Source organism: Pogoniulus pusillus, chromosome Z, assembly GCF_015220805.1.
Source record: "Pogoniulus pusillus isolate bPogPus1 chromosome Z, bPogPus1.pri, whole genome shotgun sequence".
Taxonomy (NCBI): domain Eukaryota; kingdom Metazoa; phylum Chordata; class Aves; order Piciformes; family Lybiidae; genus Pogoniulus; species Pogoniulus pusillus.
The window spans coordinates 92,007,443-92,295,800 of NC_087309.1; the positions used below are offsets into that span (position 1 = coordinate 92,007,443).

A 288,358-nucleotide genomic window follows, 5' to 3' on the forward strand; every position below is an offset into this window, starting at 1 on the left:
ATGTGTCAGATCATGATTCTTTGGAGCTGGATGTGCCAGACTCTGCAGAGGTACCAGCTGAAGACAACCTCAATGATGCCATCTGGTCAGAGCTGTCAGACTATGATTCTTTACACTTAGCTGTGCCAGGACCTGCAGGCAGCCAGGATAAGCAGGAGAGGGCTGTGGAGCTCGTGCTTTGGCCTCAAGTGGGTGGGTTCTCTCTTGAAGTCTGGGCAGATTTTGTCAGTGGGCACTAATTTAACATCAGGCCTCTGCTGACCAGGCTGCTTTGTGAGCCCCAGCAGCTCTGCCTCCAGTAGTGGGAGGTGGTTATGCCAAATGGAGTGTTGTAGCCTGTCTGTGCCTCTGGAGGCTGGATGAGGAGCTGCTGGCACAGAATTGGGAGACAACCCTCAGAGATTACACAAGTACTTTCATCTGCCAGCGCATCGCAATGGCTGCACACCTGTACAACAGGGAGCTTCTTCACTGGGACCAGCAGGACTACAGTGCTACATCCAGCCTGCATCCCTCACTGCGGCAACTCCCCCCTCCAGTCTGGCCTCTTCTGACGCCAAGGAGGAAGCTGAAATGTCATAGGTTGCTGTCTCCAATGTTGAGGAAGAGGTGAGCACCATCAGAGGCCCACCTGCACAAGGGTCTTGGCTGCTCCACATCTATGCAGGTCCCTGCATAGATGGAATAGCCCCAGGAAGAGCCAGGGCAGGCAATGGGGGTAGGTTTCCTCTGCTCCCAGACACAGCAGGGACCACTCTCCTTGGGGACCGCAGCACCTCCCAAAGAGGACCTCAAGACTGTCCCCAGCTTCACATGAAGCCCAGCAACACTAGCAGGGCTTCAACTTCCACTGATTGAATAAAATGAATTCTTAATTCAGTGTGCTGGTTCTCCCCCTTCTCCTGGTGCCTTTCATTGCACCCTTTGCACCACCGTGGGAGGCACCAGTGTAATGGGGACTTGGCCACAGGTGCATAGTGCCCCAGTGCTATTCTGGGAGCCCTAGAGCATGCCCCAGCTCATGTCCCAGTCTTGGTTTGGCCATTCCTTGAGGCACCTTGCAGCATCACCAACACAGTGCTGGCCTCTTGTTGGCTGGAGTATTCTCAGAGCTGCTGGTCCTGTGCTTTGGGGCTTGCTCTGGCACGTCAGTGAAGCATTCACTACCCTAACTGTATTGGAAGTAGAAGGCATAGACACAGCTGCTTCTGGGGATCTTGTTGCTCCATGGGCAACAGAAGCAGAAGAGTGGTTGCCAGGACCCCCCACTAACAGCAGTGGAGGAAGTGCTTGGGGGGGGATCTTCCATGCTAGATCTTGCAGGGCTGCAAAAGGGTTGGACTGGGGCTCAAAAGACACACACATTCTCCCCCAGAGTCAGGGGAACAAAGACATCTCCCGGCAGTAAGAGCATCATGCCAGCCCAGCAGTGAGCCTTTCTGCTGCACTGGTGCAGTGACATATGCATGCTGTAGTACAAATGTCACCATGCAATTTTGGAGGGAGACTCTTGGCCCTTGACATGGCAGCCCTGCATCCTTCCCAGAGACCCCCTCCATGTCCTGGGGGACCAAAGGCTGTATGGTATGGAGGAGCATTTGGGTTGTTTCAGAGAATGTTCAACTAGTTTTGGGTCTGGAGGCCCATAAGACAATCAGCTACCCCACTCCATTCCTCCATCTCCTGTATTGTGCTTCAGCATCCATGTTTCATGCCTGTGCTTGTTTGAGCCTAGCTAGAATGTTTTGGTGAGAAGGACTAGATCACAGGCTGTGAAAGAGGAAAAAAAATTGGTGATGTCTAATTCACTCACAGGCTTGCTGAGAGGTACAAGAACAAGAATCCAAACATAGATAAGGAAGTTGCTACTGCTTCTTCTGGGGAACTGGCATTTCTGTCTAGCCTCTCTGCCATCTCTCTGATTAATACGCTTTGCTTCTTAACCCCCTGGCCAAACCTCCATTCTTCCTTGGGACTGGGGTAAGGTTGAGAGGGGTGGGAGAAGGTGAAAGGTCAATTGAGACCCCCTCCTGGGGACTCAGGTTTTTGGGAGTGGTGTTGTTTCTGTACTACCTTTTACCTTGTATATTTCTGTATATAACTGTATACATTGTAAATATCTGCTTGTATATTGTGCTAGCTGTAAATATAAGCTTCATTCAAATTTCCAGAGCTGGCTGAGTCTAGTCTGGGTGATTTCCAAAGTGTTGGGGGGCAGGGAACACCCAAACCACTACACTGCCTGTCACTGAGCCCTTGACCATGTCTTCCCAAAGCCTATATAAAGTATTATAATACATACATACATATAATACAAAACCTAGACTACAGGAAAATACATACTACACAATGAATACAATTCAATATACAATAAAATACCACACAATATGGTAAATGCATTAAAATACAATAAATACTGTAGAATACTGTATAGAGTTAACACTCCTGGGGGAGTAACCCTGAACCTGACCCTAGGGGTCTTGGCCCCTCCCCAGGGGTGGGCCACACTCCAGGTGATGGTTAGCCCACTCCCCCCACTTCCTGCGGTATAAAAGAGACAGGACCTCCCTGTCTCTTCCTCTTTTCCTGCGCTCACTCTACACACACACACACACTCATACTGCATACCAGCACACCACGTGGCAGCCACGAGGCAGAGACACCATCACACTACTCGGGTTGTATCCATCCCTGTTTGTATTTTGCTGTTTTCCCTTCCTTATCCTTTGTAAACTCCCCTACCTCCAATCCCTTTTTCTAAGTTATTGTTAAACTTTTTCCTTTTTAACTTCCAAATCGAGTGAGATTGATTTATTTGGGTGTCCCTACCTTTATCTCTCTCCCTGTCTTTTGGGGCAAAGGAGGGGGAAGAGGGGAGGGCACTCTATAAATTCTGTAAATTGTCATTGGGTCTATTGAATTTATAAGAGTCTCTGGGAACTTGCATTTGAACCCAAGACAATTTATTTGGCGTCTCAACGTGGGGCTAGGTAGAAAGAACTCTTTCAGAGAAGATTTGGAAGTTAAAAAATGGATATTCTGAGAGTCTTAATCATTCACGCTTTTGCATGGCTGTTTTGGGCCTGGCTGTTAAAGTTTATAAGTTACCATGTCTTCTGGATTGTCATTGATATGGTCTGGGAATATTCTAAGCATTTGCCTGTCCGAGTCTATGCCTATTTCCTGAATTCTGTTAGTAATCTCACTGTGTTTAGAAATGTTTCTGGAACATGGAATCAATCTGAGTATATGCATTGGAACACAGAAGCTCCAGATATTTTGGGGGAGAAATGGTACTGGATAGCTGTTATTTCACTGTGTTTAAATGTGGGTTTGGGAATTAACAACGTAACTTTGAGCTGGAGCACGTGGACACCTCGGGTGGGCGCCGCCATTAGGATGCTTAGGGGGAGGGGTGGTGCACACTGCCCGAGCTGCAGCTGCGGGGGGTGGGCGACAGGCTAGACCGGTCCGACAGGTCTGGCAGCCCCGAGCGCAGGCACCGCCCCTAGCGCGGCTCCGCCCCGAACTCCGCCCCCGGTCCCGCCCAGGGCAGCCCCCCGGACCCTGATATGGAAGAGGGGATCTCATACCTGAGGCAAATGGCGGTACAGGAAATAATCTATGGAGCCGGCCAGATGCCCTTGGACCCTGATGATGTCCGCATGAAGCCAGCCCTCTTAAAGAAACTGACCCAGTGTGCCCCTTCCACATATGCCCCTACACTGGGAGCACTGCTGCTGGGCAGAGACCCCAACAACCTTCCCACAATCAGGGAGTTTGTGAATGACCTAAGGCAGTTTGAAGACAGTTTGTCGAGGAAAACCTTAATTGCCACTGTAGAGACCCTCACCCAAGAAGTGAATGAGCTAAAAGCCTCTTTCTCTGAACTGCAGAAGGCAGAGGATGACTGCTCTTCACCTTCAGAATGGGTGCAAGTCTCAGCTGTAAGGAACACACGCTGCCGTACTCCTCCTCCTCCCCGCAGGAGACCAGCCCAGAGCAGACAGGGTACACACAGGGGTTCACTCTGGAGAACACTGTGTGAACATGGGGAAAACATGGACAGATGGCATGGCCAGCCCACCTCAGCTCTATCGGCCAGGGTAAGGGAACTGCAGGGGACAAACACAGGGAATAGCTCCTCCAGAAGAGGGGTTGCCCCAGTGTCCCGCAGGCAGCCCTCTCGCCCAAGGGGTGGTGAAGCCAGTAACTCAGATCCATGTGCCTCATGCGGTCACACTGCTCAGCATTAGAGGTGCCCTGTCTCCAGCCAGGCGGAGGCCAGGGATAACAGAGTATATTGGGATGTGTTTGTGAAATGGCCTGGCACTTCTGAAGTGTATAGGGTTAACACTCCTGGGGGAGTGACCCTGAACCTGACCCTGGGGGTCTTGGCCCCTCCCCAGGGGTGGGCCACACTCCAGGTGATGGTTAGCCCACTCCCCCCACTTCCTGCGGTATAAAAGAGGAGCACTTCCTGCTCCTCACTCTCTCTTTTCCTGCGTTCACACACACACTCATACTGCATACCAGCACACCACGTGGCAGCCACGAAGCAGAGACACCATCACACTACTCGGGTTGTATCCATCCCTGTTTTGTATTTTGCTGTTTTCCCTTCCTTATCCTTTGTAAACTCCCCTACCTCCAATCCCTTTTTCTAAGTTATTGTTAAACTTTTCCTTTTTCACTTCCAAATCGAGTAAGATTGATTTATTTGGGTGTCCCTACCTTTATCTCTCTCCCTGTCTTTTGGGGAAAGGAGGGGGAAGAGGGGAGGGCACTCTATAAATTCTGTAAATTGTCATTGGGTCTACTAAATTTATAAGAGTCTCTGGGAACCTGCATTTGAACCCAAGACATGAAGCCGAGAAGTACAGAGCGTTGGTAGACACCGGTGCCCAATGCACTCTGATCCCCTCCAGCCACAGGGGGACAGAAACTATTACAATTGCAGGAGTCACAGGGGGGTCTCAGGAGTTGACTGTGCTGCAGGCTGAGATAAGCCTCACCGGGAATGTGTGAGAGAAGCACTCCATAGTAACTGGCCCTGATGCACCTTGCATCCTGGGGATTGACTTTCTCCGGGAAGGGTACTTTAAAGATCTGAAGGGGAACAAGTGGGCTTTTGGCATAGCAGCTGTAGAGACTGCAGACAAAGAGCAGCTGTCTATCATGCCTGGCCTGTCAGATGACCCTTCCGTGGTTGGTACCCACAAGGTGGAAGATGTTAAGTTACCTATTGCTTCTCATGTAGTTCATCGCAGGCAATACCGCACCAACAGAGACTCCCTGCTACCCATACAGCAGCTGATTCGCTGCCTGGAGCAGCAGCTTGTCATCAGCAAGAGCCACTCGCCCTTCAACAGCCCGATATGGCCAGTGCGAAAGGAGACGGGGGAGTGGAGACTTACAGTGGATTTCCGAGGCCTGAATGAAGTGACTCCTCCAATCAGCGCAGCCGTGCCTGATATGTTGGAGCTGCAGTATGAACTGGAAACGAAGGAGGCCAAATGGTATGCCACGATCGACATTGCTAATGCCTTCTTCTCCATCCCCATTGCAGAAGAATGTAGGCCACAGTTTGCCTTCAACTGGAGAGGAGTCCAGTACCACTGGAACAGACTGCCTCAAGGGTGGAAGCACAGCCCTACAATCTGCCATAGCATCATCCAGACTGCACTGGAGAAGGGTGGAGCTCCGGAACACCTGCAGTACATCGATGACATCATTGTATGGGGTGAGACAGCAGAGGAGGTCTTTGAGAAGGGTGAGAAGATCATTAATATCCTGTTGGATGCTGGTTTTGCCATTAAGAGAAGCAAAGTGAAAGGGCCTGCCAGAGAGATCCAGTTCCTGGGAGTTCGATGGCAGGATGGCCGACGCCACATCCCTATGGATGTGGTGAATAAAGTGGCCACTATGGTGGAACCCACTAACCGGAAGGAGACACAATCCTTCCTGGGGTTTGTGGGCTTTTGGAAGATGCACATTCCCGGGTACAGTCAAATTGTGAAACCCCTCTTTGACGTTACAAGAAAGAGGAATAACTTTGGGTGGGGACCTGAGCAGCAGGTGGCATTTGACCAGATCAAACGAGAGGTGGTCCATGCCATGGCCTTGGGACCAGTTCGAACCGGCCCAGAGATTAAGAACATTCTCTACACAGCAGCCGGTGAAAATGGTCCTAGTTGGAGCCTATGGCAGAAAGCTCCTGATGAGACACGAGGCCGCCCACTCGGGTTCTGGAGCAAGGCGTACAAAGGCTCAGAGGCCAACTATACCCCCACAGAGAAAGAAATCCTAGCTGCCTATGAGGGAGTTAGAGCTGCCTCTGAGGTGATTGGGATGGAGTCACCACTCCTTTTAGCTCCAAGGCTTCCAGTCCTGACTTGGATGTTTAAAGGGAAGGGTTCAACTCCGCACCATGCCACAGATGCCACTTGGAGTAAGTGGATGGCTCTGATAACTCAGAGGGCTAGGATGGGGACTCTCGAGCATCCAGGCATTGTAGAGGTCATCACCAACTGGCCAGAGGGCACTGACTTTGGAAAACCAGCAGAAGAGAAGGCAGTGACCCGTGCCGAGGAAGCACCCCCATACAGTGACCTCCCTGAGGAGGAAAAGGCATATGCTCTCTTCACAGATGGATCCTGCCACCTGGTAGGCAGCAAGCGGAGATGGAAGGCTGCCGTCTGGAACCCCACACGCAGGGTTGCAGAGGCAAGGGACGGAGAAGGTGAATCCAGCCAGTATGCTGAGGTGAAAGCCATCCAGCTGGCCCTGGACATTGCAGAACGAGAGCAGTGGCCAATGCTATACATCTACACCGACTCATGGATGGTAGCAAATGCCTTATGGGCGTGGCTGAAGGAGTGGAAGAGAAATGATTGGCAGAGAAAAGGGAAGCCTATTTGGGCTGCTGACCTCTGGCAAGACATTTCTGCACGCCTGGACAAATGACCAGTTAAAATCCGACACATCAGTGCTCACATCCCAAAGAGCAGAGCCACTGAAGAACAGCAGCATAACCACCAAGCTGACCTGGCTGCCCACATCTGCCAGATTGACCTGGACTGGAAACACAAAGGTGAACTGTTCTTAGCTCGGTGGGCACATGACTCTTCTGGTCACCAAGGAAGAGATGCCACATACCAATGGGCCCGAGACAGGTCCGTGGACATATCCATGGAGGCCATAACTCAGGTTATCCATGAATGTGACATCTGTGCCACCATAAAGCAAGCTAAGCGCATGAAGCCTTTGTGGTACGGGGGACGGTGGTCAAAGTACAGGTATGGGGAGGCCTGGCAGATCGATTACATCACTCTGCCTCGGTCTCGCAGTGGCAAGCAGTATGTGTTAACCATGGTGGAGGGAAGCACAGGGTGGCTGGAAACCTACCCAGTACCTCATGCTACTGCCCGTAACACCATTCTGGGCCTGCAGAGCCACATCCTATGGAGACACGGTACCCCAGAGAGAATAGAGTCAGACAATGGGACCCATTTCAAGAACCACCTTGTAAGCAACTGGGCAAAAGAGCATGGGATAGAATGGGTTTACCACATCCCATACTACCCACAAGCTGCAGGAAAGATTGAGCGACACAATGGCCTGCTGAAAACCACCCTGAAGGCTATGGGAGGTGGAACTCTCAGAAACTGGGAGAAGCACCTTGCAGAAGCCACCTGGCTGGTGAACAGCAGGGGATCAGTTAACAGAGCTGGTCCTGCTCAGTCTGCCCTACTGCCCATAGTTGAGGGAGATGGAGTTCCTGTAGTCTGTGAAAGGAATCTACTGGGAAAGACTGTGTGGGTTGCTCCTGCCTCTGGTGGGGGAAAACCTATCAAAGGGGTGGTATCTGCAGAGGGTCCTGGTCACACATACTGGGTAATGCTGGAAACTGGTACTATCGAGTGTGTCCCTCAGAGAAATCTCTCTTTAGCTGAGAAGGTTTTGAAATCTCAGAGTTGATTCCATGTGTTCCAGATACTTTCAGGTTATCTTGTATTATAGTTGTATAATAGTTGTATCATAGTTGTATCATAGTTGTGTAATACTTGTATTATAGTTCATAAGGGGTTACAAGTTGTTTTTGTAGTTATACCCTCACCACTACACAGCGTCCAACAGAACCTACATCACAGCAGCAGCTATCCAGAGTCCTACAGCATCGCATCACAACGAGGCATCCAACCAGAACCCTGCACCTGATTCGTCACTGATGCCCTGCAGTGAGACTGTTCCTGATTTCCCTCCAGAGGATGTCTACAGCCATCTCATCTACACCTGTTTCCCCCTGATGCCAGACACCAAGAGACTGTTCCTGATGTTTTCTTCACAGAGGGAAAAGACTCTTTCCTGAGTTCCAACAAGAACTGTTCCTGTTTCACTGACTTTTCTTCCGTTCCTGTCCTGCTCACACCTCACCAACCTGCACCGGACCAGAGGAGCACATCGCCTTGGGATACAGCCGGGGACCAAGAAGGACTTCAAGAACTCTTAACCCATGGACACTTTTTCCCATTTTTTGGAGAAGAAGACTGTTTGTAGGAAGGTGGAAGTGGTCTAACCAAGAGGTGGAATGTATAGGGTTAACACTCCTGGGGGAGTAACCCTGAACCTGACCCTAGGGGTCTTGGCCCCTCCCCAGGGGTGGGCCACACTCCAGGTGATGGTTAGCCCACTCCCCCCACTTCCTGTGGTATAAAAGAGACAGGACCTCCCTGTCTCTTCCTCTTTTCCTGTGCTCACTCTACACACACACACACACACTCATACTGCATACCAGCACACCACGTGGCAGCCACGAGGCAGAGACACCATTACACTACTCGGGTTGTATCCATCCCTGTTTGTATTTTGCTGTTTTCCCTTCCTTATCCTTTGTAAACTCCCCTACCTCCAATCCCTTTTTCTAAGTTATTGTTAAACTTTTTCCTTTTTAACTTCCAAATCGAGTGAGATTGATTTATTTGGGTGTCCCTACCTTTATCTCTCTCCCTGTCTTTTGGGGCAAAGGAGGGGGAAGAGGGGAGGGCACTCTATAAATTCTATAAATTGTCATTGGGTCTATTGAATTTTTAAGAGTCTCTGGGAACTTGCATTTGAACCCAAGACAAATACAATGCATACCTGTTCCAGTATCTGGTAACCCTCTTGATAAAGGAATACTTCCTAACTTTCAGTTTATACATTCCCTGACGCAGCCTTGAACCATTTTCATGAGTCATTTTGTTGGATACTAATTTAACTTCTTCTGCTAGCAGACACTTTTCTGGGATTCTTTTACCTCTTAGGATAGAATAACCTTGCTTTACTTAATGCAAATACTCTCTTCATCTGTTGTTTTATAACTATAGAGCCTGTTGAGTCATTTGGTTGGCATGATAAAAAAAAAGCAGAATTCTCAAGACACTATTAAGTGCCATAAATCAAGAGTGGTCAGATTAAGAGGTAAGACTATGCTAATACATCCTCTGATAAAGAAACTTTTTGTGACCCAGATGGGACAATGAATGGGAAGGAGAATGAGCATTTATCCTTTTTGGTTGGAAGTTTGCTCAGATCAATTTGTATTTAGTATGTTGTCTGTTCACACACACAGGTGCAGATCAGATCTGGTGAAACAGATACAAAATGAGCTTGCCCTTTACTGCAGATCCTGAAAAGCTGGGAAAATTGAATAGACTGTTGTGGCTGGTGTAAGGGAGTGTTGTAGTTTAGTGGTTCCAGGCTCCCTTAAGAAAACTACAGAGACCAAAATGCATCCCAGGGGACAGATATGGGTGTCCCGAGATGATGTAATACTGCTATTCCATTTCTCTTCGGTTTTCTGGTATCACAGCTTATTGATACCTGGCCAGTATCTCTCTTTCCCTTTCTCCTCCCTTCACATCTTTCTCATGGTTCGTGTGGGGGAGATGGCTGCTACCTGGCAGGGGGTTATGAGCTGTGTCATGCAGCCTGCCGAGGCCTTGCAGATGGAGATGGCTGTGGGAGTCAGTTATGGCCTACTCTCAGGCCTGCCAAGGGTGGAATGGGTGGAGAATTCTAGATGGATTTAGTCCAACAGACTTGTCTTAGGTGGATGTATCCATTCTACCTGACTGCCTTTGGCATGTATGCACTAGTAAATAGAATCTCTCTTCAGACTTCCCATCAGTGTGCTGTATTTTCATTTTTACTCTCTAAAGAGTCACCTCTGTCATCCACTCCTGGGTAGCTTATGGCCTCAAACTACAACAGGGAGGGGGAAAGAAATTGATAATCTATGGTAGAAAGGGAGCTGGGAGAGAGCATGGGATGCTCCAGGTAGGAACTGAGCAGCCTGTGTCGTAGTGCTCTGGAAATCAGCATGTGTGTATTTTTTGTTTCTGTGAAAGTCCAGAGGTTTTTGGAGGGGAGTGGTGGTTTTGTCTGTTTTTCTTTTGTTTGTTCGTTGGTTTGGATTTTTGTTTGGGTGGGGTTGTGGTTGGTTTTCCATTTGTTGTTTTGTTTTTGGCATGTTTTCCAGATGGAAGAACTCAGACATATAATGGAAGGTTCTAAGAATTTTCCTCCTGTAGGGATGCAATAATAAAAAATGGTACATATATAAAGTATTACTTATTTTGTAGAGTTTCATAGTCTGAGCAAAGGCCTTCCAAAAGATGCTAAATTCATAATTTATTCTTGGATTATTTTTACTTAACTAGTTGATGTTGCCCCTGAGGATTTTTTTGCCTCAGAGTAGCTTACTGGTTTTATATACCAATACCAGTATTATATATTGGTTTTATATAACAGTATGGAATTGATTCTTCAGAAAGTTATGTCAACATGGTTGAAAGTTGTCAACATGTAGCTTGGAAGGTGACTAAAGAATTAAGTCATATTTTGAGTTCTCAGTTGACAAGACTGGAATGCAAATTCAAGACAGTTTCTTATGTGTCAAATTAAGTGTTGTGCAGGACTGACTTGACAATATTAGTCACATCTTCCACTTCATACAAGAAGTATGTCATCCACCAGGCTCTAAACAGCTCAGCTGCACCTTGAGATACTGTCATGAAACAGAAGTACATCCTTCAGGCTTTTAGAGAGGTTTCTACTAGTTCTAGAGTAACAAAGTTTGGGCAAAAGAGGTGAATGACTTGGACAGACCTTCTGCCACCTTAAACTAATCAGGTTTTCAGTGTTGAGACAATTTTCTTAAGCAATACTGAGGCATTATAGCAGCCCTGTAATAGCATCTTTATTTGTGTTCATTTTTATTTAGCACATTACAACTTCAGCACAAACATGGAGTAGATGTGTGTACCAACATTTGCACGTAAATGTAGTGAGGAAGACACTGAGAAGAACAGTGATCTGTGGATCCAGCTCAGCGGAATTACCTGCAGGGAACTGTAACTTGCTGCAGAAATTCAGTGATTTCTATTGGCACAGAAAGGTAGACAAGACCAAGTTCTGATAGTAACAGATGCTAGTTCTAATGCAAGTAGAAATTCAAAAAAGGAGCACTGAATGCAGATGCTGGCCAAGATAAGAAACTGTTTAAAAGCTTAGACCTTGAAGTTGAAAAATATGCAAAAAAATGTTTTAATGCTTAACTATAAATGCTTTATCCCCATTAAATACAGTGGAAGAACCATTTAGTATGAAAAATGAAAAGTCCTGTCCCTACTACAGACCTCATGAGGCTTGGGAAGTCTAAAATTTATCATCAGCTTTTAGAGAAGTAAGTTATGTAGTATTTTCTACCTACATCAAATAGACTACTAAGTATCTTTATTTTTATTTATTACTTATTATTTAAAGAGGTTAAACTAAACTACACTGGCCACATGACTGCTATGTACATAGCTACTAATGTTTAAAACACAGCATTAGGATTTCCTATAGAAAATGGTGCAGTGGGTCTCCTACTTCCTTGTCCACATTATCAGCTCTAAGGCCTGTGTTTTCCAGTTTAAAATGCTTTCTTTTCTCTCAAGACACTTATACCTCTGCTTAAAGTATTTGTCTCTCAAAACTGACCAGCTGAGTTGCAGGATGGGTTTCATTCCTTTGCAGTTCTTAACATTTGAAAATGTAGAGTTAATTTTTATATACCAACTTGTAACAAAACGAACCAACAAATAAAAAGCCAGAGAGAAAAAAAGTCAAAAGTCTTTAGGTTTTAAGGGTTTAGTTTTAAGGTTAAAAAATTTTCTGAATTTAGGTATGTGGACTAGAAATCACTTTTTATCATATTCAAAAGCTAAAGCTTACCATCTGCATGTTTTGTGAGTTAAGAACTGCCACAGCATTACTGCAGGCTTTAAAGACACATGGATGAGGGAGATTTCAGTAACTCATGCTGAATTTGTTGAAAATTCTGTAGTGTAAAGAAGCAAAACCAAGTTCAGCTTTAAAACACTCAGTATTACTTTCCACTTATTGCAAGCAAACATTTATCCTCTTAACAACTTTTTTTACATTCTTATTAATTGGTCAAGAATATATCAAATGACAATAGCATCTCCAGGAAGTTTTAGTGCTTCTGCAAAGCTATTCTTAGTACCGTCAAAAGGAATTGGAGATTCTTATGAGCAGAAAAAGCTCATGTAGGTTACAGACCATCCAATTAATGATGTGGCAGACAATATTTTAACCCAAGGCAGATAATATTTTAACAGGCCTTTGGGAAAAAGTGTTTGCAAGACCCACAGCAAAACGTTGTTTGTGCTTTAGAGTGTAGTCTTAAAAGGCACTCTAACAATTTTAGATGACAATTTTATTTAGCAAGAAGAGACAAGTAGTTTTATATTTGTCATCTTATGTTGATCTTGTGCAATTTAATGCATCTATTTTTTGGCAAATTACTTCATGATAATGTAAGATTAATCACCTGAATGAAGTTCCTCTTTCCAACATTTAGTACCCATCCATTTAATACACACACTTTACCCAATACTGTTAGAGCAAAGCAAGTATCAGTTATGTAATCTCTATCTGCCTAGAATATGTAGTTTCATTATTTACAACCCGATTGGTGAGTAGTACGTTTGTTATGCCATCTCTCACAATAATTCCCCGTAGATTCAAGAAAACCTGTTCAGACTGGTATTTTTTGCATACAATAGCTTTGTTACCAGATGCGCAACAAAGTGTAAGAGTAATTACACACACAGAGACAAAGGAAGTGTTGGATGTGTACTTTTGATGTAACTGGTGAAAGAGACTACTGAAATAATTCTTCTGCATAAAGATGAATAAAATATTTTCATTAAACTTTAGATGCTGCCCACTGCACTGCTTTTAAATAAAAAATGCTCACTTTCTATACAGATACAGCAAAGCAGTAAGCGAACTTACAAGACATTCCTTTTATATGTCAAAACATTTCCAAGGCAATATTAGTAAAGTTATGCCACAGTTCCCAGTAACATCAAGGTTCATACAGGAAATGATAGAGAGACTTTTCCAGTTATTAGTTTAAGTGCTCTTCTTTTCTTCACCCAGTAAGTTCACTGTTGCTTTCTTGGCTGCAGGAAAAGAAATTAAAATTTAATCTCAGATGCTTACAAAGTCAAGTGGCTTATTCACTGCTCTTGAACTGCCTATTTTTAGGCCACAAAAAAACACCACAAAAGAAAATCACAGCTTTTGTATGCACATACACACAGACACAGTAGTTATCATAGAAAGATTTAAAAAAAAAAAAATAAGAAAGAAGTGGCACACTAAATCACATAGACTGATCTGCAACTATTATAACAATAAAACAATGTGTTTAGGACATACAGTTTTAAAGTAAGAAATACACTATCAAGCTGATGAAATAGGGCTGGAATAAGGATGTGTGTGTCCATCTGCTTACGTGTGTGCATGATTTCTTTAAAAAATGCATGTATGTGTGCTGTGGAACACTCCAAATCTCCTCTTCACCCCTGCTCCTCATCTCTGGAGGTTAGAACAGGAGAAGAAGAAGGTGTGAAACTGTTTTCCCCCAACCCTTGCAGGCCTGAAGGGGAGTACAGTAAAAGGTGCCCTTTTCCACATGTGTACTGATTCAAGGGAAAGCCCATGCTGGAATCAGCTGGTGACTGACTGGATTCTTCGCACCCAGTACAACAGACACAATGTCTAGGGAGCTTACAAATAGTGAGAAAAAAGGTGCATGCAGTTTCCACTTTCACACCATTCTGTGCAGTTCTATTCTAGTCCCACTCTCGCACAGTTCATGCCACTCCTCCACAAGTCTGCAAATTCAGCAAGTCCTTAGGTCCATTCAAGAGAGACCTGCCAGTGGCACCCAGATGTGGCTTCTCTCAGACCTCTAAATCCTGATTTCCTGCTCACTACCCTGAGCTGGGGAACATGGCAGCAGTTTGGCTTTTTCCCTTGCACTGCTAAGACAGCACCTCTCCATGATCTTCACCTCATGGAAGCTGTGTCTACAGACATTTTGACTCTGGCTGGTTTTAATTTGCATCAGACTGCAGTTTCCAATTTCCTACCTCACCTTTGTGAGTAAAATCTACTGTTCCCTAGGTTCTCTGCTCAGCCTCACTTGTAAGTGGGGTGGAGCTCTCTAGTAGCTTAGCCTTTTCCATTTTCTGACTTTCCTAAAGTACTAAACTTGCCCATAAGCATCCTTGTGAAGATTTCCCAACCAAATCAGAACCTGTAAACAAATCATAATTAGTTCTGTATATAGTTTAGGGGTGGGACTTTTGGGGAAAATAATTCTATTGTTATAACTCCTGTCCTGGCCATTTAATCCCCAACACAATCAGTATGTAAAGAAACAGGAAAAAGTGTCAAAATGAGTACACAAAAGAACTATGTGCAATATGAAAGATTATTATTTAAGAGACCTATCTAACAATAATGATTCAAGAAGAGACATGCAGCAAAATTTCCAAGCATAGTTGAGGAAAGCAGATAATTTAAATTCCAAAAGGAAAACTGCTTAGGTTGCTAAGAAGAAATGAGACCACATACATTGTTTCAGGGAAAGAACAGTTGAGATGCTTTGAAATACCTTAAAATATCCTTTTAAATAAAATTTAAATAAACCTTTATTTTAGCTATTTAATGTATTTCCTCCTCCTATTCATAAAACTATCAAATATTTTAGACTACTACAGAATGCAAAGAAATAAAAGCAAAAATTAAGCAATTAAGCAAGCCACCATAACTTTTATTCTAACAAAAAGCTCCTACATAATTTCCTTAAAAGTGGTGTCAGAATCCTTTGATCTCCAGAGGAAAGAAAGTCAGAACAACTTATAGATGGGAAGACTTCGTTTCACATGTTGCTATTGATTGAAGAGTTGAAGAATTTGCCTTACTACAAATAGGAGCCTTTCTGTATTATCAGGTATTTGAGATGGTGTTTTAGGAGATAGAAGAATACACTGAAATAATAACTGTATTTCAGAAAGGTAACTTGTGAGGATGTTTGGACCTTCCTCTAGAAGTAATGTTCATAGTTACATGTATGGTGGGACAACATATAAACTAAATAGTTATTTTTCTACCCATACACCTTGCATTAATTCTAGCATAATTACATTCCTAGAAAGTAAAATCCACTGCAATCATCTTTTCCTGGCTTCTTCACCCAATTTTAACTTCCCTATTATAATTTACCTACTATTTTAGCATATCTTGCCCCTCCGATAACGAATATTAATTGTTACATTACAATTGCCCACAAAAATTCCTTCTACTTGATGCAGTTAACGAACAGTCTTTTCCTCACCTTCTTTACTAATGGTGTCTGCAGTCTCTGCAGCCTTGTCTTTCAGGTCTCTAACAACACTGTCAAGCTGAGCTTCATGCTTCAGAAATAAAGGTCGGATAATTCGATGATACAGAAATTCTGCCCCATTAGAAGGACTTGGAGCCATGCACCACAACAGGAAGGCACACTATAAGAAGAACATCTGCATAAGTAAGAGAAATAAGTGGGAGACTAGGTGTAGTGTACCTTCCTAACTCTGCCACAGACTTGAGCATATTTAAATAATTTAGTATCATCACAGTATGATTAAGTATGCAGGTAGCATACTCACATATAGTGTATCTTTAAACTGGAACAATTTGCTGATAGGATAAAGGAAGAGGGGAGGTAGCAGTCAAGCTAATATGGTAACAGATGCATTAATATTATATGTGGGTTTTTTTTTAAGGAAGAAGTATAAAATCTGACTAGACAAATCATGTGTCTATCTACTTCTAATAACTCCATATAAATGCTCAGGCCTGACTGAAGGTCTGCACCCCTAAATTCTGTAAGTTCAGCCAAAACATATTCCTGTCCCACTTCCCTCAAAAATGCTGCAGGGGAAAAAATGGGATTTTGTGTAACCCAGAGCTAAAGCAACAGTGAAAAATTATACACTCAAGCTACGCACAGTGCACAGACAAGGGTAATGCTGTTGGATTGCATGGTTTAGATATAACTTCTATAGCACAATCTACTCTCTGGAGAAAAAATAAACCCAACAAACAAACACTACAGTTTGTGGGGTAGTGTTTCTGCACCTTACTAAGGGAATTGGAAAGACAATTATTAAATGCAGCACCAATATCTCCCTTTAGTGCTGAAGAACCTTTATTTAGCTTTTGTTCCGCTGTTACACACAACAAAAGAGAGCTGCGAAAACCAAGATCCAAACATTTAAGGGACAGGAAGTGAATTTGCTTGTGCTCTGAAAGTATATATAAAAACATTTAACAAAGTAAAACAGCAATAAAATTAAGCAAATTTTCTCAGCAGTTGTACAATTTTTCCAGATAGAAGTAATACAATTTTACTCTGTGTCAAAAGCCTCTCCAGAAAATAAGGGTAGAGTAGCTTTTCACCAACCACCTTTTCTTTAAACACAAAACCAAACCACCTCAGCCAAAATGTCCTTTGGTTTGAAGTTAAACAGAATTATGTTTGGGCACTTCCACATATTTTTGGGAGAAGAAAACACAACAATTACTGACCTCCTGAAAAAGAAATCCACCATAAAATTAGCTAGGCACCAAAACGCAAAATAATTTAAACAAGCCACTCAAAAGGTTGCATTTAAATACAGTAACACTTATTTAAATAGCTTAAATTTCAAACTTCTCCAGTTTTTAAGTGAAATAAAGTTTTGCAGCAACAAGCACCAACTGATGCAGTACAATTAAACACAAGTCAGAGAAAATTAAGGCAAAAAGTGATGGAATATCAATTTTCGAGAGCTTATTTTTTAAAAAATTAACATAAGAGGAAAAAAATGGTTCTATCTTATGAACTTTTATTAAAAGCTGAGAAGAATAAAGATTCTATTTCCTGTTGAACAATACCTGGACAATTGTTAATAGTTATTTTACTTCTTCCAGTATGCAAAGATGTTACCTAGGTCTCCTTTATTTTAGGAAATCCCTCAACTCTAAGTCAGACTTCCTCTGAAACAAAAAGAAAATGACGTTTCCCTTTCCTTGCCTAAGAACAAATCAATCACTCTGTAAAGCTTTCTTTCACCCTAGCCAAGAAATTAAAAAAAAAAAAAAAAACAGAAAATCTTTTACAGTTCTGTGTATCTATATATCTAGATGATCTTTCAAGGTCTCTTCCAGCCCCTGACATTCTGTTATTCTGTGTAATTTTATCTCAATACTTCTGAAATGCACTGAAACACATGTTTAAATAATTTTCTAGAGGACCATACCAAAGCTGCAAATCTGAGTCTTCTCACAGCTAGAGAATGTCTGACTGCTGAGTTTGCTTTTCTTGTCTCTCATGAAACTGAATATGTAAATGGTTTGTAAAAGATGTCCAGAAAACTCAGCAATAAAACTGTTAAGTGGAACAAAACAAATTTTCTTTATTACAGTATCACACAGTATCACAGTATCACCAAGGTTGGAAGAGACCTCACAGATCATCAAGTCCAACCCTTTACCACAGTGCCCAAGGCTAGACTATGGCACCAAGTGCCACATCCAACCTTGCCTTGAACTGCCCCAGGGACGACGACTCCACCACCTCCCCAGGCAGCCCATTCCAGTGCCTAATGACTCTCTCAGTGAAGAACTTTCTCCTCACCTCGAGACGAAATTTCCCCTGGCGCAGCCTGAGGCTGTGTCCTCTTGTTCTGGAGCTGGCCACCTGAGAGAAGAGAGCAACCTCCTCCTGGCCACAACCACCCTTCAGGTAGTTGTAGACAGCAATAAGGTCACCCCTGAGCCTCCTCTTCTCCAGGCTAAACAACCCCAGCTCCCTAAGCCTCTCCTCGTAGGGCTTGTGCTCGAGGCCTCTCACCAGCCTCGTCACCCTTCTCTGGACACGCTCAAGCATCTCAGTGTCCTTCCTAAACTGGGGGGCCCAGAACTGAACGCAGTACTCGAGGTGTGGTCTGACCAGTGCAGAGTACAGGGGCAGAATGACCTCCCTGCTCCTGCTGACCACACCACTCCTGATGCAGGCCAGGATGCCACTGGCTCTCTTGGCCACCTGGGCACACTGCTGGCTCATGTTCAGGCGGGTATCAATCAGTACCCCCAGATCCCTCTCTGTCTGGCTGCTCTCCAGCCACTCCGACCCCAGCCTGTATCTCTGCATGGGGTTGTTGTGGCCAAAGTGCAGCACCCTGCACTTTGAGCTATTGAACCCCATCCCATTGGCCTCTGCCCATCTGTCCAGGCGGTCAAGGTCCCGCTGCAGAGCCCTTCTGCCCTCCAGCTCAGTCACATCTGCCCCCAGCTTAGTGTCATCTGCAAACTTGCTGATGACTGACTCGATGTCCTCATCCAGATCATCTATGAAGATTACATTCCAGACCGGACAGAAGAGGGAATGGAGTTCTTGCAATATAGTGACTACCTTAGGCAGACACATGAGCTGGCTCTAACCCACTTGGATCTGGTGCTAGTAGCTGTCCTCAGCCTGGCAGCACCTGCAAACCACCACAGGCACGCTTATGGCCTGTTCTAAGCTTTTAATGAAAGACCAGCAAAACTGTAGGATTTGCTATCATCTTGCCCAAATTTATCTGAACACCAAGACAAAAGAACTGTCTTTCCACAGTACAGCTACACTTTATGACCTAGAAATTATTCCAAGGGAATCTATTGTCAACTATTTCTGAAGATGTTACATCAGTTACATCAACAGAATCATTTCAGAAGATATGTCACGTGAACTAACATACCTTTATCATGTAGTAGAAAGGAAACCACCACAGAAAAATATCAGAGAAGAATTCTGCTATGCTGAAAACACCATACACAACCCAGTAAGTCAGCCACTGTGTGTCATCATCTTTGTTGGGACTTTCAATGGCCTTGATGCTGCAAGGAACACAAAACAAACGAGCATCACTATTATCAGTTTCACCTATAATTGTAAAGATTTTGATTCTGATTTCTTGTTACATGTAAATCCTCATATATCAATTACTGCATAAGCTCTACAGATGAGAAATACACAGTATCTATCATATAGACAATGTATCAAAGATCTCTGAATAGTAAAGCTTTACCCTGTATATTAGACATCAAAAAGAAAAGGTATTCAAGCTAATTCTAGTTCTGTAATAAAAAAAACACTAAACAAAAAACATTCAGGAATTCAGTGTGAATCTCAAATACCTTTACCTATAATGTACATATGCTAGATTTCTCTTTGAAAATGTGAACCACAGTATTTGCTCTAACTACTAGCAAGCACTTTGTCTACAGCAGAGGATACCCAGTACCATTACTCTGCACAGTAAAAAAAAATGAAAGGCACATATGTGCTTACTTCAGTAAAAGTAGTGAGGCTTGAAAAGTTATAGGTCAGTACTGTTAAGAAGATCAAGATGAAATGTTAGCAACCACGAGTGTGACACTGTGAATCATAGAATCATAGAATCAACCAGGTTGGAAGAGACCTCCAAGATCATCCAGGCCAACCTATCACCCAGCCCTATCCAGTCAACTAGACCATGTCACTAAATGCCTCATCCAGTCTTTTCTTGAAGACCTCCAGGGACGGTGCCTCCACCACCTCCCTGGGCAGCCCATTCCAATGGGAAATCACTCTCTCTGTGAAGAACTTCTTCCTAATATCCAGCCTATACCTACCCTGGCACAACTTGAGACTGTGTCCCCTTGTTCTATTGCTGGTTGCCTGGGAGAAGAGGCCACCCCCCACCTGGCTAAAATGCCCCTTCAGGTAGTTGTAGACTGTAACAAGATCACCCCTGAGCCTCCTCTTCTCCAGGCTAAACAGGCCCAGCTCCCTCAGCCTCTCCTCATAGGATTTGTGCTCCAGGCCCCTCACCAGCTTCGTTGCCCTTCTCTGGACATGTTCCAGCACCTCAACATCTTTCTTGAACTGAGGGGCCCAGAACTGGACACAGGACTCAAGGTGTGGCCTGACCAGTGCTGAGTACAGGGGAAGAATAACCTCCCTTGTCCTACTGGCCACACTGTTCCTGATGCAGGCCAGGATGCCACTGGCTCTCTTGGCCACCTGGGCACACTGCTGGCTCACGTTCAGCTTACTATCTATCAGTACCCCCAGGTCCCTTTCTTCCTCCTGCCTGCTCTCCAGCCACTCAGTCCCCAGCCTACAGCGCTGCTTGGGGTTGTTGTGGCCAAAGTGCAGAACCCTGCACTTGGCCTTGTTAAATCTCATCCCATTGGCCTCTGCCCACCCATCCAGCCTGTCCAGGTCCCTCTGCAGGGCTCTCCTACCCTCCAACAGATCAACACCTGCTCCTAGCTTGGTGTCATCTGCAAACTTACTGATGATGGACTCAATGCCCTCGTCCAGATCATCAATAAAGATATTGAACAGGACTTGGCCCAGTACTGATCCTTGGGGAACACCACTAGTGACTGGCTGCCAACTGGATGTGGCACCATTCACCACCACTCTCTGTACTCTGCCATCCAGCCAGTTCTTGATCCAGCACAGAGTGAATCTGTCCATGCCATGAGCTGCCAGCTTGGCTAGGAGCTTCTTGTGGCAAACAGTGTCAAAGGCTTTGCTAAAGTCCAAGTAGACTACATCCACAGCCTTCCCCACATTCACCAGGCGGGTAACCTGATCATAAAAGGAGATCAGGTTGGTGAGGCAGGACCTGCCCTTCCTAAACCCATGCTGGCTGGGCCTGATCCCTTGGCCATCCTGTAGGTGCTTTGTGATGGCACCCAAGATTACCTGTTCCATGACCTTGCCTGGCACTGAGGTCAGGCTCACAGGTCTGTAGTTTTCTGGCTCCTCCTTACGACCCTTCTTGTGAATGGGTATCACACTGGCCAGCTTCCAGTCTTCAGGGACCTCTTCAGTGAGCCAGGACTGCTGATAAATGATGGAGAGTGGCTTGGCCAGCTCAGCTGCCAGCTCTCTCAGCACCCTAGGATGGATCCCATCCGGTCCCATGGACTTGTGAGGATCCAAATGACGCAGCAGGTCCCTTACTGCTTCCTCATGGATTAGAGGGGGACTGTACTGGTCCCTGATTCCATCCACCACTTCAGGAGTCCAGCTATCCTGGAGACAACCTGTCCCACTAGTGAAGATTGAGGCAAAGAAGGTGTTAAGCACCTCTGCCTTTTCCTCATCCTTTGTCACTATGCTCTCCTCTCTATCTAACAAGGATTGGAGGTTGTCCTTGGCCCTTCTCTTGCCATTCATATATTTAAAGAAACACTTTTTATTTTCCTTGGCAGCCGTGGCCAGCCTGAGCTCCAAGTGGGCTTTTGCCTCTCTAATTTTTCCTCTACAAGACCTAGCAACTTCCTTGAACTTCTCCTGGGACACCTCCCCTCTCTTCCAGAGGTGATACACTCTCTTTTTAATCTTTAATTCCTTCAGTAGCTCCTGCCCATCCAGTCTGGCTGCCTCCCTCGTCGGCTCATCTTCCGGCTCAGTGGCACTGCCTGCTCCTGTGCCTTCAGGAGTTCTTTCTTGAAGTAGGTCCAACCTTCCTGGACCCCTTTGTTTCTAAGGGCTATTTCCCAAGGAACTTTCTGAATTAGTTCCTTAAATAGACTGAAGTCTGCCCTTCGGAAGTCCAGTGTGGAGGTTCTGTTAATGCCCCTCCTGGTTTCTCCATGTATTGAAAACTCTATAATTGCATGGTCACTGGACCCCAGGCAGCCTCCAACCACCACATCCCCTACCAGCCCCTCTCTATTTGTGAGCAGCAGGTCAAGCAGGGCTGTCCCCCTGGTAGGCTCACGTAACAGCTGGGATAGGAAGTTGTCTTCCACACATTGCAGAAACCTTCTAGCCTGCTTCTTCTCTGCAGTGTTTAAGTCCCAGTAGATGTCTGGTAGGTTAAAGTCGCCCACCAGAACAAGGGCAGGTGATCTTGAGGCAGCCTCCAGTTGCTTAAAGAGTAATAAATCAACCTCTTCTTCCTGGTTGGGTGGTCTGTAACAGACTCCAATCAGGATATCAGCCTTGTTGGCCTTCGCCTTGATCATCTTTGATTTCTACCTCCATGACATCCAGAGCATCCCTAATATACAGAGCCACTCCCCCGCCCTTTCTCCCTTGCCTGTCTCTCCTGAAGAGTCTGTAGCCACTGATTACAGCACTCCAATCATGTGAGCCATCCCACCACGTTTCAGTGATGGCGACAATATCATAGTTTTCCTCCAGCACCAGAGCTTCCAGCTCCTCTTGTTTGTTACCCATACTGCGTGCATTAGTGTACATGCACTTCAGCTGGGCTGCTGCTTTTACTCCTAGCTCTAGCCTACCATCCTCAGTTTCCTTTGATTTATCTCTGGTGCTGTCATGTTTAACCCCCTCCCCCTTCCATTCTAGTTTAAAGCCCTCTCAACAAGCCCAGCCAGCTTATGTGCCAGGGTCCTTCTCCCCTTCTGTGACAGTTGTATACCACCTGCTGATTGCAGACCTGTGGCAAGATGAAGTTCCCCAAGATCAAAGAATCCAAAGTTATGTTGGATGCACCAACCTCTGAGCCACTTGTTCATCAAATACGCTTTCCTATTCTTCTCTGTATTCCAGCCTGTAACTAAGGGTATAGATGAAAAGATGACCTGTGCCCCTGCTCCCTCAACTGCTTTCCCCAGTGTCTTAAAGTCCCTTTTGATAGCTTTTAGCCCTCTGTTATTAATCTCATCATTCCCTGCCTGTATAACTAATAAGGGATAGTAATCAGAGGGCTGCACTACAGTAGGCAGCCTCCTGGTAACATCCCTGACCCGGGCTCCAGGGAGGCAGCAGACCTCCCTGTGGAAGGGGTCTGGCCGGCATATGGGGCCCTCTGTTCCCTGCAGAAGGGAGTCACCAATAACAATTACCCTCCTCTTTTTCTTCTGGGTACTTGTTCTGATGCGAGGGAGTAAATGATTTGTCTCAGTTGCCCTCCCAGCCGGTGATGCTTCTGCTTCTGTGAAACTTTATTAAAAAGCATTTGGCATCTTCACTCATGTCATAGGATTAAAATCTGTAAACTTAGTGTAATGAATTTAGTTTTAATTATTTAATCATGTTACATGTCTTTTGTTTTAGCAAAAGCATAAGCAAACCCACCAGATGAAGAGAGAATTGGTGTAGCTACTGGACTGAATTACTTTGATATGCAATACAAGGATCTGACAATTTATCCATTATTTTTATTTGTTTGTGGATGGCCAACAGAATCCCACAGTGAGAAGAGCAACAGCCTTTATCATATCTCATCATGTACAATAAGGCACTGTTACTGAGGTACAACCAGAAGAACAGGTTTTCCACAGGTGGTAACTCTATGTCAACTTACTGCTGTTTCTAACAACACAGTGTTAGTAAATAGTAGTCCAGTTAGAGGCAATATCAGCTCTTCCTGCCCCTGCACTTTAACCAGATTTTTTCTACACCTCCACTTCTCATGTATTCTAATGCTACTGGGTGAGGATGCCCTACTGAAAAAAAGTAAAAACAAAGACACAAATCCAAATGACACAGGAGGTCATGAGAGAGCTACTCATCTACTTTCATGGTGTAAAACTGTAGTTCTGGTAAAAAAGTACAGGTGGCTAGTAAAGAAGTTAGGGTAGTGGGTAAACAGAGGAGAGAAAGGAAATAATTGTAAAGTTTCTCAGTGTTAAGGAAAACTTGTTTTAGAGGTTCACCGTATGAATTCCTCTAGTTCTGCTAACAACCTCTCTCCATGAAAGGCATGGGGGAAGGCTTATTACCACAATAAGCATGGTATTTATGAGAGAAGACTCTGCAGTTGACCCACTAACAATCTTGCTATCTTGCTGTATTCCAATTATTGTTTGAAATCATTCACAGATTTAAGGAAGCATTGTTGATTTTTTTTTTTTACATTACTAAGGTATCTTAGTAATCACAACAGTTTTTTATAAAAATGCTTAGAATGTCCTATTTTGGCAAAGGCCAGATGTCCTGTAGTGGCAAAGGGCAGATGGCATACGACCATGTTTAATGAGGCATGCTTTCCTGTAAACACCTTCAAGAATTCTTACATGCAGTGCCATGGGTGTGTTCCCTTTGAACACTCACCATGTGCTGCTGTAGCTCCTTTAAGGTGATGTCTGAAAGACAATATGTGAACAATACATGTACAGAAGCAGCAATACCTCAAGTAATCAAAACCCCATCTGATGTAACCAGCTGATAATACATAGCATTAAATGCACATGTGTTCTTGCACATTGTACAAAACAGCCCATTCCCCAGCTTTCTATAAATGGTTGGACTAGATGATCTTGGAGGTCTCTTCCAACCTGAGTCAATGATTCTATGAATAAATACACCAATTATGAGCTTGAAGTGGGTTTTGGGTTTCAGTATTTTTTATCTGAGTCTGTATGTGTAGGCCAGAAGTACATAAATAAATGCCAAATTTTATTGCCCTAGTCTCATGTGAAATGAGGGTACAGGGTGTACCCGATGACTCCTGTATAAATAGATTTACAAGCTTAAGACAGAAGATCAGCCTCTGTTAAGCCCAGTGCTTATGTCGTAAGATTACAATTATTAGGATTATTTTGTGAATCTTTCCTTTGGTTGACTTATCAGTGCTAAATGTACAGGCAGGCAGATCTATGACGTTCTTAACTGAGCATAAGTCTTCATTTCTTCACACCCTCTCCCACATTTAACTTTAAACCCTGAAATTACCTATATTTCTATATCTTGTATTTAATGGTCTGCCCCAAATCTTCAAAGCAGGTTATAGTGATTAAAAAATAATCTACTTTTGGTTATCTGTCCAGACACCTCTGTGGGATCAGCCCTCCACTGCACCATACACCTTCTCAGTCTGGTGCCTCCCTGTCATCCTCACTTCAGAACCATCTTGGTAGGCTGCCTCTGTGACATCTCAGGTCATGTTAGTGCAACAAGTGCCTGTCTTGTGCCAAAGCCCTATTTCTGTTTACTGTATTATTTTGTCTGCTTCATTTCTGTTCATTAGTTAAAAGCCTTCTGTCTTCCATCTTTCTTTCTCCTTACTAACTCCAATAGTTCTGCATTTGCAGATACTAAAAACGTCTTTCTGCCAAATGCACTTACACACCCTCTGCAGTCCAAGTTCATCATGTCTCCTCTCTCAAAATCTTGTGTATCCAGAAGATGGCAGCAGACAAATTCATGTAAGATAACAAATGCAGCTCACTATCCGTGCAAGGACAGATATTAGAAGACAACAAGTAACATGAAAGCACTACAAAGCATTATATTGTTGTTTCTTCAAAGGTGAGACTGACCCAACAAAAGTACCACATGGCATTTTGCTTACCACTGCAGTGAGTTCTACATAGTATGTAACACAGTACAAAGATAGGTTCCTGCAATAAAGCAGCAATCCTCTCATTTCATTGTTCTCTGCCAATTTGTGGCCAGAACAAGTATTTCTAGGGTCACATGAGGCAGTGCCCAAGTTCTGACTCAGGGTAAAACCAGCTTCCCTCAAACACACACACACACACACAGGCTTTTCTTGCTGGGATTAGCATGTGTCAGTGCCTCAGTCTAGCCTGTCAAACCACTCATTACTATTTTTTCTGCTAGATGGGTCAGGATGATATACAGCAGATGGTCCAGCAGGCTTCAAGTCACCACTACTGGAAAAGCTGTCAATGTACTCTCTCAGGGTGGAAGAAATCTCCTTTCCACAGCACAGGTAAAGAAAGTGACCGTGGCCTTCCATGCAGCTCATTCTGCTTGTGTATGCAGTCTCAGACAAAGTTTTACCAACTTCACTGTTGGCTGTTCTTGTCCACATCAGCAGCCACATCAGTGCTGCTACACTACCTGATATGGTCTACAAGCCCCTTTTTGGAAGCATCTAATCCCATATTACATTAAAGAAATTTTCAGGTTGTCTTTCTTGAAGATACTGAGAAGAAATAGAATTGATGTACAGTGAGGCTTTCAGAAAAGCCCATTTTGCCTGTGTAAGTGCAGACATACTACATCCCACCAGAAGTCTCTTGCTAAAGATCCACAACAGAACACCTCCCTACTTTTGACAGCCAGTTTTCTTAGTTGGGAAAACACCCCTTCACATGCTTTGCTACCTCTCCACATCTGTAACTAATTAGGGTGCAGGCAAATAAACCAAACAGTATGGTTGTGACCAAATGTAGAACTGGGTCCCTGCTACATGCTTCCAACAATACAGAGAGAATTAAAGTCTGAGGTTTCTGTCAACTTATGCTGCACTGTGGAGGTTATATATGAAGCATAATTCTGTTATAGTCTCACTACTGTCTTTCAATTCTGTTTACTGCAATATTAACATCATACAGTATGGCCTAAATTTATTCAAATGTACAGTAGAGCATGAAACTGTAGTACAGCATTTTCAGACCTAGGTAAAATGTTGCTGTTTGACAATAATCACTGTGAAATGAGTTTCTAAACTAGAATATCCTAAAGTTTTGATTACCAAATGTAATTAAAAAACATGCCTCATCAGGGAGTATAAAAAAGTTTCAAGTTTTAATCTGAGGACTAACTTACAGGTCAAGGCTGGTTTGCAAAGAAATGAAGAATTTCCTTCATGAGTGCAGTGGTAGTTGCTAAACAGTACAGCAACAAAATCTGGTCTTTTTTTTGTTGTTTGTTTAATAAAGTTTTGTCTAGTGTCCCTAGACTCTCACGTTAGCTCACATTTAGCTGAACACAACTTCACTATCCATATCTGAAAGTTGTGTATCTTGCTTGTATGCAAGAACAAGTAGGCATCTTCCTTTTTTGACAGGCAAGATTTTGTCAGGTCTCCTTTGTCAGATAGTCTTCTGGCTGTGTAGAAGCAATGATTAGATAGGGTTACAGAGATTCAGGCACACACAGTTAACCAGCGAGCAGCAAGCCACAGAATGAGACACTTTGTTACTGTTTTGTGTTTTTCTATCTCTTGGCAATCCAATGGGTAATTACAGACATCGCTATTATTTTCTCTTTCACAGACAATGATCTAATTTCTCTCATTAAAATATTCCAATAAGCCTCAAATCAGCACAATACCCTAAACTGTAACAGACAAAAAACAAGTATGGAGACAGTGATTTTCAGAACATATTAAAAAAAGTAAACCAATTTTTAGTGTCTGAAGCCCCACGAAAACATCGGGAAAGCAAACAAAGTGTATGCAGGTTTGGACACTTTCTGTTCATATTTATACTAAGCACTGTGAATCTGGTTAAATTAATCAGCTCTCTCAAATGCCTTTCATAAAACACAGCAGCCAAGATCACTTGTGACTATCAGCATATCATGCAGTGCTTTCCATGAAGGAATAAAGTAAGCAGTGAAAGCCAACAAATACCAGACCTATTTTACATTTTCTTAAGAACTGTGACCACAGTGAAGCAGCATTCATGTTTTAGAGGTAGGGAACACACAAAGAACTAGGAGATGAGCTCAAGACACTAAGACGATATTCCAGTGAAGACCTAAATTGCCTATTTTTACCTCTCTACAATCAACTTAAATTGTCTCCTGCTTGTAAAATGCCATAAGCAGCACTTGCACAATGAAAACTGCTGAAGTAGCAGCACGTAATTAGCAAAAGCAGAGGGAGGCATGACTGTACATCATTACTTTTCTCCCATGAAGACAAGTAATAACTGCATACATTTTATTGCCTAAAGCTATTTTCAACCTCACAACTTTTTAAACTAAACATGACAGCACTTCTGAAATTTCCAACCCTCTGTTGTGGAGGCAGGAATTAATGTGTGGCTGAGTCGGGAATTTTATACAAAAATAGTTATTTTATTTTCCCAAAAACCCACCCCCAAATCTATATATACAAAGATTAATTTAGTTTAATTAGCAGATTCAGTCGCATGAGAATTATCTACAGGGATACCATCAATAATCTACTATTTTGGAAGTCAGAAGTTGGAAAAGGCTTTAGCTATTAATTAATAGCGGGTTTCTTACTAATAAAGTTGAGCCAAAATAACTCACGGTCAGGCTTGCTCGCGGTCTGCCTCTGTAGTTCCCTTTTCAGCAGTCGCAGGTGGATCGTTAAGAGTCGTTAAGCTCTTACAAAGGTGTCAATGGGGAAGCCGCTCTTTGAAGCTTTCTGTATTCAGCTTAGGCGAGCGAGGCGGGGAAGTCTCAGGCAAGCACGAACGTCTAGGCATGGACGAAATCCAAGGCGGGAACCCCCAAAGGCGGGAAGCCCCCCAATTTATACCCTTACTGTACAACGGGCAGAGTTACCACACCTTAGGCGCGATAGGGCACAGCCAATCCCAGCCAGATCCCAGCGCGGGCACTGCACGGGGCACTCCTCGTGCGGGCAGGACCCCTTTGCTCACACCCTTCACGCCCGCAGGGCAGGCGAGGTGGGGGGGAACCAGGCGGCTTTCCCCCTCCCATTCAAGCCACGGAGAGAGAGGAATTTAGGGGTACACAGGACTTCCAGGACACCCTCTGCATGCATTTCTTAGTCATCAAAGGCTCCTTTCCTGCTTGCACACCCTCTAATTTTTCTTTTCCTCATCATCACTGGCTATAGGTGGAGCTACATTCAAACAGTTCTGTGAAGTTTAGAGAAGCAGTGAAAATATTGTCAATATTATTTACAGACTGTCAGCACTCACTTCTTCCATCTACTAGTGTGAATATTGCCTTGTGCCGTTAAAATCATGATAAAGTACAGAAAGTTGCTTCTGTCATCTCTAGTAAACTTCTCAATGCTGGTCTACTGCAAACACAAAAGCCTGCAAACAAATACTACATTTCAACTTAAAATTAATGACTCTGTTTCACCACATAGCACTTAAAGCTCTAGAGGATAAAACCTAGGGATAAACCTAGGTATGGCAAACCTTCACAGTAAGTCATACAGTCTAGATTAAAGTGCCAGATAATGTTTACTTGGAAAACTACTGCTTAATTTTGCCTACACTAAGACCCTTCCATGGGTTCTTGTTGATGATATGCACAGAAGATTTGGATTTCTCAGCACATTCTGTATTGCTAAAGAAAATCTTTTGTGCATAAACCTATTAAAGATAAAGCAAAGCTGAAGGTGAACATGAACAAGGAGAAAGGAGAAGAACAGCTGTGTCTAAAACTCTAACAAGCATTAACTACTGAGTTGTCCCCTCCCCTCACAGCACTTCAGTAATGTGAGGACAGCCAGCAGCATAGCTGCAGCTGTGCCACTTCATGTGGATGGCCATATGCTAGGTTGGACACAGCAGCTACACCCTCCATTCTCCATTGAAATTTGCACCTGCTGCACGACAGATTTTCATATCTGAACGGATCAAAACTGAGCATACTTCTCTTCCCATACATTTTCTTGCAGGCAAGTGATGTCAGTAGACTAGTTAAAAACTTTTAGACCAAATAAGCTTAATAATAACCTAGTCTGATGCAAAGATAAAAAACGGAAGGCCTTTGAGACTAAAGATTGGAGTGACCTCAAGGATTAAAATAAGCAAAAATAAGACATGGTAATTAAGAGATTTTGTAGTTAATGTCTTGTTACACTTTCTGGACATAAGCCAGAGATAGATTTCACACAACCGATCAAACCACTAGGTGTACTCTATATAGCTTGTGATAATTTTAACAGTGAAAAACAAACCATTGGGAAGAGAACTTATACATAAATTCAGGAATGTATTAGTATAACCAATAAGCAAATAATACAACAGAATACACAACTGATGGAGCACTTATGTGGTGTAAAATCATATACTCAAATATTCATGCTCTAGCAAGGAAACTGGACTTGATGGATCTTCAGAGATCTCTGCCAACCCTTTTCTGCACAGACCTAGAATGAGCAAAATACGTGTACTCTGCCTGTATACTGGTTCTTGCACACTGGGTAAACAATCCCACTTTTGGGATAAGAGCTTTTGGTGACCCAGGAAGAACAGCACCAACACCCTTGCCCAGATCTTCTTGCCATATCCAACAGGGAGAAGTGGCCTGCTGGGACCCCAGCATGCATTATCTATTGCTAACAGACTCCACCAGCTCCTTTCCTTCAGTCAGGTGGTGAGTGACACAACGGTACAACACTATTTAAAAGAAGTATTTAAACAGAAAAAAGAAACAGTCAGTTTTAATGTAGGTAAGAAAACAACTTCATTTCATGTTTTGGGAAAGGTATTAAGCAGTAGCATAATATTTTTTTTCCTACACTTCACAGAACAGGGAATAAATCCCTCATGTTGGAACTTCAGAGTAGAAACATTGGGTTAGGAAATTATTTTTCAGTATCAAATTGGGTTCTACTGTTTTCAAGTAGACTCCCCTTTATTCTTTACAATACATCCAAGGAATAAATAATAATGCTGTGTCTGCTTCCTAGGTGGAAGGCTGAGTAACAATAGTGATACATGTTTAGCATGTAGTCTGTTTGGCTCATTATAATATCAAGGGGCATCAACTTTAACATAAGTTTTGCCATTAACTAAGCAAAAGTCTCTGCTTGGGCACTAAATCCTTCAAAATCTGTTTTGAAGCAGAATGGGTTTATTGTTTTATCTTTGTTTTAGTAGTTTTAGCCAAAACAGGGCCACCTTGCCTTTGTAAGACTCCCTCCTTCAGCCATTTGACATGCAACATTTGTGGCACTAAATTAACCTACATACCTGTTCCATAGCAAGCTGGGCAGTTATTCCAGAGATGGTAGGGGGAAAAAAATGGTAAGTGGATTTTAAACACCTGAATAGAATCTCCCTGGAATGTCAGCTGAGTAAAACAGAAAGAAGGAAAAGGGGAGTTTGTGTTTTACTGACTGTAAGCTGGGAAGGATTAAACAAGGAGAAATGGAGGATGATGTATGGCTGCTGGGAGGTCTCCCAAGTCAGGCAGAATTAGAATCCTCTACTGAGGAAGAAACTGAAGCTGCCAGTGCCATATTGGGATAACAAAAGGGCAGAGATAACTACCATGATGAAGGTAACCCAGAACCAAAATCCTAACAGAACCTCCAGATTTTGAATATGCCTAATGGGCCACTTACATGGTAGTGACTCTTTGATTTTAAACAACTCTAGAGACAGAAGGTAATCTCTCTTGCAGAACAGACATGTGTCCCACTCCTTCAGAAGTGTCTTCCTGCTGATGGGAACCCTAACACAGTAGTTAACTATTTTTCACTTTAAACAATTCAGTCTCTGCTAATGTACAAATAACACACTGATCTACTTCACAACAGAAGAAAGTAAGTTGCCTGAAGAAAAGTAATTTGCTATTTCTGAGGTATTTTAGACTTGGATCCATTGTTGAAACACCTGTGTAAACATCAAACTAAACACTCTGCATAATACATTCTGTTTATGGCTACTGATTTCTTTCAGAAGCTGCAACTCCTACAGTAAAAGCCATTTGAAGGTGTTAACATCTGAAAAATGCTTTTGCCCAATACTAGGAAACAAATCTCACTACTGTTAGTTCCTATAGCAGGCTCTACATCTGTCTTTTCAAGGGGCAGACCAAATAGGTAAAAGGAATAAACAAACCACCCTGGTTAGTGTTCTTTATGCTTAGAGTCTTTATGTTTTATGAACACGGGTGACAACATTTGGCAGCATCCTGTTTGTAATACAAGATCCACAGAAGCAAAAACGAATGCAGGAATCACTCCAGTACTTCACAGGATCACAGGATGTTAGGGGTTGGAAGGGACCCATGGAGATCATCGACTCCAACCTCCCTGCCAGAGCAGGACAATACTAACACAGATCACAGAGGAACACATCCAGACAGGTCTTGAAAGTCTACAGAGAAGGAGACTCCACAACCTCTCTGGGGAGTCTGTTCCAGTGCTCTGTGACCCTTACAATAAAGAAGTTTCCCCTTGTGCTGAGTCAGAACCTCTTGTGCTGCAACTTACACCCATTGCTCATCTAATCACAGGGAACAAGTAAGAAGAGCCTATCTCCTCACTCCTGGACAGTCCTCAGATATTTATAAAAATTTATCAAATACCCTCTAAATCTTCTCTTTTCCAGACTAAGAAGTCCCAAGTCTCTCGGCCTCTTCTCGTAACACATGCCCTCCAGTCCGCTAATCATCCTTGTAGCCCTATGCTGGACCCTCTCCAGCAGATCCCTGTCCCTCTTAAACTGGGGAGCCCAAAACTGAACACAGTATTCAAGATGGGGTCTCACTAGGGCAGAGCAGAGGAGTAGAACCTCCCTTGATGTGCTGGACACACTCTTCCTAATACACCCCAGGATCCTGTTGGCCTTCTTGGCCAAAAGGGCACATTGCTATGCCATGGTTAACTTATTACCCTCCAGGACCCCCAGGTCCCTCTCCACAGGACTGCATTCCAGCAGATCACCTCCCAGCCTGTACTGGTGGGGTTTATTATTCCTCCCCAGATGCAGGACTCTGCACTTGTCCGTGTTGAATTTCATCTGGTTCCTGTGCACAGCTCTCCAGTCTGTCCGGGTCTCTCTTGGATGGCCGCACAGCCTTCAGCTGTATCAGCCAAGCCTCCCAGCTTGGTGTCGTCAGCAAACTCTGTGCCCTCATCAATGTCGTTGGTGAAGATGTTGAACAGGACTGGTCCCAGCACTGATCCCTGGGGGACACCACTAGTCACAGCTCTCCAGATGGACCTGGCACAATTGATCACCACCCTCTGAACTCTAGCTTGTCACCAGTTCCTAATCCACCTCACTGTCTGCTCTTCCATCCCACACTTCCTCAGCTTGCTCACTAAAATGTCATGGGAGATAGTGTCAAAAGTCTTGCTAAGGTCAAAGTAGACTACATCCACTGCTCTCCCTGAATCTACCCATTCAGTTATGGCATCATAAAATGCTATCAGGTTAGTTAAGCACAACTTCCCTTTGGTAAATCCACGCTGACTACTCCCTATAATCTGCTTCTCTTCCAAGTGCCTTGAGATGCCCTCCAGCAGGAGCTGCTCCATCGTTTTTCCAGGGATGGAGTTGAGGCTGACTGGTCTATAGTTTCCTAGAATGTCTTTCTTGCCTTTTTTGAAGACTGGAGTAACACTGGATCTCTTCCAGTCCTCAGGCACCGCTCCTGTCTGCCACAATTTGGCAAAAAAGATGGAGACTGGCAGAGTGATAACATCAGCCAGTTCTCTCAACACCCTTGGGTGCATCTCATCAGAGCCCATGAACTTGTTAATGTTTAAGGTGTATAATTGATCCCTAACCCAGTCTGCGTTGACCAGTGGGGAGCATCCCCTCCTCCAGGCTCCCTCTCCTTCATCCAGGGTCTGGAGTACACAGGGGAGTTCAGCCTTATGTGTAAAGACTGTAGCAAAGGCGGCATTCAGCAACTCTGTCTTCTCTGCATCCTCAGTTATCAAGGCTGCCTCCTCGTTCAAGCAGTCCACACCTTCCCTGTTCTTCATTTTTCTAGTCATGTATTTGAAGAAGCCCTTCTTGTTCTGTTTTACTTCCTTTGCCAGCTTCAGTTCCAAGAGGGCTTTGGCCTTCCTTGCTGCCTTCCTACAAGCCCTGACCACTTCTCTATAGTTCTCCCAAGTGACCAATCCCTTCTTCCATGAATTGTAAGATTATTTCTTCCCTGACAGTTTCTTCAGGAGCTCCTTGCTCAACCATGAAGGTGTCCTAGCACGTCTACATGAGTTTTTACTCAGGGGAACACATCTAGCTTGGGCTTGGAGAAAGTGATCTTCAAAAATTAACCAACTTTCTTGGGCTTCTTTACCCTCCAGAGCCTTAGCCCATGGGATTTCTGCAAGCATGTCCCTGAAGAGCATAGAGTTAGCTTTGCAGAAGTCCTGGGCTGCAATTCTACTTGTTGCCCTGATTCTACCCTGTAGAATACTAAACTCCACCATGTCATGATCACTGTCCCGAAGGCTGTTCTCAACCTTAATGTCCTCAACCAGTCCCTCTTTATTAGTTAATACAAGGTCCAGCAGTGCACCTCTCCTTGTTGGTTCCTCCACTATCTGCATCAAGAAGATGAATTCAGCTTGACCTTAGCCTTGCATTAGGATAGAGATCCTACAGCAGGTATGAAGGTAGCACCCATCCAGAAAGCTATATAGTTGGAAAAAGGGTAATAACTGAAGAGGATTCTTGCTTTTTCATGGTCAGGCTCTAAATGCAGAGCCATCCTGGAAGACAGCACAGATGTCTTGGTATGTTGCTGTCAGGCTGACCCTGTAATACTGTACAGGCTAAAGAGAGCAATATTGCCCATCTTGAATTCACACACCTCACTCCCAAAAAAGGGGAACATGAACACAACCACGGAAATGGGCACCAGCACATGTGCTGATGTGTCTCCTCTGTACCCATACCGCTGATTCTGCGGGCTTGCAAGAAGAGCAACACGGCACACCTGCGCTTCATGAGCTAAAACCTACCTACAGGCTGCCAGTGAAAGACACTGGCCTCCAACACATCACATGCATTTTGAATTGGACTTTCATCTAGGGTTGTCTTTTTTTTCCTTAAAAGTATTTCAGCATTAGAAAGACAACAAAAGATAAAACAGTAACTAAGCATGAATGGGGAAAAATAGAACTGGTATTCATGTGCAAGTTATCCATCATGTTTTTCTTTTAAAGTTTGTAGCTAAAGACATTACTAAAATGAAATCACAGAAATAAAAAATATAAAACCTCAAAACAACAAACCCCAAAACACCCACAATACCAATATTCAGGAAGTAATTTTAAACATTAAGATACATTTAAATCCAACTTCCAACATAAAAAGGGAAGACACCCCGTAAAAAGATTTTAAAATAATTTTCCAGACTTGAACAAAGTAAGAAATCTTGTAGTTGTATTTGATTTGCTGTTGTCTTGCCTCCACAGTTCTAAGACCTTTTGTTATCAATTTGTTCACTACCGTTGTGTAATGACAGATTCAAAATCTAATCCCAAACTAGTTTCAAAACAAATTTAAATAGGATTTTAGAAAGTAAATTTAAAAATTACCTAAATCAGACACAAAAGATTATGTAATCCCTACACAACTGTTTTTAGGTTTGGAAGCTTTGTTGTCTGAGAGGTTCACAATCAGATTTTAATTTAAAAAAAAATCTTTTAACTAATTTATTCATTAAAAACTGCCTTACGGAAAACAAATTCTACATTCTCTAGTCTATAACCTCCTAATCAGTGCTCACTAGAAGTAGCATTTAGGAGAGTGCTGTTTAAGTTTTAGGCACTTACAACCAGAAGATGTTTCAAGGAAGCCCAGCACTAACACCATCTGCCATATGCAACAGAAAACAACAGAGAAATAACCTATTTTGTAATACTCAGAAACTAATCATAGAGAACATATTTTTGAAAGGTGCTAACTGTATTTAAAAATAATTATATAGAAGGCTACACAGGTCTTACTTAGCAGATTTCTTAAGTCTTCTGGAATATACTCCACAGAAGTTTTCCTAACAGGAAATACATTTTGGTCTAATATAATGCCCATGACAGATAACAGATATTCCTAAAAAGAGAACACCGAAGGAGGCTTTTCTCTGAAAAAACATGTGTTTTACACTCTTTTACACCCAAGAGGAGTCACAGTATCTTCCTTTCCACTACCTCATCAGCTAAGTGCTTCTGGAGCAAACAGCTCTCCTTAACGCACCTCTGCTCTGGCCGGTTATATTATCCTGTGCTTTGTATGTTGACTTTGCACCAGCGCCTTCCTGCATATCTCAAAGTCGCCAACTAAAGCTGTCAGTGTGAGTTTTAGCAAGTACCGTTATAAAAATGATTCTTCCTCCTGTTACCAACAGCAGATAGCAACTGCAATCCAGCTTATCCATTTCTCAGTTTCTGAACATGACAAATCTGGGAACCCAAAGCAAAAACCTAATACCCTACGGGAACTGGTTTCAAGTGTGGAAATTACTATAACACCTGCCAGATGGAAGAATACTTAGCACCGCACATTAAGGAAAAGGGGTTGGTGGGAAGCACATTTGGGAGACCGGTCCTGCAGTGCCATCGTTGATACCGCGCAGAAGCGCAGGGCTGTGACTTAGCAATTTATTCACTCCCCCGTGAGTAATAAATGCAGCCATCACATATGAAAGGCAAGTGTAGAGATACTCACGAGACATAGGCAGGATAGCCGAATCCGATGACGTTGCAGAGCAGGGATGCCCCGTAGCCAACCACCAGGTACACGGCGACCACGCCGACGATGGCTGCGCGGGAGAGATTGGAGAGCCGTCACTGCGCGCAGCCCCTCAACCCGCGGCACACGAAGGGCCCGTGTCCGCCGTACTCCCCAGGGTGCCCCAGCGCCGTCGCCAAGATGACAGAGAAAGCAGAAAGGGCGCGGCCGCTGCTCCCGGACCGCCGCCAAGGACCATTTCGCCTCAACGATCCAGTCCCTGTTTGAGGCGCTTTTACAGCCCCATGCACCCGAGAGGACCCGGTGGCGACGGCGGAGACCATGAGGGGCAGCAGCCGGAGCTCACCAGTGGCAATGTAGGTGCGTTTGACTCCAGTCTTGCTCTCGATGCGCTCGAGCACGGCGGTCATGCAGTTCTTCTCGTGCAGGAACCGGTCAAACTTTTGCCTCATCGCCGCAATCATGGCGAGACGGCCGCAAATACCCACTACTCAACCGACAACCCTGGGCGCACGGCCGCCGAGCAGCAGGCCCCACCTTTGGTGCCACCCTCCCACTCACGGCTGCAGGAGGCGGCACCGCGCCCAGCTCTGCTACCGCGCCCGGACGGCAGGAAGCGGAATGGAGGAGCCGCTCAGCCGCCAGGAGGCGGTGGCAAGCAGTACGGAGCCATGTTCAGCTGCCCTTTGCAGCCAAGCCTGCGTCGCGAAATGGCGGTCGCGGGAAGCTGCAAGAGCTCTTCCTTTCTTTCGAGGACGTCGCGAGCACAAAGGCGGGCTGCTGCACGGGGCTGGAGAGGGTGAGCTAGCGCCTCGCTACTGCCTCCTGCGGGTCCTCGTTCCACGCTCAGGCATTACGATCCAGCTACGGCCATATGCAAGTAGAGGCGCCGGAATGATTTTTAAGCTAATCGGAGCTGCCTGAGACGCGTCTGCAAGGATGGTCCTCCTTACTTCAGTGAACTGGTAGCTAATCCCCAGCGTAATTGAAGCTGAGAAGTAGGGGGAGCCCACATGTAGCCAGTTCCAGTTCCCTATAATTGCTGCGAAGGTTTAAAAAAAAAAAAAAGGCAGTACATTAAGCAAAAATCACATGGAGTATAGAAAGTGACATGATGTAGAAGAAAGATTATGACATGATCATTGCATCTCTGTCCGAAAGGTGTGTGACTTAGACTTCTGTCAGTAGCTCATAGTGGTAACTGTACCCTAGAATTCATGGTGTGCATAGTGTTTTTGACAACTAAAAATAATTTCTAGCTTTGATGTGGTGCTGGAAACTTCCATGGCTGGGCTGAACCTTCTGTGCTGGTTTGGGTGTTACCCGTCCCGCCTCCCCACCCCCCCCCCCACCCCCCCCCCACCCCCCCCCCCACTTACACAATTTAGAAATCACCCAGGCTAGACTCAGCTGGGTCTGGAAATTGAGTGAAACTTATTATTTACAGCTTAGCACAATATGCAAGCAGATATTTACAGTATATACATTTATATACAGAAATATACAAGGTAAAAGGTAACACAGAAACACAACACCTCTCCCAGAAACCTGAGTCCCCAGGAAGGGCTCCCAACCACCCTTCCACCTTCTCCCACCCCTCTGCCTTACCCCAGACATTGCCTTGTGCCCCAAGGAAGAATGGAGGGTCAGCCAGCGGGGTTAGGAAGCAAGTGGATTAATCAGAGAGACGGAGGATGAGGTCAGAGAGAAAATGCAGCTCAAAAGCCCAGGCTGTGCCTGAACTGCCTTGTCCGTGTTTATACTCTTGTTCTTACACCTCTCAGCAAGCCTATGAGTGAAGTAGACATCACCATTGATTCAGAGTCTGTGATCTAATCCTTCTCACCAAAACATTCTAGCTAGCTTCAAACTAGCACACCTTCCTGCCAAATCTCCTCATCTGACTTAGCATTAGAACTAGTAACACTGACTTCATGCCATCTTCAGATATGCTAATGCAAATATACTGACTTTAAAGGGCATATCTGCCTAGAATAACTTACAGAGTCCCAACCATCTCTTCTGTTGGAGAAGGCACAGAACACCAAAGAAGTGAGGTACATCAGCCAAATTCAGGTTCTACTTACTGGACTCACAAGTTCCCCAGGTCCAACATCACTTTCCAACTCCCAGGTGAGTCCTTTGATCCGCCTGGTATGAGTCCATCCTTTTTCAGCTATTCAAATGGATGTCTCAGTGGTAAAGAGAACCTAGAATGGCTTTTCCCAACAAGGGGTTAGAGTCATCTCCTTCCAGCTTTTTATTAAGACCCAGTCTCCTGGTTCAACCTTATGAATCTTAAATGCAAAGGAACTGATTGTGCTAGCAATCAGTTGGACCCTCATTTCCCCTAATCTTTTAGCAATTCCCAGAACATATGTTCCTAGGGTGATATCCATCGTTTCTAGTGTGGCCCCTCCTTTCTGGAATAGATAGGATAACCCACATAGCATCTCATAAGCATATAACCCTGCGTCTGTGCAAGGTTGTGTTCTAATACTCAGTAAGGCCAGGGGTAGGCACTTTACCCATGACAGTTGTTTCTCTACCATTAATTTAGTCAATGTTTACTTTAAGGTCTGATTCATTCTGTCAACCTGCCCTGAACTCTGAGGGTGCCAGAGGGTATGACAGTCCCATCTAATTCCTAAGGCTGAGGTCAACTCACTGATGATTTTAGAGATAAAATGTGTACCCGTCTGAGTTGATTGCCCTTACTACCCCAAACCAAGGGACGATTTGTTCCAGTAGCAACTGAGAAGTTGCCCTGTCAGTAGGGTATTATTCCACCCAACTGATCCACTATCACCAGGAGATAGTTCCACCAATTTACTTGAGGCAATTCAGTGTAATTAACCTAGATCCTTTCAAAAGGCCTTGTCTTGGGTTCTAATCCAAATTCCCAGACACTCTAATAAATTTGATAGAACCAATAACATTTTATAGAGTGCCCTCCCCTCTTCTCCCTCCCTTCCCAAAAGAAAGGAGTTAGAAGTAGAGAGGAAAGGTAAGCACACCCAAATAAATCAATCTCACTCAATTTGGAAGTTAAAAGGAAAAGTTTAACAATAACTTAGAAGGGTATCCGAGGTAGAGATTTTTTTTCAAAGGATAGGGAAGGGAAAATAGTAAAATACAAAAGGTTTAAATACAATCTGAGTTGTGTGATGGTGGCTTTGTCTGCCTTGTTTCTGCTACGCGGTAAAAGCAGCTAGTAATGGTGGTATAATTGATGCAGGGTGATGTGCAGAGAGTGAGGTGTGTGGTGAGAGAGACAGAGCGCAAGCAGGAAGTCCCCCTCATTTTATAGGACAGGAAGTGGGGAGAGTGGGATAACCATCACCTGGTGGTGTGACCCACCCCTAGGGTCAGGTTCAGGGTAACTCCCCCTGAAGTGTACAGGCCTGTACACTAACTGCCTTCCCCCACCAGGGACTTGGTGCACAACCTTCTAATTTACGTTCTGGCAAGTCAAACAGTCATGGGCTATTTGCTTGGCCAATTAAAAATTCCAATACATCCAAAGTTTCTCAAAAATTGATTGCAAAGAGCCTGGGTTCCCCAGTGAATGCATTCATGGATCCTTATTAAGGTCTGCCGTGCTACAGGCTTGGGAACCATTTCCTGTCCATCGTTCACAAACCACTTTCCTTCAATTTCACTTGCCCCCAAGTCCTTCATTACTTTTAACTCAGTGGGACTAAATACTCCTGATTCTGGTGTTAGTTTCCCTGTGTCCATCCTAACTTTGAATATCTTTATTTCCTCTCGTTCTGCTGCTTCCTTAGCTGTTTTATCAGCCAGATTATTTCCCCTTATTTGGAAAGCCAGCTCCTTTTGATGCCCCTTTACATGTACTACAGCTACCACACTAGGCCCCTTCAGTGATTCCAGTATTCGATCGATTAATTCCCCATGGAACAAACCCATCCCCTGGGTACTGATTAATCCTTACTCTTTCCAGATTTAGCCAAGTGTATGGACCACCCCATATGTGTATTTTGAATCTGTGTAAGTGGTTCCCTCATTATTTAGCCACATCAAAGATCTCCAGAGTGTGTATAGCTTGCACGCTTGGCCCAACCAGGCCGAGCTCAGTTTCCCACTCTCGATCACCTCCATGCTTAGCCCATTTATCACAGCATACCCTGAGTTTTGCTTCCCCTCTTTGCAGCTAGAAGATCCATCTATGAACAATCTTTCTCCTTTTTCTAATCCTGTTTCTTGTGAGTCCTCACAGACCTTGGTCTGCATTTGTGTAAGTCTTAGACAGTCATGTTCTAATGTTCCTATTCCCTCAGGAGCAGCAGAATTAGTTGTTGAGGTTACGGCCAATTTCAATTCCTGATAAACAGAATGGCCTCATATTTCAGTATTCTGGCATCAGTTACCCGCCTTTACACCTTTTGCTCCAGAATACTTCTCACACTGTGTGGGGTGTATACAGTTAAAATCATAGAATCATAGAATCAACCAGGTTGGAAGAGACCTCCAAGATCATCCAGTCCAACCTAGCACACAGCCCTATCCAGTCATCTAGACCATGGCACTAAATGCCTCATCCAGTCTTTTCTTCAACACCTCCAGGGACAGTGACTCCACCACCTCCCTGGACAGCCCGTTCCAATGGCAAATCACTCTAAAAGTAAGTTTCTGAGCCTCTTCAACAATTAAGGGTATGGTGGCCATGGCCTGGAGGCAAGTGGGCCAGCTGCAGCTTACAGGATCTAATAATTTCAAGAAGTATGCCACAGTTTGCGGTGACCTCCCCAGTCCTGAGTAAGAACTTCATACACCACCTGTTTTTCTATATTTACAAAAAAATGGAAAGGACATTCCAAATCTGGCAAGCTTAAGACCGGTGCTGTCGCCAATGCCTCTTTACTGAACTGTGTACATTTAATGGTACCAGATGCAAGTTTTCCATACATAAATTTTACCAACTGAGTATACCCTGAAATCTACAGTCTACAGTACCCAAGTAAACCCAAAACTCACCTAATTTCCCTTTTTGACTGGGGAAGTGGAAGGGCTAATATTCCTGAGACCCACTGACAATCTAATTTCTTTGATCACTTTTCCAATAAATGACCCAAATATCTCACCTCCTGTTTGGTGAACTGCAGTTTTTGTTTAGAGACCCACAACCCCCTCTCACTAAGGAAGTTTAGTAGTCTGATTGTATTTTCCTTGACTAATTCCTGAGTCTCTCCTGCTAGCAATAGATCATCCACATATTGAACCAAAACCACCTTTTCAGATATTTCAAATGCTTCAAATAATTTCTCCAGGGTTTGACCAAATAAATTAGGAGACACTGTAAATCCTTGGGGTAATACAGTCCACCATAGTTGTTGTTTCCTCCGAATGTCTGGCTCCTCCCACTCAAATGCAAAAATATCCCTACTTTCTTTGTCCAATGGACAATCCCAAAATGCATCTTTAGGTCTAACACACTATACCAGGTATATTCCAGGGGTACATGACTCAAGAGAATGTAAGGATTTGGCACTACTGGGAACCGTGTGACTGTTCATGTACATGTTTACAGCATGTAAGTCTTGTACCAGTCTGTAGGTGCCATCCTCTTTCCTCAACCAGGAGTATGGGGTTATTATGTACTGACATCCAGAGTTCTAGGATCCCTTCCCTGATTACTTTATTATGGGGTTTAGCTCCCTCCTCCCTTCAGATGAGATGGGATACTGCTTTACCCTTATCAGGTAGTCTGGGTCTGTGATCCTTATTTTAATTGGTTCTGTGTGTAAGTTTCCAAAATTACCATCTGTGGCCCACACCCCTGGGTCTATACATTTCTGATCTTCAGTTGTTAACTTCATTAGTTTCACTACCATTTCTTTTTCTGTGGGAACCACTCCAATTCTCAGCTGGATCTGGAGATCTCTGCCTAATAAGTTACATCCTGCCTCAGGTACAAAAAGTAGATCTTGCACAACGATTGTCTCCCCAGTCCTGATCCTAACCTTTTTTAATAACTGGTACTTCAAACCCTTCCCCGCTAACCCCAATTACTGTTACAGTCTCCTTTCCTTCTATACCCCTGGGGTATCTGTGTAATGCTTGATCTTTCCACTCCAGCATCTACTAAAAACTTGTGTTCATCTTCCTGGGGTCCAAGTTTTACTTTTATCAAAGGCTCAGTCTTGTCATTTGCCCCCCAGGAGGAAGAGCTCCTGAGCTCCTGATCTTGTTCCATCTCTTGGAATGTCTTCAAATCTTGCTGTCATCTAAGACAGTCCCTCTTTAGTAGAAGCATTCCCCAGCTTGCACATTTGTGGTATTCGTTGGGGGCTGCTTCTACCATTCTTTGGATACACCTGTGCTTTCCCTGGCTGCCCTGTCTGCTCTGTCTCCCTGATTGCTGCCACAAAGATCTTGGCTGTATTCTTCGCCTTTTCCTCATCCCTCCTAACATACAACTTCTGTGCTTCTCTTAATAATTCCTGTAAACTTTTTTCCTGCCACCCTTCCAGTTTCTGTAACTTTCGTCTGATGTCCCATTTGGAGCGTCGGACAAAATTTACCTTGAACACTACCTCACCTGCTGGGGAGTTGGGGTCTAATCCTGAGAAATGTTGCATAGCCTTTTTAAGTCTCTCTAGCCAGTGTATGGACAATTAATCATTTTCTTGATTAGTGTTAAATGCTTTAGCAATATTCTGTCCCCAGGAGACTGCTTCTTTTATTCCCCTTATCATTAATGTTCTATAATCTGTCATTTGTTGCCAGTCATCTGCTTGGTTGTAATTCCAGTTAGGATTAGCAAGTGTATTTTTTGATCCCCCAGGGGTCGCTGCTGATTCTCCCTCTCCCAAACTCATCCCGGCTGTTGTAATCATTTGTCTCTCTTCTGAGGCAAAGAGAATCCCCATGATGGACTGTATTTCTTCCTATGTATAAGTATTTGGTCCCAGAAACTAGTCAAACCTCTGACATTCCTAGAGGATTGTCTAGAAGTTTTCCCATCGCTTTCTTGAATGCCCGTACCTCTCCGGAGTTGAAAGGAACATTCACCTAACCTGTTTCCCCTTGATTTCCTCCCGGCGGCACCGCCCTTAGTGGATATAGTCAGGTATTTCCCGTGGTAGCCTCCTGTGATTCGCCTTCGCTCTCTGAACTATCGTCTAGCTCCTGCTCTAGTTGTAACACCCTAACTTTTCTCGATTCTGCTCTGACTCCCTTTTTGTGTCTTGGTTTCGCTCCTGGATCCGGATTGGAAGGGGATCTGTAGGGCAGCACCAAGGGAGGTGCCGTCAGCAGGGGGGTGGTAGAGAGGGGGAATGCAGGAGGTGCTATTGGCCTAACAACCAGCAGGAGGGTTGTAGAGGGGGGGATGCGGGACAAAGATAATCTAAAGGATCCTACTTATTTTCCTTAGTCCTTCTCCCATCCAGATCGTCATCCTGCTGTTCAATCTTGATTTTTAATACCTTTATAACATCCTCGGGCCAAATATGCCCTTCCCAGCAGGTGGCATAATCACTTTCTTGTTTACTAAACGGTTTCTTACTATTTACATCTATAGTCAGAGCTTGACAAATCCATGCTTAAAAAGACCCATATTGAGGCCAATAACGATCACCCGGTCTTACATTTTCCTCTGTCCGTTCTATCATATAATATTATATCATTTTTGCTTAGTTTTTATCTTTAGTATATTTTACATCTCTCTAATAAGAAATCATTACCCTCAATGGACTATCAAGAGGTATATTCCGCCATGCCTTCTTGCTCCCCTGTTCTTTGGGGCTCTTAGCCTTTCTGGCACCTTGCCCCATCCTGAGGTTCCTGAGGTCCCGTCTGAGTGCTTTGTGCCACCTAATCCCAGAGAGGTCCAATCTGTCTACATTCACTGACCTCTTATTCCTCCTGCCCAACCAGGTAGTGTTACTTGCCATCCAGCAACTTTCTGGAGAGGTCCAATCTGTCCACGTTCACTGACCTGTATTCCTGAGGACCCTGTGTGAGAGCTCCTGCCACCGATCTCCCCCCTAATACTTTGCTGCCTAGCAACTTCTTGCCTGGGTATTTGTGCACTTAGAGTTACATGTACTTTGAAGATGATTTTTCTTTTTTTATTTCCCTTGCTTCTGCCTGTACTGTGTGTGTTCCATGCTGCCGTGTTTCCTCAAAGCACCAGCAGGCCACCTAAGGAGGTGGGGGTCCCCCTGTACGGGTCCCAGTCATGCAGGGGTGAGGAAGATCACATTGGGGTAACCAAGAATTTGTTATAAATTATCTCAGGCACAAACCAATCAGTACCAAAGACAATATAAAATTTATTTGTTAAAACAGAAGCAAGCAGCACTGCACGAGGAGAGTCTGTGCTCTACGAAATTTATGCAATAGGCACGTGACATGCTGTTCCATTTATGCACTCAGATCATGCATATGTATCAGGTATGCAAATTCAAACAAGTCCCTGAAATTCTTGCTGTGCCAGAGATCTCTCACGTGCCTGTGTCGTCTGGTCACCTGTGGTGGTCTTCTCTGTGTGTCCTCCCAACGCATCTCCCCTGGGGCAAGCGCAGTAAGAAAACCCCTGCCAGTTCCCATGCTAATCATCCATCCCAGGGAGGCACATCTCCCTCTTTTGTTTCCTCCTAACATGAATCATGCTCTTCTTTATCACAGCTAGAACACAGTGCCCAGAGTCTGGACAATTAGGGTCTGAAAATCTTCAGAGCTAGAAGTTCTGCAGTCTCCTTGGACAGCCCATTGCTATGCTTTACTGCAACCACAGATATTTTTCTCATGTCAAACCCCAAAATTTTCTTTGATATCTCACGTGACTGTTTCATATTGTGCTTTGCCCTATTCCTTTGTACCTCTAAGGAAGGTCTGCTACTCTGAAACTTCCTGATGGGTATCTGAAGGTAGCAGTCAATGTCTCCACTTAACCTTTCTTTTGTAAGAGCAAACATCACAGTCCCAGATCCCTGAGCTTCCTCCTGTGCCATATGTTCCAGACCATTTCCTTTTCTGTTCTTTTCCATATCCATCTTATACATCTTGGCTTTTACAGTGAGTGTTGGGAACTATTGTGGTAGGCGTTACATAGCACAAAGGGATGCTGCTGCTTTTAAGTTAATAATGACTAGTAATAATTCCTAATAATGACTAGTAAAAATTCCAGATATCATTAAGAAATGGCCTTTAACAGGATGTGAGAGATTTAATTCTCAGATGTGGACCCAACAAAATTCTGTACTTGCATTTAAAATGCACCAATATTTAGCAATTTCACTCAGACTGCCATTTTTGTCACATACAAAGACATTGTTGTGTAGCAAATTCCCCATTATGATGCCCCTAAAAAAATATGTAAGGTAAGCATCACCAGATGATGCAGGAGTTTATTTACAAGTATTCTGAAATGTAGAGAAATTACAAGACCTACTAAGTTCTAAATGAGCAGTTCTCAAGCTGAAAAGGGATCTGTGGACTTGGATCACGTTTGGTTTTTTTAACTCTCCCGTGCTTTCTCTCCTCACACTTAAAAAGGTCCTGTTCAAAAATCCTGCATTTGTTCTTTTATCAAAAAATGTACTCTTACATGTGGCATTAATATTTCCTCCCAGCTGATCTGTGCTAAGTAAAAGTTTTCATAGTACTACAATGTGCTGTGTAAATTCCTTTTAGTGGTAAGGTGTGTAAGTGTTTTGTTTATGATCTTTTAATTGTTATGGAGCAAGAGAAAATGGGTTGTTAGAAGAAACAGAAGGGGAAGGCAAATATAAAAAAAGGTACTAGAAAACAACAACATTCTTCCAGCAGAATAGGAGAACACACGGTATTGCGTATTTTTCCCAGAAAAACCTGAAACTAAGAACAAGGAAGAAATACCTGGAAGATGGCCTAGATAAGACAGTTAAAAGAGGATCACATGATCTGTTTAAGGTACTTCTGATGGAGATGAGGAAAAGCAGAAGAATGCAGACTATCCCATGGAGGACCAAGAGGCAAGGGCCTTCCCACTTTGCCAGTTTTGAAAGTACTGGTGTCCTAGATATCAGAACTGAGGTGCAATAGCCAGATTGTCCAGGCCACTCTGCCTCTAGCTGTAGATTATCATGAAACACCAAAGATGGCAAGAAGTTGCTTGGCAACAACTAAACTCTCAGGCTACAGGATATACCTGGGCCTGGAGAGGAATTGTACCCTTAGATCACACTTAGACTGGCAGGTTGCATATTCTGCCCACTGAAGGTCGCATTCTGAAAGGAACTAAAGGAGAACCACATGCAACATTGCTATTTTGTTTCTGTTGTACTCTATTCTTAATTTTCCTTTTTTGTACCTTTTTTTTCCCCTATCTTTGCTCTTTCATTAATGTAATTAAATACCTTTATTCTCCATTTTAACATTTTAAGCTATTTAGTCTTAAGGATCAGAATAGCCTAGGCACTGTCGGGGTACGGAGGCTGGCGAGAGGCGAGATCGGGGTACTGACGACTCGAGACAGCAGCTTCTAGGCATCTGTGCATCAGTACATCAGTACAACTTTATTAGGGTAGTGCAGCGTCTTATATAGTGCTCAGAGGAGGTGTTTCCAGCCAGCCTGGGGCTGGCAGAAGTGGACAGTACAGATTGGCCCCAAGTTATGTGTAAGGCAGAGATAGGTTACCTGTGGTAAACAACCTGTGAGTACCACCCAGGGGGGCTGGCCAGGGTCAGCCCCCCTTGGGGCTGCGTCCGCCCCAGGGGCCGGCAGATTCCACCCCCTGACAGCTGTGCGTGGGTTGCTCATGGTTGCCAGTTTAGGCCCCTGGGAATCAGTAAGACCCAAGGACACTTCCCATCACAGGGCCTGATGTTTACATTTCATGCTCCGCTGCAGGAGAAAGCTTCCCACAAGGCACTAGACTTCTTAATCTGTCTTCCCCACTATATGTCTTCATCCTGAGCTGTAGCCCACTCCTATCATCCATCCAGCCTCTGGTTTTGGCAGAGGTACATATTTCCTACAACAATCTGCATAGCTGGGAGTTTTAAGGGAAGGTCATGCCCAAAGGATGTGTAATACATTATCTGGATCATCTGGTTAAGCTTGTTTGAGTTTCTGTTGCCTTGAGTAAACCATGCAGTCATGCCCTATACCATGCACTGTGCTTTACTCTATGTGTAATGTCCTGTATGAATAATGATGCACATGTTATTGCCATTAATGATTACCTGCAAAGTCTTAAATCAGAAAATTATTTCAATATAGTACTGTAGTGTGAAAAAAAAAAACCAAACTAATGTAGATTTTGCTGTCCAGGCTCTCTATACATAAACCGTGTAATCACTGACTTATCTTTTTGCACAAGTTTTCAACCTCCTCTGTCTCACCAGACTTTACTTAACATACTTCATGCAAATCTACTGAATGCATCAATGCATCTTGTTAATTGTTAACATTTCTTGTATGTTACTACACATGTGGACCTTTCTATAGTGCTTCTTTAATAAAGAAAAAAATAATCACAAAGTCCGGCAGACTATTTTCAGAAGGTCTTTGTAGTTAACTTAACAATCAAGGAACTAAGAAAAATATGGATTTAAGCCTACACATTTCAGGAACTTTGTGTGGGTTATTTGCTGTTCTTAAACCTTGCTTCAAAGTATTTTAACTATTTTTGTTTCTCATTGTGAGATACACAGTGTATCTTCCCCCCACCTGAGATATATGCCTGTGTGAGCTATCCTTTTAGCTTCTATGGGAATTTGTCTCAAAATACCAGCTTGCAATAGCTGGGGTAGCTGAGCTCATATTGTGTACCAAAGTTAAGTCAATGCTTTTCAGCTCCCTTCCCCATTACCTTCATTACCTATCTTCTATTGGAGATTTTAGTATAGAAACCACTTACTGAAGGCCTGAGAGGAATTAATGCCTTTTTCTGATGACCCAGGCAAGCTTCATACCAGCCAGCTTTTCTAATTAACATAAGCAGCAAACATGTTTACTGAGCTCTGTGTATGGCTTCTGACAGCATTGTCCTATTCAGTGCAATTCTGCCTGCCACTTTGGTCAGCTTTTACAAGCAAAATGTTCTTCACCCTCAACTGTTGCTTTTCCTGTGCAGTCTAGCACCTTTTCTGAGACTCCTTTCTGTCTGCACAAACAGCTTTTTTTTTCCATTGTCATTACTTTCTGCTACCTTCTTTCCTTACCCCAGTGCAAATAGACAACAAACATCATTTCCCACCATTCTATTGTTGTCTTTGTGACTGGCCGCCAGTCTTGACTGATAAGGAAACATTTTAAAAAAATTTGGTACATTGCTAAGTGATTCTGCAGGTTGCTTAGAGCTGTTTTGAGTACTAGGTACACTTCTTAGTGCTTTAGCTGACCCTCCTACTATCCTTACTGTTTATGCATCTTGAAAAAAGGCATTGCCAGCTTCGCCTTCATCTCTGTGCATGCTCATTCCTTGTATGGGCTTGTATGTAGATTTATCTCTGGGGAAATACTATCATCTCAGTGTGTCAGCTTTAACTACACAGGTTTTGCATGAGTTAATGGGCAAAAGCAAAGCGTGACCTAGAGGAAACTGGCTCTCTCGGGGCTGCAGGACACGCCGAGAAGGGGCACGCTCGGCGTGGTAGAGACCCGCTATGTGGCACACCTCGCGGCAGAGGCGACAGCAGCACTCTCCTCGGTGGAGGCCGCGGTCCACGGAGCAACCCGTCACCACCAGCGGCCACAACTGCATACTCTACAGCTGGCGTGTCGTGTACTGACGTAAGCGGCATTCCCCTTATTTACGCGACAATGACGCCACACATTGGCCGCAACCGCCATTGGCTGCCTCTTGAGATCACCTCGTTCCTGCAGTAGCTTTTCAAGTGATTGGCTGGCCGCGTCGGGCTGCACCACCAGGCGGGAGGAGCCTGGAACTGCTGGGCCAAGGCGGTTGGCGGCAGAAGCTGCCGCTCACCTGCGTTCCTTCTCCGTCCCGCTCCCCGCGGGCGGATATCACGGAGTCTCGCCCACGCCTCTGAACCGTGGCTCAGGCATCGCTGTGTCGGGATGAACCGGGTTTCTCCATGGAGACCAAACGGGTCGAGATCCCCAGCAGCGTCTTGGATGACCTGTGCAGGTAGCTGTAGGTCGGGCGAGTCCCCAGGCCCGCTTCATACCCACCTCATCGCTCCCCCGGGCGACATCACGGCGACCCCTTCCAGCGGTGCCGCGGTGCATCCCTGGCGGGGAATGTCTCCCTCTTTCGCTCCGTCATCGTTCTCTTCCCGCTACCCTCCCCTGCCTGATGCAAGCAGGCGTTGAGGCCATTAAGCCGGCATGGCGTGAGGCCCGCCGCGCTCCGGGCTGCTGGAGGCGCTCTGTGGGTTGGTGGGACTCCAAAGGGGGAAGGGGCAACCCTGGTTTGATGGGGTGATGTCGGTAGTCCTGCAGCGACCGAGAAGCGTAAGGGGCTGTGTCGACACCCCTCACCGCGCAAGGCAGTTCCCCCTTCGAGTAGCTGTCCGGGCGGGAGTGGCGAGTGCTTACGCCGTCTGCGCTTCTATCAGATAAATCGGCGGCGAGGATGAAGTCAAATATGGAAGACAAGACGTTGTGGTTTTGCGATTTTTTTTTTTTCTTACGGTGTTCAGGAGCTCGTCTTGTTTTGCTGAGGAAGGTAAAATTGTCAGCAGTGTTTGGGTGGGTGAAAGAAGTATTAGAAGCATATGGTTGATACAGTGTGTGGAGTGATGAACTGATAACGACGCTTGCTGTTCAGAAGTCTACTTTCATTTAGAATAGGTGGAAGTCCGTTCTGCTTATTTAGCTCTCTTGAAAGAGAATGTTCCATTGAGACAGAAAAGGGAGAACCAAAGGCGGCATATCCTTTGATGTGAAACTGTTCTCGCCCATTTGTTGGTATTTCAGAGTGAAATGATTAACTGTCCTTTTCCTAAAGGTTTACATTTTTATGAAACATGGATTCTAATTTCTCTTGGGGAGGTGCTTTTTTCCCCTTATGATTTCAGCTTCTGATCATCTGTGGTGCAGCCCTTTGAACTAAATTAATCTGTTATCCTCAGAATATGATGCTGAAAAGGGATGTGTTTATTTGGCATGAAATAATCCTTAGTATTTCAAAGAGGCCCAGTTAAAGTATTCATGTATAAGAGGGAAAACTTGTTAGAGATGAAGGCTAGTCCACTTATTCTGTGATGTATTTTGTACAAAACTTTGTAATATGCAAGTAAATATTTAATTCTCAAAGTTTGAAGTATGTTTGTGTTTCCGTCGTGTCTCTTTTGGGCTCCCGACAGAGAGGTGGAACTTGTCTTTTAGATTCCTGCTCACATGTGAACCAGGGTTTGTGATTTCTTTGCAAAATCCAGAGGGGATTGCTTACAAAATTGAGATAACTTACTAGTGTCACTCCTGTGGAGTGGCTGAGTCACCAGCTCTTACATTTTTATAATGTCAATCCCATTGTCTTACTGTGTTCCTCTGAGCTGCTGTGCTCTTCTACCTTTGCAGTGGTGTTTTGTTTTATAATTGTATGACTGTAGTCTTGTGGCTTTACTTAAAAACAAACAAACAAGCAAAAGCCTTGGAATGTTACATCATGTGCTTGTAATTACCATCTGTCTCACTCTTCAGCTTTTCTTTATTCATCTTACTGACTTTCATTAGTGCTAGCAGATTAACCCTTCTTCGAATACATTTCCTTGCCTGGACATTGGCAGAAGATGTGAAAGTAACAAAGAAGAAGATAAACTATAGAATAAGTAGAAGATCAGTGCTTAAGGTGGTTAGCTCTAGATGAAACTTACTAAACTGTCACTTAACATGTTCTTCAATCCACATATGATATTAGTGGAAAATGTGGTAGAAAGAAACAAACAGTATTTCATACTCAGTTACTGAAAAGATTAAAAATATTTTCCAGAAAACCCTGTACCTTGTGCTTATTTTTTTTTATGATTCTGTCAGCAAGTAAAACTTTAGTACTTAGTTTCAGTGTACAGATACTAGAGTATCTTTTTATATTAACTGTAGGAGTGTGATCTGCAAATCTAAATAACTAATAGTGAATTTTTAGGAGAAAGCAAGCATTCACATTAATCCTACATAGCTAAACAATGAAATTTAGCTGAGGGCGAGTAGGTACATACTGGATCTTAGGAAGAAGTTCTTCAGTCCAAGGGTGGTAGGACTCTGGAATAGGCTCCCCAGGGAAGTTGTGGACACCTCCTCCCTGGGGGTGTGCAAGGCTAGCTTGGATTTGGCCTTGAGCAGCCGAGTTGAGGCCTTGAGCAGCTGAATCTTAACTGAGAGGCATCCTTGCCCATGGTGGGGGGTTGGAGTAGATTATCTCTAAGGTCACTTCCAACCTAAGCCATTCTATGATTCTATAATTATAAGTTAAGCTTGCCTAGCAGCTTGAAACATTTTTTAAAGTGTTTCGGAGTTTGATGTTTTATGTTTCTTAATGTTATATTTGAAAACAAAAATATCTAAATTAAAGTTTAGATATCCTCAAAACAAAACTATTGTTTTTATTTGTATCTTGAGAGTGATAGAATATCTGTCAGACTTCTACACAGTACTTTTGAACTATTTTCCTTTTGAACTGTTCTCTTTTGTCCTGAATTGCAACGCCGAGATTCTTTGCAGAAAACTCTTAGTTGTTAGAAGTTTTTGCATGCAGGAAATGCAATCATCAGTACTTCTCATTGTACTTGGCATTTTATTTGCTGGATACATTTCCTTGTGATAGAAAGACCACTGTCGGCTGGTGCCAATTCCATCAATTTAATGTATTGTTGAATTAAAATGTGTTTGGATTTTAAGCTGAGCCTCACAGGGGCTTCTGTCTGGGTAGAAACTCAGGAACATTCCACACAGAGGCTACTCAAAGTCACTTGCAAGTGAATCCTCATATCACTTGGCAGCTATTCCAACTATTTAAACTGAGAAGTCTAAATCTTTCTGATTGGGGCAGCTACAGGTGTTTCAGTCTCTGCAGGTAATTCCCATGGCTCTTGATAGCTCCAAAAGCATACAAAGGTGCCTTAACTAGTCTCTTAATTTTGTCTTAATGGGAAGGTGTGGTAATTCTTTTTGTTTGGCTGGTATTTTTTTAATTCAAATCGTTTTTAAAAAGTGTTAATTACTGCTGGGTAACCTTTATCCTGTCATTTATTTTATTTTATTTTTGCAATTTTGAGCTTAAGTTTTTAGGTACTGTGCAGAATGAGTGGGTTTCTTTTTTCAGTAATCAGTTTTGATATAAAATGACACATACTATTAAATTTGCAGTTAATTGGGCTAAAGCTCCACATTTATTATCTGTGGTGACTTACAACAATGGATGTGCAAACTTCTGCGTGGATTTGGGTTATGTTCTTAGCCTGGATTTTTGGCTTGTGGCTTGTGCACGTGCATATATGCTTGTGAACTTGAAGACAAACTGTGTTAGTCTCCCCTGTGTGTCTGTTGTGTGTGTCCCTGGGATATGTGCTAGACTTCTTACTGTCGAACTAGGAGAGAGCAACAATCATGTCCTTCAGCCTGGACGGAAACCCTGAAGTCGGTTTCCAATGGCCAGGCAGGCAGTCCTTGAACAGAGTGTCTGGGAGAGGCAACTACTTTTGCTATCTCTGAACAATTTATACATGTCAAATTTTATGTAAAGATGTCTTATTTTTTTTCCTGTTCTGGAATGATATTATATGTTTTTGGAATTTAAGTGATGGTGGTACTTTGGAGTGGAATGTAAAAGATTGCTGTCAAATGGTTTGAATTCAATGAGATGGATGACCTCAAATTTCAAATTAAAAAAAAAAAAATCTGTTGTTCTGGACCTTGCAAATAAATAACTAATGCTGCTTCTACTGAAGTGAAATAAGCTATCATACAGTGAGTACTGGTTATCATTCCATGTTTGTGATTTTGTGTATCTGAGATAAACTGTAAATTGAAAAATAAACCAATTGCCCATGTTCTGTTGCAAAGTATTGTACTGAATTTTTACAGTCCACAGAAATGAACAACTTTAGTTTTAAGTGAAAATGTGTCTGGAAAAAAGTACACTGACATCTGTTATCAGACTTTGCAGATGTTTTTTACTGGACATGTAAAATAGTTTAATTCCCATAATATGGGCATTCCTTTAATGTATCCTGTAATATAGGCATGTTCTTGTCCCCTCTATTTTCACTACAGCTAGTTTATTTACTTCATTGTAATTGACTTTTGTGGAAAAAAGTCATGATTCATTTTCTTGGATAAAAAGTTAATTTTACTTTAATGTGAAAACCTCTAATCAGCAGGAACATCTGGTAGTCCGTTCCTTTGTGATAATTGATCAGGAATTTCATTGTTACAATGCATTTTTGTTGTTGGATTTACTGGGATCAATAAATTCGACTAATGTGTTTTTTCTTTCTTTCCTGGCAGCCGGTTTATTTTGCATATTCCAAGTGAAGAGAGAGACAATGCAATCAGAGTGTGCTTTCAAATTGAACTTGCCCATTGGTTTTACTTGGATTTCTACATGCAAAACACACCAGGATTACCTCAGTGTGGGATAAGAGACTTTGCAAAAGCTGATATCCTTTTTGTAACTGGGATTGCTTTCTGCCTCAATTTATAAAGTACAACCTGAATATTGTTAATAAAATTTGATATCTGGAGCAGGAAAATATCTGTTCATGCATTAGTGAGTAAAAGTTAATAACCACTAGATGTGTAATTTTATATGTTTACTGATTTCATAGTTCTGTGGCATCCACTAAAGAGCTGTGGAAGACTGGTGATTTCTGATCTTTGAATACTTTTTCTTGTGGTTGTGCTTCGTCACACTGAGTTTCAGAGATGAGCTGTTGGAGCTCTTAATGCTGTTTCATCTCCATAATTTAATCCCTTTCAAAGTAAATACCCTAACATTTATGTCCCTATCTGAAGGTGGTATGTGTGTTCCATTGAAGTGGGATAATTCTCTCTGGTCAGCAGTCTGAGGCCAGTTCTCTGTGGCTGACTACAGGACAACTCTGCATGGACAAATTCTACACAGGGAGAACTTTGAGAGTCCCGCAAGGGAGGTAGAAGGGCCACACCTGTGAGCTTGTTGCAGTCATGCCTGCAGTAGACATTACACCAGGGAAGCAAAGGCGCAAGTAGATGAAGAGGTGGAGGCAATAGGAAGAAAAGCTGTGAACACAGTTCAGGGTGTTGATGGGGAATGCAGCTATGAATAGGATGCTATTTTGTTGGCCGTGGCTTGTTTGTGGTTTGTTTTTTTTTTCTTCCTCTCTTTTTGGGGAGGTTCTAGGACAGCTCATTGTTGCCAATCCAAGCTGAACTGTCCTATGCCTGTTCCCTCTACCATAGAGCAGGCATGGCAGGAATGAGGTCATGTGTTGGTCTCCTTTCCACCTTTTCTCTTATAACACTTGCTGCTAGGCACTCAGAGGTTCCCAGTGGCACCATTCAGGGCCCCAGCCAATGTTCACAGGGTTTGTAAAGGTCACTATGCAGCTGGAAGGACTCGTGGAATCTGCATCTCCATGGCAAATTCCCCTGCAGAGAGTTGTCCTTGACTTGAAACTGTACTTTTGTCTGTCTTGCTTGCTTCAAAATGAAAACAGTAACAACAAGAAATGTTTTAAGAATAATACGTAATCAAAGTGATGATTATATAATTTTCAATGGGAGACCTTCCTTCAAACAAGTAGCCTTGTGCCATCTCATTTTCTTTTTTGTTACTGGATTATGGATTACTCCCATCTGGAGTACTGTGTACCGTTCTGGAGCCCCCAACACAAGAAGGACATCGAATTGTTAGAGCAAGTCCAGAGGAGGTCCACAAAGATGATCAGAGGGCTGGAGCACCTCTGCTATGAGGACAGGCTACCAGAGCTGGGGCTCTTCAGCCTGGAGAAGAGAAGGCTTCAAGGAGACTTTATAGTGGCCGTCTAGTATCTGAAGGGGACCTACAGGAAGGCTGGGGAGGGGCAAGGTCTTGTAGTGACAGGACGAGGGTTAATGGGTGTAAACTGGAAGAAGGGAGGTTAAAACTAGATTTCAGGAAAGGGTTCTTTACAGTGTGGGTGGTGAAACACTGAACAGGTTGCTCAGAGAGGTTGTGGATGCTACTTCCCTGGAGGTATTCAAGGCCAAGTTGGATGAGGCCTTGAGTGACCTGTTTTAGTGGGAGGTGTCCCTGCCTATGGCAGGAGGTGGAACTGGATAATCTTTGAAGTCACTTACAACCTAAACCATTCTATGATTAGTCATGGTAATTTTTACTTCCAGGAGAATATATCTTGAAAGGATTAAAAGGAGTATGATTATCATTAATGATTACTTTTTTATGTCTACCTGTAATTTGAAACTATGTGTGTATATGTCCCTTGACGTGCTGCTGTACTGTTCAATCACTGCCCTTTCTTACTGCCTCAAGGTGAAGACGTGCACAAAGTTTTAGATGAGTGGAAGGAATACAAAATGGGAGTGCCAACCTATGGTGCAATTATTCTCGATGAAACACTTGAAAATGTAAGTATGGAAATAGTTGTTAAGGAGGATAGGAAAGGATGACATATGATGGCAGACTAATATTTTTTGTTGTTTACATGTTATTTGGAGGTAAAAATAAATGGCTCAGATCCACAAAGACCTAGCAGTACCTGACACTGTTTAGTGTGTACAGAAGTACAGTACAGGAGACAGTAAACACACTTCTCCTTGCTTTTCTGCTCAGTGTTGTCCCATTAAAAATTTCACTGTTCTAGCTAAAATACAGAAAACCTAATGGGTTCCTTCCTCCAAGTTGAGATATCCTTTAGGAGAAGAGTAGGTTGGGGAAGGTAACACATTTAATGAAATCGGTTATAATAGCACGTGTTTGACAGGCACACTCCCTTGTATTTTTCAGGTTCTTCTCGTTCAGGGCTATTTAGCAAAGTCTGGTTGGGGATTTCCAAAAGGGAAAGTAAATAAAGAAGAGGCTCCTCATGACTGTGCTGCTAGAGAGGTAAGTGATATTTGGTGCCCTTAAATTTAAGCTAAAGAATTGACAGTTTGCTGAGAGCAGGTATATATGTGTTAGATAAAAAGACATTTTCCTTGGCTATCTCTTTATTGAAATAGGTAAGTAAATAGTCTGTTCTTGCAAGAGCCTTAGCTGTCAGTTTTAGTGCTTTTCTGAGTTCCAGAGTGGTAATCAAGGATGTGGCCGTATAATTGACGTTTTTAGTTTTTTTGCACTAACTTGCTATGTTAAGTGAATACTATTTTTAAAAATTTTCGGCTGAACTATCAATTTACTCTTAAGGATTTTTTTGATGTTTGGGAAATCTTACATACTTGTGGCTCCTGAAAATACAAATTTCAAGGGCTACCATAATTATAAAAAAGAATGGAAATTTAGCTTATATATACTGGGCTATGTGATGAGGCTGAACAGTTGACTTGGATGTTGTAGAAAATTATGTAAAAATTGTGAAGATCCGTACTTCTCTATTTTTCAGTAATGCGGGAGCACAGATCAATGTATAAGGCAAATAAAATAGTCTCTGATTTTTTTGCTGATGCATAATTAGATATATAGTGAAGTTGCATATAAAAGTTACTTGTAGAATATTACTACTGGCATGAATTAATTGTTCATATAGCATAATACACCTAGAAATTTTGAGAAGGGAAATTAAGGTGAGGGAAGGTAGTAAGATGTATTAGTTTTCTTCACAGTTGGAATGAATCAGTACCTGAATAATTACTCTTAATACAGCTGTCCAAGATGTATGAATGAAAAATTACTTATTTCTCCTTCCCCAGATGGTACTTTCTATGCAACTTGTCTATTTAATATGAACTTGGAAAAGCAAAATGAGGTGTTAGATCTTAACGTTCCACTGTTATGCAGTGGACGTACATGAAATACACTGTCATATTAGTAGTTACTGATCTCAGAGTGTAGAATTTTACGTAGTACCAAATGACTTCTCAAAGTTTGAAAACAGCTGAGATGCAGATACAGTAGACTGTCATTGCAGACCTCAAGGCATGGGGAAAGATGAGCAGAGACTTGATTATGTTAACTTGGTTATTTAATGCATAGCTCTTTCCCACTGCCCAATTAATAACTTGTTCAGTTAAACTTTTACTTGTCAGGTGTTTCTAGGCTTGCTCTGAAGAACTCAGCACAAGAGAGAGTAGGCCATAAAAATAGATAGGCATAGTGGATATTAACTGCTTCAGGAAGGAATGACATGAAGTATGCTGCCTTCCTTTATTCAAATTAGGTTAGTGAAATCATTATGGTGGGCATAGTTATATGGGGGGGGAAATCTATTGTTTTGATTTTGGATTATTTATTAGATTATGCTAGTGATCAACATTGTTGTTAATGATCTTTTTCCATCAAGTTAGATGCTGTGTATAAACTGGTAAATTTTTCAAGGCTTGCATGTGGTCAGAATCAGGATATCTGTAATATCTGTGTCTAACTATTTTACCTGCTTTTACTGGAGTTAGCACAGATCTAAAACTGTATTCTATATCTGTATGAAGTCTAATTGAGGAGATTTTACTGGGTAGTACCTATACACCATTCACTAGTGTTTTGGAAGGTGATGAGGGCAAAACCATACTAAATAGGTGATTACTCTGAAGGGATTTTCTACAGTGAATTCTCTTAATCTGGAAGGGTCATTTAGGAAGGAAAAAATGATCTAGTAGAAATATGGAAGAAAAGCATATGTTCTCTTAACTGAGACTGAGTGTGGTGACTTTTTTTCCCTTCCAAAATCTACTGTTCTTAATGTAATTAGATGGGTAGAAGGCTTACTTTTTATTTTGGTATAAGGGTTGTATGTGTTAATTTAAAAATAACTGGTGATTTTTTTGCGTTGTATTAAAGTCTTCTGTTTTTTTCTTATACTTTGCTTAATTTTCTCTTAAGTTTAAAACACACAATTTAAACTAAATTTGTTGATATGAATAGGTACATTAGTATTTTGCATAACCTATCTTGAGTATTTCTTGCTATTATTATTGAATGTGCAGTTATTTGGTTCTGTTTTATGAACCTGCAGGAGATGGAGATTGAGTTGGAGATTTACTGAACATCCTGTCCCTCTTTTTAATTGTCTTCAAAAGTCCTCAGTTTATTCTTTTACTTTGGATTATTTGCAGTGAGGCATGGTAACCCTGGGGATAATACATAATTCAGCATGAATCTGCTTTCATACGCATGTTGCATTGTCTGGGCATTGTAACGAGTTCAGCTAGGGTAGGGTTAATGGCCTTCGCTGGGAGCTGGACCAGCAAATGGCATATTCTGGAACATTGTGTGTGCTGTATAAGGGGTGGGGGAGGGGCTGGAGTGGTTCATTTCAGGGCTGGCAGTGAGGCTATTGAGTTCTGTGTTAGTTGCTGTTAAATATGACGACTTTAGTTTTGTTGTTATTCCTTCTGTCCATTTGTGTGTTGTACTGTTCTTTTAATCTCTCCTTGTTGTAACCGCCTTCTAAAAATTTTTAATCTCGGGTTCTCCTTTTGATCCTACTGTGGGGAAAGGGAAAGGGGGGGATGATGACAAAGAAGTCGCAGTTGTATGATCGGCCATGTGTGGTTTGGCTGCACAGTCAAAAATATTTTGGATGCTGGCACCGACCTTACATGTTCTCTGAGTTCTTGTATTTCCTATTGAGATTTTGAGGACTGGGAAGTTTATAGAAACCCGGGTATTTACTTAGCACCCTTAGAGGCATGATCTGAATTAAGCTATTAGCTGCGCTTGATATGCATCTTGTTCAAATACACAAGGTTTGTAGTATAAAATGTTGTCAAAGGTATGTATTTCCAAGTAAGGCTTTGAGCAGCCTCATTGAGTTTGAAATGGTTGGACTTTCAGTGCTGGGCCCCATCCTCTTTAACATCTTCATAGATGATCTGGATGAGGGCATGGAGTCAGTCATCAGCAAGTTTGCAGATGACACCAAGCTGGGGGCAGATGTGGCTGGGTTGGAGGGCAGAAGGGCTCTGCAGCGGGACCTTGACCACCTGGACAGATGGGCAGAGTCCAGTGGGATGGCGTTCAATAGCTCGAAGTGCCGGGTACTGCACTTTGGCCACAACAACCCCATGCAGAGATACAGGCTGGGGTCGGAGTGGCTGGAGAGCGGCCAAACAGAGAGGGATCTGGGGTTGCTGATTGATACCCGCCTGAACATGAGCCAACAGTGTGCCCAGGTGGCCAAGAGAGCCAATGGCATCCTGGCCTGCATCGGGAATGGTGTGGTCAGCAGGAGCAGGGAGGTCATTCTGCCCCTGTACTCTGCACTGGTTAGACCACACCTTGAGTCCTGTGTTCAGTTCTGGGCCCCCCAGTTTAGGAGGGACATTGAGATGCTTGAGCGTGTCCAGAGAAGGGCGACGAGGCTGGTGAGAGGCCTCGAGCACAAGCCCTATGAGGAGAGGCTGAGGGAGCTGGGGTTGTTTAGCCTGGAGAAGAGGAGGCTCAGGGGTGACCTTATTGCTGTCTACAACTACCTGAAGGGTGGTTGTGGCCAGGAGGAGGTTGCTCTCTTCTCTCAGGTGGCCAGTGCCAGAATGAGAGGACACAGCCTCAGGCTGTGCCAGGGGAAATTTAGGCTTGAGGTGAGGAGAAAGTTCTTCACTGAGAGAGTCGCTGGATACTGGAATGGACTGCCCGGGGAGGTGGTGGAGTCACGGTCCCTGGAGCTGTTCAAGGCAAGGTTGGACGTGGCACTTGGTGCCATGGTCTGGCCTTGAGCTCTGTGGTAAAGGGTTGGACTTGATGATCTGTGAGGTCTCTTCCAACCCTGATGGTACTGTGATACTGTGACTTAGATGACCTTTGAAAGTACCTTCCAATGCAGACCATTCTGTGAATCTATGATCCTTCCCTGCAAAACCATGAAATACGTAAAATAAAATGTTTTTTTTAAAAAATGTTACTGCCTTTCTAGTAATTTCCATCAAGGCAGAACACTCCTGATTTTTTTTCTTAAGAGTAGCTGACAGTGTAGTTTTTAATTTGTTTTGTCAGTGTGAACATGCAGTTAGAATTTTGTAATACAAGTTTTGGTACCCTGTAGCTTCATTTTGTTATGAATGTAAAAATGCTTATGTGTATTGGAGTCAAAAGATTGAGTAGAAAGATTGTCAAAATACAGAAATTGAGGTATGAGTAAACCTTGCTGGAATTCAAAGATGTTTTTACTCTCCAAATTGTAAAGATTTCCAAACATGCAGTGGCATAAAGGGGCAGCTAGAGACTCCCCATTCATATTCATAAACTGCTACGTAAAGTGTGATAGAGTTGTTTCAATTTTTACTACATGTCTCTGTGTCTTAGGGAAGTATGAACAACATAGGGTTTAAAATTATTTTTCTGTTTTTGATCATATGTCTGTGTGTAAGAACTTGTTTTTCCCAGCAGTGGTCTGCTTTCATGGGAAGGCCTGAAAAATAGTAATTTCTTCCCTTGCGATAATAGGTTCTGAAAGGATATATCTGAATACATACATTGATTTCATCTATATGATTTTCAGGTGTTTGAAGAAACTGGGTTTGACATAAAAGATTATATCTGCAAAGAAGATTACATTGAGCTGCGAATTAACGATCAGTTAGCACGCCTGTACATCATTCCAGGAGTTCCCAAGAACACAAAATTCAATCCCAAAACCAGAAGGGAAATTCGGGTGTGTGCTATCTTCAATCTATAGGAACCTTGTTATGAAGCTTGATTTTTTTTTTTTTTTTTTTTCCCTAAAGCAAGCTTTGTGAACTAATGAAACTGCCAAGCGTATTGAGTGCCTTGAATAATCTGCACTGTAGAGAGTCTTGTCAACTTTTTGCTATTCTACTGCAAATACTGATTTTGACCATCTGGTCTAAAGTCTTCATCATGTAAACAACATTAGGTCATTAGTGTCCTGGTTTGAACTAGAACAGGACCAATTCTCCATTCAGTTATTTTTACTTTTGAGCTAAGTTTCTACTGGACAACTGAATTTTCTGAAGTTAATGGCCTATTTTTGCACATAATGTCTGCTTCAACAAAGTGTTAGTGTTTAGTGTTTGTAGTTACAGAGGATTGATAATGCAGAACAGCATTCTGCAAAGTACACAGTTTTAATAGCTAAATGATGATGTGTGAAGTACAGAAAAAACTTCTCTAATGACAGAAATGGCAACTTAGTAAACTCTTCTTTCTGATAAATTTGAAGTTAGTATTGGTGGTCTGGTTTTGATGGTGTTTTAAATATCAAGACTAGTAGTGATTTTGGAAGTTACTTAAAGCCTCTGCCTTTATATACAGTATTCATTAGGCAGTGGTTGGTTTGTTTGGTTTTTTTGAAATGCTTATTCAGAATTCAGTTGCTGGATAATACCTTTCATATTTTAAGTACCATATATCGCCATGAATGTGTGCTGTGCAATCTGTTACTAAGCAGTTGCAGTCAGAAGAATAGCCCCATTGTTAATTAAGCTTTTGTCAAAAACCCTGTGTAGTCTATTAATGAAGTCTTCCACTGTAATTTTCTAATTAAGGAAAATAATTGTGATTGATACACATTGGTAACATTCTGTAAGGCTACACTAGTGAGTATTTTGACTTTATTTCTTGTTTGGGTTTTTTTCCCTAGAATATTGAGTGGTTTTCTATTGACAAGTTACCATGCCACAGAAATGACATGACCCCAAGGTCCAAGCTGGGTTTGGCACCTAACAAATTTTTTATGGCAATTCCCTTCATCAGGTATGTTTTCAATAAGACAACTGCTCAACCGTGCAACTTCTAATTTCTTCAGATTTGCTTTAGTAAGTATTTCTTGTTGCACTTCTCCTTGCTCACAGGCCATTGAGGGAATGGATTTCCCGAAGGAATGGAGATTCCTCGGATAGTGACAATGGATTTTCATCTACAGGAAGCACACCCTGTAAGCCCAACTTAGAAAAAGCTAGGTAAGAACCCAGGTCAGTTTAACATCTGCATGCCTTTCAATAACACATAGATTGTACAATGCTGCTTGCCCTTTTTCTTTCTTTGAGTAGTCATATTCCAATAGTAAAATGGATTAATAATAAAGAGGGAAAAAATTGCAGATATATTGTTTTGGACTGTAAGTGGTATGAGAAATTAATTATTGTAATGATACACTTTTGTACTTTGGCAAATTCTTACATATGCCAGAACTGAAGCAGTTTCTTCTGTCATCAAGAAATCAAAAAAAATCAAAAAAGAATGAAAGGAAGCTAAAACAAGTACATAACTTTCAGTGCTTGAAGTTCAATGCATTTGGCATTTCCATAGAGGAAAAATACGACTCTCTGAGGTAGGACTATGTGTACTATCAGAAGTAGCTAGATAGATAAGACTTCTGGGAGTCATTAAGAGAACAAGTGTTGCTGGGTTTTTATTCAGCTGAGCTAAAAGCAGTAAAGCAGACTTTAAAACCTTTGGTCCCAAAGGAAATGGAGTCAGGTCAGCACCAGCATTCATGACAACAGCGGAAATGCTCATGTGGACCTAGCCAGCTGTTTGTGCAGAGCACAGGTTTTATACCAGTAGACGAAACAAAGCTGAGTGAATGCAGGACACATTATTACAGTTTCCAGACTACGTTATTTGAACTTGTCTTCTGTTTTTTTAAATCAACTGGAAAGTTATTTTGTATTTCTCCTCTGCAATCAAGAGGCTTGAAGTTGAGCTGAAGTTGAGTTTGTTTTTCCTGTACTAGATCAAAACTTCGCTGTAGTCAGCAAGTGTTTACAGATGGCTTCTCAGGAGAACAGTGGGTGAAGCCAAAACAGCCACAGAAGCCATATAGCCATACTGAGATGTCTGAAGTTTTGAAAATAAAGGTAGGTTGCTTCTTAGGAAAGCATTTACACTTAGAAATTTTTAAATGGATGTCTTTGTTTGTAAAGGTTTCCTTCTGGTGTGAAGACAGTGAATTTTATTACCATAACCTGCAAAAATAGAGACACAGAAAAAAGAAAAATCTTGAGGTTTCTTAGATTTATCCAGTATTTGAGGTAGTGGGTATCAGGTGACAGTTGTGTTGGTTTTGTTATAGATAGCAATTGATGCTCACTGTTGTGTTCTCCTCTGTGTATAACTTTGAAATACTTTTAATGCCAGAGTCAGAGCTTGAGGAGCAATGGCAGAAAGCAGTATCAAGACACTTCCAGCCAGAAGAAGCGAACAAATGGAGTCCACAGTCAACCAGTTAAGCAAAACCATACTTTGGTAAGAAATGTGCAGTGATGAACATGTTCCAGTAATGCTTAGTAAATGTCCAAGGCAGTGGTCTGCTGGAAGGAAGTAGAGTGCATGTCTGTCAGAACTCTATTTGACCAGACTATTTGGTATGCAGTCATAGAAATACTACATTTCTTACCTTTCTTAAGCATACAAAACTTAAAAGTTTACACTTTGGAAGTAAGTCTCATTTTATCAGTTGAAAATTTGTCAGCTCTTTGAGTAGACAGTTTTGCGGCTTTCCACATTCCTATTATGTGATAGCCTGCTATAGAGTAATTATTTGTCAGTGCATATACAAATTTTTTAACTTAGTGTACCACTACAGTAGCTTGTAAACTCCTACATTTTCCTTTCAGACTTAATTTCCTTCCAGGCTTACTGAGATTATTTGCTTTTTTAAATATATTTTTAAAATATTCATTATTATTTCCTACACCCTTGTTTTTCATGGCTTTCCAGTTCTACTTCACTGGCCCTTTGCAGCAGTGAGTCCCAGTTCTCTGTGCGGCTCAGCTGGCTTCTCTAGGCTTTAGTTTTTCTTGTTTACCAGCTGCAAGGTACATTCTTCCCTAACTGGCTTGTGTTTATTGCCTTCTGTTTTCTGTGTAGAAGTTCAGGATGCACGTTTATGTTTCTGTAAAATCCTGCCTTTGGGTCTGAGAGTAGAACAAAAAGTCAAAGGATTGACTGCCCAGAAGTTTGACTGCATAGAAAAGAAAATAAGACAATCTGTAGAATTTGATTGAAATAAGTGGGACTGTTAATATTCCACAGTTACTTTGTAGGTTCTCCACAGACTTTGCTGTGATGTCTAATTTGCATCGTTATGATTGTCAGTCTTCTGATGCTTATGTATTTCATGTCCCAGTCATAATTCTCTAATACAGTTTGAAAGCCAGGGAAGTCTTAATCCACACAAAGTGACCATTCTTTTATCTGCATTTGTATACTTGGAACAGCATACCTAGGGCTAAAATTGGACTTTTCCCTGGAGAGTTTGAAGTTTGTAACTCTAATGTGTGCTAATTTAATTGTCAGCAGCAGCATGTTTGCAAATTCATTCCCCTTGTTTTTTTGGGACAAGCCAGTTGAAGACCAGGCTTATGTATGTGCACTTTCAATTCCACACCTTTCTAGCTTCTCACATTTAGAAAGCACTAATAATAAAAACAAACCCACCCCCAAATTCCAAGCAAACTAACAAAACCAATAAGAACCCTCTTTCATTTAAAAAGTGATTTGTTGACTGTGTTTCTGAAACACTTCTGGATTTGAAGTGTGTTTTAGATAAAGTAACATGATAGAATTCATGTCGAGTCATACATCAGGAGGCCTGTTGAAGCAAACATAACCAGCACACCTTTTAGCTGATGCATAAGCTGTACTCCTAAGAAATAGAATGTTGTTTCTTTATGAAGTGTGTAATGTATTGCCATTATCTTCACCAGAAATGTGAAAAAAGGCTTAATCCAAGAAGACTTCAAGATAACTTTGAAACAGGCAAGTGCAGTCTGATTTTTCTCCATGTCATACACTACAGACTGAAAGCACCTGAATGGTCAGGGATTTTTCCTTGTATACTAGCCTGTCAAGTGTTACAAGGCCATATTTTTCAAAGCAGTTTGAGGTTTGGAATTCTTTCATTTTGTTTACTTTATGTGCTGCTTCATGTTGTAGTTATCAGTACTGTCAGGTGATACCAGGTAGTTGAGTAAAACGTAACCAAAAGGTAAGTGAATCAACATAGTGCTGTTAATTTAATATAGGTTGAAGGCTTTGTGTCCTGCTAGTTGTAAGCTGTGATTGATACTGGACTACTCTGGAGAGTGCACAGAGTTCTTCATTTATTGTTCTGATAACATGGCCATATTTCTTTCCTAATAGCAGACAACACCTATGGTTAAAACTGAGTGTTGAAATTTTCCCTAGATTACTGAGACTTAAGATTTGTTACAGCAACTTGTAAATATGGTTATGAGTTACCTTTTGTTTATGATTCAGACTTAGAGATTTTGTCATAAACACTAATTGAATATAGCTTTGAGGTATGGCTTTGTATTGTTATTGGTACTTTTGTTGGTTACTGTGTTTAAAGTTTACTCCATGCTTTTTTCCCTTCAAGCAGATGCAGCCTATGAGATGTGTTGCTCCAGTGAAGACACACTGCCAGAACACATAGAGGGACACTCTGTGGGATGCAGTGGCCTTTACAAATTTGCTTGCTCATCAAGAGCTTTCTTGAGTTTCAAGTTTGACCATGATGCCATAATGAAAAGTTTTGACTTCTGACAGCAAACTTAGTAGGAACAAAAATCAAACTTACTGTTGCAGCTGAGGGGGTTTTTTATTCAGCCTTACTCTTGCTCAGGAGTTTTTTATTTGTTTGTTTTCAGAAGAAGTGCAGGGACTGACCAGATGTTGTGGAAGGGCTTTGTCTCTGCAGTATGGGAGTGACATAGTCAAGTATTGCACTTTAAATGCAGTGTAGCCTTTGTCCACAATAGTACCTTTCTAGCGTTCAGTTCCTATCCATACATTAGAGGGCATTTAATTTTTTTTTTTACTTGCTGTGTGTTCTGTAGAATGACCTTGACATTTAAAAAAAAAAAAAGTTGCCAGCTTACTAAGTGTTTTAACTTCTCTGATGTAAATTATTGGACTTGATGAGTAGTGTAATATTATGGTAGCGGCACTGAAACTGATATTCAGAGGGCTCCTCTGTCCTAATGATTTTGAAACCAAGTTGCACATTTCAAACCTAGTTTCAGCCTGTCATTCCTTCTGTCATGACTGCCTGTTTAAAACACTTCCCCTCCTTCACACTGATAGCTTGTTGGCTGGTGATCAGCAGTACTTGGAGTCAAATCTATACAGCATGTTGACTTCTTGCACCTACTCTTTCTCATATCAGAAAGGATAGAAAAATGGAGTAGAATTTAGTAATTTGAAGTATAAAGCTTCCCCTCTTGGGTGCTGTCCCCAGTTGAGTAAGAAAAAGCTGTAAAACATTGTGTTATCCCTGTTGCAGCTGCTTTCAGAAAACAAAAGTTTAAGGCTCATCTGTGGGAGGTTAATCATGTAGATTTTATACTGAATGTAAATAAACATCTAGATCTCAGTGAGGAGGAAGGTAGATGCATGGATAATAGAATCATTGTGTGACACTAAGTGGCTTAATCTGGTTTATAATGACTATTCTAAGGGTGTGCAGTATTGTGTTCTGTGCTGTTGTCTTCAGATCTTGTGTAGCATATGCTCTGTATATGTCCAGTAATATTGAATCGCACTTGCAGTTAGCATTTAAATGACATAGCCTCAGTTGTTGTCAGCTGTAATGCTTTCTTAATAAAAATATTTTTAAATTGCCGTGGGGGGGAACATAAAAACATAGAGTTGAGGTGATGAACTGTTGTCTTTATATTCAGCTTAAGGGATTTTGGACATGTGCTTTGCACTGAAATAACTTTGCAGCAGCTTGTGGTAGCAAGCATGTTGTTTCAGATTTCAAAATGGACATTAAAATAAAGGTGAGTAATTGGGTAATCTGATAGGCTGAACGAACTATGCCTTTGTCTCATTGCAGTGTATGCTTATGCACTGAGTCTTTATGCAACTTAGATGTCATCCAAAAGCAAAATCCTGGTCTTCCTTCAAGCACCCTACTTCATTTACCTTTTGTAATCTGTTAATCTTGTCCTATTTCTTAGAAATAGTTTTAAAGCTATCTGATTTATTTACTTGCCTGACATCTGGCAAAGTGGGACTCTAATGCTGTAGCAGTCTTGGTGATAGGGATGCTGGACTTCTGTATCAGTCAACAGGACAAACAAAGGGCATCACTTCCTCTTTCTGGAGGACAAGAGCCCAGAGTGGCCTTGTTTCTCAAGACCAAATAGTGAAATAGTGTGATCTAATGGGTTCTTGTGGGTTTTTTTTTGTTTTGTGTTTGTTTGTTTGTTAATTCTTAAACCTAGCCAACCAATAAACTGTACTCAGATGCTGTTCAAAATAGTAAATAGTGAAGAACAGTAATTTCAAAGGTGAGATAATGATAGAGGGTGTTGCTTCATGCAGCTTCAGGTGAAAACTAATCTTTAGTTACTTCTTTAGTGCTAGTAGTTGATTTTCCAGCAAAAATGCCTTTACTCAATGATGAGGCATTGTTTTATGTACATATTCCATGGTTGCTACAGCCTGTGGAATTACCTAATCATGCCTTGTGAGTTATCAAGCTGTGGAAGTCTTTAATAAGTTAAGTTGATTTTTTTGACAAATTACTATTCTATTTCAATTAGTGCTCTGTTAAATAAGGGGTATGCTGATGAAACAGAACTTGGAGCTTCTGTTAAGTGGGAAGTTGTGCCCCAGACAGAGGAAGTCCTTTTAACAAAGCATATGTGTCTTTTGAATAGGTGATCCTAGCTGTGCTCTGTATTGACTGAATCAGGCTTTTAGTGAAAGGTTAGTTCAATGTAAGAGGTAATTGGTTGCTTCATTAAGCAGCTCGAAGTGAATCTTACACATATGTCATGATTTTAGTAAATCTAGCCTTAACACGAGTTGCAAATGTGATAAATATGCAATAACTAACACTTCTTTGTATAAGGGTACTGTTTGTTGCAGTAGCATTTATTTTTGTTTTCTCAGTGAGATCTCTAAAACCATGTTAAGTGTAGTGGCATATGATCTACCTTATGGGTTCCATCATGCCCTGCACTGTGAACATTTTTTTATGGTTTACTATTGTTTATATGTCTTAGCCATTCTTTTATAATTAAGTGTATTTCTGAGTTCAAAACTACAGTTGACACTATCTTCGGTAGTCGAGTGAAGAAATAACAAAGAGATGTAGAATTTGAGCCTTTATTTTATGGGAGCTAGACAACAAACTCAAGAGCTGATGCTGAGGTACTTGAAAAACAAACAGTACTCAATTGGGGAATGCTTGCCTATAAAGGTCGTTCTTCAATTTCAAGAACACTGAAGTCATGGAATAAACTTTTAATAAAAAAACAAACCACAAACTATGAATGTGTGCATGCTGGGAATCTGATATGTGAGATTTTTAGTACTGTATTCGCAGAATGTTCTAAACTTTCAACTCAGTCTGGGAAGAGAGCTGACTAACTGAATGATGTGTGTTCTATGCTGAAATGCTATTAACTTCATCTCCTTGATGTACACATGCACTTTTGAAAGTAGCATGTCTTACTTAGGTTGTAGTCTAGAAGCAGTGGTAATGGGAAAAAGAGGGAAAATAGCTTTATTTATTGCATAATCAAAAGTATTTTTTTACACAAATTCTTCAGACCACACTTGCATAAATAATTTCTAATAAATGTACAGGCTGTTTCCAGGCTTCTGCGCTGTGCTCCAACTTATAATTGAATTTGGTCGTTGAAGGAAAATACTAACCATACTTTACCCACATATCGCTATTAGAACAGTTCATTTTAAAAACAAGACAGGTTTCAGGTCTGCTTGTTTGTAACAGGCTTGCTCTCAGAGTGTCAGATAAATTATTTTTTCCATGTTTTGCTTACTGTAGTACAGTTGCTTTAGTTGATTTGCAGTTAATAGCTGCACTCGTCATTCTGGTACAAAAAGCAAGACTAAGAATCCAAACCCTTAACAGTCTGTGGTACAAAGCAGTAGTGCTGCTCCATAGGTGACTGACAGCCCATTTGTTGGGCTTTGTTTTATTTTTCAGAGGTAAAATTAGACCTTAATATTTTGCAATAGGACATTAACTATGCTCTATAAATGTGTTAGCTCAACTCATTAAGAAGTGTTAAAGAAAGAGGCTATTATAATTTAAAATCAGTTTACTTGCAGAAAATAAGTTTTGCACTGCTAAATAATCTGCTGCTTATATGTTAATTTTTTTATCACCATTTTTCAGCTTTTCAGGCAACAAAAATATTTATTACAGTAAATTTCTACAAACTAATGGAAGGTGCTCTTACAGTAAGTTAGGTGTATAATCCCACTTTGCACAGTGGAATGCATTTAGTGTAGTTTAAGAATGAAAGTAGGCTAAATGCTAGTATTTGCACTGTTCTTAATCCTGTACATAAGAACTGGTAGATGCAGTAGGATTTGTGCTATGTGTGCATTTCTTTGTTTCAAATAGATTGTGAACTGCCAAGGAAAACAAATTACATTGGCAATAGTCAAGGTCATGGAAGAGGATGTATTCTGGATTAGTAGTAGTACATTGAAATGTTTTAACGTTTCTTAGTTGAAAATGTTATATTAAGCTCACCTTAACTTACTGTGTAGTAGATTTGTCTTCACAGAAACCCTTACCTTTAAATAATTCTTAGCTCTGAAGTACTTCTGGAAAGTAGAAGTGTCTTCAATTCCCCCTTCAATCCTTGCAGGTTAAAAAGAAGTTTTTAACTTATCAAAATCAAAATAAGTTTTTAACTTATCAAAATCAAAACTTAACAGGATACAGACTCTTTAAGCTGTAATAAGCCCACTATGATGTTAACTGAAAATGCTATTTTGCCATTGTTAATCATTTCTGCTAGAAGAACTAGTTTCCAGCTTCCTTTATGAAGTACAGTTCCAGGCATTTAAGAAAATAGTATTACAGTTTATGCAGCATTAATTATTTTAAAACAAGGCCTTTACATGGTTTTCAGAATATAGATCCTGCAAAATTGGTTCTCTGCAACACACTGTTGAACACTGAGGAAAAACTGAGCAAATTTTTAAAGTCATGTTTGAGCAAAGTTACTAAGCTAGAGACCTGAACCATTTATATTTTACAGATTGAGTAAGCTTTTTTTTTTTTTTTTTGGCCTTTTTTAAAGGCAGAAAAGAAATAAGGTAAACTAAAGGATTAAGAGCTTTCAGCAAATACTTCAGAAGCCTATACTTAACAAAATTACTTAAGGCTCCTGTTTTATGTTTGCAGGGCACTGCAGTATATGGAAGCTGTACTTCAGCCCTTAAGAGCAGTTTAGCTGGGTTTGCAAGCCACTTCAAAAAGCAAAATAGACTCCACAAAAGAAAGTGGTGTTTTATTCATTATTTTTTGGCATTATGGTAGATTGCTGTACATGTTGCGGGACCCAGGCTGACTCAGGTATTGCTGCCCAAAGAGAAAACTTCTGTGTAGTGTTGCATGCCTGGCAGAAACTAAGGAGTCAGTGTTGATTATATGGCTCATACATGAAGAGTGTTGTCTTCTCCTGTTTAAAGTTCAGGAACCTGATGTGTTTTCCACACTGCTATGTAAGTCACATATCAATGATAATTAAATGGAAAGTACGTACAGGTAATAGGGTTAAAGCCATGTAGAGTTACAGATTTATTGAATTTCCATGATGTTATCTTGAAAGTATGCATTACTCAACTCTTCAGTTTTAGTAAATAAAATTGATTTACTACCTGCAGTGTCTGCCGTATTGATCATTGTGATTTGTCATTCATTGAGAGACTATGACTAAATTGATTTTTTTTTCCTCTACTATTACTTTTCTCTGTAAAATTAAATTACTTTGTTTAAACATGCTGAAGTACTGAAATATGAATGTAAGTATTGTGGAACATTATGAAATGTGAAGCCTGGGCTGCTGGTACAGATTATTCTTTTGCTGTAAAATCTTTAAATATTGCCTTAAGCCAGTCCTTTGCGCTGATGGCATACAGTGTCAGAAAAGGAAGTATTATTTTTTTAAAGTCTATCATAAAGGTGCATGAGGGGCCCAACAGAATGGAAAGCAAAAATATGTTCTTAAAGAGAAGAAACTATTTGAACCTCTATCAGTGCTTTTCAAATATTTATGAAATAGTTGTGGGTTTTTTCGTCCACATACTTGCTATTAAAAGAGCTGAATATGTGGAAATGGTTTCATATATGTCCTTCCATTTCTATAAAGTGTTAATTGAAGCTGTAGAGGGTTTGTGACAACTGCTAATGTTCTTGAGCTCAACTAAACCATGTCTTCAGATCTCTGGTGTACTAACCAACTTTTCATGTCACCATTACACGATCTTTCCTGACAGTGTCATACCATGTCACTCAATTTGGCTTGGAGAGTCTTTTTTATACCCTTAAGCAGACTCATTAAACATAAGATGGCAATGTATTTTAAAGCAACTTCCAAGGCAGAGAACCAGCATTAGAAATTTATTCAGGTTATAAGAACATTTGTAAAATAGGTATTATAAATGTCTCTGTATAAATAAGTGCAGTTTTTACAGTTCTACATGAAATAAACACAAAATAGCTATTTTACAGCAGCTAGGAGACTAAAAAGCAGCAATACATTTAAAGCTAATTCAGTAAGATGGAAAAGTTTCTAAAATTACAATGTATGGTACAGTATTAGAGAAAATTGTAAATAAAACCAGTAGAACACTACTAACAATGCAAACTCAGGCACATGTGCTTTGCAATATCTAGCAGTACATTCAAGCTGGTGAAGATGTATATAATTATAAAAGAGAACTTTGAACACACTGTGAAATACATATCTTCATCAGTTCTGGTGACTTAATTAATGAACAACTTCTGTTGACGAGAATCGCCCATTTTTCTTGTTTTGCAAATGCATTATTTCTGCAAAAAGTTGAGTTAGGCTTCTGTGACTTGGTGATTTGCGCACCCACCTCTAGGCTGGTATTTTAACCAGCTGCATAAATGGAGGGGGTTTTGGCATTCTCAGGGTTGGTGCTGCTTTGACAGATACTGCATAAACTAGCCACAGTTTTCCTGTATCAGCAAATTGTTGGGCCTGGAAAAGAGACACTGCAGCTTTTTAAGCCTTTAACCCGAAGTACATTTTACGCTTTCTTGTTTTGTATCTTCCCTTTAATGACAGGTTTCAATTCAAATGCTTTAAGCTCCAGAGTATTTTTAGTGGCTTCTTTAGCTACCAAGAAACAGAAAAAAATGAGCCTAAGAAGAAATCCAGCAGTCGATTCTAGTCAGCTTAAGTGAAAAATATATCACGTGGGTATTTTGGATTGCAAGAAGACAAAACTGTAACTGTATTTTTGCTACACTACCCAGTGGATGATTGTGTTTCTTCAGAAACAAATGTGACCAGCTACCTCAAGATTATGGCAGCACCATCCCCCCCCCCCCCCCGTCTTCCTGTTGATAATAAACTTGGCCAAAAAATTGAAACACTACAGATAAATACTTAGCAACACCATAAAAACATTTTTTAAAAATCAACATAACCTCAACAGGCTTGTTTACAAAAGGTTCCATTCACATAAATTAAGAAGTACTGATATTTTGAGGAAAACACCAGGGCATTGCTACCTACAAATGAAATGTTTAAATTGACACTGTTTTACTTGCAATTGATCATGTACTATGCTGGCTTCATAGCTCATGTATCAGTCTTGTAGAATCTGATAAGAAAACAGCAGTTAGAGTAACAACAGATATCATGAACACTAAGTGCTACACTTTCAGCTGCAACCAAGACTTGACAATAGTGCCATATTCTGAAAAAATGTCTACAACTCTTTCAGCTGCCTGGCTTAAGCTAAGAGTAGACAAAAATGATTTAAGGCCTCTAAAAATATTTCCTTAGTACTAGAAGCAGGAGGAATAAATGAGCAACATTATAATTCTAAATACACTAATAAAACAAAAAAAGCAAAAAGGATAAACATTCACTTGAAAACAGCGTGAAGAATACAAAGTAGAGGTGTTAACATGGTAACAGGCTAACAATGCTAATGGACTTGTTTGGCACGCTAAAACGAGATGTTCTATGTACTCAAAGAAGCAAACTGACAGAAACTGATGCAGTAACAGCCTCCTGCATTTTGCTCCCTAGAGAAATCAACCTGATCACCATGCTTTGCCTATGTTCATAACCATAACAGACCATTATTTTATATTCAGTCACTAACATGATAGTACTGCAACAAGAGAATGTTATCGGTAATAAAAACTAATCCAAGAAGCTGTATGAAAACTTTACCACACTCTGTTTGCAGCGCTATATCCATACACTACACATTTATAGTTTTGTGCCTATGTATTCAATATTACGCAGGTACATTCCTCATAAGTAACTCTTTTGGTCAAAATGAGTATAAAAAGCAGACGTTCTACCTGATGCTCACAGGAAGCTCTAATAAGCACTACACAATACACATGAAAAAAATGGTCCAGCTTCTTAAAGAAAACTTTGGCTATAACATACCAAAAAGAAAAATGGTTTCAAACACCGTGCAATAAAAACACCAGGTCTCTAATTTCTTGTCCAGCCTTGCCATAGACTATCTAACATGGTGAAACTCACAGCCATTGGTCTAGCTAACTTGGTGAAACTCAAAGTCACTGGTCCTCTTACATGCTGTATGAAGTACACCATTTTTGTAATTTTCAGAGATGCAACCAGATTTTCCCTGTTTCTTTCCAAACTGACCAGAGTTTTCCTACCTGAACTGCAGTGTGAGTGATAGCACTACAAGCATGGTACAAAACCAAACCAAAACAAAAAAAAATGCCTGTTGCCTCTCCCACTGCAGCTGCCTAGTCAATTTAACCACAGCAACAAGTCTTGAGTGAACACATAGTTGTGGGCAGGGGGAACACAGGGATTGCGAGAAAACATCAAATTATCCCCAAATGAAAAATAATAGGAAATATTTTCCTATGTGACACTGTCACCCATGGGACATACATGAAATGGAAGCAAAAACTGTACAGACAATGTACATAATTATGATTTAGGCACTGCCATTTTACATTATGAATCAGACTCTAAGGTTAACACAATATCCCCATGGCATATCTCTGGGATCCCCAGTCCTTAAGGTTAACATTTATATTATCCCCACAGCACCTCTCTGGGATCACAGAGAATATGCTTAAAGTATGTCAGCAATGACAGATTTTAATGTTTGAGGTTACCTAAAAGCCTTCACAAGACAGAAATTTGTAATGGCACTGAGCATCGCATTTAAAGCGATGTTTCATTGGTGTGTGGTCTAGAGTTCTCCTCTTCCAGTAAAGCTATTCTTTGTTTGAGCATCCTTACTTGTGTTTCATGTCTCTCCACCATGGCCATCATTTGTGATTCTAGTTTCCTCAGCTTATTTTGATGCTTTTTCTTTGCTTTTTCATAAGCAGCTACCAAGTTGCTGTTAGAAATACAAGACAATACAATATCATTCAAATGGGTTTGTCCATAGCAGGTGCTAGAAAAATCTACCTTAAAACCCCAGTCAGGGAGTTCCAAACTTTGGGTACTGATCATCTTCATAACATTTACTAGTGCTTTAGAACACATTAGTTTCAACATTATCTAAACTTAGAGTAATACTGATCTCTCTATCTTCTTCAGGGGCATATATTCACCATTACCAGTAAAACAGTTACTGAAAACATTTTAAAACATGGTGCAAAGAGACAGTGAGCTCTTTGTTGTTGATGATGAATTGACTAAGCACTGTTCATGAGTCAGGTTCCAGAAACTGCTTTTTCAAGGTAGTGGGAGAATTACAGTGCATTATGAGAAAATGGAAAAAGGAATCAATTGTGTATCCATTTGTTGGTATATATTTTACCTGTTTGCCCTTTTAAGGTCATTAACAAATTCTGCAGACTGCTGATGTCTGATTTCACTGCTCTTTGTGAGCCTCTCCAAAGCACTCACTAATTCTTGCACTCTGGCTTTCAGTTTCTTCTCCCTTGATCATGAAAAAAGAAAAAAAGGGGAAAAAATATTTTCAAAACAGAAATAACGCCAGCTTGTAAGTGCTTGGATAGCTGTCCTTTGCTGGGCTGACAGGCTGGAAATACTTCCCTTGGTAGTACAGATTGAATTTTTTATAACATTGACCACTTCAGAATCTAGGATAAGAGATGCAGGATACAAAAAGGAACTCTAGTGGGTCATGGTCTTGTATGTATTAAATCACACTAATCTATACAAATGTAGGAATATTTGGCATGTGCGATGTACATGCCTTGAATGAGACAGCAAAGAAAACTACCAAGGAAATAAAACATCATGGCAATCACATACAAATCTTAATTCAAAATAGCATACTAGGATTACTACTAAAGATGATTTCATAAACAAATTTCTTTTTGTTTTAAAATCACTATATAAGCATAGAATAGTTTGGGTTGGAAGGGACCCTTAAAGGTCATCTAGTTCAAACCCCTTCTGCAATGAGCAAGGACATCTTTAACTAGATAAGGTTGCTCAGAGTACCTCCCACCTGAACTTGGCTATTTTCAGGGATGACACATCTACACTTCTCTGAGCAACCTCTTCCACTGTCTCACTAGCCTTGGAGCAATTCCATTCATTTAAGTTACTGTCTGAAATTGACTTGAATAATTTATACTAGTATGTATTGCAGAAAAGAAGAAGAGTGGAGTACAGAGAGGAAAGGGCAAGCACAAGAAATACAGAAGAGAGAACACAGCCATTTTCTTCTTTGAGGTACTTCTTTTTTAATTTTGATTAAGTCATAGTAGTGAGGTTTAAAATGCTGATATAGTTACCAACACTTACCTACCAATTATTAAACAAAACCTAATTACATGGAACGTGCCAAAAGGCAAAACTACTTTTACATTACAGGTATCACTGTAAGAGAAAGTGAACAAGGCAGAAAGTCTGGGAAGAATTAAGCATTATGGCTTGGAGTTTAAGCTGACATTAAAAAGCAATTCCCAGTGCAGGCAAGCATGTGGCATGAGGCAGATGCTTCCTTCCAAGGAAGTCCCTGATGCAGAGTAGATGGCTGTCATCAGCCTGCTCTCATACAGATGTAAGACTGTCCCATTCTTGTGCAAGAATGGCATCAGGAGCCTTTCTCCATGACCCATCCTCACTGAACAGACAGACCAGGAAGAAAAATACCAGAAATTAAAAAAAAAAAAAAAAAAAAAAAAAAAAAAAAAAGGGAAAAAAAAGGAAGAAAAAAAAATTACATGGTCCTAGGATAAACTGGGACAAACTTGGATTTTGCAGTCTTGAACCTTGGAGTTGAGAACTGTCAATATATAGAGATGTCAACTGTCAATATGTAGAGATGTCTATCTGTGCCTTGCTGCCTAGAACAGCCTTGCATTGATTTGCTTGTCCCTCCTGGTTTTGTAGTGGTGCTGCTGAATAAACAAGATTTCACCTCAATAACAAGATGACCATTGGCTCCCAACAAAGCCGCCACAGGAATGCATATCCTAAAGTTAGTGAAACCTTCCCCAGCAATCCACAGATCACATGGATGCTCACCAGCCTGCAGTTATGAGGCTGGCCTGGCAATGGCAGCGTTTTCTAACAAAAGACAAGGACAGCACATGTGGCACATTTCACTGTGCCTGGCCTCAGCAACAGAAGGGCTTTCAGAAAGCCAGTTGGGGAAATATTCCAAGTTAGCAGTTTATCCCACCACACTGCTGGTTTACTGGCCAAATTAAAAAGGGCCCCTTGTTGATGAAGAATCATTGATATTCTTTATGTGTCCCTTCACTGAAATAACATACTGTCAGTTTGCAGATTATGTGATCTTTAGCAATTGAAAGTTCACTGTCATCCACCCTTTAAGCAGACAGAAAGACTCACCATAGTCTAAGGTCAAAATGTGCATTTTGCAAAGAATAGGGGGGGAGGGGGGATCCAGTTTTTACTTGCATAGAAGAAAAACAAGAAGAGATTAGACCTGGGCAGGGGGTTGGAACTGGATGATTTTTGAAGTCCCTTTCAATCTAAACCATTCCATGATTCTATAGGGCAGACCTGTTATCTAATATGTGTGTGACACTAATGATAGGATGGGATAGAGTAGGGTAAATCTGATGCTTGTTGGGACATCACAGCCAGAGGCTCTGGTGAAGGCTCAGTAGCACTGTGCCCAGCCCTTGTGACCCAGCATGAAGACGAAGTCCAGTGGAATAAATATTCACAGTATTTAGATGGGGAGAGAAACCAGAATCACATGAGGCTGATTTAACATTATGTGCAAGATAAGGTATAGTTGTGGAAACGGTGCACACAGTCCTGTGGAAAAGCTAAGTTAGAACTTAATCTGACCAATTCTGTTAAGGATAATAAAAAGGATTTTTATAAATACATTAATAACAAAAGGAGGCCCAGGGAAAATCTCCATTTCTTATTTGAAGAGGGGAACATAGTAATGGAATACAAGGGAAAGATTGAGGTACTTAACAGCTTCTTTGTCTCAGTCTTAAACAAAAGATTGGATACCTTTAAGGGAACTGGGCTCCTGGGTTCATAGACAGGATGGAGATCAGAATATCTCTCCTGTAATCCATGAGGATGTCATTAATGACCTGCCGTGCCACTCAGATCCTAACAAGTCAATAGGTCCATATTCAACTTAGGGTTCTTAGGGAACTGACACAAGAGCTGGTTAAGCTGCTCTCCATTTATCACTGGTTCTGGCTAACTGGGGAGGTCCCAGATGACTGGACATTGGCCAATGTGATGCCCATCCACAACAAGGGCTGAAAGGAGGAGCTGGAGAACTACATGCCTGTCAGCCCAACCTCAGTGCCTGGAAAGGTCATGAAGCAGCTCATCCTGAGTGCCATGACATGGAATGTACAAGACAACCAGGGGATCAGACCCTGCCAACATGGGTTTAGGAAGCAAAGGCCTTGCCTAACCAATCTGATCTCATTCTATGATGGGGTGACCTGCCTGACAGATGAGGGGAGGGCTGTGGATGTGGTCTACCTAGAGTTCGATAAAGCCTTTGACACGGTTGTTCCGGGACACTCTAAATTCCTTTCTTGTCCCCCCACCACAGGATTGAATGGGGAGGTGAAGGCAGACCGAAAACTGTTTCCCCCCTGCCAGTTGCAGGCTTGAAGGGGGAACAGGAGAAGGCACATTTCCACACATGTGCTGACCTGTGTGGAAGTCTGTACTGGAATCAGGCTGCTGGTTGGCTGGGTTTTTGTGCCCAGTATAAACTGGCAAATGGACACTTTGTCTAGAAAAGCATAAATAGAGCAAGAGAGAAGGTGCAAGGGGGTTCCTATCTTGAAAGAGTTTCCACCTTGACAGAGTTCTTGACAGGACAGGTACCTGACATGACAGAATTCCTGTTTTGGACTGTCCCGGCTTTTTAATGGGTCCTACCTTTTGGACAGCTCTTGGTTTTACACTGGGTGGTTCTCCCCACTTTTGCACCATTCTGTGCAAACTGGCAAGTTTGTCAAGTCCTGGGGTCCATTTGAGAGCTGCCAGTGGCAGCTGAACCCAGCTGCTCTCACACCATATCACAGCCAATTTGCTGGCTGCCATTCCAAACTGGGGAGATCCTAGCAGTTTGGTTCTCTCCTGCTGCTGAGGCAGTGAGTGTTGCTTCCATGAATCCCTGTCTTGTGGAAGCCATGTCTCAAGACATTTATGAGTTTAGCGGCTTTGCCACTCACCCTGGGCTTTTGCTGTGTGGATCCAGACTATTGGGTATTCCTTGCAGCTTCAGAAGGCAGTCAAGCAGCAGAGAAATCCAGCAAGTGATCATTGCCAAATACCTATCTCACCTCTATGAGTAAAGCTGGCTGTTCCCTTAATTCTCTGCTCAGCCTGATTGATAGTGGGGTAAAGCTGTTTATAGTTTAGTGGGGTTAAGTTTATCGCTTAGCCTTTTCCATTTCCTGACTTCCTAAACCTCTAAATTTGTCCATAACATCATTTGAAGAATTCCCAATCAAATTAGAACCTGTAAATAAACCTAAATGAGTTTTGTATGTAGTTTGGGGGTGGGGTTTTCAGGAAAATAAAATAGTTCTATTTTTATAATTCCTTACTCAGCCACATTAATTCCCTGCCTCCACAACAACAGGCTCCCACAGCATCTTCCTGGAAAAGCTGTCAGCCCATGGCTTGGACAGGTGCACTCTTTGCCGGATTAAAAACTGTCTGGATGACCAGGCACAGGGAGTGGTTGCAAATGGTGCCGCATTCAGTTGGTGTCTAGTGACCAGTGATGTCCCCCAGGGATCAGTATCAGGCCCAGTTCTATTCACTATCTTTATCCATGAGCTGGATGAGGTCATTGATTCTACTCTTAGTAAATTTGTGGATGACACCAAGTTGAGGGGGAGTGTCGATCTGCTGGAGGGTAGGAAGACACTTCAAAAAGACCTGGACAGGCTGGGCTGATGGCCTGAGGCCTGTGGTTCTGAGGTTTAACAAAGCCAAGTACAGGGTCCTACACTTTGTCCTCAATAACCCCATGCAGTGCTACAGATGGGGGGATAAGCAGCTGGAGAGTGGCCTGGCAGAGAGGGACCTGGGAGTGCTGGTTGACAGCCGGCTGAGCATGAGCCAGCAGCATGCCCAAGTGGCACAGAAGGCCAATGGCATCTTGGCTCGTATCAGGAATAGTGTGGCCAGCAGCACTAGGGATGAAATTCTGCCCCTGTACTTGGCACTGGTGAGGCCTCACCTTGAGTACTGTGTGCAGTTCTGGACCCCTCACTTCCATGAAAATATTGAGGTGCTGGAGTGGATCCAGAGGAGAATGATGAGACTAATGAAGAGACTAGAGGGAAAATCTTATAAGGAGAGGCTAAGAAAGCTGGGGTTGTTTAGCTTGGAGGAGACTCAGGGGAGACCTTATCACACTCTACTACTACCTGAAGGAAAGTTGTAGTAAGGTGGGTGTTGGGCTCTTCTCCCAGTCAATTTGTGACAAGATGAGAGGGCATGGCCTGAAGCTGCACCAGGGGAGATTTAGATTGGATTTTAGGAAGCACTTCATCACAGAAAGGGTAATTAGACATTGGAATGGACTGCCCAGGGAGGTAGTGGAATTGCCATTCCTGAAAGTGTTTAAGGGAAGACTGGATGTGGCACCTAGTGAGATGTTCTTGTCAACATAGCAGTGTTAGGTCATAGGTTAGACTTGATGATCTCAGAGGTCTATTCCAGCCTCACTAATTCTGTGATTCTGTGATACTGTGAAAGAACCCTGCAGGGCCACAGATTTATTGACACTGAAGTCCTTAACACGCCTGCTGTAACAAAAGCTGCATGGAAAAGAAACATAGTGGAAAGATTTAGATAATCTTGTTATGCATGCTAAAGTTAAGTTGCTGTGGTGACTGTTACTTGATAAAACTATTACATCACCTTTCCTCTGTTTTTGCACTTATGCCTTGCAACAGAGTCATGTTCAGTCCAAACTCTGCTAAACATCAAGAGGTATGTCTTTACATTTGGCCTGTAACATCCTTGTCTTTCTGCTTGCCAATGATACAAAGTCATCAGAATGGTAAGCACCCTGAGCCTCCACAGGCTAGTTAAACAATTTTTAGAGGGTAGTTCCATGACCTTCTAGTGAAACAGGTAACAGTGGCTAGTCCTTAAAATCTGTAGATGCCCCAAATTGACATTAATGCCAGTAAAACATACAAACTGACAAGATCCTTACAATTCTTTTGGCTTTTCTTTATGTCTTGAAGTCAGTGAAAACAGCACTTACTAGTGTCTACTCCCACTTTAAGGGAAAGCAATGGAGGGTTTGATTCCATGTGTTGAAATGTCCCAAGAACTGTCAAGAACTTTCTGCTAACATCCAGCTTATACCTCCCCCGGCACAACTTGAGACTGGGTCCCCATGTTCTGTTGCTGGTTGCCTGACAGAAGAGACCAACCCCCACCTGGCTACAAACTACTTTCAGGTAGTTGTAGACAGCAATGAGGTCACCCCTGAGCCTCCTCTTCTCCAGGCCAAACAACCCCAGCTCCCTCATCCTTTCCTCATAGGGCTTGTGTTCCAGGCTTCTCACCAGCTTCATCACCCTTCTCTGGACACGTTCCAGTATCTGATATCTCTCTTTAATTGAAGAGCCCAGAACTGGACACAGGACTCAAGGTGTGGCCTGACCAGTGCTGAGTACAGGGGAAGAATAACCTCCCTTGTCCTACTGGCCACACTGTTCCTCATACAGGCCAGGATGCCATTGGCTCTCCTGGCCACCTGAGCACACTTCTGGCTCATGTTCAGCTTACTATCTACCAGTACCCCCAGGTCCCTTTCTTCCTGGCTGCTTTCCAGCCACTCTGTCCCCAGCCTGTAGCGCTGCTTGGGATTGTCGTGTCCAAAGTGCAGAACCCTGCACTTGCCTTGTTGAATCTCATCCCATTGGCCTCTGCCCACCCATCCAGCCTGTCAAGGTCCCTCTGAAGGGCTCTCCTACCCTCCAAGAGATCCACACCTGCTCCTAGCTTGGTGTCATCTGCAAACATACTGATGCTGGACTCAATATCAATAAAGATATTGAACAGGACTCATCCCAGCAGTGATCCTTGGGGAGGAAGCTGATTTTGCCTCTTGCGTAGAATTTACCCAACCAACTCCCCATCTTGAGGGAGCACAAGCTATTGCCCCTCTTCCCTGGAGTCAAGAGCAACCACAGCTCTTGCCAAATGTGAAGCAGAAGAGGAATAATGAGGTCTTCCTATATCAAGAGGTAAGAAAGTTTCCCACAGATAGACAAAGGAGCTGGGCTTTGAGGACCTGATTATATTACATCTTGCCATAAACATCAGGGAGCACTGCCTGCCATGAGCAGACCCCTTCAAATTCTGTCTCCTCTGTCAGAGCAGCATCTTTACCTTCAGTTCAGCATTGCTCTGAGCTCCACATACATAGAACCCTAATGCAGCAGCCAGGCAGCCAGCCTAGGGGGAAAGAGGCCAAGGTTTCCTGGTGTAGGTAATCATGAAGGCTAACTCCCAGTCTTGTGGCATTTGGGGAAGGGAGGGAGGAGATGCACCTTCTGTATGGCCTCCAGCTTTCTGTATGGTCCCCACTTTGAAGCTGTGATACACACTTTCCACCACACACTTTCCTTCCAGGCAATTTCCTAATATTCTCCTGTTGTTTTAAGCTTGATGTGTTCCCTCACTCCTCTCTCCACTTCCAGTTCTACCTGAACAGGGTGACACGATTGTTTTTTCTAGGCATTTGACTCCTTCTCACAGGAGATAACAGTTGGACATTTAAAAGGAATGCACTAATTCTCTTTTCATCAGCAGCTTAAACTAACATGTCAAATTGTTATCCAATTCCCAGGCCAGTTTGAATGCATGCCTGCCTCACTGATCTGCGTTGGCCTTCTAAGGAAAACAACTAACATAGAGAAGAAATTTTTAAAGAGGCAACAAAGGAGTCTTAAAAATTGCCATTTTTGAATGCCACATCTTTGGGTCTTACATCCTCAGGCACCAGTGGGCTGGAAAAGACCCATGCTGCCTCCTACTCTTGCAAAACTAGTCTTTTCTGATCACAGAGAATATGCAGAATGCTTTTAAAAAGATTTTTCTTGTGTAAGACACTGTACTGTTTTTAAAAGGATTTTCAGATGCTTAGAACTAATTTAAAAAACAGTCAGAACCATGGGCATGTGTTACATCACCAGCAGTGGGGAGACAGTAAAAGTGTGGTCCAGGAAATAACAGATTTGCAGCAAAAAGGGAGCAGAGACCAGGAAGGATTCAGCAGTGTGCCTGCCACACTTGCTGCTCACACCTCCCACTGAATTTTGCCAGCCCAACCTGGAAGCTCTTCAGACCTAGAGTCATTTGGAAATCCCTGTGATGATTACATTCAAGTGCACAGAAGCTCAATGGTTCAAATTCCCACACAGTGCTATGGAGAACTACCTATTACATGTCAAAAATAGAGAAAAAGATAAAATAAATTTATCTGTGATGCATATAGAAAAAAAGCTACCCACAGTGCTTTTGAGAAATCAGCCCTTTAAATCACCAGTAATCATTTCTCTTCTGGTAAGAAGATTTGTCTATCGGGAATCTTTGGAGGGGGTAGGAGGTTGAGTGTTTCCAGACACAGGCTATGCCTCCTGAATGCTTGGGCAGTCAAGGGAAGACTGGTCAGTGATAAAGAATCACAGAATCAACCATGTTAGAAGAGACCTGCAAGATCACCCAGTCCAACCTATCACCCAGCCCTAGACTATGGCCCTACGTGCCTCCTCCAGTATTTTTTTTAACACTTCCAGGGACAGTGACTCCACTACCTTCCTGGGCAGCTCATTCCAATGGCAGAGAAAATAGAGATGCCTCAAATTTTCAATTACTACAATCCATGCAAGTCTCTGGCTTTCAAATGCTTCACAGCTGTGTATCATCACTTAAAGGATATGATAATGAGAAAACAGAAATAAACTAACATAATTGAGAAAAAACAGCTGATGATGCTAGTACTTTTTAGCTTAGCAGTGGTTAACACATTGCAGTAAACTTAGTCCATATGCTAGGTAAACTTCCTACTGACTTTCAGAGAGACTTCAGTATAAGGACACTAAGCATTCAGCCTAATTTGGCTGGTACACTGATTAGGGAGAAAAATATCCTGTCCACACAGCCTTTGGGAATTGTGCTTGAGTTCCACTGGCAGTAGCAGTCACATTTGGTACAGCTGTATTTCCATTACATAGATAATCTTCACTCCAGAATACAAGTACAGTTTAATGTTATTATTTTTCCTCCCCAATTCTGCCTGACAAACTATACTTGCTAGGCCCCTGTCTGGAAATCCATGACAATCAGTTTAAGGCTTAAAGCAAAGTTTTTTATTCTGTGTTGTCAGCAAACCTCATTTTGTGACTGCAGAATTTAATCACAGAGTTTTGCTTTCTGCATCAAGCAAACTACATAGTCAGCAGTTTCGAGACTGTTAGGCAAATGGTATGAGATACATTGATTCGCAGTGGTAAAGATCATACATTTTCACATAATGCCTTTAAGGCTTAAGTGTTCCTAGGCACACAAGCTGTGCCTATGGAAAAAGCACTTCAGGAATGAAAAGCCATAGCTGTTTAAGAGGACATTCTACCATTAAAGAAAAGAGGGTGAAGAAAACAGAAAAGCAAAACACATTCTCCTGGTAAAAATCTTAGTAGGATTTTGAACAGGCTCTAAATACAATAACAAGATTACATATTAGATATGCATGTGGAAGAAATATTGAAATAACTATCAAAACAGTTAATAAGTTTATCACAAAGTTTATCACACAGCTGGTGCAGCAGAAACTGCTGCACAAACAAATACCTAGTTAATGTATAACTGTATTGAAAGCTTTGGCTTAAAATCTGGATGTTGATAAAAGCAGTTTGTCAAGACATCAATTTTCTCTGCCATTGGAAAGCTAATCACACATCAGCACCATCTGTAATTGAACTGTGGCTCTATTTACATACTCAGGAGATGAAATACAGCATATGAGTCATCAAAATCTCCACAATTCCCTCCACTCCCATGACTCAAATTCAAGTTCAACTCTGTGACCAAGCTTCTTAACCAAAGATCACACTCCAAACCCTGTCTTCAATAAAGGCATTCTACATGCCATCAAGCAAGCTATGCCATATATTCTTGCCTGAATATGGATATTCATGACATTCTGAGGGTTTCTTAGGTATACAGTTAATCTGAGTTTTAGAGAAGCTTAAAGAGAATGGAGCTGAGCACCATGGGAAGACTTACGTCAGCTGAAGAACAACAGTAAAAGAGAGGGAGAATTTAAAAGAACTTTGATCCTTTTCCCTCTCACAGGAAAAACCTGTGATCATTCTTAAAATCACTCAAAAGTAAGAGTGAAGACTCAGAACTAAACTTCACCCAGGACCTATGGCACAGTTGATGTTTCTGGTGAATGAAGATGCTTACCGCCTGAGTGTGTTTGTCAGTTCAGCAGTCAGTTCACTCTCATATGGTCTCAGCTCAGCTAGTGTTAATGGTGGTGCTGTTCCATCACTGCATTCCTGACAAATGAGGAAAGGCCATCTTAATTTCAATTTACTTACCATCTTAATGGAAAAACTCAGCAAACCTTAGTTTACAGCTACATTTAAAATGGAAGTGAAATAAAAATCACAATGTCACAATAACATGGCAGTGTATCAACATACACTTGGACTAACGGATTAACAACCACAGCTCACTGATTTGCAGAACTCTGCTATAGTATGTGTAACTGCAGGTGCCTTATATTGCTTTTAACACCACACCCAAAACAAGCAGGACTGGATCAAATGATTTAGATGATTCTTTTCCAGAAACTAGCAAGACAGATATGGCTAGGGTGTAGCTATGTCTACATATTCTGAGCTTTCTGGAAGACACAGCACTAAAATAACATGACCATAGTTTTTCCAGGTATCACTATCTCTTTGTGCAAATTGTTAATGTGAATGTAGAATTTTATTTATTCTGCATTATAGCAAGAAGGGAAATGTCTTAATTTTCAAATAATTACAAATTGTCTTGGAAAAAGACACTGTCATTACAATGCTGTAAATGTTTCATAGAATTTTTCATTTTTTATATTCGTAGTAAGGGAAGAATGATGTTTTGCTTAGACTCATTTCAACTGTTTCCAGTGAGGACCAACAGGCAAGACACAACATGTTCAACCACAGTAACTTGTACATTTGTCAAGAATGGCTTTGTTGTCCTCCTCCACAAAATGACCTTATTTTAGCCCAGGTTTTACAGTAATTCTGCAAAGTCCTTATAAGTTGAAGCATGCAAAGAACCAGCTAAGCAGTGGAGAAAGGAGAAGAAGAAATACACATAGAAGAAGTAAAAGAATGATTAACATGGTGAAGTTTGCTATTGGGAGAGCTATAATAAATCAGGTTTATACTTATTTTGGAAACTTGTTGGACTCCTGACCTTGCTCAGTTTGTCTTTGCTTCCGCTGCTGGCTGAACTGAGAGACCTCATTCTTTGCTCTTTTTGTTCTTCCATTTCAGATTTCAAGTGCTCAATATGGATGAGGTAGGCCTGCTCCTGGGCCTCTCTAGTACTCAGTTTTAATTCCAATGCCTTCTTCTCTTTCTCTAGCAGGTATAGCTGTGCCTTGAGTTCTGCCATTTCCTCCTGTTGAAGAAACACTATCATCATGATGTAGGGACTATACATCTAAGGGAAGATGAGCTTAAATAAAGTTTTGACCCCTTTACTTTCCACAGAGAACACTATCAGCATCCAGAAGGCTTCTTAGCATAGCATAGCATGTTTGTCAAAAGACCACCCATTGCAATAGAATAAATTTGAAAGACTAGGTGAGCAAACAAAGATCACACATTCCTGCCTTATAACACTCATTTGGTCAAATGAGATAGTCAAGAAGTGCAATGAGGTATGGCACCATTGGATGCCCATTTTTAATTTCCCTTCTCTAGATGGCCAAAATCCCAACTATAGTCAACTGGAGGTTGACAAAATTGCACTCACTTATATTCTTCCATTAATAGGATCCACAGAGGATGCACAATGGTACTTCATTAAAGGAAACTCAACCCTGAGAACAAGCTCTTGTATATTAGTTCTTCTGCCACTCTGATATTCAGGACCTAACACAATCACTGCTATTTAGAGACAGAACTCTCCTTTAACATCTACTCTGACAGTAGCTAGACGTAAGTGTAAGAACAAGGTATGGGTGCAGTGCCTTCTCGTTCAGCACTTGCTCCCAGTCTCCCAGTAAAAGCAGCTAATGGGTATCCTGAACCTCTCTGAATTTAACACTTCAGAAAGGCTTCTTCAACAAAATGCCAATTTAGTTTCTGAACTAAGTATCCACAAAACATTTAGAGAGAACAGACCTAATACGTGATTTAGATTATATGTTAAAAAATTACCATAAAATAAACAAAAGACTGTCAAAACAAACTAAGAATTTATGCATAATTATGTTCTCACTGTTGAGCTCATCATGCCTAGGTCACTTCATGACAGAGTTCATGCAGCCATTTTCTGTATTACAGTTGAGTTCTAGACTTATTCACTAATAAAAATGTCAGAAGGATAGGAGTTTCTTGTCTTATGTCCACTCCAGGAAGAAAATACTATTTATAATTAACACAAAAACAAAAACAAAAACCCAACATATTCTAGTCATGAAAATACCAGAAGCTACCTTACCTTAACCTTCAAAAGTAATCCATTTAAAACAAAGGTTATACAAACAAATCTTGGTAGATATTTAGATCGATTTCTTCTGTAGAGGAGAATCTACATTCCTGCCAAAAATTACTGTCTGAATTAAGTGTAAGCAGAGCACACAGGTGTAGCACAGTTACAACCAGCATGTAGTAATCACAGGTACTCATTGGCTTTTTTAGAATCATACCAACTATACAAAAATAAAATCCATAGCCTAAAAACCCCAGGGCTTGGAAGGTTTGTATGAGCGTTCAATTGATTAATTAATCTACTTGTTCGCAAACTGAAGGTTAAAAGCACAGTTTCATTCAATATGGTTTACAGAAATGTAGTTGTTAGGCAAATATAACATTAGTTTCCTTTGTCACTAGTAAAAATGGAAATAATAAGTAATGATGGAGAAACATTTATGTAGGTGTTGAGCTGGATTTTCTGGTATACTTAAGTGTATGTGTTTACCTTTTTAAATCTCTGTTTTAAACCTATACTCTACTTAGCCTACTTAGCAAAGGCTGGGAAGTAATTTGATCAGAGTACTTCGGCACTTATGTGAACAGATGATGCTCTCAACAGAAAGTTATCTATGTGGGCCAGTCATGACAAGATCAATCCAGGCTGGAAGTTGAAGCTATGCAAATTCAGCCTAGAAATAAGGGACATTTACTTCCTGAAAGAAAAAGTTGAATTTGACCACTGTAACAATGAATCTCTGGAACTGACTTTCTCCATCACTTAGAAGTTTTAACTTAAAGATTGAATGTTTGTACTAGCTCAGAACATATCTGAAGATCAGCAGTCACCTTCCTTATTTATGAGGACAGCAAGCTTAGATCATCACATAGTTTGCATCTTGTGCCAGAAGATATATCATAGACTCCAAAAAAAAACCCTGTCATGTGTTACAGTTTTCCCATGTCAAGACCATGTGACTCTAAAGCAGAGAATCAAAGAGAAAGGGGAAAAGAACTGCCAGCCATTGTCTTACAGATACTCCTAGGGAAGGATCAGAAAGGAATGGAAAGACTGAAGTCAAAAATGAAGACTACAACTGAGGATTCTGGTATGGACACATAAAATCTATGAGGCAGGACTGCTAGAGTAGCATCTCATGAGGGAAAATTTAAGTAGCTCAGGTTTACCTAGAGAGTTAATTAGCCTCTAACTAAACAGCAATTTTTTCCATGAAAATGTTTTCCAAGGATAGTTTCTAAATTTCACTTCAAAGACCTTCTAATATTTATTATATTTTTTTCTTTTCTTTTCCAGTTCCAGGATGCTGGTGAAATATTTTACAGTTTAACCTATCTGCTTCTTCAGAGGGAGCAGGGAGTAAGTGGTCACTCTTCCTGTTGACTGAAGAAGACTTATACAATTCAAGCAAACTCACAAGGTTCAAGCACCAAATGTAGCAGTTATTTCAGGACTAACCAATTTAATATTGAAGAATATTTTGTACTTATAGTCACACAGTAATTGTGAATTTTGGCAAAAGCTTGAATAACAAACACTTCTGATTCAATATAATCAGAAACACCACAGCATCCCTAAATTAAAATTCATGTTGGATGTGGTCAAGTCAGAAGAATAAAACAGCAAGGACTCTTACATGGCATAAACTTCTAAAAGGCATTAGAATCCAGGAAGATCATGGTACATGAAGTGGAATATACCAGCCTTCAGAAGTAAATAAATATCAGAGCAGATAAAAGCGATGCTCTAGTTAATTGTATTTAACTGCATACAACTAAAAGAGAACAAAATGCTATAACAAAGATTGATATCAGGATCCTTAATGTTTTCTATGGTCTGATATCAGAGCACATTACAAGCAATACTACTACCATCTTCACACAAAAGAGGAAAAATAATCAGTGTAGAAAGCTGAGTCTTCTTATCTAGATTAAATCCTTTGAAATGCAGAAAGGCTGTAAACCAAAAAATAATTTACACTCATCAGAAGTAATCTTCTTGCTAACTGGGGCACAACAACATGCAGATCTGAAGACCAATCATGGATATAATTAAGGTAGCACATTCTCTTGGGATCAAAGCATACAGACTGTATCTGTGCCTTTTGTAGTGCTTTCTGCACTGAAGAAGGGGAAGATTTATCAGTTTCTGTAGAAGGAGAACACTTAAGCAACAAATCCATTCCCAGCTTTGGCAAACTTGTATTTTTCACTATATCCCATTCACAAACTTAGGGGTTTCCTGCAGTTGTGAATTCCAGGAAAATACAGAAAATTATAGCAACTAAAAGTATTGTCAGTTTCTTCATACCAGAAAAGACTTAAGGTATGTAAAATACATGTCCATTCCAGTATTCACTACACACAAACCAACCAAGAAGAAGAAAGATTTCTGCAGTGAAAATCTGCATTAAGTCAAACCAGAAGTTATGAATGGAAATCATACAGCAAAATCAAGTCAGATGATTATTTACAAAAGGATCACCAGCGCTGAAAACTCTGCCAGGAACTACGATATGCAACTGCTGGTGCTCCTGCCAGGTCAGGGAATGCAAGGGGGAAAGCAAGGGCACTAATCATGAAATCTAGATCTGCAGTTTGCCTTTACCTGTCAATTTAGAGGGAATATTTGGACAAAAAAGAAAAGAGGTTGTGGTATCTGAAATATACTTCTAATTACCTACAAATATCTTCCAGTACATCTTGTGTGCTTTAATTGTGACAAATATGTTGGTGCCAGCCACAATATATTCTAATTAATGTATTCTAACTTTAAATTTTCTAACTGGCAATCTATTTTTCTGAGCTGCAAATATTGAACACATTATTGTATTTGTCATCATAAAATAGCAGCATCACCAAGAACCTATTTGCCATTACTAAGCTACCAGTTAGCCAGAAGTAGCATATCTGATAAAGATTCTACAGCTGTAGGATTACATGACTATTAAGATTTGCTGTCCCACATGGCACAATCATCTAACATATCCATATCTGCCATTAAGTTGACTAAATTTTGACTTGCTGACATGAAGAAATGAAACTTATTTAAACTGAACCAAAACCAGACAATTTCTAAACACAGACATGCATTAGTAGTGTCTTTAATATGCTTCTGTATCTTAGTTTACCTCTCCCAAAGCCAACACAGTGGCCAGATTTAAAATTATGTAAGCTGGTCATTAAAGGACAGTTTTTCTAAAGCACATCTTTAGAATTGGACACATAAACGATGCCTGAGGAACCAGAGTTTTGTCTGAAAACCTGTTACCTACTACATAACACATTCTGTGCTTGGGCTCTGATCCAAACTACAGACTGTAACATGGTGCCTAGAACAGCTCTGGACTTGTGACCAGCCATTGGAGAGCATCAGGGATGACAGCTTCTGACAGACTGTTCTTTCTCCCATGGCAGTATTAAAAGGAGAATTCATTCTGCTTCAGTTCACAAATATTTAAGATGCACATTTGCAACCCTGTAAGCAAAATAATGAACTGCCTCTTGGGAAGTGCTGTATCATGATTTTTGGTCACTCTCATGCAACTTAGATGCCATTACCTCTTAGAGAGAGCATCTGGTTTGTCAAGAAAAGCATTCCAATTTTAGAACCCCAGGTGAAGTCTTCATCTAATTCCAAATATACGTAACTTGTCACTGTTAAAGCACTGCCCTCTATCCCTCTGCCTACTGGATTTTCAGCCCTGATTATTTGTTCAATAAAGATATCCTTTACTACACAGTGATCATAACAAAGTCCTCCACGTGTGTGATTGATCACATTTTGCAGCACATGAGCACTGTCAGCAGTGCAGTTAAGTCTGCTGGATATAAATAAAATACCTTCATTGCCATAAGTTCTTGCATCAAGACTGCATTTTCCAGGTCTAGCCTCTGGCTGTCTCCACGAGGTTTAATATCATAACTAAGGGGATCAATGTGGATGCTCTCCAGCTCCAGCATTGTCAGTTTTACTGCTGCCCTGTCATTTTTCAACTGCTGGATATAATCCTTCAGCCGCTGCTCATCCTCTTTAGTAAATTCTGTGTCACAGCTGCTTGCAGTCGAGCTGGTAGTACTGGAAAGAGAAAGAATGACATTTAAAAATGTATGAAAAAAAATCTACACTTTAACATCAAACACATCTTACCTAAAAGTTCAGAGAGAGGACACTCATGTGTGGGCTGAATGTTGCAATGTTCACAAGATGCAGAAGAGTGTGACAAATCCAGAAAAGAAATTAATTCTCTAAGCTGCATGAGAAAATTGAACCATGTGACAAAGTCTCTCCAAACCAACAGTAAGCTTCTTCCTGTGCTCAGTCACTGAATTTTCATGTTCTTTGTGAAGAGGCATTTGCTAAGGAAAAATAATCAGTTCAGACCTCATTTGTCTCTGGTCACGGCAAGACCAGTTACCACCTCGGGTAATTTTAGAGGGTGTTTGTAGGAATCAACTTGAGCAGAATTTTACCAGCAGAAGTCAGGCATGTTTCAGTTCATGTTAAAGTGTATTCCTTAGTATACTGACATTCCTTCACGGAAAGAAGGTTTTAAAATCAAGTTAGCACGATTTTTAATAAAAAGTCATAATCAGACTTGGCAGAACTACCTACAAGCACAAAATAAATGTGGGGGACCATTAGTCTGCCTCATGAATATCACAGATATTGCAGAAAGGGAGAACTAATGTCTTAGAACAAGGATGACTCAGTGCTACTTACCCACCTACACACATGCCACCAATGCAGGGGGCTGAGATTGATACAGCCGTTGCAGTCCAGGGCTGAATACAGTTGCAAACACACAAAAAGGAAAAAAAAAAAGTCATGTTGTTTCTATAACCTCAGTCAAAGCTGCTTGCTGTCTTCTGAGGTCCTGTAATCAGCTGCTCGGTGAGGGATAAGTTATCCATTATCTCTGCTTGTCTGGAATGCTAGATGATCTCAGAGGAATAAATCACTTTCTGTATCAAATTGCACTGCTGTTGAACATTTTTTAGGATGAAAAAAGCCCCACCCGCTACATGCTGTGACTCAAGATGATGTTCTGAAATATATTTGCATATGAAAACCAGGAAGCCTTTAAAGACAGGCTTAATTTTTCTCTCTCTGTTGGTTCCACTTCAGCTAAAGCTACATTGATTTTTAGGTGCCTAAAATAATTGCTAATCTTTTCTACAAACTACAAGCATGCAGCATTGGAGGAGATAAGAATTGGCAGTTCTGCAAAGATCTCTCATGAAATATTGCACTACAGATCTTTACTACAGTTCTGTTCATTTTCCACTATTCCTTCCCGTGTCATATTTACAAGTGTAAACTGGTCTTTGCTTTTGTTGTCATTGATTTCCATCTACAATGAAGTCAGACACCTACTACTTACATCATATAGAAACCAGTTTGTTTCAGAATGAAACAAATTTTTGTTCATACTTAGTTCTTCAATAGATAATCTTAAAGATGTTCTCAGAAGTAGATACTGATATAAAAATTACAGGGTTAGACAATGTGAGAAATACTTAATTGTGTACTTAAGTAATGTTATGAATTTTCTTAGCACCCAAAGATAGCAACTGCACATCTTTTCTGTATTAAACAGAAAACATTTGCTGTTGGAGGAAGAACATCTTTTAAAGGCTACAAAGGCTTCAAGTCTTTGGACACAAACAGCTCATCTCAGTTTTCACAAGCAAAGGAAAGAAAAACCTAGCTGTCGTGCTGGGAATGAAACCTGAGCAAAAATGTTAAATCTACTGTTGTGTCAGACTGACCTCACATTCACTGAATATTCACAGATTTTGGCCCTTAAAGACCCATGACTGTGCACATATATTTTAGGGGAGAATAGTCCAAACTGAGGAAGGCAGTCTGAGTTGTTGCCAGTGATACTCAGACTGCTTTTACTTCAGTCCTGGTTGCCTAGCTGCCTGCCTGTCTGCAGATGAGTTGGCTCTGATGAATTGCTATCAAGGTGCCTTTTTTTTTTCCTTAAAGAAGGTGAGGGTAGCTTAGCAAGGAAACTGCCTCAAACAGCACACAAACAAACACAGAAACTGTCTCAAACAGCACACAAACAAAGACAGAAACTGTCTCAAACAGCACGCAAAAAACCAAGAACTTTCCCTCTACCCTCACATGTTACACATTTAGGTAACAACACATCCCCACCCAAAAGACTTGGAAGCAGAAAGGGCTGCAGAGAGCTGGGAGACAAAGCCCACTTTGGACTGTTGTGAAAATGAGGCTGTGTGATGAGATACCAAAAATCCACCAGTTTCTGAACTCCCACAACACAGCTCTGGGAGTTTCCCCCTAAAGTCCCACCATAAAGCTGTCCACAGCCATAATGCTAGTCCATTGCTCTTCTGCTTAAGGGCCCACAGCTGCTGACCACATAATCCTGAATTTCAGATAGTGCTCTCACTTCTAACAGCGACCAGGACAAAAGAAAACAGACTGCATATGTAATACCATGCACCCAGCCAAAAAACACATTAAATTTTTGCAAATGATGCACAATTTCTAAATTCTCAAACATGTAGGTAAGAATAGAGAAGGGATCACAATTTCATTACACCTGGAGGGAATACAGCATTAACCTGCTCATTTTCTCTGCTGTAGTATATAGTACAAGCAACAAGAAATCTTATCACTTACTTCATCCCTTGAGTCTTTTACAATGATATCGTGCTGAATAATGTTAAATTAAGTTTTGTGTACAGCCTGTGGAAAATATGCAGGCTGGTGTATGTTATGGAACGGAGTTTAGGGGAGTTTTGGGGAATAACATACGAGGTCGACTTATAAAAAAGAAAGTTTAAATGATTTATTACTAAACACTAGAAATCCCCTTCCCCAAACTTATTTATAACTATCCCACGTAAGTTCTTGGTTCGCGGTTGCAGATTAAAATACAGAATGGTAAAAATGAAGAGAGTCTGAGATTTTAAGAGTGTTCATTCAAGTCTTGAGAGATTATTCAGTCTCTAAATAATGAGTTTGTCAGTTACTCACTGTCCAAATGCAGTTCAGAAGAGTTTCAGAGCATTATGAATTTCAGGCGTGTTGTCCAAGCCTCTGCGATTCTGGGCTGAGCTGAGCGCTGGCTTTCTGAGGCTAACGAGGATCGGGTGCTGCCGAGTTCGTGCCGTCCCGAACTGGCTGTAAATTCAATGCTGCGGTGCGAATGCGTATGCAGGCAGGGTATCATTCAGAAGGAGAGCAAGAGGACGAAAGGCTCTCAATTAAGGCTAATGCAGCATTTTTATAGTGTTTAAAAGAGGTGTGTTTAGCCAGTTCAGGTGATTTTACGTTAATTTTACAGATTGGTACAAAATTATAATCAATTCATACAATTGGACAATTATTACCAAAAACAACCTGTAGGACCACCCAGGGGTCAGCCCCCATCAGATGTTCACTGGGCGATGGGAACCAAGGTCTTTGTCCCAAAACATAGCCTATGTTTACCCTTTCTGCCCCTCTGGGGGAGAAATCTTCTCAGAGGCCCTGTAGTTGCTGGGACAACAGATAGAAATATTGTTTTGATTTTGCGATAGCTTGGCCTTCATGTGAGCCACGATCCTGTGCACAAATGGGGCCTGCAAAAGGGCACTGCCACCTTCCATGACAGTGTAGTATAGCGTTCAGTTTTACTTGACATATGTGTGTTTGCATGCAAGTGTTTGTATAAAATGCAATGGATGGGTAAGAATGAGGTTTCCAGCAGTGCTTCTGTGTGAGTAACTTCTGTACAGAACAAAACTTTGTCCATAAACCCAGCTCATGTCTTAAAAAGAGAGTCAATAAATAAATAAATGTGCGATTCAGCAAATGGTGTCAGATATACCAAAGTTGATAGAACTAAAATTATGCTGTCAGAACAAAATCAGCAAAACTGGCTGAAACAACTCATTCAATCTTACACTTTAAAGAATGCATTTGACACACAGAATACATGGGCTGACCTCTTTGCATATGAGAGGCCACAATTTTCCCCACAGATGTAAGGCTGGGCTTACTAGCACTGCAACAATTATGATCCATTGTTTTCAGTCAGTGTTGCAATGTGAGAAGTCTTTTGTTTCCTTTTTAAGGTGTAATCAGTCAAACCTTATTGGTAGCATATGTTCTATAGTTAGCTTCTGCCCCTTAAAATAATTACACCTTCCAAATACACTGCAGATATATTTCTGTTTTCAAATAATGAATTGCCAACATTATTGTGCTATGGTCAGCCAAACAAATTAAGATTTTTGCCATAATTTATATTCACTTCACCAGTAACACCCCTTGTGATGTTCTTTCACTAGATTTCTTTTTTTTTTTTTTTTTTTTAATTTGCTCTCTTCTACAGTCTTTAACCACTTGTCACTAGTAGCTTACCAAGCATTTATTCTCAGTAGTATGTTCAGGGACTTGATATTCAGAATCTCATATGAAATGCCAAAGCTTAAGATGGGTCAACAATTCCATTGTAAGTCCCTATTCTACAGGATTTTGAACAGCAAGGAGAATTCTCATTTGTCAGAAGTCTCTGCAAAGGAGTTTTTGTCATTCCCACTACCTCTTTATTCAGCTGGTTTCAAAGTGCAGCAGTACATATCTGCAACTAAAATGCCTGTAGCACTAAACAAGCTATGACAAAACAACAGTCTAGCAGATTTGGAGTAAATTGGAATCTCATAATGTAAAAATGTTTTAATACCAGTGCAGCAGCCCTCAAAAGGTGGCTCACACAGCACTCATTAGTCATGTGGGCTGTACTGGGTTTGGCCTGAGCTGGGGTTAATTCTCCTCAAGGCATCTTTCCAGAGATGTGTTTTTCCAGTGCTGTAGCTGTATTAATAACACAAGTGTTTTGGCTACTGGAATCACAGAATCAACCAGATTGGAAGAGACTTCCAAGATCATCCAGTCCAACCTATCACCCAGCCCTATTCAATCAGCTACACCATGGCACTAAGTGCTTCATCCAGTCTTTTTCTGAACACTTTCAGGGATTGTGACTCCACCACCTCCCTGGGCAGCCCATTCCAATGGCAAATCACTCTCTCTGTGAGAGAGTTAAGCTGAGCACCCAGACTGTGCTTTTCCAACATTTCTCTACCCCAAGAGCTTGAGGGGACATAGCTCAGCCAGCGGATCCAAATAGGTCAAAGTGATATTCCATGACATATGAAGTCAGTTCAGATATAAGAACGAATTGAAAGAAGGAAGTTTGGGGAGAATTGTCCATGCCAGCTGTTCTCCAGAGGAACTACCACACGTGGAGTGCCCAGCTTCCCAAGACTGATCATTGTCCTGCTGATTGGAAATAGAAATTAACATGTCTCTCTGCTTTTGCTTTCACACAGTCTATCGCTTGTGCTTATTATCATTATTAAATTGCTTCTATCTTACAAATGGTTGGTGATGGTTTGAGTGTTACCCACCCCCCCCCCCCCCCCAACTTTGGAAATCACCCAGAGTAGACTCAGCTGGCTCTGGAAATTGAATGAAGCTTTATATTTACAGCTTAGCACAATACACAAGAAAATATTTACTATATATATAGTTATATACAGAAATATACAAGGTAAAAGGTAATATAGAAACACAACACCCCTACCAGAAACCTGAGTCCCCAAGAGGGCCTCCCAACCAGCTTTCCACCTTCTCTCATCTCTCTCTACCTTACCGCAGACTTTGCCTTGTGCCCAAGGAAGAATGGAGGGTTGGCCAGGGCGGGTAGGGAGCAGGTAGACTAATCAGAGAGATGGCAGGTTAGGTTAGAGAGAGAAAAATGTGGCCCACAGCCTAGACAGAGAGCCCTTATCTATATTTACACTCTGCTTCTTATACATCTCAGCAAGCCTATGAGGGAAGTAGACATCACCGTTGTTTCCCTTTCACAGCCTGTAATATAGTTCTTTTCACCAAAACATTATAGCTAGTTTCAAACTAGCACAATCCACCCCTATTTCACTTAGAGTATTGCTGAGAACTATCTGATCTAATCTAAAACAATATTTACACTAATGAATATCACAAGTCCAGTTCACACTTCATTAGAGCTATCTTAGATGTAGGTGATTCAAAAGCTCAGAAAACAGCAGTTTGTCTCCTCATAGAAGAGACAAGAACAGGGACTCCCAGGTGATGTTGTGTTCATGCTCACGTACTGCGGATTCTCTCGTAGATTATTTCATTGGACGCCAATAGTACCTAGAACAGAAAAACTCCTAACAGCTTGTACAGTACATTCTGAATTTAAACTCTCTTGGCTAAAGTCAGATTTCTCTGTGGAATACGCTGGATTTCACCATTCTCTTGCATTACCCAGTAGGTATGACTAGGACCTTCAGCAGACACCACTCCTTTGACAGGTTTCCCTTCTCCCAAGGGAGAAACAGTTCTCCCTAACAGATTCTTCTCATGTACAGCAGAAACTTTATCACCATCTACTGTTTGGACCAAATCTGATTGTGCAGGTCCTGCTCTGTTTACTGAACCTCTGCTCTTTACCAACCAGGTTGCTTGTGCTAAGTGTTTGTCCCAGTTTTTTCAGAGTTCCACCTCCCATAGCTTTTAGGGTGGTTTTCAGCAAACCGTTGTAGTGCTCAATCTTCCCTGAAGCTGAAGCATAGTAAGATATGTGGTAGATCCACTCAATATTGTGCTCTTTGGCCCAGTCTTTCACAAGATTGTTCTTGAAATGAGTGCCATTGTCTGACTCGATTTTCTCTGGAGTTCCATGTCTCCATATGATTTGTCTCTCCAAACCAAGAATTGTGTTACTTGCAGTAGCATGTGGAACTGGATAGGTTTCCAGTCATCCGGTGCTGGCCTCTACCATCGCTAGCACACACTGCTTGCCAGAACAAGATCAAGGTAAAGTGATGTAGTCAATCTGCCAAGCTTCACCATACTTGTACTTTGACCATCTCTCTCCATACCATAAGGGCTTGATTCGCTTAGCCTGCTTAATAGCAGCACAAATGTCATAGTCATGGATGACTTGGGTGATAGCATCCATGGATAAGTCAATTGACCTATCACGTGCCCATTGGTATGTTGCATCTCTGCCTTGATGTCCAGATGAGTCATGGGCCCACCTAGCTAAGAACAGTTCACGTTGGTGTTTCCAATGAAGGTCAAGATCAGAGTTGGTATCAACTTGAGAAATCTTAGCAGCTTGGTCTGCTTGTTGGTTGTGTTGGTGTTCCTCAGTGGCTCTGCTCTTAGGCATGTGTGCATCTAGATGCCGCACCTTCACTGGAATTCTCTCCAGTTGTGCATCAATGTCCTGCCATAGATCAGCACACCAAATAGGCTTTCCTTTCCTCTGCCAACCATTATTTTTCCAGTCTTTTAACCAGCCCCATAGAGCACTGCCTACCATCCATGATTCAGTGTAGAGGTAAAGGATAGGCCAATTTTCACATTCAGCCACATCAAGAGCAAGTTGGACAGCTTTTACCTCAGCGAACTGACTGGATTCTCCTTCTCCATCTCCTACTTCACTAACTCTCCTGGTAGGACTCCAGACTGCTGACTTCCATCTCCGCTTGTTCCCACCAAGATGACAGGAACCATCTGTGAACAAAGCATAGTTCTTTTCCTGATCAGAGAGATCACCATAAGGACGTGCTTCATACACCATGAATTATTTTTCTCCTCTCGAGGTTTTGTACAGTCTGTGCTTTCCGGCCAGTTGGTGATCACCTCCACCAGACCAGGTCGATCAAGATTACCCATTGGTGCTCGTTGGGTTATCAAAGCCATCCATTTAGACCAGGTTGCATCTGTGGCATGATGCAGTGATGAACCTTTGCCTTTGAACATCCAGTTAAGAACTGGCAGTCTAGGAGCTAAAAGCAATTGTGACTCAGTTCCAATCACTTCAGAAGCTGCTTTCACTCCTTCATAGGCTGCTAGTATCTCTTTCTCTGTTGGGGTGGAATTTGCTGCATCAAATCACTGAACTGCTGCAGCTGTGACCCCAGAAACTGAGTGGATGACCACATGTCTCATTTGGAGCTCTCTGCCAAAGACTCCAAGCTGGACTATTGTCACTGGCAGACGTATACAGAATGTTTTTAATATCTGGACCAGTTTGAACAGGTTCCAAGCCCACTGCATGGACTACTTCTTGCTTTATCTGATCAAAGGCTGGTTATTGTTCAAGTCTCCACTCAAAATTGTTCCATTTGAGAGTCACGTCATGCAGAGGGTTGACAATTTGACTGAATCCAGCAATGTGTAGTCTCCAAAATCCCATTGCATACAAGAAAGATAGAGTGTCCTTCTTATTTGTGGGAAATGTCATGGTGGAGATTTTGTTTATCACATCCTGTGGAATGTAACAGTGACTATTCTGACACCACATTCCCAGAAACTGAATTTCTCTGGCAGATCCTTTGACCTTGTCCCTCTTGATGGCAAAACCTGCTTGTAACAGAATGTCAATGATTTTGTTACCTTTCTTGAAGACTTCCTTAGCAGTCTGGACCCACACAATGATGTCATCAATGAATAGTATGTGGTCTGGAGCTGTAACTTCTCCAATGCATTGTGGATCACGAAGTGACAGAACATTGAACAGTGTTTCCACTCCTGAGGCAAACGGTTGAACTGGTACTGGATTCATCTCCAGGTGAATGCAAACTGAGGCCTGCAATCCTTTGCTATGGGAATAGAGAAGAAAGCATTAGCAATGTCTGTGGTAGCATACCATTTAGCCTCCTTCGATTCCAGCTCGTACTGGAGTTCCAGCAAGTCTGGCACAGCTGCACTCATGGGTGGAGTCACCTCGTTGAGGGCATGAAAATCTACTGTCAGTCACCAGTTTCTGTTAAGCTTGCACACAGGCCAGACCAAACTGTTGAAAGGCGAATGAGCTTTCTTGATGACAGCCTGACTTTCCAGTTGACGAATGGGCAACAAGGAGTCACAGTTATATCTGTAGTGCCTGTGGTGTACAGTTTGAGTAGCAATTGGCACTTCCAGATCTTCTATGTCGTGATGTCCCACAACTGCAGATTCATCAGAAAGTTCAGGTCTAATGGACAATTTCAATTTACCATCCTCAATCTCTACAGATGCTATTCCAAAAGCCCGTTTGTGACCTTCAGGATCTTTGAAACAACCTTGTCTCAAAAAGTCAATTCCCAGAATGCAAGGCACATCAGGACCAGTTACAATAGTATGTTTCTTCCACTCTTTACCAGGTAAACTTAGCCTGCAACTTAGTAAACTCCTGAGATCCACCAGTGATTCCAGAAATAGTGATAGACTCTGTTCCTTTGCAATTGGATGGCAATAAAGTACACTGAGCATCTGTGTCAACTAAAGCCCTGTATTTCTGAACTTTTGAACTGCCAGGCCACCTAATGAATACCTTCCAATAGATTTGGTTTTCTTCACTATCTCTTTCCTCCTCCTGGCTGGAGGCAGGGCACCCCTAATGCTGAACATGGCATGTGGGGTGTGCACAATGATTGGTGTTGTAGTGAGAGAAATTGCAATTGTTAGAATAATTGCAATTACTCTGGGGAGCTGAAGAAGTGACAGTTACTTTTCTGGCATTGCTGCCTCTGTTTCTGCCACTCTGCGATTCCCTGACTCTCTTTGAAAGAGCTGAAGTAGGTTGACCATCCCACTTGTTCATGTTCTCACTGAACTGGCCACACAGAAGTATCCACAGTGAAGCACATGATTGCTGATGTCTAAGTGGAATTTGTCTCCTGGCCCAGAATTGCCTTACAGGAAGTGGGCATCTTTTCCTGATGGCAGAAACATGCACCCATTCAGAAGATGAGGAGACGGTATCCTTTGCCAAATTGGATATGGAAGTTTTAATTTCCTCCTTCTGTTCTTTCATGCTATCTTTTATGTCTGTATCCATAACTTTTAATGGCAGAATCTAGGGCAGAATGGGACAAGCTGTCCTCTATCTGCCTCAGCTGGTCAGTGAATTCAGCAACAGTGAAAGACCTTCCATTATCATTCCTTGATAGAAACCTGCTAGCCAAGATGTTAGCATAGGGTGAAGGAGCAAGCTTAATAAACTTCTTCATGAGACCTGTTCCAAGAGGAATGTCATAAGGCTCATGTGTGCCATGATCACCATAGAGCACTTCCCTCACAGCAAACTCCTTCAGAGGCTTAATTCCTTGCTCCGTTGTGTTTCACTTCCTAGCTGCCCTTGGCAAATCATCTTGGGAGGGATACCTCATAGCCATGGACATCAGGAGGCATGTCCACAATCTAACTTTACCAAGAAGGCTTGCCAGTTATTTGTCTACTCCACTCTCCTTTGCAAGTGGCCCTAGATGCTTTCCAGACTTGTCTCCTGTCTGTTGTGCATTTGCACCAATAGTACAGCATCTCACCAGCCAGCTTAGGATTTGCTCTCCTGATTGCCTTGCATATTCCTTTCTAACTTCCCTGATCTCTTTGTTGGGATCATTGGAATCCTGGATATCATCCTCCTCCTCTTCCTCTGGTTGTCCTGGTTGTCCTTGGCCTAGAAATAGAACTTTCCTAAGAGCACTCTTAAACTCCTCAGAGCCATGTTCCTTGGCAGCCAATTTCACAAAGCTCCTCTCATCATTGTATTGCAATCTAAGTATATTGGTTAAGTCTCTAAGGCTGTATTTCACTTTTTCTTCCTCTTGTGTAGCAGAGGCTCCCTTGCCTAAATCCCCTCTTGAATCACTCTCTGTCAAATATTTTGGCTTAGCTCTCACCTTGGCTGGAGCCAGAAAAGCTTTGGAAGTTCATGCTAGCAGGTCTGAATCTCTGAGTGTCTGACCTGCTGCCTGTGAGTTTGAATCTGGTTTAGAGTTAGAAGCTGCTCCCTAAGCATTTAAACTGTATGAAGAAACAGCAGAGACTTGAACAGTTGGATCTGTTCTTTGGCTGCCTGCCACATTATTGTCAACGACTTTGGCAGCTGTCCCAGAACCTGACGGAGGAGGTGCAACGGTGGACATGGCAGCCCCCTCTCCCTCTTCCCCCAAACAGAAATAGTTTTGATTGTCTGCAGGCCTTACCTCTAACTCTGTTTGTGAGGAAACCCTCTTCTTTCATTTTCTTAAAGCAGACACATTCGAATTTCTCATGCACAATGCTACCAATAGTGCTAAAACCAGAATTATGAGGGCTAAGATCACACATGATAAATATACCACTGTATTACATGTGTAAAATTCACCAGTGGGATCTTCAAGGTCAGTTTTAGGCAAATTTACCCTCACCAGAGAATATTTTTCAGCTGTTGTAGTATTTCCTGACTTACTAAAAACACAGTTGGTAACAGTTTCAGTAATATTAAAGCCTACCCAGCCCAGAAGATACTCTCCAGAATAAAAAAAAAATCCCTTAATCTTTTTTCACAGTAAATCAAACAGGAGGGAACCAAGCTTCACAGCAATGTAACGATGGAGCCAAAAGAGGAAAATCAGCCAGGCCACTGCCCAAATTAAACAAAATAACTTCATTTTAACTTCCAGACTTAATTAGCAATCAATCCAATTTAATTTGCTCCACTTGGAAGTGACAAAATAAAGATGTGATGGTTTGGGTGTTACCCATCCCCCCTCCACTCTTATGAAATCATGCAGAGACTCAGCTGGGCTGGAAGTTAAGGAATGAAGCTTTATATTTACAGCTTAGCACAATATACAAGTATATATTTGCAATATATAAAGCTATATACAGAAATATGCAAATTAAAGGTAATACGGAAACACAACACCCCTCCCAGAAATCAGAGTCCAAACCACCCTTCCACCTTCTTTCCGCCCCTCTACCTTATCCCAGAGTTTGCCTTATGTGCAAGGTGAGCTTGGAGGGCTGTCCAGGGAGGTTAGAAAACAGAAGGATTAGTTACACAGAAAATAGCTCAGGGATAGAGCACAGGCTCTGACAGAGACCACCCACACACATGGTCCTATCTACGTTTTTGTATTTATACATCTCAGCAAGCCTATGAGTGAAGTAGACATCACCACTGTTTCCTTTTAACAGCCTATAATCTACTTCTCACTAAAATATTCCAGTTTGCCTCAAACTAGCACATCAGCTTAGAAAGTGGTGCTATGTGTGGCCACTTACAACACATTGACATACCAGCATAGATACAGCATTACAGCATGCAGACTGAGGCAAGGATGATTTGTATAATTTTGTACCATAAGTATTTACTAGCTTACTGGTTTTGGAATAATGTGTGATTAGCACAGACATTGTCACATTGATTTTCTGACTACACACTTTTCTGCGGCTGAAAGTGCACCATTAAACTTGCTTGAACACCTCACAAGGATCCTCTTTCCTCAAGTTACCTTTTTGCTCACTTTTTAGCTATTCCATGATAGTCACATGTCAGGAAATAAGTTCCTTTGGAGGAGACCTCATCAAAATGAGGAAATCATATAGTACTAAGATAAACTTCTAAAAGTGTCAAAAAATGACAGCACTTGAATAAAGAACTAGTTCAAAAATGGAATTAAAATGAAGTTTTAGAGTGAATCTGAGAAATCAAAACAACTTTTAAAAAGAAAAATGTTAATCTATATTTATCTATGATGTTTGTCAAGTCTGTATTCATACACAAGCACATATATTTGCTGCACAGAGTAAAATTACAGGCAGGGAAGGACTCAATATGAGGCCACTGGCAGATGTTCATGAACTGGAATGCTTCTGCAATAATTCCTCATTTAAATTTTATGACTTTATAGGTCTTCAGAGAACTTGCAATATCCAGCCTTTCCTAGAAGAATCCATTCTCTCCATTATGCTGATCCACATGCAAAAGACTAGCGTGGGAAGGAAGAATTTTGGGTAGGGCAAGGAGAAATGAAAAGGGAGCAGAAACAGCTTAAAACAAAATGTCTGAATTTGCAATACTTAGCAAATAATTCTTGAGCACTTCAAAACACCAGTGGAACTCTACTTCTGTGCCAAAGAAGCCAGTGGACTGAGGTGAGAGAGGTAGTTCAGCAAACACAATACAGCATAATTTTTGGTCTGAAATCAAAACTCTCAGTGATTAGGAGAACAAAAGAGTTACAGTTACCTCGTGTGGCTGTTGGATGATAGGCTTTCCCATGGCTGCACACTACAGCCAGTGATTGCATAGGCTCCCCCACAGCTCCCATCTAGCTTCATCAGCAAGGCTTTTGCTGCATTCTCAGCTGTCTTCCTGCAGTCATGAGCTCTCTTAAGCATGTGTGTGATGTTTTCCTCACCTGTTTGATCTAGTTTTCAACCAAACAATTTGTTTCAGAGCTTTGAGAAAGGTGATAGAAATCAAGGTAACAGTAAAGATGCTTTTTATGCTCTCAGTTTACACCAAGATGATGACAATAATTTATCAATCTATGATGTAAAAGCAACCTCACATCAGTGGTAACTGAGCTGCTGGACTGAACGCATTGCCTTCCCAGCCACAATTTCCACATATTAATGTTCCAGGTAGTAGTATTTGCAGTTACTGCAGCTTTGTGGCCCTAAGCCACATATGCTCATGAGTGCTGTTTCATAATTTCACTCTGTGCAGCTGCATGCCTGTAGCAGCCTCACCACTGCCAGAATAGGTATCTCTTTATGACAGTACATTTAGGTTAATTTAAATTGCTGATGAATGTTATGATTTGATTCCAATCTCCCCTTTTCTTTTCTTGTATTTTTTAGATGTGCAAAATTATTTTATTAGTTAAAACCAAGAAAGGACCAGAAAGTAACTCTTAAATGCTGGGTCATGAGACACTTTGCTCTTACAACTAACTATGATGCTAATTGACATGTGGGGGGAAAAAAAGTGATTAACTGACATCTTACCAACAGAACCAACACCTGCAGCTTGGAATTGTCCAAGAATGAGACTCTGCTCACTTTCTGCTAATGCCAACAGCAGCTCATATGCTTCTATGCACTGTTCACTGAAAGGAAAAACAAATCGCATAGAACAAAAATCACACAAAGTATACCTACAATTTAGAGGAGAAGAATACCTGAAACAGTAAAAAAAAAAAGCAGAGGTAGCTGATGAACTGTATGATTCCCTCCTACTTATCTAGCAGAAGTGACATTAAATGACTTAATACACATTGCTTTTACCACATTCAACAGTCTCTTCTTCCTCATGATGGCCCCCACTTTGCCTCAAGTGTTGTAACAAGCTAAAAAAGACATTGACCTTATGTGAAGTGAGCTCCAGAAGCATGTCTGAAAATGTCTGAAAGTCAACAATACGAATGGTGGCCAACCCAATCCCTTTGGGAAACTTTTTTAATGCCTTCTTACTACACAAAACACACTACTTTATACTCCACTGTACAACTATACTATACAAAGTGCAGTAAGAAGAAAATTGAAGATAAGAAAAATATCTGTTGTTCTGCCATGGCTGCAAGATTTTTCTACTCAGAACACAACAGCTTCTAAATATAGTTCTGAGTCACTCATTCCTGTTGCATTCTAGTGTCTTTTAAAATAAATACTTTAATACACATATTTTTATTTTACAGTTCCTTGGAATTTGCTCAAGGATGGTAGTAACAGGTGTACAATTTCTCTTAAGACTCAAACTGCCTGTTTCAGATTAGGTGAAGCTGAAGGAGTTAAACAACTCCATCTTTTTACATACAGTTGAAAGCAAATTTAGACACCTGCAATCAAATACCAAAAACATCCAACTGATGTAATGAAAAGTCACTCAGAATTATGTGGAGTACAATACTAATCTTTGGCCTACTGGTCTTGTGAAAAGTCAGAGACTAAAACAGAGCATCTATATCTTAAGACTGCATACAGCAGAGTCAGTTCAAGCCTAATTCAAATGTCAATTCATTAAGTATTAAAAATTTAAAAGATAAATCTGTATATACGTCTATTAACTTTAGTTCACTACTGCTGGTGATCTAGGGTAGAAATACACTTGTACCAGCAACTTCTGTCAGTAGTTTGTCAAGCAGTTTAACCAGATGAGCTTCTTTTCAGGGAGGAAACTAAAAAGAAACAGTATTACTATGGTACACAATCAACTTCACTCTCAAAGACTTCCAAAAGGTCTCCCTCACTCCATTTTTTTTTTCCTGCCTAAGACACCCTGTGCATAGGTAAATACCTGTACTGCAGGGCAAGCCTGAGGGCTGTGGCATTGGACTCATACTTCCCAACAAGCATACTCATCCTCTCAGCATTGCTCTTGCACTCTTCCAGTGTTATTGTCAGTAAGTCATTCTGGGATTTCAGGTGCTCAATACGGCTGCAGAAAATGAATTAATTTGTAACCTTCAAGATCAACTTTCAGCCACTGTCCTGAAAACTTCAGAATAATCATAATTGAAACCAACAAATACCACTTGGTCCATACAAAATTTTTAATGAAAATGACAAAAATCTATCAATTATGTGTCCCATATCAACACTCAAAAGGATAGTAATTTCTCTCAGGACAGCCTCTTGTCTTCTTCCTCTCTTTGCCACAAAATGTAAATCCTAACAGCTTGAAACACCAGCAAGCAGAAAGCTGTACCCCTGTTTAGTCAACATAAGACTGTGTAGGGCAGTTTCAAACTAATATATTGCTAAATTTTACTGCCTCCAAACCTCACTCCTGCTGCTACGATTGCTTCTTAAGGGCCATACTGATTGATGCAGTGTGTGGGCGTGTGCAGGGATCATGCAGTTGCATGTTAAGTTCCCTTCACCTGCAACATTCAGAGTAACTGTTTCATATGTTTTGGTTGCGTTAAGAACGGTAACTTCCAAAACATGATCACAGTTTCAATGGAGCAATTAAATTTCAAAAGCTCGACTTCACTGTAATATTCTTCTCAGTGAGGTTAACTCTGAAACTGGAAAATAACTGCTCTACACATTAATGTACTACATCTAGGTCTAGAAGCTGGGCATACAGTCAAAACAGACAGACAAACTATTTCAAAATTTGGATCAGTAGCTAACGAAAAAATCAGTGACATGCAGAACTCTAAAACCACTGACTTCTTAACAAATACAAGAAGGAGAAGGGCTAGTATACCACCATTTATTCTGCAATCAGAATAAACACTTGACTTTCCTGGCTGCTCTAACTTTCAGATGCTTCTTTATATAACTTCTTTGACATCGTCTTGTAAATATATGTGTTGTTAAAGCATAATTGTGCAGTGCACAAAGAAAAAAAAGGACCACATTTTGCAGCACTACAAAAACATGAGCTACAAATAAAACAGATACTGTATTACTAGTCAGACTAAATTTGAAATAGCTGTAGGAAAAACAGACTGAGAAGGAAACATGCTGAGACATGATTCTCATGTTCCTGATCCTCAGTTCTGATTTCAAGTGCCAAAGAGGATGCAAAGCATGGTTTGATAGCACTTATTGAAGGATAACTCCAGTAGTATTTAACTGCTTCCAGAAAGCTCTAACCTTTCCTCTGCAGAGAGAAGTTTATTTACTGGAATATATGCCACACTATCACATATCAGTACTTACAGTGATAGTGTTAATGCTATAATTCTGCTTCTTCATGACAAAGCAAAATAAGCTAATTCCAGAATGATGGGGAGTAATTTAAGGAAATCCTTACTGCTAGTAGTGATGTATTTTAAGAAAAGATGCCATGTTCACTTGGTTGGCCATAGAGAACACTCTACAGTGCAAATAATGCTGACTTAATAACATATGACTATCATGCTAATGGATAGAATCCTTAGCACACGATTCTTCATGAACAGCATTCCATGTTTATCTCCAACTGCCACAGCTGAGCTGAGATTGAGCTAAGAAATGATAAAAAATAATAAAAAGTAGTAACCTTAGCAGAGCTAATAGCAGACAACAAACTTGATCAAATCTAACTTTACCTATTTAGCCTCTCTGTCTCCACTTCAAACTCTCGGATTTTAGTTTCAGAGATGGCAGATCCATGTGAATACAGAGTCTGGAAGATTTCCTGGATATTTGAGCAGTCTTGCAGAGAATGTGCCAAATGTTCAGCCACAGTACTAGACACCTGTACAGGTCAGTTAACAATAGAATGTTGTGAATAGATAACCACCGGATTTCTCCCAGGTAGTCTGTATTAAGAACTACACTTGCTGGCACATGCTCTCTTCGGATCATTCTTTATTCAGTTTTCACTATGCATTTTTCATTGAATAGAATATGAACAAGTTTCCACTTTAAGGACTGATTTTGATTTAAAAGTCTACTAACTTAGCGGTGAAGCCCGCTATTGTATCATACATTTAAAAGGCTTAACGTGTAAGTTATTTACTTTTTTGAAAGCTCAACAAGATATCAAAATTAAGCTCTTCAGTGAAACAAATATTAATACAATGTACCAAAAGTGTTACGGATTTACATTGGTATTATAAAACAGAACCCAGTTCTCTGATGACTGGAAGATGTGAAATGCAACTGAACTGTCTCTTCCTGAAGAATAGCTAGCATTTTGAAGAAATTGACTTCAAAATCATTCTCTTGAAGTCACTCAACAAATGATTTCTAGCCACTAGTGATAAGAAAATGAGATCTAAGTACTGGATGAAATAATACCTGTTAACATATTTACTCAAAGTATCTTTTGAAGTATTTTCAGGTAGTTCACATTAATTTAATAACATATGGGTCAGAAGGTATAATGCATGCAGATAATTATTAGTCCTTACCCCTATGCTGCTGATTTCTGATCCTAAGACAGGTCTATCAGATGATGAAGTCTCTGATCTTGTCTTTGATAACTTCACTCTTTCAGCAATCTGTAAGTCAGAATGCTGCACAGATTACAAAGAAACTCACACTCCATAAAGATTACACAAAATACATTCACTAGATACACTTGCAAACCTGGAAGAAGCTACTGTAAAACTGACAACTGTGTTATAACTGACAAAATTACAATTATTAGTGCTTCCTTCCCTTCTGTACATCAAGTTCATGGGCCTGCTTAGGACTCCGGAAAACTTTCTAGAGATTCTAGATATGTCCCAGCTAGACACGTGCTTCCATAGCAGCTGTGCAAAATGAAGCCTGCTTCTTCCAGATAATGAGAAGCATTACTTCAACACACAATAGTTCACCTTGGCTATGGGAATGTCATTGCTACTGCTGCTTGTGCTCAGCTCTCCTGTGCTGGGATTAATAGGTCGATTGGCAGAAGTGAGACGACTCGGGCTGGATGGGCCTGTTGCCTGCACGCTTTGCAAACGTGTTTGCAGTTCTCGAACCTGCAAGAAAACATAGCATTCTGTTTATTAAATTTTTATAGTTTAAATAGTTTTTTTGAGATCTGCTTATTGTCTAGCCAAGTCTAATTGCTTCTGGCTGAAGCACAGAAGTTGTACTTTGTCCTCTGGTGGCCACAAACATTACATGCGGGAAGGAGATGAAGGGAGGTTGTTTTACAATTCCATTGTAGTATTTTATTTCAACTGTTTGCATTGTGGAAATATGCTTCAGCTTGTTTTATAGAACACATACAGTACAACTGTACTGTATGTATAGAAATGATTCTCTCTGAAAAAAATGGTGACACAAATATACCATAGTATGGTCTTGTCATATTTAAAAATCAAAGGCATTAAAATGTTAATCAGGCTTTCAAAACTACATAAAGCTACTATATATCATGTACTACACAAAGAGATACCGGAAAAGCACCCAAGCAAGTGTACAGAAACTCTCTGTATGCAAGCACTGCAAACACTACACAGTCCTCATAACACATCAGATAATAGTAGAACTGTGTGATGGTTTGGGGGTTACCCCGCCCCCCCACACTTTTGAATTTGCCCCAGCTAACTCAGACGGACCCTGGGAATATAGATGAAGCAATTTATTTACAGCTAGCAGAATTTACAAGCAGCTATTTACAATATATACAGTTATATACAATTATATACAGAAATATACAAAGGATAAACAATACAAAAGCACAACTCCCCTCCCAGAAACCTGAGTCCCCAGGACGGGCTCTCAAACCACCCCAACACCTCCCCCCCGGCCCCTCTCAACCTTACCCCAGTTCTCAGGAAGAAAAGAGGTGCAGCCAAGAGGTTAGGGAGCAAGGTTAGTGGGAGCAGGGTTAATGAGATGTGACCAGGTCTAAGGCAAAAGCAAGAGTAAGAGACAAAATGGAGAACGTTTTCTTCTTCTTCCCAGAGTTCTCAGCGTGACTGTGAGAGAAGTTGACATCAATTGTTTTCATTTCACTGCCTGTTATCTAGTTCTTCTACCAAAACATTCCAGCTTGCCTCAAACTAGCACAATCCACCCCTTGTCTACTTCGCTCAGAGTATCGCTGAGAATTATCCAATCTAACCCAAAACCAATATTTACACTAAAACAATATATACAAGTTCGGTTCACACTTCAACCAGATGTAGGTGATTCAAAAGCAGGTGATGTTGGGTTCGTGGTCACGTACTGTAGATTCTATCGTAGACTCTCTCAGTGTTGGGCGCCGATGTTACCTAGAACAGAAAACTCCTAACAGCTTGAATTAGACACTCTGAAATTAAACTCTTTCAGCTAAAGTTAAATTTCTCTCTGGAATACATTGGATTTCACCATTCTCCTGCATTACCCAGTAGGTATGACCAGGACCTTCAGCAGAAACCACCCCTCGGACAGGTTTCCCTTCGCCCGAAGGAGAAAATACCCAAACAGTTTTCCCTAACAGATTCTTCTCATGTCCAACAGGAACTTTATCACCGTCTACTGTTTGGACCAAATCTGATTGTGCAGGTCCTGCTCTGTTTACTGAACCTCTACTATTTACCAACCAGGTAGCTTCTGCTAAATGTTTGTCCCAGTTTTTCAGAGTTCCACCCCCCATGGCTTTTAGGGTGGTTTTCAGCAAACCATTGTAGCGCTCAATCTTCCCTGAAGCTGGTGCATAGTAGGGTATGTGATAGATCCATTCAATACCATGCTCTTTGGCCCAGTTTTTCACAAGATTGTTCTTGAAATGAGTACCATTGTCTGACTCAATTCTTTCTGGAGTTCCATGTCTCCACATGATCTGTCTCTCCAAACCAACAATGGTGTTACGTGCAGTAGCATGTGGAACTGGATAGGTTTCCAACCATCCAGTGCTGGCCTCTACCATCGTCAGCACATACTGCTTGCCAGAACGAGATCGAGGTAAAGTGATGTAGTCAATCTGCCAGGCTTCACCATACTTGTACTTTGACCATCTCTCTCCATACCATAAGGGCTTGATTCGCTTAGCCTGCTTAATAGCAGCACAAATGTCGCAGTCATAGATGACTTGGGCGATAGCATCCATGGACAAGTCAATTGACCTATCACGAGCCCATCGGTATGTTCCATCTCTGCCTTGATGTCCAGATGAGTCATGGGCCCACCGAGCTAAGAACAGCTCACCTCGGTGTTTCCAATCAAGGTCAATGTCAAGATCAGAGTTGGTATCAGCTTGAGCAATCTCAGCAGCTTGGTCTGCCTTCTGGTTGTGTTGATGTTCCTCAGTGGCTCTGCTCTTAGGCATGTGTGCATCTACGTGCCGCACCTTCACTGGAATTCTCTCCAGCTGTGCATCAATGTCCTGCCATAGATCAGCACACCAAATAGGCTTTCCTTTCCTCTGCCAACCATTCTTCTTCCAGTCCTTCAGCCAACCCCATAGAGCATTGGCTACCATCCACGAGTCGGTGTAGAGGTAAAGGATAGGCCAATTCTCACGTTCAGCCACATCAAGAGCAAGTTGAACAGCTTTTACCTCAGCGAACTGACTGGATTCTCCTTCGCCATCTTTCGTTTCGGTAACTCTCCTGGTTGGACTCCAAACCGCTGACTTCCATATTCGCTTGTTCCCAACAAGACGACAGGAACCATCTGTGAACAAAGCATAGTTCTTTTCCTGATCAGAGAGATCACCATAGGGAGGAGCTTCCTCAGCACGAGTTATTTTCTCCTCTGGAGGTTTGGAACAGTCTGTGCCTTCTGGCCAGTTGGTGATCACCTCCACCAGACCAGGTCGGTCAAGATTACCCATTCGTGCTCGCTGGGTTATCAAAGCCATCCATTTAGACCAGGTTGCATCTGTGGCATTATGTGGTGATGAACCTTTGCCTTTGAACATCCAGTTTAGAACTGGCAGTCTAGGAGCTAAAAGCAATTGTGACTCAGTTCCAATCACTTCAGAAGCTGCTTTCACTCCCTCATAGGCTGCTAGAATCTCTTTCTCAGTTGCAGTGTAATTTGTCTCTGAACCTCTGTAGCAACGTCCCCAGAAACCAAGTGGACGACTACATGCCTCATTTGGAGCTCTCTGCCAAAGACTCCAAGTTGGACCATTGTCACTGGCAGCCGTGTACAGAATGTTTTTAATGTCCGGACCAGATCTCACAGGTCCCAAGCCCACTGCATGGACTACTTCTCATTTGATCTGATCAAAGGCTGCTTGTTGTTCAGGTCCCCACTCGAAATTGTTTCTCTTTCGAGTCACATCATGCAGAGGTTTGACAATCTGACTGAAACCAGGAATATGTAGTCTCCAAAATCCCACCACACCAAGAAAAGAAAGTGTGTCCTTCTTACTGGTGGGAACTGCCATGGTAGAGACTTTGTTAATCACATCCTGAGGAATGTAACGGCGACCATCCTGCCACCGCACTCCCAGAAACTGAATTTCTTTGGCAGGTCCTTTGACCTTGTCCCTCTTGATGGCAAAACCTGCTTGCAGCAGAATGTCAATGATTTTGTTACCTTTCTCGAAGACTTCCTCAGCAGTTTGGCCCCACACAATGATGTCGTCGATGTACTGGATGTGCTCTGGAGCTTTACCTTTCTCCAGTGCATTGTGGATGACTGAGTGACAGATGGTTGAGCTGTGTTTCCACCCCTGAGGCAAACGATTGAACTGGTACTGGATTCCTCTCCAGGTGAATGCAAACTGAGGCCTGCACTCCTTTGCTATGGGAATAGAGAAGAAAGCATTAGCAATGTCTATGGTTGCATACCATTTAGCCTCCTTCGATTCCAGCTCGTACTGGAGTTCCAGCATGTCTGGCACAGCTGCACTCATGGGTGGTGTCACCTCGTTGAGGGCACGAAAGTCAACTCTCAGTCTCCAGTCGCCTGTAGGTTTACGCACAGGCCAGATGGGACTGTTGAAAGGTGAATGAGCTTTCTCGATGACAGCCTGACTCTCCAACTGACGAATCAGCTGATGAATGGGCAACAAAGAGTCACGGTTAGTTCTGTACTGCCTATGATGAACAGTTTGAGTTGCAATTGGCACCTCCAGGTCCTCTATGTCATGATGTCCCACAACTGCAGATTCATCAGAAAGTTCAGGTCTAATAGACAATTTCAATTTATCATCCTCAATCTCTACAGATGCTATTCCAAAAGCCCATTTATGACCCTTAGGATCTTTGAAACAACCTTGTCTCAAAAAGTCAATTCCCAAAATGCAAGGCGCATCAGGACCAGTTACAATAGTATGTGTCTTCCACTCTTTACCAGTTAAACTGATCTGAGCCTGTACCTTAGTTAACTCTTGAGATCCACCAGTGATTCCAAAGATAGAAATGGACTCTGTCCCTTTACAATTAGATGGCAATAAAGTACACTGAGCGCCTGTGTCAACTAAAGCCCTGTATTTCCGAACTCTTGAACTGCCAGGCTACCTAATGAATACATTCCAATAGATTCGGTTCTCTCCACTATACCTTTCCTCCTCCTGGCTGGAGGCAGGGCACCCCTAATGCTGAACATGGCATGTAGGGTGTACACAATGACTGGTGTTGTTGTGAGAGGAACTGCAACTGTTGGAACAATTGCAGTTGCTCTTGGGAGCTGAAGAAGTGACAGCTACTTTTCTGGCATTAATGCCTCTGTTTCTGCCACTCTGCAGATCCCTGACCCTCTTCGAAAGAGCTGAAGTAGGTTTACCATCCCATTTGTTCACGTTCTCACCGTATGTGTCACGCAGAAGTATCCACAGTGACGCACGTGATTGCTGATGTCTGGGTGGAATTTGTCTCCTCCTGGGATGGAATTGCCTTGCAGGAGGTGGGCGTCTGTTCCTGACTGCAGAAACATGCACCCATTCAGATGATGCAGGAACGGTATCCTTTACCAGATTGGTAATGTTTTTGAGATCCTCCTTCAGTTCTTTCATGGTATCTTTAATCTCTGTGGTCATAGTTTGTATGGCAGAGACTAAACCAGAATGTGACAAGCTGTCCTCTATCTGCCTGAGCTGGTCAGTGAACTCACCAACAGTGAAAGATCTTCCATTATCACTCCTTGCTAGAAACTTACTGGCCAAGATGTTAGCATAGGATGAAGGAGCAAGCTTAATCAGCTTCTTCATGAGACCTGTTCCCAACGGAATATCGTCAGGCTCATGAGTACCATGATCTCCATAAAGCACTTCCTTCACAGCAAACTCCTTCAGAAGCTTAATTCCCTGCTCAATGGTGTTCCACTTCTTGGCAGCCCATGGCAAATCATCTCGGGAAGGATATCTCATAGCCACAGCCAACAAAAGGCGTGTCCACAAGCTAACCCTACCAAGAGGACTTGCTAGGTGTTTGTCCACTCCACTCTCCTTAGTGAGTGGTCCCAGCTGCTTGGCAGACTTGTCTCCTACCTGCAAGGCATTAGCACCAATGCCACAGCATCTCACTAGCCAGCTTAAGATTGGCTCACCTGATTCCCTTGTGTATTCCTTCCTAACTTCCCTGACCTCTCTGAGTGGATCTTTGGAGCCTTGGATGTCATCTTCCACCTCCTCTTCCTGTTGTTGATCTGGTGGTACTGGGCCTAACAGAACCTTCCTCATAGCATTCCTAAACTCATTGGAACCATCCTCTCTCTTGGCAGCTAACCTCACAGCACTCCTCTGACTTGAGTATTGATGTCTCAGCACATCTACAAGGTCTCGCAGACTAACTATCTCCTCTTCCTCCTCTCCTTGCTGCTGATCACTAGAGGTCCCGTCTCTTATATCCTCCTGTGAACCACTCTTTGTCTTAGCTTTTGCCTTAGCAGGTGCCAGAAGGGCCTGAGCAGCAACAGACTTGGATGTGTCTGCTGGAGGATTTGAATCATTAGGGGTCTGACCTGAAGGGTTTGAATCATTGGGAGTCTGACTTGGAGGGTTTGAATTATTAGAGGTCTGACTTGGAGCTTGTGAGTTCAAATCTGCCTTGCTTTTAACAGGAGGATTTTGGTTCTGGTCTGCTGGCTGGGGGTTCGAATTGGCTGAGGTGGTGTCATTAGGATTTGGACTGACTGGGCTAGTGTTACCAGCATTAGTGTTATTATTTGCCTGTCCTCCTGGGATGCCTGCCAAACTCTGTGGATTGTTGTCATTTTTGCTAGGAACATTCTGATTTTGGGTACCTGCCTGTGCTCCTGGGGCTCCTGCTAAACTCTGCCCATTGTTTTTGTTTTTGTTATCATTGTTTATGTTACTGGCGGGAGCACTGGCCGTGTTCCCAGCACTTGGAGAAGGAGGGGCAGAGGCTGGCAAGGGGGAAGCCGATAACTGTGTTCCCTTGTTTTGCTGTGAAAGAGACTGCTTCTGAGACACAGAATTTTTCCTAGTTCTTACAGAAGCTGGTTTTGAATTTTTCACCAGTAATGCCAAAATTAATATGAATATCAAAATCATGAGGCAAATATTAAAAACTGTGAGAAGAAAAACAGTTTTACACGAGCATGTGCCTATGCAAACAGTTGGAATTCCTGTCTTAGGCTGAATAACTCTCATTAGAGCCATATTTAAAGCAGAATTTCCATTGATTGTCACATTATTGACCAGAGCTCCTGTAATATCCTTGGTAATATTCTCAGAGATATTAAAACCAGCATAACCAAGAATAAAATCACCCCAGCTCCAGAACATGTTTGAAAGCTTAACTTTAGCCTTCTTAAAAACTACATGAAGCAAGAAATAACCAATTTGGTCTTTGATCCAGTTGTACACAAAAAAACAGAAAACAGGCCACACAGCAATCCCCACCAAGTACAATAGCTGCTTGATTAGCTTCATCTTAATTCCCAGAGCTAATTTTCCAATCACTCAAAAATCTCTAGCCCCACGTTGGGAAAGCCAATTAAAAATGTGATAGTTTGGGGGTTACCCCGCCCCCCCACACTTTTGAATTTGCCCCAGCTAACTCAGACGGACCCTGGGAATATAGATGAAGCAATTTATTTACAGCTAGCAGAATTTACAAGCAGCTATTTACAATATATACAGTTATATACAATTATATACAGAAATATACAAAGGATAAACAATACAAAAGCACAACTCCCCTCCCAGAAACCTGAGTCCCCAGGACGGGCTCTCAAACCACCCCAACACCTCCCCCCGGCCCCTCTCAACCTTACCCCAGTTCTCAGGAAGAAAAGAGGTGCAGCCAAGAGGTTAGGGAGCAAGGTTAGTGGGAGCAGGGTTAATGAGATGTGACCAGGTCTAAGGCAAAAGCAAGAGTAAGAGACAAAATGGAGAACGTTTTCTTCTTCTTCCCAGAGTTCTCAGCATGACTGTGAGAGAAGTTGACATCAATTGTTTTCATTTCACTGCCTGTTATCTAGTTCTTCTACCAAAACATTCCAGCTTGCTTCAAACTAGCACAAACTGACATCAAAAGATTGCTCAGGATTAAAAGATGAAGCCAAACTAAAACTGAGCTAAAGGTTATAATGTTTACCTTGGAATAGTTCTTAACAGACAACGAACAAATGGTCTGCTTAACACAACAACTATTCCACATGGTAAAGTGGCAGGGCTCATTTTTTCCCTACAGAATCTCAAACAAAATAAACTGAGATGAGAGAAGGGTGATGAAATAATCTGAAGAGGAAATCTCCCTTAAACTAGAGTGTTTACTTTAATATACACATTTCTACACTAGTTTTGTTGGAACATCCCAACTACAAATTAGAACTGGCAAAATTTTAGTCCAGTAGAATAAACACTCCATTTTTGACACATTGCTATAGGATGAAATCTATCCCTGATTCCTTTTCTGTAAAACAAGGTGGGATTTTTCACTAAATACACTTACAAAAAGAACTAATTAGACAAGTTGAAATCTAAACTAAAGTTGTATTAAAGCTTAAACTTTCCTCAGCTATAGAGGCTCATCAAGTGCATGTTCAACATTTTAGCAATATCAACTTGAAGAAGCTGCAGTTAAATTGTTCTTCTCACAATGTATACACATGCCTTTGAACTGCAGCACTCAGGGAAGAGTTCAAGCTGAAACTCTTTCCAGCAATTGAAAGTGTCTTCTGATCCTCTATAGTCTGCCTGTTCTTCCCTGAAGAGGGCCCCTACTGTTCCCTTGAAACCTGAAGGTGAGGTTGCCTGCGACCTTGGTGGTAACAGAATGTGTAGGCACTTAAAAAAAAAAAAAAAAAAAAAAAAAAAAAAAGATAGCCCCTCCTCATCGTTATATGCAGCAGAACATAACAACTGCATGCTACTAACAAAAAAACCCCCTGTAGGTGGCAACAATAAGAGAACATTAAGGAATAACTGCACCTGTACCTTCCCTGTTCTGTCACAGAATAGTGCTGCAATTTTAACAAAATGAATGCAAACAAATCCATTGGTCTCTGTGTTAAACGAAAACATGACAAAGTACACAAAAACTCAAATTAAATCTTGAATGTTTAAAGTAAATTGCTGAAAAATGAGTATGTGTGCTTGTCCCAGAAATATACATCTCAACTGTAATCACATCATGAAGTTAACTTAGCAGACTGTATAAAATTCACATTCACAGCATGCACCTTCTACAGTTTTGCAGCCAAGGCCTCCCTTGTTCATATAGATGTACATAATTTCAACATGGGCACAGATGCACTAATGCAAACCTTAAGGACAGAAGTGCTTGACTGATGCAAAGAAATCATTTCAGCCTGCTGATATGTATACAACTGAAATAAATCATGTATGCATGTTTCCACTTGCAGATAGGGATTGTCAGTTCAGATAGAATTTGTACTGTGGCATTAACAGTTGGGGGGGAATGAAAAAAAAAGAGGGGAAGAAAGAAAACACCAAAATGTCATTACATCAAAATCACATTAGTATATCTTTTAACCTGTGTTGTTGCAAACTAAAGTCTTCAAATGCTCTAGTTACAGCATTGTCTAAAAGCAAACAAACAGAAAAACCACTAGGGATGTATTCTTTGTAAAATCAAATCCCTGCCTCAATGCCTGATTTAAAAATTGCTAAATACCTATTCGCAGAAGCTAGTCCTGGAACAATTCAGTTCCAAAGCAAGTAACATGCTGCATTTAATTGTAACCAGGAAACAGTATTAAAGTTGCTTAAACAGCTAAGCAGTTATTGAAACCAAAGTTTTAAATCACCTTAAATAAAGACAGTAGTACATTAAAGTTTAATTGAATCTGACAATAGGACTCACTTCAGGAATAATGCCATCAGTTCCCGGGCCAAGAAATGTGGCACTGAGTGGGAGTATCACATTCCCTACCACCCACAAGCGTCTGGGAAGATCAAAAGATATAAAGGACTATGAAAGACCATGCTGAGAGCATTGAGTAACGCGGGGGAAACACTAGGATGCAAATTTATCAGAAGCCACTTTGATGGTTAACTCCAGTAGATTTGCTAACTGTCCTGTATCTGTCCAAACAGACTCCTTACACACTGTGGGAGGAGATAACATTCCTGTAATGCACATGGGAAAGTGGCTGGGAAAGCCAGTGTGAGTTGCTTCTCCCACGGGGAAAGGACAACCCATTTGTAGGATTGGCTTTGCTTAAGGACCTGGATGTACTTGATGTGTAATGAAAAAGTATGGGGAACCTCAGTATGTGCTTCAAGGAGATTTAACACTGGGGGAAAAAAAAAATGGAATGCGAGTTGTATGTTGCAGGAAGTGATGCAGTCAGAGGGACCCAAACTGAAGGAGTTTCTCAAGAAATGAGTACAACGCTGGTTGAAACCAAGCTGGCATTGGTACCCAACACTAGAACATCCTTCTCCTGTCCCGAATAGTTAACATCTGGAGGGGCAAAAGAACATCTTTTTATTACAAGACTGGGATACTGATATAAATCTCTGTGTGTTGGGAATTGAAATTATTTAAGTACGTAGGCTAAGTTGTTAAGTGCAAGCAAGAAGGGATTCAAAGTATGAGAAACAAACTGGAGTATGGGCTGAGCTGGGGTTAATTCTCTTCAAAGCATCTCTCCAGTGCTGTGCTCCATGTGCTGAAGCTGAGTGTTGATAGCACGCCAGTGTTTTGACTACTGCTGAGTGAAGCACCCAAGCTGGGTTTTTTCAACATCTCCCTGCCCCAAGAGTACGCTGGGAGGACACAGCCGAGCCAGATGACCCAAACTGGCCAAAGGGATATTCCATGCCATATGACGTCAGCTGAGGTATAAGAATGAAGTCAAAGAAGGAAGTCTGGGGAGATTTGCCCATGATGATCTAGGGTAGGGTGTCCCTGCCCATGGCAGGGGGGTTGGAACTAGATGATTCTTGTGGTCCCTTCCAACCCTGATTGATACTACGATTCTATTCTGTTTTATGATTCTATGACGCCTGTCCGTCAGGACAACTGTTACACATACAGTCCTGCTTTCCAGGACTGAAAATCAACTGCTGATGGGAAGCAGAGAATAACACCTCTCTTTGTTTTTGCTTCTGTGGGTGGCCTTTGCTCTTTCCCTGTACTTACCACTATTACATTGCTTCTACCTTGCTACTGGCTTTTGTTACATTTTCCCCTTTCCCTTGTCCTTCTAAGAAGAGGAGTGATAGAGCAGCTTTGGTGGGTATTTGGCATCCAGCCAGGGCCAAACCACCACATAGGTTTCCTTTAGTCTATGTTTTATCACTGAGAAATGATTACTGTCCATGCTTACAAAATAAATTATTCTAAGAACAATTGTAGCAACACAAAAAATGAACAGAGCTAAGACCTTAGCCAAGCCAAGCTTTGCTCAGGAAAGTATTTATAAAAATCAGAAAGCATAGTTATTAATCTATGTAAGTTACTGCTTTAATATCATAACAGAAGCAACCAGAACTTGAAGAAAATATCTGCTTATCTGTTTCTTGATTTATTTACTGATTCAGACCTTCATTTGAGTAATTATGTACTGAATTAACTGCTGTAAGTAACTTAAGCTACTCAAAGTACTGGATGGTAATTCTAAGCAGGAAAACAGGGCAAGTTTGCCTGACCTGTAAAACTGTCGATTTCACAATTCACACATTCACCAAGTCAGACCCTCAGGACTAGGTCACCCACCCACCAGACTGCCTAGAAACAGCATAGGTAACTATTTCTGGTCACCAAAACCTCCACTGTAAATAGAGCACTATGCACCAACTCCTCAGAAAAATACTTCTCCACACTACCAGTACTTCTGCAGGAAAAATGCAGGAAGACCAAAAAACAGGAATCAAGAAAAATATATTTCAGAAGAGCCAGATTTTTCTCTGGATTGGCAAATGTATGAGTTATGAAAAGACTGGTTTGAAAACTGTGATTAAAAATTATCTGCTTTGATACTTGTACAAGTCCTAAGTGTTGTTACAAATGTAATAAAAATAATTCTAAAGATTATACTTTTAAGTATATACATTTTTAAGTAATATACATTTAAGTGGAATGAAGGTAATTGCAGTACTGCACATGAGATACAATAGGTGAGAAGAGAGTTTTAAAAGGAGAAAATAAAGAAAACACTTGTGAAATCCACAACTGAAAAAAAAAAAGAACAAAATTCTTTGGAATAGCTGGAGGAAGTCCAGAGAGTAATAGAAGTAAAGATGTGCTGGAACCCTGGCAATAGCAAGAGCAGGGGTATTGAGAAAGGCACAAGGCAAGTTATGAATACAAATATAAATCTTAAATTTATTAATAGTTGATGATTACCAATATGAACAAATTGTTTATCTGCATTTCTATTTTTTTCTTTGACTGAGGAGAACTGGAGTAGGAAATTGTGAAAAATAATACATAACTTCTCACAGGGTCCCTCTAGAACTAGACAAAAGTCATTACCGGTAGAAGAGAAAAGGACTTGACACAGTTCGGCAGTGTTGGATTTATGAAAGACTTTGTAACTGATTAACAGGCATCATGGATATGTTTCTAGAAATGCATGATGGGTTATATAAAATAATTTGGTGCAATATGTTAATTATCTGTAATAATGAATCTAAAAGACGTGTTCTTACTCTTTGCATTTTACCCATGCATGCTGACAATTGCATGATTTGTTAACATCTTAAATAAACAAACAGCTACAAGCTGATTGTTTCAGTCAACTATTTCCACATTTAAAGGACACTGTTTTTTGTCATAAACCAGTTTCAAATAAAGGACATGCCTGTGATTCTCTTGTTTCTGTCTTACTTATGACTGTTTCATCATCCAGTATCTTTGCACCCTTCAAGTAGTAACATTTTCTTTCTCTATTCATTTTTTATCGCCCTGTTATGCAAAAGATGAAAATGTACAATGAACAAGAGTGAATATATCTCTCTCATTTTCTGATTTATTCATGCATACTGCAAATCAATGATGGAGAAAATGTAAAATGTAGTACAAGCACAACAAGCTGCTCTAAGTGCTTCCCATCCTAAACCAGGACTAACATTTCAGTATGGCCTAGTAACAATTATTTTCAGCCCCTCTCATTGTGAGCATTAGAGATAGCACGGTCTGATTTCCTACAGGTTGTACGAATATAGTAAAGAAGTCTTTCCTGGTATTTTTAAGGGCTGACCCCTCACTGAATTCTCTGGAGTTTACTGAGCTTAGGCCCGCACTCAGCAGTTCAAATTACAAAATCTTTCTCCACTGCAAAGACGCCTGCTTTCAAGAAATATGTAAGAACTTAGTGTGGTGGAAACCCAGAAAAACTCCTCCACAACACTTAGCTATCACAAGCAGCACTACTTCTCTGGCAGATCTAACCTTTGATTAGGTTTCAACTCCTTGCAAGCACAAGATATTCTGAGAGAGCCCTCATGCTACAATTAAGTACCTTAGAGTGGATGCAATCTATGTTGCTGGAGTGATAACTCATTAAAGCAGCACTTTTCTGCTCTGCAGATTAATGCAGGGTTTTTTCCTCCTCTCCAGCTTTCATGGAGGTCTTAAGTTGAAGATAGCTAAAATAGAAGTTTGGTTTTGCTCTGGTAAATTCAGCCAAGTTGAGGGCAGATGCAAACTAATCCTCAGAATTAAAAGCATTTGATTAACTGAACAAATTGACATATGCCTTAAGCAGAGAACAGACTCAACAAACTTCCAGAACTAGAACCATCTTTTTAATTCAGACAGGTTTTCTGTACAGCCCCAGAAGGCCAAACACTTCCCACAGTCAACACTTCTTATACCAACAGGTTGCCTAGTACAATACTGAGGCACAGCTCCTTTGCCAGCTGGACAGTTTTCACGGTAGTGATTAAAAATCCTACAGCTTTCACTTAGCAGTTATGATGGAGTTCATAACTACATCAGTGCTGTTTATGTGATTGCTGTGGTGGGTACAAGAGATTTTCAGGGAGTCATAGATGATAGAATCAATCAGGTTGGAAGAGACCTGCAAGATCATCCAGTCCAACCTATCACCCATCTCTGTCCAATCAACTAGACCATGGCACTAAGTGCCCCATCCAGTCATTTCTTGAACACCTCCAGGAATGGCAACTCCACCACCTCCCTGGGAAGCCCATTCCAATGGCAAATCACTCTCTGATAAGAACTTCCTCCTAACATTCAGCCTATACCTCCCCCAGCACAACTTGAGACTGGGTCCCCTTGTTCTGTTGCTGCTTGCCTGGGAGAAGAGACCAACCCCCACCTGGCTACAAACTCCCTTCAGGTAGCTGTAGATGGCAATGAGGTCATGCCTGAGCCTCCTCTTCTCCAGCTAAAGAACCCCATCTCTCTCAGCTTCTCTTCACAGGGCTTGTGTTCCAGGACCCTCTTCAGCTTCGTTGCCCTTCTCTGGACACATTCCAGTATCTCAACATCTGTGCCCAGAACTGGACACAGTACTCAAGATGTGGCCTAACTAGTGATGAATACAGGGGGAAAATAACCTCCCTTGTCCTACTGGACACACTGTTCCCGATACAGGCCAGGATGTAATTGGCTCTCCTGGCTATCTGGGCATACTGCTGGCTCAGCCTACTATCTATCAGTACTCCCAGGTCTTTTTATTCCTGACTGCTTTCCAGCCACTCTGTCCCCAGCCTGTAGCATTGCTTGGGGTTGTTGTGGCCAAAGTGCAGAACCCTGCACTTGGCCTTTTAAAATCTCATTCTGCCCACCTATCCAGCCTGTCAAGGCTTTCCTATCCTCCAACAGATCCACACCTTCTCTTAGCTTGGTGTCATCTGCAAACTTACTGATGCTAGGGACTTAATCCCCTGTTCCAGATCATCAATAAAGATATTGAATAAGACCGGGCTCAATACTGACCCCTGGGGGACACCATTAGTGACTGGCTGCCAACTGGATGTGTCACCATTCACCACCACTCTCTGGGCCTGGCCCTCCCGCCAGTTCTTGACCTGTATCAGGGTGAATGTGTCCAATCCACAAGCTGCCAGCTTTGCCAGGAGCTTGTTGTGGCAGACAGTGTCAAAGGCTTTTCTGGAGTCCAGGTAGACTACATCCACAGCCTTCCCCATATTCGCCAGGTGGGTAACCTGATCATTCTTTTGTTTAAGAACATTAATACTGCCTTTTGTACTAACATTTAAGCCTGTTACTACATAGAGCATTTGTAAATAGTGTTGGCTTGATTACAACCTTACTGTTGCATAATAATGTTAATCCCATGAACTGGTACAGAAATTCCCCATCATCATAGCTGTATTATTGAATTCAAGATTATGGTCAGCTATGTATAAGTAGCTTCTAGGGAACTGATCAGCCAAGATCTAGAAAAAAATATTTTTTAATATGGCAGTATCATACAAAGGTAATGTAAATCTCTGTGTTGTGAAATCAGTTAGTACACTGCAGAAATAAATTATTATCTCATTAGCTAATGACCTGTGAGAAACAAATGCCATATGTATGTTGTTTCTTAGCTACTGTTCTAGAAAGCAGCTCAACCTGTTAACTGAGCACAGTAAATACATAATTAAATTAAATTTCCAACAAGCCTCAGCAAAACGTATTTAAAGCACTCTGCTTGATTACAGATATTGGTCTGAGGTAACAGACCTTTTGATCTGGTCAATTTCAAGATTATTCGCTTCATCCAATTTAATTTGCAAAGAACAGTAACTAAGTTTTAGTTGAATCCCCTTTCCCACTCTTCAGGGAGATAATCTGAAGTGACTTTGAGTTCAGCTGGTATACAGAAAATATTTAATAGGTCAAAGCAAACCTTTATTTTCTTGCAACTATGGATACAATGCTATATTTAAAATGCAAATATGGTTTCTCGTGCAACAATTATGTAGTGTTCCTGATTGGGTCATATGCCACAAATAAATCTCTCTGGTGGGGGCAATAGACCAGTTGTTCTGCAAGTTCAGGATGATACTGAAAACCATGTTTCAATAAAGTCCTCTATAGGTGCAAACTCAATGAAAATAACTGAACCCCTCCCCCTACAGCTGTGGTAACCTCTGACTATACAAGTGGCTTAATTTTGTTATGCTCTGTTCCAATCAACATTAATACTTTGTCTGGTGGGCAAGACACCTACCCAATCTCTCCAGAAAGAATTTCCTTACTTAAAGAAGAATAAATATTTGAACTAGCTTGCTGTAATATGAAAGACAGCTCACTCTCTCCACTGAGTAATGCAAGACTTAACCCTTTCCAGGGTCAGTGGTCCAAACACAATTGGGTTAGTAATATCCCACTGCTGTTATCACCTGACAATTGCTCTAGACACTTACATGAAACAAGTTAAACTTAATTCTGTTTCCACTACAGATACTTCCAAACTAGAGAGATACCAGTAACATATGCACCAGCCTTGCTAACAGTGTCAATAGACAGACTGACAGCTACTAAATCAGTGTGATTAACACTATCCTTTGAGTTCTAGGCCCTTCCTATACTAAGGTAATTGTGAAACATTCAGTAATGTAGCCAGTATTTGTGTGGCTCCACAAATACTTGGTTCATTGAGGATTCCAATACAGACTGACCCAGTCAAGTAGGTATCTACATGCACAAAAGTAACCAACATTTTCCTCCTTGGCTAATCCAATGCTGTGCTACTGCTGGCAGCCAAACAAAATATTTGTACTAACGGCAACTCTAGAATTAAGATTATCAAATGGGCCAGTTAGAAGTATGCTTTTTTGCTTTCCTTTGAATACAGTCCTAACAAAACAAATTTGATATTAATAGGTATCCCTGCATAGTCACACATTTCAGTATACAAATGTAACAAATACTAAATTTTAAGCTCCGTTTTCAAAGTAGCTAGCAGCCCTACTCCTTACTGATTCCTCAGAAACCCAACTCTGATGTCTGTTACACAGTTTAAAGTCTAATTTCTGGCCTAATACAGCTATGCATGGTTTATATTAATCTGTTGTTCAAGTTTTGTCCTTAAATTTGACTAGCCCATAGCTCCCATTCTTATTTGATGTCTTCATCACTTAAGGGATATCAAATTCAGATTTGTTTTCCCCAAGTGAAGAGAACAATGGGTTGCCCAGGAGGTGGTGGAGTCACTATCCCTGGAGGTGTTCAGGAAAAGACTGGATGAGGCATTTAGTGCCATGGTATAGTTGACTGGATAGGGCTGGGGGATGGGTTGGAATGGATGATCTTGGGGGTCTCTTCCAACCTAGTTGATTCTATGAAAATTCTATGAAATTCTAAGTCACTTCTCCAATTAAGCTGCACATTTCCCCTAGAATCTTCTACATCTATTTTTCTCCCCTCTTCACATCCCCCCCCCCCCCCGCATTTAGAACTCATTGTAGGCTTTCCAACCTCTACTGGAAACAATTTATCTGGTATACTGAAAGATTAAATTTTCAACCATACATGAATGGCTCAGACATCCTAATCCCTGAGGGCACAAATAGCAATTCTTCCTTCTTTTCTATCTTTTAACTGATGAGATCCTGTCAGTATGAATTCTTGTTACCAATCTTCTAAGCACCTTAACTCAAATTCCTGACTTCTCAGAATATAAATATTTTCCCCCTGTTTGATAATGAACTATACCATCAGTATCTCCATTTGTGAAAGCACATTTCACAAGCACACACTTTCCTATTCTCTGCCTGCTTGCCATACCCCATCCTGCCTCACACACCCCACCACACCCCGCTATCCTGAAGTAATTCCCCATGTGCATAAATGCTGCTTCTATAGCTCAAGAGGTAGTATTACCTCTGTTTAAAAACAAGTGTCACTATAAAAGCAGTATAAAGACCTAAAGACTGAAATAGACTTCTGATATATAATCAAACCAGATTTCACAAAGGAAAAGAAGAAGTGGTCTTATTTTATACAACAGTAGAGTACACATTTTCTACCTCACACTTATTTTTTTCTTTTTTACACTACTAAGGGAAGTTTAAGTTGTCAGTCAAACTGAACACAAATCTGAAACTGCCTGTTTTAAAACCAGATTTATTTCTAGTTTAGCCAAAACACTGCAGATTTACCAGGGACAAAGTCAATAAATTTTAAAAGTAATAGAAATTGAAGTGACATTCTCTTGGATCTTTCAACTTTTTTGTGAACAAATTTCTTTTTTTTTTTCACTTTTGATTTATGCAAAGCACAAGACCTTTTTCTGGTCTTTCAGCATCATAAAATAAAGATAGCAGGACAAAGCTGGGACTACACATTTTAAAATTCTGAGAATTATTAACCACTGACATGAGTTCTGCTCTTTTTTATTCTTCTTAATTACAAATTGAATACATACAAAACTCAAAAATAGTACTTGTTGTTTACAGGGAAAAAAGCCTCACCAGAAAATTCACTAGATGAGCACCTGCTTTCTCTATAGAGAAACTACATATGCTTCTTTGGAGATGAGTATCAGGGTTTCTGTTAACAAATGGTTTCTGGTGTTAGACTGTACACCCTGGTTTTTCAACACACACTGTTTTTCAATTATAGAATCAGTTTTGTCCTAGTTCTGTAATCTGTATAGCTCAGTTCTAAAACTAAAAAGCCCTAAAGCCAGTACAGAAAGTGATTAAAGGGAATCTTGTCCTGGTGACAAAATTATACAGGCTGTGAGGAACAAGAAGCCATCAGCTATGCAGCAGACTTACCCTTCTACGTAGTCTGTCCCTTTCTTCACGAATAGCATTCATGGTGGCCTTGGTCCTGTTCAGCTCCTCCTCCTTGCTACACAGCATGGCTGTAAGGCTCTCATTCTCTTCCCGCAACCCAGCTAGCTCTTTTTCCCATCGACATCTCTCTTCAGATAGATTTGGATAAAGGTCATGTCCCAGTACACCCTCAATCTCTTCTACAGTCTGCAAAAATATAGTCAACAAAATCCAGAAAGAAGCAAAGATAATTGAACAAGACTAACACACAGGGGACAGAAATGTATAACAAGCAACTAATTTTATAGCACAGAATCACAGAATGTTAGAGGTTGGAATGATCCCAGTGAGTTTTTGAAAGTCTACATAGAAGGAGACTCCACAACTTCTCTGGGCAGCCTGTTCCAGTGCTCTATCACACTCACTGTAAAGAAAGTTCTACTCATGTTGGGAAGAAACCTTTTACATTCAAATTTGTATCCATTGTTCCCTATCTTACTGCTGTGCACCACTGAAAAGGGATTGGACTCCTCCACTTGACACCCTCCCCTCAGATCACATCGATCAGATCTCTTCTCAGCCTTCTCTCCTCAAGACCAAACAGCCCCAGGTCTTTCAGTCTCTCTTCATAGGGGACATGATCGAGTTCCCCAATCATCCTTGCAGCTCTCTGTTGGAATCTCTCCAGCAGGTCCCTGTCTCTCTTGAATTGGGGAGCCCAAAACTGGATGCAGTAGTCCAGGTGTGGTCTCACCAGGGCAGACTAAAGTGGGAGAAGAACCTCCCTAGATCTGCTGGGCTCACTTCGTGATGAACCCTAGGATACCACTGGCCCTTTTGGCCACGAGGGCACATTGCTCACTCATGGAGAACTTGCTGTTCACTAGGACTCCAAGGTCTTCTCCATGGAGCTGCTCTCCAGCAGGGCATCCCCTAACTTCTACTGGTGCCTGCTCTTATGCTTCCCCACATGCAGGACCCTGCATTTGTCCTTATTGAACTTCATGATGTTTGCCTTCACCCAGCTCTCCAGATTTTGTTGCATAGCAGCACAGCCTAATAGGGTGTTGGCCACTCCTCCCAGTTTTGTATCATCAGCAAACTTGCTGAGGATACATCTTATACAAGTCATTATTAAATATACTGAACAAAACTGGACCCAGTACTAATTTCTGGGGAACACCACTCACCATAAGCTTCCAAGATGACTCTGTGCCACTGATGACAACCCTCTAAACTCTGTTGTCAAGCCACTTTTCAAACTGGCTTGACAATCATCTATGCCACATCTCCTGAGCTTTTCTATGAGGATGTTACATGAGACAGCATCAGAAACCTTACTGATGCCAAGGTATATGACATTCACTGCTCTTCGTCTACTCACTTAGTCATGGTTTCATAGAAGGCTATCAGATTAGTTATATATACTTACATATATACACCCAGCTGCACAACCCTGTTAGTTTGGTTCTTTTGTTTGATAAGTAACATTAAAACAAAATTACTGCTTGTTTTGATAGTTTGACTGTGAACCAAAAAAAAAGGGTATATCTGGGACATATCATGTCACTCAGGATTCCCCAGACCAGTCCACCAGGTAAAACTAAACTATACAAACACTTCATCAGCAAGGAATACTGTCATGCCTATACTTACCTCCAGGCTGGTCATTCAATATGCTGAAATTGCCTAACACTCAATGTGACAGGTTAACTCAGGACAGTTCTCATTCAACAACATATTGTATGCTGTGCTAAGTTTTATAGGTATGGAAGACCTTTGCATCAAACAAAACCTCTCCAAAGGTTGCTTATAAGCTTTTGATTTTCTCAGAAAGCAGCCTACATTAAAATGGTAGGAAGAAACATGGAAAATAAATTAATATATTATGTTAACTAGCAACCTAAAAAGTTTCATTCTGCTGGAGAATCCAAGAAAACCTATACATTTAAGTTTTTATGGCACATAAATAATTAGTGTACTAAGGTTAAAAACAGTCTACTTAACTGTTTTATTCAAAAGGACTTAATTTTTATATAAAATAAAAAATTACAAGCTGAAATTTATGTCCTTGAGAGGGGTTAAAAGAACCAAATAAAAGTACAACTGAAAATGAAAAATCAAGTTGAAAGTACAACTACACTTTTTTCTCCCAGAAACTTCCCACTGTTTTCAGCACTCTTTGACAGTGAGATATCAGTGAAATTTTACTCTTTTTCCATTGTAATGAAAAGTTGGTTATTTGTTGTTTTCAATAAATTAACCTTAAAGAATAAATCTTGACTACTGCAAGACTCTTTAGTGAGTAGGAAAAACACACTCATAAAAAGAAAAAATAAAATTTCAACAACTAGATCAAGATGCCTCTGTGGAAGAAGCAGGGAAAAAATCTTTTCAGTTAGGTTCAGCTTATCTTTTAAAATTGTATTTCATGTGTCTTTTCAGAAGAACTCCAATACGTTTAAAGTCACAAATGTAAAATTCCATTGCAATCCACACCATAATTTTGCTTGCCTATTTGGTATTAGGTTTAAATTAGTTTTCTAAAAGAGCAATATCTTGCAACCTGTTTGCAGTTCTTCCTTGCACTAGTTTTCATTTGAGCCTATACATTTCTCAAACTATGACAACATACATTATTTCAAGTTCCGAATAAGCATTGGGCAGTTGTGCTTACTCTTTGTGATGTGAAGAAGAGCTCTGTAATGGCAAGACTATTTTGTCTTGATGATGCCAGTTTTGTTTTAAACAGTGTGTCTTCTTTCCCTTTTTCTCATAAAACTCATCTCCTGTTTCATGCAGTTTCCCTACTGTTTCCTCACCTCTTTAACACCAAGTTCTGCTGCTTCTTCCTTCCTCCCTATTTCCTGTGCTCCTAGTGTTACTATTTTTCCAACCACTCCTCTTCCCAAGCATCTACACTACTGGCAGTGGCAAGTCTGGAGCGTCTTTGAAGGATGGAGAACATACTATGCATGTCCTTTCTGAAGCAGTATTTCCATTGGCAACTGCCAGTACACAGATGGACTTCTGGTCTGACCCAGTGCAGCTGTTTTCACATTCTAAATGGTTCCAGTTTTAAAATATTTACATAATTTTCCAATCCACAGAATTTTTTCATCTCATCTCACTTCAGAGACCACCGTGGACCTTGCATAGATCCATTTCTACTTTCTTCAATCTCATTCTTGGTGAACACTGTCTTCTGAGAATACCTAACCCAACAAATGTATATAATACTAGGTAAAATTCAAACTACTGATCCTAATCCTCCAAGACACTCAAACTGCTTTAAGACCATTTCCAAGAGAAGCACAAGTCAGTTTCTGTCTCTCTCAAATATACACACATTCTCCAAACTACTACTCGATATTAATTTCTTTATAGGCCATTGTAGTCCTCAGGCACCACCAGAGACAGAAGGCACATTTTGCAGTAGTATGCCAAAGGGCTGTCTAAGCTGTCCCCACTTCAAGAGCCAACTGTCAATATAGCTACTCTTACATTAATGAGTCACTGTCACCCTTCCATCTGACACAAAAAAACTTGCTCATCTCTTTCCCTGTATAGAGTTGGCTTGCTTTCAGGTTCTGAATTGTCATCCCTTCACTTCATGTGCTACCAGATGTCCCTCTACTATTTCTGTTACATGCACAATAAAAACAACACATACATTTTACTTGAATTACTTATTCCTGTTTCTGGCTTTATTAATTGAATTAATATACCACACACACATTTTGTGTAAGAAACCAAAATCACAATCTATGCATAGCTTATGACATTTTATTTCAGAATTTTAGCATGTACTACATACTGTGTTTTCAGTTACCAGGCAAATGCTAGCTGTGTGACCATGGACAGTGATACATTTTTTTTCTGGATAATCTTCAGAAAGTAAATTAACTGTTGAGTATCCCTGTCTCTCCTATCTCTGAAGTGTAAGACAAATACATTTCTGATTTAAGATCAAAATCCTCCTAGTAGCTTCTCTGGCATCTTGGACAATTTAGTGTAAATCAGGTGTATTACTACCTACTCAACACAAACTGGGACCTGGAGTTGATTTCTGTGAAGTACTTTGACACTTTCAGAAGTGCTAATGTTACAGAATGTGATCAGGTGTCTCAGGCAATGTACAGGCTGCATTAAAAATCTACTGTAGACGTTACCTTAATGGCTAAATCACAATGTTCACTGGCAGTAGCGAGTTGTTCAATATGTCTGTCCACTTCTGCTACTGATAAGCTGCAGCTGCTTTTCTTTCTTCCGCAGACAACATTCTCCAAACCTGTTAGCACTCTCTGCAGTTCTGAGTTCAAGTCACTACAGTTATCTAAAGGAAAGCAAATCAAAGCAGATACAGCAACAGTCAGTGAGTCAGTGAGAAAAAACAAACTCGCCCAAGAAGTGCCTGTTGCAGAATGGCAACAACTGATACTGTTCAAGGAATGTCCTTTCAAACTGCCACTTTTCATCACCAACTGATAGGCGTAAATATCATAACCACATGAACTGAAATAGAGAGTCATCTCCAATCTGACAAATAACTCTTCTACTTACTCTAAGTGTTCAATCTTTCTTTTTTTTCAAACTCTCTTTTCTGAAGGACAGCATTTTAAGACACTGCACATTCACATACTATTCTACTTAAGGTTTGTTTTTAGTGGGTTTTTTTCGTTTGTTTGTTTTGTTTTGTTTTTAATTTAGGACCTGTTATCCTGATTTTTCTACCCTCAAATTTTTTTCTCTGTAAATTAAACATTTTTATTGCCTGGTACACTCACTGACATTACAACTTAATGTTTTTTCAGAGGAATTTTTGCAGTTGTACTTTAGGTGTCTGATTACAGTCATGATGTTTACAGAAATGATCTCTACCAACTATCTTAGAGCCTTATGGCCATTCCTTTTTCAAATGCAACTTGAGATTATTCAGAGGTCGTAACAGTACACCTTGCTCTTTATTATGTTCTGTACTACAACCATGTCAGCAGCACATAGAGTAGTAATAGACAATAATTTTGTTTTCTGTCCTTAGGCAGTGCCTTGGTCATTGCCACCAGCATCCTCCATTTCTGTGACAACAAACAGGTCTCAGTACCTTGCTAACTCACTTCATAAATTAGTTTTGGTTTTCCCTTAAGCACACATCTGATGATAGACAGTGGCAATCCTTAAGGGAGACACCTGGTAGAATTAATCCTTGTGATGCCTCTTGGATGTGATAGATAGCATTTCTGGCTTACTAGTTAAAAGTTTGCACTAACTGCCCAATTGTACAACACACTATGAGACAGTGCACCAGCAGTTATGATACCTTACTGTAAGCAGTAGTAGGCATCTATTGTGCTAGTTCGAAGCAGGCTAGAATGTTTTGGTGACAAGAACTAGATTACAGGCTGTGAAAGGAAAACAATGGTGATATCTACTTCCCTCACAGGCTTACTGAGATGTATAAAAACATAAGTCAAAACATAGATAAGACACTTGGAATCACTCTCACTCGGGCTGCTGGCTGAGCTGAATCTCTCTAACCTCACCTTCCATTTTGGACTAATCGACTTTGCTTCCTACCCTCCTGGCTGAACCTCTATTCTTCCTTGGGACTGGGGTAAGTTTGAGAGGGGTAGGGGGCAGGTGAAGGGGTGGTTGAGAGCCCCTCCTGGGGACTCAGGTTTCTGGGAGGGGAGTTGTGTTTCTATATTACCTTTTCTCATGTATATTTCTATATATAACTGTATATACTGTAACTATCTGCTTGTATATTGTGCTAGCTGTAAATATAAGCTTAATTCATATTTCCAGAGCCAGCTGAGTCTAGTCTGGGTGATTTCTAAAGTGTAGAGGGGCTAGGAACACCTAAACCATCACGCATATTCACTGGTTCCTGACTAGCAGCCACCCACCTGTTGCAATACCACCAAAAAGTCTTCATAACAACACTGAGGAGCAACATATGCCACACATGACACTTAATTGTAAAAAACTTCTGTTTTGTTTGCTTGAATTTATTTGTTTCCATAACATTTTCCATAACAGACATTATGTCCCTTTGAATAACCGTCACAAGACCTTATATGGCAAGCTCTGCTCCTACAGAAATATGTTCCTCAGAAAATAAGATGTTATAATAACGAGAATGACAGAAAACCAGTAGAACCCAACCACCAGCTCAGTAAGACGTACTGGAAGGCATTCACAGTTTGAAGGTTTTGGTGGTTTATTGCCTGAAGAAAAACAGGGAAAAAAAACAGGAATCTATAGACCTAACACTCTTATTTTGTGTGTTGCTGTATTTAATTTTATTGGCATTTTTCCTATTGCTAGCAGAACTTAAATAAGTAACTTACTGTTAATATACACAAGCTCTGCTTAATCTCCACCCCACAAAAAACCAAACTCAAAGCTCTAACTCCAAAATAAACACTGAAAAGTAAATTAATTTGACTTTTTTTTTTTTTCTGAAAAGAAAAATAAAAAAGGGTAGGAGCAGGAAATCCTCATATTAGAATCTGTTCATCTAGGAACTTAAGATTAAGCATTACTTTCTGAAGGTTAAAATATTTATTTTTAAGAATATATTCCTCTACTAAAATATCTTGACTCCGTAGCATATTTTATTAAGAGTACTTTTAATTCCATATGTCAACAACTTTATGATGATTATTATTGAGAATGTTCATAACATTGTTAATATCGCTCTATTGATGTTCCTAGAAATTGAAGATACTGAAATAACCATCAAATAATAGCTTAGTATTTAAGGATTGCTAGTTCTACAATAGAGTTCAAGATTGCTATTTCAATTGCTTTCTACAAAACCGCTTCTGTACAGTATCACCCACAGAAGCTCACCAGTACTCTGCTAATTTACCTAGGGAAGACATTGAAGATCAGGTATTTGACTTTAAATACAAATTAAGTGAAACAGGATTCTAAAGAGAATTCTGGAAATCAGTTATAGTGAGGATTACATCAGACCTCTGCTAGTCTACAGCTCTGTGCTCAGCAATAGTGCGCAAACACTTAAAACACTCATGTTTATACTGCAAACTTTGCAGAGCAGTTATTCCATACTTGGAGGTCCTTCAAATGATCAGTAATTGTGCTTGGATGACAAAACAGATGAAATATTTGAGGAAACTTGCTTCCCTTTAAGATAAGTTACAGTCTGCCTGTGCTTGTGTCACACTTATTGTTGTTGAAATCTATTTAGTAAGCTATCCCTATTCCACACTCTAAAAATGCTATTTAAAGAGAAGAGAAAAAAAAAAAAGGGGCAGCCAAAGTCCTCTATAATCAGACTGTAAAAGAACTGGACAGGAAATCCCACTTCCTGTGCTTTTCTCATCGACTATTACACAGCATGCAATTATTTTCTAAGGTTAAACTTTACAGGCATATGTAAGGTACATAAACAGCTTTCTTTTCCCTTGTCTTTCTCAGAAGTCCTGAACAATCATTGCATTTTAGATTCCTCAGCTATTCTACATCAAGGCATAGAGGTTACTTAACATGTAAATTCATAGTTATGGAAAAGTTCAGCATCATGTCTACTAAGAAAAATAACTCACCCACATCCGCAGTGACCATGGTGGAATGATTCTCCTGTACTGAAACAGAAGTCCGGTCCATGCTGCGCGAGTCTTCATTAACCTCACGTTGGCTTTGGCTGAGCTCTGACTGCAGCTCTGAACACTCATCCTCCTCTCTGGAAGAGAGAGAGAGAGTAAAGGTAGAAATAAAATCCTCTGAGGAAATATGTCTCTCCCATGATGCTTATTTCAAAATGGTAAACTGAAAAACAGAATATAATCCACACAAGTGTGCTTTCTCCAGCTAGTAGAGAGGGTTTTATACCCTCTGCTGCAAAACAGCTATGCGATGCCTGTAACACTACTTGCAGCAGCCAGTGCCTGGTTTCGATGCTTTTATTCTGAAGTTCATTATTACTCCAGGCCACTACACAAGAAAACAATGGATGGAACTGAGTGCAAGCAAGTATGTATAGAAGAAGGACATACACTGCTTTGCAATAACTCCCCAACTGACAATTCTTAATCAACACAAGTGGCTTCAGATCCTAAACTGGATTAGCAATAACTTTGGGTCTCTTTCTTAGTTCAAGGATGCCAACAACTTGTGTGCAAAACCAGTGTCCAAATGACATACATGCATGTGTGTATTGCAAGACTCTTAGGGACAGATACGTTTTTCATTTTCTCTTCTCAGAAGGAAGAAAATGGGTGAGTAAAGTGCTAAATTGCTGGAGTTAGTCAAAAATAAAAAGCCTCAATTACTCAGGTTTTAACTTATATGTTAAGCTGGTCTTACTAAAATAATTGGGGTCACAGAATACCTTAGCTAAAACTAAAGAGATTTAAAATTTAAAGCTCTCTCCTCCTATCTCCACATGAAGAGCTCAAAGCACTGGGAAAGAAGGTAAGTAAATGAATATTAGCTTTGTTTAAGAACATCCATAAAAATTTTCTTTTGATCCACTTGCTGATTCAGCTTAGAATATTTTTTACTTGCACAGTAACTGTTTTAATATTAGAGTATGTGTTTCAAATATGACAAAAGCAGCATCTTATTCAGATGCAGAGCCCCTCTGACAAGTATGCAGATTGCCTTAATTTTGTTACACTCTAAATAAAATGTAAAGATTCATTTTGCTGCAGAAAAATGTGAGAATGAAAACAAGAAAAGACCTATCTAGGAACCTGCATACAGGAGGGGGCACCTGTAAGTCTGCTCTATGTATTCTACATGGTGATGAATGTTTCTTGCAGAAATATCACAGGATTTAGACTGGAGATGTGTCTGAATTTACCAGGCAAAATAGCAGAATACATAGCCATTATGGATATGAAATAACGACAGAGGTAAAATCTGTTCTCAAAGTAGCAGAGATGACAACTTATGAACCAGGCCAACTTGGAAAGTAAATTTCAGCTTGCTTGCCAGGTAGGGCTTCTCAGGGTATCAAGATGTAATTTGTACACAAATTATGATGCTCTCCTACCCCTTACATTTCCTTCAGTGCAAAGCTTGACTTTAGCTGAAACCCTTTGTGACTATTGCAAGAAAAATGCAGGTCAGCTGGTTAAAAAGTGAGATTTAGATCAAAGAAAGGTCTTAAAAGGTAGCATGCAATATAAGTTTAAGAACATGTGAGAACTCTATCATGAATATCAAGAAATAAACCACTATGTTCCATGAACTTGTTTATTACTAGCCACAGCACAAGCCAGTAGTAATTAGCATTAGACAAAAACAATCACCAAGCACTCAAACAGGTGCATTTTTTAAAATCTGAAGATAACTATTTTTTTTCTTTTATGAAACAATGAGTCCTACATTTCTAAGACTTGAATTGCCTCTACAAAAACACAAGAGGCTATTTTGGTCATAAAACAATGCCTCACACAGTAATAATTTCTCACTACTTACCACTTTTGGCTCTTGTTGCATAGATTTTCTGTTTAGCATCCAACACAGCTTTGCTCATCTAGGACAAGTGCTCTTTTTTTTTCCAGTTTAAGCACACTCTGTATTCCAGGTCAGTTGAAAAATTATGTAACATGGGAGGCAGGGCTCACATTCCTCTGTCACCTCAAAGCTGTAAGCTAGTTTCTGAATGAACCAATGCTTCTAAGATGGGACTAGCAAATTCATTTCTGGTAAAGCAACAGAAGGGTAGACTGTGGGCTAAATACACAAGGGGGAATTCAAGCAGAGTGATGCATCCCAAATATAAATTCTACCTTTAAAATTAAAGTTGGCAGTAACAGAAGATGCTGCTGACAACAACTAGCTACTGAACTCCTGCACACCACGTTGTTGCTACCAACATCTAGGACCTGACTGGAGAAAGCAGCTGTTTTGCCTCCTACAGACCTTTGATGGTTCTCAGTTGATAGAATGTCAGGGTGAGTTGGAGAGAACTAAGATCAGAAACTGTTCTAAATACAGTGTGGGCTGGGGCAATACTGAATAAAAAAATAACGCTTGACAGGCATGTCTGCACTTACGCTTTCCTCATGTTTGAGTGTAATGAAAAATCTGCACAGACATCTAGAAACTTCTAGTTGGATCCCTTCCAAGCCCTACCATTCTGTGATTTTACTATACATGGGTAGAGCACTATGTTAAAAGTTACCTATGGAAGTGTCTAATTTAATTTGATATTCTCTACAGAATCCATAGTGTTGTGCTAGTTTGAAGCTATCTAGAATGTTTTAGTGAAAAAAGAACTAGATTACAGGCTGAAAAAGGAAAACAATGGTGATGTCTACTTCCCTCAGAGTCTTGCTGAACAAAAACCAAAAACATTAGTTAACACTCTCGCCATTTTTCTCTCACTCTCGCTTGGGCTGCTGGCTGAGCAATATCTTACTCCCTAACCTCACCTTCCATTTGGACTAACTCACTTTGCTTCTTAACCTCTGGCTGAGCCTCAATTCTTCTTTAGGACTGGGGTAAGGTTGAAAGGGGCAGGGGGAAGGTGAAGGGGTGGTTGAGAGCCCCTCCTGAGGACTCAGGTTTCTGGGAGGGGAGTGGTGTTTCTGTATTACCTTTTACCTTGTCTATTTCTGTATATAACTGTATATACTGTAACTATCTGCTTGTATATTGTGCTAGCTGTAAACAAATAGTTTCATTCAATTTCCAGAGCTGGCTGAGTCTAGTCTGGGTGATTTCTACAGTGTGGGGGGGCGGGGAACACCCAAACCGTCACAAGTGTCTATTTTAGTTGCACCCTTATAAGTTGAACCTTAAGAAGTTCTTTCCTTGTTGTAGTCCAACTTTTTATAGGTTGAGAATAATGGGTAAAAAGAGGTGAGGAAAAGTAACTGTTTTCCTATAGTAAAATGTAGTTTATCTTAACACAGTAAGAAGTACTGCCTTGGTGTAATACTCCAAGTTTCTGTCTCCAAGAAAAGGCAGCAGTGTGATTTGTACTATTGTGTTTTTTCACAAATGCCAGTACAAGTAGATGGAAAATCTACTGAAATCCATTCGAGCCATATTTTCCACCACAAGTGATTTGGCCTAGGTGATCTATGCCAGAAAAGAAATTTAAAGGTGGACGTGCAGGGTGCGTGGCTACATCTTCCTTTACATGCCATTGTGAATGCTTATCTGGTACCTTGGCATGTACGTTATGCTAAAAGAGTATTCAGATGGCACAGTGATTTTTAGGCTTTGAAAAGTGTGATTTTATTAGAGAATGTAGCACTTTCGAGTGTTGGGATGAAACTGTGCAGAACACATATCTTAGTTATGGGCAGTTACTTTGATTTGCAACAAGCCTAACTACTTTAAAGTCATCATCTAATTGGAGTATAATTAACAGGCCCTCCTGTCATGGAGGGCCTGTAGGCCTGAAAAGAGGCTTGTTTATGCCTTGCCTTGCCTGGACATGTTTTCCTGCCAGGATCCCTGGTTGTAAACAAGTTGTGTAAGCCCCACACACCCAGCTCATGCCTCCCTGGGACAGATCCATGTGATCCCCATATTTGGGAAAGTCCAGGCAAGTAGCTTCTGCTATTATGGTAAGGTTTGTCTGACTGCCAACCTGATTGGTCACTCTAGTGGCCAAAGAGGCCATTAATCTCGGCCCACATTCAATAAAGAAGGGTGCACAGCTAGACACGTGCACTCTCTGGCCCTACCCGCAGCTGCTCTCTGACCCTACCCGCAGCTCAGCCTGGACCACGCTGCAGCGCCCTGCTGCTCTGACACACCTGCAAGGCTCAGACATAGCTCTGACCCACACTTGCAGCGCTCAGAGGCTTAGACCTCATGCTTTGATTCAATATCAGCTTACCTGCCTGCGTATCTTTCATGCAGAGCTCATTTAAGCCTGCACATAATATATATATAAGGAGCCTATAGCCTCCTAAGACAGCTGTGCACATCTGCAAGCTGTATTGCTACCAGGACCAGATCCTGCATTGCTTTACCTACGGAACACACACACACATGGCCTGCTAGCTGTGTAGAACCATGACAGAGACAGCACAGATATTCTTCTCCTGCTCCTGAAGTCCTGCCAGCTGATAATCCCTGGACACAGCATCCAGAAGAAGACAGCAGCACAAAGGCAGTGATTGCATCCGTCACCAGGAGAACAAAAGTTAGAGGAAAACCTATTTCCCCAGAAACTGGGAAGATTTATCATTTCCCCTCAAGCCTGGAAGATTCCAAGTCCACGAGCAGAGATGCCCTGAAGTCTGGACACTAGGCACAGGCTGTGACACAGCAGGTGATTAATAATTGATAAAGAGTTGTGAGTAAAAGCTTCAATACCTCTGTAATACCAGTTACTTCTGTCGTAGAGCAGAAAGAGTTTCAGCCCACCCTGCTGGGCAAATAGCATAAAGATCCCAAGCCGCATTAAGCTGCAGGGAAAACTCCTCTCTCTGTTTATAGCTTAAATGTTTGCTACTTAAATAACCAAATCCCTGTACATATTTTGTCCTAAATTGTTTTCATAACCGTGCACTGAACATTTTATATTAATATACAGGGGGGGGGGGGGGGCGAGAGTGCAAAAAAGATTAAATTTAATAAATTATATTTTTATATAAAATTTATATCACCTCAAATTAATTTCTCACCTCTGCCAAATAGGCGTAGGTACAGAGAACCCCCTCCACGACAGAGCCGTTCTTGTTTTGGACCAGAATTTGTATTTTTCCAATACAATAATTACTGTACCTTACTCTTGTTCCCTGTAGTCGATCAATTTTCTTATTTAATTCAGCAATGATACTGTGCAGCTCTGTGATTCGTTCCTCATAGCGTAGTGTTGTTCGCTCCTGCACAACTTCATGCTCTCTCATTAGGTGGGATTGTTCACACTAAAGGAGAGAAGCAGGGAGCAGAAAGGGTCTTATGAATAATTGCATAGAGATAAGATATATGGTAAATGTGCACACTATTAATGGTTTTCCTACTCATCAAACCAATGCTGTGTTAGTGATAGAAAAGGACAAATGCAAATTATTGACAGGTATGCAAAAGTATGTCATCACAAGATACTAGGAACAAAAAGACTAGGCAGTGTACTTTCATTACTACTTTCTTCTAAAGAGCCAAAGTTGCCCTTCTTGTTTGAACAAAAAATGCCATATGCAACTCAAAACACCATATATATATATATATCTCAATATATATCACAAGTAAATCATGAATCTTCAAGGGTCTTCCTGGCATAGTCTGAATCAGAACAAGCCTTAAGGCAGAAATCATATGAGTGTAAAGAAATATAACACCAATTTGAGGTTATGACTGGTCTAATACGGATATTTGTTAGCCTCTGAAAATAACATAGTATATTATTTATTATTTATTATTTTAATTCTCTGCAATAAAATGCTTATTATTTGAACAATTGAAAGGCTACATTTCTGCTTAGGTTATACACATATTGAAAAATGCTTCCCTTTATTTCCAATCAAATTTTAAATCCAGCTTCTCTGGCTACTCTTCACACCAGCAAACACTATGTCAATTACAGCAAACAATTACAGTCTAAACTAAAAATCGGTGAACTAAAAATCAGCAAAGCATGCTTATTGAAGTAATGCTTGATTGTGGCTGGAAAGGGCAAGACTTAAAACTTTTTGCTTCTAGATTCCTGCAGGAAAGTCAAGCCTTCTTGTAGCCACATAATCATACATACTGTGCTTTTAATAAAATTCACATGCCAACTTGCAGTGTAAAAATCACACATGAAAGAGCCCAGAAACATTTCTAAAGGCTACAATTTCTCATAATTCATAGATTCAGGTCCTTCAACATTGTTGCATCAAAACTTATTTTTTCCAAATTAAGAAAATGCTCTAGACAGAGGTTCAGTCTTTTGTATAATAAATATAAAAATTACAACCGAACTAGCAGATATGCCAGAATTTTCATAATAAGCTGTCATATTTTTGGGGCACCAATACTGAAAACTTGTGTACAGTTTCTACATAAAAGGCTGACTGAAAAAGAAAATCTACTTTGCATTTCAATAACTGTATTACCTTAAATTTGAAATAAGATTTAATTTCAGTATTTTAAAATTCCAGGAATATGCATGCTGAAAGGTGTGCACCCAGGTATTAGAGTACTTGTCCACAGAGTATATTAAAATAGTTTCTTACACTAGCTGGAGGTGAAAGAATGTCTACCTACACTAGGACAAATATACCATGTCTTCACTCTGCAGAGGAGAGCAAAGGGTCACATTTTAGAAGAAGTAATTTATCTGGCTTTTAAGACTTCATTTTGGCAAGTAACATGATTACCATGACTATTGTAGGATCATTGTACAAATTGTTATGTTTCCATATCTTAACACTGTATATGGCTGAAGAACTACTGTGGCTTTCAAAGCACAGAAATAACAGAAAGGCAGAGAAAATGTTTAACAAAAGTTTTAGAACACATTTAGTTGCAATAAAAAGTTGCTTTTTGTTCTTTTCTATACCTGTGATACACACTGATATCCACAAATGCTACCTAAGCATTATTCAGATCAATCATGTCCACTTTCTTTTTTTTTTTTTTCTTTTAAGTGATATGGATGTTTCAGATGGACTGTAATTATTTTCAGACAATAAATAAAAACTCTATCACAACAGTTTTTGCCTAAGTTGTGGGTTCTAATGTAGAATTTGTTTATCTTGACTGAAGATATACGGATTCTTTCTAACGGACCTCAGCCACACTATCAGACTTGCTTTCTGTTTTCTCCAGACATTTCTCAGGATAACCACCAATTAATGACAGCTCTTAGATTATCTCGGGCAAAAGTAATTGGAAAAGACAGAAAGGAAAGATGGGACATGATTTAAAGAAGTATTGCTGTGCTTTGGACATGAGTGCAGAGCTATGTCTCAAATGAAAAACACAAAAGTATCCAGACATTGGAAACATTGTTCATTATGAATCCCAAAATGCAGCAATGGAAAATTCTTCTGGTTATATGTGATTGTTCCTTATGACAGCACATTTATTTCAAAGTTTAAAAGGATGCCAATGTTTTGGCACCCGTTACTAAAAGTTTCTTCTGGGATACTGAACCTGTTTGTCACATGCGTTATTTTGTGGGTTTTTTTGAGTCTCAGAACAATGATCTGCCACCAACTCCTGTTTATTTCCAAGATGTACACATTCAGCTCTCATAATTATTTGCATGTTAGTCACACAAACCTTATACACTTTTCCTCATCTTTCTTCCAGCCTCAGACCCAAGTTCTGATCAAAAATATTGAGAACTTTAACTCTCTGAGAAAGCAAATGCAGGTGTAATCCACTGACAGGCTGCAAAAGAGGAGCAATTGTCAAGGTCAGGAGAGAAGCTTCCTGCATAGTTATTGGTGTGACCCTTGGCTGGTTTTTGCCATAGAGTGAAAAGGTTATTTCAATTACAGCAGAAATTAACAATGCCTGGAAACACCTTTGTCTGACCTATTAAACCTGGAAACAATTGCAAGAGCAAGAAGAATGTGAGAAGGATGAAAAGACAAAATATTTTAACCAAATGATACTGTCTCAACATATGATTCTACTGCCAATTAATGAACAAAAAAATCTTAGTATAAGAAACACTACTACTGCAAACATTTATGTTTTCATTCACAGGGCAAAAAAACAATCACCAGCAGCAGTGCTTGATAAGAGATGACCCAGTGCCTCAGGGTCTGCTGAAACAAACACCTGCTACAGCACTGCTCACCAAGAACACAAATCATCACCTGAATAAACTATAATGATAAACCTGTCTTATAGACTCACAGACGTAAAGAAAATCCTTGCCCTACTGATACAGTATTACAGTTTAAGAAGACTGGTATATTTTAAGGTAGTGATCCATTAATGTTTTTTAAAGTATAAAGACAAATCTATAATGCCAAATCCCAGAGCAACAGAAGACTTCATTATGAAGACTTCATTACTCACACATGCTGGTAGAAAGATGAGGCAGCACAGATGGGACCACTCTCCATATGCATTTTGCGTTTCTTAGACTCTCCCCTTATACATCCACTATTTATTAATATCAGAGCCAGGATACTATCTCAAACAGAGCTGACAGAAAGCACTATTATCCTTCACATAACCACAAGAAGATTTTTGGCAGAAGACCTTAGTTGTGGTTGACCAGTACTTTAGAAAAAAAATCATGGAGGAGATCACTCTGTTGTCAAACTGTACATCAATACAAACATAGACACAAGGAGATCTAATGTCTTTATGAAATAATAGAAGAGTGTAGGCAAATGCTATAGCAGGTCACCACAGATGGCAGTTTTGGAAATGAGCGGTTAAACTGTCTTTCTTTACCATTTGTTATTTACTACTGGAATTGTGATTCCCTAAATCACCTCTACTCTGTATCTTTCTTCCAAAATATCTTCCATGCCTCATGAAATGAGGGAACAGTATTACCAAAAAATGTATTACACAAGCTATTTGTTACAGAAAGCATTTACTACACGAGCTGAAATGAAACATGCTGCCTTAGAAAGTATACTCCAAATACAAAATAGAGATTTAATAACGATCTACCAGCATCTGAATATGGTTATGCAGAACCTCAAATACATTTAATTTATGCATTCTGAAATTCTGTTTCATATTAGTGAGGAAGAAATGCATTAGATGGATGTTGTAGAGGAAAAGATGATACAGTATGATACACAATACAAATTGGGATGAATCTCTGTGGAATGAAAGGAAAAGTATAAAAAAGTATGTTAACTGGAGCATCTACTTGGAAGTGATGCAGTGAGAAAAAGACAAAAAGGCAAACTGTTCTCAGGAGTCTGTTTCAATATGTAAACATAGACAACAATGAATGTATTGTTACAGCTTAGGTCTAGTGCCCTTGCCTACTGTCTTGATTATAAGTTTTTCCAGAAAACTCCAGTCTAAAGGATAAACAATTTTGAGGGTTGGACACAGAGTAAGATAGGTTTATCTAATTCCATATCTTATATTTTGCAGTACAAGCCTTTTCTATCTCTCTCTGCTGCTTCATGTCTGCTGCTTGCATCTCTGTGACCTGGCTTGCTTGTCCTCTTGTTTTGAGAAGGTATACAGCCTCTCTGGGCTTTGTGTTTGGTGAGAGAAGGTGAAGAGAGAGCTGAAATATTGCACAAGAGGGCATTGTATTGCTGTTAAACTGTAAATATATGTAAATATACTTTGTACACATTTACTGTCTTTTGTACTCTTCTATTTAGTCTACTTTTGTAAACATAATTTCGTAACTTCCAAAATTCTGAGTGTGGTAAACTTTCTCTGGAGGGTAAATTGCCAATTTATTGGGGTGTAAATCTGTCCTAGTAGGGCATAAATACTGCCAGACCGGTTTAACCCTTGCTCTCCTCTTCCTGTTGTGGAGTCTGTGAGTGGAGTCAAATGAACAAATAATAAGGGTTTGGCCCCAGCAAAGTCTTGAGGGCTAGGGGGCTTAGCACCATATGTCAGGTGTCTTGTGCTGCCCTCTACATACCTACATTTTCAAATGAGACACGAAGCTTTAAATTCATTGGCCAGAACAATGGTGCTAGTGCCTATTGGCCAGTTTGATATTCAAAATGAAGTATTTAAAGGGGGATGATTTAGAAAACCACACCTTTCTGTGTCTTTCATACAGGAGACTTACTCAGGGACCAAAAGCGTTGTGAGTACATATGCTGGAGTGAATACATAAGCATAGCTAGAATTTTTCCTCTTTTCATGTTACTATTTTCAAAGTTCTGATTGTTTAAACTGTTTTAATTTTGTGCAATTAGTTCCTGTCAACTGAAAATCTGAAGAATCTCAAGGAATTTTCCTGATGTTTGACTATTTAAAATATTATTAATACATAAATTAATATTAATGTTTAATAATTATTATTAATTTCCAATACAAAATCCAACCTACAATATATATAAGTTGTGCTTGCTTGATAGCTTATTCTTTAAGAAATATGTATACACACCCCAACAAAATTCTACATGCTCAAAGGCTCAAGAAAATTAATTGGAAAGGGCTAAAACTTTATAGAAATTGTTCATTAAAATGTATTATTTTTACATGAAAGCTAGCATGCTAGCTTGTTTTCAAGTGATCTCATTTTGTGTTCACTGCTCAGGCAACAGTTGTCACTGTATTTATGCTCACAAGCACACCACCCAAGATCGAGTAAAATCTTTAGCGTTACAAATAGAGTACTACAAAGACTCGTAAACCATGAAAGAAAACACCAAATAATCTTGTGCTATCAAGTGTACATACTAGCTGGGAGTAAGATCTGATCCTCAATCCAAGCCTATAAATGAGGATTCATTACTGTATGAGAGCACCTACAAGGCATTGTAAGTGCCTTGGCTGAGAGCGGGTATTTTTAAACACCAGCTGTGCGGGGAAGAAAAAAAAACAAACAGGCCAAACAGGCCTGTGATACTACCCCTTGTTACCAGATAAAACAGTGTGCCTCCCTGGAAGAAGAGAGGGAAGAAAGACAGAGAGCTGGCCTTGCTGCAGTAAGATAATAGAATTATGGGAATGACATAGAAAAGATTACAATTTTCTGTTCACTCCTGGATGCTCTGGGCCTCTTCGAGGTCTGTACTCCATAGCCCTTAAAGACATAAGTCTCAACCAGGACAATAGCACAAGACCCTGCAGAGTTATAAATTACAACAAAGTCAGTGTAGCTATGCAGAATAATGTGGATTGTTTGGATACAGCAGATCCATCTGACTCTTTAATGATTATCAAATGTAGCATTGTATCAAAATGCCTGTCAGAATGCAGTTGGAATTAGAAAAGGCCCTCAGATTACAGCTTATAAACAATGTTAACTCCTAAAGTGATGCCGACTCATGTATGTAGAGGATAAAAACACGGAAGTGTTTCTTGATTCTGAATGTTTCATTGCTGGTCTGCAACGAGACTATCACAAAGTTCCAAAACCTTCTAGGTATCTGTAAAAACATCAGGGAATGAGGACAAGGGCCAAAATACATTTGAAAGACTGAAGCAAAAGCCTTAACATCTAGACTACTTAAATTCAATTCAAATGTAGAAATGTTTAAGTAATACACAGATACAGGCCACTACCAAAAATCACTGAATACTGAAGACTCTAAATTCACAAAATCACAGAATGGCAGAATGACAGGAACTTCCTGAGGTCACTCATCCAACCCCCTACCCAACTGAAGGAGGATGATGTGGAACAGGCTGCCCAAGACTTTGGAGATTCCACAACCTCTCTGGGCAGTAAATACAATGCTGTACTTTACAGAACATAACGCTATGACTGTCTCTATGCATGTATGAGTATGTAATTTGAATTAATTTTAAAATTTAAAGGACTTACAAAAGGTATTTGCCAGAATGACAGTATCTGAAAATAAAGGTTTCATTTAGAAAAGAGAGAAATATTACAAACAATAGATTGTAATACTTCGATCTGAAAAAAATAAGTAGCTCCTTTAAGAGCTGTGAAATACTGGAGTTCAGACTGCATTCTTCTTTAAAATCCCTTGGATTTCTACTGTGCTAGTTTAAGCCTAGCTGGGATATTTTAGTGAGAGGAATTAGATTATAGGCTGTGAAAAGGATACAATGGTGATGTCTACTTCACTCATAGGCTTGCTGAGATGTATAAAAACAAGAACACAAACATAGATAATGGAGTTGCTCTCTGGCTCTGGCTGCCTGCCCTTCTCTCCCTAACCTGCTGCCTATCTAATCCTTCTGCTTTCTAACTCCTGGCCGATCTTCTAAACTCAATTTGCACCTAAGGCAAAGACTGGGGATAAGGTAGAGTGGTGGAAAGGAGGTGGAATGGTGGTTGGGAGGCCCTCCTGGGGACTCTGGTTCCTGGGAGGAGTGCTGTGTTTCTGTATTACCTTTTTAACTTGTATATTTCTGTATACAGCTGTATATATTGTAAATATCTGCTTGTATATTGTGTTAAGCTATAAATATAAAGCTTCATCTGTGTCTAGCCTGGGTGATTTCATAAGGGGCGGGGGGAGGGTTAGGGATGGATAGCACACAAACCATCACATCCACTCACTGTGTTTTCCCCAACAAATACAAGCAAGCTGGCTTGCTACAAGTTAGTCTAGGGTCACAATTTTTCACACATCAGCAAAGCACTGCCAGCTGCAAACAACTTTTGATCACTCTTAATCTTGCTGTGTTTGAGTCTCACCCAGGAGTGGAAGGCTTCACAGTCACTTACCTAATCCATTATGACAATGATGAAATTTTTATACTCTAAAAGCAGTCACTGCTTAAACTGCATTCAAAATAAAACCAATGTAATTCTTCCTCGGTATGTTTTAGAATAGCATTATCAAGACATAAAACTTAAAATACAAGGCAACTATGTTTCTCACAGTCTTAAAATTCTTTTCACTTGTAACATGGTTCAGATATTTTCCCTCTCCACAACTACCATGTTCCTCTCTGAAAAACAAGAACTACATAAAATAAGGACAGAATCTTGAATTATTTCTCACCTGTGCCTTGGCCAATGTCTTTTCCAACAGGTCACGCTCCCTTTCTGTTTGTTGTAGACGTTTATTAAGCTCCACTATGTCTCCCTTTAATGAAGCCAGGGCTGCTAAATGAATCTGGAAGACAAAAGGAAAGAAATGAATCATCCAATTCACAAGACATATAGCAGTAGCACCTGAAAGAAGATTCAGTAGCATACAGCAGCTATAGTACCCCTGGATTTCTGCAGGAGTTAATAAGACCTTCAGCTTAATAAGAATGTCCAAAAAACAAACAAACAACAAAAAAAAAAACTCCACATGCAACTAAATACTTCTTTCACAGAATTCTCTCCACATAGCACCCATATTTCTTCACCAGGAAACACATTCTAAGGAGCAATACAATTAAGTATAATCCAGCTATGCCAGTCCTAATGCTAGTAGCTGGAGTCATGTATTACAAAACTTGACATTAATGTTGACTCAGATTTGTATTATAGAAGAAGGTGTATCGTGTTCTGATGTAATCACACTTAAAGAGGTTATGAGGTTGATGAAGGGAATAATTCCTTCCACAGAATTAATTTCTGTTTTGCAACTTACAGCTACTGTTCTGTAGTTCTTGTTTTCAAGTCTGATGTCAGTGAGTTCTAATGATTCTTATCTACTGAAGCCACACATGAAGGATCTGAACTGTTTTTCTTTCTGCAGTGAACTGTTTTTGTGTTGTTGGTTTTTTTTTTCTTTCTGCAGTGAATTGTCTTGATGAAGGATACATTCTATATTTAATTGATAACATGTGAAAATAAATAGTGGACTGGATAACTGAACATCATCTAAATTACATTAGTTTGAAATCAAGAACAGTTTTTAAAAGAGTTTTGTATCTTATAAGAGTTTTGTATCTTACACTCTCTGTCCTTAAATACTCAATTTATCATTACGTTGAAGGCATCAGATAGAATTCAACACTCAGTAACAACAATTATAACCAAAAAGTAATGTCTGTACCTAGGTCTTTCTTTGTAGTAGTAAAGAAATTACTTCAAGTTATAATAAGTGAAATAACAAAAGTAACCTTTCACATTGATCCAAATAATACAGCTAACACTGCTCTGCTGTCAAGTTTCAGCCTGTAACATAAATCCTGTTTCTAGTCCTCCAACCAGTTTCATTCAGTCCTTTACTCTAACTTCTACTGGGTGGGTCACTTTTAAGTTGTATTTCTTATTCCATCTCCAGTCAATTTGCTAATGATTCCTATTTTGATATCAGTTTTATCATTGCAATACTGGAAGCCAATAAAACAATAGGTGTTTTCACATACTGACATTTGAAAGTAGCTGCATTACAATAGAGAGACTGTTATTATTTGGCAACAGCTCTTTCACATACAGTATTTTCACTGTTATAGAAAAGGCGACCTTTGGCTTCAAGACTGAAATCAAACTTTTTATAAAGACTTTTGAATGCGAATTTACAGGGACTGTAACTACTTATGCTACAAATTAAAAAGCAGTAATCCAGGCCTGGTATTGACATACGCTACATGGTTTCTTTCAAGTATGCATGCTGAAATATCTTAATAAATCTAGAAACACTACGAGTATCTTTTAAGTATTTTTAATCTTCAGCAGAAGGCTTTCCTTCCTACCACAGAAAATTGCATTCATAACTGACTTCCAACTTTCAGGAAAGCTGGTGAACTCATAAGCCACTGTTTCATCTAATTTTCTTAACAAGTGTTGCAATGAAGCTCACCAGTTTGTTCATCAGACCTTGTACCACACTTTTAAGCAATACATGAAAAAATGGCTACAATTATTTAAACTGATTAAGACAACGCTACACATCATTCCCTTTTGTATACTATAATAAATGTTCACCAGATGTGGTTTTAATTAAACACTGGACAAGTAATTTCCATATACATTGTGCTGTAATACAAAAGGATACTGATGATTTAAAAGTCTCAATCAATTTTTCTCTGAAAAGAGGAACTAACAAGGCACCCATCCTATGACTTTACCTTCATTTTCTTCCCATCTCCTAGCACTAAGAAACAAAGCACATGAATTGTGTCTAGTTTTAGAGTAACACTACTGCCTGGCACAGCAGCTCTTGCCAAACAAGGGTATCAACATGTAAGCTATTTCAGCTTCATCTTTCAATATAGTGTCTCTTCCAAGTAACTGAAGGTTTTGTTAACTAATTACAAGGAAAGTTGGTTGCATCTCTTACTACTCAAATTGGTCCAGTCCAGTTTCTAAGCACTAACAAAAAAATTGGAATTTGCTGAAAAGGCAAACCAAACAACAGGAAATTGTCACACACAGAGGAAGGCTACTTGAGATACTCTTCAGTTACGTGTATGTACCCAGTGCACACAGTTTTAAATCACAAACAAGAAGTGTCTCCAGCTACTACTGCAACATTTAATAAAACTACTGTGCTAGTTTCAAGCAAGCTAGAATGTTTTGGTAAAAGAACTAGATAACAGGCAGTGAAATGAAAACAATTGATGTCAACTTCTCTCACAGTCTCGCTGAGAACTCTGGGAAGAAGAAGAAGAAAACTTTCTCCATTTTGTCTCTCACTCTTGCTTTTGCCTTAGACCGAGACACATCTCATTAACCCTGCTCCTACTAACCTTGCTCCCTAACCTCTTGGCTGCACCTCTCTTCTTCCTGAGAACTGGGGTAAGGTTGAGAGGGCCGGGGGAGGTGTTGGGGTGGTTTGAGAGCCCGTCCTGGGGACTCAGGTTTCTGGGAGGGGAGTTGTGCTTTTGTATTGTTTATCCTTTGTATATTTCTGTATATAATTGTATATAACTGTATATATTGTAAATAGCTGCTTGTAAATTCTGCTAGCTGTAAATAAATTGCTTCATCTATATTCCCAGAGGTCGTCTGAGTTAGCTGGGGCAAATACAAAAGTGTGGGGGGGCGGGGTAACCCCCAAACCATCACATTTTTAATTGGCTTTCCCAACGTGGGGCTAGATATTTTTGAGTGACTGGAAATTAGCTCTGGGAATTAAGATGAAGCTAATCAAGCAGCTATTGTATTTGGTTGGTGCATTGCTCTGGTCTGGTTTTGTTTTCTTGGCATTTAGTTGGTTAAAAGGTCAAATTGTTGCTTATTTCATTGATCTGGCTTATAAAAAGGCTAAAGCTAAGGTTTCAGATATGTTCTGGAGCTGGGGTGATTTTATTCTTGGTTATGCTGGTTTTAATATCTCTGAGAATATTACCAAGGATATTACAGGAGCTCTGGTCAATAATGTGACAATCAATGGAAATTCTGCTTTAAATATGGCTCTAATGAGAGTTATTCAGCCTAAGACAGGAATTCCAACTGTTTGTATAGGCACATGCTCGTGTAAAACTGTTTTTCTTCTCACAATTTTTAATATTTGCCTCATGATTTTAATATTCATATTAATTTTGGCATTATTGGTGAAAAATTCAAAACCAGTTTCTGTAAGAGCTAGGAAAAATTCTGTGTCTCAGAAGCAGTCTCTTTCACAGCAAAACAAGGGAACACAGTTATCGGCTTCCCCCTTGCCAGCCTCTGCCCCTCCTTCTCCAAGTGCTGGGAACACGGCCAATGTTCCCGCCAGTAACATAAACAATAATGATAACGGGAAGAGTTCGGCAGGAGCCCTAGGAGGACAGGCAGGTACCCAAAATCGGAATGTTCCTAGCAACAATCAAAACACGTCAGGGTTGGCAGGCATCCCAGGAGGACAGGCAAATAATAACACTGCTAATGCGGGTAACACTAGCCCAGTCAGTCCAAATCCTAATGACACCACCTCAGCCAATTCGAACCCCCAGCCAGCAGACCACAACCAAAATCCTCCTGTTAAAAGCAAGGCAGATTTGAACTCACAAGCTCCAAGTCAGACCTCTAATAATTCAAACCCTCCAGGTCAGACCCCTAATGATTCAAATCCTCCAGCAGACACATCCAAGTCTGTTGCTGCTCAGGCCTTTCTGGCACCTGCTAAGGCAAAAGCTAAGACAAAGAGTGGTTCGCAGGAGGATGTAAGAGATGGGACCTCTGGTGATCAGCAGCAAGAGGAGGAGGATGAGATAGTTAGTCTGCGAGACCTTGTAGATGTGCTGAGACAACAATACTCAAGTAAGAGGAGTACTGTGAGGTTGGCTGCCAAGAGAAAGGATGGTTCCAATGAGTTTAGGAATGCTATGAGGAAGGTTCTGTTAGGCCCAGTACCACCAGATCAGCAGGACGAACAGGAGGAAGATGACATCCAAGGCTCCAAGGATCCACTCAGAGAGGTCAGGGAAGTTAGAAAGGAATAGCATCTGTAGAGATTGAGGATGATAAATTGAAATTGTCCATTAGACCTGAACTTTCTGATGAATCTGCAGTTGTGGGACATCATGACATAGAGGACCTGGAGGTGCCAATTGCAACTCAAACTGTTCATCATAGGCAGTACAGAACTAACCGTGACTCTTTGTTGCCCATTCATCAGCTGATTCGTCAGTTGGAGAGTCAGGCTGTCATCGAGAAAGCTCATTCACCTTTCAACAGTCCCATCTGGCCTGTGCGTAAACCTACAGGCGACTGGAGACTGAGAGTTGACTTTCGTGCCCTCAACGAGGTGACACCACCCATGAGTGCAGCTGTGCCAGACATGCTGGAACTCCAGTACGAGCTGGAATCGAAGGAGGCTAAATGGTATGCAACCATAGACATTGCTAATGCTTTCTTCTCTATTCCCATAGCAAAGGAGTGCAGGCCTCAGTTTGCATTCACCTGGAGAGCAATCCAGTACCAGTTCAATCGTTTGCCTCAGGGGTGGAAACACAGCTCAACCATCTGTCACTCAGTCATCCACAATGCACTGGAGAAAGGTAAAGCTCCAGAGCACATCCAGTACATCGACGACATCATTGTGTGGGGCCAAACTGCTGAGGAAGTCTTCGAGAAAGGTAACAAAATCATTGACATTCTGCTGCAAGCAGGTTTTGCCATCAAGAGGGACAAGGTCAAAGGACCTGCCAAAGAAATTCAGTTTCTGGGAGTGTGGTGGCAGGATGGTCGCCGTTACATTCCTCAGGATGTGATCAACAAAGTCTCTACCATGGCAGTTCCCACCAGTAAGAAGGACACACTTTCTTTTCTTGGTGTGGTGGGATTTTGGAGACTACACATTCCTGGTTTCAGTCAGATTGTCAAACCTCTGCATGATGTGACTCGAAAGAGAAACAATTTCGACTGGGGACCTGAACAACAAGCAGCCTTTGATCAAATTAAGCGAGAAGTAGTCCATGCAATGGGCTTGGGACCTGTGAGATCTGGTCCGGACATTAAAAACATTCTGTACACGGCTGCCAGTGACAATGGTCCAACTTGGAGTCTTTGGCAGAGAGCTCCAAATGAGGCATGTAGTCGTCCACTTGGTTTCTGGGGATGTTGCTACAGAGGTTCAGAGACAAATTACACTGCAACTGAGAAAGAGATTCTAGCAGCCTATGAGGGAGTGAAAGCAGCTTCTGAAGTGATTGGAACTGAGTCACAATTGCTTTTAGCTCCTAGACTGCCAGTTCTTAACTGGATGTTCAAGGGCAAAGGTTCATCACCACATCATGCCACAGATGCAACTTGGTCTAAATGGATGGCTTTGATAACCCAACGAGCACGAATGGGTAATCTTGACCGACCTGGTCTGGTGGAGGTGATCACCAACTGGCCAGAAGGCACAGACTGTTCCAAACCTCCAGAGGAGAAAATAACTCGTGCTGAGGAAGCTCCTCCCTATGGTGATCTCTCTGATCAGGAAAAGAACTATGCTTTGTTCACAGATGGTTCCTGTCGTCTTGTTGGGAACAAGCGAATATGGAAGTCAGTGGTTTGGAGTCCAACCAGGAGAGTTACCGAAACGAAAGATGGCGAAGGAGAATCCAGTCAGTTCGCTGAGGTAAAAGCTGTTCAACTTGCTCTTGATGTGGCTGAACGTGAGAATTGGCCTATCCTTTACCTCTACACCGACTCGTGGATGGTAGCCAATGCTCTATGGGGTTGGCTGAAGGACTGGAAGAAGAATGGTTGGCAGAGGAAAGGAAAGCCTATTTGGTGTGCTGATCTATGGCAGGACATTGATGCACAGCTGGAGAAAATTCCAGTGAAGGTGCGGAACGTAGATGCACACATGTCTAAGAGCAGAGCCACTGAAGAACATCAACATAACCAGAAGGCAGATCAAGCTGCTAAGATTGCTCAAGCTGATACCAACTCTGAACTTGACATTGACCTTGATTGGAAACACCGAGGTGAGCTGTTCCTAGCTCGGTGGGCCCATGATTCATCTGGACATCAAGGCAGAGATGGAACATACCGATGGGCTCGCGATAGGTCAATTGACTTGTTCATGGATGCTATCACCCAAGTCATCTATGACTGTGACATTTGTGCTGCTATTAAGCAGGCTAAGCGAATCAAGCCCTTATGGTATGGTGAGAGATGGTCAAAGTACAAGTATGGTGAAGTCTGGCAGATTGACTACATCACTTTACCTAGATCACGTTCTGGCAAGCAGTATGTGCTAACGATGGTAGAGGCCAGCACTGGATGGTTGGAAACCTATCCAGTTCCACATGCTACTGCTCGTAACACCATTGTTGGTTTGGAGAGACAGATCTTGTGGAGACATGGAACTCCAGAGAGAATTGAGTCAGACAATGGTACTCATTTCAAGAACAATCTTGTAAAAAACTGGGCCAAAGAGCATGGTATTGAATGGATCTATCACATACCCTACTATGCACCAGCTTCAGGGAAGATTGAGCGCTACAATGGTTTGCTGAAAACCACCCTAAAAGCCATGGGGGGTGGAACTCTGAAAAACTGGGACAAACATTTAGCACAAGCTACCTGGTTGGTAAATAGTAGAGGTTCAGTAAATAGAGCAGGACCTGCACAATCAGATTTGGTCCAAACAGTAGACGGTGATAAAGTTCCTGTTGTACGTGAGAAGAATCTGTTAGGGAAAACTGTTTGGGTATTTTCTCCTTCGGGCGAAGGGAAACCTGTCCGAGGGGTGGTTTCTGCTGAAGGTCCTGGTCATACCTACTGGGTAATGCAGGAGAATGGTGAAATTCAGTGTATTCCACAGAGAAATTTAACCTTAGCTGAGAGAGTTTAAATTCAGAGTGTCTAATACAAGTTGTTAGGAGTTTTCTGTTCTAGGTAACATCGGCGCCCAACACTGAGAGAGTCTACGATAGAATCTACAGTACGTGAGCACGAACCCAACATCACCTGAGAGTCCCTGTTCTGAGTTTTTGAATCACCTACATCTGGTTGAAGTGTGAACTGAACTTGCATATATTGTTTTAGTGTAAATATTGGTTTAGATTAGATTGGATAATTCTCAGCGATACTTTGAGTGAAGTAGACAGGGGTGGATTTTGCTAGTTTGAAGCAAGCTAGAATGTTTTGGTAAAAGAACTAGATAACGGGCAGTGAAATGAAAACAATTGATGTCAACTTCTCTCACAGTCTCGCTGAGAACTCTGGGAAGAAGAAGAAAACTTTCTCCATTTTGTCTCTCACTCTTGCTTTTGCCTTAGACCAAGACACATCTCATTAACCCTGCTCCTACTAACCTTGCTCCCTAATCTCTTGGCTGCAGCTCTCTTCTTCCTGAGAACTGGGGTAAGGTTGAGAGGGCCGGGGGAGGTGTTGGGGTGGTTTGAGAGCCCCTCCTGGGGACTCAGGTTTCTGGGAGGGGAGTTGTGCTTTTGTATTGTTTATCCTTTGTATATTAAAAAGAGAGTGTATCACCTTTGGAAAAGAGGGGAGGTGTCCCAGGAGAAGTTCAAGGAGGTTGCTAGGTCTTGTAGAGGAAAAATTAGAGAGGCAAAAGCCCACTTGGAGCTCAGACTGGCCACGGCTGCCAAGGAAAATAAAAAGTGTTTCTTTAAATATATGAATGGCAAGAGAAGGGCCAAGGACAACCTCCAGTCCTTACTAGATAGAGATGGGAACATAGTGACAAAGGATGAGGAAAAGGCAGAGGTGCTTAACACCTTCTTTGCCTCAATCTTCAATAGTGGGACAGGTTGTCTCCAGGACAGCTGGACTCCTGAAGTGGTGGATGGAGTCAGGGACCAGTACAGTCCCCCTCTAATCCATGAGGAAGCAGTAAGGGATCTGCTAAGTCACTTGCATCCTCACAAGTCCATGGGACCGGATGGGATCCACCCTAGGGTGCTGACAGAGCTGGCAGTTGAGCTGGCCAAGCCACTCTCCATCATTTATCAGCAGTCCTGGCTCACTGGAGAGGTCCCTGAAGACTGGAAGCTGGCCAATGTGATTCCCATACACAAGAAGGGTCGTAAGGAGGAGCCAGAAAACTACAGACCTGTGAGCCTGACCTCCGTGCCAGGCAAGGTCATGGAACAGGTAATCTTGGGTGCCATCACAAAGCACCTACAGGATAGCCAAGGGATCAGGCCCAGCCAGCATGGGTTTAGGAAGGGCAGGTCCTGCCTCACCAACCTGATCTCCTTTTATGATCAGGTTACCTGCCTGGTGAATGTGGGGAAGGCTGTGGATGTAGTCTACTTGGACTTCAGCAAAGCCTTTGACACTGTCTGCCACAAGAAGCTCCTAGCCAAGCTGGCAGCTCATGGTTTGGACAGATTCACTCTGTGCTGGATCAAGAACTGGCTGGATGGCAGAGCTCAGAGAGTGGTGGTGAATGGTGCCACATCCAATTGGCAGCCAGTCACAAGTGGTGTTCCCCAGGGATCAGTGCTGGGCCAAGTCCTGTTCAATATCTTTATTGATGATCTGGACGAGGGCATTGAGTCCTGCATCAGTAAGTTTGCAGATGACACCAAGCTGGGAGCAGGTGTTGATCTGTTGGAAGGCAGGAGAGCCCTGCAGAGGGACCTGGACAGGCTGGATGGGTGGGCAGAGGCCAATGGGATGAGATTTAATAAGGCCAAGTGCAGGGTTCTGCACTTCGGCCACAATAACCCCAAGCAGCGCTATAGGCTGGGGACTGAGTGGCTGGAGAGCAGCCAGGAGGAAAGGGACTTGGGGGTACTGATAGATAGTAAGCTGAAGATGAGGCAGCAGTGTGCCCAGGTGGCCAAGAGAGCCGATGGCATCCTGGCCTGCATCAGGAACAGTGTGGCCAGTAGGACAAGGGAGGTTATTCTTCCCCTGTACTCAGCACTAGTCAGGCCGCACCTTGAGTACTGTGTCCAGTTCTGGGCCCCTCAATTCAAGAAAGATGTTGAGGTGCTGGAACATGTCCAGAGAAGGGCAACGAAGCTGGTGAGGGGCCTGGAACACAAATCCTATGAGGAGAGGTTGAGGGAGCTGGGCCTGTTTAGCCTAGAGAAGAGGAGGCTCAGGGGTGATCTTATTACTGTCTACAACTACCTGAAGGGGCATTGTAGCCAGGTGGGGGTTGGCCTCTTCTCCCAGGCAACCAGCAATAGAACAAGGGGACACAGTCTCAAGTTGTGCCAGGGTAGGTATAGGCTGGATGTTAGGAAGAAGTTCTTCACAGAGAGAGTGATTTCCCATTGGAATGGGCTGCCCAGGGAGGTGGTGGAGGCACCGTCCCTGGGGGTCTTCAAGAAAAGACTGGATGAGGCACTCAGTGCCATGGTCTAGTTGACTGGCTAGGGCTGGGTGATAGGTTGGACTCGATGATCTTGGAGGTCTCTTCCAACCTGGTTGATTCTATGATTCTATGATTCTATATTTCTGTATATAATTGTATATAACTGTATATATTGTAAATAGCTGCTTGTAAATTCTGCTAGCTGTAAATAAATTGCTTCATCTATATTCCCAGAGGCCGTCTGAGTTAGCTGGGGCAAATACAAAAGTGTGGGGGGGTGGGGTAACCCCCAAACCATCACAACTACAACAGCTGACATAGCTGTGTATTCTTGGTAGAACAAATCTCTCCTCGCTATTTCCTTAAAAATGGTGTTAGAAAGTATTGCTGAATCTTCCCTTAAGGCATAAGCATTTCCTCTAACCATACTTCGCAGTGTATTTCCATTGCACACATCAGGATGGGAACTGGAACAGGGATCTTTGGATGTTGCTACAGCACAAACAAGGAAGCATTTGAATGAAGAGCTATAGCAAACGCAAGTGTCACTCTGAGAATTAAAAATAAAACCAAACAACAAACCTCACATTTAGAATTCAAATTTAATAATTCAAATTGTTAAATTTGGAAAGATTCTATTTAAAAATCTCAACCAGAATGCAGCAGGTCAGTCACAACTGTAACTCTGCAGCACTGAACTACTGTAAGAGAAGAATGATGGTAGCCATGTGGCATACTGCTTTTTTCTCCCCTCTGCATATAGTGACAGACAAGGAAGAGTTACTATCACTAGCATTTTGTAATCACATTTATAGTTCAAGGAGGGCTGCCTCTTAATGACACAAGATCATGAAGTAGATTTAAAAATTCAGTACTTTGCAAAATTTTGTATAGCTAATACCAAGATTTCTGTTTGTAAAATATACTGGTTTGAACTTTTAAGCAACTGCATCCACAGAGGACTAAATCACAGAGAAAGCAGTTCATTGACAAGGCCTGTATTGTTCATAAACTTTACTCTGATCCAATACAGCTACTGTTGAATTTCACCAGGGTAAAAATCCCGTGCCTGAACTCTCCAATGGGATAGGCAAGATCAAGACATCTGAAAGCAATAACATAACAGGGATAAGACAAGTTAAGCAACTTGTTCCTCTGACATCATCCAAGGAAATTAGAATTCTTTCAGAAAAAAAATTAGATGCATAGTATTAATAAAAAAGGTAGCTACAATTTCTGTGACCTTTTTTTCATAATAACAGTGGTTGTTTATTGAAACATACGTTTGCCATATTTTATACCCAGCAATATTCTGACAAATTATTATATATTGAATACATAACTACTATTTTCTATTATTAACAACATATTAAACTATGCATAGCATGATGTCTTTAAAATGCAAATCACAGTACAGCTAAACTTTAAAAGGCACAATAACTCAAACAAAAGAATAAGCACAAACTTAGGAAAACCAAGCTCCTGATCTTTCCTCCAGTCTCCTTTGTGACTGGAGTCTCTTTCCCATTATAGTTTCTTCTACAAATATCTCATGCATTACTGTAGACATGATTCAGTGATATATTTTGCACAGTACTTTAAGCACAGATTTTGGTGCTGGGCTTTGTGAAATACTTTATGCAGGCACAATTAAAACCAGTGTTTGCTGGCAGGCAGATTTCTCATGAATTTTATGAGAAGAATGCAAAAGTGGATATGATAGTAACATGAACTGAATGCCAAGGAAGCAGAGGACTACCGACACTTCTGTAGTATGTACTGCTGGAAGTGCTTTGAGGCCATGAACAAAATAAGAGGAAAATGCAAGGAGCAATGAAGGAGGATGCTGAAAAGAAAATAGGTTAAGTTCAAAGCACTGCAGAGCAGTACATTTATTCTTATATTTTTTTTCCCTGCCATTGTGAACTATGACTCTCATCACAGTATCACAGTATCACCAAGGTTGGAAGAGACCTCATAGATCACCAAGTCCAACCCTTTACCACAGAGCTCAAGGCTAGATCATGGCACCAAGTGCCACGACCAATCCTGCCTTGAACAGCTACAGAGATGGCGACTCCACCACCTTCCCGGGCAGCCCAATCCAGTATCCAACGACTCTCTCAGTGAAGAACTTTCTCCTCACCTCAAGCCTAAATTTCCCCTGGTGTAGCTTGAGGCTGTGTCCTCTTGTTCTGGTGCTGGCCACCTGAGAGAAGAGAGCAACCTCCTCCTGGCCACAACCACCCCTCAGGTAGTTGTAGACAGCAATAAGGTCACCCCTGAGCCTCCTCTTCTCCAAGCTAAACATTCCCAGCTCCCTCAGCCTCTCCTCATAGGGCCTGTGCTCAAGGCCTCTCACCAGCCTCATCACCCTTCTCTGGACATGCTCAAGCATCTCAATGTCCCTCCTAAACTGGGGAGCCCAGAACTGAACACAGGACTCAAGGTGTGGTCTAACCAGTGCAGAGTACAGGGGCAGAATGACCTCCCTGCTCCTGCTGACCACACCATTCCTGATGCAGGCCAGGATGCCATTGGCTCTCTTGGCCACCTGGGCACACTGTTGGCTCATGTTCAGGCGGGTATCAATCAGCACCCCCCGATTTCTTTCCGTTTGGCTGCTCTCCAGCCACTCCAACCCCAGCCTGTATCTCTGCATGGGGTTGTTGTGGCCAAAGTGCAGCACCCGGCACTTGGAGCTATCGAACGTCATCCCTTTGGACTCTGCCCATCTGTCCAGGTGGTCAAGGTGCTGCTGCAGAGCCCTTCTGCCCTCCAACCCAGTCACATCTGCCCCCAGCTTGGTGTCATCTGCAAACTTGCTGATGACTGACTCAATGCCCTCATCCAGATCATCTGTGAAGATGTTAAAGAGGATGGGGCCTAGCACTGATCTCTGAGGGACACCACTAGTGACTGGCCGCCAGCTGGATATGGCACCATTCACCACCACTCTCTGGGTCCGGCCCTCCAGCCAGTTCCTAACCCAGCACAGAGTGTTGCCATCCAAGCCGTGGGCTGACAGCTTAGCCAGCAGTTTGTTGTGGGGGACAGTGTCAAAGGCCTTGCTGAAGTCCAGATAGACCACATCCACAGGCCTCCCCACATCCACCAAGCGGGTCACCTGATCATAGAAGGAGATCAGGTTAGAAAGGCAGGATCTGCCCTTCCTAAATCCATGTTGGCTGGACCTGAGCCCTTGGCCATCCCTCTGGTGCGCAGTTATTGCCCCCAAGATAACCTGCTCCATCAGTTTCCCTGGCACTGAGGTCAGGCAGACGGATCTGTAGTTCCCAAGTTCCTCCATCCGACCCTTCTTGTGGATGGGGATCACGTTGGCCATTTTCCAGTCTCCTGGGACCTCTCCGGTGAGCCAGGACTGCTGGAAAATGATGGAGAGCAGCTTGGCCAGCTCATCTGCCAGCTCTCTCAGCACCCTAGGATGGATCCCATCTGGTCCCATGGACTTGTGGGTGTCCAGATGGCTCAGCAGGTCCTGAACTAATTCCTCAGGAATTTCCAGGGCAATACACTGCTCCCTGACCCCATCCCCCAGTTCAAGAGGCCACTTGCCCTGAACTCCTCCCTCCTCACTATTGAAAATTGAGGCAAAGAAGTCATTCAGGACCTCAGCCTTTTCCTCACTGTCAGTTATAATGTTCCCCTCCTGGTCCAGTAAGGAGTGGAGGCTCTTCTTGCCCTTCCTTTTAGCGTTGATAAATTTATAAAAGTGCTTTTTATTATCTTTCACGGAAGTGGCCAGCCTAAGTTCTAGCTGGGCCTTAGCCTCTCTAATTTTTCTCCTGCATTATCTGGCTACCTCCTTAAACACGTCAGGAGAAGCCTTCCCCTCCTTCCAGAGGTGATACACTCTCTTTTTTCCCCCCAAATCCTTCAGGAGCTGTTTACTCATCCAGGCTGGTCACCTTCCCAACAGCTCATCTTTCGGCACATGGGAACTGCCTGTTCCTGTGCCTTCAAGAGCTCCTGTTTAAAGTAGGCCCAACCATCCTGGACCCCTGTGTTCTCAAGGACTGCTGCCCAGGGGACTCTGCAAATAAGTTTCTTGAACAATTTGAAGTTTGCCCTCCAGAAGTCCAAGGTTTGGGTTCTGTTGTAGTGCCTCCCTACCTCCCTGCATATTGAAAACTCCACTATCTCATGATCACTACACCCCAGGCAGCCTCCCACTGCCACATCTCCCACCAGCCCTTCTCTGTTGGAGAACAGCAGGTCAAGCTGAGCTTGACCCCTGGTAGGCTCACTTAACAGCTGCGTCATGAAGCTGTCCTCCATGCACTCTAGAAATCTCCTGGACTGCCTCCTCTCTGCTGAATTAAGTTCCCAGCAGATATCTGGCATTTTAAAGTCACCCACAAGGACAAGATCTGGATCTTGAGACAGCCTCCAATTGTTTGCAAAATACCAGATCTGTTTCCTCATCCTGGTTGGGCGGTCTATAACAGACTCCAACCAGGATGTCAGATTTGTTAGTCCTCCCTCTGATTTTAACCCACAAGCTCTCAATCTCTTTGTCCCTCACCTCAAGCTCAGTGGCAAGGAGTGACTCCCTAATATAGAGAGCCACCCCTCCTCCCCTTCTCCCTTGCCTATCTCTCCTGAAGAGGCTGTATCCCCCCAGTATAGTACTCCAATCATGCCTGTTATCCCACCAAGTTTCTGAAATGACAACTATATCATTGTCACCCTGGTGGACCAGGACTTCCAGTTCCTCCTGCTTGTTACTCAAGCTGCATGCATTGGTGTAAATGCACTTCAGCTGGGCTCTCAATTCCTCAATTGACTCTAGTTTCCATCCCACTCTCTCCTTCTCAGAGAGAGTAATTGCCTCACCCACCCCCTTCAGATCTAGTTTAAAGCCCACCTAATGAGCCCTGCCAACTCCAGTGCCAGAACTCTCCTGCCCCTCCTAGACAACTGCACCCCATCAGGATCAAGCAGGTCTGGCTCAGTAAAAGTTTCCCCATGGTCAAAGAACCCAAAGTGCCGCCGCTTGCACCATCCCTTGAGCCAGTTGTTGATGGCATGGGTTCTGTTGTTCCTCTCTGTGAACTCCCTTGCCACAGGGGGAACTGAGCAGAACACCACCTGTGCTCCCGCCCTGTCTATCAATTTCCCCAGGGCCTTGAATTCCTTTTTAATTGCCCTGGTGCCCTTCTTCTCAATCTCATCTCTGCCAGCCTGTATTACCAGCAAAGGGTAATAATCAGAGGGCTGGATTAGGTTTGGGAGTCTCCTGGTGATGTCCCTAACCCAGGCATCAGGAAGGGAGCAGACCTCCCTGTGGGATGGGTTGGGACGAGAAATGGGTCCCTCTGTCCCCCTCAAGACCAAGTCCCCAAGAACTATAACCCTTCTCTTTCTCTTGGTTATTGTGGAGCTAGTCACTACAGTTAGATCACTAAGTCAGATTCACATGTTAAAACCTTTTGTACTCAGTGCATGTTTGCTATTTTCAACAGAGAAATCATGAAAAGGACTTAAGAATATCCTTCTCTGTGAAATTAAAGAACTAATCTTAACTTTTTCCTCCTGTTTCCTGGCTTCCTTGGCTACAGTACACCCTGGGACTGGCAGTGCGAATCACAACAGTATTTTCATTTGAAAGCTGTTTTCTATGATAAGATGGAGCATGGAAAATATAGTCTCAAGTCCCAGCTAAAACTGCAGAAAGAGCAAAAGAACAACAAATGCCTACAGACTGTACTTTCTGACATGCATCTGCAAGGGAAGGAGGGAAATACGACTAAAGTCTACTTTTGCTGTCAATGAAATTAAAAAGTTTGTATTGTACGTTCATGATGAAAAACATATTTTAAGACACAGAGCAATAAAATCTTGCCTAAATTTTGTCTTCAGGAATCTGTGTAACATATACTGCTGACTTTCATTAACGGCAGAGGAGAATGGTACCAGAGAAAAAGCTTAGTTAGGGCCAGGACTCACCTGCTGGGCTGAATGAGAACTGGTCATGCTAACACATAGCACATATGCTTAAGGTATGTAATAAAGGTTCAGGAGGAAAAACTTCCACAGAATATAAAATGTGAAAGACATTCTAGCAGAAGTTTGCACAATTAGGAAATATGTCACAAAAAAAATTCAAAACAAAGGAAAACATAAGCAAAGCTTTAGAAACTTTTAAAGAGAGAAATAAAAACATGAAGCTTGTGTTATAGACATTTGCTGTACATAAAACTTCAAAGATATTGTCAAGTCACATTTTATCAGAAGCACACATCAGCACTACTTGCAAATAACATTATCACTTAAAGTGATTGTTACATAAATCATAGAATGGTTTAGGTTGGAAGGGACCCCAACAATCATCCATTTCCAACCCTCTGACGTAGGCAGAGACACCTCCCACTAGATCAGGTCACTCAAGGCCTCATCCAACCTGGCCTTGAACACCTCCAGGGAGGGAACATCCACAACCTCCCTGGGCAACCTGTGCCAGTGTTTCAACACTCACACTGTAAAGAACTTCTTCCTAACATCTAATTTAAACGTCTCCTCTGCCAGTTTGAATTCATTACTCCTTGTCCTGTCATAGAATCATAGAATCAACCAGGTTGGAAGAGACCTCCAAGATCATCCAGTCTAACCTATCCCCCAGCCCTAGCCAGTCAACTAGACCATGGCACTGAGTGCCTTATCCAGTCTTTTCTTGAACACCTCCAAGGACGATGCCTCCACCACCTCCCTGGGCAGTCCATTCCAATGGGAAATCACTCTCTCTGTGAAGAACTTCCTCCTAACATCCAGCCTATACTTTCCCTGGCACAACTTGAGACTGTGTCCCCTTGTTCTGTTGCTGGATGCCTGGGAGAAGAGGCCACCCCCCACTTGGCTACAATGCCCCTTCAGGTAGTTGTAGACAGTAATAAGATCACCCCTGAGCCTCCTCTTCTCTAGGCTAAACAACCCCAGCTCCCTCAGTCTCTCCTCATAGGGTTTACGTTCCAGGCCCCTCACCAGCTTTGTCGCCCTTCTCTGGACACCTTCCAGCACCTCAACATATCTCTTGAATTGAGGGGTCCAGAACTGGACACAGGACTCAAGGTGTGGCCTGACCAGTGCTGAGTACAGGGGAAGAATAACCTCCCTTGTCCTACTGGCCACACTGTTCCTCATGCAGGCCATCAGGCTCTCTTGGCCACCTGGGCACACTGCTGGCTCATCTTCAGCCTACTTTCTCTTCAGTACCCCCAGGTCCCTGTGGTTTTCACCTGTCTCTGCTAACTTAGATTGCTTAGACACAATGTACGCGTTGAGAAAATATGATGTATGTCTATGCCAATTAGTATGTAATTTCTAATGCAAGTACATGTAATCAATTACAATTTAATACAATTTGTAGCCTTCTGATGAAAGGTATATAAACATGTTTGGAATGCAATAAATGGATTGAATTTGCTTGCATCAAGAATCTCCCCATCTCTTCTGATGCCTGTGGCATTGTAGTCCATGGCACTGTACGTCCCCTTCAGATACTGGAAGGCCACTATAAGGTCTCCTCAAAGCCTTCTCTTTTCCAGCATGAAGAGCCACAACTCTTGTAGCCTCTCACCATAGCAGAGGTGCTCCAGCCCTCTGATCATATTTGTGGCCCTCCTCTGGACTTGCTCTAACAGTTCCATGTCCTTGTGTTGGGGAATCCAGAACTGCACACAGTATTCCAGATTAGGTCTAAAGGGAGTAGAGTAAAAGCAGAGAATCACCTCCCTTATCCTGCTGGCCATGCTTCTCTTGATACAGCCCAGGACACAGTTTGCTGTCTGAGCTGCACGTGCACACTGCCGGTTCATGTTGAGCTTTTCATCAACCCAGACCCTCAGGTCCTTTTCCTCAGGGCTGCTCTCCATTGATTTGCCACCCAGCCTGTATCTGTGCTTGGGATTGTGCTGAACCAGTGTCGTGGAGGCAGGGAATTAACATGGCCAAGTCAGCAAATATAAAATATATTTTATTTTCCTGGAACCCTGCTCCCAAAATTATATACAAAATTATTTTACTTTATTTGCAGATTCAGTTTGATCGGGAATATCTTAAAAAGAAAGATACTATAGATAAATTTAGGTATTTAGGAAGTCAGGAAATGGAAAAGGCTAAGCTATAAACACAATCTTACCCCACTATCAATCAGGCTGAGCAGAAGATCAAGGGAAAAGCTTACTCACAGAGGTGAGATAGGCATTGGGCAATGATCTCTTACTGAATTCCTCTGCAGGACCAGCCTTCTGATGTTGCAGGCAATATCCAATAATAGAGATCTATGCCACAGAAGCCCTAGATGAGTCACAGAGCCACCAAACTCAGAAATGTCTTGAGCACTTCTTCCTGAGTGAGATGATCGTGGAACGATGCTGCCTTCACAGTGGTAAGGGAAAGCCAAAACTGCTAGGGTCCCCCAGTACAGGAGGCAAGACTATTGATAGGGTCTGGCTGGCTCTGTCTCTCAAAGGACTCCAGGCTTGCCAAGCCTGCCAGTTTGCACAAAGGGTGCAAAACTAGGGAGAACCATCCAAAAGCAGGGATGGGATAAAACCAAGGTTTTACCTACTAAAGATAGGAGCCATCCAAAAGTGGGGATGGTCTAGTCATGACAGGAACTTATCCTTTGCAGTGTCAGAGGACTCTCAAAGTGGGAACTACCAAGGCAGGAACCCTTGCTCTATTTATCCTTTTTCTAGACAAAATATCCATTTATGATTTATACTGGATGTGAAAAAAACACAGCCAGTCACCAGCTCAATTTCAGCGCAGGCTTCTACATGGGTCAGCCCATATGCAGTAAGGCACCCTTCTGCTGCCCCCCTTCAAGCCTGCAGGGCAGGGGGGTGGAAGCAGGCTTTTGCACCCTTCTTCTCCCTTTCAAACCCACACAGTGAGAGGGAGAAGAGAGGAATTTGGAGAGTACCAGGATGCCCAGGTGCAGGATGTTACACTTGGCCTTGTTTAATTTCATGAGGTGACCTGAGCCCACCTCTCCAGCCTGTCCAGTTCCCTCTAGATGGTATCCCTGCCCTCTATCAAGTTGTACCATACATCTTGTTGTCATCTGCAAACTTGCTGAAGTTGCACTCAATTCCTCTGTCCATATCGCTGACAAAGATGCTAAACAGCACTGGTCCCAGTACTGACCCGAGGGATGCCACTTGTTACTGGTTTCCATGTGGAAATTGTGCCATTGATCACCACTCTCTGTACGCAGTCATCCAGCCAATTCCTTATCCAGCACGTGGCCCATCCATCAAGTCCATATTTTTCCAGTTTGGTGACAAGGATGTCATGTGGGACAAAGTCAAACACCTTACTCAGGTCCAGGTAGATGACATCAGTTGCCTTTCCATTGTCCACTGTTGCTGTGACTTCATTATAAAAATATGTCAGGCATGATTTACCTATGGTGAAGCCATGCTGGTTACCACAAATCACTTCTGCTTTGTTCTCCATTTGCCTTAGCAGAGCCTTCATGAGGATCTGCTACATGATCTTGCCAGGCACAGAGGTGACACTGACTGGTCTATAGTTTCCAGGGTCATCCTTTTTTCCATTCTTGAAGATGGGCATTATGTTTGCCCTTTTCCAGTCAGCAGGAACTTCACCAGTCTGCCACAACCTTTCAGATATGATGGACAGTGGTTTAGCAACTTCATCCATCAGTTCCCTCAGGACCTGTGGGTGGATCTCATTGGGCCCCTTGGACTTGCGCATGTTTAGATTCCTAAGGTGCTCACGAATATGATCTTCAATTACAATGGGCAGATGTTCCTTCTCCCAGTCCTTACTTTTGCCCTCTGGGACCCTAAATGTGTACCTTTTCTCAACCATTTTTCTTTTCAATCCTACACAATTTTCATGCCACTTTCACCTGACCATGTTCCATGAAAAGTGCATTTTTATGGTCCAGGTGACAAAATAAATGTAAGCAAAGTCCATTTCTGCGAATGCACTGACAAGATGGAGTGGAAATACTTAAAAGAACAACCATCTTCTAGAAGCAGTTACAGGACATTTCAATATTACTCAGACAATTCAAGTTCTAAGATCTCTAGAGTATACCCCAGAAATACCACAATTAATAGCCCTTTAAGAAATTACCTCAAAGTCAAAATGACAACAAAAGTGATACTACTAAACTGTTGGATGTCCCTACAAACATGCCCTGAATCTATATCTTTGAAACAACTGTTATGTGCTAACAAAAAGGCTACAAACGTTCCAAGGGACATACAAAACAGACATTTAGTGACTACACTGGCAAAGCAATTATTATGTTTGATATTAACCAACATTATTATGTTAGATATTAAATAACATGCCAACATGAGCCAGGATGGAGCCATCTAAATTCTAGAAAAACAAAGACCAAGTGTTTGCAAGACAGACTTTGTTTTAATTTGAAAGATCTACAGAAGATGTCTTCAATCTGTTTCCATTATTTATAATTATTTCAATTGAGATTTCTTTTTTAAAGTGCAAATTAATATTTGCAGGCACTTGTGAATCCTTCAAACTATTTCTCAAAATCAATAAACAAAAACTTCCAACCTTAATTAATCATAGTAAAAAGTGTTTGATGAATAAAGTACAAGACAAGACTCTGCAAAAAAAACGTCACGGGACAGGTAATTGTAATTACGGAAAATATCTTCCTTTGAAAAATTAATCTGATAATTGAAACTTGATGAATGGAGCATGGTGTCAATTTGTACGTCTGAGTGTGCCTGAGGACTAGACTAATAGCTCCCTTCTATTGTAACATGTTTACACCTCATGGGAAATAAAATTTTAGGTGGCATCAGAAGAAAAGCCTAGAATGAGACCTAAAAGTAACCAAGAGACACAAATATCTGAATCTTAAGATTGTGCAAAATGACTACACTTTGTGAAGTTTACCCTTTCAGCATCCTTAAGAACCTGAACTTACTTAAGTAAGTCAAATCATCTCTTTATTTTCATCACTGAACCAATGGAAAGTGGGAAAACACATAATCTGTCTCCCCTTCTGCCCAAAACAACTGGACAAAATTAACTGAGAAGGGAAAAAAAACACTGAGTTTTAGTCCCAGTCCTTATCCCTTGTAGATCCAGTATGCTCAAATCCTTTTCTCTTTTCCTTTCTAATCTACAAAGAACACTGCTCAGTTTATGGGCATACTCACCTCAGGGAAAAAGGAAATGGAAAACTAACCCTAAGAATGCACTTCACTCAACTCTCTGCATTTAGCATTAAGATGATTAATGTTCTCGGGCTGGATAAAACAACTTCACAGACATGGCATAAACTCACCCACATCAACTTGTTTTTCCCATAATTTTTTATACCACCTTATCTTGCTCCTCAACTTCATTCTCTTCTGGTTGAGCACAATCCAGATCTTTCAAAACAGAAATCACTATTCAAAAAAGTAGGTACTACTTATTATATTAATTTAATAAGACATTTTAAAAAAGCATTCCATGGTTATCATGGGGTTTTGTTTGTTCGTTTGTTTTCCAAACCATCTCTACCAGAAAATTATTTCTGATTACCAAAGATAATACTGTGGACTAGTGACAAAGCTATACTTACAGTGATACAAGGATCTTTGCCTCCAGAATGACCCACTTGACCTGCTGGCACTATAAAGACCCAGAATTTGTACTGCCAGGTCAAATCAGTGACCTACATCCAGCAGTTTGTTGCCATCATAAGCAAAAATCTGATGCTTCTATATGAATAAAACCCCCAAAACCACCACAAACTGCCTTCATAACAACCAACCCCATGAGCTAAGCACTCTAGGATGTACTTATCCAATCGTTTGAAATTCATAGAAAGAAAACATCTTCCCAGCTTAGTCAGTTCATTATGTAACTTTCAAAAGCACATTTGTCTTTTTTTTTTTTTTAAAGAGAGCACAACAGAAGATTAAACTCTCAAATCAAATTGGAGAGAAGACACAGAATTATATTTAGAGAAACAGTGATAGACATTACAAAGCAATTATCATGGCAAACCCCCTTGAAGTTTTCCCCCATCCCCCAAAAAAACTATAACTATACTCCCCAGTGCTCCAATCCTCCCCGCCCCATCGCCTCCACCATCCAAGAGGCCTACTGCTTACATGTTCCCGATAAATTGGCTCCCGCCACACACTCAGGGCAGGAGGAGGAGGAAAGGAGAGTGAACTGACCTTGTTGTCAGTCTATAAAGAGATAGCAGAATTATGGGATTGAATAACAATCTTCTAGTCCCAGAAAAAAAAATAATTAACCCTATAGCCTCAACCTGGGACATTCCACCCCTATATTCAACCCCATAATTCCTGCTCATCACACTACTCATCTAATTAGAAATAGATTCTCTATATAGTGAACAGTGCCATCAAAATCCTGTATTGTTCTGGTGCTTTCCTTCAAATCCATCTGTCACTCAGATCCTGGGCACAACTCTTCTCATCGAATGGGACTTCTTGAATGACATCAACTATCTGAAAGAAACTCAGTAACAAGTTGCACATACTTTAAACTCAAACTGTCTCAGCCCAAAATCAAAACTTCTTTGCAGAACACATTTGATCTTGCCACCCTCCTGCATTGCCCAACATACATGTCCTGGACTTCCCCCACCAGGAAATAACCACCCCTTGGACAGGTTGTACCCCCACCCAAAGGCAGAAAACACCCATACAATTCTCCAACAAATCCTTTTCACAAACAAAGGAACTCTGTTTCCATTTGCATTGTGCTCAGCAGCACTCAGCATCAAATAATGGACAGTCCCAGTCCATTCTCACTCAAATCTTTGCAGTCCGTGCACCCAAGCAACTGCCCACTGCAAAGTCTCAATTACTCATTGCAGATTGTCCTAAAGTTCTTCTCAGCACAATCTGGCCCAGTCCACAGTCATCTCAAATCGTGTGTCTCCACCCCTGAGGCAGTCGGATGGGGTAACTAAGTCCAGTTCACTTCCATTTTTCTTCACGCTGTTGCTCCAGTGTGCTTCTCAATTATGCAGAAGTGAAGATCCCTTTGTCACAGATGAATTCCATCTCTCTATTGCAGATGAGTTCCAGTATCTACGTGAGTCCCATGCTTCCACTTGTCTCTTGTACCAGGCCACCCACCACCCCTGAGGGTACAGTCCTGCAGTTCCTCTTCTCTAGCTGCACAAAGTGAACCTGCCACTCCACCAGTCCGTGCCCTTATCTTCCTTCCCCAGTCTACTTCAAATTTATTTAGCCTTTCCCAGCACCTCTCCTTCCACCTTCTCAACAGACAACTGAGAAGGAGGAGGTTCTGGTGATGGATGAGGAGCAGGTGGCAGAATAGGGAAGAGATCCTCTACAGGAAGAATGCCATTCACTACAAACACTGCCTGACCAGGAGTGTCCATCCTCACCACTGCCTCACTGGCCAGAGGAGGCGCTACTGTCAGGGCACCCTTGCGGCTTGCCCTGCTGCTCGAACTCGGCTCCAGGGCTGCTGCTACTGCTTGTCCTGGCTGGCCACTCTGTGCAGCACCAGTGAGTGTGCTCAGGAAGCGGGGCGAACCCCCTCCCCACCCTATGCTCGGTACCGCCAGTTCTGCCACTGTAAAGTTCAAGCTGAGTCTCAGCGGGAGATGGGAATCCCCATCGCCGCTCTCTGCATTTTCCTCAGCAGGACACACTCCAAATGCAGGCTCTCCATCTACAGCCTCAGCCTTCCCATACTTGCTGCCTGTGCTGGGACAGGAAGGGTACCAAAGCACGTCCATTTCTTCCGAAGTCACCAGATCATCCCCTGAATAGGGAGTGGCTGCGCTCAGCAAGAGGGTGGCCACCACGGCGATCAGCCCACCATGGAGGATGGCGCTGCTTCCATGTGGCACCATCTTTGAAACACTGCCTGGATCCACGGGTCCAGGGGAGGCCACTGGCACAGCTGGAGCCACCTGCGTTTCCACTGCCATTTCCACCTTCCGCAAATTCCCACCAAGTGGGGAAAACTTACATGGGGTTGCCTGCTCCACTCTCCCTGACCCCTCCAGCTCGCCCTGTGCAGGGCTGCTCGGCACCCTGCTGTGGGTCAGCAGGAGCCATGGCTGCTTCAGGGGCGGGGGCCCCATATCATCAACCACCTCAGACCTTTATACTGCCCTCCTGAGACCTTCATATTGCCCTCATGCTCCTACAATCTCAGACCACCAGCCATCTCCTCTTCACAGGGCTTCTGACTCCTCATAGAACTCCCTGTACCTGTGTCTGCACCCTCTAGTTACACATGTACTGAATGTTCTTACTGTAATCTTAACAAATTGGATTGAAATCAGACACTCTTTTCAAAATACAGCAGCTTTGTAACATACTATTTTTAGCATGGGTGTTGATAAAATACCCTCTCAGCCTTCTCTTCTCAAGATTTAACAGCCCAAGCTCTCTCAGTCTTTCTTCACAGGAGAGGTGTTCAAGTACTGCGATCATCCTTGTAGGTTCTGGTGGATTCTCTCCAGCAGATCCCCATGTCTCTTGAACTGGGAAGTCCAAAACTGGACACAGCCTCGCCAGGGCAGGTGAGGGGGAGAACCTCCTTAAATGTGTTAGACACACTTTTCTTAATGCACCCCAGGATACTCTTGTCCCTCTTGGCCACAAGAGCCTGTTTTCAAAGAAATTCAATTGCATGAACGTATTTTTCTTTTTGAGTCACTATATTACTTGTATTTTAGCCAACAGAACCTCCAGTGCACAGTCAACTGAAAGCATAAAAATATACATCGATACACCTTTATTATCAATTGTACTAGCACAGGCAAGTTTGTATCACTTTGATCTACTGAAGACAAACTTACATAGATAGTTCTTCTACTATTTTTGTAACACTCGGATACATTATTGAATTAAAAAATATTTTCTTCTGCTGTGCACTAGTCTAATAAACTAAGAAAACATCTTCATAGCACAACATTTGACTTTAGCAGGCATCACATTTTATTTAAGGGACTTTATACTTCTTCAGCCACTTACAAGCAAGCAGCTGCAAAATATGCAAAAAATCAAGAGACTGTAGCATGATAAAACCATACTACAACAGTAGACTCAACTGGTGATAGCAATTTTTAAACATAGCATCAAAACAATTTCAAAGGTACAAGTAGCCAGCAATTACAGATCTTAAGCTGCTCAAACTAAAAGCCATTCAGAAATGTAATGGTTAGAACTGCAGCTCAGTGCACAATTCTGCCTGCATAGTCTGGATGGGAGAAAAATGTCTCGTAAATGTTAATTAGAGATTAAATAATTTCCTCCCATAATAAGCTAATTTTTATTTCATTTGTGTGATTAGTGCTATGGTCTAATTGACTGGACAGGGATGGGTGATAGGCTGGACTGGATGATCTTGGAGGTCTCTTCCAAACTCGTTGATTCTATGACTCTATGTTTCTGTAAGTTCAGACGTAGTGACTTGACAGATGAGTTTTAATTCAAGTCAGGATACCTCCATTTTCTTTTTCAAATGATTTTTTTTAAAAATCACCTGTCAGGAAAAGTGTAAAATAATTGTCTTACATGTAGGAAATTTCTCTAGATACAAATGCCATTTTCTAACTGAAGTCCTATCCATTTTGGTGAAGACATTTTATGACATTATATGACATTTTCCCTAAAAATTATTTGTTAAAGAATAAGATATAAATGTTTTACAGTGTCTATTGGACAATTAATCTTCTCTGGTATATACATACAAGATTTTATTGCAGTAAATTAAATTACAGATGCTTATAATTACCAGATATGACACCCTCAGTCAAACAAAAAGCAGCAACTGCTCTAAAATTTTCATAGTATTTCTACCATTAAGTGCCTGTCTTTGCCAAGTCTAAGGCAGGTTCACTCCTTCTCTTGAACTCTGAATTTGACAACATATTTCACCCATGCAATCCTATTAAAGAAAGGATAAGTCACACAGATCTTTATGAATCCATAGCATGGTTCCATGGAAAATGCACATTCTATGAGACTACCACTCCCTCTTGAGTGTAGTTTTCTTTCCTTTAAATCATCAAGTAATAACACAAACCCACCCATTATTAATTCTCTAAAGTCACAACAGTGCAGGAAGCATCTAGCAAAAGACATTTTTCATGTTTATATCATAAAAAAGCATGCCCATATATAATAGAAAATCAAGGGTCATGAGAAGATGAAATTTGTAATTTAAAGGTATTGTATGTGTCACACATTGCACTTAACACTCCAACATGTCTGCATCTTTCTTATAACCACTTTGACTAACACATACACTGTGAACATGGCTCATAAAAAGCCTTCAAGACGTAACTGACACAGCTGTAAGTCTACTTATGGTTTGGGAAATAAATCTAACGTTCTTTGCTGGCCATATAAAGCATTAATTTTAAGAAGAACACAATATGGTTCCTTTTTATCTGTTTAAAGTAGGGAAAACATTTTACTCATGTTAATTGTCCTGACAGAAATGGATGAACACTGCATTAATTCATGGCTTATTTTTCACCTCTGCACACTATATAGGCCCAAATACTTGCTGATATCAAAGCTAAAGCTCTTCTGTGGTAATTCTTCATAGAAGATGTTTCTCACTCACATGGCACTCCTTTCCATCTTTACATAGCATGTGGTGCATTACAATTATGAATGCAAGTGGCAGTTACTCTATTCACACGACTTCACCATTTGGGAAACACAATACATCACAATTCAGGTGAAGAGTTAACGCCTGCATTATTTTTCAATTATTCTCAACAACAGTTTCTGTGGGCTCTAAGATATTTGCACATTAAAAAGTTATATTTAACACTATTTTAATAATTAAATGTTAATACTTCCAATCTAACCAGAGATGCAAATGAAAAAAAAAAAAAACCAAAAAACCCCACACAACTTTTTTTCTCCCATCCTAAAGCATGTTTCCTGATTTAAAGAGCATATACAAGAAGTGCTGCATCATACTAGGCCACCTTCTAACTGTGCATCATTATGCCTCTGAGGGTGGTGAATCACAGAACTTGAAGAAAAAGCTAAGAACTGGGTACATATTTGTAATACTTCCCTGGCATTGTTTTTCATGTCCTGCACCCCAAGGATAACTTTTTTTTTGTGAATTTATAATCTTCTCTCAAAACTTATACCCCTTATTCTTCCTTATCATCTAAGACCAACATGCCCTAATTTCTTTAGCAGAAGATGCTATTTCAGTTTGGATCCTTCCTTTTGCCTGTCTTTGGAACACTCTGTTTTACAGTTCTAGTGCTCAACACATTAAGCCTTGTGGGACAGTGCTTGGCTACAAAACTGTAAAAGCTAACCATTTCTTGGTTTCAGCAACCCAAATTTATGCATACATCCCAGGCCTCTGCTGTGTTAACATTTGGTTCAAACTAGCCTGCATATAAGCAATACATATTCTCAAGTATATCTCTGGGGTATGTTATGCATTTGTTTGCACTGAGAAGTTTGAAGGTGGCTCTGCGCCACTCTCTCCTTCTAACTATTACTTGCAGGAAAATATGTCTTTAGGAGAAATCAGTGGGAAATGCTCTATGAAGTGGGTAGGCTCCAACTTATGCTGAAGCATTTCTGGGGCTTCAAAGAGCACTCTCAGCCACAGAAGTGTTAGCGCAACATGCAGAAAGACTTTGTGCATGACTACTGTTGAGTAGGAACACAGGACATGTCTATGTTTGTATACACACAGCACATGTAGAAAAAAAAAGAAGCCATTTTCCAGGTGGCAACATCATGGTATGTACCAGAGATGACAACTGCCCAAATGACAATTCCAACCCTACAGGGATGTGGGTAACTTGGTTCTTGTGCTGCTAACATCAACGAAACAGACTCCTATTTCACTCATATTTTGACATATGATGTCAGACATACACAGTTCTAGTGAACCACTGCCACAGGGTCCATCCTGAGCACCATTCCACCTCTCTTTAACAGAGCCAGGTAGCTCAGCTGAGCATATCATTAACACAGCTGTGGTGTTCCAATACCTAAGCTACACCTACACTATACTATACTGACCTAATTGTTAAGCCTTGACGCTCACACACAGAGGTCAAGGGCATGGATGTGGGTGCACTCCCTCCTCTGGTCTCCAGATCCAGCCTGAACTCTTACTTCCTTCTCTCCTGTCTATTTCTCCTGCTTCAGGGATCCAGGTCAAGGATTCTTTTCTATCTTCTTTTCGGAATTGCTTGCTATCTTCCCCGAATGCCATTCTCCTCGTTCCCCTTCTCCATCAAAGATGCAGGGCTCATGGCAGCACTGCTCTGTGCAGGCTAGAGCCTGGAGTACAGCAGCTGCTTCCAGTCAGACAGAATTAGCTCTTCCTAATGATATACGTTGATGCAAGTGTTTACCTAATTGCAGGGGGCAATTAATATAGTATCTATCTAATCTCACCACTTCTGCCTATGTCACATGAAATGCTGAGTACGCAGCAGAAGCACCACTCTCAGCTGCCAGCGATATGTAAACTCCAGAGAACACAAAACACCAAAGCCTCTTTCTAGAAACTTAAGTTGACAAACAGGTATTTTAAGAAAGCCTTCATGACAACAATCAGACTTATAAAAGAAAGTGCCAAGATTAAAATAGTTACTACTGGAAATGAGGAGCAACATTGTAAAGTAACTTCTCACATTTAATCTTTTTCTAATTTGTTCAAAATTGTGGAATGCTTCATGATTTAGCTTAGCGGAAGCACCTCTAACCGCTAAATCACTTGCCACAATATTGTGGTATATTGAAAACATAAACTTTCAAACCCATGCTGAGCTAAAATAGCTTTTCTTAGAAAGTGTCAGCCATAGAATACTATAATTAATTACACTGTCATTAATTCTTCACAAGGATATTCTTATTCTGCAATAAGGTGTTCATTTCTCCTATTCCCTACCCCAGCTCCATCTTTCTTCGTACATTTTTAAGAAACATAAAAGCATATTATCTGTTCAAAGACTCTATACAAAAAGGAACTTTCATACATCAGCTGTTTCATTGCAATTCTCAGAAGCTGAATTTGTCACTAGATGGACCCAGACTGAATTTTACACAAAGCTTTCATTAATAAAATAGCCAAGCTGCACAGGCCCACTAAAGTCAAACAGCAAAGCTACAAGTGACTACCAAGGTAGAAGCAGCGGCTATTCAGTGCCCACAAATTGAACCACAATCAACCAAATGCACACATCTGTCCTCCCACTCTCCCTGCGCTCCTGGTGCAATCACAGGACACTATTCTGTTCTTGGTAGAAGGCTTGGTGTCCTTGCAATACACTGTCACCATTGGTGTTTCTTTAAATCTTCCTCTAATCCCACCAGAAGCCCTATTGGACCTCACTGGAGGAAATCTCACTGCAGAACCTGGGACTCATGAAGCAAACTCTTGGCATTACATGAGTGTCTCTGAAACATATGTTTAACTCTTTACTCAATACCTCTAAGTGAACTTAAGTCTGTATTTGGAACTCTTTCCTGTAGCCATGCAGACGCTGAAATCTCTGAAGGGGTTAAAAGGATGTGGGAAAAAACTTAAAAGCAATCCAACAGTTTTCTTCTGAGGGAAGAATCTGTATCTTGTGATCCCAACTTAATGCTCCAAGTACAGTTCAATTTCAGCCACTGAGCGTGTCTTAAAGTAGTCTGCAAAGCACTCCTGCAGTCTCATCAACTGGAGTGTTATAAATCTAGAGATGCCACTTCGAATCTACCATTACTTGAGCTAAAACTTGGGATAGCTTCCACTCAGCTCCCACTGTGAGCCAATCTAATCAGCAGGAATGCAAATATCTACTCTAACAATAGAATTATATTTGACTTGGAAACGGAGTAATGTAAGTAGTTTTCTTCACTTGTTCTAAGGTTCCAGAACAAGACAAGGTATTTGAAAATCTATGCCACTCTAAATAAAAAAACTACTGATATATACTCCATATTGCTAGGGTAATCATCTGTTACAATACACCTTGAAAGAGCTATTTCTAAGGCCTGGCCTGAGACAGAAAATCTATAAAAAGTATATCCCACCATATTTCCACAGAAATGATTAAATAAGCTTCAGCCTTAATGTAACCTTCCTGTTCAAAGAAACTGTAATCATAACAGTGTAACTGCATGTGCAGTGTGGTTTAGCTGCCAAGGATATGAAAATTTCACTGCAATTTTTCATGTTTCTAACATATTGTATAACTACATCCAGTCAATTTAAGTGCAAGTATTTCTAAAGGAAGTAAGGTGAGGGGCAGGAAGAGAAGAAATGTTTCCTCCAATTGTGCCCATCAGCTATGTAAGACTCTCAAATTTACCTTCTCAAATAACTCCAGTAGAGTATTTCTGTAAATATATGTCCTGGAGTCCTGTATACCCTTAAATTCCTCTCCTGACGTGACTTCGGGGAGAGGGAAAGCCGCCTGGCTCCCCCTCCACCGCGGGCGTGAAGGGGGGGTGAGCAAAGGGGTCCTGCCAACACGAGGAGTGCCCCGTGCAGTGCCCGCGCTGGAATTGGGCTGGGATTGGCTGTGCCTTTTGCGCCTAAGGAAGTGGTAACTCTGCCCTTTTTCTAGCGAGGCTATAAATACTGGGGGGCTTCCTGCCTTTGGGGGTTCCCACCTTGGAATTCGTCTCCGCTTGGAGTTTGTGCCTGCCTGAGAGTTCCCCCACTCTCACCTCGCCTGGATGCAGAGAGATCTTCAAAGACTGCTTCACCTATTGACACCCTTTCTAAGCCTAATGACCCTTAATGGTCCACCTGCAACTGCTGAAAGGGAACAGTGGGGCAGACCGCACGAGGAATTCAGCCTGATCATAAGTTATTTTGGCTCAACTTTATTAGTAAGAAAATGCTATTAGTTAATAGCTAAAGCCTTTTCCAACTTCTGACTTCCAAAATAGTCAGATTATTGATGGTATCCCTGTAGATAATTCTCAAGCAACTGAATCTGTTAATTAAACTATATCAATCTTTGTATATATAGTTTTGGGGGTGGGTTTTTGGGAAAATAAAATAACTCTATTTTTGTATAAAATTCCTGACTCGGCCACACATTAATTCCTGCCTCCACAACAATATAATGTGTAGTATTTTTCAGTTCTGTTACTGAGATTTCCCATTTGTCCAGTCTCAACTGTAAGGAAGCAGAGAAACTTACAATCTGCTTCTCTGAGCACTGATTGTTCACAGCTTATACTCAAAACCTCCACTGAGGCTTCAATTATACATATATTATGGGATTGAAACCACTTCTTCCGCACCAACAGAACATAAGTATGTCTCATCAAGGTGCTGTGGGTCAAAATTATAATGGCAGAAATGTGGTATAATTTTTTTGCTGAGATCAGTTCCATTGCTTGGCAAAAGTTTAAGATTCGAGACTAAGTCTCCAAAAGTGCAGCACATTGATATCATGAAAGCCCTTATCACATATCACAAACTAGCAGAGCTTTTTGAGTCACTGTGGTCCAAACTGTCTAGTGGTGATAGGTTTGTAACAGGGACACCTGTTATATGTCCCTCCTTACAGGTAAAAGCAGCTGGCTGGATAGTTCAGTACTGCCTACCAGCCATACTCTGGAATTATGCATTCTGTCTTCCTTTTTATTCAAAGACATATCTACATCAGCTCATAGCTTCCTTATCAGGCTGCATACAAGCACCTAGAGAGGCATTCAGTTGTAGGGCTTACCTACGCTTCCTCGGTAGTCGCCTTCCCTTTTCCCGAAAGCTGTGAGGGCAGACTGTGTGTATTTGAGTCTGCACACTGCTGTGAATTAGACCACCCTGCTCTGAATTAATATACTTGACTTTCCTGATATTTAAGCTAGCTGCTTTCCTTGAGTAAGGACACTAAGGGCTTTTCATTTACAATTAATAGCAAATGTTCTGTCACATTACAAAATTAGAAAATAAGAGAGAGATCTGGAAAAGAATTTCAAGACGGTATGAACTAGATGACTCTAGACAAGAACATTTAAACATAAATATGTTTCTGTGCAACTCATGTACATTTTTTTTTCAGTGTTACTGACTTAACAGTTCCAACTTGATCCCATGTCTCAGAACCATATACTGGAAGAGATACAAATACAGCATGATCAGCGAAGGGGAAAATAGGCTTTGCCTTACATCCTCAGCTATGTGACTATCAATGGACAGATTTAAACTGCCAACAGAAGTTACAGAAATTCTAAAAATCAGCTTTTGCCTGCTCAACCCACTCTTCAGCCATAGGCAAAATGTACACAGATGGGAGCATCTCAGGAGGCTTTAGACATTGTAGCATAATTTCTGCCTGAACTGATTTTGGGTTTCTAATACACATGAAACAGAGCTGTACCTCCCATCAGTGTGAATAATCCACTTTGAAATTATTACAATCTCCTCCATGCTCCCTACAGCATCCCTACAGATCATCAGAGGACTGGAGACTTCTCCATGCCCAGTGTAACAGAATTATGCTATCATCTTTCATACAAACAAACAAACAAAAATTGTGTGAGCAGAAATTTTTTAAAAAGTCCTTGAATCACTGTTTACTTCAGTCTCTTATCTAAGTAAAACCAAAATAACATTGTGGGACTCAACTGATTCAGTTTACATGTTGCAATAAAAAACATCTTAACAAAATAAACAACACCCACTCTTCCTTAACCTCTCCCAGACAACAACAACAATGCTCTGGTAATTTCATATTCTTGGAGGCCCAGAATTCTAATCTTCCAAGTAACATCAACAATAGCATTACATCCAGAAAGTCTTGAATCACATTTAAAGATTCAGTTAGTAGACTCATTGTGGTCATCTCTTCTGAATTAAGGCCTGTACTGATTAAGGATCCTTGGGATTTCCTAAACTGATTCAGAAATGAAAATTAATAATACTTAAAAATCTGTGTGTAAGACATAACATATAAACTTTTTTACAGAATTGAGTAATATTTCTGCCCATAGAGAATACATATGACTATTTTCTTTCACAAATATCAGACAAAGAATGGCAGACCTGGCACTGGAAGCCAGGTGTTTCATTTCTCAGAACAGTTCCTCTGGGCCTCCAAAGAATTCTATGAATATATTCTGGCAGGAACAATGTAGTGTTAACAGTGCTTACTATCCTAATGAGCATGAATTATATACTACAGTGCTGATACAAAAATAGTTTGTTCTTAGAAAATAATAAAGCTCTTAAGTCAATATTCTTTAGTGTTTTTTTGTTTGTTTGTTTGGTTGGTTGGTTGGTTTTTTTTAATGAAACATGAAGTGACATTGCCAGGCTTTCAGTGACAAATAATGGATTTTTTTAGATTAGAATAATGGGAATTTGAAAGCTTGTTTTGAAATAGTAATAGATAAGAGAGATCTCATTCACATAAAAGCACAAATGCGCCTGTGATTTTATCTCTCTGAAGCAAAAAATATGGAAGGAATGAGAAAAAGGCATTTATTGTTTATTATAGAGATTGTGATTTTCTTTTCCACTGTAGACACTAATCTTCTTTAACACTTTTTTGAAAAATGCATAGTGGATATTAAAGTCAAGAAATTCCATCTGTTCTGCGGAACAGAGAAGCTGGTAAAGCTTATGCACCAGGAACAAATCATCATCTTTGCGCCCTTGTGGCCAAGAGGGCCAGTAGTATCCTGGGGTGCATCAAGAAAAGTGTGTCTAGCAGGCCTACTGTGCCCTGGTGAGACCACACCTGGAATACTGTGTCCAGTTTTGGCTCCCTAATTCAAGAGAGACAGGAACCTGCTGGAGAGATTACAATGGAGAGCCACAAGAAAGATTAGGACACTTGAGTATTTTCCTTGGGAAGAGACACAGAGACCTGGAGATTCTTGGTCTTGGGAAGAGAAGACAAGAGATCTATTCAACGTGTATACATATCTAAAGGGTGGGTGTCAAGTGGAGAGGTCCAATTTTTTTTTGGTGATGTGCAGGAATAAGACAAGGAACAATGGATACAAACTTGAACATAGGTTTCTTCTCAACATGAGGAGAAACTTCTTTATAGTGAGGGTGACAGAGCACTGGAATGAGCCCAGAGAGGTTGTGGAGCCTCTTTCTCTGGAAACTTTCAAAACTCACCTGGATGCATTCCTGTGCAGACTATCCTAGAGGATCCTTCTTTTGGCAGGGGGCTTGAACTTGATGATCTCTAGAGGTCATCAAGTTCACATTCTGTGATTGTGTGATCTTCTTATACCTTAAAATATTTTCATGCAACAGCTACAATGCAGAGAAGGTAAACTAAAAGGGAACAAAGATCTGTAACGCAAGCTACACTGAACAGTAGTGTTCAGAACAGTGTATGTAAAAGGGACTATACACTATTTATAGTTAGGAAAGCAGAATCTCTGATGAGAATAGAAATAATAGGCAGGGCTTATATCTCAGTCACAATTTGTTCACACTTCATGGCAGCCCTGCACTCATTCTAGAATGCCTTCTTTTAATTTATAAATTAATCATAGCAATATGCTCTGTTGTCAGACATTATGGAAATAGAGGACCAGCTGACAGAGTTCTTACTGTCATTTTAAAAGATGACCACATTAGCTCTTTACAAAGCCCCTACCAATAGATAAAACACATCTGCCCGTGTACATAAGATGTATGTTTTGAAATGCAACCTGGATTTTAAAAGTCCAATGAAACTAGAGCTAAATAAACCCTGAGATACAGTCTGAAAGATCAGCAGTAGTATAAGGCTGGCGAATGTAGACGGTAGAATGATTCATGTTGGATGTGGGTCTTAAGCTCAATTTCCTGCTCACAGCAGGGTCCATGTCATTCAGGACTTTTTAACAGTTGTTCTTGAAAACTTTTATGAACAGAAGCTACAGAGACCATCTGAGTATCCAGTTCTTTTGCTTAAATGCTCCCACAGGGGAAAAAAAATCCCTTATGTTCAGCTATTCTAATTCTAATTTGTGCATATTGTCTATACACCTTTCCACTGTGGACCTCATCAAAAGCGTGACTTCCCTTCCATGATAGCCTCCCTGAATGCACAGGGAGCTTCTATTACATCAACCTGAGGAAATAATTTATTTAGAAAGAACAAGCTCTCATCTTCTACCTCTGATCATCCTGGTAGCCCTCCACTGGACTTACTCATCATTATGGTACTGGCAGGCCCATAACTGGATGCATAGCCATACAGACATAGAAAATAGTGGATCTGGAGTGCAAGACACAATTAATTTAGAAGTGAAATAGCTTTTAATGGTTAGATGAACAGTTCCAACAATAATGGCCAGCAGCTAAGAAGGAAAAGAATCTTGGAAATAGATGAACAGTTCCAACAATAATGGCCAGCAGCTAAGAAGGAAAAGAATCTTGGAAATAGTATGGAAGTCTTCCCAAACACCCTCATATGCATGCAATAAGGCTACAGTAGGATGTGGCTTCACTTCTATTACATCACAACTACTTTATTAGTCCTAAATGTTGCAGTCATGAAACACATTTGATTTAAGTAGAAACATCAAATGCCTTTGGAACACCTTATTTCAAATGTGATTAACTTATGCTCAGACACCACAATCCAGCAAGCAAACAGGGTGTTAAGATGTGCAGAGGTATTAAATGGCAAGTCTTGCCTAGCTTCCCATCTTGGCTACTTCCAATACCCATTAAGGAACAAAAGAATGAAGTAATGACATAGGCAAATGACAGTAAACAGAGTGATGGTGGTGGTGGAAACATTAGCGAATATTACAAAACAATACAGAAGACCTGCAAAGATGGTTTGAAAATTTGTAAATGTGGAAGAAGGCCACATAGTAGAAGATGAGTAGGCATTACCCTAAGAGTCATTTAGCACACAGGACAATCCTGAAGGAGGAACAGAGAAAAACTGAAGCAGCAGTATAGAGAACTGTGTTGTTATGGAAAGAATCTTTTTAGGGAGTCAGGATAACTGCTCAGGTAGAAGCCACCTGCAACAATCCATTCAGTTCTGAGAAACTAAATACCATCAGAAAATGGGGAATGAGGCAAATTCAGATGGAAAAAAAAAAACAAACCCACAACAAAGTAAAAGGCACAAAGCCAGCAAGTTTATTATTTTACATGTCCCCCTACTCTCAACTGCCATTTCATAACAACAGATTTGTAGATCTGTGAGGTATGTGAAACTGAGATGGATAATTTGGGTAAATGACAAAGAACAAGAGCAGCTAATTCTAAGGTACTGCATTTTGGACCACAAGAATGTAGATATGGAAGAATAAGAAAGGGATGTATGTATTTTTCCCTGACTATATGATTTTGTTCAATTTGAACAATCTCCCAAGAGATATTTTTTAGGTCTCATTATTTAAAGCACTCTGAAGAAAGGTTATAAAATACTACATAGCAGTAGTAGAAAAATACATACACACAGTACACTGAGCACTGGTGTTAGGAACAAAACAAAGAAATACTGCATTAATGTAGTAGCCTTTGCCACAGAGGCTAGTGTTTTATGATATCTTTAAAAACTTTCCTCAATCTCTTGTGCTTAAAAAATAAAAGTACACAAAACCAAAACAAAAAAGGGGAAAAAAACAAGAAAGGAGTATAGAATTACTCTATTTCTAATGTAACATTTTTAGATGAATGAAAACTTACCAGCACAACTAGATTTATACCAATTTGTTAGTGTGTTACTATCTCTTGTCCATAAGCTAAGAGCTTTTCTTAAAATATCTCTGTTAAGAATAAAAGAATTGTGCCTGAATTCTTTAGAGGAGTCACATTTGTTGTAAATGAACAACACTACAGGAAAGAATGTCAATTCATTAACTGGATAACTTACTACATTTTTGATCAGTATTCTTCTGGTCCTGATTTAGGTTGGCATTCTTTCTGGCTTACCACAGAAGACACCTTTGTGCTGATTTGAGGCTAATTGGAATAGTTTACTGAGATAAACTTTCCTTAACTGTGAGAGGAAAGAAAAAAAAACAACCAACAAAACAACAGCACCCCGTATTACCCATTCTTTTGCTGAGAAAGGCAACTAGTCGAAATGTAGGTAAGACACTTCTCACACACTTCTCAGTTAGCTGTCACTTATGGCTGTGCCTTCTTTCTGGCACTATGGTCTCTGTGGCTGTATCTGTGCTAACTCTCTAATCTGGCCTAATCCTTTTTCCTCTAACCTCCATGTTGCTTTTTTGACATATCATCTCAGATCTCCAGATTTATCATGTGAGATATACAGGGATTGATCTGGTTATTTCTGGATGGAAAGAGGCAGAGGGGGAGGAGATTTGGGTTGGGAGCCCTCCTGGGGACTAACTTCTGGGAGGAGTATTGTATTTCTATATTACATTTAACTTGTATATAACTGTAAATATTTGTGTATATCTGCTTATATATTGTGCTAAACTGTAAACATAGCATCATTCCTTAACTTTCAGCTTGGCTGAGTCTAGTCCATCTCATCTCATAAGAGTGTGGGGGCACATAATACCAAACCATGAAAACTCTCTAAATACCTACATTTCTGATTCTTTCACCTACACTTCTGATTCTTTCCCCGTTCTTGCTTTAAGTCAACGAACAGGCAATTGACCAGCTAGATGCTTCACTGCTAGCAAAGGCCAACCCACCACACTGCTCAACAGCACTGATTGTCCCTGCATGTTCCAAGGTATCCCTATTGCATACAGCAGCTTGATCTTTGCCCTTTTTCCAAATACACTCTGAAGAGTGATTACAGAAACAATTACAAAGGGGGTAAACAAACAAGCATAAGCAGGAAGTAACGAAGTCTAGAATTTTTTTTTCTTTTAATTTAAGAACTAAAAAGATGCACTGAGACAGCCCATTAAAATTAACTTTCTAAAATATATTACATAACTCTCTGAAACACAGAAGAAATACTTTGTGCCAGAGGAGACTTCAGCAAGTGCCAAAAAAAAAAAAAAAAAAAAAAAAAGAAAAAAGAGGAACTTCACCTCTGAAAGAATGATTCTGACTTTGCTGCTTTCATGCTGGCTATAATCCAGCTCAGCAAGGAAGGTATGTCTCTGTATGTCTGACTAACGCGCAGCTCATTCCAGGGAGAAACAACTTGGAAAAATAATCAAATAACAATCTTTTCCTTATTCTGTAACAGCCAGAACACAAAATGACTCACTGCTATAGCATATAGAGGTCACGTGCACTGCAGCTTTTCAGAACTCATCTGAAATGAGTTTTACTACACTCAAAATGTTCCTTCTACTGGAATGAAAACTGTTAAAAGGCCATAAAATATCTTGCATGCTTTAAAATTAAACTTCTGTTTTTGAATGAAACCTCTAAGATAAGGGAAAAAAATGGACAAAACAATAGCACAGCTAATTGTCAAATAATAGCGGAAGTCAAGCAAATGCTGCCTGGGAAGCAAGCTCAGGAAATTCTGTGACCGCATCCTGATGTTTCTCAGTCAAGAGCATGAAAATAGCCTGCAAGAGTGAAGCAAGTCTCAACATAAAGATCAACAAGGCAAATGCTGTCTTTATTGTCAGAGAAGGTAATCTTTTTCTTCTTCTTAAAGGCTCTCCAACACAGAACAAAGCTCTTTCAACCGAGATACTTCAAAGAAACCTATTTTCTTAGTCCTCATGACCATCCTTTATGAGTCACTAGGAAATTCAGTGGATAACAGATTAAGCTGAATTTCTTGTTATCAGTTATCTCCAACGTGTGCTTGCTTGCACCTTACTCCATCCTATAGGCATTGCGTTTGGAGTCAGTTACACACTACACAGCCTATTTGGGCCTTCTGTCCATATCACTAATAAGAACGTTATCAATGATCTCTCTCTTTTCCTGCTCTCCATTTCTCTTTAAGCAGGAAAGCTAGAACCACCCTTTTGGGTGGTTCTGCCTTGGCAGAAGGACTAACTCTGTTTTCTTCACACTGAGATTCTTCCCAAAGCTTCTAGTTTCTTCCACTCCGGTCCCTTTATCACTAAAGACCTGATTTGTGATGTAGTCATTTTGACTGTTTCCGTAATTCTCCTAGGATACCAAAAACATAATGAAAAAGTTATATTTATTTCCTGGGATATATCACCACTCAAAACACCTCTGATGTCTCTGTGGTGAATTTTTTTCATCCTATCTTCACAGATATTTTATTAAGGTGTTTATTGACTTCCATGAGGAATGGTCCACTTTTGCCCCTTTTTTGAATTGACACAATCCCTGAAGGGAGGTAAAGGTAAGCAGAATTGTGTCAGATATCCTCAAATTAAAATCTGAATATTCATGGTGTAAAAACAGATCTGGTTTATCCAAATTCTGAAAATATTTGTGACATTATTGAGAAATAAATCTGCTGCTGGGCTACGTTTTCTCACTCTCTAATTCTAAATGCTTGCTTATGATTCCCAGAGTGTCCTATATACAGGGAGGTGAAACATTGGCCCCCTTTGAGAAACACTGTGAACAACTGGGTTAGAGGTATTAAGAAAAGACAGTTAAAGAGAGCATGTGAACAAGCAAGAGTGTCAAGGCTTGCACACCTGCCTCTGAAGGCAGAGACTAGCATCCCTGCTATAAAGCATGTGATGAATTTAAAGAAGGAAGAGGAAGAATGAGTAAGTGGCAGGCCTGTGGAGATGGCTGAGCACTTAGACTGCAAATACTAGCATTTTGCTGTAGTGTTGCAAAATGGCAAAGGGATGGGAAGGGAAATATCTAATAGCTACAATAATGTGCATATTTTAGCTGGAAATAGAGTATTTAACACACTGAATAAGAAAAACAACCTGAGGTGTTGTCTTTAGTATTAAATCAAATGCTGCGTTTCAGAGGATAAAAACCAAAAAATGTACACAGTTTATGAAATACTCTTTGTAGATGATTAAAATAGTTCCTTATTCCCTTTTATATTTAGTCTGAGGTAGTACGTACCACATCATCTTCTAATACTGTGCAGGATTAGACAATATATTGGTAAAAATAAAGCCACTTGAGTCCTGCCTATGCAACAGCTGCCCTTGTGCTAGAATGAAGGAAGTGAACAATATATTTGAACTTCTGTTGCTGCTGACACAATCTGAAGATTTGACTTAATAATAGAGTGGTAAATGGTTAATGTGGCTTCTCTAAGTCTTGAGTGGCAAAGGCCACTTTATCCATCCTGTCTCCCATTCTTACTCAAAGTTTGGGAAGACCCACTCTTTAAGAGGAGGTAAAGGGACAAAGTGAAAAGCTGTGTTTTAGCTTCTTATCTGGGTGTGTAGTTTTGGTATGTACTCATTCATACAGGATAAATAAAATGCTAAACTAGTCCAGGCACCTTCAAAAAGAAGTAGTACAAAGAAAACAAACTCAGTCACACACTTTACAAGGCTTGGACCAATGAAACAGTGAGTTAGGCACAGTACAAAGCAAGAATTGCTCTCTGTGTTACTTAGATGTTGAAAAAAAGCAGAAAGGAAGGTGGGTACGCATCTTTTTCTTATGAGTAATTGTAAAGAAGCCTTCAAGGTGGAGAAAAGGCTAGGGAAAAAAAACACTATTTTTCTTTAAAGCATTGACACCTTTGAAAAAAAGTCTCTTTGGATTTCCCAAGAACACATTTTCGAACACAGCTCTCTCCCAATTTCCTCAATAACAGAAAAGTAGCTAAGCTCCAGGAAAGTAAACACAAAAGAGGATCCTGCACTATAAATCGTTTCTGCCTTTCTTCAGCCTCCCAAAGCAACTACTGAACAAAGCAGGGGTAGTCTACAGCATTCTTTAAAATCACTGGCGGACTCGAAGTGAAAACTGAGGTTTAGAAGTAATTAGTAGTACAGGCATGTTCATTACTCCTAATACACACATGGAAAGACTGAATGAAACGGACTGCCCTTTTCTACCTTCTTTACTGTGCACCCAGTAACATGTGCAAACTGCGTACAATTCCTCCTCTTCCTACACTAGCTTCAATTCTCATGAGCCTTGTGGCTGTCACAGTGGCACTAATAGAGGATTCCAGGAGTCTTCACCACTGCCTTTTGTGCCCTCTAAGAAGAAAAACCCCAAATGCATTACAGGCTCCTGGGGCTTACCTGTACGAGTGCACACTGACAGATGAGGTTTGTTTTGTTTTCTAGTAAAATAATGTATGCACAGATGTGGAAGGAAATTAAGGCTGTAACAATAGCTGTTATCCAGTGATTGAGATAAAGAAGTGCTTACTGAACCTGTATGCTTTTTTTCAGAAAAGTTTATTACCATTATCAAGACACCATTTTGCATAGGCCCTGCCACACACAGATACTACTTATATAGTATGTTATAGTTTACAGTCTAGATAAAAATGTGCAGAAATTGTTTCTCCCAAATACAGTGTATTCAGATGTATAGTCTAAATGATAATGAATATTTTAATTAAACGCTATCTTGTATTTCTCACTTGCCTTTAGCTCTTCTATACTGTCAGTAAGTTCACACCAAAATGCCATTTATCAACCTGCCTGTACCTGGCATTACAATAAATGCACTGATGTGGATTAAAAGGATCAATAACTGAAAGCAGGTCTACTCTTGCAGCTGACCTCTGCCATGTTTCCAACTAGCAATGCAAGTATAACGTTGATAAAAAATATAATAATAAAAATTCTTTACACTTGGGTAAAATTTGGTAAAATGCCATTTTAAACTGTCAACACCATACTCACTGCATCAGTATTTTAACACAATGAGAATTTGTTAAATAATTACTTTTTTTAAAGAGACACTTTTAGTTAAGGAGTTCAAGATTGTGCTTATTTCTGTGACATAACTGCTGCAAAACTCCTCTGAACATTTTATAAAAAATAAGCTTGTTAATTGTCTTTCTTGTACTAATTGTGGAGATCGAGGTTATTAGAAGCTATGAAGAAATTTTCTGATCAAAGGAAATACGAAGTTTATTATGACATGAGGTTTTGCCTGCCTTAGGTCTCATGAATACAAACTCTGCCTATAACTCTCAAGATCATTCACTGACTTAACCTTAAGAAGTAAGTCAGAATTATTCCATAATTTTAAGATTTCAGTGGTCAGCTCAGTCATATAATTAGCATCTCACCTCTAGGTCTGCTATGTCATCTTTTCCCAATCTTTCCCTGGACCTCTTATTTCCAATATCACACATCTGAAATCTTGATATCCAGGCCATTTAACTACCATGCAGTGCCACCTGCACTTCCTTTCTATGTAATCTACATTTGCCTCCAAAATACAGGGTAGCAATCTTAGCACCCAAATGACAGAGAATTTGTAAGACTTCTTCTGAGCTAATCACTCACTTTATGTTCACATAAATACAAAGGTATTTACAGTGAAGAAAAAAATGGAATAATATTTTAAGGTGCTGCTTTTCCTAGTTAATTAGGATCAATGCCAGAGGTTCAGCACACAAGATGGTAACTTTTATTACCCAACGTCCAGCACTCGAATGTTAAACCTTCGATTAAAAAAAGTTATGTTTTGTTCATGCAGGTTGCCTCCTGCCTGAAGTACCGTAAGTACCTGTCCAGTTTAGATCGGGGGAAAAAGTTGCAGTTGCAGAAAACGTAAAGGGGGAGCAGAGAAGATAAAAATAGTCCCCTGTTTTCAGGAATATGCTCTCTTGCCTTACCTGGATCTCTCATCCTCAGCAGTGCAGCGTACACCCGCGACCGGTGCGAGCACAAGACTTCCGGCTGCGCCCAACCCAGCAGCCCTGCGGCCTGCTCTCCGCGGGTTTCTCCCTGCCCCCACCGCCCGCTCCGCCTCGCCCTTCCCCCACCGCTCATTACCAGCTTGGCCGGCCGAACTGCCCACGGCCACATAGCAGAAGCTGTAGGTCAGGAAAAACGCACCATGTTGCCGTGTTAGTGGTCGTAGCACGACGTTTATGCCGAATACTGTGTGGGAGCAAGGGGCGGGCACGCAGGCTGGTGGAAATGAAGCTGCGTTGGTATTCTGCCCGCATACCCACGGAGCTGCGACGGGATACTGTTGCCTCCTGCTTGCAGAATGCAACACAATCGATACACTCATCTAGTAGGGGGATGATATTTTGGTCTCGTTTTTTGTTTTTTCTTTGTCTGGTTTTTTTCCCACTCTCAGGCGCATTCCCGACTGCGGGTGCGGTTTTGCCTGCTCTTGTAGTATCTTCTGTACAGCCCTCTCTATTCCTCGGATATCTGCTTAATTTACCATTTATACATAATGTTACAAAATGCAGCGATTACTGATTTATTTGTGAGAATTTCTGTTTTCCTGTTTCTTTATGAAAACTCCTCATCCACATGAACAGGAAACCTTGTGGTAATCGGCCTCCTCCCTTTTGTTAAAAACATTGGTGCTGACACCCTGGGAAGCAAAAACAAATCCATCCTGAGTTCAAAGGCATTTCTGAATTGCAGTTGTTTCTCTGACAATTTTATGTTACAGAGCAGCCATTTTCCATCTCCGATAGCAAAGCAGCAATCTTCACTTAAAAAAAAAAAAACAAACCCCACATACACAGGAAATAAAGCTTTTCATATCTGTTTCTGAACAATGCCCTTACCTTAATAAAAAATTGCTTACCTGCTTACTTGTCCTATTGGCAGTGAATGGAACATCTTAAATATAATTATCTAACTTAATTTCGTGTTGTTTTTTTTTTTTTCAGTCAGTGCACCTTAACGAAGCATTAGCTCCTTTCATATTCTCACTCTGCAGCATAAAAAATAGGTTTAGCCTTCTCTGAGTCAATCCTCCTGCCTTCAGTATATGACGAACATGTGACAGCAGGACTTCTCCATTGAGACTCAACTCATATCAATAAGAGCTTTCAGGGTGACACAAACTACAGATTACGTTCCATCTCAGCAGTACTTTAAGGACCTTCTCTGGAGGCTGGCAGTTGTTCCCTTTGCATATCATATTTCCAAAGTAGCAAATGGCAGTTGTTCCCTTTGCATATCATATTTCCAGACTAGCAAAAGATTTATTTTCAAGTGCTTACATTTGGCATAAATTTCCAAATAACAAATTGACAATAGTAAGAGTGCATATATAACAACAGAGGACAAAACACTCCATAGTTCAAGAAAAGGTTAGAAGTCACACTTTAGAAACTTCTTTTAAGGTGAAGATGTGCATACCATTGGGTTTTCAGTCCTAAATACTCCTTTGACAACACATTGATATGCAACATTACTTAATAAGGCAAATTAAACCACATAATTTTACAGTTCAAGGGGCATCCAAAATGTAAAAAGCAGGCAGTTAAGATATTTCCCCTTCCTCTGTGAAGAATTTGACTTCTTAAACCTAAATCGATAGTTCCCATCACAATTAATGAAAAAAACAAAAATCAAACCCATCAAGACATGACATACAGAAGATGATTCTAAAGCTCAGCAAAAGACCAGTGAAATGAGCATATATCAGTATCAATACTCAGTTTACAAATGTTACCACACTAAACTCTATTTAAAATAGAGTTCTGGATTGCAGATTCTAACACAACCAATACCACATTGCAATATAAACTTATTACTATCCACATGTATTTATATTTGCAAATGCACATATTCTTTGTCACTGCTGCTTGCAAACCTTTGTCTGGAAAGGCAACTAACTAGTGGTCAGACTAAAATTTTTGTGTCTTTCCCTATGGTTTAATTTTTTTTTTTTAAATGAAGCCACTCTCAAAGAATAAATAATTTGCAAATGAATGTCTGTCTATTGCACAAATAATCAAAAGAACATTTCTATTAATTGGCACAATGTGACTAAATGACAAACTTAATCACAAATCTGGTTTGAATATTAATGAAAAAATTCACTTTTGATCTGTTCTACTGAAAATTTAATTCCCTCAACACATGCACTCACATGTACAGATATAATGACTGGAATATATGAATACTTTTCCATAGATACCTGTTCCTGTTTTAAGTGCTAATTTGTGAATTTGAATACCACTGATTTTTTTTTTTCTTATTACTTGAAGATTAGCAGTATATTTAAAGAGAACTGCATTATTTGAAAATACCTTCATAACTAATGTTTGTTAGCTGTCTTGAATGACATGAAGCTTCCTTGGACATACTGGTTTTGGAGATGCTAATCTCAAGCACCAGGTGACTGGTAGTGTTTCTAGGTTTATCTTTCTGAGTCCCTGTCTCCATACACATTCCACAACAGTCTTGCCTTGCAAGCTTTTACCACTACATTATTATTAAATAAATTAACTATTATCATGTTATCCATGCTGCTCTACTGTGCTAGTAGTAAGTGCACAGGTATTGATGCTCTGTTCTTTGTAATTTCTCTATTTGTTTTGTTTCAAAGCTGTTTCAGAGGCTAACTCTGCCCCACAGGCCATACCACCTTTGAGGTGCACGTCTGTGATACATGCTGAATTGTCCTTCCAGTTGCCTTCCTCATAACTTATCCCAGCATGCCTCTGTAAACCAGAGGAGTTCTTCTGAATCTGATTTGTGATATTTTAAAAGATGACTTAGATAATGTGCAACTTCTCGGGATTTATTTGCTTGAAACACCTAGTAATGAAAGTGAGAAATTCTTTCATTTAAATGTATCCTCAAAGACACAAGGTTCTCACCAGCATGTTAACATCATCAAAGTGCTTGAATAAACTTCTGTGAAAGCATCAAGAGTAGGTATTTCTGTCAATGCCACTAATTCTCATACTATCAGAAGAAATTTCTGAAGGATAATGGTAAAAACTTGACAGTTATAGAAAGCTCAAAAATATCCTCTGTAGCAATTTTTTTTCTTTACTTTTAGCCTTTAAACCTTCTTCCTCTAATAACAAACTGGATTTTAAAAAGATTGGTTTAATAATTAAAAATATGTATTTTTGCTTCAGAGAAACAAAACTAATATCCAGCCAAACCACACCAAATACTCTGCAGAATCAGAGGACAATGCACTAAAAAGCAACAGCTCTGTAGACAAATTTCCTTTGGATAGGTTGCAATTTATTCCTTGTACAGTAATCAGAAAGATCTGCTGTTGTACCAAAAGTCTGTTATGCTCAGTACTCTTGAATTACATAAAAACAGCAGCTTCATTGACTGCTTTTGATGGGCATAGCTGGCTCCAGAAAAGAGCTATGCAGACCATCTGTCAGAAAAAAAAAAATGTTTGGAACGTATGAAAGATAACACTGAATACAGTATTTATTTGTTTTGCCATTAAAAAATGAACTCTCTCACTAACTTTGTTGAGTACAATTTATATACCCTCTCAAATGCAGTATTTGACTGGAGGAAACACAGGAGTCATCATGCTATCCCAGAGATACCAGTGAACTAATTAATACTGCATGACAATCACTCTAGCCATAGCAACTCTGTCATTTGAATTGCTCCAAATAAAACTGAGAATTCTGACCAAAAAAAAAAAAAAAAAAAAGGGGGATAGGGCAGAAAGTGAATAGTAGTGATGACCAGAACATTACTGAAATGGGAACAGTGCTCTGACATGCATCGCAGTCTTGTCCATCTGTGAAAAGCATGTCTTCTCTTCCCATCTTCTAAAAGCAATGTGCCTTAGCAAAACAATATTTCTGAGAAGCAATGAACTCAGGAATGGGACAGCTTTATATTTCACACATACACAGCAGACAGCATTGCAGTAAGTACAATAAGTTCAATATGGCAAATAGATTGCAATCTGCAGAAGTAGTAATTAACTCCTATTTTTGTAAGCTCAAAACAAACTACCTCAACTTTGTCAACAGCTTTCTTATTTTGTACGTTTAGACAAATGAAGTACATTTATGTAGCAGCTTCTACATATTTCATGCATACTAAAACTCTTGTCTGAAAACCTAGCCTCTTAGTGATTCTCATGAAAACAAGGTTAAACCTCTTCTACTCACGCCTTCAGATTTGACTTAAAATTACTTGCACAAGTAAATTCATGACTGTGACCAACACTTTTAAAAATAAAGGGAGAGCTGAATATTTACTAGGACAAGTATCAGGCTGTTTACACATATCTAAACTGCAAAAAGACACTATTTTCAAGAATATCAAATACATCTGATGGAACCAATGTTTTGGCCAAACCTGACCTGTACTCTGAAATCCCCATATGAAAAGACTAAATATTCATTTGAAGGTAGCCAACATCAAGCAAAAGCTGTTTAAGGAACAGCACTTTACTGCAACCTGATCCATCTACTTTGCCCTTGATACTGCATTAAGAACATAATAATATATAATAACAACATGTTATAATATAGAATAACACACATAATACATAATAATATAATTCTTCATAACACACAATTCTACATTGTGTGGGTTTGTTATTCCTGTTTCTAAGGCTGGGTGAAGTGCTGCCTCAGTTTAAAACCAAGTTCTACTGATGTGGCTTAAGTTAGTTCAACATACCAGATTTTCTTATCCAAAATTTTGTAGTTTTCAATTCCCCTCTTAGCCCCCTCTCCCTCGTGTCATGGAAGTGTAGTTTCTAAAGTTCCATTTTGCTTACCATGTTGCTCTGTGGGAAAGCTCTCCATGCCCTGAAAACCAGGCAGCACTATTATGCCAAGCTGATTTGAGTGTGTTGGTGATAACCAAGTATAGACAGTGATTGCATGGAACAACTGGTTGCATTTGAGTCACAGAATTTTAAACCAGGAAAAACACTGATTATCTAATCTGACTATCTGCATAATACAACCCCACCTAGCCTCTGTGACATGTTTGCTATGGTAACTCACTGGTTTTGCCAGACCCATTTTGAAACATTCACCTACAATGCTAATTTGAATCATGCTGCATCAGGTGAATTCTGCACCTTGCAAAGACAATTCCCAAATTATGGAGGTATGTCCTTTTTGAGATCCAGAGATTACTGCCATAAATTACCACCCCCATGGTTGTGCTGACAGAGCAGTCCCTCACCATCATGCACAAACAGCCAAATTAGCTCATCCTCTATCAGATCGATCATCTGCCTAGTGCCTCATGAAGCACATGCAGGATGCAAGATCCAGGCATTAGCACCAACAGTTCCAACAAGTCAGCACCTATCCAGGTAAAGCCAAATGCACCATTTTAACACAAGGACTTACACTCTGCCCTAGGATGAGCACTTGGGAGGACCCAAGATGGTTCTACTACATGACTTCAGTGGGCTTCCACAAGGCTTGTGAGGGCAAGTTATCCCACAGTTGTAACACCTAGAGGTAACAACCCAAGCAAAACATTTGTTCAACTTCTGTTTCCAGAGTTGATAAATTATTTAGATATACTAGTGGATGTGTTCCCCTTCAATACAAACATTTTAGTTAGAAAACATATATGTATGTTTTCTAAGTACAAAGATGCTTTCTATCAGAGGCTAAAGCAATTAGATTCGTATGATAAAATTATTTCAAGTTTTCATATTCTTAATCACATTACTTTATTGTACATACCTTGTCTTTTATGCTGTTATTTCAAGCAGTTTGTTTCACAGCCTGAGGCCATATACAGAAAGAAGTGTATTTAAAATTGAGTTTTAAGCTTTCTTTCTTCTTCTTCTTCTTCTTCTTCTTCTTCTTCTTCTTCTTCTTCTTCTTCTTCTTCTTCTTCTTCTTCTTCTTCTTCTTCTTCTTCTTCTTCTTCTTCTTCTTCTTCTTCTTCTTCTTCTTCTTCTTCTTCTTTTTTTTTTATCACAGGATTTTTCCAATAAATTACTATATTCTACAAATTGACAAACTTTTAAGACATTCCTTATACCTACAGGCATTTAAGTACTGAAAATTCTCCCTGAAAATCTTTTGCTTTCTGACTGCAATCACATATTCTCTGCTTGGCCTTCTCTTCTTCAGTATTTACCATGAGTCAAAAAAAAACCAAAATAACCATAGTGGTCTACCTCAGAAATCTGTCTTCAAGTTAGCTATCTCTTCTGCCCTTTCAAGAGCAGTAGTGATCAGCAGACCAAACATTACACAGAAAGATTTTTATCTATCTATCTATCTATCTATCTATCTAGTAATTGCACACAATAAAACTGTTTGGAAAAGCTGCAGCACTGCAAATTGTAATGTGGAGGAGACAGACGAAGCATGAATTGAGTGCCGTAACTGAACCTTTAAACTCTCTGCACCTTCCTCCTCAGGTAACAACAATTTAATTGTACTGTTAAGGAAATGTTGGAGTTTGTTTTGGGGTTTTTTGGTTCCTTTTTCTCCGCCCCCATCCCCACTCTTGCTATATAAACTATTAAGTTAGCTGCTAGCCTCGATTCCACTTAGTTTATCACTAGCAAAAACACCAGACAAATTACAAAAGCAGAGGCATTTCCACAAGTTGTGGAATAAAACCACTATTTGCCTTTTATATTCCATTTTTTCTTTTTGAGTTACATATATAATCTACATGTTTAATACCCATACAAAAGTACAAAGATAAAATTCTTAACAAATTACAAGGACTTTTCCATTTTACTGATGCATAGGTACAATTTTTGTCAGCTTTCAAAATGAAACACATCATAGGGACATGGTGTTTCAGGTCTTTGTGTTCTGGAGACACTTCCATGTAATCCCTGTTCGGCATCAAACTCAGTTTCTGAAGAACATTTTCAGCATTTGTCAGAGACATGAACAACTCAAAAGTGTATCATAATTGTGAAGTGTAGAGACTACTGCTGAGTTAGTTCTTTTTGGAGTACAGTAATCCATTAGGGAAAACACTGTCAGCAACCAGAAATATTGTTTTATGGGCCAACAGGCAATGGGGCTTGGGGATAAAGTTTCCAGCAGTATGTTTTGATCACAGGTCACTGACTTAGTTGTAAAAAGTTATCCAAGTATTCTCCCAGCTTCTTGGTTATTTTAAAATCCTATTAGGTTGTACCAACTCCATACTTCCATGGTATCACACTGTTTTCCACATTTCAGATGAGATAATATTTTTTTGAATAACGTATGGTTGAAAATGTTTATATGCATGTCAGTGTCATCAGCATTAACTGCAACAAATATGTGTTTTGTTGTTCAGAAAACTTGGTATGTAACAACTTTCACACTGAAGTTTGTATTTATTAGGGTAAACCATTTACAGTGGATTACAGCGGGTGACTGCAGGGGTTTAATTCAGCTGCTGTAGAAACAACTTTTTTTTCCCCCAGAGATTATAAATTTATAATACTTAGTTGGGATCGTGTGCCTAGATTGTGTCACCTCCCAATCTCTTGCACATTCCTTCTAGTCTGTTCACTAGAAATGGGCACGGTTAGAAACAGAAAACCCCTAGATCATGTGCAAGCAGCACTAAGCAACAGTTAAAACATTAGTGTTTTACTTACACTATTTGGATTAAAAATCTAAACTACAGCAGCATCTGAGATACTGTGAAGAAAATTAACTCCATCCCAATCCAGGCCAAGTACAAGTATTAAAAATAATATGGACAAATATAATGCTAAGACAAAGAAAAAAAAGTAACTGCAAAATAATCTAAGAAGGGAATGCTAAGAAATTATGTTTTTAAACTGTTTTTGCAGAAAGGATTGAAAACCATGAAACCCAGTGTGCTAATCTGAGGGTAAAGCTATTCAATTACAATTAACTTTGGTATGCAAAGACATTAGGTCAAAATAAACCAAGGATGAATGTCAAGGACAATATAAGGCAAAACCAAGAAAAGTAATCAGACTATAGAAGAGCTGACTGTTTTGGAAATCCTGACTGTGAAGGAAAAGAAAATCAAGGAGTGACTATTGTCTCATAATACAGAAATAAAGTTGTGACACTAGAAATGATCAAATACAAACAAAAGGTACCTTCACACAATGTTCCACTAGACTTTGAAACCACTGCCCTGACATGTTGTTGATATTTTCAGTTAACATGGATTCTTGCATTTACATTAATACACAAAAAATCTACTGAAACAAAAACTCTCCTCTTAGGACAAAAAAGAACCCGTGCTGCTTCTGCACTTTGCCCAGAGCATTCCACCTCTTTACCCATGACAAATCATTTGGATTGTATATCAGCTTGTTTGGCTGCTGCCTTAGTGGGGAGAACCAATTTATTTTACCTCACATTCAGTGCTGCTTTTTTTCACTAATATCTGAAACTCCACAGAAATATTTCCTGAAAAGGAAAAAAATATGGAAAAGCACAAAAAGCAAGAGGAAAACAAGAGGGAAACAAATAGAGAGAAGTTCTTTAGAAAATTGAAGATTAGGGCTGGAAATACAAGTCCAACATGGTACAGCAGAAGAAGCCAGGTGATGAAATCTCTGATCAATTATAAGGAGAGCACCTTAAGCATATGCACTGAGATTTTACCAAGGTATTTTTAGGATTTAGGTAGCTAAACAGCAAGTTTGGTAGTAAAAACTAAAGGAATGGAAAAAAAGTAATTTTACAAAGAGGATTTTCTGTTGGGAGAATGTGACACAGAGCAGCTAATAGAAACTGCAAAACATGAAGGACAAGATTATAATATATGAGGAGTCTAACGTGATACACGTTTCATACATCAAATCAGCCAGGAACACAGTGTGTGAAGGAAGAAAGGACAGCTTGCTTTTTAAAAACAACCTACGTTTCAGAAGGCACAGAAAATAATGTGAGCACAAATAGAGGAAAAGTGAGTAGCAGAGGTATTTCCATCCAGCTGTATTTATTCTCTGCTTGTGATCTTGATTAGCAATATTGTTGATGCTGACTACTCAACATCATATCCTTGGGGGTATGGCCTCTATAGCTTGCTTTGGTTCTGGTCTGCAAAATCCTACTTAGTTTTAAATAATTTTTTAATCAATCTACTCACAAGAGCAAAAAAGGAGAAGAAAAAACAGTAACAGAAACAGTAAGCATAAAAACTAGAGAAGTATTGTGACAACAGAAGGACTCTCAGAAAAATGTAAGACTTCTTTTTAACCCAAAGGCTTTTTTTTTCTTTCATAAATCATACTTCCTTGGAGACAGTTGATACTAGATTCATTAACCCTTACATTTTACCCACTATTTTTTACAAGAAAATAGAGGCATCAGTTCACCAAAAAAAAAAAAAAAAAAAAAAAAAAAAAAAAAAAAAAAAAAAAAAAAAAAAGTCTAGTCAGCAGTCTCCTGAATTCCCTGATCCAGAAAACATATCAGCCCAACAACTGCTAGTATTGCAAATGTCAGGGCAGACAATCACCTATTGATTCCTGGGAGAAAATAGCATTATTTCCATGGGAAATGTTACGCATTCAGCATGGCTGTGCTCTGAGAGACTGTGGACAACTGACAATTAAGCAGGTTGACTTTTTCAGCTGCCTATGCAATTTGTGTGCAATGATATAAACATACACAACTAAATGCCACAGTATTCCAGAATAGACCTATGCCATGAAAGAAGAAACACAGTTTTGCTCTGGTAGTAAAAAATAACTAAGAGAAACAAGAAGTTACAAAATCAAGAAGTTTGTCTACTCTATCTACATTCATATTCTCTGAATCTGATGTATTCAGGATATGAAAATATCCATCAGTATAGTATTCACCCTTTGAAATTCAATTCTAAATGAACTTCATTTTAACTTAATTCTAAATTAACTACTTTAACTTCTAAACCAAATTCAAGATATTTTTTTCTATCCACATCTGAGCAGGTGTCTGATTTTTTTTTTTTTTGTAGTTTCAAGGGAAAAAGGATCTTGTCAAAACTAAAAAAGTATTCAACCTCTGAAACAATACACTGAGATTTTCATTTCCTCCCCCCTTTCTGTTTAAATTAATACTGATGAAAACCTGTATGTTTTGTACACCAAGAACATAGAGACAGCAAAAAAGGACCTTCTGTCACACAAAGCATCAGAGAACACCACCACACACCCACCTCCTGTATCCTTCCAGTGGGTTCTAAAGGTAATGACCTGGGGAATGAGTGGGTGAGTCAGTCTGTACTTTTTCACCCAGCAGTTCCAGCCATGGGAGTGATTCTGTCATGCATCAGGTCTAGAAAAAAAACCCACAATTGTACACAGACTAAATTCACTCAATTGTCATAATGGTGTGGCACTGATCTCAAAATTCCACATTTAACCACATTGCACACTGTATCTGGTTAGAATTCATTGACTACTGGCAAGTGAGAAATGAGAGCTTCATTTACAGGATATGACCTTTTTACATATTACATTCCTTCCATCTGTTATGAAGCATCATTTAACCATTTTTACTACTTCCTTGTTAGTCTGATTTCCAGGAGGAAATTCTGCCTAAATTCAGACAAATTTTATTGACAGCTGTGAAACTTTAAACTGCAGTACAACCTATCCTTGTCAATTTGTCAGTAACTTTGAAATGAGTGGCTTGAGAAGTTGTAATTTAAAAGTGGAGTTTAATCGGAAATCATGAAAGACTTAGTGTATGTTCTGTCTGCATTTGCTTAGATACAACTTAACCTGATCAGCATAACTAAAATGTCCAAGCTACATCTGACTACACTGCTAGTCAACTCTGTTTGTACTGATACCCAGTCTCTTCTATGATGAACAACTCATTAATTTGCATGATGTTTTGCATGGTCCATTCAAAATTGAAAATTAAAGATGTGAATGCTTCATTCATTTAAAGCGTCTTAACAAGATACAGTTATTTTATTTTAATTTATTTTCACTGGTAGCATGTCATTTCCAGCATCTTTCAGTCTTCAGAAAAAAACAAAAAAAACCACCTCTTCCTTGTTTTCTGCCACACAAATCACACAAAACTCCCCTTATAATGCTCTGTAAAATTAATATATTTTTTAAAAAAGCATCCAGGCATGAAAAGACAACACTAAGATTTGGCATTCTGCCATTGTCTCCTTCATATCAACAAATGCATGAAAAGACAACACTAAGATTTGGCATTCTGCCATTGTCTCCTTCATATCAACAAATGCTGTATATGATACTTCAATGATTCTGGTAACCTCCAGAGACTACCATAAAATAAAATTAAAAATAAAGTTAATATGGGTAGAAGTGCAATACAGATAAAGCATCCAATTGTCCAATTTCAAATGACACTCACATAGACTTTCTTTTCAATGTTTTCTTCCCCTGCAATTTCAAAAACAAAGATTTATATTGGATTATATATCCAACCTCTGCCAATACTTGACTTTTAAAAATCAGTTGTTGCCACGTGTTCCTGAGTCCCTTTGTGATCTACTTATAAAAGCCCAGAATATAATGTCTCAGAAAAGCTTACTTATTTGGGCAAATTCTTTACCAAAACAAATTTTATATAAAAATAGGCATCCTATCAGGAACAATCTAGAATGATCATCAAAAGCCAAGGAAGTTATGAATGCAATTCCACTAAATGTAGTTTTCTGTTACTCTGAAATTTTCCCAAGCCAGAAGATTCCCTTCCCATTTGAATAAAACACTCTTCATTACTTATTAACAACAAACAACTACACAACATTTACAACTTATACAGTGTTTAACACTGGGACATTTACTTCACAGGATCACAGGATCATAGGATGTTAGAGGTTGGAAGGGATCCAAGGACGTCATCGAGCCCAACTCCCCTGCCAGAACAAGACAATGCTATCTAATACAGATCACAGAGGAACACATCCAGACAGGCCTTGAAGGTCTCCAGAGAAGGAGACCCCACAACCTCTCTGGGGAGCCTGTTCCAGTGCTATGTGACCCTTATAGTGAAGAAGTTCCTCCTTGGGTTGAGGAGGAACCTCTTCTGCTGCAATTTACATCCATTGCTCCTTGTCCTATCATAGGGAGCAAGTGAGAAGAGCCCATCCCCACCCCGCTCCTGGCTAGCCTTCAGATATTTATAAACATTTATCAAATCCTCTCTAAGTCTTCTTTTCTCCAGACTAAAAAGCCCCAGGTCCCTCTTCTCATAAGCCTCTCCTCTTAAGCCATGCCTTCCAGTCCCCTAATCATCCTCATAGCCCTCCACTGGACCCTCTCCAGCAGATTCCTGTCCCTTCTTAAACTGGGGAGCCCAAAACTGAATGCAGTACTCAAGATGAGATCTCACCAGGGCAAAGTAAAGGGAGAGACGAACCTCCCTTGATCTGCTGGACACATTCCTCCTAGTACCCCCTAGGATCCCATTGGCATTCTTGGCCACAAAGGCACATTGCTGTGCCATGGTTAACTTATTATCCACCAGGACCACTAGGTCCCTCTCCACAGGACTGCTTTTCAGCAGATGACCTCCCATCCTGCACTGGTGCAGTTTATTATTCCTCCCCAGATGCAGAACTCTGCACTTGTCCTTGTTGAACTTCATCTGGTTCCTCTGTGCCCAGCTCTCCAGTCTGTCCAGGTCTCTCTGGATATCTGCACAGCCTTCAGCTGTATCAGCCAAGCCTCCCAGTTTGATGTCGTCAGCATGTCATTGATGAAGAGGCTGAACAGGACTGGCCCCAGCACTGATCCCTGGGGGACACTACTAGTCACAGCTCTCTAGCTGGACCTGACACCATTGATCACCACCCTCTGAACTCTATCTTGCAACCAGTTCCTAATCCACCTCACTGTGTGCTCTTCTATCCCACACTTCCTGAGCTTGCTCACTAAAATGGGAGACAGTGTCAAAAGTCTTTCTAAGGTCAAAGTAGACTACATCCACTGGTCTCCCTGAATCTACCCATTCAGTTATGTCATCATAGAATGCTATCAGTTTAGTTAAGCACAACTTCCCCTTGATAAATCCATGCCATCTACTCCTGATAACCCTCTTTTATTCCAAGTGCCATGAAATGCCCTCCAGCAGGAGCCGCTCCATCATTTTTCCAGGGATGGAGTTGAGGCTGACTGGTCTATAGTTTCCTGGAACCTCTGGAGTGTCACTGGAGTGACACTGGCTCTCCTCCAGTTCTCAGGCACCTGTCCTATCTGCCACGATTTGGCAAAGATGATGGAGAGTGGCAAAGTGATAACATCAACCAGTTCTCTCAATACCCTTGGGTGCATCTCATCAGGGCCCATGGACTTGTTAATGTTTAATTTGTCTTGTTAATATTTGACTTGTTAATGTTTATTTTAACCCAGTCTGCACTGACCAGTGCGGAGCATCCAGGCTTCTCCCTCATCCAGGGTCTGGAGTACATAGGGGAGTTCTGCCTTAGGTGTAAAGACTGGAGCCAAGAAGGCATTCAGCAACTACACCTTCTCTACATTCTCAGTTATCAAGCCTGCCTCCTTGTTCAGCAGTGGCCTCACACCTTCCGTGTTCTTCCTTTTTCTACTGATGTATTTGAAGAAGCCTTCTTGTTCTGTTTTGCTTCCTTTGCCAGCTTCAGTTCCAAGAGGGCTTTGGCCTTCCTTGTTGCCTTCCCACAAGCCCTGACTACTTCTCTATAGTTATCCCAAGTGACTAGTTCCTTCTTCCATGAATTGTAAGTTTCTTTCTTCCCTGAGATTTCCTTCAGGAGCTCCTTGCTCAGCCATGCAGGTCTCCTAGAATGTCTACCTGATTTTTTACTCAGGGGAACACACCTAGCTTGGGCTTGGAGGAGGGGTTGTAAGGAGGAGCCAGAAAACTACAGACCTGTCAGCCTGACCTCAGTGCCAGGCAAGGTGATGGAACAGGTCATCTTGAGTGCCATCACAAAGCACCTACAGGATGGCCATCACTGAAACGTGGTGGGATGACTACAGACTTTTCAGGAGAGACAGGCAAGGGAAAAGAGGTGGAGGAGTGGCTCTGTATATTAGGAATGCTCTGGATGTCATGGGGGTAGAAATCAAGGATGATCAAGTTGAGTCATTATGGGTGAGAATTAAGGGGAAGGCCAACAAGACTGCTATCCTGGTTGGAGTCTGTTATAGACCACCCAATCAGGAGGAAGAGGTTGATTTATTGCTCTTTAAACAACTGTAAGCTGCCTCAAGATCACCTGCCCTTGTTCTGGTGGGTGACTTTAACCTACCAGACATCTGCTGGGACTTAAACACTGCAGAGAAGAAGCAGTCTAGAAGGTTTCCAGAGTGTGTGGAAGACAACTTCTTATCCCAGATGTTACATGAGCCTACCAGGGGGGCAGCCCTGCTTGACCTGCTGCTCACAAATCGAGAGGGGCTGGTTAGGGGATGTGGTGGTTGGAGGCTGCCTGGGGTCCAGTGACCATGAAATTATAGAGTTTTCAATACATGGAGAAACCAGGAGGGGCATCAAGAGAACCTCCACACTGGATTTCCAAAGGGCAGACATCAGCCTATTTAAGGAACTAACTCAGAAAGTTCCTTGGGAAAAAGCCCTTGAAAACAAAGGGGTCCAGGAAGGTTGGACCTACTTCAAGAAAGAACTCCTAAAGGCACAGGAGTAGGCTGTGCCGTTGTGCCGGAAGACGAGCTGGCGAGGGAGGCAGCCAGACTGGATGGGCAAGGAGCTGCTGAAGGAATTAAAGATTAAAAAGAGAGAATGTCACCTTTGGAAAAGAGGGGAGGTGTCCCAGGAAAAGTTCAAGGAAGTTGCTAGGTCTTGTAGAAAAAAAATTAGAGAGGCAAAAGCCCATTTAGAACTTAGGCTGGCCATGGCTGTCAAGGAAAATAAGAAATGTTTCTATAAATATATGAATGGCAAGAGAAGGGCCAAGAACAACCTCCAGTCTTTATTAGATAGAGAAGGGAATATAGTGACAAAGGATGAGGAAAAGGCAGAGGTGCTTAACACCTTCTTTGCCTCAATCTTCACTAGTGGGACAGGTTGTCTCCAGGACAGCTGGACTCCTGAAGTGGCAGATGGGGGGGGACCAGTATAGTCCCCCTCTAATCCATGGGGAAGAAGGGACCTGCTGAGACATTTGGATCCTCACAAGTCCATGGGACCAGATGAGATCCATCCTAGGGTGCTGAGAGAGCTGGCAGCTGAGCTGGCCAAGCCACTCTCCATCATTTATCAACAGTCCTGGCTCACTGGAGAGGTCCCTGAAGACTGGAAGCTGGCCAGTGTGATACCCATCCACAAGAAGGGTCGTAAAGAGGAGCCAGAAAACTACAGACCTGTCAGCCTGACCTCAGTGCCAGGCAAGGTCATGGAACAGGCCATCTTGAGTGCCATCACGAAGCACCTACAGGATGGCCAAAGGATCATGCCCAGCCAGCATGGGTTTAGGAAGGGCAGGTCCTGTCTCACCAACCTGATCTCCTTTTATAATCAGGTTACCCGCTAGGTGAATGTGGGGAAGGCTGTGGATGGAGTCTACCTGGACTTCAGCAAAGCCTTTGACACTGTCTGCCACAAGAAGCTCCTAGCCAAGCTGGCAGCTCATGGCTTGGACAGATTCACTCTGTGCTGGGTCAAGAACTGGCTGGATGCCAGAGCCCAGAGAGTGGTGGTGAATAGTGCCACATCCAGTTGGCAGCCAGTCACTAGTGGTGTTCCCCAGGGATCAGTGCTGGGCCCAGTCCCGTTCAATATCTTTATTGATGATCTGGACGAGGGAATTGAGTCCATCATCAGTAAGTTTGCAGATGACACCAAGCTAGGAGCAGGTGTTGATCTGTTGGAGGGTAGGAGAGCCCTGCAGAGGGACCTGGACAGGCTGGATAGGTGGGCAGAGGCCAACGGGATGAGATTTAACAAGGCCAAGTGCAGGGTTCTGCACTTTGGCCACAACAACCCCAAGCAGCACTACAGGCTGGGGACTGAGTGGCTGGAAAGCAGCCAGGAGGAAAGGGACCTGGGGGTACTGATAGATAATAGGCTGAAGATGAGCCAGCAGTGTGCCCAGGTGGCCAAGAGAGCCAATGGCATCCTGGCCTACATCAGGAACAGTGTGGCCAGTAGGACAAGGGAGGTTATTCTTCCCCTGTGCTCAGCACTGGCCAGGCCACACCTTGAGTCCTGTGTCCAGTTCTGGGCTCCTCAATTCAAGAGAGATGTTGAGGTGCTGGAATGTGTCCAGAGAAGGGCGACAAAGCTGGTGAAAGGCCTAGGAACACAAACCCTATGAGGAGAGGCTGAGGAAGCTGGGGTTGTTTAGCCTAGAGAAGAGGGGGCTCGGGGGGACCTCATTGCTGTCTACAACTACCTGAGGGGACATTGTAGCCAAGTGGGGGGTGGCCTCTTCTCCCAGGCATCCAGCAACAGAACAAGGGGACACAGTCTCAAGTTGTGCCAGGGTAGGTATAGGCTGGATGTTAGGAGGAAGTTCTTCACAGAGAGAGTGATTTCCCATTGGAATGGGCTGCCCGGGGAGGTGGTGGAGGCACCATCCCTGGAGGTGTTCAAGAAAAGACTGGATGAGGCACTTAGTGCCATGGTCTGGTTGACTGGCTAGGGCTGGGAGATAGGTTAGACTGGATGATCTTGGAGGTCTCTTCCAACCTGGTTGGTTCTATGGTTCTATGAAATGAGCTATTTCAAAGTTAATTAACCAAGGCAGCATGTTACATCAACCATGTAAACACTATGATGTCAAAATGAGAATTAATAATGAAATAAAAACTTTTACTGAAACTTAATCAATAAAGATTCATTTTATGAGGTCACAAAGAAAATTATACGTCATATCTTAGAAACTCACCCAAAGCTGATCCCTACATTGTTGCAGAGGGGGATTCTCAATACCTACGCCTATTTGGCAGAGGAGAGAAGTTAATTGGGGTGACATAATTTTATATAAAAATATATATATTTATTAAATTCAATATTCTGAACTCTTGCCACCCCCAAACACTGCATATTAATATTCAGTTGGGTACATGGTTATGAAAACAATTTGGGATAAAATATGTACAGGAATTTGTTATTTAACTGGCAAACATTTAAACTATAAACAGAGAGAGAAGTTTTCCCCACGGCTTAATGCCAATTGGGATCTTTATGCTATTTGCCCAGCAGAGTGGGCTGAAACTCTTTCTGATCTATGGCAGATGCAACTTCTATTACAGTGGTATTAAAGCCTTTACTCACAACTCTTTATCAATTATTAATCATCCTCCGGGCCTGCGTCACAACCTGTGCCTAGTGTCCGGACTTCAGGGGATCTCTACCCGTGGACTTGGAGGCTGGAATCTTCCCAGCTTGAAGGGAGAGGATAAATCTTCCCAGTTTCTGGGGAAATAGGTTTTCTCTAACCTTTTCTCCTGGCAACAGACGATCTCTGCCTTTGATGCTGCTGGCTCCTTTGGATGCTGTGTCCAGGACTTCTCAGCTGGCAGGATTTGAGGAGCAGGAGAATATCGTACTGTCTCTGGCATGGTTGTTCACAGCTTCAGGCCATGTGTGAGTGTGCAGACAATCCGGATTCTGCTTCCTGGTTATCTCAGTGGCAGTGGCTTTTACCAGGCAATGGTAGGCAGCGGGCATGTGTGCGCGGTTGCTGGGAGTCTGAACGCCGTAGGTAAAGGCAATGCAGGATCTGGTCCTGATAGCAATAGCTATCAAGTTGTGCCGGGGAAAGTATAGGCTGGATGTTAGGAGGAAGTTCTTCACAGAGAGAGTGATTTCCCATTGGAATGGGCTGCCCAGAGAGGTGGTGGAGGCACCGTCCCTGGAGGTCTTCAAGAAAAGCCTGGATGAGGCACTTAGTGCCATGGTCTAGTTGACTGGCTAGGGCTGGGGGATAGGTTGGACTGGATGATCTTCGAGGTATCTTCCAACCTGGTTGATTCTATGATTCTACGATTCTACTAATCTCCCTTGATGACTCATCTCCTAAAGAATAACAATACATGACACAAGAATAAATTGTTCTTTAACAGACAGTGACTGATCTTGATGGAGATGAAAACTAGATGAAGTAAAACAAGAATTTCAAACTCGTTCCATAAGAACTGGCTTGGATAGCAATAGTGTGCAGATGTGCACAGCTGTCTTAGGATACTATAGGCTCCTTATATATATATTATGTGCAGGCTTACATGAGCTCTGCATCTAAGGTACACAGGCATGTGAGCTGCGAACGAGGGTCAGAGCATGAAGGTCTGAGCCTCTGAGCATCTGAGTGGCTGAGCTATGCAGGGTCTGTGCCTGTGGGTCTGAGCTGACCTGCGAGTAGGGCCAGAGCAGTGTCTGAGCCATACAGATGAGTCAGAGCTGAGCTGAGCGCTGCAATGGGGTCCGCGCTGAGCACGTTGTTTACCTGTGCACCCCTATTTATTGACTGTGGGACGAGATTAATGGCTCCTTTGGCCACTAGAATGACCTATCAGGTTGGCAGTTAGCCAAACCTTACCATAATAGGGAGAAGGCACTTGCCTGGACTTTCCCAAATATGGGGATCACATGGGTTTACCCCAGGGAGACATGAGCTGGGGGTGTGTGGGCTTACACAACCTGTTTACAACCAGGGGTCCTGGCAGAAAAACATGTCCAGGCAAGGCAAGGCATAAGCAAGCCCCTTTTCGGGCCTACAGGCCCTCCATGACATAGATGTCCCACTAACTCACTGCCTGCACAAGAGAATTCAAGTCCTGGCAATTTTACAAAAGGTAGCACAATGGGGCAAATACAACATTGAGAAATTGTGGGAGGAATATAGATGATACGAAGGGGGAAAGAGGTTTTATGCAAAAGGATATGTATAATTGGTTTAAAAACAAATTCCAAGTTAAATAGCTGTTGGAATGGTACAGCTATTGGAACTAAAATACTGGAACATAAGCCATGGACAGGAGAGCATGCATGAGCTCGCAAGTACTGAGTTAAGATGAAATAGAATGTTGGAATGACCTTAGAGAATGATATAACAAATATAAACAAATGTAAGGATGGAGCCTGTGGTTTTTGCCTGTCTTTGCTGACTTAGATTGCTTAGACATAACATATGTATTGTTGAGAGAATATGATGTATGTCTATGCCAATTAGCATGTAATTTCTAATGCAAGTACATGTAACCAATTACAGTTTAATACAATTTGTAGCCTTCTGATGAAAGGTATATAAACATGTTTGGAATGCAATAAATGGATTGGCTTGCATCAAGCATCTCCCCATGTCTTCTGATGCCTGTGTCATTGTAGCCCGTGGCAAATGGTGACCCCGACATGATGGGGAAAGAGATCACTGGGTTGGTGACCAGCCGTGGGGTCCCTCAGAACTTAAGCTGCTGAAAGGAAGCAGGATCAGGCCCAAATTGGTCAAATTGATTGAATTGATCACCTCTTCACTGGATGAGAAGGTGAACCAAAGGAAATTTGGAGTTCAGAATTATGGGAAACCAAGCTTCCTCTGCTGAAAGAGACATATTACTTATGAAAAGAGCTCTTTAAGAAGCATGACAAAGCTCTTTCTGGCCATGGCTTAAAACTGGTCATGAAGTGGGAAGAAGTTGCTATTTATGAACTGTTTCAGACTTTTAAAAGACTTAAGCAAGAGGTTTTTAACAGCAACAACAAAAGCCTCATAATCACTTTTCCTTCACTTAAATATGTATCAGTAATTTGGATATAACTGAAGCACTCACTGAGGACAATTACTAGCTGTGATCTTCCTAGCATCCCTTAATTTTCAGAATTACTTTAAACTGTACTTGAAGCATTCTTTGAATATTAGACCATAACAAAACTTTCATGTCTTTGTTTTTCAGAAATGTTAAAAAAACCCTCAGGCTACATGCATAGAAGAAAGCTGCTTCTTAAATGCTTAGATTCCAATTGGCACAAGTGGTTTCTCTTTAGTAGAAGTATTCCCAGAAATATTCCTTAGTATCTATAAAAGTTTGTTAGATCTTTGACTCCACACAAGTGTCCTGAAAACTTCTATCACAATACTTCATAACTAACCTATGTATTTCTGACAATATATTTTTTCTTTTAGTACAAACATGGGACTTTCATCTGGAAGCTTTATGTAGTCCATCAAAGACTTTTTCATTCTTCCTAGTTTTCTCAGTTTCTCATTACATTTTGTGTCTACCTATGTCAGACAGGGAAAGCAGACATAGACACATAACATAGACCAAATTTGGAGTCAAAATCCAGACTTATCTTCCAGCTCATTAAGAATATTGTAGGAGGCTGCACTCAATTTCTCCTACATGGCTGTATACTTTGAATTGGTGGCTGAAAATAAAGCTAGTAAGTGTCAGAAGTCAGCAGCAAAGTATGTTCAGTGCTACCACAGAACATATGTGATGATGCTTAAGTACCTCAACACAACCATGCTTTCTCTTAATAGAAGAAGCAAGTGTACTGACTTCCTTCCAATATACTGTTCACAGCTACTTTGTGCATTGTAGCACTATGCCTGAAAACGTCTCTGTTTTAATGGAGAAAGCATGAACATTCTTTGATTAAACTTTGTTTATTCACTATTAATGATCTCTCTCAGCCTTCATTTAGGTGATACACCAAAAGGCAGAGTTGCTGTTGAGACGGACATAAATAGGGGGGAAGAGTGGGCCAGCAACCATGTTATCAAAGTCAACAAGGAAAATGAAATGTGTAGCAGATGAGAGGAACTAAATTTTGGAGTGGGGCATGCTGACAACAGCTAAACAGGAGCCAGCAGTGCATAATGGCAGCAGTGAAGACTAACACCACACTGACTTGAACCAACATGAATGAAAACACAAGATTATGCTAAATGAATGCTTGCATTTGCTCCATGCTCCTTAGACTACATCTGAAGTGTGTGTTTTGTGTCTAGCAGTGTCTCAAAAAATCGTAGTGAACTTCAACATATCTAGCTGAAGGCAAACAGTATGGCCTGGGGGCTGGCGCACTTGAGGATATTTATGCGAACTTGACTTGCTCAGGCTGGAGATGATGCAGCTTTTGGGAACCTCACATAGCCTGCCAGTACCTACAAAGTGGTTGTCATGAAGATACAGCCATGCTCTTTACCAAAATGCATGGCAGGAGGATGAGAGAGAATAGAAACAAGTTGAATCAGAAGAGATTCCAGCTGCATATAGAGAACAACCTTTTCCCTGTGAAGACAACCAAGTTGTCAAGGTTGTCAAGAGATTTCCAGACCTTTTGAATAAAGCCTTGAGCTGCCTGCTCTGAATTCAGTATTTACTCTGCTGTGAGCAATAAATTAGCTTAGAGATATCCTGATGTCCCTCCCAGCTTGAATAATTTTGGTACACATGTCCATAAAACAGAACCATGCATAATTTAGTCAGAGAGAAGCCATCAACCATCACAGACTCAGTCTTAAAACATCATTAAATATTAGCCTGTATTTATAGTGAATCACTTCTTCATTGTTCAAGTGAATATTCAAAAGGCTAAGTGGTACAAAGAACTGAAAATAATAGTTACTTATTTAATCTTCCATGTTTTTTGGGAAGTATGGGATAAGCAGAAGCCACTTCCAGCCTCACCTAAGGCTTAGATTCACTACAGCCTATGAGCACTTGTAGAAGCCATAGTTGAGAACATGGCAGTCCCAAAATGGAACATTGTCTGAGCACCAGGTGAGGAATCTAACATTTCCAGTCATCTGTAGTCCAGTGCCCATACACAGGCACTGTTGAATCTTTGGTCCATTACTTGTCACAGCTTATAGACATTGCAATTAGGTAGTTACACATGTCTCAAGGAAACCACATCATAAACTAAGCTACCAAAAGCCACCTTTGTGTGCAGGTCCTCATCATACACAAATCTGGCTCACTCTCAGAGGTGGCTAACAGTCTGTCTTTATCGAATTTTAGAAGAGCATTTGGCGCTGATTCTGCAGCTGTCCAACAGAAACATCTTCTGCAAAACACAAAAGTATTTCATTATTTTGAAAAGCTGAACTGAACATGAGAAACACATTTTGACAGTTTTAGTTGCGTAGATGGATTCAGTTAAATATCCTCCAACATTTATGGATTGCCAGAGTAAGTTTTATTTACTGTTCCCATTGTGTACTACTTGTAGAACAATTTTAACTATTTTTGTAAGATTTTTTGTTTCAGAGAAAGGACGAGCTTCTACCCAATAAAGCCAGAACAAAAGGAAAAAGCAGAATTAGTGTGAGAGTGAAATGGCTTCAGCTCCTTACTACAGACTAAGATCTCAAATAGGAAACTGGAGACTGAATAAAATTATCTAGATTCAGACCTGACATTGGTACAAAGCAGCAAACACAGCTACACATGAGCAGTATGTAAATTGAGAAAACAGTTTCTCTCACTGACCTCTCCTTTCTCACAAACTGTACTGATTTTGGAAAGCTAGAGAAATTATGTACATGGAAGCAGGAAAAAAAAAGTGACATCCCCTGTCTTAAGAGAGATGAAGAAAAGATTGGAAATTCTTGAGACTTTAAATGAAATGGAAATTTTATTGCAATTGCTCTGCATCTTGTAGCAGAATTTCACCCTTTAGTAACAGCAGTTAGGGAAAACAGAGGTTTCTTTCACTATTTTCTTTTGTTGCTGTTGACTATCAACAGTGCTAAACTATTTCTGGCTAGATTAATATCAGAAGTTGAGAAATTAAAATTCTGCTCAAATTATTGCATGGAATTGTCATAACTCAAGGCAATATATACGTGTAACAAAAAAAATACCACCAACATTTCAGTATGTGCTGATTTGAGGCTAATTGGAACATTTTAATGAGGGAAATTACATAATTGGCTGTGAAAAGAAAATAATAGTGATGTTTATACCACCCATTGGTTATGCTGAGAGACATAAATAGTCATAACAATAACAAAGTCTCTCACTCTTTCTTTGGTCTGTGTGTCTGGCTGCATCTTGCCTACACTCCTCTGCATGAAACCTATGTAACTTGACCTAATAATTTCCTTCTAACCCCTTATTGTCTCTGGCATTTCACCCCTGCTTATCTATCAATTAATCATATAAGTTTTCAAATGAGGGTTTATTCTGGTTATTTATGAGATAATAAGGGATAGGAAGAAGGAGGGAGTTGATTGGGAACCCTCCTGGTCCTGGGCAGTCTTGCTGTTCAGAAGGGGTTTTGAATTTCTGTGTTACTTCTAACTTGCATATAATTGTAAATATCTGTATATATATATATATATATATATATACACTTATAAATATAGGCTGTGCTGTAAAAATATAGTTTCACCTTAACTTCCAGTCATCTGAGCTAGTCTGGTGATTCAAACCGCCACACATTATCAATTTAGAATTTTGCCTTTTAACAATAATAGAAAAATAAAGAAGAAATTTAGTGCAAAGGTGTCAAACACAGGTAGTTTGACTACAGGAAACAGTAACTGCTTATATTTTCTTAGTCCACAAAGCAGTGTTAGGATTCTCTATCAGGTTTGGGTTTTTTTTTTTTTTTTTTTTTTTTTTTTTTTTTTTTTGGTGGTGTTTTTGCTCATATTTTACTTGCTTGTTTAAGCAGTAGTAAGCACAATAAAGATTAGAATAAAACTCTGCTTCTGAATATCTTGTCATAATTTTGAGTAATGATAAGAGGTCAGAGCATGGACCACAGAGTAAAAATATGCTTACTTTAAAAATATGTAATTATCACCTATCAGGACAAACGAGTATGCATTTATTAAAGACAGGTCCTGATTGACTAACCTGATCTCCTACTATGATAAGGGAACTGGTGTAGTGGATGAGAGAAAGACTGGTGTCGTGGAAGGTAGCAGAGCCCTCTTGCAAAACCCTCATTTGTACATAGGGTTGTGGCTCACATAAAGGCCAGTCATTGAAAAAGTCAAAACATTGCTTTCTATCTGCCTGTATGATGGCAGCTGCTGTCCCAGCAGCCATACAGTCTCTAGGAAGATCTCTCCCCCAGAGGGGCAAAAGTATAAACATAGGCTATTGTTTTGAAATAAGGGACCTTGGTTCTCATGCATTGTGACCACCCGATGAACACCTGTTGGGGGCTGACCCCTGGGGTGGTTCCACAGGTTGTTTTGGTAAAAATTATCCAATGTATGAATTGATTATAACTTTGTACCAATATGTAAAGTTCACGTAAGTCTGTCTGAGTTGGCTGAACACACCTCTTCTGGATGCTATAAAAATGCTGCATTTTGCCTTAATTTGGCACCCTTGCCCCTTGCACCCCTTTTTGCTTGTTACCCTGAACTGAGTGCTCTTCTTCTGACTGATACCCTCGCACATGCACACACGTGTCAGCACAGACCAGCATTTGCTCAGCATTTGCAAAAACAAAAATTACAACCAGCTCGGGACGGCACAGAACTTGGCAGCGCCCTGATCCTCGCTAGCCTCAAAGGCCAACATCCAGCTTGGCCCGAACCCGCGGAGGCTCGGACAACGCACTTTAATCCATAATAATTTAAGACTTCTCAGAACTGCATTTGGACAGTGAGTAACTACAAAACTTAACCTAAAGACTGAATAATCTCTCAAGACTCCAATGAATTCTCTTAAATCATAGACTCTCTTCATTTTAGTCATTCTGTATTTTAATTCACAACCGCGAACCAAGAACTTTCGTGGGATAGTTATAAATAAATTTGGGGAAGGGGATTTCTAGTATTTTAGTAATAAATCTTTTAAATTTTCATAGAAATCGGCCTCGCATATCATTCCCCAAAACTCCCCAAAACTCCTCTCCATAACAACTGGATGTTGTTTACCTTGACTTAAGTAAAGCATTTCACACAATTTCTCACAGCATTCTCCTAGAGAAACTGGTTGCTCATGGCTTGGAAGGGCATACACATCATTGAGCAAAAAAATGGCTGAATGACCAAGACCAAGGAAGGTGGTAAATGCAGTTAAATAGAGCCCACAATTGGTGACAAGTGGTGTTGGGGTTTATTATCTTTTAAGTATCTTTATTATTGATCTGGATGAGAGAATCAAGGGCATCTTCATTAAGTTTGTAGACAACACCAAGTTGGATGGGAACATGGATCTGCTTAAGGATAGGAATTCTTTACTGATAGGGATCTGGACAGGCTGGATGAATGGGCCAAGGCCAATTGTGTGAGATTCAACAAGGTCAAGTGCTGAGTCCTGTGCTTGGATAACAATGACCTCATGCAACACAGGCTAGAAGAAGAGTGGCTGGAAGGCTTCCTGGTAGAGAAAGATGTGAGACTGATGGTCAGTAGCCAGCTAAATATTAGTCAGCCATATGCCTAGGTGGGCTTGAAGTCCAAGAGCATCCTGGCTTGTACCAGAAGCAAGGTGGCTGGCTGTAGCAGGGAAGTGATTGATCCCTGGAACTAGGCATTGGTGATGCTGCACCTCAGATATGTGTTCAGTTTTGGGGGCCCCTCTGCAAGAGTAACTTTGAGGTTCTGGAGTGTGTCCAAAGCAAAAAAGCTGATGAAAGTTCTTGAGCTCTAGTTTTATGAGAAGTAACAGAGAACTGAGATTGGTTAGTGTGGAAAGGAGGGAAGACATTATCACTCCTCACAACTACCTGAAAGGAGATTGTAGTAGAGTGGGGGTTGGTCTCCCAACTAGTTATGGGACATGAAATGGCCTCAGGTTGCACCAAGTTTTATCTTGGATAATAGGAAACATTTCTTCATCCAAAGGGTTATCAACTACTGGAACAGGCCATCCAGGGAAGTGACTGAGTATCCCTAGAGGTATTTAAAAGATGTAGATATTGTGCTTATGGACATGTTTTAGCAATAGTGTTGGGCTTATGTTTGGGCTGAATGATCTCAAAGGTCTTTTCCATGACTCTGTGATATCATTGACATGCACAAATTCTCATTACATTACAGTTAATTAATTTTAGGCAAGTTAAATGCTCAAATGCATTCTTCTTCTCCAACATTCTTTGTAACTCAATATAAAGTATTTCAATGGAAATGGAAAAATTAACAACAGTTGTTGATTTTCTCCTCAAAAAAAGTAAACACATTAAAAATAATTTTCAGTTACTTGTCTCAACAAAAAACAACAACAACAACAACAAAAAAAAAGAAAACAACTTAGATTGATTCACAAAGTGAATGTATCATTCATTGTTCTATCATTTAAAGATAAGGATTATGGTAACTGATGTGGAGAGATAGGAAGATTCTCAATTGCTATCTTTCCAGTAAGAACTAATTGCTTATGTAATTCTCCAACAAGCATTTTTAGCACCTTTTCTCTAATGTCTCCACTGATGGCTACATAAATATACTACTTGAAAGGATCGGGAATGAGTCTTTTCAGCCTTGTGTTTGAAACCTTCACCAATGGGTAGAAAAAACAAGACAAGAAACTGATGAAGTAGTGTGCTAGTTTGAAGCAGGCTAGAATGTTTTGGTGAGAAGAACTAGATTACAGGCTGTGAAAAGAAAACAGTGGTGATGTCTACTTCCCTCACAGCCTTGCTGAGATGTATAGGAACAAGAAATAAAAACATTAGATAACCACTCTCACTGGGGCTGCTGGCTGAGCTGCATCTCTCTAACCTCAGCCTCCATTTTGGGCTAATCCACTTTACTTCCTAACCCTTTGGCCAAACCTCTGTTCTTCCCTGGGACTGGGGTAAGGTTGAGAGGGGTAGGGGGAAGGTGAAGGGGTGGTTGAGAGCCCCTCCTGGCGACCAGGTTTCTGGGAGGGGAGTTGTGTTTCTGTATTACTTTTTACCTTGTATGTTTCTGTATGTAACTGTATATAGTGTAAATATCTGCTTGTATGTTGTGCTAGCTGTAAATATAAGCTTCATTCATATTTTCAGAGCTGGCTGAGTCTAGTCTGGGTGATTTCTAAAGTGTGGGGGGGCAGGTAACACCCAAACCATCACATCTTTTTATTTTGTGCCCAATGAGGGGCAAATTCATTTTGAGTGATTGTTAATTAACCCTGGGAATCAGAATGAAGCTAATGAAGAAGCTATTTTACTTAGTGGGTGTTGGGGTACGGAGGCCGGCGAGAGGCGAGATCGGGGTACTGACGAGCCCACTCTGTAGCTGCTATGCATCAGTACATCAGTACAATTTATTAAGGCAATACAACGGTTTATATAGTGCCTCAGAGGAGGCGTGCACAGCCAGCCTGGGGCTGGCACAAGTGGAAGGTACAGATTGGCTCAAAGTTATATGTAAGGCAGAGATAGGTTACCCTGTGGTAAACAACTTGTGGTTCCCACCCCAGGGGGCTGGCAGGGGTCAGCCCCTGGAGCTGTGCCTGCCTCAGGGGCCGGCAGATTCCACCCCCTAGCAGGTGTGCGTGGGTTGCTCACAGTCCACAGCCTAGCTTCCTGGGAGCCTGCTGGACTCCAAGGACATCTCCCATCACAAGGTCTTATGTTTACAGCTTTATGCTCTGCTGCGGGAGAAATTCTCCCACACGTGGGGGCTACTGTGTGGCCTATTTTCTGTTTTCTTGTATACAACTGGATCAAAGCCCAAATTGGATATTTTTTGTTTAATGTAATTTTTAAGAAGATCAAAGCTAAACTCATGTCCATTTTTTTGGAGTTGGGGGGGATTTCATCCTTAGCTATGTTGGATTTAATGCCACTGAGTTTTTTCACCAGTAATGTTACAGGGGTATTCACAAGTAACATTACAGGAAATGGAAGTAGTACTTCTGCTTTATCTACAGCCCTCATGAGAGTTATTTTACCTAAAAGTCAGGCAGATCCTTGTTCAGAATTTTATTCACATCAGGCTGTGGCACTTCTGATCTCTGTGACCTTAGGTCTTATAATTCTTGATTTTATAATAATTTTAACATTCTGTGTGAGATGATGCCTGTAATAACTAAAAGGAAAGCTTCTGTGGCCCACACGAATGATAAACAAAGTGATCCAAATCAAAACAATGATAATTAAGGGGCACAGCAAGGAACACCTCCTCCTCTAGATTCTGGGAAAGCTGCCAGTGTTCCTATAGGGAATGATAACATGATAGGATTCCCAGGAGTACAGGGAAATAATCAAACTCAAGATATTCCCTCAACTAATAACAGTAACTTAGCCAGTTCAAATCCCCAGGCAGCACACAAAAAAGACCCTACCTCTAAGGCAGATCTGAATTCACAGGCCTCAGGTCAGACCCCCAATGATTCAAACCTGCCGTCAGACTCATCAAAGTCTGTCTCTGTGCAGGCCCTCTTGGCACCTGCCAAAGCCTGAGCTAAGACACAACATTTGACAAAGAGTGATTCAAAAGAGAACTTAGAACAGGGGACCTCTGGTGAGCAAGAGGAGGAAGAGGAGACATAAAGTCTTCGGGATTTGGCGAACATGCTTAGATCCCAGTACTCTGATGAGAGGAGTACTGTGAGGTTGGCTGCCAAGAAAGAGGGCAGTTCCAATTATTTTAAGAGTGCTCTTAGGAAAGTTCTGTTTCTAGGCCAGGGACATCCAGATCAACAAGAGGAAGAGGAGAAAGATGACATCCAGGATTCCAACGATCCCCTCAGAGAGGTCAGGGAAGTTAGAAAGGAATACTCAAGGGAATCAGGTGAGCCAATCCTAAGCTGGCTGGTGAGATGCCATACTATTGGTGCCAATGCCCTTCAGGTAGGAGACAAGTCTGTGAAACAGCTAGGACCACTCACCAAGGAGAGTGGAGTAGACAAATACCTAGCAAGTCCTCTTGGTAAGGTTAGCTTGTGGATATGCCTTCTGTTGGCTGTGGCTATGAGATATCCTTCCCGACATGATCTGCCATGGGCTGCCAAGAAGTGGAACACCATTGAGCCTTTTTTTGGCCTTTATTTGTTTGTGTTGTTTGCTTGTTTGTTAGATTTATTAAAAATCACAACTGGATGCTTGCACTTAAACATAAAAGATAAATAGCCCCAGAAAAATACCAACCATCATCTCCTACAACAATGTTCTGGCAAAGCTGTCAGCTCATGGCTTGAACAGATTCACTCTGTGCTGGGTCAAGAACTGGCTGGAGGGCTGTTCCCAGAGAGTAGTGGTGAATGGTGCCACATCCAGTTGGTGGCCAGTTGCTAGTGGTGTCCCCCAGGGATCAGTGCTGGGCCCAGTCCTGTTCAATATCTTTATTGATGACCTGGATGAGGGGATTGAATCCAGCATCAGTAAGTTTGCAGAGGACACCAAGCTAGGAGCAGGTGTTGATCTGTTGGAGAGTAGGAGAGCCCTGCAGAGGGACCTGGACAGGCTGGATAGGTGGGCAGAGGCCAACGGGATGAGATTTAACAAGGCCAAGTGCAGGGTTCTGCACTTTGGCCACAACAACCCCAAGCAGCACTACAGGCTGGGGACTGAGTGGCTGGAAAGCAGCCAGGAGGAAAGGGACCTGGGGGTACTGATAGATAATAGGCTGAAGATGAGCCAGCAGTGTGCCCAGGTGGCCAAGAGAGCCAATGGCATCCTGGCCTGCATCAGGAACGAGTTTGAAATTCTTGTTTTACTTCATCTAGTTTTCATCTCCATCAAGATCAGTCACTGTCTGTTAAAGAACAATTTATTCTTGTGTCATGTATTGTTATTCTTTAGGAGATGAGTCATCAAGGGAGATTAGTAGAATCGTAGAATCATAGAATCAACCAGGTTGGAAGATACCTCGAAGATCATCCAGTCCAACCTATCCCCCAGCCCTAGCCAGTCAACTAGACCATGGCACTAAGTGCCTCATCCAGGCTTTTCTTGAAGACCTCCAGGGACGGTGCCTCCACCACCTCTCTGGGCAGCCCATTCCAATGGGAAATCACTCTCTCTGTGAAGAACTTCCTCCTAACATCCAGCCTATACTTTCCCCGGCACAACTTGATAGCTATTGCTATCAGGACCAGATCCTGCATTGCCTTTACCTACGGCGTTCAGACTCCCAGCAACCGCGCACACATGCCCGCTGCCTACCATTGCCTGGTAAAAGCCACTGCCACTGAGATAACCAGGAAGCAGAATCCGGATTGTCTGCACACTCACACATGGCCTGAAGCTGTGAACAACCATGCCAGAGACAGTACGATATTCTCCTGCTCCTCAAATCCTGCCAGCTGAGAAGTCCTGGACACAGCATCCAAAGGAGCCAGCAGCATCAAAGGCAGAGATCGTCTGTTGCCAGGAGAAAAGGTTAGAGAAAACCTATTTCCCCAGAAACTGGGAAGATTTATCCTCTCCCTTCAAGCTGGGAAGATTCCAGCCTCCAAGTCCACGGGTAGAGATCCCCTGAAGTCCGGACACTAGGCACAGGTTGTGACGCAGGCCCGGAGGATGATTAATAATTGATAAAGAGTTGTGAGTAAAGGCTTTAATACCACTGTAATAGAAGTTGCATCTGCCATAGATCAGAAAGAGTTTCAGCCCACTCTGCTGGGCAAATAGCATAAAGATCCCAAGTGGCATTAAGCCGTGGGGAAAACTTCTCTCTCTGTTTATAGTTTAAATGTTTGCCAGTTAAATAACAAATTCCTGTACATATTTTATCCCAAATTGTTTTCATAACCATGTACCCAACTGAATATTAATATGCAGTGTTTGGGGGTGGCAAGAGTTCAGAATATTGAATTTAATAAATATATATATTTTTATATAAAATTATGTCACCCCAATTAACTTCTCTCCTCTGCCAAATAGGCGTAGGTATTGAGAATCCCCCTCTGCAACAATGTAGGGATCAGCTTTGGGTGAGTTTCTAAGATATGACGTATAATTTTCTTTGTGACCTCATAAAACGAATCTTTATTGATTAAGTTTCAGTAAAAGTTTTTATTTCATTATTAATTCTCATTTTGACATCATAGTGTTTACATGGTTGATGTAACATGCTGCCTTGGTTAATTAACTTTGAAATAGCTCATTTCATAGAACCATAGAACCAACCAGGTTGGAAGAGACCTCCAAGATCATCCAGTCTAACCTATCTCCCAGCCCTAGCCAGTCAACCAGACCATGGCACTAAGTGCCTCATCCAGTCTTTTCTTGAACACCTCCAGGGATGGTGCCTCCACCACCTCCCCGGGCAGCCCATTCCAATGGGAAATCACTCTCTCTGTGAAGAACTTCCTCCTAACATCCAGCCTATACCTACCCTGGCACAACTTGAGACTGTGTCCCCTTGTTCTGTTGCTGGATGCCTGGGAGAAGAGGCCACCCCCCACTTGGCTACAATGTCCCCTCAGGTAGTTGTAGACAGCAATGAGGTCCCCCCGAGCCCCCTCTTCTCTAGGCTAAACAACCCCAGCTTCCTCAGCCTCTCCTCATAGGGTTTGTGTTCCTAGGCCTTTCACCAGCTTTGTCGCCCTTCTCTGGACACATTCCAGCACCTCAACATCTCTCTTGAATTGAGGAGCCCAGAACTGGACACAGGACTCAAGGTGTGGCCTGGCCAGTGCTGAGCACAGGGGAAGAATAACCTCCCTTGTCCTACTGGCCACACTGTTCCTGATGCAGGCCAGGATGCCATTGGCTCTCTTGGCCACCTGGGCACACTGCTGGCTCATCTTCAGCCTATTATCTATCAGTACCCCCAGGTCCCTTTCCTCCTGGCTGCTTTCCAGCCACTCAGTCCCCAGCCTGTAGTGCTGCTTGGGGTTGTTGTGGCCAAAGTGCAGAACCCTGCACTTGGCCTTGTTAAATCTCATCCCGTTGGCCTCTGCCCACCTATCCAGCCTGTCCAGGTCCCTCTGCAGGGCTCTCCTACTCTCCAACAGATCAACACCTGCTCCTAGCTTGGTGTCATCTGCAAACTTACTGATGATGGACTCAATTCCCTCGTCCAGATCATCAATAAAGATATTGAACGGGACTGGGCCCAGCACTGATCCCTGGGGAACACCACTAGTGACTGGCTGCCAACTGGATGTGGCACTATTCACCACCACTCTCTGGGCTCTGGCATCCAGCCAGTTCTTGACCCAGCACAGAGTGAATCTGTCCAAGCCATGAGCTGCCAGCTTGGCTAGGAGCTTCTTGTGGCAGACAGTGTCAAAGGCTTTGCTGAAGTCCAGGTAGACTCCATCCACAGCCTTCCCCACATTCACCTAGCGGGTAACCTGATTATAAAAGGAGATCAGGTTGGTGAGACAGGACCTGCCCTTCCTAAACCCATGCTGGCTGGGCATGATCCTTTGGCCATCCTGTAGGTGCTTCGTGATGGCACTCAAGATGGCCTGTTCCATGACCTTGCCTGGCACTGAGGTCAGGCTGACAGGTCTGTAGTTTTCTGGCTCCTCTTTACGACCCTTCTTGTGGATGGGTATCACACTGGCCAGCTTCCAGTCTTCAGGGACCTCTCCAGTGAGCCAGGACTGTTGATAAATGATGGAGAGTGGCTTGGCCAGCTCAGCTGCCAGCTCTCTCAGCACCCTAGGATGGATCTCATCTGGTCCCATGGACTTGTGAGGATCCAAATGTCTCAGCAGGTCCCTTCTTCCCCATGGATTAGAGGGGGACTATACTGGTCCCCCCCCATCCGCCACTTCAGGAGTCCAGCTGTCCTGGAGACAACCTGTCCCACTATTGAAGATTGAGGCAAAGAAGGTGTTAAGCACCTCTGCCTTTTCCTCATCCTTTGTCACTATATTCCCTTCTCTATCTAATAAAGACTGGAGGTTGTTCTTGGCCCTTCTCTTGCCATTCATATATTTATAGAAACATTTCTTATTTTCCTTGACAGCCGTGGCCAGCCTAAGTTCTAAATGGGCTTTTGCCTCTCTAATTTTTTTTCTACAAGACCTAGCAACTTCCTTGAACTTTTCCTGGGACACCTCCCCTCTTTTCCAAAGGTGACATTCTCTCTTTTTAATCTTTAATTCCTTCAGCAGCTCCTTGCCCATCCAGTCTGGCTGCCTCCCTCGCCAGCTCGTCTTCCGGCACAACGGCACAGCCTACTCCTGTGCCTTTAGGAGTTCTTTCTTGAAGTAGGTCCAACCTTCCTGGACCCCTTTGTTTTCAAGGGCTTTTTCCCAAGGAACTTTCTGAGTTAGTTCCTTAAATAGGCTGATGTCTGCCCTTTGGAAATCCAGTGTGGAGGTTCTCTTGATGCCCCTCCTGGTTTCTCCATGTATTGAAAACTCTATAATTTCATGGTCACTGGACTCCAGGCAGCCTCCAACCACCACATCCCCTAACCAGCCCCTCTCGATTTGTGAGCAGCAGGTCAAGCAGGGCTGCCCCCCTGGTAGGCTCATGTAACATCTGGGATAAGAAGTTGTCTTCCACACACTCTGGAAACCTTCTAGACTGCTTCTTCTCTGCAGTGTTTAAGTCCCAGCAGATGTCTGGTAGGTTAAAGTCACCCACCAGAACAAGGGCAGGTGATCTTGAGGCAGCTTACAGTTGTTTAAAGAGCAATAAATCAACCTCTTCCTCCTGATTGGGTGGTCTATAACAGACTCCAACCAGGATAGCAGTCTTGTTGGCCTTCCCCTTAATTCTCACCCATAATGACTCAACTTGATCATCCTTGATTTCTACCCCCATGACATTGTGCTAGTTTGAAGCAGGCTAGAATATTTTGGTAAGAAAAACTAGACCATAGGCTGTGAAAAAGGAAAACAATGGTGATGCCTCCTTACCTCAGAGTCTCACTGAAGAAGAATGTAAACATTAGATAACATTCTGACCATTTTGCCTGCACTTTCTGGCTGGGCTTGGACTGAGCTGCATCTTCCTAACCTCACCTTCCACTCACCTTTGCTTCTTAACCTCTTGGCTGAACCTCTTTTTTTCCTTAGGACTGGGGTAAGGTTGAGAGGGGCAGGGGGAAGGTGCAGGGGTGGTTGAGAGCCCCTCCTGGCGACTCAGGTTTCTGGGAGGGGAGTTGTGTTTCTGTATTACCTTTTACCTTGTATATTTCTGTATATAACTGTATATACTGTAAATATCTGCTTGTATATTGTGCTAGCTGTAAATAAATAGCTTCATTTATATTCCCAGAGCCGGCTGAGTCTAGTCTGGGTGACTTCTAATGTGTGGGGGGGGCGGGTAACACCCAAACCACCACAGACATCCAGAGCATCCCTAATATACAGAGCCACTCCTCCACCTCTTTTCCCTTGCCTGTCTCTCCTGAAGAGTCTGTAGTCATTGATTACAACACTCCAATCATGTGAGTCATCCCACCATGTTTCAGTGATGGTGACAACATCATAGTTTTCCTCCAGCACCAAAGCTTCCATCTCCTCCTGTTTCTTACCGATACTTTGTGCATTAGTGTACATGCACTTCAGCTGGGCTGCTGCTTTTGCCCCTATCTCTAGCCTACCATCCTCAATTTCCTTTGATGCATCTCTAGTGCTGTCATGTTTAACCTCCTCCCCCTTCCACTCTAGTTTAAAGCCCTCTCAACAAGCCTAGCCAGCTCATGTGCCAAGGTCCTTCTCCCCCTCTGCATCAGTTGCATCCCATCTGTTGCTTGCAGTCCTGTGGCAATATAAAGTTCCCCAATATCAAAGAATCCAAAGTTATGTTGGAAGCACCAACCTCTGAGCCACTTGTTAATCAAATACGCTTTCCTATTCCTCTCTGCATTCCAACCTGTGACTAAGAGTAAAGATGAAAAGACTACCTGTGCCCCTGCTCCCTCAACTGCTTTTCCCAGTGCCTTAAAGTCCCTTTTGATAGCTTTTAGCCCTCTGTTATCAACCTCATCATTCCCTGCCTGTATAACTAACAAGGGATAGTAATCAGAGGGCTTCACTACAGTAGGCAGCCTCCTGGTAGCATCCCTGACCTGGGCCCCAGGGAGGTCCAGGCCCCAGGGAGGCAGCTTGCTTTACCAAGGCAGTGAACTTGCTGTAAAAAAAAAAATAGTGTAACCATGAGTAGATAAAATATGGAAAAAAAATGAAATGCAAAATAAATTCTTAATTGATTTTAGATTAAACAGACATTAATACAACTTTTCAAGAGAATCAAATGCTAAGGAGTGTTGTTAGATCATGTGCCCTAAAGTTGAAGACTCATCCTCAGAAGCTCCAGAAGTATATTATTATTAAGCAGTATAATGTAAATCAGACAGAAACATGGGAACACTTAGTTTATGAAATAATTAATTATTTAAATGAAAATATGAAATATGATAAAATCTGTGCTAGTGAAGACTTTCCTTTAACATCACCTGCTTTAATGACATAACTGGATGCATTAATATGAGTACACTTATTTCCCACATTTCTAATTGGTAGCTATATATCAGAGCAGAGATAAGGACCTGGTCCAATTACTGTCATCTCTCTTGCTTTATTCATAGCTGTTCAGAAAATGCCAGACAGAACATTTGTCTGGAGGGCCCATAGGCCCAAATAGGCTTACACATGCTTTGCCTGGACATGTTTTTCTGCCCAAACCAGAAGTAAACAAATTAAACAGACAAAAGTGGCACAATAGGGCTGGTGCCACAAAGTCTGGCCTGCCCAGTGTCCAAGTTGTATAACGTGATTGCATAAGCCCATGTGCTTAGCATATGGCCCACCAGGTGCAAAGCCCATGCTATCCCTGTATTTGGGAGAAATTAATTGGTGCGAGATAATATTCTATAAAAATATATAATTTATTAACTTCAATATTCTGAACTCTCACCACCCCAACCACTGAATTTTAATATTAATATCTGTTCTACATGGAAGAATGTTGTTCTATGGAAGACATTATAGGAATAATACCAAACAGAACTTGTTAATAACTACTATTATCTAGCAAGCATTCATACAATAAACAGAGAGAGGAAATTTCTCTGCAGTCAAATGCCGCTTGGGGTCAATATGCGGTTTGCCCCGTAGATGGGCCCAAGCTCTTTCTGGTCTATGGCAGAAGGCAATAGAAATTGCAGAGGCATTAAAGCATTTACTCACAAATTCTTATTAATTATCAGTCACCCTCTGGGGCTACGTCACAGCCTGTACAAGTGTCCAGTCTTCAGGGAAACTTTGCCCGTGGATGGTGAGGCTGGAATCCTTTCAGCTTCAGGGGAAATTATAGTCTCTGACCATGTTCTCCTGGCTTCTTCTGGACGCTCTGTCCAGGGATTCTTAGGCAGGACCTTCAGGTGCAGAGGCAGGATGTCGTGCAGTCTCAGCATGGTGTCACACTGATTATATAGAAAGATTGTGTGCAGACAATCTAGGGTCTCCTCCTGGTAACTCTGGCAGTGGAGTGTACCAGGCAATAATAAGGCAGCAGGTGTGCAATGGAGTGCACAGCTGCATGGGAGACTGAGCTCCATAGATGAAGATAGGCAATACAGGATCTAATCCTGGTAACTCACTGCAGTGGCATGCAGGTGTGAGCACCTGGCTGAGAGCCCATGGGAGGCTCTGTCTCCATAGAGAATAGTAGATGCACTGCAGGTGAGCCCTGTGGGTGAACAGTCAGGCAGGCAAGCATCAGCAATAGGCAGTGCGTCTGAGTCTAAGCACAATAATGAGAGCGAGCAAGCACTTTGTTTATCTGTGTACCCCTATTTATCAAATGTGGGCCGAGATTAATGGCCCCACTGGCCACCAAAATGACCAATCGGCTTGGCAGTTAGCCAAAAGCATACCATAATAGACAAAAGCCATAGGCCTGGACTTTCCAGGCTAGGTGCATGGGCTTACACAACCACGTTACACAATCAGGGGCCCTGGGCAGGCCAGACTTTATGCCACCAGGTTTGTTATGGCCCTTTGTGTTCCTTTATGTGTTTACCTCTGGTGTGGGCATTAAAACATGTCCAGGTGAGACAAGGCATGAATAAGACTATTTTCGGGCCCATGGGCCCTCCACAACAACCGGTTCCCTCAGGACCCATGGGCAGATCTTGTCAGGCCCCATGGACTTGTGTACGTTTAGATTCCTTAGGTGCTCACAAATGTGATTTTCAATTATAGTGGGCAGATATTCCTTCTCCCAGTCCTTACTTTTGCCCTCTGGGACCTAGACATTGTGCTTGCAGCCTTTGCCATTGAAGACTGAAGTAAAAAATTCATTGAGCACCTCAGCCTTATCCATATTCTTTGTCACCAGCTCTCCATTTCCCTTCTGGAATGGTCCTCTTTTCTCACTAATACATCTGAAGAAATTCTTCTTAATGTCCCTTAATGTCTCTAGCCATATTTAAATCTGTCTGTCCTTTAGCTTTCCTAAGCTGGACTCTAGTTGCACGAACAATTTCTTTGTATTTGTCCCAGGTTACCTGTCCTTGCCTCCACTCTCTGTAGGCTTTCTTCTTGCATCCAGGTGTGTCCAGGGGCTCTCTATTCATCCATGCAGGCCTCCTGGCATTCTTACCTGCCTTACTCTTTTTTGGGATGCATTGCTCCTGGGTCTGGAGAAGGTGATCCTCGAACATCAACTATCTTTCCTGGGCACCCCTTCCTTACAGAGTTTTTTCCCCCATGGCACCAGAGGTTGAAGTCTGCTCTTCTGAAGTCCACAGCAGTGAGTTTGCTATGCACCCTCCTTGATGCCTTGAGGCTCTTAAACTGTACTATCTCATGGTCACTGCAGCCAAGGCTTTAGCTTCACTACGTTCTTTAGCCCCTTCTTGTTGGTTAGGATTAGGTCCAGCATGGCACCTTTTCTTATGGGTTCCTCTACCACTTGGAGGAGGATGTTATCATCAATGCATTCCAGGAAACTCTTAGAGTGCTGGTGCTCTACTGTGTTGTCCTTCCAACAGATGTCAAGAGTGGTTGAAGTCCCCCATGAGGACCAGGGCCTGTGATTGTGAAGCTTCTCCTATTTGTTTGTAAAGGGCCTCATCTGCTTTGCCTTCCTGATCAGGTCTGTAGCAGACTCTTACTATGATGTCACCTTCCCCTGCCTTCTCTTTAACCTTTGCCCATAAGCTTTTTGTTTTCGCATTGCACATGCCCAGGTGGGGCTCTCTGGACTCTAGTTTATGATGTAGAGGGCAACACTCCCTCCACTTCTCCCTTGCCTGTCCCTTCTGAAGAGCCTATCATTCTCTATCCCCAAACTCGAGTCATGCGATCCATCCTGCCATGTCTCAGTGATGCCAATGACATCATAACCCTGTAGACTTGCACATATTTGCAATTCTTGCTGTTTGCTCCCCACACCATAAGCTGGTATGTTATTACTACATGTAATAGAAAAGCTTAAATGGTTTTTCCCATGCTATTTAGGAAGCAGACATTTGCACAAGCAAAATGTGCATGCAAAAATATTATACAATGTCATAAAGATAATAAAGTTTACATATGCATAGAAAACCCAAAACCACATTTCCTTTTCAATTGTCTATCAAGCTACTTAGAACTCTAGAACAAATATACCCCATTACACCCCACCACAGCTCTCCAATCCCATAATAAAGCTTCTCTCTGTGACCTCTCTTCACACATACAGCCCTTACAGACCAGAAACTATAGGCAGAAGAACACACAGAAATACATTCTGAAAGTAAAATCTTGCAGTTGTTCCCACAGATATGCCCATGCTTGATCAAGGCCAAAAATACATTTTGCTTTTCTAAGACAGGTTTAAAGCAGCAGAGGGAAAGGATGATGATCTTTATCACCAAAAATCTCCCAGGAATGAACTCGAGCTTTTTTAATTTAAGAATAAAAACTTGTCTCTAAAAAAAAATTTAGATGATCCAATACATTGTTGATTCTATTTTCACAGTGTGCATTTGTCTTAACTGATTTTTCAGCCCATAAGGCATTTTTCAAACATGATTTTCAAGGAGCAAGAAATATTGAAATACAAAGCAGGTAAGTTACATAATCTTTGTATTTTTTCTGTTACTGACTGCAAAAGAGTATTGTTTTTCACATTTCACAGGCATCAGTCACACTGTAACTTACATGCACTAATCATGCCAGAGCCCCCCAGATCAACTATAGATTCATGTTCATATTCTAATCCATATTCCTAAAATCAGTAGTACAGCTTACTGATAGCATACTAGCAAATCAGTGTATTTAAAAACCTGTATATGTCCAAATGATACCAGAAAAGCTGACCATGCCCCTTCAAAGGACACCTTCACCTACGTAGTTTGACATAAGCTTTCAAAATAAGCTATAAAAATGCATTATATTTTCAAGAAGAGAAATAAGCAAAAACAGAGTTGAAATTTATTTTGCATTCAGACTTATGGGTCACTAATCCAGTAGCCCACCCACTAAAGTTTCTCTTTGAGATATTTTCTGTAAATTAGGATAGAAGCATTGGTGTAACTGAGACACACAGTAAACTCTGTAATTATATTTCACATTTACAATCTCAAAACCCCTTGAGATAACAGTATGGGAAAATGTCAGGTGTGCAAAGCTGGTAAGTATCCAAAGCCCTTATGAACCAAAAAGTAGAGAGAATTTACCTAAAGAAGATTTGTAAATTCTACCTCAGCATCCCAGAAGGAATAAAGCTAAGAACACTCTTGTAAGGCTACAGGTGTTGATGCTACCATTAGGTAAAAGTTTCATCCAGATCAAGAATCTATTCAAGCAAGTTTTTCCTTAAAATGGTTTGATCTAAGCATTCTGACTTGCTGTGCTCACTTTTCTAAGACCTTAGCAGTTCACTGAAACTGTTCTCCTTTTTGGTTTCTCTACTGTTACTAAAGAAGGAAACCACACAACGTTTTCATTGCTAAATTAGTTTAAAAAAATTGATATGTTTAGAATTTGATAACCACATTCCAGTTCTTTCCATTGCAAGGCTACAATATTTTAAAAGATTATTTGAGCAGGGAAAACATACCCTCTTTGGAGGCAAGATGAAGTGCACTTGTGCATTACAAGTTGTACGTGTGACACTGACAGCCAAAGCCATGTCCAGTAGAAGATAAAACTACAGTAGGATGGTGTTTATCTGCTCATAAGAAGTATGGGAAATACACTGGCATGCTTCCTGCACAGCCAGAGACCATTCCAGAAACAGATAAAACATTAAGGGTGACATATACTCACTGACTGTCTTAATGAGAAGGATACTAAACCCAGGAAGATAAAATAAGTGTTTAAGATTTAATCCTAGCCCTGAACACACACACACACAAAACCCATTCCATGTTTTCTCACTGCTATTTCCTCACACGTATGTACATGTATGAGTACAAGCTGCCACTTTTTGTAAATAAACAGACACATATTGGAAAGTTCATCAGGACAGAGATTGCCACTGCTAAACATTTCCCATGCCAGCGAGGCTTGGCCCAATATCCCAGTCTTCTGCTGGTTATCCACCTCACTCCACACCTCTTTACTCACTGGCTTCATGTACACAACTTTAATCCATGCAGCTGCTTATCTTTCTGTAATTTTCATATACATGCTTTTTTTCCCCTAAGTGTAGCAGCAATAGATCACAAATCATAAATAAAAGTGCCATACTGTCCTACCATAAACCTATAAAAGAAGTGATTCTCAAACTCATTTTCTTTTCACTTCTTTATATCTGGTATTACATACAAGATTTTGGTGAAAACATTCTTAAGAACTCACTCTTCTGCTTCCTACAGAAATGCAAATTTGAATCCTGTCTTCTCTTACCTTACCCAAAATACTCCATTGTTAAAATAAAGAAACAAATAAACAACTTGCTCATTTTCCGAAGACAAATATCTCTTTTTGTTTATTCCTATCAATGTAAAGGGTTAAGGAATATGTAGATGTTCTTATTGCTGCAAGTCACAACATTAACTTGACTTCCAAGTGCAAAAAAGAAGAAGAAGACGATATAAGGTATGCACCTAAAGCAGTATGATACCTTATGATTTTTCTGTGGAGAAAAGAATGCATCTTTTAGAAGTTGTACGCATTAACTTACACAACATGTGCTAAAATCCACAACAAATAATCACATAATGCAAATCATCTGCACCTAAAGCTAAATGAATTGCAATACTATAATTCCACAATGAATTATCATAAGCACAGCACTACCATAAGCAAATTCAAAAGGCTCACTTTAACGAAAATTATATCCAAACACATAATTTGGTTCTTAAACCATGGACATAATTTAGCCCTCAATGTATACTGAAGACATCACTAAACTCAGTAATAATTCCTTCATAATTCCTTCATGTTCCTACACTACTAATTTAAACTGTCCCAGAACTGAGCATGGACATAATTGCTGACCACATTTAGCCCAATACTAGGCCAGACTAGAGACCTCTGTACTTCAGCATACTGTCTCAACAGTGGATGGCCAGGGAAGCATACAGAATATAGCTACTGTGTAATGATACTTTCACAGAGTGCTGTGGCTCAAAGCCAGAAGTGTCTCTGGTTTGGAAGGAAGCAGAAAATACAGATTAGACAGTCCATCTTCTTCTAGATGAACATCTCTTTCTGCAGAGATGTAATTTCAGTTTCCATGCACTGACCTGTTTGTTCGTTCATATGTTGGCTTTAAAAATATGTCTTATGATTGGGGCCATGAGGCTGGAGCACCTCTCCTATGAGGACAGACTGAAAGAGTTGGGGCTGTTCAGTTTGGAGAAGAGGAGGCTCTCAGGTGACCTTCCAGTATCTGAAGGGGGCCTACAAAAAAGCTAGGGAGGGACTTTTTAGAATATCAGAGAGTGACAGAACCAGGGAGAATGGAGCAAAGCTGGAGGTGGGTAGATTCAGACTGGACATGAGGAGGAAGTTCTTCAGCATGAGAGTGGTGAGAGCCTGGAATGGGTTGCCCAGGAAGGTGGTTGAGGCTCCATCCCTGAAGGTGTTTAAGGCCAGGCTGGATGAGGCTCTGGCCAGCCTGATCTAGGGTAGGCTGTCCCTGCCCATGACAAGGGGATTGAAACTAGATCATCCTTGTGTCTCCTCCAACCTTGACTGATTCTATGGTTCTATGACTCTATGATTACATTAAAAGTTTATAGTATTGTGTAACTAAAAAACTGAAGGGACCCAAAGCACACTTCCCTAATTTGAGTGTCATATATTGTACACAAATTACATCCTTCCTTGACAGAGTTTTAAAAAAGCAAACTCTGTGAAATATCTTAAGACATAATATTGACAGTTGAAGGCCCATTTCATAATAGAACTGAGCTTGGTTGGATGCTGTTAGTTATTTATAAGACTGCTATACACTCTCATGGAGTACAGCAATCTGTCTGCAAACTCTGGATTTTTTAGATTTGCCTCTCTTAAAGTATCATATATTAACAATCAGAGAGTATGAATTTTGTAGATTTACTGACAGAAGTCAGATTTTTTTTCCTGATTTCTGCATGACCTTTGGATGGGAGTGGAAGGAGTAAATTAAGATCTCTGCTTACATGAATAAGAGTTTATCAATAGCAAACATTTAAAACACACACACACACACACACACACGTTTCTACAGTCATGGTGTGTCTTAAAAAAAAAAATCCTTAAGAAATATGCCAGTTTTTGTCATTTCCCCAAAGAGAGATGTAAATCTCAAGTGGAGAGTTTCAGTACAAATGTTGTTAATTTTCTGTCTAATGCATCTATGCAAGAATGCATTTACTGTGCCTTCAGGGCTTTCACTTTTCCTGTTTATTAATTACATGCCTAGCACTCCATGTATTGAGACAAAGAGATTAAGGCACCTACACCAAAACCCACTGTAATGTGAAAATTTGAGCTGACTGTAGAGAGAGAACTGCACAGCAAAACACACTAAATCAGCATTTAATGAAATCTCTATTGTAGCCAGTTCCAAATTTTATCTCTGTTTAAATGAACAGAATGATACTGTATTCCACTGATAAAAAAAAAGACATGGCATACAGAAAATACACCCAGAAAGCAAAGAAAAGGGAAAGTGCATGATGAAGAGGTGAGAAGCACAAATACATAAACTTCAGATACAGTCTTTACCAAGGCCTTTCTATCTTCAGGTGCAGCAAGCAAAACCATTATCAGTCACAAATAGGAAAAGACTTAATTGAGCACACATATTACAGGGAGTTGGTTGAGTAATTAAAGCTTAGAAGTGAGAAATTAGCTGCATCTCATGATTACTTAGGAATCTTCTCCCCTATAGGAGGCATAATATGATGCCTTTTTAAGTCATAGAATCATAGAATGGCCTGGGTTGGAAGGGACGTCCAGAGATCATCCAGGCCACCCCCTCTGCAGTCAGCAGGGGCATCCTTAACTGGATCAGGCTGCTCAGAGCTTTATCAAGCCTCACCTTGAATATCTCCAAGGACAGGCCCTCAACCATCTCCCTGGAAAACCTGTTCCAGTGTTCTACTACCCTCATGGTGGAGAAGGTGCTCCTAACATCCAACCTAAATTGGCTTTTCTCTAGTTTGAAGCCATTGCCCCTCAACCTGTCACCATAGGCCTTTATAAACAGGCTCTATCCATTACTCTTGTGGGCCCCCTTCAGGTAATGGAAGGCTGCTATTATAACAGTGTCCTAGGAGTCTCCTCTTTTCCAGTGGAGCGCTATAAAAACCCTATGAGAGTTTGTGGTGTTTGAATGTTGGTCACCTGTTGGAGTTCCTGTGAATCTCAAAGCAGGCATAAAGTGATGGAAAGGCTATGAAAGCATCCATGTTTCATTCACAGATGAAATAGTCTTATCCAACACCAGTTCTTTGAGTGCCAAGGGTACAGTACACTCAATGACTAGCATCTCAAATGGCAAAGATGAATGCCGGCAGCAAAGAAATATGATTAGCAGCTGAGGAGAGCTAGAGTCTAATATCTTCCCCAGTATGTCTGCAGTCAGAAAGGAGCCTACTTCTAGTTCACCTGTACTGCTGGACTGCAAATGTAAATCAAGTATTCAAGTAAGCTTCTTGGAAAAAAACAAACACAAAAAACCAACAAAAATGTTACCTGATGCACAGTTACTGACTTGTTTCTGTATTTCCCATGTTAAAATATCACAAGAAAAATTATTTACGAGAAGTCTTTGTGGAAGTGTGAAGTAAACTTGAACAGGTAGGATTTCAAGGTATCAGTGCTACCAATGAATACTGCCTGCTCCAAATAATGACTCAAGTATCAAAACTTGGCAACATTCCCCATTTTATGTGATCCCGCAGAGTCTTGGGAATCAAATTTTGATGGGGTAGAAGGCAGTGATCAACAGGCGATCAATATAACCATAGCCAGAAACATCATGGCAGACTTGATTTATGCTATATTGCCAACTCACAACTTTTGATAAATCATTGGAAAAAACAACAACAACAAAACAACAAAAAAACCCCAACCTCCAACAACACAGAGGCAATGAAATTGAAGCCTTTTGTACTTAAAGGAAAAACAAATACGAAATTCCTTCCACAAGAACTGCTTAGTTGCAAATAGAATATTTCCCATGCATGGCAAAGTACTGATTTCCTTAGGTCTCACACATTTACTCTGATTCCCCCTACACCATTGTCTCTCTTGCTACTGATGTATTTTTCATTCAATACCGCAATGTCTCCTTTCTCTGTACAACCATTTCCAGAAAATATTTTATTTCCCTTTTTGCCAAGCATACCCTATCTAATATTCCTAAAAAGGCAAGCATACAAAATAAATAAAGAATACATTGCAGTTAAAGGTGCATCAAAGAAATGGGCAAAATGGAAAAAGAAGCATTTCAGTTAAATGTGGACAACACAGGCTGCAGATTCAATTTCCTACAACATGACCTTAATCAAATGCTTGGGAACTCACAGCATAACTAAATTAGCAGTGCTCAGTAAAGCCCATCAGGATGGCATATCTGAGGCATTCAATAACTGACAAAACATGGTTCTTCTAAAATATTTATTAATAATTTCCATAACATCTTAAAAGGCTTTCATTTCAGATTTATTAGAAACACACACATGACCATGGTATACAAAAATCAGATATAGCCACAACTACAAAAAGTAACAATTTACTATGGTTCCCAATGGAAAACAGAAGTTCCCCATGGCTTGTTTTCTTCTAGTTACAGAAAGTAACCTAATTAACCTAATCTAAGAGACAACATCATCTTGGCTAAATATATGCAAACACAACTTCTGTCAATGTTGTTGTCTTACCAATAAATATTTGTCATCCTCCACTCACCTCACTTCCCTCCTAAATTAGTCACCATCTGCTTAATCTCAGCTGAGATCTCTATATTTCACCTACTGCAAGGATGAATATTGGTATAAAAACAGCTCTTGGAAGGCAATCTCTCATGCAGGATAACAGGGAAAAAATGTCTCTGCATAGCTGCAATAATTTGCTTTCCACCACTTACAGTGAAGCAGAAAAGAAGTTCAGGTAATTTCCTGCTGTCGCAGCAAGTTATAGCAAGATGCACATTCTATTAATTTTTATTTGATTGAAAGCCCAAAAGGGGAGCATTTATTTTTAAAGCATAAAGAAAAGCACTGAAGCTGCTTACCTCACTCAGCTCTGCAGGAGAGTCATTTCCGTATTTCATAGCAACTCCAGAATTCATGATTAGACTTCTCAGGGCTCGATGATTTCTGTAGATTTTTATGCTTCAAAGCTTTGTTCACTTGATTCAATACTTTCTTCTCCAAATTTTTTTTGTCTTACATATTTTGCTCTAGATGACCATGTTCACTCCACATTGATAGTTTAATGATGCAAGACCTACTAAAACATCCAGACTGGGTTTTACTTCAGAGACAATCCATTGCTGTGAGAGACTTGGAAATACCATTAAACATTCAGAGAATGCAGTGAAGGAACTGCTTGCCAGGATCCCAGGGCTGTCTCAGCCCATCTGCAAGGCGTGCTTCATCTCTGCTGTCTGTTTTCCACAACTGTGTTTAAGGACATCTCCCAGTCCACTTAATGTACTCAGAAATATTTGTTGAGCTTCATGCAAGTTCACAGAGAAAGAAAAAGGAGAGTGCTGCTAGAGTCTTCAGCGTTTGGGGAGAGAGAAAGAAAGAGACAGAATCTCCCCTCCCCTAGACAAACCAGTGCTGCACTCCACACTAAAGTTTTCCCTGCCAGTGAGCCTGGAATTTAAGTGGTTTATGATCAAACACAGCTGTCTTGCTGCTGGCTAAAGGGTGCATGGAAGGGGCGGCACTAAAGGAAGAGTGAAGTGGGAAGGAGAGAGCTAAAGAGAGTTCATTTTGGAATTACAGGCATCTTTCCAGCTTATGCATAGTAATTACAATGCACAAAACTATAAAGCTAAGTAACAGGAAATGTCACTTGAATAACAATAAATTCCTATTTTCTAATTCCCATGTGTAATTAAGACAAGTTAGGAGTCTTTAGGGGGTGGGGGTAGCAACAATTTTGAAATGTAACAGTAAACCCAAAAGCACCATTAAAAAGCTGCAGATTTAATGTAACGCACAGATATTTTACAAGCCTTTGGAGAGGTAACACTGGAAGAAGGGGATAAAAAACATTTGCTTTTAACAGTCATCCAATTCTAAAAAAAAAATCTTTAACTAGCTGGATTTGTGAACATGCTGCATATATTGCAAAAACCAACAAGCTCCTTTTCACTTACCTGCATCCCCTAAAGCACAACAAAAGCCCCACTTACTTTGTCATACTGGACTATGGTGTACTTTCGGAGTTACAAGCAGGGAATACCATACTCTACAGATGAAATGTATCTGATCATCTTGATACAATGTAATATTAAAATGTCAAATAAGTTCAGGAAAAAAAATCATGAAAAACAGGAATAAATGCTATATGAGCTGTGGCACGATATTGCACCTTGGCAAAAATGTTTCTAATACTCTCAAAGAGCAATGTTTTACAAATCATCCTTCTTTTTTTTTTTTTTTTCCTTTTCATCTGTTCATCACGAATTAATGCTAGCACACAGACACAAAGGTAATCAATCCAGATGACAATACAGAAAGTGCATTAAGAAAAACAACCAGGATAAACGCAATACTAAAAAGTACTTTCTAGTTCCCTGCCCTTCCTCTGTGGCCAACATCAGGAACTGCAAGTCTGCCCTGGCTCAAGAGGCAAATGGCGTACCATAATCACTTTACAAGATTTTTTTACTTTCCAGGTCTATTTTCCAGCCTTTCATTTCTCTTTTCTCTATTCCCACTGTTCATATTCTTTCCAGTAGTTCATATTTTTGGGTTTGCCTTCCTCTTTTCATGCCTCATTTCACTGCCTCCATTCTTAATTATTTTGCTCCCTAAAAGCATCCTATCTCACCCTTTGCGTTCAGTTCTCTCCTTGCTCTAGACGTGTTGCCTTATTCTAGACATGTTTCCATTTACCGTGTCTCAAACACCAGCAACGGGCTGCACTGCTCTCTGCTGGCTGAGAGCTGTTTTCTTAGCCACAGCAACATCACAGTGTGACACTGGGTAAACGATTTGCTCTTTGTAGTAAGTAGGAAGTCAGAAGGATGTAGAGTCCTCCAGACTGCCTGCATTATGGAACAGCATATCCACTGTGGTTTTGTACACTGATTTCCTGTGCATTAAAATGTGATTAACAGTGTTTTATACTCAGTAAAAAAGGTACTGTAAAATTACTCACATCTCACACACGAGAAAAAAAAACAACTTCAGTATAAAAATTCCTGCAGCTGATACAGTACATTTTTAAACGTTCCCTTTTTTTCCAAGTAATGCTTTCACAAAAGGAAGGGTGACAAAGTTTATTAATTTTGCATCAACTACTACCAATTTTTATATTCCCTTTTATAATCTGCTTAGCTTCTTCTCTCCAATTCTGTCACGTGTATAACAGGTTCACCAACAAAGGGGTATCTCAGAATTACTTAAAAATACTGTCAGAGACTGATACAAACGATCTGTCTCAACGTCTCAAAATAACTTGTTTTGAGCTAAACTTCTGAGAAACATGAAGTGGGCCTCTTGTTTATGCTCACCATCCCCAAAATCCCCGCCTGCTCTCCCTAACATTCAATGATTGAACAAGAGACAAACTGGGGGAATGCAGAGTGAGCTTGTGGATGCTGTCTTGAGATGACCTGTCTGACTGCACAGCTTGCATGGACTAGATAACCACGGTTCTGGACCACCTCCACTGGGACACCGAACTAATGTCATCTAGCACACACAGGAGGAGAAGGCTTCCTGTTTTGGAAGGTGACGATCATTCTGACCTAACCATGGTCTAGCAGATAGAAAGTGGCGGCCATTTTGGAGAAATCATCTGGACAAGGGGTGCTCAACCCTGGAAATCCCCTACCGCAATGACCATGCCCAACACCACTGGATAGTGGGCCTGGCCAAGAAAATCACTCTTGGAAAATGCTAAGTGATTCTTAGAAGAAAGTGCATATTCAATGAGTGTACTAGTTTGAGACTAGCTCAAATATTTTAATGAGAAAAAACAGATCATAGGCTATGAAAAGAAAACAGTGGTGATGTCGACTTCACTTGTAGGCTTGCTGAGATATATAAAAGCAAGAACACAAACATAGATAAGACAGTGTGTGTCTCTGTCTGTCAGAGTCTTTGTTTCTCCATGGGCTTCTTCTGTGTAACTAATCTTTCTGCTTCTAACCCCCTTGCAAATCCTCCAAACTCACCTTGCACATAAGGCAAAGTCTGGGATAAGGTAGAGGGGTGCAAAGATTGTGGAAGGGTGGTTGGGAGCCCCTCCTGGGGATTCCGATTTCTGGGAGGGATGTTGTGCTTTCTGTATCACTTTTAACTTGTATGTTTCTGTATATAGCTGTAAACACTGTAAATATCTGCTTGAATATTGTGTTAAGCTGTGAATATAAAGCTTCATTCCTTAACTTCCAGCTGGCTGAGTCTAGTCTGGGTGATTTCATGAGTGTGGAGGGTGGCAAGTCCCAAACCATCACAATGAGGCAGCCAGGTAAAAAGAAGAGAAACTCCAACCTGCAAACAGAACGCTTCGCCCACCCATTCTGCAAACAGACTTTTGGGACACCGACTCTCTGGGGTGGTCTCTTCTCTGTTCAGGGCGGGTATTTCTTTCTTTTCTCCTTTCTGCCCTCTGCCCCCTTCCCCTCCCCACTTACTCTCTGCCTATGCTTATCCACATACGTGTATGTCATATGAATGCAATAAAGCTAGCCTATGTGTTTGACACCGTTAGTGTCTTAATTCTGTGGCTTAGAATTCCGACCCTCCCACAACCAGCATGTCTCTGGATTGGGACGAATACAATTCCTAGTTTTACTTTTCTAAAGGAAAGGCCTAAATATGGCTTTAATATATTGTATTTCTGTATCTCTATACTGCTGAATACTTGCTGATTATAAACAGGCATTCAGAAATTTTGATTTGCTTTCTTCAGTCACTACTGTTGCCCATTCCTGTGGCTTATGGAAAGAAAACCTCACAACATGCAAAGTTGATAAGGCATGTTTAATCAGTGCTGGGTGACAAGGGGAGGTCATCCTCCAAAGCCTTTGCACACCTTCACCTTGTTCAGGTGAAATGTTTATGCTACAAAATCATACATATTCAGTACAGGGGTAGTGTGGGAATGCAATGTGAGAAGGAATAATAACAAGCAAACAGGGCACTCTGACCTTGGTTCCCACAGCTGCAGAATACCTTATCTGAGGGAAAGAGAGATAGGTAGGCACCTAGTTAATGAGAAAAACAAGGTGTGATGTATGTAAAAGACTGGGTTGTTCTTGCTTAGATTATGCTAATGTGTAGGTGTATGCTCTGTGCTCAAGAATATATAAATGGAGCCAGAAGGAACAATAAAGGTGTCTGGTTGCTCTGATCATACTGGCCAGTGTAAGCTTTCCCTGCATTCTCCTCAGGCTACTACATGTGGCACCCCAACAGGGACTGGGCCTCCTCTCAAACCTGTCATTCTCCAGGAGAGACTGTGCAGACAGCAGAAGAGAGAGAGAGAGAGAGAGAGAGAGAGACAGAAGGGGAAGCAAGAAAGTCATCTGAAACAGTTGCTGCCCCCTTGGCTGACAAGTCACGCGCATGAATTTGAGGAATCTTGCCCTGATCAGGTGAGCAGTTGGGGAGGAGATGGGGGTCCACGCTCAGTGAAGAAGCAGTGGTGAAAGCTCCTCCAATTTTTTTTTTTCTTTCTATGAGAGGTGCATCTTATGGCAGACAGATATTAAAGGCTCTACTTTGCTGGGCAAAGGAGCAATCTTTGATCCCTGGAATAAATGCATCTTTCGAGCTGGCCACCTGGGATGCGATGGGAAAAGCCCTGAGTGATGAAATAAGCCAAGGCTCCGAAGAGGTTGTGAAATGTAGAACTCAAACTTTGCCAATTCAGTGCAAAAGTAACAGTATCGAGACAAATGTGCAAAGTGCCTTTAATGAAGAGAACTAGGAAAGAAATGAGAAGTGCGCCCTTCGAAGCAGGCATAGGAGATAATCTGATGAAGACCTTTCTGTTTAACAACTGGAGACTTGTGTTAGCTGCTGCTGAAGTGCTGAATGCCATAGAAGTGCTAAATCACCATCCTCTGAGGTCTCTGTGGCTCAAATTCGCCTGCCTACAGAGATCACTTTTCAGGCTACAGAGAATGGAGAACTGGGAAATCGAAGGAGCGAATCTGCCAGGTTGTCTGGCATCGCCTGGGACAGTGGCAGGCTGAGAGGGAGAAGCTGATTCAGCAGTGAGTGCTGTCTTGTTTCAGCCAGAGGGGAGAAAGAGGAGGAGTGGGAGCCCTTAGACAACCTACCACCCCTGTATGTAGTTCACCCTCGTTGCCGCGGCGCCCGCCTCGGCCCCCCCGCTCTGGCGGCGGCCGCTTCAGCCCCCCCCTTCCCCCTTGCCGCGGTCGTTTAAGCCCCCCCCGCACTGGCCGCGGCGCACGCCTTGGCCCCGCCTCTGGTAGCGGCCGCTTTAACCCTGCCCCTTCCCCCTTGCCACAGCCGCTTCAGCCCCTCCCGCGCTGTGGCCGCGGCACTGGCCATAAAGGAAGCGGGCCCCAGAGGACAGAAAATAAACAAAGCCTCTGGGGATCACAGTATCACAGTATTATTAGGATTGGAAGAGACCTCACAGATCATCAAGTCCAACCCTTTACCACAGAGCTCAAGGCTAGACCATGGCACCAAGTGCCACGTCCAACCTCGCCTTGAACAGCTCCAGGGACGGCGACTCCACCACCTCCCCGGGCAGCCCATTCCAGTGTCCAATGACTCTCTCAGTGAAGAATTTCTCCTCACCTCGAGCCTAAATTTCCCCTGGCGTAGTGTCATAATTAACAGGCACAAACTGGTGTTCATGCAAGTTAAGGCTTTAATATAAAGTTGCAGGAATCAAGCAATGTACAGGCCTGGGTGCGAGGAGAGACTCTGATCTACCCCAACGCACACCCTTTGCCTTCAGCTTTCTCTTTTTATACCCTATTCTATTACATATTTACTAAGTTCTAAGAAAAGGTTGGGTTTTCTTTATCAGTTCTTAGGAATGTGAGATGTCTCTTCCACACAGGCCTCCTTTTATCCGGTGGTCCCTCTGGTAATGTTTGATGAAGTAAGGGGTCTTGCTTAAGTGTCTTCCTCATGAACTTCAAAGTCCTGGTTCTTCTATTTGCTCATACAGGAAAGGTGGCACCAGGAGGAATGCATTTCCATTTCAATATGCAAAAGACTATCTCTTCCACATGCCTCCCTCCTTTGTCAATCTAATTACTCTTATCTTTAAGCTTATTGAGATGGTGGTGCAAGCAGGAATGCAGTTACATTCAAACCCCCCCCCCTTCCTCCTTGTCTGTGACCTCTTGCCACGAATTGATCGGATCAAACATATGATTCTATATATTTATCACAATCCCCCATTTGCTTTTTGATCAGATTGATTCGTGTTTTAGCTTCAAATCGGGCAATTACTTGCTCTAGAGAGTTTAACTCTCCATCTTTCCTCCTTTCTTTTATCGCCTGAACAATTATTATAGGTTGGGGTTTGGTTCTCTCTTCTGGGTTATGGGGTACAAGAGTCACTTGCATTCCTTGCACAACCATCGTGATCAGTCTTACAAACCATGGAATGAGACAAGGTACAATTAATATCACAATCAGCACTCCCCCTCCCGCTAAAGCCAATTTAGTCTAATTATTCTATTAAGCATATACATTGGGGTTCCATATCCCCAAGATCCATCTTCTGCCCACGTTGCAGGGTCATAATAGGCAATGATCCTTTCAGGAGGCCACTCGTTGTCTTTCCAATTTCCCATTTGGAGATCCCTCCTGGCCCTTCTTGGCTCGTCAGTCTCAATGTACAGCTGTTTGCCTAATCTTACTCCCTTGGAGACAGGCAACAGGAAGAAGCTGGGTCTCATTATTCCCAATCCGATAATATCCAACCAGGGCTGGCCACCCATTTATGATTTTGCTACCATTTTACCATGTAACCCCCTTCACATTCCAAATTCCCTATAAAATGACCATTACCCAGTCTCTGCCAGCAACTTCTTCCAATTATATTGGTTTGTAGGACCCACTGGTGCTTTCTGTTACCTCTCTCCACTTTCCAGGATGTTTGCTTCCATTGATTTCCAGGGCCATCGATCTCCTTGATTGGTACCTCCACAGACATAACAATTGGTTACATTCAAGGATTTTGCAATATTCTCAGATAAATTTACAAACAATATTTTTAGCAACTGTTGGAATTTCATACTTAACTCCTGATTCTATTTCATGATAAAATGAATGAAATACCAAATGTTGTGATTTTCTCTACGATACTGGCAGCACTGGCCAGGATCCTCTGGGCAAATGTATTTTTCTTGCACACTATAATAACATCTCCACCCCATATTCCCACAATTTGAAGCACCGTTGTTGTCAATAGCCTGGCAAGCAGCAAAAGTGACCCAAAGGGGTTGGCTGCGGTCAGTAGCCATTTGGCTTCTTCCTAACAACTTTCCTTTCTCATCATTTGCACTTACTTCTACCCACCAAGGATAGGAGCTCCTTCCTTTGGATCATAACAAGTGATTTTTAATGTCTCATTACCCCTCGTTTTTATAACAGGGATCTAACTTTCATCCTTCGTACTCATAAATTGTATGGTACACCAGTGTTTGAGACACAATTTTGCCCCTCCGAGTCGCAGCAATGCAGTCACTGCAATTCTGGGCTTGTTCCAGGACAGGAGGCTTAACCCAAATATGCACAGCAGAGGTCCGGTCAGGGCCATGTCACTCGGCGGTCACAGCCCAGAGGGGTTGCAGCCCTCGGCAGACCTTCTTCAGCCGCAGCACTGGTTCCCACTCCGGTCTTGCCCTCTTTTTGTTTCCTTGGGTGCCTCTCACTGCCCTTTTTGCTTTCCTTGAAATATGTGTCACAAGTTAAATTAAAACACACAAACAAAACAAACTAACTAACAGGCAAAACAACAACAACAACAACAAAAAACCTCTTCCCCACTACACAATCCCTCCTGTTTGTAACAATTTCAACACCTTCCGTCAGTTTGAGTATTGGTTATGAAGTCTCAATTAGTGCCCCCCCCAGGAGTGATAAGTATTTAGAAATTCCAGCAGTGCTTAGCCTTAGTGTCACTTTGTTTCTCCTGGGTCCGAAGTCACTTGTCCCTCCTGCACAGGTGCTTTTACTCGTGAGGCTGTGTCCGTCTTTTCTCTGCTGTTCTGAGCGCCGTTCCTGTGGTGAGCAGCACAAGAAAAGAGCCTTCCCACAGAGTTAACCAAGTTTGTTCTTTCCAAGTCTTTATCAGTAAAGTATCCGTGCAGGACACCCCCCATCCAAAGAGAGACTCCCTGAGTTTCCCTAGGTGAAGCTCTTAATAGAGTTGACTTAATTACTTTGAATGGGCCTGTAAGTTCTTTTGATCGTTTCAGCTTAAGCCAAGCTAAGCACAAACCCGAATCCACCTCCCAAACCGGGTACAATTTCACAATTGACTGGTGAGCTCACAGATCTCTATGCTTCACCCCCCCCACTCACCACAGAGGGGTGAAGCCTCAGTTCCTATGAGGCACACCTGTCCTCTTATCGAGGGTGGGCTCAGGCCAGTGCTTCACAACCATTTCTAACTGCCTTGTGAACAACCCGTCAATCACTTCTTTTGGGATCCCTTTCTTTCGGCCTACCCACCACCAATACTGTCTAGTATTCAGATGCTCCCTTCCCCCAGTGTCGCCTGGGGATTCGAAGCATCTGGCTCCGGGGGTCTGGACTCGGAGGTCGGCGATTAATTTTCACCTGCCTCAAGCCTCTAGGCTCAGGCTTATGAACTTCCTCAGGCACCCCATACTGCCTGGCATAACCTAATAGCTCTCTGGCCACCTCCTCCCACGTCCCTTGTCTGCAATCAGGCTGCCTCCTCCCGGGTGTTAAGTTCTCCCTCAGAGCAGCTTGTATTCGGGAGGTAAGTGGGGTGTCATCTATCTCCTTTTGGAGCTGAATGCCTTTCATCTTAAGGGAGTCAGGAAGCCCCCGACCAAAGGAGTCATTCGCTTTGGGTCCACCACGAGAGAAAGGGGTGATCCAAAATAATGTTTCAGTTCTCGATCATAGACCATTTGCAAACAAGCTGCTTCTGCACATTTTCCATTATCTGATGCATGCCTCCCCTCAGAACTAGAGGCTCTCCTCTCTCTTTTGAATCAAAGCCCCCCAGCCCAGAAAGTTGCTCGCTGAGTAAGGCTCCAGGGACCACTCCTATTTCCCGTAGTTAGGAACACATTAGCACCCCAATAGCCTGTAGCTTCAGCCTCTGTCAACCTAATTTGATCACCTCCAGTTTTAGAAACACGCCATACATATTCCACCTCAGACTCCCCAGCAGAACGTGTAAACTCTTTACGCTGTTTGGCCAGCTCAGTGGAAGAAAAGGGTATCTCTCTCGTTGTGATGGCAGGGGTGCCATCCTCATCCTCATACAGCATCTCGGTTTTAATGAGAGGACGCATGTGAGCCGCAGCTTCCTCTGCTGCTGCCAGCTCTGCCTGAGGGTATGTGGAGGCAGGCTCTGCCTGCCGTTCTTCCTTCTTCAAAAAAAACAATTTTGCCACTTCTGCTCTGTTTTTAATCTGTCCTTAAGATCTGCCACTTCGTCCTTTAAAGTTACAATATGCCCTTGCAGGGAATCTACCAGATCCTGCAAGGAGGAAATGATTTTATTCTCTCGTTCGTTTTGGCTTTGCTTTTCATCTCTCGAAGCGGCGAAAAACGCACCCAAAACTGCACAGATGAAAGCTTTGCCCTTTCCGACTTGGCCGTGCCTCCTTCTGCAGGGCCACAATCCGCTCCGTCACACTCTGACAGTTACTCAGTTCTCACGGGCCCAGCCCAGCCCTTCCACAGACGGGCGAGCTCCATGAGCCTCCAACAGACACAAAAACCTCTCCACCGTGGCCATTGCCTTTAACGTAAAAGCTTCACGGGGAGGTCACAACAACACAAAAGACCTTATACCTCAAAATCTTCCCTACAAAAACCGCTCAAGGAAAGCTCCCCCACAAACACTGTTCTCTAGGAAACACACAATAAATTCCTCCAGGGAGATCCCACCAAGATCTAGCTTCTTGAAGAGGACAGTAATACTTTTCCCCATGAGGACACATTTTACAACAAAGAAATTTCTCAGTTTTGTTTTTTCTAATTAATTTTGAGGTAAAATGTGTCCCTTGATCTGAATCAATATGTTCCACTTCCCCATATCTTGGTATTGTATTTTCCAATAATACCTTTACCACCATATGTGCAGTTGCTCTGCTCACTGGGTAAGCTTCCACCCATTAGGTTAGGTGACCTACTATAACTAAATAAGTATTTTACCCTTTTGCAATATCCTTCTACCCATTGTCTACAATATCCAAGGAGTCCCAATAACTGCCTGACTCCTTCTTATTTTCTGGAGTCTTAAACCCCAAGATCCCAGATGTTCTTTCAGGGTCTTGTTTCTTTCCCCTTTGCTCAACCAATGCACTAAATACTTTACTTCTTATTCCACGAATTGTAACTTCTGTTTTGGACACCTTATGTCCTTTTGCTCAAAAAAATAAAAATAAAAAAAATAGAGTCTGTACGGTGGCTTCCCGGACTGCTTCTTCAGTTTTTCCTGCTATACTGTAACAATTTTATCTCTTCTGGAAACACCGGCTGTTCTAATACCTTCTCCAATGTTTGACCAAATAAGTTGGGGAATTCTGTAAATCCCTGGGGTAATGCCGTCCACCTTAACTGTTTTCTTCTCCCTATCTATGGATCTTCTCATTCACATGTAAAGGGATCCTTTGATCCCTTCTTTAGTGAACAAACCCAGAAGGTTAATCCCTGTCCCACTGAAATTCTGGAGGGAGATAGTTCCTTTGTAGGTTATGCTCTGCCTCCAGTAATAATAACAAATCATTTAGACAAATTTTATCTTCTGCTTCCATTTCTACTTCCTTTAAAACAGGTACTTTAAATGGTTCTCCTTTAGCTCCTGTGTCCACAAAAGAACTCCTCTTCCTCCTTATGGAACCTATTAATAATTTTATCAAGGGCTCAGTAGATGGTGAGGTCTCCAAAAGATACAGCCCCTGACTCCCCTAGTCTTCCTTGAATAATTTCTCATCCTGTGTCCTTTTGCAGCGATATTGCTGGATATGTCCCTTCTTATTGCAACAATGACACACAGGAGGTTCTTTCTCTTGAATTCTGATTTTCCAGAGGCCCCTTGGGCCCCATCCTTTTTAATTCTTTAGTTGTAGTTTGTACTGTCCAACCCTCCCTTCACTGCTGTTACAAGGATCTTTAGCTCTTGCTCTCTATTTTTCTGCGCCCCTGTGGACAGATAACTTCTGGGCTTCTCTAAGGAATTCCTCTGATCCCTCTCCGGCCGTTTTGCCACTGGATTGAGATCTATTAAACTCTTTTTCAGCCTTTCCACCTAGTCTCTCAGCCACCCCTCAGGGATCATTCAATAACGTTCCGCCCCCTGAACCCTTAGTGGGTACAGGCCAGCCTCAACATTCTCCCTTGTAACATTAGACGGCACTGGGACTGGAGCCGCCGGGAAAAAAAGGAACTCGACGAGAGAGAGAGACAAGCGGCAGCGGCGGGGCCGGGGTGGGGCTGGAGCGGCGGCAGCAGCAAGGGAGAGGCTGGAACGGGCAGTGAGTTCCAGCCTAAGGACTCCCGTTCCTCCCTCGTCTTCCGAGCATACAGCTCTGTAACTTTTCTTTCTGCTTATAGTTCCCAGAGCTCAGCATATTTACCCTCCTCCGGGCTAAACGTTTTCCTGTTTCTCACACATTCTACCAGGGCTTGACAAACCCAGTCCTCTAAAAACTCAAACATAGACCACTGAACATGTGGCCGTACTGGCGGCTCCTTTGGCCAAATTCTCATACAGTAATAGACTAATTTCAGTTTTGGTTTTGCTTTTCTGGGGCCCCTATCATTCCAATATTTAATCATTAATCTGGTAATTTTATTTTGCTCCCTCTGTTAAGGTCTTGGGTCCTCAACTTGACCCATCTTTCATGACTGCCTAAAGAGTGTCTTGCAGGGGGCTAAACGACCCTCCTTTAACCCACCCACGAATCCTATAGGAATCGCTTTGAATCCTTTACCGGCCAAATCCCTCGCGGGAGTTTGGAACCGCGGCTTATCGGACCTCCGCACTCGCTTCGGAGTCAGACTCCGTCTCAAACACACTCTTTCACACCAGGCAGTCGAATCCCACCCAACCGAACGGTTTCCGCAATACTCACGACTCTGTCGTCTTCGCTCGGGTCTGTGCGCACAGAATTAAGGGTCTATAAAAGCGGCTGCAGCCTCATCAGGGAGCTCAAAAAAATGTATTGGTTGATTCCGGCAGAGTTCAGGATATCACCAGCCCCGTATGAGTCTCCCCAGGGAGCCACCAAAAAAAAGGTGGGGCGCCCCTCCCTAGGTGAACCCCCAGAGTCTGGTGATATCCCGGACGAGCCCCCAATTTGTCATAATTAACAGGCACAAACTGGTGTTCATGCAAGTTAAGGCTTTAATATAAAGTTGCAGGAATCAAGCAATGTACAGGCCTGGGTGCGAGGAGAGACTCTGATCTACCCCAACGCACACCCTTTGCCTTCAGCTTTCTCTTTTTATACCCTATTCTATTACATATTTACTAAGTTCTAAGAAAAGGTTGGGTTTTCTTTATCAGTTCTTAGGAATGTGAGATGTCTCTTCCACACAGGCCTCCTTTTATCCGGTGGTCCCTCTGGTAATGTTTGATGAAGTAAGGGGTCTTGCTTAAGTGTCTTCCTCATGAACTTCAAAGTCCTGGTTCTTCTATTTGCTCATACAGGAAAGGTGGCACCAGGAGGAATGCATTTCCATTTCAATTTGCAAAAGACTATCTCTTCCACATGCCTCCCTCCTTTGCCAATCTAATTACTCTTATCTTTAAGCTTATTGAGATGGTGGTGCAAGCAGGAATGCAGTTACATTCAAACCCCCCCCCCCTTCCTCCTTGTCTGTGACCTCTTGCCACGAATTGATCGGATCAAACATATGATTCTATATATTTATCACAGTAGCCTGAGGCTGTGTCCTCTCGTTCTGGTGCTGGCCACCTGAGAGAAGAGAGCAACCTCCTCCTGGCCACAACCACCCCTCAGGTAGTTGTAGACAGCAATAAGGTCTCCCCTGAGCCTCCTCTTCTCCAGGCTAAACATTCCCAGCTCCCTCAGCCTCTCCTCGTAGGGCTTGTGCTCAAGGCCTCTCACCAGCCTCGTCGCCCTTCTCTGGACACGCTCAAGCATCTCAATGTCCTTCCTAAACTGGGGGGCCCAGAACTGAACACAGTACTCAAGGTGTGGTCTAACCAGTGCAGAGTACAGGGGCAGAATGACCTCCCTGCTCCTGCTGACCACACCATTCCTGATGCAGGCCAGGATGCCATTGGCTCTCTTGGCCACCTGGGCACACTACTGGCTCATGTTCAGGCGGGTATCAGTCAGCACCCCCAGATCCCTCTCTCTCTGGCTGCTCTCCAGCCACTCCGACCCCAGCCTGTATCTCTGCATGGGGTCGTTGTGGCCAAAGTGCAGCACAATAAGGCAAAAAAGAATCCCCCACAGGTTGGGTAGAAAGATTAAGAAAAAGTTTACAGATGTACTCTGGCACAGATCCAATTCCACCTGCTGGAGCAGCCCTCTTAAGAACACAGTTTGTGGCCAATTCTGGGAGGGGGACATTAGAAAGAAATTAGAGGAACTAGAAGACTGGCAAGGCAGGGGATGGAGGGTCTTTTGAGAGGATCTTTTAAGAGAAGCCCAGAAGAGATGTGCCCGAAGGGATGCAGAAAAACAGAAAGCAAAGGCTAAGATCTCTGTAGCAGTAGTATGGAAGTAAAAGTTACAACTAAAGAGCTAAAAAGGACAGGGCCCAAGGGACCTCTGGAGAATCAGGGTTCGAAAGGAGAACCTCCTGTGTGTCATTGTTAAATATTGCCACAAAAAAAGACACAGGATGAAAAATTATTCAAGGAAGAATAGGGGTGCCAGGGGCTCTACCTCCTGGGGACCCTGGGACATTGAGAGCCCTTGATAAAATTGTTAGTAGGTTCCCAGAGGGAAAAAGTGGAATTTTTAATTGACAAAGGAGCAGAAGGAACAACTGTTAAGAGCATTCCTAAGGGAACTGAGAAGGGAAAGAAAACTTTAACCATAACAGGGGCAGAAAGGGGAACCCTTTAAGGTCCCCATATTAGAAAATGTAGAAATTTAAACTGATAAAAGAACAGAATTGAATGACCTGTTACAACCTCTTGGGAAGGGACTGGAGCCAGTGACAGACCGGCTCCTGAAATAGGGCTTACTGAACCCTGTATGTCTCCCCATAATACCCCCATTTTACTTGTGAAGAAGCCAGATGGAACATACAGGCTTGTACAAGACCTGAGAGCAGTGAACCCAAGAACATAGATTTGAAGGATGCATTTTGGGCCTGCCCATTGAACAAAGCATTCTGAGATTATTTTGCTTTTGAATGGGAGGATCCAGAAACCAGGAGGAAGCAGCAGCTAAGGTGAACTCTACTACCCCAAGGGTTCACAGAGTCACCTAACTTATTTGGATAAGCTCTGGAAAAGATAGATTTAAATCCAGAGATAAAATTATTGCAATATGAAGATGATCTATTGCTTGCTGGGAAATATGAACCAATAGTTAATGGAAACACAAATTGTTGAACTGTTTGGCCCAGAATGGACTCAAAGTATTTAAAGGAAAACTCCAGTATGCAAAGTAGGAAGTCAAATACTTGGGACACTGGCTGAAGAAAAGAGAAAAAAGGTTAGAAACCTTTCCTCCTATTTGTAAATGTGAGTGAACAAAAGGGCATATGGAGTGTGGGTCCAGGGCTGGACTGGAAGAAACCAGTAGCATCCTGTTCCAAATGATTAGACCCTGTTAGCAGAGCGAGGCCTGCCTGTGTGCAATCTTTAGTGGCCACAGCTTTGTTAGTAGGAGAGGTTAGAAAGATAACTTTTAATTCCCCTCTCAAGGTATTTACCCTGCATAATGTAAGGGAAATTATGCAACAAAAAGTGGACAAGTGGGAAACAGATAGCAGGATGCTTAAATAAGAGGCAATACTCATAGATTCCCCTTAATTAGAATTGGGCATTATAGGGGTCCAAAACCCAGCTCAATTTTATTTGGGGAACCCAGCTCAAAGTTAGAGCATGATTGTCTTAAAGTGATAGAACTGGAGGTGAGGCTGGATTTAAAGGATTGTGAGCCCAGGGAAGGGGAAAATTATTTATAGATGGACCTTCAAGAGTGATAGAAGGACAACAAAAATTGGGACATGAGATTGTGGGAATGGACTTAGAGGTTAAGGAATCAGGACCCCTGAACCCTGGGGGGGGGGTCAGCTCAGGCTTGTGAATTGTATGTTTTATATAGAGCATTTTAACTTCTGTAAGGAAAAGTGTGAAATGAGATGATGTTTGGAGTGCCATATACTCAGGGGATGCCTATGGATGAAAAGCTAGGCGGAGACTGCAACATCTCTGAATATGTTAAAGTATTGGCAGAAAGAATAAAGGAGCTCAGAGATATTGGTGTTTTAATTCAAACACCACCCCTGGGTTTCCCAGTGCACGACATTAAACCGGGAGAAAAGGTGCTGACAAAAACTTGAAAAGCTGAACCACGAGTCCCTCAATGGGAAGGACCCTTTGAAGCCTTACTAACCACTGACACAGCAGATGGCCTGCAGAAAAGAGATGGACCCATATCTGCTGGGTCAAAAGGAGTAAATCTAGTTATGGATGGCAGGTAACTTTGACACCAGGGGAGCAACTATTAAATTAAAGAGGAAGACCGAATGAGTTATGACAGACTGTGAAGGAAACTTCAACCCCTCCTGAGAAAACTATTAAGAATTCATGGGTGTGGAAGATCTTGATGATCTTTATAGAAATCCACACAGATGGTTAAGGAGGGGAGGAAATAAAAACAAAATTTAACTTGAATTGGAACAAAAGTCATGTAAGCATTATGTACGGTGTGGATTGTGTGCAAGACACTGATGGGAACCTAAAGATTGACTTCTGAGGGAAGGAGTCTGTATGGCTTGCAAATGGCATTTAGAGAAACTTAGGAGTAGAGGAGAAACTTTATTATTTTCTTGGCATTACACTTCAGCAAGGTGCTACATCATCCCCAGATCAAATGTTTGAAGATATTGAAGGACTAATGGAAGCAATCAGATGTTGCACTCTACAAAGGCTATAATGTAAAATAAAGTAGTACCAATAAAAAGTGTTGTTATAACCTGAGCAAGTAAGTTTCCCTGATACGGGGAAAAGAGAGAGAAAAGCCTGTATAGAAATGAGTAAAGCTGGAATGTTGTTATACATCAGACTATGACCAGAAATAATTTGATTAATAAGGAATTGAAAATAAACTTCTTTAACTCTATGTTGGGGAGGGTATTTCTTGTTTCACCGATCACAGAAATCACCATCTGGACAGCTGAGAAAAGGTGGACATACACCTCCCGAGGAGAAGACACCCCCAACTTGCTGATCACATGTATACAAAAGGGGTGCGATTTTTTGTTGTTGTTGTTGTTGTTTGTTTGGGTTTTTTTTGCCAAGCATGTAAGATCTTTATATATGTATATGTAAGTTGCAATGAAAATTGGTGGCACCATTTTAGGTATAACTGCCCCCATCAAGGGTACTGGGGTTTAAGTAAAATTGAAAGAGGATTAACTAATCTTACACTGGACAATTTGAAAATATAGGAATAATATCAACTAGATACTCAGGTAGAAGAGCAGAAGTGTGGCGGTACTGTGCAACCCAAGACTGAAGAGGACACCTGGAGAGGAGAGCTCTTAAGTCCCCTGAAGAATACCCTTGCTGTCGAGAAGATGATATACCCCGTTGCTCGAAGCAACCGAGTAAATGGAGGAGACAGAGGGGTAAAAGTGTGGGGAATGGCTGGACTAATGCTTGGCCTCCTCAGGTTTGGGACTACAGGTCCCTGCCTAAAATGCCACCAAACAGTGAAGCATGGAAGACAAACTCTTGTCGCCTTTACCTCCCACACCCATATTAATGCATCTTGTTATAATATGCAACAATTAGAAATTTGTTCCTTAGGGGGACACAGCTTTTGGGTAGGCCACAACCTAGCAATAGGGGGTACCCAAATGACAGACAATGGCCGTGGAAAGGAGAGTTGTTAACTCCAGCCCAGTTGCTTGAGTGGAACCGGACTGAGGTTGCGGAATCACATATCCTGAAGGATGGATGTTAAACAATGAGGTAATTGGGCATTGCTGTATTAAGCAAAAAGGAGATTTATTCCAAAAAGGGTAGGAGAATAAGGTTGTAGGAACCTGTTAACAACTAATAGTAGTTCTGCCTCACACTGGTGGCCACATAGCCCTGAGGGATATTTGGGATAAGAATTGTAATAATGAAACTGTGTGTTATCATTCACAAAATAACAGTAACTCTTTTACGGAGATAATTGGACTAACGAATTTTTGGGAAAACCCTCAAAGGAGTGATTCTGCAAGGCAAGTACCAGATGGGTTATTCTGGGTTTGTGGAAAGAGGGCCTATGCAGAATTGCCAGGAAAGTGGAAGAGGGTCTGTACTATTGGATTAATACAACCAGCCTTCTTTCTGTTATCAAAAGCTTAATGGAAACAAGTGGGGTTTATTTTATGTGTTTTTGGAGGATTGATATGCATAATTCCTTGCTTTATTTGCTTGATCCAGACACCAGTACAAGAAATGCAGGGAGACTGGGGAGGGTCAGGCATAAAAACGTATGTCCTCAAGAAAAAGGAAGAAGAAGGGAGTCGAAGTTGAGTGGAAAGAGTACTTAGAAGGATGGAAGCATTGACATGGGTAAATATGACCAAAAAGAAAATGGGGGATTATGAAAAATGGTACCCATGTCAATAAAAGAATGACAAAGCAGAATATAAGAATATGAGAAAATGAAAATATATCACTATGCGAATGGCAGAGCAGGGTGTGTCAGAGCTAACTAAGCTGGAGACGTTGGAACCTACAAGCGATAACAGAAAGCGCTGTGAAGAGATAGCCCCCTGTGAATAGGGGACATGAACAAAATAAGGGTGTGCCAGAGCTAACTGAGCAAGGCCAGGGATGAACGATAACAGAAAACACCATGAGCATGTGTGATGGTTTGGGCTCTTACCCGCCCCCCTCACTTTTGGAATTGCCCCAGCTAACTCAGACGGCCTCTGGGAATATAAATGAAGCTATTTATTTTACAGCAGCAAATATACAAGCAGCTATTTACAATATATAGTTATATACAGAAGTATACAAAGGATAAATAATACAGAAGCACAATTTCCCTCCCAGAAACCTGAGTCCCCAGGAGGGGCTCTCAAACCACCCCAACACCTCCCCTTGCCTTCTCAACCTTACCCCAGTTCTCAGGAAGAAGAGAGGTGCAGCCAAGAGGTTAGGGAGCGAGGTTAGTGGTAGCAAGGTTAATGAGATGTGACTAGGTCTGAAGGCAAAGGCAGAATGAAAGACAAAATGGAGAATGTTTTACTTCTTCTTCCCAGAGTTCTCAGCGTGACTGTGAGCGAAGAGACACAATTGTTTTCATTTCACTGCCCATTATCTAGTTCTTTTACCAAAACATTCTAGCTTGCTTCTAACTAGCACAGCATGGTAGATAAGAGACTGTAAAGCAGGCGACTGTGAAGACGCAAATAGCTGAGTCACAGTGACACCTGAGGAAGACTCGTTACTTCAGCCTCACGACCACCAGAGAGACCCCCAGGAGGATTATCACACATGCGCAACAGTTCCAGGAAAAACCACAAACTCCACGGGAAGTGTTTGACTATGTATTAAACTGCTTTGTGAATATGTATGCGAGCGGGAAATAAAAATCCTGCAGCTGCATGTGTGCAGTGCGCAGCTGTGGAGATAAACTCCCCTGCGCCCAGCGCTGCTCCTTACTTGCCAAAATAAAACTCCTTAAACTTATCTCTAAGTTTTTGGTGGCTCAGTTTTAACAATAGCTCCATCTGCTTGCAGCACCACCCCCCCACCCTCCATCTCAGATCACATCTGTCCAGGAGTCCTGTATACCCTCTCCCTCTGTGGTTTGAATGGGAGAAGGAAAGGCATGAGAGGACCTGTTCCCCCCCATTCCACCCCCCCCACCCCCCCCCCCCCCCTCCCGCCCCGCCCTGCAGGCGTGATGGGAGGAGAGCTAGGGGCCCTTCTGGCACGAGGGGTGCTCCGTGAAGTGCCCATGCTGGAATCGGGTCTTCGCGCCTAGGAAGTGGTAACTCTGCTCTTTGTGTAGGGAGGGTATAAATACTGGGGGACTTGCCACCTTTGGGGTTCCCGCCTTAGAGATCGTGCCTGCCTGAGCGTTCGTGCCAGCCTGAGAGTTCTACCCCCCAAGCCTGGATAGATTCTACAGAAGTAGCGCCCCCGGTGCTCTGCTCCAAAGGACAGTTTCACCCATTAGCACCTTTTGTGCAGGCTCAAACAGGTCTTAACGACTCTCCTGCGGCTTCTGAAAGAGAGCCTGAGGGAACTAGCAGCTGGATCACCCTTTTCAGCCAGCCTGACTCGGAGTTATTTTGGCTCAGCTTTATTATTAAGAAAAAAAAAAGCTATAAAATAATAGCTCTGTTTTTATATAAACTCCTGACTTGGCCACATTAATTCCCTCCCTCCACAAAAACATCACAGAATTCGCTGATAAAGACTCGAAAACTTTGGGGAAACCATGTGACTGTAGCTGTCTGTTTGCCTCCCTTCAGTTTCTGAAGAAGCTGATTCTTTATTTTCGGTTTTCAGCCCAGCGCAGCTTGCCCCTCCCCTTTCCCCCCCTCCTTCTCTCCCTCCCCTCCTTTTCTCAACCTCTCTGCTTGGCTCTGCTCTCTATGGAGCAGCCTGGTGTTGGGACACCCCCTTCTCCCCCAGACAACCGGTATGGCAGGGCCCACTCCCCCTCCCTTTTTTTGGTTGCAGTTTATCTTTCTGCAGGAAGTTTTTTCACTCTTAAAGTGGCAGTGTTGTATTTCTGTATTTTAGTGGTAATACCTTGTGAATAAAAATCCTGATAATGTTTTTAGCTTTTGAATGTAATAGATCTTAGAGCTTAAAAGTTTCTGGATAAGATGTTAAGTAGTTGTCAATTGTAATAGAATATTATAATTAGAATAAATTTGGAGTAATTTTAACAGGGTAAATTGATTGATTAACAAGTTTTCTTTTAGGTTGACTGAAAGGTTTTTTTTCCTTTCTTCTTTTTTTCTACATGCCATGGCATTTTCAAAGAGCTCTACATAATGTAACATCTTCTTGAATGTCTTTGTTTTTCCTCAGTAATGATTCAATGGTTTAACTTTCATTTTAGTTAATAGATTTCTAGCGTTAGTATATTTAAGGCTAAGAGTTTATAATAGGGCTATTATATAATTCTTTTAAAAGTATTTTTTTCTTTATATCAAAGGTAGCACTATAGGATAGGGATCATGTCAAAAAAGGAGAGGTAAGAGTTCTTGTTGTGATACACTGGCAAAGTTAATATGGCAAATATTATCAGATTCAGTTTTCACATAAACATTGAGATTTCACTTGCAGCATGCCAGATTAGGCACTGGCTTTCTATAGCATATACATAAAATGAGGTCACGCTTCAAAAAGATGGCTTGTGATATGCTACTGCAACTATTGAAAGTTACCATTGTGATAAATATATAGAATCATATGTTTGATCCGATCAATTCGTGGCAAGAGGTCACAGACAAGGAGGAAGGGGGGGGGGGGGTTTGAATGTAACTGCATTCCTGCTTGCACCACCATCTCAATAAGCTTAAAGATAAGAGTAATTAGATTGACAAAGGAGGGAGGCATGTGGAAGAGATAGTCTTTTGCATATTGAAATGGAAATGCATTCCTCCTGGTGCCACCTTTCCTGTATGAGCAAATAGAAGAACCAGGACTTTGAAGTTCATGAGGAAGACACTTAAGCAAGACCCCTTACTTCATCAAACATTACCAGAGGGACCACCGGATAAAAGGAGGCCTGTGTGGAAGAGACATCTCACATTCCTAAGAACTGATAAAGAAAACCCAACCTTTTCTTAGAACTTAGTAAATATGTAATAGAATAGGGTATAAAAAGAGAAAGCTGAAGGCAAAGGGTGTGCGTTGGGGTAGATCAGAGTCTCTCCTCGCACCCAGGCCTGTACATTGCTTGATTCCTGCAACTTTATATTAAAGCCTTAACTTGCATGAACACCAGTTTGTGCCTGTTAATTATGACAAATTGGGGGCTCGTCCGGGATACCACCAGACTCTGGGGGTTCACCTAGGGAGGGGCGCCCCACCTTTTTTTTGGTGGCTCCCTGGGGAGACTCATACGGGGCTGGTGATATCCTGAACTCTGCCGGAATCAACCAATACATTTTTTTGAGCTCCCTGATGAGGCTGCAGCCGCTTTTATAGACCCTTAATTCTGTGCGCACAGACCCGAGCGAAGACGACAGAGTCGTGAGTATTGCGGAAACCGTTCGGTTGGGTGGGATTCGACTGCCTGGTGTGAAAGAGTGTGTTTGAGACGGAGTCTGACTCCGAAGCGAGTGCGGAGGTCCGATAAGCCGCGGTTCCAAACTCCCGCGAGGGATTTGGCCGGTAAAGGATTCAAAGCGATTCCTATAGGATTCGTGGGTGGGTTAAAGGAGGGTCGTTTAGCCCCCTGCAAGACACTCTTTAGGCAGTCATGAAAGATGGGTCAAGTTGAGGACCCAAGACCTTAACAGAGGGAGCAAAATAAAATTACCAGATTAATGATTAAATATTGGAATGATAGGGGCCCCAGAAAAGCAAAACCAAAACTGAAATTAGTCTATTACTGTATGAGAATTTGGCCAAAGGAGCCGCCAGTACGGCCACATGTTCAGTGGTCTATGTTTGAGTTTTTAGAGGACTGGGTTTGTCAAGCCCTGGTAGAATGTGTGAGAAACAGGAAAACGTTTAGCCCGGAGGAGGGTAAATATGCTGAGCTCTGGGAACTATAAGCAGAAAGAAAAGTTACAGAGCTGTATGCTCGGAAGACGAGGGAGGAACGGGAGTCCTTAGGCTGGAACTCACTGCCCGTTCCAGCCTCTCCCTTGCTGCTGCCGCCGCTCCAGCCCCACCCCGGCCCCGCCGCTGCCGCTTGTCTCTCTCTCTCGTCGAGTTCCTTTTTTTCCCGGCGGCTCCAGTCCCAGTGCCGTCTAATGTTACAAGGGAGAATGTTGAGGCTGGCCTGTACCCACTAAGGGTTCAGGGGGCGGAACGTTATTGAATGATCCCTGAGGGGTGGCTGAGAGACTAGGTGGAAAGGCTGAAAAAGAGTTTAATAGATCTCAATCCAGTGGCAAAACGGCCGGAGAGGGATCAGAGGAATTCCTTAGAGAAGCCCAGAAGTTATCTGTCCACAGGGGCGCAGAAAAATAGAGAGCAAGAGCTAAAGATCCTTGTAACAGCAGTGAAGGGAGGGTTGGACAGTACAAACTACAACTAAAGAATTAAAAAGGATGGGGCCCAAGGGGCCTCTGGAAAATCAGAATTCAAGAGAAAGAACCTCCTGTGTGTCATTGTTGCAATAAGAAGGGACATATCCAGCAATATCGCTGCAAAAGGACACAGGATGAGAAATTATTCAAGGAAGACTAGGGGAGTCAGGGGCTGTATCTTTTGGAGACCTCACCATCTACTGAGCCCTTGATAAAATTATTAATAGGTTCCATAAGGAGGAAGAGGAGTTCTTTTGTGGACACAGGAGCTAAAGGAGAACCATTTAAAGTACCTGTTTTAAAGGAAGTAGAAATGGAAGCAGAAGATAAAATTTGTCTAAATGATTTGTTATTATTACTGGAGGCAGAGCATAACCTACAAAGGAACTATCTCCCTCCAGAATTTCAGTGGGACAGGGATTAACCTTCTGGGTTTGTTCACTAAAGAAGGGATCAAAGGATCCCTTTACATGTGAATGAGAAGATCCATAGATAGGGAGAAGAAAACAGTTAAGGTGGACGGCATTACCCCAGGGATTTACAGAATTCCCCAACTTATTTGGTCAAACATTGGAGAAGGTATTAGAACAGCCGGTGTTTCCAGAAGAGATAAAATTGTTACAGTATAGCAGGAAAAACTGAAGAAGCAGTCCGGGAAGCCACCGTACAGACTCTATTTTTTTTATTTTTATTTTTTTGAGCAAAAGGACATAAGGTGTCCAAAACAGAAGTTACAATTCGTGGAATAAGAAGTAAAGTATTTAGTGCATTGGTTGAGCAAAGGGGAAAGAAACAAGACCCTGAAAGAACATCTGGGATCTTGGGGTTTAAGACTCCAGAAAATAAGAAGGAGTCAGGCAGTTATTGGGACTCCTTGGATATTGTAGACAATGGGTAGAAGGATATTGCAAAAGGGTAAAATACTTATTTAGTTATAGTAGGTCACCTAACCTAATGGGTGGAAGCTTACCCAGTGAGCAGAGCAACTGCACATATGGTGGTAAAGGTATTATTGGAAAATACAATACCAAGATATGGGGAAGTGGAACATATTGATTCAGATCAAGGGACACATTTTACCTCAAAATTAATTAGAAAAAACAAAACTGAGAAATTTCTTTGTTGTAAAATGTGTCCTCATGGGGAAAAGTATTACTGTCCTCTTCAAGAAGCTAGATCTTGGTGGGATCTCCCTGGAGGAATTTATTGTGTGTTTCCTAGAGAACAGTGTTTGTGGGGGAGCTTTCCTTGAGCGGTTTTTGTAGGGAAGATTTTGAGGTATAAGGTCTTTTGTGTTGTTGTGACCTCCCCGTGAAGCTTTTACGTTAAAGGCAATGGCCACGGTGGAGAGGTTTTTGTGTCTGTTGGAGGCTCATGGAGCTCGCCCGTCTGTGGAAGGGCTGGGCTGGGCCCGTGAGAACTGAGTAACTGTCAGAGTGTGACGGAGCGGATTGTGGCCCTGCAGAAGGAGGCACGGCCAAGTCGGAAAGGGCAAAGCTTTCATCTGTGCAGTTTTGGGTGCGTTTTTCGCCGCTTCGAGAGATGAAAAGCAAAGCCAAAACGAACGAGAGAATAAAATCATTTCCTCCTTGCAGGATCTGGTAGATTCCCTGCAAGGGCATATTGTAACTTTAAAGGACGAAGTGGCAGATCTTAAGGACAGATTAAAAACAGAGCAGAAGTGGCAAAATTGTTTTTTTTGAAGAAGGAAGAACGGCAGGCAGAGCCTGCCTCCACATACCCTCAGGCAGAGCTGGCAGCAGCAGAGGAAGCTGCGGCTCACATGCGTCCTCTCATTAAAACCGAGATGCTGTATGAGGATGAGGATGGCACCCCTGCCATCACAACGAGAGAGATACCCTTTTCTTCCACTGAGCTGGCCAAACAGCGTAAAGAGTTTACACGTTCTGCTGGGGAGTCTGAGGTGGAATATGTATGGCGTGTTTCTAAAACTGGAGGTGATCAAATTAGGTTGACAGAGGCTGAAGCTACAGGCTATTGGGGTGCTAATGTGTTCCTAACTACGGGAAATAGGAGTGGTCCCTGGAGCCTTACTCAGCGAGCAACTTTCTGGGCTGGGGGGCTTTGATTCAAAAGAGAGAGGAGAGCCTCTAGTTCTGAGGGGAGGCATGCATCAGATAATGGAAAATGTGCAGAAGCAGCTTGTTTGCAAATGGTCTATGATCGAGAACTGAAACATTATTTTGAATCACCCCTTTCTCTCGTGGTGGACCCAAAGCGAATGACTCCTTTGGTCGGGGGCTTCCTGACTCCCTTAAGATGAAAGGCATTCAGCTCCAAAAGGAGATAGATGACACCCCACTTACCTCCCGAATACAAGCTGCTCTGAGGGAGAACTTAACACCCGGGAGGAGGCAGCCTGATTGCAGACAAGGGACGTGGGAGGAGGTGGCCAGAGAGCTATTAGGTTATGCCAGGCAGTATGGGGTGCCTGAGGAAGTTCATAAGCCTGAGCCTAGAGGCTTGAGGCAGGTGAAAATTAATCGCCGACCTCCGAGTCCAGACCCCCGGAGCCAGATGCTTCGAATCCCCAGGCGACACTGGGGGAAGAGAGCGTCTGAATACTAGACAGTATTGGTGGTGGGTAGGCCGAAAGAAAGGGATCCCAAAAGAAGTGATTGACGGGTTGTTCACAAGGCAGTTAGAAATGGTTGTGAAGCACTGGCCTGAGCCCACCCTCGATAAGAGGACAGGTGTGCCTCATAGGAACTGAGGCTTCACCCCTCTGTGGTGAGTGGGGGGGGTGAAGCATAGAGATCTGTGAGCTCACCAGTCAATTGTGAAATTGTACCCGGTTTGGGAGGTGGATTCGGGTTTGTGCTTAGCTTGGCTTAAGCTGAAACGATCAAAAGAACTTACAGGCCCATTCAAAGTAATTAAGTCAACTCTATTAAGAGCTTCACCTAGGGAAACTCAGGGAGTCTCTCTTTGGATGGGGGGTGTCCTGCACGGATACTTTACTGATAAAGACTTGGAAAGAACAAACTTGGTTAACTCTGTGGGAAGGCTCTTTTCTTGTGCTGCTCACCACAGGAACGGCGCTCAGAACAGCAGAGAAAAGACGGACACAGCCTCACGAGTAAAAGCACCTGTGCAGGAGGGACAAGTGACTTCGGACCCAGGAGAAACAAAGTGACACTAAGGCTAAGCACTGCTGGAATTTCTAAATACTTATCACTCCTGGGGGGGGGCACTAATTGAGACTTCATAACCAATACTCAAACTGACGGAAGGTGTTGAAATTGTTACAAACAGGAGGGATTGTGTAGTGGGGAAGAGGTTTTTTGTTGTTGTTGTTGTTGTTTTGCCTGTTAGTTAGTTTGTTTTGTTTGTGTGTTTTAATTTAACTTGTGACACATATTTCAAGGAAAGCAAAAAGGGCAGTGAGAGGCACCCAAGGAAACAAAAAGAGGGCAAGACCGGAGTGGGAACCAGTGCTGCGGCTGAAGAAGGTCTGCCGAGGGCTGCAACCCCTCTGGGCTGTGACCGCCGAGTGACATGGCCCTGACCGGACCTCTGCTGTGCATATTTGGGTTAAGCCTCCTGTCCTGGAACAAGCCCAGAATTGCAGTGACTGCATTGCTGCGACTCGGAGGGGCAAAATTGTGTCTCAAACACTGGTGTACCATACAATTTATGAGTACGAAGGATGAAAGTTAGATCCCTGTTATAAAAATGAGGGGTAATGAGACATTAAAAATCACTTGTTATGATCCAAAGGAAGGAGCTCCTATCCTTGGTGGGTAGAAGTAAGTGCAAATGATGAGAAAGGAAAGTTGTTAGGAAGAAGCCAAATGGCTACTGACCGCAGCCAACCCCTTTGGGTCACTTTTGCTGCTTGCCAGGCTATTGACAACAACGGTGCTTCAAATTGTGGGAATATGGGGTGGAGATGTTATTATAGTGTGCAAGAAAAATACATTTGCCCAGAGGATCCTGGCCAGTGCTGCCAGTATCGTAGAGAAAATCACAACATTTGGTATTTCATTCATTTTATCATGAAATAGAATCAGGAGTTAAGTATGAAATTCCAACAGTTGCTAAAAATATTGTTTGTAAATTTATCTGAGAATATTGCAAAATCCTTGAATGTAACCAATTGTTATGTCTGTGGAGGTACCAATCAAGGAGATCGATGGCCCTGGAAATCAATGGAAGCAAACATCCTGGAAAGTGGAGAGAGGTAACAGAAAGCACCAGTGGGTCCTACAAACCAATATAATTGGAAGAAGTTGCTGGCAGAGACTGGGTAATGGTCATTTTATAGGGAATTTGGAATGTGAAGGGGGTTACATGGTAAAATGGTAGCAAAATCATAAATGGGTGGCCAGCCCTGGTTGGATATTATCGGATTGGGAATAATGAGACCCAGCTTCTTCCTGTTGCCTGTCTCCAAGGGAGTAAGATTAGGCAAACAGCTGTACATTGAGACTGACAAGCCAAGAAGGGCCAGGAGGGATCTCCAAATGGGAAATTGGAAAGACAACGAGTGGCCTCCTGAAAGGATCATTGCCTATTATGACCCTGCAACGTGGGCAGAAGATGGATCTTGGGGATATGGAACCCCAATGTATATGCTTAATAGAATAATTAGACTAAATTGGCTTTAGCGGGAGGGGGAGTGCTGATTGTGATATTAATTGTACCTTGTCTCATTCCATGGTTTGTAAGACTGATCACGATGGTTGTGCAAGGAATGCAAGTGACTCTTGTACCCCATAACCCAGAAGAGAGAACCAAACCCCAACCTATAATAATTGTTCAGGCGATAAAAGAAAGGAGGAAAGATGGAGAGTTAAACTCTCTAGAGCAAGTAATTGCCCGATTTGAAGCTAAAACACGAATCAATCTGATCAAAAAGCAAATGGGGGATTGTGATAAATATATAGAATCATATGTTTGATCCGATCAATTCGTGGCAAGAGGTCACAGACAAGGAGGAAGGGGGGGGGGGGGGGGTTTGAATGTAACTGCATTCCTGCTTGCACCACCATCTCAATAAGCTTAAAGATAAGAGTAATTAGATTGACAAAGGAGGGAGGCATGTGGAAGAGATAGTCTTTTGCATATTGAAATGGAAATGCATTCCTCCTGGTGCCACCTTTCCTGTATGAGCAAATAGAAGAACCAGGACTTTGAAGTTCATGAGGAAGACACTTAAGCAAGACCCCTTACTTCATCAAACATTACCAGAGGGACCACCGGATAAAAGGAGGCCTGTGTGGAAGAGACATCTCACATTCCTAAGAACTGATAAAGAAAACCCAACCTTTTCTTAGAACTTAGTAAATATGTAATAGAATAGGGTATAAAAAGAGAAAGCTGAAGGCAAAGGGTGTGCGTTGGGGTAGATCAGAGTCTCTCCTCGCACCCAGGCCTGTACATTGCTTGATTCCTGCAACTTTATATTAAAGCCTTAACTTGCATGAACACCAGTTTGTGCCTGTTAATTATGACACCATCACACCTGTGCAGTTGTATGCTCAGATCTTAAGACAAACAATACACCTGCCTACACAGCACACAATATACAATCATTTTAGAAGTAATATTTAATGCATACTTATGCTAATTTAACACCATTGCATATGAAAAAAAAAAAAAAAAAAAAGGAAAAAGAGAGAGAGAGAAGGAAAATTCTCCAGATACATCACACAGAGAAATTCACCCTAGAAAAAGTTGATAGATTTGTTAGCCTAGGGAATGTTTGTATCTGTTTATGTATTTATTTATGTCACTTACAGGTCTTTGATAGATACCAGCTTGTTATGTCCAATCTGCTTTCGGCAGTGAGCAGAAGTCTTGCTCAGATGGCTGTGCAAATACCATGGCAAGAAATTGAAATGTATACTGGGATATGGTTGTTAACCTTATTGACATCAAGCATGCTTATGATTGTAGCCTATAAGCATGAACAAACAATGGGAAGCATGCATGCATGGGATGATAGATGCATTATCCTGACACTATGCTAGGAGTTAGTTGTGCCCAGGCTTTAACAAAGTAGGTATTTCAAAAGCTTTCAGCAATTCTGTTCAATGAGACATGCAACTGCAAAGTAATGCTGCCAGTTGACCTTTGTTATAGTTCAAGAGCCAGACCCACCCATTGGCAAAGGATGGGAACAGCTGTTTTGTTGTATAGTAATGTTTAAGGTGTTGTGTTTGTAATCTTTTGCAAGGGCCCTGAAATGGATGAGAAACACTGTCTTCATTTTAAAACAAAAAGGTGGAATTGTGGGAATGCAATGTGAGAAGGAATAATAAGAAGCAAACAGAGCACCCTGACCTTGGTTCCCACAGCTGCAGAATACCTTATCTAAGGGAAAGAGAGATAGTTAGGCACCTAGTTAATGAGAAAAACAAGGTGTGATGTATGTAAAAGACTGGGTTGTTCTTGCTTAGATTATGCTAATGTGTAGGTGTATGCTCTATGCTCAAGAATATATAAATGGAGCCAGAATGAACAATAAAGGTCTCTGGTAGAATTCACAGTGAATCGTGTGGAATCCACGTGTGGCATGTGAATTCACAGTGAATCGTGGGGCATCGCTCTGATCATACTGGTCTGTGTAAGCTTTGTCTGCATTCTCCCACGGCTGCTCCAGGGTAGGGTTATTACAGTTAGTTCTGGGAATAGGTGGAGTTATTACCATCAGTTCCTGGAACTCATTTCCATAATGTTCCACCTCTTTACGCATGCTCATTGCCACCTGATGGTCGCCTTTTGGGGTCTTTGGGAGGAAGGTTAATGTCTTCCTCAGTCTGACCTCTCTACCTTTCATCCACCTGGTCACATTCTTGGCTGGAGTCTCTGATGTTCTCATCTTTGAATACAGTATACTTCTTCTCCATGAGAGGGTTTGAAGGCCCTTTCGAGCTTTACCCACCTCCTTCATGTTTATATAAGTGCTCATACAGTTAACAATTTAACTAGGTTCCTACAGTCTAAGTTATCTACCCCTTTTTCCCATATCACCTGCAGACTAGCCATCAGACCAGAGTACAGATGCACCCCAAACATAATGGTGCAGGACATTCAAGGATCTGAACTGGATCCACTCCATACTACACTGATATGCTGCATAGGATTTTCTTCTGCTTCTTACCTACTCCATTCAGTAATGTGGTGGAAAGAGACAGACGCTGAATGAAAAACAGCAACATGGGAGACCCATGTTTATGTAAAGAAAGTTTATTTAACTTTGTTAACTTTTAACAAAGTTTATTTAAACCTAAAAAGAAAAATAATAGTGCAAAACAGTTAAACCAAACTGATAAAAAATATTCCACTTTAACTCCATCTGACTCCCATTGCAATCTCTGCATGCTTGCACTCAATGGTGCAGTGCTACACATTTCTCAGTTGGAAAGCTTCAACTTCTAATCAGCCTGTAAGTACTGGCAGTACTTGTTTCAATGTCCTTACAAACACTGCAGTAATTTATTTAATTGTGGAGGACTAGCTAGGACTAATATGTTCATTCGTCTAACATAGTTACTATCTGTTGCAGAGGGCAGAAATACGTGGCCGAGTCGAAAATTTATCAAAAATAGATATTTTTTATTTTTACAAAAACCCGCCCCCACAACTATATATACAAAGATTAATTTCGTTTGATAAACAGGTTGAGTTGCATGAGAATTCTACAAGGATACCATTAATAATCTGACTATATATACTTGGAAGTCAGTTTTTGGAAAAGGACTCAGCTATTAATTAATAGCGGTTTCTTACTAAATTAAGCTAAGCCAAATAACTCACTCAGGCTGGCTCGTGCGGTCTGTCTTCTTTCTCCAGCGGCTGCAGGAGTCGTTAAGGGTCGTTAAGGGTCGTTAGGCAGACAAAGGTGTGCCTAACAGTAAAGCAAATCCTTTGGTCTCTCTGCAGTCCAGGCACAGGAGAGTGGGCGAACTCAGGCAGAGACATACATCCAGACACACGCAAAATCCAAAGCGGGAACCCCCAAAGGCGGGAAGACCCCCAATATTTATAACCTTGGCTAGACAAAGGGCAGAGTTACCACACCTTAGGCGCGAAAGCGCACGGCCAATCCCAGCCTGGCTCCAGCGCGGGAACTCACGGGGCAGTCGCCACCCCCTTCACGGCTGCAGGGCAGGCGAGGGGGGGGGGAAACCAGGCGGCTTTTCCCCTTTCTCCCCGAAGTCCGGGCAGGAGAGGAATTTAGGGGTACAGGACTCCAGGACACTATCATATCACATTTTCTGGATATTCATCAGCATCAAGAACACATACTGAATACCTGAAGGCACAGAACTTGTTCCTCTGTAGAATACCATATACTATAGCATTTGTCTACATCTGTTTAATAATTGAATGAAAACACTGCATCACAAAATTGGACTCCCATATAGATTCAACCAATTGTCTCCAGGCAGTTCTAACATTTTCAGATACATCTAAGTGATATAATAGTAGCAGGGTACCAAGAAATTTTCTGAAGCCAAAGTATATTTTCCATAGCAGACTTCAATGAAAACTAAGGAAAATCTCAAGTGTGCCCATTTTGCCTTGTTAGGAAAAGAACATAGCACCTTGTGATCCAGTGAGAGTGAGATGCCTGTTTGACTCAGTTCCACTGTTTGGTAGCTGACTGTTCATTTTCTCTCTCTCTGACTCAGGTCCTTGCCTAGAATAGAGATGCTTCCTTGCTCTCAGTACTGTGCCTGTCCTCTTCATTCTCTACAATCAGAGAACCGGGTCAATGGAAAAAAGAATCTCTTAACTTACAGACATTTCTTAGCCTAAGAGGACATGAAGTAAATCAGTTGCCCCCCTTGCATCAGAACAAGTACCCAAAAGAAAAAGAGTAGGGTAATTGTTATTGGTGATTCCCTTCTGAAGGGAACAGAGGGCCCCATGTGCCAGCCAGACCCCTTCTACAGTGAGGTCTGCTGCCTCACTGGGGCCCGGGTCAGGGATGTTACCGGGAGGCTGCCTACTGTAGTGAAGCCCTCTGATTACTATCCCTTGTTAGTTATACAGGCAGGAAATAATGAGGTTGATAACAGAGACCTAAAAGCTATCAAAAGGGACTTCAAGGTGCTGGGAAAAGCAGTTGAGGGAGCAGGAACACAGGTAGTCTTTTCATCTTTACTCTTAGTCACAGGTTGGAATGCAGAGAGGAATGGAAAAACATATTTGATTAACAAGTGGCTCAGAGGCTGGTGCCTCCAACAAAACTTTGGATGCTTTGATCTTTATATGGCCACAGGTTTGCAAGCAACAGATGGGGTACAACTAACTCAGAGGGGGAGAAGGACCCTGGCACATGAGCTGGCTGGGCTTGTTGAGAGGGCTTTAAACTAGAGTGGAAGGGGGAGGGGGTTAAACATGACAGTACTAGAGCTAAATCAAAAGAAACTGAGGATGGTAGGCCAGAGATAGGGGTAAAACCAGCAGCCCAGATGAAGTGCATGTGCACTAATGCATGAAGTATGGGTAACAAACAAGAGGAACTTGGTGAAAGAAGCAAACTACAATGTTGTTGCCGTCACAGAAATGTGGTGGGATGAGTCGCACAATTGGAGTGCTGTAATCAATGGCTACAGACTCTTCAGGAGAGAAGGGGAAGGGAGAAGAGGTGGAGTAGTGGCTCTGTATATTAGGAATGCTCTCAAAGTGATGGAGGTAGAAATTAAGGATGATCAAGTTGAGTTTTTATGGGTGTGAATTAAGGGGAAGGCCAACAAGACTGATACCTTGGTTGGAGTCTGTTATAGACCACCCAACCAAGAAGAAGAGGTTGATTTATTACTCTTTAAACAACTGGAGGCTGCCTCAAGATCACTTGCCCTTGTTCTGGTGGGTGACTTTAACCTACCAGACATCTGCTGGGACTTTAATACTGCAGAGAAGAAGCAGTCTAGAAGGTTTCCAGAGTGTGTGGAAGACAACTTCTTATCCCAGCTGTTACGTGAGCCTACCAGAGGGGCAGCCCTGCTTGACCTGCTACTCACAAATAGAGAGGGGCTGGTAGGGGATGTGGTGATCAGAGGCTGTCTGGAGTCCAGTGACCATGAAATTATAGTTTTCAGTATATGGAGAAACCAGGAGAGGCATCAACAGAACCTCCACACTGGACTTCCAAAGGGCAGACTTCAGCCTATTTAAGGAACTAACTCAGAAAGTTCCTTGGGAAAAAGCCCTTGAAAACAAAGGGGTCCAGGAAGGTTGGACCTACTTCAAGAAAGAACTCCTAAAGGCACAGGAGCAGGCTGTGCCTGCCATTGTACTGGATGACGAGCTGATGAGGGAGGCAGCCAGACTGGATGGGCAAAGAGCTGCTGAAGGAATTAAAGATAAAAAAGAGAGTATATTACCTTTGGAAAAAAGGGGAGGTTTCCCAGGAAGAGTTCAAGGAAGTTGCTAGGTCTTGTAGGAAAAAAATTAGAGAGGCAAAAACCCATTCTGAACTTAGGCTGGCCACTGCTGTTAAGGAAAATAAAAAATGTTTCTATAAATACATTGACGGCAAGAGAAGGGGCAAGGACAACCACCAATCCTTATTAGACAGAGAAGGGAATATAGTGACAAAGGATGAGGAAAAGGCAGAGGTGCTTAACACCTTCTTTGCCTCAATCTTCAATAGAGGGACAGGTTATCTCCAGGACAACTGGACTCCTGAAGTGGCACACATATGCAGGCAGCAACTGAACAGCATGCATGTACTTGATATGTATGCTGGGGGGTGCCTGCAGCAAGTGGCAATGGGGACTGAGTTATGACGTCCATTGTTTGATGTTGATGCCTACTGAGCATAATACAGATGGAAATAAGAGTTCATTTTCTTTGTGAAAAGAACCTGTTGGGAAAAAATTGTGTGGGTGTTTCTTCCTTTGAGTGGGGATAAAACCTGTCCCAGGTGTGTTTGTAATGCTGGAAAGTTCAAGACATGGGTGTTGGGTGATGCAGGAAGGTGGTGAGGTCAAGTGTGTGCCACAGAGGACTTCGAGCGAGTTCTAGTTCGAAGTATGTATAAGTCGTTATTGAGTTTTTCCCAGATAAGTGCTGTCATCTGAGAGATTCCCTTTTATCTGATTTAATGAGAAGAACTGTATCCGGAGCCTGAGTGATTGGTTTGAAAAACTGTAAAGGGTTAACCCTCTGGGGCGGTGGTGGGGTGGTGGGTGGTGGTGGTGGTGGTTCTGAACCTGCACCCAGGTCCTCCTGACTCCACCCCGGGGGTGGGTCTGTGTAGTGGTTAGCCCATTCCCACTTCCTGACTAATCTCCTATAAAAACAGCGGAACTTCCTGTTTCTCTCTCACCTGTCTGCCTGTTGCCACTACCTTGTTGCTGCTGCTCCTGTCTTCCTGTAGGATCACAGGCTGTTAATGTAGAACAATGGTCAATCACGGATCAGTGGCAACACAAGCCTTGGGCAAACTGTTTGAGTCAGAGTGATCCTGAACATTGTGCAAGAGAGAAGAATGAGAATTTGTAGATTAAAAGAAGCAACGAAACAGGACCTTGTTATCTGATGAACATGCTAAGACTGTTGCTCTGCATGTTAAAATTGAGCCATCAAAAACTTAGAGATAAGTTTATGGAGTTTTATTTTGGCAAGCAGGGAGCAGCGCTGGGCGCAGGGGAGTTTATCTCCACAGCTGCACACTGTACACACACGGTTGCAGGGTTTTTATTTCCCGCTCAGATACATATTCATAAAGCAGTTTAATACATATTTTATCATTTCCCAAAATGGTTGCAGTTTTTCCTGGACTTTTACGCATGTGTGTTAATCCTCCTGGGGGTCTCTCTGGTGGTTGTGAGGCTGAAGTAACGAGTCTTCCTCAGGTGTCCTTATGACTCAGCTTTTTGTGTCTTCATGTTCGCGTGCTTTTCAGTTTCTTATCTACCATGCTCATAGTGCTTTTCTGTTATCATTCATCCCTGGCTTTGCTGCAGTTAGCCCTGGCACACCCCTGTTTTGTTTACGTCCCCCATTGACAGGTCGCTATCTCCTCACAGCGCTTTGTGTTATCACCCGAAGGTTCCAACGTCTCCAGCTTCCTTAGCTCTGACACACCCCTGTTCCCCTGTTTTACTCATGTCCCATATTGAAAGGGGGCTATCTTTCCGCAGTGTTTTGTGTTATCGCTCGTAGCTTTCAACGTCTCCACCTTAGTTAGCTCCGACACACCCTGCTTTGCCATTCTCATATTGTCATATTTTTATTTTCTCCTATTTTTATATTCTGTTCTGCCTTGTCTCATATTGACACGGGTACTATTTTTCACATGCGGGAACCAGATGTGGCAGACAGAATTTAGATTAGAAGAAAAGACGATTTTTCATGTGATAAAACGACCAATCAATAGGTAAAAGCTTTAAGCCTTCTGTTAGTATATATATCCCTGTATGTTGCCTAATAAAATCGGAACTTAGCTTGCATCAAGCTGTCTCCCCGTCCCTTTGTTGCAGCAAATGGTGATCCCTGACGTGATATTGGCACTGAACGTCCGAGATAGGATGACCGGCTGTGAGTCTCTGGGAACTTTGGAATTCTGCTGAAAGAAGCAGCGGGCGGGCCCACAACTTGAGATTGGCAGGTGAGCCCAGAGAAACTGAAAATGGGAAAACAGAGTTCCCATGAAGAAAGGGACATTAATAAACTTATGAAGGCACTTATTCAAAAGCATAACAAAGACATTTCGGGTCATGATTTAAAATTGGTGATGAGATGGGTCCGCGATAAACCCCCGGACACCATCAGAACTACGGGAGAAAATTTATGATAGAGATAAACATTGGGAAAGCTGTCTTGGCTGAAAGTCATAAATCTGAAACTGAGGTCTGAGAAGAAAGAGACAAAAAGAGCTCGGAACTTTTCCTCTCTATGAGAGACATTTAAGCTTTAAGAGTTATTTTTGCAATGCAAAAAGTCTGCTTTTTAATTCACCTGAGATGTGGTGACAAAAGCTCTGAAGAAAAAGCTCCAAAAGGCTCATAAATCTGCCGATAAAAAAAGATGAGGAAAGAAAACTGAGAAAAGTAACAGAAAGTTAGCAGCTACAAAGGTATTTGAAGAATTTCTGATGAACTGAATGCCAAAAAAGTCTTACGAGATTAATTGCCAACTCTTGTAAGCGTTTGCGGCTCCAAATATTTCTGCAGAGAAATTCAACTTTTGTCTGCAAGATGGAAGACTGCAAGCAACGGTGACGCAAGACAGAAGCAGTAAATCTACTGAGCTCTAGCACCTCTACTTGGGATGCCATGGCAGTCCACCCGGACCCCTGGAAATGGCATCCCCCTGGAGGATTTGCCCGCTGCCACCACTCGGGCGCTGCTGCAGCACGCAGTACCCACACACACAGCTCGGGCCATGAGGGGCTCACAACACGGTGGGAGGGTGAGCCCAGCGCGTACGGAGAGAGAGTGAGAGTGAGAATGCAGCAACCCTCCTCCCCGTATAGTTGCAGAAGACAGCCATATAGCTCAATTGCTTTTGCTTCCTAAAGATTCCTTTAACCCTGCAATAACAATGGAGCGGGTGGGAGCATTTGGCTCAACGGGACCTCCAGAAATTTATTGGACTCAATTGCTGTCCAATGAAAGGCCAGTTCAAAAATGTGTGCTAAAAAGAGCAGAACAACAATTTGCTCTCAGCGGTATCATCGATACTGGTGTGGTTGTCATTGTCATTTCATCTGCTAAGTGGCCTCCATCGTGGCCACTGACAAAACTATCACAGTCTCTGGCAGAAATTGGGGAGATGGGAAGGAGTCAGCCTGATTTGAAACAATGGACATGGGAAGAGATGGCAAAAGAGCTATTGGATTACGCCAGGCAGTATGGGGTGCCTGAGGAAGTTCAAAAGCCTGAGCCTAGAAGCTTGAGGCACGTGAAAATTAATCACCCACCTCCAAGTCCAGACCCCCGGAGCCAGATGCATCGAATCCCCAAGTGACACTCCACTGGGAGCACCTGAACACTAGGCAGTATTGGTGGGGCGTGGGCCGAAAAAAAAGTATCCCAAAAGAAGTGATTGACGGGTTATTCACGAGGCAGTTAGAAATGGTTGTGAAACACTGGCCTGAGCCCACCATTGGTAAGAGGACAGGTATGCCTCGTAGGAACTGAGAGCTTCACCTCTCAGTGGTGAGTGGGGGAGGTGAAGCATAGAGATCTGTGAGCTCACCAAACAATTGTAAAATTGTACAGGGTTTGGGAGGTGGATTTGGTTTGTGCTTAGCTTGACTTTAAGCTGAAACAATCAAAGCACTTACAGGCCCATTCAAAGTAATTAAGCCAACTCTGATAAGAGCTTCATCTGGGGAGGTGCAGGGAGCCTCTCGTTGGGTGGGGGGTGTCCTCCACTGATACCTTATCAGTATCTGAGGGAGCTGACTAAGAAGTACCAGTTCATTTTGAAATGCTTGATTTGGTAAAAGATTCCTTGAGATATTGTCAGAAGGATGTGTGTTGTTACCATATTAAAGACCTCTCAAGTTTTGCAGGCTACAAGTCTCCCGGCAGCATCACTACGCCAAAGGACTGCACTTTCCTTGTAACCTGTCAGATTCATCAGATCCACGGGGAAGCTTTACCTACGCTTCAATGGACTCCCAACTGAAGGAATGACGGGGTGGGGGGGATATGGAATTAATGTATTCTGTTCTGCTTTGTTAAGTGATGCAGCACTTCCTGATTTTGTGAAGTTACACACCATATTTAGAGAATCTAGAGCACAAATGAACATTTTAAGATGTTGTCAAGGTCCGGAGGAACAGAGATTAACAGTATTTCCGTCCAGGGGAGCAAGACCAGTTCTTATGGATTCCGTGTTGTGAAATTAAGGTGCAAACGAGACCATATATCACCAGGAAACTATTTATTAAAGGATAAGGTTGGGCAAAACGGAGGGAGGGAGGGAGGGAGGGAGGGGAGAAGGGGGGGAGAGAGAGATCAGAACAGAGTGAGAGAGGGGAGAAGGGGGAGAGAAAAAGATAAAGAGAACGATGGAGAAGAAGGAACAGGGAAGGGAAAAGGGCTGTGATCATATTACCCTCAGTCGCAGATGGAGGGGAGAGAGAGAGACGGGTGTGTGGCCCAGGGATGATCTTCTGTGGAGTTTGTCAGAGGTTCTTCAGGTGGTGTGCAGTTCTGGTGGTCTGAATACACATAAATCTGGTGATGGTCTGCCCTCAGTGGTCTGGTGGAGATGGCACTGGTGGTCCGATGGAGGTGTCACTCTTGGTCTGGTGAGAATGCCACTGGTGGTCTGCTGGAAATGCCAGCCTTGGTCTGGTGGGAATGCCACACTTTGGCAGGCATTTCTCCTGCCTTTTTATACAGTTTTCTGCTCAGTGTCCAGCTGCAGCCCCCCAGGGCATTTTCCTGTGTATTCTCATGCATTCGCAGGGGTCCGGCGTCGCCGGGGGTGGGGGTGGGGATGCCTCCACCCTCTCTCGGCTACACCTGTCCACACCCTGCATACACAACCCTTGGGGGTAGCTGATATAAGATGTAGGCTTCCTGGGCAGTCCAGGGTGAGGTCCAGGAGTTTCAAAGGTGTTGTCTGTTGATTTGCATCCCTGAGCTTTGGGCTAAGCACCGAGTCTGAGTCCCAGAAGTAACAAGATTAAGGAGAGATGATGCAATCTTATCTTTGTTGATTAAGGAGGGTCGATGCAATCTTTATCTTCGTTGATGAACGAGGGAGAGGGTTTAGAGTCTCACACCACCCCGTCAATGAAGATAAAAGAGGGAAAAAGAGGGGGGGTGGGGGTGGGGTGGGGGGGTGGGGGAAGAAAAGGAAAGGTTTAGGGTAAAATAGGGAAGTTTTATACAATTTTCACAATAGACATGGGTTTTGATCGGGTAATGGCCCGAATGTGTTTCACACCATCAGTGGGTACAAATTGCACATTGGTTACTACATGTTGAATCAGTTGTATAAAACAGGGAATGGTACATGGCAAGAAAAGTAAGAGTGCCAAAACAGATAACAAATAAAACAACATCTGTTTAACCCAAGGTCCCCCAGGAGAGCCAGTCCATATTCCATCCTTCCCAGGTCTGGAGAGGTACATGGGCTAATTTTCGAATCCCAGAAGATATTTGTCTCACTACTTTTCCATTGTCTAAATGTGTCTGAGTTCCCGGGAAAGAATATCTTAGGGTACAAGTGTTGATTTTACAGTGTGATCTTCCCGAGAATTCTTAGTACCCTGCGGTAAATAGGAAATATTTTGCAAAGGTGTGTACTCTTGAGGAGAATAACCTCCCCAAGAAGTCTAGTAAAGTTGAGAATATTGTGTAAAGTGTGTCCTCCTGGGGAAAGGTTCCCAAGAAGTCTAGGAAACTGAAATTGAGAAGTTTCTTTGTTGCAAAGTGTGTCCTCTCAGGGAAACAGTTTAACTGTCCTCTCCGAGAAGCTAGATCTTGGTGTGATCTCCCTGGAGGAATTTATTGTGTGTTTCTTAGGGAACAGTGTTTCCGAGTGAGTTTTCTCTGAGCGGTTTTTGTAGGGAAGATCTTGAGGTGTAAGGTCTTTGTGTTGTTGTGACCTCCCCGTGGAGCTTTTACCTTAAAGGCCATGGCCACGGTGGAGAGGCTTTTGTGTCTGTTGGAAGCTCATGGAGCTCGCCCTCTGTGGAAGGGCTGGGCTGGGCCCATGAGAAGTGGAGTAACTTTCAGAGTGTGACCGACTGAATCGTGGCCCTGCAGAAGGAGGCACGGCCAAGTCGGGAAAGGGCAAAGCTTTCATCTGTGCAGTTTTCGGTGCATGTTTGGCCGCTTCGATAGATGAAAAGCAAAGCCAAAACGAACGAGAGAATAAAATAATTTCCTCCTTGCAGGATCTGGTAGATTCCCTGCAAGGGCATATTGTAACTTTAAAGGATGAAGTGGCAGATCTTAGAGATAGATTAAAAACAGAGCAGAAGTGGCAAAATTGGTTTTTGAAGGAGGAACGGCAGGCAGAGTCAAAGCTATATTAATATACAGAAAAGACTTAAGAAAAAATATTTTATAATATTCTATTATAAACTCTTAACCTTAACTATATTATCAACTTAAAAAGTCTAAACCAGTAAATCATTACTGAGTTAAAAAAGCAAAGAAAATCTAAGAAGATGATACTTTCATGGAGCTCCTTGAAAATACCCTGGTATTCAGAAAAGGAAAGAAACCTTAAATCACAAAAACAGATACACTTACAAAACAACTCTTACCATAATATTCCATTATATAACTGAACTCAGAGATGCTTGTGCACAACTCAGAACATACTTAAGCAGAGACTACCCCATGAAAATTGTCTATGAGAAACCAGCACCTAGAGAAGGAACTTATTACTTTTTTCAGTCATCAATCTGTAGACAACAGTTGGAATCACTTAATTTTCCACAAACCTCTCTTTCTTCTGCTAACAGATAATCAAGAACCATTCACAGGGTTTCCAGGTAGCAGGACCATATGCATCTATCCCAACTACAATGCAGACCCCCAGGGTGCCTAAAGCAGTAGATTAGGATACCTGGTTGTTCTCCCCTTATTATCCCTGGATTCCTGCTATGAATTTTGCTAATGCAAATATGCGGACTTTAGAGGGCACCTCTGCATAAGGTAACCTATAGAGTCTCAACCCTCTGTTCTGTTGGAGAAGGCACGGAACATTGAAGAAGTGAGGTAAATCAGCTAGGTTCAGGTTCTACTTATCTGGACTTGCAAGTTCCCCGAGTCTTAGGTCACTTTACAACTCTGAGGTGAATCAACTGGTCCTTTGATCCAGTTGGCATGAGTCCAGCCTTTTTCAGCTGTTTGAGTGTCTGTCTCAGTGGTCAAGAGAACCTGGAATGGCCTTTCCCAACAAGGGGTTAGAGTCGTCTCCTTCCATCTTTTTATGAAGACCCAATCTCCTGGTTCAACCTTATGAAACTTAAACCACAAAGGAACTGATTGGGCTAGCAACCCTTTCACCCTCATTACATAAGCTGATAACCTTGTGTCTGTGCAGGGTTGTGTTCTAATGTTCAGTAAGGCCATGGGTAAGCACTTTACCCATGACAGTTGTGTCAATGTTTGCTTTAAGGTGTGATTCATTCTCTGAACCTCTCCTGAACTTTGGGGGTGCCATCCTAACTTGAAATATCTTTATTTCCTCTCCTTCCACTGCTTCCTTTTCTATCTTGTCAGGCAGATTATTTCCTCTTATTTGGAAAGCTAGCCTCTTTTGATGCCCCTTTACATGTACTACAGCTACTGCACTAGGCCCCTTCAATGATTCCAGTATTTGTTTCATTAATTCCTCATAGTTCAAACCCTTCTCCAGATACAAATCCTCACTCTTTCCAGATTTTGCTAAAAGTCACTTGCAGTCGTGTACAGAATGTTTTTAACATTTGAACCAGATCGCACAGGTCCCAAGCTCTCTGCATGAACTACTTCTCACTTGATCTGATCAAAGACTGCTTGTTGTTCAGGTTCCCACTCAAAATTGTTTTTTATGAGTCCCATCATACAGAGGTTTGACAATTTGACTGAAACCAGGAATGTGTAGTTTCCAAAATCTCACTGCACCCAAGAAAGATAGTGTTGGTGGGAACTGTCATGGTGGAGACGTTGTTTATCACATCCTGTGGAATGTGACAGTGACCATCCTGCCACCGCACTCCCAAAATTGAATTTCTCTGGCAGGTCCTTTGACCTTGTCTCTCTTAATGCAAAACCTACTTGCAGCATAATGTTAATGATTTTGTTACCTTTCTCAAAGATTTCCTCAGTCATTTGGCCTCACACAATTATGTTGTCAATAAATAGCATGTGTTCTAGAGCTTTGCCTTTCCCCAATGTAGTATTGTGGATGAATGAGTGACAGATGGTTGAGCTGTGTTTCCACCCCTGAGGCAAAGGGTTGAACTAGTACTGGATTCCTCTCCAGGTGAATGCAAACTGAGGCCTTCACTCCTTTGCTATGGGAATAGAAAAGAAAGCATTAGCAATGTCTATGATAGCATACCATTTGTCTCATACTGGAATTCCAGCATGTCTGGCACTGCTGCGCTCATGGGTGGAGTCACCTTGTTGAGGGCACGAAAGTCAACTGTCAGTCACCAGTCTCTGTTTAGGCTTGCACATAGGCCAAATCGGACTTTTGAAAGGTGAATGAGCTTTCTTGATGACAGCCTGACTCTCCAGTTGACGAATCAGCTAATGAACGGGCGACAAAGAGTCACGGTTAGTTCTGTACTGCCTGTGGTGAACAGTTTGAGTAGCAGTTGCCAGTTTCAGACCCTCTATATCATGATGTCCCACAACTGCAGATTCATCTGAAAGTTTAGGTCTAATGGACAATTTCAATTTACCATCCTCAATCTCTACAGATGCTATTCCAAAAGCCCGTTTGTGACCTTTAAGATCTTTGAAACCACCTTGTCTCGAAAAGTCAATTCCCAGAATGCAAGGCACATCAGGACCAGTTACAATAGTATGTTTCTTCCACTCTGTATCAGTTAAGTTTATCTCAGCCTGCAACTTAGTTAACTCTTGACATCCACCAGTGATTCCAGAAATAGTGATAGACTCTGTCCATTTTCAATAAAGTACACTGAGCAACTTTTGAACTGCCAGGCCACCTAATGAATACATTCCAATAGATTTGGTTTTCTCCACTATCCCTTTCCTCCTCCTGGCTGGAGGCAGGGCACCCCTAATGCTGAACATGTCATGTATGGTGTACACAATGATTGGTGTTGTTGTGAGAGGAATTGCAATTGTTGGAACAATTGCAGTTGCTCTGGGGAGCTGAAGAAATGACAGCTACTTTTCTGGCATTGTTGCCTCTGTTTCTGCCCCTCTGTAGTTCCCTGACTCTCTTTGAAAGAGCTGAAGTAGGTTGACCATCCCACTTGTTCATGTCCTCACCATATTGGTCATGCAGAACTATCCACAGTGACATACATGATTGCTGATGTCTATCTGGAATTTGTCTCCTCCTGGGTTGGAATATCTTGCAGGAGGTGGGTGTCTGTTCCTGTTGGCAGAAACATGCACCCATTCAGATGATGCAGGGATGGTATCCTTTACCAGATTGGAAATTGAGGTTTTAAGATCCTCTTTCAGTTCTCTCATGCTATTCTCAATGCCATGTTTCATCCGCTTTATCACTGTAGTCATAGTTTGTATGGCAGAGACTAGGGCAGAATGGGACAAGCTGTCCTCTATCTGCCTCAGCTGATCAGTGAATTCACCAACAGTGAAAGAACTTCCATTATCATTCCTTGGTAGAATCCTGCTGGCCAAGATGTTAGCACAGGAGGAAGGAGCAAGCTTAATAAACTTCTTCATGAGACCTGTTCCAAGAGGAATGTCATCAGGCTCATGTGTGCCATGATCTCCATAAAGCACTTCCTTCACAGCAAACTCCTTCAGAAGCTTAATTCCCTGCTCAATTGTGTTCCACTTCTTGGCTGCCCATGGCAAATCATGTCAGGAAGGATATCTCATATCCACAACCAACAGGAGGCATGTCCACAAGCTAACCTTACCAAGAGGACTTGCTAGGTATTTGTCCACTCTCCTTGATGAGTGGCCCTACCTGCTCGGCAGCCTTGTCTCCTACCTGAAGGACATTGGCACCAATAGTATGGCATCTCACTAGACAGCTTGGGATTGGCTCTCCTGATTCCCTTGAGTATTCCTTTCTGACTTCCCTGACCTCCCTCAGGGGATTGTTGGAATCCTGGATATCAACCTCATCTTCTTCCTTTTGTTGATCTGGATGTCCCTGGCCTAGAAACAGAACTTTCCTAAAAACACTCTTAAACTCATCAGAACCATCCTCTTTCTCGGCAGCCAACCTCACAGTACTCCTCTCATCAGAGTACTGGGATCTAAGCATGTTTGCAAATCTCAAAGACTGTATGTCTCCTCTTCCTGCTCTTGCTCACCAGAGGTCCCCTCTCCTACGTCCTCTTTTGAATCACTCTTTGTCAAATGTCGTGTCTTATCTTTCACTTTGGCAAGCACCAATATGGCCTGAGCTGAGACAGACTCTGATGTGTCCACTGGCAGGTTTGAATCACTGGAGGTCTAGCCTGTGGCCTCTGAGTTCAGATCTGCCTTAGAGGTAGGGTCTTTTTTGTGCACTGCCTGGGGATTTGAACTTGCTAAGTTACTGTTATTAGTTGAGGGAACATCTTGAGTTTGATTATTTCCCTGTACTCCTGGGCATCCTGTCATGTTATCATTCTTGATAGGAACATTGGCAGCTTTCCCAGAATCTAAGGGAGGAGGTGTAGTGGTAGCTCCTTGCTGTACCCCTGAGTTATCTTTGTTTTGATTTACACTGGTACATTGTTTGTCTTTGCTCTGGGACACAGAAACTTTCTATTAATTTCTTAGAGGCATCACACTCAAATTTCTCTTACATAATGCCAAAATTAATATGAAAATCAAAATTACAATACTTAAAATCATCTGAAATGCCACAATCTTATGTGAATAAAATTCTGAACAAGGATCTGCCATCTCAGTTTTAGGAAGTATTACCCTTATTAAGGCTGTACATAAAGCAGAAGTACTATTTCCATTTCCTGTAATGTTACTGGTGAATACCCCTGTAATCACAGTATCACAGTATCACCAAGGTTGGAAGAGACCTCACAGATCATCAAGTCCAACCCTTTACCACAGTGCCCAAGGCTAGACCATGGCACCAAGTGCCACATCCAACCTTGCCTTGAACTGCCCCAGGGACGACGACTCCACCACCTCCCCAGGCAGCCCATTCCAGTGCCCAATGACTCTCTCAGTGAAGAACTTTCTCCTCACCTCGAGACGAAATTTCCCCTGGCGCAGCCTGAGGCTGTGTCCTCTTGTTCTGGAGCTGGCCACCTGAGAGAAGAGAGCAACCTCCTCCTGGCCACAACCACCCTTCAGGTAGTTGTAGACAGCAATAAGGTCACCCCTGAGCCTCCTCTTCTCCAGGCTAAACAACCCCAGCTCCCTAAGCCTCTCCTCGTAGGGCTTGTGCTCGAGGCCTCTCACCAGCCTCGTCGCCCTTCTCTGGACACGCTCAAGCATCTCAGTGTCCTTCCTAAACTGGGGGGCCCAGAACTGAACGCAGTACTCGAGGTGTGGTCTGACCAGTGCAGAGTACAGGGGCAGAATGACCTCCCTGCTCCTGCTGACCACACCATTCCTGATGCAGGCCAGGATGCCACTGGCTCTCTTGGCCACCTGGGCACACTGCTGGCTCATGTTCAGGTGGGTATCAATCAGCACCCCCAGATCCCTCTCTATCTGGCTGCTCTCCAGTCACTCCGACCCCAGCCTGTATCTCTGCATGGGGTTGTTGTGGCCAAAGTGCAGTACCCTGCACTTTGAGCTATTGAACCCCATCCCATTGGCCTCTGCCCATCTGTCCAGGCAGTCAAGGTCCCGCTGCAGAGCCCTTCTGCCCTCCAGCTCAGTCACATCTGCCCCCAGCTTAGTGTCATCTGCAAACTTGCTGATGACTGACTCGATGCCCTCATCCAGATCATCTATGAAGATGTTAAAGAGGATGGGGCCCAGCACTGATCCCTGAGGCACACCACTAGTGACTGGCCGCCAGCTGGATATGGCACCATTCACCACCACTCTCTGGGTCCGGCCCTCCAGCCAGTTCCTAACCCAGCACAGAGTGTTACCATCCAAGCCGCGGGCTGACAGCTTAGCCAGCAGTTTGCTGTGGGGGACAGTGTCAAAGGCCTTGCTGAAGTCCAGATAGACTACATCCACAGGCCTCCCCACATCCACCAAGCGGGTCACCTGATCATAGAAGGAGATCAGGTTAGAAAGGCAGGATCTGCCCTTCCTAAACCCATGCTGGCTGGACCTGAGGTCTTTGCCATCCCTCAGGTGCGCAGTTATTGGCCCCAAGAGAACCTGCTCCATCAGTTTCCCTGGCACTGAGGTCAGGCTGACGGGTCTGTAGTTCCCAGGTTCCTCCATCCGACCCTTTTTGTGGATGGGGACCACGTTGGCCATTTTCCAGTCTCCTGGGACCTCTCCGGTGAGCCAGGACTGCTGGAAAATGATGGAGAGTGGCTTGGCCAGCTCAGCTGCCAGATCTCTCAGCACCCTGGGATGGATCCCATCTGGTCCCATGGACTTGTGGGTGTCCAGATGGCTCAGCAGGTCCTGAACTAATTCCTCATGAATTTCCAGGGGAACACACTGCTCCCCGACCCCATCCCCCAGTTTAAGAGGCCACTTGCCCTGAACTCCTCCCTCCTTACTGTTGAAAACTGAGGCAAAGAAGGCATTCAGGACCTCTGCCTTTGCTTCATCATCAGTTATAGTGTTCCCCTCCTGGTCCAGTAAGGAGTGGAGGGTCTTCTTGCCCTTCCTTTTAGCATTGATAAATTTATAAAAGTGTTTTTTGTTAACTTTCACGGAAGTGGCCAGCCTAAGTTCTAGCTGAGCCTTAGCCTCTCTAATTTTTCTCCTACATAGTCTGGCTACCTCCTTAAACACATCAGGAGAAGCCTTCCCCTCCTTCCAGAGGCGATACACCCTCTTTTTCTCCCCCACTTCCTTCAGGAGCTCTTTGCTCATCCAGGCTGGTCGCCTCCCCCTGCGGCTCATCTTTCGGCACGTGGGAACTGCCAGTTCCTGTGCCTTCAAGAGCTCCTGTTTAAAGTAAGTCCAACCATCCTGGACCCCTTTGTTCTCAAGAACTGCTGCCCAGGGGACATTGGAAATAAGTTCCTTGAGCAAATTGAAGTTTGCCCTCCTAAAGTCCAAGGTGTAGGTTTTGTTGAAGTGCCTCCCTACCTCCCTGTATATTGAAAACTCCACTAACTCGTGATCGCTACACCCCAGGCAGCCTCCCACTATCACATCTCCTACCAGCCCTTCTCTGTTGGAGAGCAGCAGGTCAAGCTGAGCTTGACCCCTAGTAGGCTCGTTTAACAGTTGGGTCATGAAGCTGTCCTCCATGCACTCCAGAAATCTCCTGGACTGCCTCCTCTCTGCTGAATTAAGTTCCCAGCAGATATCTGGCAGGTTAAAGTCACCCACAAGGACAAGATCTGAAGATCTTGAGACAGCCTCCAACTGTTTGTAAAATATCTCATCTGTTCCCTCATCCTGGTTGGGTGGTCTGTAACAGACTCCAACCAGGATGTCAGATTTATTAGTCCTACCTCTGATTTTAATCCACACGGTCTCTACCCCTTCATCCCTCACTTCTAGCTCAATGGCATGGAGTGACTCTCTAATACACAGGGCCACCCCTCCTCCTCTTCTCCCTTGCCTATCTCTCCTGAAAAGGTTATATCCCTCCAGTATAACAGCCAGTAATATTACTGGTAAAAGACTCAGTGACATTGAAACCAACATAGCCAAGGATGAAGTCCCCCCAACTCAAAAAATGGATGTAAGTTTAGCTATGATCTTCTTAAAAATTAGATTAAACAGAAGGTAACCAATCTGGGCTTTGATCCAATTACACACAAGCAAACAGAAAATAGCCCACACAATAACTCCCACTAAGTAAAATAACTTCATTAGCGTCATTCTGATTCCCAGAGTCAATTAACAATCGCTTTAAATGAATTTGCCCCACGTTGGGCACCAAAATAAAGATGTAATGGGTTTGGTGTTACCTGCCCGCCCCCACTTTTAGAAATCATCCAGACTAAACTCAGCTGGCTCTGGAAATATGAATGAAGCTTATCATTCACACAATATACAAGCAGATATTTACAGTATATACAGTATAATACAGAAATACACAAGGTAAAAGATAATACAGAAACATAACTCCTCTCCTAGAAACCTGTGTCCCCAGGAGGGGCTCTCAACTACCCCTCACCTTCCCCCTACCCCTCTCAACCTTACCCCAGTCTCAAGGAAGAATAAGCATTCGGCCAGGGGGTTAGGATGCAAAGTGTATTAGTCCAAAATGGAGGGTGAGGTTAGAGAGATGCAGTTCAGCCAGCAGCCCAAGTGAGAGTGGTTATCTATGTTTTTATTTCTTATTCCCGTACATCTCAGCAAGCCTATGAGTGAAGTAGACATCACCATTGTTTTCCTCTTACAGCCTGTAATCTAGTTCTTCTCACCAAAACATTCTAGCCTGCTTCAAACTAGCACACAAATAAAAAGAATACCTTTCTCAAAACAGTGGTTATATCTGCAATAACTTGCAGCTCAGTGCTATCAAGGATGAAAATTTAGCAATGAAAAAATTCAAGAAGCATGACAAAGAGTTACTTCAGTAAGAATATCTATTTCTTGAGAACATGCCTCTTCCCAAATTGAAGAGATTTTTCTCATCCCCTAGTAATCAGGCTGAGAAACCAATGCTAATACATATTGCTTTGCTATGAATATTTCCAGAATGTCTTTGCAAACTTTTGGGTTGTGTACTCAACATTTTGCACACAGAGTCCACAGTCAGAACTAAATTCAGTTTAGTCACTTTAATTGCGTTGTATAGAAAGCACACTGTCACACAGATGCATAATCAAAAGGGTTCATTCCCAAGCTCAAGAAAGTGTTTAGTATCTCCAAGTAATGCACTCATACATGCAAATCATACAGTAGTAGCTGAGCAACAGCATATATTAGAACAGTTACAAGAAAATGTATGAAGAATCTTGTGTTAACTTCTTTAGTTCTTTGTGGAGACATTCCAAAAACAGCTCTTCTTGAGACAACAGGAGCAGATTTGGCAGATAGAGCAATGTGCACCAGTGACCACCTGCCTAGACACTTCCATCTTGCATTGACAGTGCCATGTAAGATAAAATAGGATTATGCCTTTTTAGCTTTTGTTTACTGTAATGAGATGCTGCAGGAAACAAAGCTGGTAACTGTCAGTATGTCCTTTTCTCTGAGTTAGGAAGAACACCCACACCTGTGGCACTTGCATGGCTTTGAGGAGTGAATAGCAACATGGACTTCTAAAAGCAAGTGGTCATGACGAAATTCTACCATCCTTTATTATAAAAATTAAATCTGTCTTCTTTTCCTCTGCAAGCCAACCCATACATCACATCTTCCTCAATATTTTCAATGAAAACTGCTCTAGCAAGGAAAGTGAAATCATAAAGCTTTCAACATATCTGGAGTGTCTTTGGAAGGAAGAATTAGAGATTGAAGGAACATGGATCACACCAGTCCAGGGACTGGATAGTTAGAAACACTCCATATTTCAAAATACTTGAGCTTACACTTTAGGAATATAAAATCTTTGTTCAGAGAGCCACTAAGAACAGAGGTATAAGATTATATCATCATAGCAAATGAAATTATTGTAGTTATTTTTACTTATGTAAATATAACCACTTGTGACAACAACTATGTCTTAAACCAATGCTGAATTAAGGCAACAGAAACTGAGTAAGCATGCAGACACATAGCATTTGTATGCATTCTACTAAAAATAAAGTCAATCTAGTCTACCTTATTTGCATGCAAGGAAAATATAAATACGGAATTAAGCATCCAAATCTTATTGCTTCAGCTTATTAGACTTCACTGGAATTCTAATGTGGACTATGCCCATTATATCAAAATCCTGCCCCATATGAAGTATTGCTGAGAACAGCAGTACTTCAGCATCTACAACAGTATGTTTTCCTTCTTGATAGCTCCACAGGGAACACATGAAGATGACACGGGCATCTGGGAAGTGAGCTATAAGACTATCTGCATTACTGGGCCTTGTCCAGCTCATAAATTATCACATATGGAATACATACAAAGTTTTTCAACAGAAGTATTTGCTGTAGTATATGAACTACAAACAGCTATATCATCAGTAAGTGGTTACTGATTATATTAAAGGTTATGTTAGTCATAAATATTAGTATCAAGGTGAAAAGCTATAAAGACAAACATGTTCTTAATTTTTTGAATATTTAGTATTTGGATGTAAAAATGTATGAAAATCATTAGCAGAACTACACATCCCATGAAGATTACAATCTAAATTATTCAGGTAAAACAAAAGCTGTATTTGAACATGCATTGATAAATCAAAGCACAGAAATCTGACATGAAATGAACAAATAAAAATGTGTGAATGGTTAAATTTAAACAATACTTTTTAAAAAACTGCATTGCTCCTGTAAAGAAACAGGAATAATGCTTCAGTACAGGTATTATATATCTGTAGAGCTGCACATTCACAGGATTCAAAAAACACATTAAAAAATGATACAAGAACTAAGAAAAGTGATAATGATGGATGTTCATTTAGCTTTTGCAAATGGAAAATTTAAGTGTTAAAAGGGCAGAGTGGAGATGCTCTGTATTGACTGAGAAGTGTGGTCTAGAAGTAAATAGTCACCTCAGGGCTGCCTTTAGCCTGACTGCACCTTTTAAACCACAATTTAAAATCAAAAGAAGTTTGTCAGGAAACCAAACCAAAGCAAACAAAACCCCCAACCAACCAAATGAAAAAAAAAAAAAAAAGCCAAAACACCAGGAAATTATGTAATAGAGATTGACACTTCAAAAGGGAAAAGCACTTCAAGATGCTGAGACAAAAAACAATCACAAAACTTACATCTGGAAAGCACCAAACTGATTTGTATTCACCCATAAAATAGTTACTTTTAAAAACCTCTGAGTCTCAAGTCTGAATATCTGCAAGTAAATGCAAAAATCACAGCTTTCAAGAGTGTCTGTGTGGCCCATGTAGATGGGTTTGGGAGAAGCCACCAAGAACTGTTCTTCTATGTGTAGGGTGACACAGAAAGGCTTTCTATCTAAGTTTTCTGAAGAGGATAAACCTCTCTGGTTAACTTTAAGAGCATTTAGAACTCTAGAGGGAAATGTCCAAACAGAGTCTGTTTTTAGATCTCTGTCCTTTCATTCCTGAAAGGAAGGAATGCAGTTATTAATGCCCAGTTTTTCAAAGAAATCCTGGTTACAGTACAAAGGAGCCTGCCAAGCTGGATTTCCCTGGGTTCAACCTAAAATAACTGTGAAAGTTGTGATTTGTCATTTCAAAGGAAGAATGCAAATGAGCAGCTTGGCTTCTCATTGTGGCAAATGCAGTTAGGTAAAACAATCTAAGGAAGATAGAGAAGAAAGTATCCATATAAAGTCAGTGTGGCTATGTTTATCTCTTTAAAGAATTTAAATTTAGACTGCAGTAAACATGGCACTCAATATTAAATGCTGTGTAAATAGAATAAATGTAAATGATAAAACCAAAGAATACCATTCTATAAATTTTCTCCCATTACTTTCTCTTTCCATTTTCACAAAGCCAAAACAAAGTTTACATATAACCCATGACACCAACCCTCAGCAGGATTCATATGAAGATACTATTGTATTTATCTACATATAAATAAGATACTGTCAATTCCCTATGGTTTGAAGGAATATAGAATATTTAAAAGCATTAAGTATAACAAATGCTTGTTAAAACAAAGATCAGGCATCTTTTATGACAGTAAACATAGAAAGAATTTAGACATGTTTTTAAAAAGAAAGTGATAATACCTGGATATCTTTATTTCTTATGAACATTTTAAAGATCTCTACATTTCACAGCTATTCCATAGCCATTACACTGTGCACTCTTGAATGACACTGCATGCCTGCATCTTTATATTTGCAAATATACAATAGGTTACCAAAGCCCTAGTTAATGTCTGAATCATAATAAACCAGGACCGTAGACAGGGGACCTGTTGGTATGTACTTACCTTGAAACTTCAATGAACTCCAGATTAAAAAAATACACAGCAACTCACAGCTTCAAATCCAGAAATAAAAGCATGCAAGATATGTGTTTTGCACAGCTTTATGTAAACCTCTCTTCTACATCCTTTAAAATAATCAAATGTGAAACACCTCACGTCTTTCCAAAATAGTAATTTTTAAGCAAACCAACCAAGGCTGCAGAACATGTATAACTGAAAAGGAAAGTGTATTTTGGCTCACTCACCATCTTCCTTAGGACTACACTTTTGCCTTTTTAAAAGGAATTGTTGTGAAAGCAGTTTCCAGTGAGGAAGTACTTGTTCTAATTAATTTGAGTTTTGCAGTTTTTTCATGCAAGTGAGAAAATGAAGAAAGAAACGGAGCTTAAGAGACATTCCAAAAGCCAGTGCCTCACAATTTTCAAACCAATTCAGTATAGCCCTATTAGCAGCCATACTTAGGTAATCTTTCTTATCTTGATGATGTTACTCAATGTACAGTCAGATATCGTACTGAAGAAATGTGACATCTACTCTTTTATCTCTAAAGTCTACTATTCTGTTAAAAGTGATACTAGATTCCAAGCACAAAATTGTTCACAAATCTGTATGTTCTCTCTTACCTAAAATTGCTCACATTTCCTGAAAATGGAATATAAAAATACTGTTGTCAACTGGCCTATAATTTCCCATGTCCTCCATTTTACTCATTTTAAAAATACACGTGTCTGCCCATTTTCTGGTATTTCCAGTTTCCATATGCTTCTGTCCAGTTTGGAAAATCAAAAGAGTTTGATTTATCACAGTTGATCCCTTACTATTCTTTCTAGGAAAAATGAAGACAAAATTTCTTTAAGTAACTGTCATCTTCCTTTAAGTCTTCTC

The 288,358-nt window shown here is 41.7% G+C and overlaps 3 protein-coding genes across 12 annotated transcripts; 1 reads left to right on the forward strand and 2 right to left on the reverse strand.

Moving 5' to 3' along the window:
- Positions 1 to 11,217: 11,217 nt before the first annotated feature.
- REEP5 (receptor accessory protein 5) lies at positions 11,218 to 37,504 on the reverse strand. Its single transcript, XM_064140733.1, has 5 exons — positions 36,890 to 37,504; positions 36,520 to 36,613; positions 19,173 to 19,311; positions 15,743 to 15,911; positions 11,218 to 13,517 (listed from the first exon to the last, which is right to left on the reverse strand). The coding sequence occupies exons 1-5, from the start codon at positions 37,005 to 37,007 to the stop codon at positions 13,468 to 13,470; spliced, it is 570 nt and encodes a 189-aa protein (XP_063996803.1). The 5' UTR covers positions 37,008 to 37,504; the 3' UTR covers positions 11,218 to 13,467.
- Positions 37,505 to 49,413: 11,909 nt separating this feature from the next.
- DCP2 (decapping mRNA 2) lies at positions 49,414 to 71,221 on the forward strand. 3 transcript variants are annotated; one of them, XM_064140144.1, is made up of 11 exons: positions 49,417 to 49,649; positions 53,969 to 54,120; positions 55,941 to 56,068; positions 56,448 to 56,546; positions 61,093 to 61,245; positions 62,194 to 62,306; positions 62,405 to 62,512; positions 63,289 to 63,412; positions 63,693 to 63,800; positions 65,264 to 65,315; positions 65,938 to 71,221. In XM_064140144.1, the coding sequence occupies exons 1-11, from the start codon at positions 49,597 to 49,599 to the stop codon at positions 66,102 to 66,104; spliced, it is 1,257 nt and encodes a 418-aa protein (XP_063996214.1). In that variant the 5' UTR covers positions 49,417 to 49,596; the 3' UTR covers positions 66,105 to 71,221. The 3 variants fall into 3 exon arrangements, with proteins under 3 accessions (XP_063996216.1, XP_063996214.1, XP_063996215.1); XM_064140145.1 differs by having other exon boundaries at positions 49,418 to 49,649; positions 65,941 to 71,221; XM_064140146.1 differs by lacking the exon at positions 61,093 to 61,245 and having other exon boundaries at positions 49,414 to 49,649.
- A 3,458-nt stretch (positions 71,222 to 74,679) lies between these two features.
- Positions 74,680 to 236,527, reverse strand: MCC (MCC regulator of WNT signaling pathway). 8 transcript variants are annotated; one of them, XM_064140138.1, is made up of 18 exons: positions 191,738 to 191,823; positions 191,023 to 191,518; positions 148,565 to 148,678; positions 140,760 to 140,902; positions 135,608 to 135,744; positions 132,203 to 132,366; positions 128,031 to 128,237; positions 109,834 to 109,980; positions 109,423 to 109,512; positions 108,616 to 108,764; positions 106,869 to 107,009; positions 105,581 to 105,681; positions 104,817 to 104,997; positions 91,591 to 91,825; positions 86,504 to 86,710; positions 85,496 to 85,590; positions 75,369 to 75,491; positions 74,680 to 74,942 (listed from the first exon to the last, which is right to left on the reverse strand). In XM_064140138.1, the coding sequence occupies exons 2-18, from the start codon at positions 191,023 to 191,025 to the stop codon at positions 74,762 to 74,764; spliced, it is 2,418 nt and encodes an 805-aa protein (XP_063996208.1). In that variant the 5' UTR covers positions 191,026 to 191,518; positions 191,738 to 191,823; the 3' UTR covers positions 74,680 to 74,761. The 8 variants fall into 8 exon arrangements, with proteins under 8 accessions (XP_063996208.1, XP_063996206.1, XP_063996213.1 ...); XM_064140136.1 differs by lacking the exons at positions 191,023 to 191,518; positions 191,738 to 191,823 and adding an exon at positions 236,217 to 236,521; XM_064140143.1 differs by lacking the exon at positions 191,023 to 191,518 and having other exon boundaries at positions 191,738 to 191,760.
- Between the last annotated feature and the right edge of the window lie 51,831 nt (positions 236,528 to 288,358).

Excerpts from the sequence above, each read along its gene's own strand:
- REEP5 (XM_064140733.1), bottom strand. The coding sequence starts at position 37,007 with ATGATTGCGGCGATGAGGCAAAAGTTTGACCGGTTCCTGCACGAGAAG. Across the intron at positions 19,312-36,519 it reads GGCTATCCTGCCTATGTCTC|CATCAAGGCCATTGAAAGTC; the intron begins GTGAGTATCTCT and ends TGTTCCTTGCAG. Across the intron at positions 13,518-15,742 it reads AGACACCATTAGTAAAGAAG|CCAAGAAAGCAACAGTGAAC; the intron begins GTGAGGAAAAGA and ends CTTTTCCTGCAG.
- DCP2 (XM_064140144.1), top strand. The coding sequence starts at position 49,597 with ATGGAGACCAAACGGGTCGAGATCCCCAGCAGCGTCTTGGATGACCTG. Across the intron at positions 54,121-55,940 it reads AAGAGACTTTGCAAAAGCTG|TGTTCAATCACTGCCCTTTC; the intron begins ATATCCTTTTTG and ends GTGCTGCTGTAC. Across the intron at positions 56,547-61,092 it reads ATGACTGTGCTGCTAGAGAG|GTGTTTGAAGAAACTGGGTT; the intron begins GTAAGTGATATT and ends TATGATTTTCAG.
- MCC (XM_064140136.1), bottom strand. The coding sequence starts at position 236,273 with ATGAATTCTGGAGTTGCTATGAAATACGGAAATGACTCTCCTGCAGAG. Across the intron at positions 109,513-109,833 it reads ATGACATTCCCATAGCCAAG|ATTGCTGAAAGAGTGAAGTT; the intron begins GTGAACTATTGT and ends TCTGACTTACAG. Across the intron at positions 107,010-108,615 it reads GAGACAGAGAGGCTAAATAG|CCGTATTGAGCACCTGAAAT; the intron begins GTAAAGTTAGAT and ends CATTTTCTGCAG.